The 288,358-nt window shown below is 42.4% G+C and overlaps 1 protein-coding gene across 3 annotated transcripts; it reads right to left on the bottom strand.

Moving 5' to 3' along the window:
- Positions 1–86,392: 86,392 nt before the first annotated feature.
- UGT8 (UDP glycosyltransferase 8) lies at positions 86,393–285,835 on the bottom strand. Of its 3 annotated transcripts, XM_073603149.1 has the most exons (7): positions 285,289–285,835; positions 255,822–255,851; positions 222,170–222,990; positions 137,784–137,926; positions 103,305–103,381; positions 95,317–95,536; positions 86,393–93,182 (listed from the first exon to the last, which is right to left on the bottom strand). In XM_073603149.1, exons 3-7 carry the CDS (start codon positions 222,986–222,988, stop codon positions 92,834–92,836), a joined length of 1,608 nt encoding a protein of 535 aa, XP_073459250.1. In that variant the 5' UTR covers positions 222,989–222,990; positions 255,822–255,851; positions 285,289–285,835; the 3' UTR covers positions 86,393–92,833. The 3 variants fall into 3 exon arrangements, with proteins under 3 accessions (XP_073459250.1, XP_073459240.1, XP_073459232.1); XM_073603139.1 differs by lacking the exon at positions 255,822–255,851 and having other exon boundaries at positions 285,289–285,833; XM_073603131.1 differs by lacking the exons at positions 255,822–255,851; positions 285,289–285,835 and adding an exon at positions 246,349–246,415.
- Positions 285,836–288,358: the final 2,523 nt, after the last annotated feature.

Here is a 288,358-nt window from a genome sequence, read left to right as displayed (position 1 = left end):
TTTTCCTCGAAATTAATACCTAATGAGCTAAAGCAATCAGGATGCAAAGGAAGAAGCCGAAAAGCAGATTTTATATCCGCCTTCGCCATTAGTGCATTAACCCCTAATGAACGCAGTTTAGCTACTGCTGTGTCAAAAGATGTATAAGAAACTGTCACTGAATCACTATCAATTTGATCATTTAATGAGCTACCAAAAGGGAATGACAGGTGATGTATGAGCCGAAATTCATTCGGTTCTTTTTTAGGAATCAAGCCCAATGGAGAAATCCTAAAATCATCAAAAGGGGGGCTATCAAAAGGACCCTCCATCCTGCCTGCTTCCACTTCTTTTAATAATTTTTTACGCACTAAATGAGGGTAATCGTTTACAGATTTCAAATTTTTTACCTGTGTACAACCCTTACCTTGAAACTTTGGTAATGAAAACCCGACAGAGAAACCTTCAATTAGCAGAGATGCCATCTGAAGGTTTGGATAAATCCGAAGCCAAGGAAGAATTCTTGGAAACTTCACTGGCGTGATTGCTTTTGAAAAAACTTTCCTTTTGGCTTGCTTGAAGCTTCCGAAAACATTTAGAGATTGGGTGATTTCCGGAGCAAAAAGCCCATTCTTGCTTATATTTGCATGCAGATAACCATTTACAATGACTATCATTGTATGCAAAACACAAACCTTTCTTATAATTAGTACTTGTAGTCGAATTGAAAACCGTATTAATTGCACTTTTTTGCGAAAAAATCTGTCTCTGAGGTAAAAATAAATTCAACCAGAGACCTACGTCCTTAGACCCCCATTGTAAAGAGGGTTGTACTGCCAACTTTTGTCTGAAAGCCTCATCATAAGCCAACCAGGAAAACCCACTAAAACTTTTGTAAGCCTCTAAAATAATGTCAATATGTTGAAATAGTAAAGAACTTTTGGATGGGCATTTCTCACATAGAACACTGGCATAAATACAAAATGCTTGCAGCCAGCTGTAAAATGATTTAATTAATGGTTTACGGCGATCATCCTCCGGCTTTTCATCCCTCCTCTCATATTTCGGAAATTCTCTAGAAAGAGGAAGAACTAAATTTAGATCAATAAATTCCTCTCTCCAGATTTTCTCCCGCAAAGAGGAAGAAAGATGAAAACCCAGAGGAGAGATAAAACAAGGCATGCACTCCCTGAACCCTTTATCAGGCCCAGTGTCCACTGTGTTGACAACCTCTTGTGAAACAATAGCCTTCTGAGGCATAGTGCTTTTTTCATTTAAAACAGCCGACCAGACCTCTGCTGTACTATCATCCCTGCTACTGGGCATCCTTGTCTGAGATGTTGTGTGAGCACGCATAACTTCAATAAGCTGCTGTAAAGAAGAAGACAATTCAGAAAGCTTTGAGACAGCTGACAACTCACCATCATTATTACTAACTTTGTTGACTTCTTCAGAAAACAGAGGTGAAGCACACCGCACAGTGATAGGAATGCCGGCTGCTGTACTAGTCAGAGGAACCAAACTGGGTTCCCCTATTGCCTCTCCATTGTGGCTGCTGATCTTCTGCTGCTGTTCCGCTAGAAACCGCTGTGTAGACGACTGTGCTGTGGCCGCAGCTGATACCTGACTCGCTCTCTCTTCATTGTGCTCAGTAGCGTAAGTCGCACATGCGCGCCGACTGCCCGATGACGACACAGGCCTCTCTCTCCTTGCTTCAGGCTGTACAGGCGGTGCCGGACTGAAACTCCTCCTCGGAAACCGCTTCCTCTTGTTCGCTCTCCGCCCTTCTTCTCCAGCTTGCGTGACGTCTTCCTGCCTTTCGACCTCCGGAACTACATGCGCCGGAATTACATCATGTACAGCAACCCGACATGGACGCTGACTCTCACCGGCTCCAGCGCTTCTACTCATTTCTTCTTCCAATCTTCCTTCAGCTTCCCCGGAGTCTTGACCCGCAGGTAAGGCAAGGCAAGAACGAATCCATTCTTCTCCTCCAGCCGCCTCTGCTCTTTCTAATAATTGACGAATTAGAGTCTTCATTCCGCCAGCAAAACACTGAAACCAGTATTATGGCTACTTCTGCCTGAGCTCTTAATGCTGTAATTTCTCTGGCGACTGGCACAATCCTGACTGGAAATTTCCCTTAAATAGGCTATAGGATCCCTTCTGGAATATTCTAAAGGTCATATGACCTTTACTGACCAATCCTAACTGACCTCTTGACCTTCCAGAACCTTCTAAAACACCTGACTAAAATTGCCCAATCATTGCTATACTATTTAACCTTCTAGATTCTTCTATGACACCTGACCTTAACTGCCCAATCCCTAATAGTCTATTAACCTTCTATAACCTCTGAATCACCTGACCCTAAACAGCCAATCAAATTTAACCTTACCTGCAATACCTATTCCTAATACTCTTTTAAATGCCGATGCCACAATCCCATGAGGAAAGGCGGCCAATATGGCCTTCCCTTTATTTCCCCATTCTCCTGCTATCTAATTCGCATAGGTGTGAACCCGGCCTAAATGTGGTAAATCGCTGCTGATTTCCAACTTCCAATTATGTGCATACAAAAAATGCTGTTTTTTTTTTTTCCTAGCAGTTTGGCTATTCTTTACAAAGTGAAGCTTTACCACATTTACTACCACTACCTCATTGGGAAATTCACTTGCACAGTTTACTTGCCTTTAGTGAATCCACTACGGTGTGTCAAATTTTTTTGCATTCCCATCAAAGCAATCTTTTGGAATATTTCTGGCTTCGGTATGAATATCTTACAACAGAATTTAGCCACAAGGAGATAAATTATGGAAGTTGTGTATTAGGGAAACTCGCTGGGTCTTCCATCTAGGCAGTATAATCCCTCGAGGAGAAATTAAAAATCCATACAATTTTATACTCTTTTGGTATAGCATTTTCTCCAGCTCCCTTTTCCTTAATTGATTTGTATGGTGCTTGGTTGCCATCTAGTGGCCTTTTGCTTTTATGACACCCCCTTTGCATGTTGATGTTAGGATATTGCCTATTGCTCATTGAGTATACATTTAAAAAACATCTCTTTACATCCATTTTTCTCTTTTTTATATTCTTGAAAAAACACATTCAATTACGTTTTCTTTTTCTGAGAAAATCAACATACCAGTAGTCAGAAAATCAACATAGAAGTAGTTGTAAGTTCTGGATAGCATCTATTTCTGTAGAAGAAAATTGTCCATATGTTGGCCTTGTGTTGGGTGGGAGGTTATAAGAAATAGATATTTAGCTAGAAGTAATTAAAATGAGTAAATCGCTGACTATATTTATCGTAGAACTTCATGTAAAAGCTTGTACCATGGGTTTTGTTTGAAAAAAAACATTTTATTCTTATTTTTACATGTCTTGGGAGGTCCCTCTTTATTTTGCTACTTGAGGTCTGCATGCTATGGTAAATTTCCCAGTTCTGTTCACATGCCATTATTCCTTAATTACTTTATTAATCTAACAGGAAATATAGCAATAAGGCTATTTATTGTGTTTTGTACTGAACGTCTTAACAAAATATGTAGTCATTTTGGCTCATGACATTGCACATTCAAGATGGGATTTATCCTCCAAATTTAAAGGACAAGTGAATGCGAACCCATGAGCACAGCCCCCCAGAATCAAATAGTTAATTTTAGTCTGGATCCAGTGATATTCACTGTCAGGACCAATTTGGTGCCACGCAGAATTTTATTCAAAATAAAGAACCCCTTGAGTTCACTTCTAATGCTGCGTACACACGATCGGACATTCCGACAACAAAATCCATGTTTTTTTTCCAACGGATGTTGGCTCAAACTTGTCTTGCATACACACGGTCACACAAATCTTTTCGGAAATCCCAAATGTCAAGAACGCGATGACGTATAACACATACGGCGGCACTAGAAAAGGGAAGTTCAATACCAAGTGCGCCACCCTTTGGGCTCCTTCTGCTAATCTCGTGTTAGTAGAAGTTTGGTGAGAGACGATTCGCGCTTTTCAGCCTCATGCTTTTCCGATCGTTACTGCTCTTCAGTTTGTGTTTGTGGGTTCATATCTGGTTTTCAGTGCTCCCCCCCCCCAAAGCGCACGCGAGGTCCGTATAAAATATATGGAGTACTTTGCGGGTAGGGGGGCCATTGATATGCCAGAAAATGTTTAATAAACATTTTAAAAATATTTTTTTTAAATTTAAACTGAAATAATATTTCCTTGGATTTACTGCTTGTGTTTCTTTTAAGCTGTCTCCTAGGTTCTCCAATGGGCTTTTATTTTTTGACATTTTCTTCAATAGTGCAAACATAATTTATTTGATACATGAGGTGACAATCTCTTCTTCAGAGAAATATTATGTTGTGGGTCTGCTACTTACACACCTTGTTTTTATTGTTAATGTATGTAATGCATTACAGTTAAAAATATACATCATTTTTAGCACCATGAATGAATTTTACAGAGTCACGGAAATGGCATGATTGTGGCAAATTATAAAGCACTGTGGGAGGTATTTAATAAAGGAAAATCCACTTTGCCCTACAAGTGCACTGCAAAAGTACACTTGAAAGTGCACTTGTAGTGTAAAGTGAATTTGCCTTTAGGAAATAACCCCTATTGTCCCTGTAAACAACAACTTACTCCAGAAACTACTATTGAGCATTGAAAGAAGAAGCCATACTTTGTTGAGTTTTAAAATTTTTACTCTGTGCACATTCACATGTGCATTAGAAAAGGGTTTTTGAACAAACCAACATATTTTATGAATAACATTTTTGGTATAGACAGTACAAATAGCCTTTTTTGTGTTAAATTGGCATGTTTAAAACCATAAAAAAATACCCAACTCAGGAACTTGCAAAGTTCAACTTTGAAAAAATGAAGGCAATATCAGACATTAGTATGTCCAAACTGTGTTGACCTTGCCTTCATCAGATGGGGTGATGTCACCCCCGTGAAAGCCAAATTTTGAAGATGCACACAAATTGAGAGTCAAAATGGGGATTTCCCTCCTGATCCCATACCTAATGTCAACATGTGCTAGCTTCCATCATGGCGGATCAATGAACGTGTTTTGGGGGTGCAACCTCTTCCTCTCAGCTACTTTAGTTGTGAGAAAGGGGTTGCACCCCCAAAACGCGTACCTTGATATCCCGTGATGGCAGATAGCACATGTTGACACACTGTGTGCATATTCAAAATTTGGCTTTCAAGATACTTAAAAAAACGGTCAAAAATAGCAAAAAAATGAAGACTTTAGGTGTTTTTTAGATTCGGCCTAAAACATCAATGATGTTTTTTATTTTTTTTTTAATATCATTGATGTCTTCCTTGATCTTTTGTAATTCACGATTGCACACCATGATCTCCCTGATGAGGACGTGTGCACTTGCACTTGTGAAATGCGAATCTTCTTCCACAACATCCACATCACCTAAAATAAAAAAACACACCATGTATTATGAATATGCAGACATACATCTATTACCTGAAACTGTGGTCTCAGACACTCACCTGTTGTGGTCACTATTTTGCCCACTTCATAAACCTCTCCTTCCTCCACATCTTCTGGTTGTGGTGTGGTAATTTGGCTTTCTTTCGGATGTGGGGGGTCCCTGGTGTCCTCAGATGTCCTGAGTCTTTTCTCCCCTATGTGAATAAAAAAAGGTATACTTAGAACACAGATATTTGAGGCCAGAAATAGTAATATGAAACATTGCTTGGAAGTGTCGTACAATTGTCTTTTTTGGAAGAGTTCCAAGCTAAAAACATTATTTTTTTCCCTTTCTAAAGCTGGAATACTTACGTTTTTTGTACAATTTTCACACTTGGAGACAGCCCTAGTATCCACTGGAGCACCTGTGTGGGACACCCTAAAAAGTTTGTTCTGGTGTCCCACACTAGTGCTCCTGAGTCCAGATGTGTAAACAGCTGCTAAGTGACCTCTCCTTACACTGAATCAAGTTTGCATTTCATTCTAGTACAAACCCATCTAGGCAACAATGTCATAAACTCCTTTTAATACAAATAGGCCTGAACAAATGTAGTTAACCTGTATCTGCCAAAAACATTGTATTAATGGGCGAACGAACGATGTTTACTACGAACGATTACGAACCTGAAAGTTGCCATTTTAAACTGTACAACAGTAAAGAAAAGCACATGGAGCAGCATGCAAGTAATAATAATAATAGGAACACACGACAAATACTTACTTTTTTGAAGAACTCTCTTGATCCTTCTGTACTGATCGTCCTTTCTCAATTTCAGGTCTGACCAGTGTTTCCTCAGTTGATCCTTGGATCGCCGTACCCCAAACTTCCTGTGCAGACTTCTCACAACTTTAGCCATGATCTTGGCCTTTCTCACATTTGGGTTTGGGTAAAGTCCATGCTTCTCATCTTCAAGATGTCCACCATCTCCACATCTCTATAAAGGACATATTTGAGGCCTTAAATCTCTTCCGGGATCGGGACGTTCGTGGCTCTGGGCTTTCGTTGTTGCTGCTGCTGTCTGCATGCACTTGCTCTTTCTCGGCCATGTGCTCTCCCCACTGCGCAGAAAGAGAAGGGGCGGGGAATAGACTAGAAAGAAGGTCAGGGGCAGGCGGAGTTTCACGCATGTGCAGTGTATATAAAGCGTAACACACGTGCGTCGTACGTATGATCTGTGATCGGAGAAAGGAGTAGCAGAAGCGCTGATCATGATAATGAAGGTACAATTTTAACTTGGTGCATCAGTGGCCTATACTGTTTATAGATTGAGGCCTATATTGGAACAAGATTAGAAGAGTTTAGCCTGACATTAGGGTTTGTCTTGTGTTGTGTCTTGCAGAGAAAATGGATCCATTCAATGATAGGGAATTTCTACCAATATTCATTGACATGTTCAGGGAGCTGCCCTGTCTATGGCAGGTGGATCACCCATTTTTTAATAAGCTAAGAAAGAGGAAGGCAGCGCTGGAGAAACTGCTTGAATTTGTGAAGCCCTACGGTAGACATCACCTATTTGAAGACCAAAATTGGTGGCATGAGGAGTACTTACCTTAGGGAGCGAAAGAAGGTCCAGAATTCCCAGAGATCAGGAGCAACAGATGACGTTTATGTTCCCAGGCTGTGGTGCTATGACAGACTGCATTTTCTGTCAGACCAGAGTGAACCCAGGCCAGCACTTTCCACTCTTCCTTCAAGGCTTCCTTCCAACTCAGCTGAGGCTTCCGATGTTCAACCTGGGCCTTCCAGGCAGGAAGATGTGGAGGAGCCCAGCTTGAGTCAGGTAAAGCATTGTTCAACATATTTCTTGTAAAATGATTGATGTTAAGTAGATGTTATTATTGATCACTAATTGCTGATTGGACAAAGTGGTTTACTTATCAATAGACAGTAGTGGCCAAAAAGGATTGGGACAAGAATGAAAAATGCTGGGCTCGGAATGATTGTCTTTTCTATTTGTTAACATTCAATTTGCAACAGTCATGAGCTCTAAATTGTGTGTGATTGATGACCAAAAAACTAAAAGTATGTCCTTTTTTCATACACAGGAAAGCCTCAGCCAGGAGGTGGCAGGGGTAAGTGGCAGCCAGGAGGTTGACCATCGTCCTCCTCCTCTTCCAACTCCTGCCACAACTCCTACTCCAGAGCCACAGCTTGAAAGAAAGCGTCTAAGGAAGACAAGAGTGTGATGGCCTGGGTTCTGTCTGGTCTGGCAAAAGACGCAGGCTGTTGTATGACCACAGCCTGGGGACATATATATGTAATCTGCTGCTGTTCATGATCTCTTTGACTCCTAGACCGGATTGTGCTCACTATTATATGGACTCCTCAGGCCACCAATTTTGCTTGTAAAATATTTTTGATGTGTGCGCAGGGGTACAAAGGCTTCGCACATTTAACCAGTTTATCCAGCGTTGCCTTCCTCTTTATTTTGTTATGACCCATAATAAATGCCTATTTATTTTGTTAAAATACTTGCCTATGTGTTTTACTTCAAAAATGGACAGTTTGTTTGTGAGTAGGCAGGTACTTTTCAAAAATACAATTTACAAATTAACAAGGGACACCAACCAACCTCCTTGAGGTTAAAAAATACAAGATAATAATGGTGTTGTGGTAACTTGACACACAAAACGAAAAAAAAAAATTATGGCGATCACTAGAAAAAATAAAAATAAAACAAGAGATCTTGATAAAAAAAATAATTATAAAAAAAAAATCACTATAAAAAAAATACAAAACATTATTATGGAGAACTGACGAAAAAAATAAATAATATTATTCAGGAGATCACGAGAAATAATAAAGAAATCATTTTTTCAGAACTCTGTGTGAATATCATCAGCAAAACAACTTCATTATTCTAGCATTATAAAGAAGAAGAGAATGCGCTGCATTAAAAGATTTTAAAATTCCAGCGTGACGAATGTGCTATCTCCATTACAAACGCTAGTTTTACCAGACCAAGCGCTTCCGTCTCGTACTTGATTCTGAGCATGCGTGGAACTTTGTGCGTCAGAATTGTATACACACGATCGGAATTTATGAAAACAAATTTTGTTGTCGGAAAAATTGAGATAGAGATCTCAAATTTTGTGTGACGGAAATTCCGATGGAAAATGTCAGATGGAACCTACACACTGTCGGAATTCCCGGCAACAAGCTCCCATCGAACATTTTCCGTCAGAAAATCCGACCGTGTCTACAGGGTATAATGTAAAGAGTATGGCTTTCCCATAGAAAAATGGCTGTAGTCTGCATGTGCTGTACAAAGCAGCTGTTTTTTGGGAATAAGGCTGTGCAGCCCCAAGCAGAGCTACACAGTGAAGACTGCAGGTTTGGCGCTAAAGGTATTTTGTCCTAATGGACCATTCCCAGGAAGATGGGGGTAGGCATTTACTAAAGGACAATTGTACAAAAGGATTTGTTATGGAGAACTATTGCACTATGGTGTGCATACATAGGCTATATATCAGATCACTGTATGTTCTATGTTTTGCAATACGTTACATAGTATTGACTACTGAGCATAGGTGTGCGCAGCCTATTACATTAGGGTGTGCACCCCAAACACACATGCCTTTCTCTGCAGCCTCTAGTAGCTCCTTCCCCCACTCTCCATTCTGGGAGCACAACATGAGGGGGAAGCCCACACAATAGGGGGAATCGGCACCACACACAGTGATTAGGGTGTGCCCAGGCACACCTGGCACACCCCCTGCGCACACCTATGCTACTGAGTGATGTATGTTAATTACTCTGGACAAGTGGCTGAAGATATGAAACCTACAAGAAAGACCAGGTGAACATGGAAGCAAGGGACTGGGGAGAGCCATAACAGAGCAGTGCTGGAGGGCTCAGCTTGTAGGTAAGTCTGTGATAAGTCATGAGTTAAACCTGCAAGGAGATCATTTATTTATTTTTTCGGGAGAGTTTACTACAGCTTTAATAATTATTTTATAATAACTAATTATAGGCTCTGACCTATTAGAAATGTGGGCATCATTTACTTATGGCTATGGTGCACAGAGATCAGGTGACAGAAGCTTTTCCTTAAACTTTTTGTTTACTGTACAGTAATCAGCAGTGTAAAATAATGTAAAACTTACTTTCAAAGTCAGTTTTTTCAATAAGACTCTTTTTCACATCGGCATCAAACATAAGTTCCAGTAGTACAATAGAAATGCAGTGCTTACATGCAGTAGGTTGCTAGGACCAGCAAACAATCAGGTCCCAATTCTTTTTTCCTTTTTCTAGTGTAGTGCTAGCCCCATAGGAGCTGCTTGAGTATTACTCTGACAGTCCTCACTTCTTCACTGGCAGCCAAGTGCAAGGTATTTTCTGCAGCCAGGCTCACATACACTTAGGTTTGATGTAGTCAATGACCAGTCTAGAGGATGTTGTTTTTGTAGTTTTGTGTGGAGAACTTGGATAGGGTAGGGGATTTGTAGTATACTCTGGAATAAAACTATGCACAACTTGAAGGCGTTATCTGATGTAGAATTGAGTAGTAGGTGAAGTCCTTTGCTGATAAGAAGATGGCAGACTGCTCCTGTGTAGCAATGTAGAAATCAATAGCATGAGCAAAGTCCCCTGTAAAGCAGGACAGGTAGACAGAGCTCTTCAGGTACAAGCCAGTTACGGCAGACTGCTCAGCAGTCCAAAAATAATAGAACTGAGCAAAGTCTATTGCATCAATAGCTGGACAAGCTCTTCAGATCACTAGCCAGTGATCCCTTTATTTGGATCCTTGGCTGACTGTATTAGCTCACAAGGGTAGCCAAAAAGAACAGACCTCTAGATCATTGGTAGGGATGAGCTTCATGTTCGAGTCGAACCCATGTTCGACTCGAACATCGTCTGTTCGACCGTTCATCGTATTGCGAACAATATGGGCTGTTCACGTCAAATTCGTGTGGCGCGTCACGGCCCATAATTCACTGCAGCATCGCAGTGCATTGCTGGCTGATGATTGGCCAAGCATGCACTATGACCTGCATGCTTGGCCAATCACAGCGCCGTCAGTAGAGAGAGCTGTAATTGGCCAAAGCCAGGGTGGCTTTGGCCAATTATGGCTCAGGGGGTTTAGAACACGCCCCACACTATATAAGGCCGCCTGCACGGCGGCACTGTGTAGTGTGTTCCGGCATGCTGAGAGATAGAGAGAAAGAGAGACAGTGTCATTTCATTTGAGTTAGATAGATTAGGCAGGACGGTCAGTCAGTTAGCTGCACTTACAGTATTGTGTATATATGCATCCCAGGTGTTGTGTATATATATATATATATATATATATATATATATATATATACACTGTATTCAGTTTAGCTAGATCCGTTCCTGTTAACTTCCTACTGACAGGCAGGCTTGTCTTGTTACAGTATTTACAGCTGCCTGAAGAAAATTGCTGGTGTTCTTTTGATCCTATTAGTACCACAGTCAGGCAGCTAGACTATTTACAGTTAGTGTAATGCGTCCTCCTCACAGTGTTCAGCTAAAGCTACAGGTTAGTTTAGTGTGACCTCTGCACAGTGTTCAGCTAAAGCTACAAGTTAGTGTAGTGCGTCCTCCTCACAGTGTTCAGCTAAAACTACAAGTTAGTGTAGTGCGTCCTCCTCACAGTGTTCAGCTAAAACTACAAGTTAGTGTAGTGCGACCTCTGCACAGTGTTCAGCTAAAGCTACAAGTTATTTTAGTGCAACCTCTGCACAGTGTTCAGCTAAGGCTACAAGTTAGTGTAGTGCGACCTCTGCACAGTGTTTAGCTAAAGCTACAAGTTAGTGTAGTGCGTCTTCTGAACAGTGTTCATCTAAAGCTACAAGTTAGTGTAGTGCGTCCTCACAGTGTTCAGCTAAAGCTACAAGTTAGTGTAGTGTGTCCTCCTCACAGTGTTCAGCTAAAGCTACAAGTTAGTTTAGTGTGACCTCTGCACAGTGTTCTGCTAAAGCTACAAATTAGTGTAGTGCATCCTCTGAACAGTATTCATCTAAAGCTACAAGTTAGTGCAGTGCGTCCTCCTCACAGTGTTCAGCTAAAACTACAAGTTAGTGTAGTGCGACCTCTGCACAGTGTTCAGCTAAAGCTACAAGTTATTTTAGTGTGACCTCTGCACAGTGTTCAGCTAAAGCTACAAGTTAGTGTAGTGCGTGCTCTGAACAGTATTCAGCTAAAACTACAAGTTAGTGTAGTGCGACCTCTGCACAGTGTTCAGCTAAAGCTACAAGTAAGTGTAGTGCGTCCTCTGAACAGTGTTCATCTAAAGCTACAAGTTAGTGTAGTGCGTCCTCTGAACGGTGTTCATCTAAAGCTACAAGTTAGTGTAGTGCGTCCTCCTCACAGTGTTCAGCTAAAGCTACAGGTTAGTTTAGTGTGACCTCTGCACAGTGTTCAGCTAAAGCTACAAGTTAGTGTAGTGCATCCTCCTCACAGTGTTCAGCTAAAACTACATGTTAGTGTAGTGCGTCCTCTGAACAGTGTTCAGCTAAAGCTACAAGTTAGTGTAGTACAACCTTTGCACAGTGTTCAGCTAAAGCTACCTGTAGAAGGTTGGTGGTGTTTTCCTGATCCTATCACTACGGCAGGCAGCTAAATTATTTACACGTTAGTGTAGTGCGACCTCTGCACAGTGTTCCGCTAAAGCTACCTGTAGAAGGTCCTCTTTATCCAGACAGTGTTCCTGCGTGCCCGCCAATCACACAGAAAGAGGACGAGGAGGAGGAGGAGGTAGAGAAGGATTGTGTCAGTATGGAGGTGGAGCCTGGCACTCAGCATCAGCAGCAGTCTTCAAGGGATCAGTCCCAAGAAACACATGGACTTGTACGTGGCTGGGAGGAGGTGGCTGCGGACCATGTCGTACTTAGTGACCCAGAGGACTACGGACCGAATGCCTCAGCAAACCTACGCTGCATGGCCTCCCTGATCCTGCAAAGCCTGCGTAAGGATCCTCGTATTCGTGGTATTAAGGAGAAGGACCAATACTGGCTGGCAACCCTCCTTGATCCATGTTACAAAGGTAAGGTTGCGGACCTTATCTTGCCGTCGCAGAGGGAGCAGAGGATGAAACATCTTCGGGAGGCCTTGCAGAACGGTCTGTGCAACGCGTTCTCAGAGGTTGGGAGGTTACAAACTCCTGTTTCTGGACAACGTGTTGCTGAGGCTTCGGTCAGTCAAAGAAGGAGTGGTGGAGAAGGTGGCTGTCTGACCGATGCATTCAGACAATTTTTTAGTCCGCAGCCCCAAGGTATGATCGGTTCCAGCAACCATCGCTAGCGTCTATTTTACATGGTGCAGGAATACCTAGGGGCAAGATCTGACTTGGATACCTTTCCCACCGAAAATCCTCTGGGTTACTGGGTCTTGAGGATGGATCGCTGGCCAGAGCTTGCACAGTATGCAATTGAGCTACTGGCCTGTCTTTCATCCAGCGTTCTTTCGGAACGCACATTCAGTGCTGCTGGTGGCTTTGTAACCGATCACAGGGTGCGTCTGTCCACCGACTCGGTCGATCGACTGACCTTCATAAAAATGAATCAGTCTTGGATCACCACCAGCTACCAAGCACCTGATGCTGATGTAATCGAATAATTTTTTTTGAAATGTCAGATCCCTTCAAAGACTGCCTATGCTGATGCTGAGTGACTATCCTGTTATGCTGAGTAATTATCCTCTTCCTCCTCAATGATCATGCTGATAGCTTGTAAGAACATTTTTGGTTCTGGGCGCCGCCACCAGTGCCTAAGGCCCAATTTTTAAGCCCCTGTTTAACAAGGGCATGTAATTACAATTTTTGATGCAATTCTTTGCAGCAGGGCTAGTTCCTGTGCTCCAACTAGAGTATCTGTGAGGGGTTGCAGTGTTGTGGCACCAGCACCAGTGACTAAGGCCCAATTTTTCAGCCCCTGTTTAACAGGGGCGTGTAATTACAATTTTTGATGCAATACTTTGCATCAGGGCTCGTTCCTGCGTTCCAACTAGAGTATCTGTTAGGGGTTGCAGTGTTGTGGCACCAGTACCAGTGCCTAAGGCCCAATTTTTCTGCCCCTGTTTAACAGGGGCATGTAATTACAATTTTTGATGCAATACTTTGCGGCAGGGCTCGTTCCTGCGTTCCAACTAGAGTATCTGTGAGGGGTTGCAGTGTTGTGGCACCAGCACCAGTGCCTAAGGCCCAATTTTTCTGCCCCTGTTCAACAGGGACATGTAATTAGAATTCTTGATCTAATATTTCACAGCAGGGCCCGTTTCTGCGCCCACCAAGATTAACTGTGAGGACTTACAGTGTTGTGCCACCAGCACCACCACCACCACCAAAGGCCCAATTTTTCTGGCCCTGTTCAACAGGGGCATGTAATTACAATTCCTGATTGAATATTTCACAGCAGGGCACGTTTCTGCACCCACCAAGATTAACTGTGAGGACTTACAGTGTTGTGGCACTAGCACCAACACCACCACCAAAGGCCCAATTTTTCAGCACCTGTTCAACAGGGGCATGTAATTACAATTCTTGATCTAATATTTCACAGCAGGGCCCGTTCCAGCACCCACTAAGAGTAACTGTGAGGACTTACAGTGTTGTGGCACCCGCACCACCACCACCATCACCAAAGGTACAATTTTTCTGGCCCTGTTCAACAGGGGCATGTAATTACAATTCTTGATCTAATATTTCACGGCAGGGCCCTGTGAGGGCTTACAGTGTTGAGGCCACAGCAACACCTAAGGCCCAAATTTCTGCTGAGAATATAGGGCAGGCCCCTACTTTCAAACATCCAACTTACAAACGACTCCTACTTGCAAACGGAAGGAGACAACAGGAAGTGAGATGAAATCTACCCCATAGGAAGGGAAATTCTCTCATGTAAGAGTTAATATGGGAAAAAACTTTTCTCCTTTCCACTGATGCTTTATCACCAATCCTTGTTTCACTAAAACCCCCAAATTTTCAGAAAACATTGGTACAAAAAGTGAGGTGAAATCTTCTGAAGAGGAGCACAGACAGCAAAACAAATGTCACAGGGGTGATAACCCTTCCCTATGTTTTCCAAAAAGCTTAAAGACAGATTTTTTGGCTGGAGCTACACTTTAAAAATGTACCAGTTCAAAATTACAAACAGATTCTACTTAACAACAAACCTACAGTCCCTGTCTTGTTTGCACCGCCTGTATACTGCTGTTCAGAGTATAAAGGGCCTGGGCGCCCCACGCCTTTCCTTTTTTTAATTTGGGTGCGGGGTTCCCCTTAATATCCATACAGGACCCAAAGGACCTGGTAATGAACTAGAGGGTACCCATGCCGTTTGTCTCACAGTCATCAACACTTACCCTTGGCAGCTCTTCCTTCTGGGCGACAGGCGGCCGGCTTCCCCTGTGTCTCCTCCTCGGCATCACTGCAGTGTCCTTGCCATCCGTCTCCTCCCTCCTTCTCCCTCAGCCAATAGGGTAGCTTCTCCTCTCGGCCAATCAGGAAATGGGTCTCAAGAGCCACTTCCTGAGTGGCTGGGAGGCAGAATCAGTGTGACAATAGCAAATTTGCTATTGTCACACAACTGGGTGGGTTCGGAGCGCAGTACTCTGCGCCTCGAGCCCACCCTTTTTTGAAGCCTATTACAGCCTCTGGTTCTAATCATGTGCTTAAAAAAAAAAACACCCCCCATTGGAATTCATGCATTTGGCGCCCTGCATGTAGATTAGGGGGCCGGATGCATTGGATAGGGGAGGCAGCGCCCGTGCGCCCCTAATGGATGGGCACTTCACTGGCATTCTGTTAAGCAGATCTGCTGAATATAGATTTGCCTCTAGCCTCACTGTTAGGTGGAAGAGCAAATTACACTAACCTAACACTATTTACATCCTAGCACCCAAACTAGGAGGGTGCCACACTAAAAAAAAAAAAAATAGATTGTTATAATGCTACATGTATGCCACAGTCAGTGTCATGCCAAAATAGCAACAGCTCTTCATGCCAGCATGGGTTAAAGAATTGCAGTGCCATTCATTTTAAATGCAGTAAGCAATGTACTTGTGTTGCACAGCACAGATGTAAAACCAACATTAGATCGACGTGAAAATGGATACATCTCCCTGCTTGTCCTTTTAGGGTATTGTATTCTCAAAAAGGGGGTGCTGGGACAAGAGGAGGAGATGGGGATAAGGGTGGCCATGGGAGGGAACATAAGTACCTGTCTCTATTCTCTGACAAGAAAAGCACTGACTGTACTCAGGTATTCATTAACTGGGGTAATATGATAAATTAAAAAGAAACTAATATGTAACTGAAAAAAAATAGGCATAGAACTAACATTGTTAGTCAATGTGTTTTTACCATTTTTTCTGCTAATCCGTGTTTCCTTTTAGCCACTGCACTGTGGAAAACTGATTGTTACAAAAGAAAAAAAGGAGACCAATCAGTGATATTTTAAAGTATGTAGCACATCTCTAATAGCATAATATCATTTAATGACTTAAGTCAGAGGGATGGAGCCATTGTGACCTCTTACATGATTAATGTTTGAACTTTCTAAAAGTTGTGGCTCTGTTAAGTCATCAAGAGCCTAGGACTTGCAAACCGTTCTTAATTTAGAAAATAGATCAAGGGGCTTTTGAATTAGTTACATTATGTACCAGTGCTAGAATAGAAGACGTTCTAACAATTGGAATTCTAATGAGCAGTATTTATTACTAGACACTTGGCTATTTTCTGCTTCTGTGGACCTACTGTAGACTGTATTACATTTTCAGTAAAAAGCATATAATTTCCATTAAATTAATTGAAAATGCACAGTAAATTGTGCTGACCTCCTCAGGGCGATTTTGAAGGCTGTTCAGTGCTGTGGTCATATTGTTGAACTGTCATTGCAGTGCTTTTTCGTACTGTGAAAAATGTAATAAGAGGTAATAAAATACAAATTACTGTATAAATTACAATGCTCATCTGCAAATGAAGTCAATCCTTTGAATCCCTGCTAGAAAAAGAGCAATTGTTTTACACCATGTTCTTTTTATGTTTACATTTTATTTATTTGCTGGTATTAATGGGTGTTTATTGTTTATTTGGTGTAATTGATATTGCTTAAAACAAGTTGACCGCAAAATCTATGTGTCTATACATCTATGTATGTGTTTATCTATGTATGAACTGTGTATATCTATCAGTCTAGCTGAAATGAACACGGTTCCTTGAAAATATGTGTTATATTTACTGCTGCTGAAAATCTCACCTTTGATTATTAATTAAAAAATGTTGGGTACATCCCACTGCAACATCGAAATATGAAAATATTTATTACTTTGTTGCATCTGCCCAATACTTCCAATTGCCAACCTTTTCTGCTTGCCATAATCCTCTTGCTAAATATAAATATATAATCTATATATATAAAAGTTACACTGCTTTGCACTTTACAACTTTATTTTACCTGCTACAATGTAAAAAAATTTAATTAATTTTATTTTTATATACATTTAAAGTGTCGAAATTTGATATTATTTTGACATGTTAATTTTACCTTTTTTCTTTTCTATCAATTGTACTTCAACTAATTAAAGTGATTGTAAATGCTATTCAGTCTTCTTCCAAATGTAAATAGTTAAAAAGGTAAAGCATACAGTAAAAATATGTATTAATAAAAAAAATAAATAAACTGTTATAGTATCTTTTCTTCTTTATTTTTTTTTAAACTTCTCTTTATTGAAGATAGTACCTTTGCTGATGCACTCATATGCAGGTCACGTGATCACTCCTCCTTGCTGAGCACATCACAGAACTGCAGGTAGGTGTGTCCACCTCAGCTCACATCACTGCTGACTCTGAAGCTTCCCCTTGAGGCAGACTTGGGAAGTCGCTCTCAGAGGAGGGCTAGGTGGGGTAAGGGGGAGGGGGCGTGGCTACACTGACCACAGAAGATACAGGCAAGCTGTGCTAGAGCATAGCTTGCCTGTGTCTTCCATGGTATCTCAGAATGTAATGACGGGGCATGCAAACTGACCAAGCTAACATGTATTAAGTAGCCATGTTGGCGCGGAAAGTTTTCAACCATAAAGGAGGGAACTGGCAGGATCAACCAGGTAATTCAGAGGAATGACAGCACAGCATAACCTCTTTATATAAAAAGCACAAATGCAATACAGAAAGGGACAGTTTTATTAAATTAGATTTTTGGGTTTACTAATACTTTAATTTCTAATAACCGATCCTCTCCATAATAACAAAAAGACATATTCTTTAAATGTACAAAGAACAAATAAAGCATGGTCCCTCGGGTCAGGAAAAAAAACACATGCCTCGATGTGGTGTTAAACCTGGAATTGTAGATCAATAGTTAATTCATCAATTCATCAGTGTTGTCATTGTTGTCAGTTAGGGATGAGCTGCGAGTTTGAGTCAAACTCATGTTCGACTCGAACATCGGCTGTTCGCAAGTTCACCGAACAGCAAACAATGTGGGGTGTTCGCGGCAAATTCGAATGCCGCGGAACACCCTTTAAAAGTCTTTGGGAGGAATCAAAAGTGCTAATTTTAAAGGCTTATATGCAAGTTATTGTCATAAAAAATGTTTGGGGACCTGGGTCCTGCCCCAGGGGACATGGATCAATGCAAAAAAAAGTTTTAAAAACTGACATTTTTTTCAGGAGCAGGGATTTTAATAATGCTTAAAGTCAAACAATAAAAGTGTAATATCCCTTTAAATTTCATAGCTGGGGGGTGTCTATAGTATTCCTGTAAAGGGGCGCATGTTTCCCATGTTTAGAACAGTCTGACAGCAAAATGACATTTCAAAGGAAAAAAGTCATTTAAAACTACTCGCGGCTATTGCATTGCCGGTCCGACAATACACATAAAAGTTCATTGATAAAAACGGCATGGGAATTCCCCACAGGGGAACCCCGAACCAAAATTTTTAAAAAAATGACGTGGGGGGTCCCCCTAAATTCCATACCAGACCCTTCAGGTCTGGTATGGATATTAAGGGGAACCCCAGCCAAAATTTTTTAAAAAAATGACGTGGGGGTCCCCCTAAATTCCAAAGCAGACCCTTCAGGTCTGGTATGGATTTTAAGGGGAACCCCGCCCCCAAATTAAAAAAAAAAACGGCGTGGGGTCCCCCCAAAAATCCATACTAGACCCTTATCCGAGCACGCAACCTGGCAGGCCGCAGGAAAAGAGGGGGGCGAGAGAGCACCCCCCCTACTGAACCGTACCAGGCCACATGCCCTCAACATTGAGAGGGTGCTTTGGGGTAGCCCCCCAAAATACCTTGTCCCCATGTTGATGAGGACAAGGGCCTCATCCCCACAACCCTGGCCGGTGGTTGTGGGGGTCTGCGGGCAGGGGATTATCGGAATCTGGAAGCCCCCTTTAACAAGGGGATCCCCAGCTCCCGCCCCCCCCGTGTGAAATAGTAAGGGTACCCCTACCATTTCACTAAAAAACTGTCAAAAATGTTAAAAATGACAAGAGACAGTTTTTGACAATTCCTTTATTTAAATGCTTCTTCTTTCTTCTATCTTCCTTCATCTTCTTCTTCTTCCTGAAGGGTCTGGTATGGAATTTAGGGGGATCCCCACGTCATTTTTTTTTTTTTACATTTTGGCCGGGGTTCCCCTTAATATTCATACCAGACCTGAAGGGCCTGGTATGGAATTTAGGGGGACCCCCATGTCATTTTTTTTTTTAATTTTGGTTCGGGGTTCCCCTGTGGGGAATTCCCATGCCGTTTTTATCAATGAACTTTTATGTGTATTGTCGGACCGGCAATGCAATAGCCGCGAGTAGATTTAAATGACTTTTTTCCTTTGAAATGTCATTTTGCTGTCAGACTGTTCTAAACACAGGAAACATGCGCCCCTTTACAGGCATACTATAGACACCCCCCAGCTACGAAATTTAAAGGGATATTACACTTTTATTGTTTGACTTTAAGCATTATTAAAATCACTGCTTCTGAAAAAACGTTGTTTTTAAAACTTTTTTTGCATTGATCCATGTCCCCTGGGGCAGGACCCAGCACTTTTGATTATTCATGTTCGTGTCCAATAGACTTTAACGGTGTTTGCGTGTTCGAACAAACTTTTTTCCTGTTCGCATGTTCTGGTGCGAACCAAACAGGGGGGGTGTTCGGCTCATCCCTATTGTCAGTCTTGGACTGGAGTACTTGCAGCTGGGGATGAGCTTCGAGTTCGAGCTGAACCCATGTTCGACTCGAACATCGCATGTTCAACTGTTCGACGAATTGCGAACTATATGGGCCGTTCGCGCCAAATTTGAATGGTGCATCACGGCCCATAATTCACTGCGGTATCGCAGTGCATTGCTGGCTGATGATTGGCCAAGCATGCACTATGACCCGCATGTTTGGCCGATCACAGCGCCATCTGTACAATTTGGCTCAAGGGGTTTAGTACACGCCCCACACTATATAAGGCCGCCTGCACGTTGGCCCTGTGTATATATACACTGTAATCAGTTTAGCTAGATCCGTTCCTATTATTCTCTTCCTACTGACAGGCAGGCAGGTGTTTTTACAGTATTTACAGCTACCTGAAGAAAATTGCTGGTGTTCTTCTGATCCTATTAGTCCTATTAGCTACAGTATTTACAGTTAGTGTAGTGCGTCCTCTGCACAGTGTGCACCTAAAGCTACCTGAAGAAAATTGGTAGTGTTCTTCTGTTCCTATTAGTACCACAGGCAGCTGCAGTATTTACAAGTTAGTGTAGTGCGTCCTCTACACAGTGTACACCTAAAGCTACCTGAAGAAAATTGGTGGTGTTCTGATCCTATTAGTACCGCAGGCAGCTGTAGTATTTATAAGTTAGTGTAGTGCGTCCTCTGCACAGTGTGCACCTAAAGCTACCTGAAGAAAATGTGTGGTGTTCTTCTGATCCTATTAGTACTGCAGGCAGCTGCAGTATTTACAAGTTAGTGTAGTGCGTCCTCTGCACAGTGTGCACCTAAAGCTACCTTAAAAAAATTGGTGGTGTTCTTCTGATCCGTATCTCGTGTGGCCAAAACATCACCCGCTTGGGCATCACATGCTTGACCAGACATATGTCGACCTGCCATGCAGTTCATTGGCAAGCGTACCTAAAAGACCCACACCAATGAACAAAGCGGACCTCTCCTTGCTCCTCATCAGCTGGGATCTCCAACCCCACTATACCTTCAGTCCTCTCTGAAACCTGCACTGAGAGGAATGAAGGTGTAGAATTAGGTGTGTCTTAGCCAAGTACTTGCGGGCAATCTGCTATCGGTACACCGACGTCAGATTGTACCACGCAAATTTCCCTGCCTCAGCTGCTGCACCGCCGAAAGAAGTTCGCTCCCAGCCATCCACATGCCCAGCGGTTGAATGCAATTTAGCTTGGCTAAATTGCTAGCACTTCAACTGCTGCCTTTTCAGTTGGTAGACTCTGCCCCCTTCTGTGAGTTTGTGGAATGTGCGGTTCCTCACTGGCAGGTTCCCAAACACCACTTTTTCTGATGGAAGGCGATTCCGGCTCTCCACCGGCATGTGGAAGGCAATGTCTTGGCCTCGCTGGACAGGGCGGTCAGCGGTAAGGTGCATATTACTGCTGACTCATGGTCCAGCAGGCATGGACAGGGACATTACCTATCTTTCACCGTGCACTGGGTGACTCTTCTGGCAGCTGGAAAGGATGCAGGACACGGTGCAGTAGTGTTGGAGGTTGTTCTGCCACCACGCCTCCAAAATTCTACTAGTGGTGATTCTGCCACACCTCTCTCCTCCACCCCCTCCTCTTCTTATTCCTCCATGGCCTCTTCCTGTGCTGATTTGTCCTCGGAACCAGTGGTGCTCAGTAGGCGTTCAAGGGGCTATGCAAGCACGCAGGCCAAAAGATGCCATGCATTGCTTGAGCTGGTGTGCTTGGGGGACAGGAGCCACACTGGGGCAGAATTTCTGTCAGCTCTGCAGGGGCAGGTTCAGAGGTGGTTGACGCCACGCCAGCTTAAGGCAGGTATGGCGGTTCGTGACAATGGCTCCAACCTCCTCTCCGCCCTCCGACAGGGACAACTGACCCATGTGCCCAGTTTGGCTCATGTTCTTAACTTGGTGGTGCAGCGGTTCTTGGGCAGGTACCCGGGCTTACAGGATGTCCTGAAGCAGGCCAGGAAAGTCTGTGTGCATTTCCGCAGGTCATATAATGCCAGTGCTCTGCTGGCTGACCTCCAAAAGGAATTTAACCTGCCCGAGAACCGCCTAATCTGTGACATGCCCACCAGGTGGAACTCAACGTTGGCCATGCTGCAGCGGCTGCACACGCAGCAGAGGGCCATCAATGAGTACCTATGCGACTATGGCACCAGGACAGGGTCAGGGGAGCTTGATTTCTTTTCCCACGCCAGTGGGCTATGATCAGGGATGCATGCACTGTCCTGTCACCATTTGAGGAGGCCACGAGGATGGTGAGCAGTGACAGTGCATGCATCAGTGACACTGTCCCTCTTGTCCACCTGTTGGAGCACACGCTGCGTGGAATAATGGACAGGGCACTTGAGGCAGAACAGAGGGAAGAAGAGGAGGATTTCCACCTCTCAAGGCCCCCTTTATCCAGACAGTGTTCCTGCGTGTCCGCCAATCACACAGGAAGAGGATGAGGAGGAGGAGGATTGTGTCAGCATGGAGGTGGAGCCTGGCACTCAGCATCAGCAGCAGTCTTCAAGGGATCATTTACAGTCCAAAGAAACCCATGGACTTGTACGTGGCTGGGAGGAGGTGGCTGCGGATCATGTCGTCCTTAGTGACCCAGAGGACTCTGGACCGAATGTCTCAGCAAACCTATGCTGCATGGCCTCCCTGATCCTGCAAAGCCTGCGGAAGGATCCTCGTATTCGTGGTATCAAGGGAAGGGATGATTACTGGCTGGCAATCTTACCCTTGATCCACGTTACAAGGGTAAGGTTGCGGACCTTACCTTGCCGTCGCAGAGGGAGCAGAGGATGAAACATCTTCGGGAGGCCTTGCAGAAAGGTTTGTGCAATGCTTTTCCAGAGCCTGGGAGGTTACAATTTCCTGGTCCTCCTGGAAAACGTGTTGCTGAGGCTTCGGTCAGTCACAGAAGGAGTGGTGGAGAAGGTGGCCGTCTGACCGATGCGTTCAGACAATTTTTTAGTCCGCACCCTCAAGGTCTGATCAGTTCCAGCAACCATCGCCAGCGTCTGATTCACATGGTGCAGGATTACCTAGGGGCAAGATCAGACTTGGACACCTTTCCCACCAAAAATCCTCTGGGTTACTGGGTCTTGAGGATGGATCACTGGCCAGAGCTTGCACAGTATGCAATTGAGCTACTGGCCTGTCCTGCATCCAGCGTTCTTTCGAAACGCACTTTCAGTGCTGCTGGAGGCTTTGTAACCAATCACAGGGTGCGCCTGTCTACCAAATCGGTCGATCGGCTGACCTTCATAAAAATGAATCAGTCTTGGATCACCAGCTACCAAGCACCTGATGTAACCGATTGATTTTTTTTTTATGTGAGATCCCTTCAAGACTGCCTATGCTGATGCTGAGTGACTATCATGTTATGCTGAGTCTAAATCCTCTTCCTCCTCAATTTTCATGCTGATAGCTTGTAAGAACATTTTTCTGTGCACCGCCACCAAGGCCCAATTTTTCTGCCCTTGTTTAACAGGGGAGTGTAATTACAATTTTTGATGCGATACTTTGCAGCAGGGCTCATTCCTGCGCTCCAACTAGAGCATCTGTGAGGGGTTTCAGTGTTGTGGCACCAGTGCCTAAGGCCCAATTTTTCTGCCCCTGTTCAACAGGGACATGTAATTACAATTCTTGATCTAATATTTCACAGCAGGACCCATTCCTGAGCCCACCAAGAGTAATGCCCTGTACACACAATGAGACATTGATCGAACATTCCGACAACAAAATCCATGGATTTTTTCAGACGGATGTTGACTCAAACTTGTTTTGCATACACACGGTCGCACAAAGTTGTCGGAAAATCTGATCGTCCTGACGTAAAAAACACGTACGTCAGGACTATAAACGGGGCAGTAGCCAATAGCTTTCGTCTCTTAATTTATTCTGAGCATGCGTGGCACTTTGTGCGTCGGATTTGTGTACACACGATTGGAATTTAACCGATCAGATTTTGTTGTCGGAAAATGTTATAGCCTGCTCTCAAACTTTGTGTGGCGGAAATTCCGACGGAAAAAGTCCGATGGAGCTCACACACAATCGTAATTTCCGACAACACAATCTGAGCGCACTTTTTCCGTCTGAAAATCCGACTGTGTGTACAGGGCATAACTGTGAGGGCTTACAGTGTTGTGGCAACACCACCACCACCCCCACCACCAAAGGCCCAATTTTTCTGCCCCTGTTCAACAGGTGCATGTAATTACAATTCTTGATATAATATTTCACAGCAAGGCCCGTTCCAGCGCCCACCAAGAGTAACTGTGAGGACTTACAGTGTTGTGACACCAGCACCACCACCACCAAAGGCCCAATTTTTCTACCACTGTTCAACAATGGCATGTAATGACAAATGATAAGAAAGAGAGAGAGCGCACCAGCCTAGTGCATTATCCTAGATAAATTTATTAGTTAAAACTAAGATTAAAATCTACTCACAAAGGTGGGAGAAAAAAATCACATTGTGTACAGTCACAGAAGCGATTGGTCCACTGGTAGCAGTTTTCCAGGTCCTAGGAAGAGGACATACGGACTGCTGCTGGCTAACACATTTCGAAGGTGTCCCTTCTTCATCAGAGCCTTATTGGTGCTAGTCTCTTGTTAGTCTTTTATACATGTGTCCATCTGAGAAGCACTCTTCAGATTGGTGCTGAAGCCCCTCCCTTAATTGGTGGGCGGTCCTACAAAGAGGATGGACCTTGGCTATGTTATTGTAAGACAATAATATGTTATATTTATATTTTAATTTTATTTCAATTTTAATTTCGATTTTAATTTCTATTCGCTTTGATTTTACTCTACGACCATACATGCATTTAGGAGTGTGAGCATCCAGCAACAAGCTGGCCGAGATTACCCTGCAGATGTCGCTTAGCAGGTTAGTCCAGGCATATTTGACATTGATTGGAACCCCCCTTTTTTTATAATGCAGGCATCAGAGGACAGAGATCAAGAATCAAACTACGTACCATGTAGTGTAAAGAGCAAGTGGCGGCTCTCAAACTCTAACAAGATGCCCCTGTGGGAACCGTAGCTGCTCCGGCGTCCATAGCTGGCAGTTTCAGGCCGGTTCCGTGTCCCGATGCTCCGTAATGCTGAGTGGAACGCACGCCGCACCATCGCTTCCTGGTTGCGGTCCACGAGGCGGAAGTGCGGTCATGACGTCATTTCCCGTGCGCCCAGTGGCGCACAGGATTAACATACAATAATAAACAATAGCCTCCATCTTGTCAAAGAAAAAGATAGAGGCCAAAGCTGGACAAAAACGTTTAGGCAATGGATTGAGAGGAGCACCTAGCTCACAATGGAGCATCTAAAGGGGGGAAAGAAAAGAAAGGAGGGATACAATTATTTTCCGGATACTAGACGTACATAATATTATACAGATATTATACAAAATAATAATTAATGTAGTTAATGATAAATTGTGAAAAGGGCTATTATAAAAAGAAAGGAGGGGGAAGGAAAAGAAGATGCATAGAGGGACCTATAAGCAAATGTTGTGTAGACATGGCATAATTTAACCTTGCACTATAGTACTGAAGTAAACACCTGTATTACTTTAATCTTGGTTTTAACTAATAAATTTATCTAGGATAATGCACTAGGCTGGTGCGCTCTCTCTCTTTCTTATCATTTACCACTAGGATAATCCCATCCTGGAGAGCAGCAAGGCCGAAATCCATAGTCCTTCCTGAACCCTTGGGATCATTTAGCCAATACACCTGTGTGCAAGAGTATTTTGCTTTTATATGGCATGTAATGACAATTCTTGATCTAATATTTCACAGCAGGGCCCGTTCCTGCACCCACCAAGAGTAACTGTGAGGGCTTACAGTGTTGTGGCAACACCAACACCTAAGCCCCCAATTTCTGCAGAGTATATAGGGCAGGCCCCTACTTTCAAACATCCAACTTACAAAAGACTCCTACTTGCAAACAGAAGGAGACAACAGGAAGTGAGAGGAAATCTACTCCTAGGAAGGGAAATTCTCTCCTGTAAGAGTTAATATTGGAAAAACGTGTCTCCTCTTCACTGATGCTTTATCACCAATCCTTGTTTCACTAAAAACCCCACATTTTCAAAAAAACATTTGTCATTGGGACAGAAAGTGAGGTTAAATCTGAAGAGGTGCACAGACAGCAAAACAAATGTTACAAGGGTGATAACCCTTCCCTATGTTTTCCAAAAAGCTTAAAAATGGATTTTTTGGCTGGAGCTACACTTTAAAAATGTACCAGTTCAAAATTACAAATAGATTCTACGTAACAACAAACCTAAAGTCCCTGTCTTGTTTGCACCGCCTGTATACTGCTGTTCAGAGTATATAGGGCCTGGGGGCCCCAAGTCTTTCCTTTTTTTAATTTGGGTGTGGGGTTCCCCTTAATATCCATACAAGACCCAAAGGGCCTGGTAATGGACTGGGGGGTGGGGGGGGGGGGGTACCCATTCTGTTTGTCTCACTGATTATCATCCATATTGCCGGGACCCGACATTACATTAAAGCCGCAAGCAGTTTTAAATTACTTTTATTCCTTTAAAAATGTCATTTTGTGCAGGGACTGTTCTAAGCACGGGAAACACGCGCCACTTTACAGGCATACTATAGACACCCCCCAGGTACGATATTTAAAGGAATATTTCACTTTTTTTTCACTTTAAGCATCATTAAAATCACTGCTCCCGAAAAAAATGGCCATTTTTAAAAGTTTTTTTTGCATTGATACATGTCCCTTGGGGCAGGACCCGGGTCCCCAAACCCTTTTTAGGACAATAACTTGCATATTAGCCTTTAAAATTAGCACTTTTGATTTTGAACATTCGAATCCCATAGACTTTAATTGGGTTCTAAAGTTTGCGCGAACTTTCAGTCCGTTTGCAGGTTCTGGTGCGAACCGAACTGGGGGGTGTTCGGCTCATCCCTACTTGCAGCTAACCAGAGGAAGAAAAATCAAGGGTCTGCCTTAAAGCAGTGTGCAAAATGCTATGAGTGTGGCTTATGGTGAAGGGCATGGTTAAACAGTCAAGGTTTAGCAGTGGAAGAGTATTTACAGTATCTCACAAAAGTAAGTACACCCCTCACATTTTTGTAAAAATTTTATTATATCTTTTCATGTGACAACACTGAAGAAATGACACTTTGCTACAATGCAAAGTAGTGAGTGTACATCTTTTATACATCTTTTATAACAGTGTAAATTTGCTATCCCCTCATAATAACACACAGCTATTAACCACTGGCAACAAAATTGAGTACACCCCTAAGTGAAAATGTCCAAATTGGGCCCAAAGTGGCAATATTTTTTGTGGCCACCATTATTTTCCAGCACTTCCTTAAAGTGGAAATCCATGCAAAAACTAAAATCCCTGCATCTATAGACACCACAGAACTATCACTAACCTCTCTATCCCTGTAAAGAAAAAAATAGTATACATACCCTTTTAGTATGAGCTGTCAGCCACAGCTTCACTGTAGAGGCAGGTGCAGAGGAGATGGACGACAACGGAACCCCCATAGTAAGTCTATGGGTGACGTCACTTCCCATTCATTTCACAGCCGTTGTTGGCCATGTCCTCTGCAGAGCTTCTGGCGCTGGTGATCAGGTTGGAGCGGGACAGATCAGCTTCCAAAAAAGGTATGTATACTAATTTTTTCTTTACTATTTTTTTTACAAATTTTTTTATTACAGGGGTAGAGGTTAGTGTTAGATCCGTGGTGTAGATTAGGGATGAGCCAGCGGTTCGACTCTAATGTAAGTTCGACTCAAACATCGGGTGTTCGTTTGTTCTAAAACGAACCGAGCATATGGGGCGTTCGTGGGAAATTTGAGCACCGCAGAATGCCCCATAATGCATTGCTGTATGATGATTGGCCAAAGCATGCACCTGACTTGTATACTTTGGCCAATCACAGAGCGCTCTGCTGAGAGATCCATAATTGGCCAAAGGCAGGGTGCCACTGACACACTTTAGTAAAATCCAACAGTATCCAATGCTACACACTGCAGCGTTACTCGCAGCACAGGATTCAACATGAGAGGCACCAATACTGAGAAGCCGGTGTCCACCACTTACTTCTGGTAGTCTCTTCCTGGCTGTGGAATGCAAAACATCACTTCTGGTCGCCTTAAGGTCACGCTCTGATGCGTTTCATCATCTCCTCCTCAGATCAAGTGGATGTTTTTAACTCTCTAGTGAGTGTGAACCCCTAGGGGAGTGTGATGCACGGTTTGAGGATCTCTGGTGCGAGGTGCACTTCAACAAATTCCACATTTATACCAACACCTGTGTATTTTGGACTGGCTATCACCCTCTGTTCTACATCTTTTCTCATTTGTGAATACCGTATGAATGCTGGTCATAGCAATTAATGACAGTAGCGCTGCTATGGTATATATACTGTAGGTACCTACTGAGGTGCCTGTGAACATTTACTATTTTTTTTTATACAGTATATTTGATATATATATATATATATATATATATATATATATATATATATATATAGACGGAAGGTATTCAGACCCCTAAAATTATTTAAGTTCATTGTTTTTCCTCATTAATGTACACACAGCACCCCATATTGATAGAAAAACACAGAATTGTTGACATTTTTGCAGATTTATTAAAAAAGAAAAACTGAAATATCACATGGTCCTAAGTATTCAGACCCTTTGCCCAGTATTTAGTAGAAGCACCCTTTTGATCTAATACAGCCATGAGTCTTTTTGGGAAAGATGCAAAAAGTTTTTCAGACCTGGATTTGGGGATCCTCTGCCATTCCTCCTTGCAGATCCTCTCCAGTTCTGTCAGGTTGGATGGTAAACGTTGGACAGCCATTTTTAAGTTTAGATGCTCAATTGGGTTTAAATCAGGGCTCTGGCTGGCCGTTCAAGAACAGTCACGGAGGTCCTGCGCACTCTGGAGAAGGTTTTCGGACAGGATATCCCTGTACTTGGCCGCATTCATCTTCCCCTTGATTGCAACCAGTCGCCCTGTCCCTGCAGCTGAAAAACACCACACCATGTAAGCAAACATGGCACCACTTCCCCCATCAGATGTACACTCACCAGCTAATATTGCCTCACACTCTCGTGTTTTGGAAAAAAGAGCAGTCAGTACATCAAGTTACAGCGATATCCCAGTAGGTGGAGATCCAAAGGTTATCGTGATATGTGGAGAAAATAAACTCTGAATAGTGTGATACCGTTTATAAAAAAGTTTATTTGAACAATCCTTACATCAACAGCCTAATGGTCGTGCACTTACCAGAAGGCCAAGAAATATTTGCATTGGTATCGTGTATGATGCCAGAGATATCAATTATCGGCGAGCATAGGAAATGTTCAAATTTTGCTCGTTTACCTCATCCATACACTCGGAATGTCACTTCACATCACGATAACCTTTGGATCTTCACCTACTGGGATATCGCTGTAACTTGATGTGCTGACTGCTCTTTTTGCCAAAACACGAGAGTGTGAGGCAGTATTAGCTGGTGAGTGTGCATCTGGTGGGGGAAAGTGGTGTCACGTTTGCTCACATGGTGTGGTGAAAGTTGGAAGCTCAGTACCTAAAATTCTGACTTTGAAACTGTTTATGGACTATTAATAGACTATTAATTTTTCTATTTTTCCTAATTTTTCCTTTATTTTTTGAATGATTTCATCATTTTCAAGCTCTACTTTTTACCTGTATCATATATGCATTTATTGGTAATATATTGTCTTAATACTTGCATCTCTCTATAGTGGCTGCTGTGCAATATTGCTTATTACCTTTAGTTGATCTGTGGAGCGGTGTTCTGATCTTTGTTGGGAGCACATTTCAAGATCTGTCTAGTGTTGTTTTATTTATATATATATATATATATATATATATATATATATATATATATATATATACAGTGGGGACAGAAAGTATTCAGACCCCCCTTAAATGTTTCACTCTTTGTTATATTGCAGCCATTTGCTAAAATCATTTAAGTTATTTTTTTTCCTCATTAACCACTTCAATACAGGGCACTTAGACACCTTCCTGCCCAGACCAATTTTCAGCTTTCAGTGCTGTCGCAGTTTGAATGACAATTCAGTGGTCATGCTACACTGTACCCAAACTAAATTTTTATCATTTTGTTCCCACAAATAGAGCTTTCTTTTGGTGGTATTTGATCACCTCTGCGGTTTTTATTTTTTGCGAAACAAATAAAAAAAGACCGAAAATTTTGAACAAAATAAAAGTTTTGCTTTTGTTTTTGTTTAAAAATTTTGTAAATAAGTAAGTTTTCTCTTTCACTGATGGGCACTGATACGGCGGCACTGACAGGCACTGATAAGGCGGCAGCGATGAGGTGGCACCAATGAACGGGCACTGATGGTCACTGACGATGGGCACAGATATGCGGCACTGATGGGCACTGGTAGGCGGCACTAATGGGTGGCACTGATATGCAGCACTGATGGGCATTGATAGGCGGCACTGATGGGAACTCATGGGTGGCACTGGGTGGCACTGGTGGGCACTGATAGGCGACACTGATGGGCACTGAAAGGCTGCAAAGATGGGTTCTTATGGGTGGCACTGCTGGGCACTGATGGGCACTGATAGGCGGCACTGATGGGCACTGATACGTGGCACTGATGGGCACTGATACACGGCACTGATACAAGGCACTGATAGGCATCCCTGGTGGCACTGGCAGTGGTAGGCATTGGAGTGGGCACTGATTGGCAGCTGCCTGGGCATTGATTGGCAGCTGCCTTTGCACTGATTAGTATTTCCCTGGGGGTCTAGGGGGCATACCTGGTGGTCCAGTGTGGCTGGTTTCCCTGGTGGTCCTGGGTGGCTTCCCTGGTGGTCCTGGGTGGCTTCCCTGGTGGTCCTGGGTAGGATCCAAGAGGGGGCTGTGCTAATAAACAATCAGCACAGACCCCCCTGTCAGGAGAGCAGCCGATCGGCTCTCCTCTACTCGCATCTGTCAGACGCGAGTGAGGAAAAGCCGATCACCAGCTCTTCCTATTTACATCGTGATCAGCCGTGATTGGACACGGCTGATCACGTGGTAAAGAGTCTCCGTCAGAGACTCTTTACCTAGATCGGTGTTGCGGGGTGTCAGACTGACACCCCGCAACATTGATCACCACGATGCGCGCCCCTGGGCGCGCATCGCAGTCAGGATATTGAAACCACTTTGCCGCTGTCATTCTGCTATATGGCGGGCGGCAAGTGGTTAATGAACCCCATATTTACAGAAAAACACAGAATTGTTGACATTTTTGCAGATTTATTAAAAAAGAAAAACTGAAATATCACATGGTCATAAGTATTCAGACCCTTTGCTGTGACACTCATATATTTAACTCAGGTACTGTCCATTGCTTCTGATCATCCTTGAGATGGTTCTACACCTTCATTTGAGTCCAGCTATGTTTGAATATACTGATTGGACTTGATTAGGAAAGCCACACACCTGTCTATATAAGACCTTAAAGATCACAGTGCATGTCAGAGCAAATGAGAATCATGAGGTCAAAGGAACTGCCTGAAGAGCTCAGAGACAGAATTGTGGCAAGGCACAGATCTGGCCAAGATTACAAAAAAATTCTGCTGCACTTAAGGTTCCTAAGAGCACAGTGGCCTCCATAATCCTTAAATGGAAGACATTTGAGATGACCAGAACCCTTCCTAGAGCTGACCAAACTGAGCTATCGGGGGAGAAGAGCCTTGGTGAGAGAGGTAAAGAAGAACCCAAAGATCACTGTGGCTGAGCTCCAGAAATGCAGTCGGCAGATGGGAGAAAGTTGTAGAAAGTCTACCATCACTGGAGCCCTCCACCAGTCGGGGCTTTATGGCAGAGTGGCCCGCCGAAACCCTCTCCTCAGTGCAAGACACATGAAAGCCCGCATGGAGTTTGCTAAAAAAACACCTGAAGGACCCCAAGATGGTGAGAAATAAGATTCTCTGGTCTGATGAGACCAAGATAGAACTTTTTGGCCTTAATTTTAAGTGGTATGTGTGGAGAAAACCAGACACTGCTCATCACCTGTCCAATACAGTCCCAACAGTGAAGCATGGTGGTGGCAGCATCATGCTGTGGGGGTGTTTCTCAGCTGCAGGGACAGGACGGCTGGTTGCAATCGAGGTAAAGATGAAAGCGGCCAAGTACAGGGATATCCTGGACGAAAACCTTCTCCAGAGTGCTCAGGACCTCAGACTGGGCCGAAGGTTTACTTTCCAACAAGACAATGACCCTAAGCACACAGCTAATATATATATATATACAGTATCTCACAAAAGTGAGTACACCCCTCACATTTTTGTAAATATTTTATTATATCTTTTCATGTGACAGCACTGAAGAAATGACACTTTGCTACAATGTAAAGTAGTGAGTGTACAGCTTGTATAACAGTTTAAATTGGCTGTCCCCTCAAAATAACTCATCCTCCAATGAAAGGTGGAGGAGCACAAGGTCTCTAACATCCATCGGCTCCTTGATGTCGTCCTGGAGGAGTGGAAGAGGACTCCAGTGGCAACCTGTGAAGCTCTGGTGAACTCCATGCCCAAGAGTGTTAAGGCAGTGCTGGAAAATAATGGTGGCCACACAAAATATTGACACTTTGGGCCCAATTTCAACATTTTCACTTAGGGGTGTCGAGTGTACTCACTTTTGTTGCCAGTGGTTTAGACATTAATGGCTGTGCGTTGAGTTATTTTAAAGGAAAAGCAAATTTACACTATTATACAAGCTGTACACTCACTACTTTACATTGTATCAAAGTGTCATTTCTTCAGTGTTGCCACTTAAAAACATAAAAAGAAAGAGGCAGACGCTCACAGGCCACTAAAAGAGGCCAAGAGGCCTCTGTGTCTACAGTCAACAGTGGTGGTTGTGGACATGGTGCATCCTCTGCAGGTGGCCTGGGGCAAGCTTGTCCTTTTTTTCTGCTGCTGGCCGTGTTATTGAGCCACAACATGCAGAAGAGTTGGTGGAGTGGATAATAAAGCTGTCCTTATCTTCCTCATCCTCTGTCACCCAGGCTTAGAGTAGTTTGCCTTCCCACGCAGCTGCCAAAGTGGCCTATTCCACCAGCTCCTTGTTCACAGTCACTCCTTCCGTAGCCCCACCATCATGCACGGAGGAGTCCCCAGAATTATTCAACTACAGTGTCGGTTATATGCTGCTGCAGGATGTGCAGTGATTTGAAGGCTCCGATGTTGATTCACACGTTGAGGAAGGGAGTAATGTGAGCCTAGAGAGAGGGGGTGCCACAAAAGGACAAGAAACTGGCAGTCATATTCCCCCAGCTGCAGCAAACTGCCAAGTTTGCTCCAGTGACGAGGAGGGAGGGGATGATGAGGTCACTGACTGTACTTGGGTGCCTGAGAGAAGAGAGGAGGAGAAGGAGGCACAAATCCAAAGAGGCAGGATGTCCTCTAGGGGGCAGCTTAAGGACAGCCACCCTATTGCATCACACTGCAGAGCTCCGCAGGTTCAGGGCGCTGCTGACTCCCCGCTGACTATTAAAAGTTCCTTGGTGTGGGCCTTTTTCAACACTTGTGCAGCAGATTGCACCATTGCTGTTTGCAACCTATGTCTGAAGTGGATCAAGCATGGCCAGAACAGCAGCTGCTTGGGCACCACATGCTTAACCAGACATATGACGACTTGCCATGCAGTCTGTTGGCAACAGCACTTGAAAGACCCACATCATAGAAAAAGGCGGACTTCTCCTTGCTCCTCATTTGGAATCTCCAACCCTACTATACCTCCAGTGCTCTCAAAAACCTGCACTGAGAGAAATGAATGTATAGCAATAGGTGTCCCAAGTACTTGCAGCCAATCTGCTAGCAGTACACCACCAATTGATTTTAGCAGACAAATTTCCCTACCCCAGTTGCTGAACCGTAAAAAAATATTTGGTCCCAGCCATCCACATGCTCAGCATCTAAATGCTAGCTTGGCCAAATTGCTAGCACTGCAACTGCTGCCTTTTCAGCTGGTAGACTCTGCCCCCTTTCGTGAATTTGTGGAATGTGCTGTACCTTAGTGGCAGGTTCCAAAACAACATATCTCTACCGGCATGTGGAAGGCAATGTTTTGATTCTGCCAGCTCTGCAGGGGTAGGCTCAGAGGTGGTTGACCCCACACCAGCTTCAGCCAGGAATGGTTGTACGCGACAATGGCACCAACCTTCTCTCCGCCCTCCGACAAGGACACTTGACCCATGTTCCATGTTTGGCACACATCCTGAATTTGGTGGTGCAGCGCTTCTTGAGCAGTTACCCAGGCTTACAAAATCTTCTGAGGCAGGCTAGAAAAGTCTGTGGTCAGTTCCGCCGGTCTTACAATGCCAGTGCTTGGCTGGCTGAAATTCAAAGGGAATTCAACCTGCCCACCAACCACCTCATTTGTGACATGCCCACCAGATGGAACTCAACGTTGGCAATGCTGCAGCGGCTGCACACACAGCAGAGGGCCATCAATGAGTACCTGTGCGAGTATGGCACCAAGATCAGGGTCAGGGGAGAATGGCTTCTTTTCGACATGCCAGATCTTGATGATGCTAGCTTCCAACAATATTTTTGGTTTAAGGCACCACCACCACCACCCAAGGCCCAATTTTTCTGTCCCTGTTTAACAGGGGCATTTAATTACAATTTTTGATATAATATTTCACAGCAGGGCCTGTTCCTGTGCCCAACAAAAGTATCTGTGAGGGGTTACAGTGTTGTGGCACCACCACCACCACCACCACCCAAGGCCCAATTTTTCTGCCCCTGTTTAACAGGGACATGTAATTACAATTTTTGATATAATATTTCAATGCAGGGCCCCTTCCTGCGCCAAACAAGAGTAACTGTGAGGGCTTACATTGTTCTGGCACCACCAAAAGCCCAATTTTTCTAACCCTGTTTAACAGGGGCATGTAATTACATTTTTTGATATATTATTTCACAGCAGGGCCCCTTCCTGCACCCAACAAGAGTATTTGTGAGGGGTTACAGTGTTGTGGCACCACCACCCAAGGCCCAATTTTTCTGCCCCTGTTTAACAGGGACATGTAATTACAATTCTTGATATAATATTTCACAGCAGGGCCCGTTCCTGCACCCAATAAGAGTAACTGTGAGGGGTTACAGTGTTCTGCACCCCCAAAACCAAAGGTCCAATTTTTCTGCCCCTGTTTAAAGTAATTACAATTTTGATATAATATTAAAAAATAAAATTAGCACTTTTGATTTTTCACGTGCGCGTCCCATAGGGGGGTGTTCAGCTCATCCCTACTATAGATGCAGGGATTTTAGATTTTGCATGGACTTCCACTTTAACCCTCTTGGGCATGGAGTTCACCAGAGCTTCACAGGTTGCCACTGGAGTCTTCTTCCACTCCTCCATTATGACATTGCAGAGCTGGTGGATGTTAGAGACCTTGTGCTCCTCCACCATCCGTTTGAGGATGCCCCACAGATGCTCAATAGGGTTTAGGTCTGGAGACATGCTTGGTCAGTCCATCACCTTTACCATCAGCTTCTTTAGCAAGGCAGTGGTCCTCTTGGAGGTGTGTTTGGGGTCGTTATCATGTTGGAATACTGCCCTGTGGCCCAGTCTCCAAAGGAAGCGGATCATGATCTGCTTCAGTATGTAACAGTACATGGTGGCATTCATGATTCCCTCAATGAACTGTAGCTACCCAGTGGCTGCAGCACTCATGCAGCCGCAGACCATGACACTCCCACCACCATGTTTGACTGTAGGCAAGACACATTTGTCTTTGTACTCCTCACCTGGTTGCCGCCACTCACGCTTGACACTATCTGAACCAAATAAGTTTATCTTGGTCTCCCTTGGTCTCTTGTCCCCAGGACATGGTTCCAGTAATCCATGCCTTTAGTCTTCTTTTCTTCAGCTAACTGTTTGCAGGCTTTCTTGTGCATAATCTTTAGAACAGGCTTCCTTCTGGGACGACAGCCATGCAGACCAATTTGCAGTGTGCCGCATATGGTCTGAGCACTGACAGGCTGACCACCCACCCCTTCAACCTCTGCAGCAATGCTGGCAGCACTCATAAGTCTATTTCCCAAAGACAACATCTGGATATGACACTGAGCACGTGCACTCAACCTCTTTGGTTGACCATGGTGAGGCCTGTTCTGAGTGGAACCTGTCCTGTTAAACTGCGGTATGGTCTTAGTCACTGTGCTGCAGCTCAGTTTCAGGGTCTTGGCAATCTTCTTATAGCCTAGGCCATCTTTATGTAGAGCAACAATTCTTTTTTCAGATCCTCAGAAAGCACTTTGCTGTGAGGTGCCAAGTTGAACTTTCAGTGACCAGTATGAGAGAGTGAGAGCAATAACACCAAATTTAACACACCTGCTCCCCATTCACACCTGTAATACTGAGTCACATGACACCAGGGAGGGGAAATGGCTAATTGGGCCCAATTAGGACATTTTCACTTAGGGGTGTACTCACTTTTGTTGCCAGCTGATTAGACATTAATGGCTGTGTGTTGAGTTATTTTGAGGGGACAGCAAATTTACACTGTTATGCAAGCTGTATGCTCACTACTTTACATTGTAGCAAAGTGTTATTTCTTCAATGTTGTCACGTGGAAAGATATAATAAAATATTTACAAAAATGTGTGAGGTATACTCACTTTGGTGAGTTACTGTAATTGTACAGTGCATGGACATATTGAGAAAAATTCACACTCTGACCACTAAATGTCCCCTCCAGTTCTTATATGTGTAATTGTTTTTAGGGAAAGTTTCTCTCATTGGTCCAACATCACATGGAGAGCCTAGAATAGACTGAATGTGTCCTCCGCTTGGGCTTGCAGTGGCCATTTTGGGACAGCATGTGCTGTGTTTTATATATGCATGTGTCTTCCCATTTGTGGAAAGGGAGAATCCCACAAAGATTTGTGCTGCAAAGGTAGATTTAAGATTGTAGTTAATTTGTGCTAAGTAGGGGGATTTGGGGTGTATGTGGGGGGGAGCGGATTACTGCTAGGAGGGGGGGATGAAGAGGATAGAGAGGATTTGCACTAAGAGGGAGGATTGGGGGGAGTATTTGTGCTAGAAGAGGAGATTTGGTGGGGAGTGGGAAGGGGATTTGTAGTAGGAGGGGGAATTTGGTGGGGGAGATTTTTGCTAGGAGACGGAATTTGTGGGGGAGAGATTTTTCTGAATTCTTCCAGCCTGTACAACATATAAGTTCCTCTTGCCGTGAGGGAGACCAGGGAGTGCACATCATTGTCCAGTGTGCATCATGAGCGGCACTCAAAGTGCTGAGCTTGTAGGTGCCAACAGACAGAGTCTCTGTCTGGGACCGGACAGTGAGCTGCAATATCACTGGAATTGGTGAGCAGCTGTCGCAAGGAAAACTATCTGCTGCTAAAGAGACTGATTACTGACCATAATACCATCTAGTAGCCTTATTGCTGCCTGCAGGTTTAACTGGGACTGTTCTCATGTGCACCAACGGAACAACTGGGCCCCAGCACTAGTCAGCAGTAGAACTAAAGATTGCCCCTTTTAGAACTACTACACAGAAGCCACTGTTTATGCCAAGAGGTACCTTTCAGGGGACATTGCACCATATCCTAGCCATTCTCCTAGAATTCACTCTAGAATAGTTATAGTATTAGTGTTCACATTGCAGTTATTTTTTAAATGCCGTTTATTGCTGACTTTGCTGATTTATGTGTTTATTCCAGTCTAGTGGTACAGAACTCTGTTCTAAGTTACTTTGGCATAGTGATGATTCTGTCTAGAAGACTGTGTCTGAGTCTACCTTCTGTATGCTCATTTATGCTCAAACCACTATTTGCTCCAACCCATACCAATACATGGAGTTAATTTACCACTAAAAGGTCTTGTGTCTATTTCTTGTTCCTTATAATCACAGTGATACCACATATGTGTATGTTAGTTGTCATTTATACCCGTAGTATGGCAGAGAAATAAAGGTGCGCATTTTGCATTTTTTTTCCTACCTAAAACACACTGACACTAGGGGTTAACTTAATATCTGGTAGTCTGCACATTATATCATGGTGACTTACTAACATTTAAGTTATCCAGGTGTCAGAGGTCCTTTACCTCTAACCAGGTGTGCCAGGTGTGTCAGTGGGGACTGAGCGGTTTCTAATGCCGCGTACACACGGTCGGACTTTTCGTCTACAAAAGTCCAACGGACGCTGACGGACTAAAGCTGGCTGGTAATCCGATCGTGTGTGGGCTTCTCCGGACTTTCAACGTACTTTTTTAGCCTCAAATCCGACGGACTTTAGATTTGAAACATGCATCAAATCTTTACGTCGTAACTACGACGGACCCCGAAGTCCGCTCGTCTGTATGCTAGTCCAACGGACAAAAAAACGACGCATGCTCATAAGCAAAAACTAAACGGAAGCACTCGGTCTAGTAAAACTAGTGTTCGTATTGTAGGTAGCACATTCATCACGCTGCAAAATCTGTGATCGTTGAATGCAGCGCATTTTATTTCTTCTTTACGAATGCTCTAAAGAACGAAGGTGTTTTGCTGTTCATAATCAGAGTTCTCCCAAACTGATTTCTGGATTCTTTTTCTCTTTGATCTCATGAATGATATAGTATGCATTTTAAAAACAATGTTTCCATACTAATAATACTTTTTCCCCTTTTTTTTTTTTTTTTTTAGGTTTGTAAAGTTACCACAAAGAACCCATTATTCTTTTTTTTTTATAGTGATTATTTTTTAGTTTTTAGATAAAGTTAACCCAAAGCACCGTTTTTGGTTATGTAAATTTTTTTATTTTCAAGACTTACCACTTGAACATTATTAACATTAGTAATGTATTTTTGGTGTGTTTTTTCCAAACTCAATGAGATTGTTGTCCCTTGTTAATTTAACATTGTGTGTAAAATCAATGATTTAAAAGAAAACACATAAAGTCTTTTGCTAAACTCAAAAAAGATCCATTTATTCATGGTCAAAATAAAATAAAGAGGAAGTCAACGCTGGAAAAAGTCGGTGTACAAGAAAATTGGGATCTTGCGGAGTCCATATAAGAGGGAGCACAATCTGGTCCAAGAATCCCAGAGATCAACAGCACCAGCAGATGATCTAGATGTCCCCAGACTGTGGTCCTACAACAGCCTGCGTCTTCTGTCAGACCAGACTGAACCCAGGTCATCACTTTCTTCTCTTCCCTGCAGCCTTTCCTCCACGCTGCCCTGCAGCCTTCCCTGTAGCCTTCTTTTGAGGCTGTGGCTCTGGTGTTTCAGTTGTGGCAGGAGGAGGAGGAGGAGGAGGAGGAGGGGGGGCTGCCTCATGTAGTTGGGTGTTTTGTGTTAGCGTGCCCTGCAGCCCCTTATGGATTGTTTCCCCAAATAGGCGCTCACAAATGAGGCGCTGCTCCCAATCCATCTGAAGAAGCCTGCTGGCTAAGTAGCAGCCATAGGATTCTTCCGCTTCGGGGGGGCTCCTTAAAAAACGGGTGGCCTCTTGCATGAGGCGCAGGGATGCGTCCTGTGTGACCATCCCCTTCCTGGCCCTTTTTTTGGGAAGGTGGAGGGGAGGCACTTGGGATTCGGTCAGGCTCCTACTGGGCCCAGCCACCTCACTTGGCCCAGCCACCTCACTGGGAGCAGCCACCTCACTGGGAGCAGCCACCTCCTGCCTGACACTGGGCCCAGCCTCCTCCAGGATGATGGTGAATCCGGCCTCCTCCAGGCTGTCCATGGGCCCGGTCTCCTCCTGCCTGCCACTTTCCCCACATTCCTCCTGGATGGACTCATCCTGTGTATAAAAAAAGGACAATAGTTTGAGTATATTTTTTTGGGTTCATCAATGACACACAGTTTGCTTCTCATGAATAGCAAATTCAATGTGAATACATCTCTTTAATAAAAGAGTCTAATCAGACACCCTAATTATTTCAAGCAGGTGCCAAACATATTTAGCCACTACTGTCAATTGATATGTATACACAATTTTGAGTGACAAATTATTTTAGACAATTATAACATCCAGTTAACATCATTAATATTAGTACAGTAAATATTTGTTAAAATAATTTACCTGACTCCAGATGGTCATATCTGGTTCATCCAGGATGGAAGACCCAGCTTGCTCCTCATCAGCCTCTGCTGGGGTGGAGGGAAGGGTGGAGGGAAGGGTGGAGGGAAGGGTTGAAAGTGATGGCCTGGCTTCATTCTGGTCATCCAGAAAACGGAGTTGATTGTAGTACCACAGCCTGGGTACATAAACATCATCTGCTGATGCTCCTGATCTCCTTGATTCCTGGATCTTCTTATGCTCCCTCTTATACATGTTCCTCAAGACCCCAATTTTCTTGAGCAATGTCTCCATTGTTGCTTCCGGGATGGTCGCCTGGACAAAGGACAGAAGTCTCTCCAGCGTTGACTTCCTCACATGCTTTGCATAATACTGAGGGTGTTTCACCTCCCACAAATTCCTCATCTCTCGATATTTAGAAATAAAAGCTGTAAGGAACTCTGGATCCTTAAATAGGGGATTCATTATATCTGGAAAAGATGAAGTCACAAGACAAAAAACACTTTTATTATAGGTTTCTGCTAACCCCTCATCATCTTCTCCCTATGTAGGCCTCATCAATCTATCAAGCCATATAGGCCGCTTGCTACAAAGTCATGACCATAAAACCCAAAAAATATATATCTAAAATTACCTTCGTTTTGTAACGTCCTGGTCCACTATCACCTACCACAGAACGTACGTACGACACGGTGCGCAAGGGCCCTCTTTACACACTACGCATGTGTGAAACTCCGCCTGCGTCGCCCGCCCCTGACGTTCGAAATTAACTCATGTTCTCCGCCCCCTAATTCGACGCACAGAACGTACGTACGACACGTGCGCAAGGCCCCTCTTTATACACTACGCATGTGTGAAACTCCGCCTGCGTCGCCCGCCCCTGACGTTCGATTTTAACTCATGTTCTCCGCCCATTTTTTGTTACGGCGCGTAGTGGAGTAAATAATGGCGGAGACACCTGATATGTTGACGACCTCAGGTAGTGGAGACAGCCCGGAGGCTGGAACGTCAACAAAATCTATGAGGCCTAGATTTAAGGCCTCTAATATGAGTTTTAAAGAGATGGTGGAGATGGTGGCCATTCTTCACAAAGACGACTATGATGGGAAGTATGGGCCGTACGCACGGCCAAATTTGCGCAAGGCCAAAATAATGGCGAAGGTCGTGGACACTTTGCAGGCATCTTTTGGGGTCCAGCGCTCCAGAGATCAACTGAGAAAAAGATGGTCTGACCTGAAACTCAGGGAGCCGGATCAATACCGACGTATCCGGAAAGTTCTTAAAAAAAGTAAGTACTTGTCGTGTTTTTCTCTTGTGTTTATTACCTTGTATACTGCTCCATGTGCTTTTCCTTCCTATACGATTTTTTGTTCATCGTTTTAAACGATCTTTTAATAAACCTCGTTACATATCTATAGATAGATCTATCTATATATATAAAGATATAGATATATATAGATATATAGATAGATAGATATATATATATAGATATATAGATATAGATATAGATATATAGATATAGATATATATATATATATATATATATATAGATATATATATATAGATATAGATATATATATATATAGAGAGAGAGAGAGAGAGAGAGAGAGAGAGAGAGAAATATATATAGAGAGAGAAATATAGAGATAGGTAGATAGATAGATATAGAAATGTAAAACATTCTTTTTGAATATTTTAAGTTATCTTTTTTTTTTTTTCTTTACATTTAGTTAGATATTTATAGATTTTGTTCCAGATATAGAGAGAGAGAGAGAGAGATCAAAAGATTATTAACTATATTTTGAGATATTGATATCTAGATATCTATCTATCCGATATGTCTTTCTAATTTTAAATATTGAGGTAAAATAGGAACTCTACACAAACCACTTCACTACAAATGTTGGAAAATTACTATGTACTAAAATATCTGTGTGCTAAGTAGATTAATAATTTTTTGTTTCACATAGGGGAAAAATCACTCAGCCAACAAGAAGACAGTCCACCCCAAGCCAAACATGATTGGGAAATCAGCCCAAGTCCCACTGAGGATGTGGAGGAAGGAGAGGTGGGCGACATGGGCACCCCACCAGGTGAGTGTCTGACACACCAGCTTACGTTAATCTATGCATGGCTGCCTTTTGTTTAATGTAATTTGTCTACTCTATTTTAGGGGATCTGGTTGTGCTTGATTCAAGCAACAGCACCACCCCCGAGGATGTGGAGGAATTATGCTACATGGGCACCCCACCAGGTCAGTGTCTGAGACAACAGCTTTATTATGGTAAGGTAAACTATGTATGTGTGCATATTTGTAAAGACATTTTTTGGTTTCATTCCACTTTAGGTACAACAAGAAGTGACTATTTCACCTCAGAAAGTGCCCAACGGCTAATTGGTCAAATAATGGCCTGGAATAAGGACATCGATGAAATGCGTAATCGGCTGGATCGTATGCAGCAGGAAATGAAGGACATGATTGATGTTTTGGGTCGAATCTAAATGCCCTTTTTGAAACCCCAAAACATCAATCATGTCCTTCATTTCCTGTTTTGCTGACCCCATTCTGGGCCTTCTCTTTCTTTTTTTGGCTGAACAGAAATGGCTGTTTAACCTAATTTAAAAAAGGAGGGCTGTTTCTCGTAAATACCTAAAAAATCCACAAAAAAATAAAACTTGATTTTCTCAAAAACCCAAAAAAAAAAAAAAATTGATTTTAAAAAAAACAAAAAAATAAAAAAACTTGATTTTAAAAAACTCAAAAAAAAAAAAACTTGATTTTAAAAAAACAAAAAAAACTAACAAAACTTGATTTTCAAAAAAAATAAAAAAAAAAAACTTGATTTTAAAAAAAACTAAAAAAATAACAAAACTTGATTTTCAAAAAAACAAAAAAAATAAAAAAAAATTGATTTTAAAAAACCAAAAAAAACTAACAAAACTTGATTTTCAAAAAAACAAAAAAAATAAAAAAAAATTGATTTTAAAAAACCAAAAAAAACTAACAAAACTTGATTTAAAAAAAAAACTAAAAAAATAACAAAACTTGATTTTCAAAAAAAACAAAAAAAATAAAAAAAAATTGATTTTAAAAAACCAAAAAAAACTAACAAAACTTGATTTTCAAAAAAAATAATAAAAAAAAAAAACTTGATTTTAAAAAACCAAAAAAAAAAAAAAAAACTTGATTTTAAAAAACCAAAAAAAATAAAACTTGATTTTAAAAAAAACAAAAAACTAACAAAACTTGATTTTCACAAAAACAAAAAAAAAAAAAAAAAAAAGCCTGTTTGCGAAAATCAAAAAGCCAAAAATATTTTTTTGTGGATTAGGTAGAAATATTTAAATATAATTATATTTTTCTACATTATTAAGATATCATTATATTTTTGTCTATGAACATTTTATACTAAATGCAGAACTGAATGCATAACAACCATTAATAAAAAAATCTCCTTATAGGAATTAAATAAATGTGTGGTTTGTTATTTCAAGGCTCAGTATCAGTTTGGTTATAATTGTAAAAAAGTTGTTTACAGTGGCAATGGAGCTTATTTAGACATTTAAAATTAAAATACAGTTGGCACTACAACTGCTCGACCATAACCTAGGAGACAGCCCAAAAGAAAGGCAAGCAATAAATATAATGCAAGATTTCATCAATATTTTTTTAATTGTAAAAAATTATATATCCTGGCCCATTGCAATGGCCCCCCTACCCATAAAATAATTAACATATTGCTGTCTAACTTGACGGGCACTTTGGGGGGCCAAGCCAGTACGGACAGTATCCAGGCCCGTAAGGTTGGCATCTATTTGTCCGGCCTCAGGCCCAACTGTGCCTATATAATTCGGAGAATGTTTGTTTAAAAAGTTGTGCAGAATGCAGCACGATAAAATGATAAAATTAAGTTTGTATTCCGCCAAATTAATGGCTGTTTGAAACAGGCGGAACCGGCTGGCCAGAATTCCAAACGCATTCTCAACCACTCTTCTAGCTCTGGCCAGCCGGAAATTAAAAACCCTCCTCTCCGGGGTGAGGGTTCTTTGGGGGAATGGCCTCATGAGGTGCTTGCTGAGAGCGAAGGCTTCATCGGCAATGAAGACAAAGGGGAGTCCTTCCACGTTATCCGCATCAGGTGGCAATCCCAGGCCACCACTCTGGAGACGCTGGCAGAACTCCGTCTGGGCAAATACTCCTCCATCCGACATCCGGCCATTCTTCCCCACGTCCACATATAAAAAATCATAGTGTGCCGACACCACCGCCATTAAAACAATACTGTGGAACCCCTTATAATTAAAATAGTATGACCCCGAATGGGGTGGTGGCACAATGTGGACATGTTTCCCATCTATAGCCCCTCCACAATTGGGAAAGTCCCAACGGCTGGCAAAATGGGATGCCACAGTCTGCCATTCCTGTGGCGTTGAAGGAAACTGGGGAATCAAACAAGAAAACCAAAATCAATTAATTTGGAAGCTAACATTGCAAGAAAATTAGACAATTAAAAACATTATTCCCCAGTAGGGATGAGCCGAACACCCCCCGGTTCGGTTCGCACCAGAACCCGCGAACGGACCGAAAGTTCGCACGAACGTTAGAACCCCATTGACGTCTATGGGACTCGAACGTTCAAAATCAAAAGTGCTCATTTTAAAGGCTAATTTGCATGGTATTGTCCTAAAAAGGGTTTGGGGACCCGGGTCCTACCCCAGGGGACATGTATCAATGCAAAAAAAACTTTTAAAAACGGCCGTTTTTTCGGGAGCAGTGATTTTAATGATGCTTAAAGTAAAAAAAAAAAAGTGAAATATTCCTTTAAATATCGTACCTGGGGGGTGTCTATAGTATGCCTGTAAAGTGACGCGTGTTTCCCATGTTTAGAACAGTCCCTGCACCAAATGTCATTTTTAAAGGAAAAAATCTCATTTAAAACTGCTTGCGGGTTTAATGTCATGTCGGGTCATGGCAATATGGATGAAAATCAGTGAGACAAACGGCATGGGTACCCCCCAGTCCATTACCAGGCCCTTTGGGTCTTGTATGGATATTAAGGGGAACCCCGCACCCAAATTAAAATAAGGAAAGGTGTGGGGCCACCAGGCCCTATATACTCTGAACAGCAGTATACAGGCGGTGCAAACAAGACAGGGACTGTAGGTTTGTTGTTAAGTAGAATCTGTTTGTAATTTTGAACATTTTTAACGTGTTTAGCTCCAGCCAAAAAATCTTTTCTAAGCTTTTTGGAAAACATAGGGAAGGGTTATCACCCCTGTGACATTTGTTTTGCTGTCTTTCCTCCTCTTCAGAAGATTTCACCTCACTTTTTTGTCCCAATGAAAAATGTTTTTTGAAAATTTGGGTTTTTTTGTGGAACAAGGATTGGAAAGCATCAGTGGAAAGGAGAAATTGTTTTCCCATATTAACTCTTACAGGAAAGAATTTCCCTTCCTAGGGGTAGATTTCATCTCACTTCCTGTTGTCTCCTTCCGTTTGCAAGTAGGAGTCGTTTGTAAGTTAGATGTTTGAAAGTAGGGTCCTGCCCTATATACTCAGCAGAAATTTGGGCCTTAGGTGTTGCTGTGGCCACAACACTGTAAGCCCTCACAGGGCCCTGCTGTGAAATATTAGATCAAGAATTGTAATTACATGCCCCTGTTGAACAGGAGCTGAAAAATTAGGCCTTAGGCACTGGTGCTGGTGCCACAACACTGCAACCCCTCACAGACACTCTAGTTGGAACGCAGGAACGAGCCCTGCTGCAAAGTATTGCTTCAAAAATTGTAATTACACGCCCCTGTTAGACAGGGGCAGAAAAATTGGGCCTTAGGCACTGGTGCTGGTGCCACAACACTGCAACCCCTCACAGACACTCTAGTTGGAACGCAGGAACGAGCCCTGCTGCAAAGTATTGCATCAAAAATTGTAATTACACGCCCCTGTTAGACAGGGGCAGAAAAATTGGGCCTTAGGCACTGGTGCTGGTGCCACAACACTGCAACCCCTCACAGACACTCTAGTTGGAACGCAGGAACGAGCCCTGCTGCAAAGTATTGCATCAAAAATTGTAATTACACGCCCCTGTTAGACAGGGGCAGAAAAATTGGGCCTTAGGCACTGGTGCTGGTGCCACAACACTGCAACCCCTCACAGACACTCTAGTTGGAACGCAGGAACGAGCCCTGCTGCAAAGTATTGCATCAAAAATTGTAATTACACGCCCCTGTTAGACAGGGGCAGAAAAATTGGGCCTTAGGCACTGGTGCTGGTGCCACAACACTGCAACCCCTCACAGACACTCTAGTTGGAATGCAGGAACGAGCCCTGCTGCAAAGTATTACATCAAAAATTGTAATTACACGCCCCTGTTAAACAGGGGCTGAAAAATTGTGCCTTAGGCACTGGTGGTGGCGCCCAGAACCAAAAATGTTCTTACAAGCTATCAGCGTGATGATTGAGGAGGAAGAGGATAATTACTCAGGGATAGTCACTCAGCATCAGCATAGGCAGTCTTTGAAGGGATCTGAGATTTCAAAAAAAATTATTCGGTTACATCAGCATCAGGTGCTTGGTAGCTGGTGGTGATCCAAGACTCATTCATTTTTATGAAGGTCAGCCGATCGACCGAGTCGGTGGACAGACGCACCCTGTGATCGGTTACCACGCCTCCAGCAGCACTGAATGTGCGTTCCGAAAGAACGCTGGATGCAGGATAGGCCAGTAGCTCAATTGCATACTGTGCAAGCTCTGGCCAGTGATCCATCCTCAAGACCCAGTAACCCAGAGGATTTTCGGTGGGAAAGGTGTCCAAGTCTGATCTTGCCCCTAGGTATTCCTGCACCATGTAAAACAGACGCTGGCGATGGTTGCTGGAACCGATCATACCTTGGGGCTGCGGACCAAAAAATTGTCTGAACGCATCGGTCAGACGGCCACCTTCTCCACCGCTCCTTCTTTGACTGACCGAAGCCTCAGCAACACGTTGTCCAGAAACAGGAGTTTGTAACCTCCCAGTCTCTGGGAACGCGTTGCACAGACCTTTCTGCAAGGCCTCCCGAAGATGTTTCATCCTCTGCTCCCTCTGCGATGGCAAGATAAGGTCCGCAACCTTACCCTTGTAACGTGGATCAAGGAGGGTTGCCAGCCAGTATTGGTCCTTCTCCTTGATACCACGAATACGAGGATCCTTACGCAGGCTTTGCAGGATCAGGGAGGCCATGCAGCGTAGGTTTGCTGAGGCATTCGGTCCGGAGTCCTCTGGGTCACTAAGAACGACATGGTCCGCAGCCACCTCCTCCCAGCCACGTACAAGTCCATGTGTTTCTTGGGACTGATCCCTTAAAGACTGCTGCTGATGCTGAGTGCCAGGCTCCACCTCCATACTGACACAATCTTCCTCCTCCTCCTCTTCCTCCTCGTCCTCTTCCTGTGTGATCGGCGGGCACGCAGGAACACTGTCTGGATAAAGGGGGCCTTGAGAGCTAAGGAAGTCCTCCTCTTCCTGCCTCTGTTCTGCCTCAAGTGCCCTGTCCATTATTCCACGCAGCGTGTGCTCCAACAGGTGGACAAGGGGGACAGTGTCACTGATGCATGCACTGTCACTGCTCACCATCCTCGTGGCCTCCTCGAATGGTGACAGGACAGTGCATGCATCCCTGATCATGGCCCACTGGCGTGGGGAAAAAAAACCAAGCTCCCCTGACCCTGTCCTGGTGCCATAGTCGCACAGGTACTCATTGATGGCCCTCTGCTGCGTGTGCAGCCGCTGCAGCATGGCCAACGTTGAGTTCCACCTGGTGGGCATGTCACAGATTAGGCGGTTCTTGGGCAGGTTAAACTCCTTTTGGAGGTCCGTCAGCCGAGCACTGGCATTATATGACCGGCGGAAATGCACACAGACTTTCCTGGCCTGCCTCAGGACATCCTGTAAGCCCGGGTACCTGCCCAAGAACCGCTGCACCACCAAGTTAAGGACGTGAGCCAAACAGGGCACATGGGTCATTTGTCCCTGTCGGAGGGCAGAGAGGAGGTTGGTGCCATTGTCGCAAACCACCATTCCTGCCTTAAGTTGGCGTGGCGTCAACCACCTCTGAACCTGCCCCTGCAGAGCTGACAAAACCTCTGCCCCAGTGTGGCTCCTGTCCCCCAAGCACACCAGCTCAAGCACCGCATGGCATCTTTTGGCCTGCGTACTTGCGTAGCCCCTTGAACGCCTACGGAGCACCGCTGGTTCCGAGGAAGAGGCCATGGAGGAAGAAGAAGAGGAGGGGGTGGAGGAGAGAGGTGTGTCACAATCAGCATTTTGGAGGCGTGGTGGCGGAACAACCTCCAACACTACTGCACCTTGTCCTGCATCCTTCCCAGCTGCCAGCAGAGTCACCCAATGCGCCGTGAAACTTAGGTAACGTCCCTGTCCATGCCTGCTGGACCATGAGTCAGCGGTAATATGCACCTTACCGCTGACCGCCCTGTCCAGCGAGGCATGGACATTGCCTTCCACATGCCGGTAGAGAGCCGGAATCGCCTTCCGTGAGAAAAAGTGGCGTTTGGGTACCTGCCACTGAGGAACCGCACATTCCACAAACTCACGGAAGGGGGCAGAGTCTACCAACTGAAAAGGCAGCAGTTGAAGTGCTAGCAATTTTGCCAAGCTAGCATTCAACCGCTGGGCATGTGGATGGCTGGGAGCAAACTTCTTTCGGCGGTGCAGCAGCTGGGGCAGGGAAATTTGCCTGGTACAATCTGACGTCGGTGTACCAAAAGCAGATTGCCCACAAGTACTTGGCTGTGACACACCTAATTCTACACCTTCATTCCTCTCACTGCAGGTCTCAGAGAGGACTGAAGGTCTAGTGGGGTTGGAAATCTCAGCTGATGAGGAGCAAGGAGAGATCCTCTTTGTTCTTTGGTGTGGGTCTTTTAGATACGCTTGCCAACGAACTGCATGGCAGGTCAACATATGTCTGGTCAAGCATGTGGTACCCAAGCGGGAGATGTTTTGGCCACGCGAGATACGCTTGAGACATATGTTGCAAATAGCAGCGGTGCGATCTGATGCACTCGTCTCAAAAAAGGCCCACACCAAAGAACTTTTTGAATAACGCGCAGAGACTGCAGCGCCCTGCACATGTGGAGCTTTGGGGTGTGATGCAGTCAATGTGCTGCCCTTAGGCTGGCCCCTGGAGGGCATCCTGCCTCGTTGGTGATGTGCCGCCGCCTCCTCCTCCTCCTCCTCCTCCTCCTCTCTCCTATCAGGCACCCACGTTGAGTCAGTGACCTCATCATCCCCTCCCTCCTCATCACTGGAGCAAACCTGGCAGTATGCTGCAGCAGGGGGAGCATGACTGCCAGATTGCTGTCCTTCTTGGGCACCCCCTCTGTCCGTGCTCATGTTACTGCCTTCATCGAGCTCAGTATCGTCATCAGAGCCTTCCAAACGCTGGGCATCCTCCTGGAGCATGTACCCAACACTGTGGTCAAACAGTTCGAGGGAATCCTCATGAGGACATGGTGGAGCTAGGGAAGGAGTCACTGATGACATTGAGCTGAGGGAAGAGGCCGCTGCTTTGCCAGACAAAGCACCCTGGGCATGGGTGAGAGAGGATGAGGAGGATGAGGACGGCTTGGTCATCCACTCGACCAAGTCTTCCGCATGTTGCGGCTCAACACGGCCAGCTGCCGAAAAAAAGGCCAAGCGTGTCCCATGGCCACGTGCTGATGAGGATGCACCGTCTCCACGACCAGCACTAGACACAGAGCCTGCTTGCCCTCTCTTATTGGCTTGTGACTGTCTGCCTCTCCTTCTTGGCCTTCCAGACATACTAATGGCCTGTAGCTGCACTAAGCTGGGATAGAACACCTGTAATTTTCTTCAAGTAGCTTTATATACTGTAACCAGACAAGCCTGCCTGTCAGTAGGAAGATAACAGGAACGGATCTAGCTGAACACTGTGAGCAGGACGCACTGTACTAAATGTAAATAGTCTAGCTGCCTGACCGTGGTACTAATAGGATCAAATAGAACACCTGTAATTTTCTTCAGGTAGCTTTATATACTGTAACCAGACAAGCCTGCCTGTCAGTAGGAAGATAACAGGAACGGATCTAGCTGAACACTGTGAGCAGGACGCACTGTACTAAATGTAAATAGTCTAGCTGCCTGACCGTGGTACTAATAGGATCAAATAGAACACCTGTAATTTTCTTCAAGTAGCTTTATATACTGTAACCAGACAAGCCTGCCTGTCAGTAGGAAGATAACAGGAACGGATCTAGCTGAACACTGTGAGCAGGACGCACTGTACTAAATGTAAATAGTCTAGCTGCCTGACCGTGGTACTAATAGGATCAAATAGAACACCTGTAATTTTCTTCAGGTAGCTTTATATACTGTAACCAGACAAGCCTGCCTGTCAGTAGGAAGATAACAGGAACGGATCTAGCTGTACACTGTGAGCAGGACGCACTGTACTAAATGTAAATAGTCTAGCTGCCTGACCGTGGTACTAATAGGATCAAATAGAACACCTGTAATTTTCTTCAGGTAGCTTTATATACTGTAACCAGACAAGCCTGCCTGTCAGTAGGAAGATAACAGGAACGGATCTAGCTGAACACTGTGAGCAGGACGCACTGTACTAAATGTAAATAGTCTAGCTGCCTGACCGTGGTACTAATAGGATCAAATAGAACACCTGTAATTTTCTTCAGGTAGCTTTATATACTGTAACCAGACAAGCCTGCCTGTCAGTAGGAATTTAACAGGAACGGATCTAGCTGAACACTGTGAGCAGGACGCACTGCACTAAATGTAAATAGTCTAGAAGATAACAGGAACGGATCTAGCTGAACACTGTGAGCAGGACGCACTGCACTAAATGTAAATAGTCTAGAAGATAACAGGAACGGATCTAGCTGAACACTGTGAGCAGGACGCACTGCATTAAATGTAAATAGTCTAGATAGAAGATAACAGGAACGGATCTAGTTAAACTGAATACAGTGTATATATATATATGCAACACCTGGGATGCATATATATACACAATACACTGTAAGTGCAGCTAACTGACTGACTGTTCTGCCTAATCTATCTAACTCAAATCAAATGACACTGTCTCTCTCTCTCTCTATCTCTCAGCACACCGGAACACACACTACACAGGGCCGCCGTGCAGGCGGCCTTATATAGTGTGGGGTGTGTACTAAATCCCCTGAGCCATAATTGGCCAAAGCCACCCTGGCTTTGGCCAATTACAGCTCTCTCTACTGACGGCGCTGTGATTGGCCAAGCATGCGGGTCATAGTGCATGCTTGGCCAATCATCAGCCAGCAATGCACTGCGATGCCGCAGTGAATTATGGGCCGTGACGCGCCACACGAATTTAGCGCGAACGGCCCATAACGTTCGCAATTCGGCGAACGATCGAACAGCCGATGTTCGAGTCGAACATGGGTTCGACTCGAACACAAAGCTCATCCCTATTCCCCAGCATCAGTATAACATTCAATAATTTAATTCTTCTGGAATAACTAATATGGAAAGGCACACTTATCAGATTGCTCACCCCCTCTGATGGAACATTGATTACATTTTAGGGGGTTGTGAAATCCCTAAAAAAGATTACTTTTAGGACACGCAGGAATTTAGGGACTAAAAAGGCTACAAGACTGCAGTTGTCGCACTCTGCAGGTGCAGTTGCTAACCAGCTTACAGTAAATGAGGTAATGTAAAAAGGCATTCATGTTGCAAGGAGTACACAATCACATGCAAGGGCAATTAATGAAAACACTTTGAGGCTTGCATATGATTTGATGATGGAAATCAGCAGAGCTTCTGCTCATTTACTAAAGCACTGGAACAAATGCACTTGTAGAGTGCACATGCATTTTGCAAACTGCAACATATATTTGCTTTAGACAAATCAACACCACAGAACATTCAAGCAAATTTTTACGAGGGTGGGGGGGGGGGGGGTGAAATCTAGATAATTGCTAATTAGCAGCACACTATTTGGAGTGAGTTTAGGTGGGGGGGGGGGTTGGGAAATCTAGATAATTGCTAATTAGCAGCACACTATTTGGAGTGAGTTTAGGTGGGGGTGGGTGGGGGGGTTGGGAAATCTAGATAATTGCTAATTAGCAGCACACTATTTGGAGTGAGTTTAGGTGGGGGTGGGTGGGGGGGTTGGGAAATCTAGATAATTGCTAATTAGCAGCACACTATTTGGAGTGAGTTTAGGTGGGGGGGGGGGGTGAAATCTAGCTAATTGCTAATTATAAGCACACTAAATACACTCAAACAAAATACATTCAAAATGAGTAGACTAGGTGGATATGTTCCCATCACTTCATGCTGGGGAGGTTATTGAAGGAAAATATACATGCATGACAAAAAATAACAGGAAAAAAATCCAGCATGTGTGAGGATAAAAAGGGGACATTCACACTATATTGCAATGATGGTAAGTAGTGTTTGAAGCAAGAAATACATTACATTATCAAAGATTACATAAAAGAACATGTGATGCTAATAAAAGAAAAATATCTTACCTTAATATAGTCCTTCTGCAGGACCTGGATGATGGCAGAACAGGTCTCTGGGATAATGATCCCCAGAGCCTGGGGGGAGATGCCTGTCGAGAACTTAAGGTCCTGCAGGCTTCTCCCTGTGGCCAAATACCGCAAGGTAGCGACCAGCCTCTGCTCCGGAGTGATGGCTTGCCTCATGCAGGTATCCTGCCTGCTGATATAGGGGGTCAGCAAAGCCAACAAACGGTCAAAAACGGGGTCCGTCATCCGGAGAAAGTTCCTGAAATCCTCAGGATTATTCTCACGGATCTCACGGAGCAAAGGCATGTGACAGAACTGGTCACGCTGAAGCAACCAATTCTTGGTCCATGAACTCCTCCTCGCCCTGTTCATGGACTGGTCTTGGGCTGAAGAATAAACTACAGCACCAAGCACATACAATGCACGAGCTCTACGACGAGTACGTACAGGTAACATGGTTTCAAAACGGTCGGCTGGTCAGAACGCACTAAACAGAACGCACTGAAGAACAGCAAGGCCTGTGAAGAACGACCTGAAAATCAGGAACGAGCGGCCAATAAAACAAAGATTTCTCAATGCCAACTGACCAAACGCACTGAAAAGCAGATACAAACCTCACAAGCACAGACTGAACAACAGTTAAAACGAACTGAAAAATACGAGTCTCACAAGCGCGAATCGTCTCTCACCAAACTTCTACTAACACGAGATAAACACGAGATTAGCAGAAGGAGCCCAAAGGGTGTCGTACGGGCTACTGAACTTCCGTTTTATAGTCTCGTCGGACTTGGTGTACGTCACCGCGTACTAGGCTGTCGTACTTTTGTGTGGTCGTGTGTAGGCAAGTCCGTTCGTAAGAAAGTCTGCCGCAAGTCCGCCGAAGGTACGTCGGAAGTATGTCGGACAGGCTGTCGGACTTTTGTAGACGAAAAGTCCGACCGTGTGTACGCGGCATAAGAGTTGTGGCAGAACAGAGGAACCATCATCATCAGTAGCTCTGCAGGAGTAAGTGCTACAAGTACAATAAGGCTCAAGTTTTATTTAACCATTTAAACATGTCCTGTTAAGCACCTCCCACTGTTAACAAAATTTGACCACACCCACTGTTCCATATTACTGCTCTCTTTGGGGTGCACAAAGCTGCCCCAGGTCCTTCACAACCCTAGCAATGCCCCTAAAAAGCTCTTTATAGGTGAAGTAGCAGACAGTCAGCAGCAGATGAGGATCCATCCCTTTTGGGGGGAAATAGTAGGTATTTCAGGCATGGGCCGTGAGGGAGTGATTAGTGTCATTGAAGAGGGAACCCATGTGGAGACTTGGGAGTTACCCGCTCTTTCAGCTTTCCATTCTAGGGAAATTCGTGACTCTAATGCCGTGTACACACAATCGGATTTTCCGACAACAAAACCGTGGATTTTTGTTTGAAGGATGTTAGCTTAAACTTGTCTTGCATACACACGGTGACACAAATGTTGGCCAAAAATTCCTAACGTGAGAACGCGATAACGTACAACATGTACGACGGGACTATAAAAAGGAAGTTCAATAGCCAGTGCGGCTCCGTCTGCTTGATTCAGAGCATGCGTGTACTTTTGTGCGACGGACTTGTGTACACACAATCGGACTTTCCGACAAGTTTTGTTGGCGTAAAATTTGAGAACCTGCTATCAAACATTTGTTGGCGGAAATTCTGACAGCAAATGTTCGATGGAGCATACACACCTCCGGACTTTCCGACAACAAGCTCACATCGAACATTTCCCGTTGGAAAATCAGACTGTGTGTACACGGCATTAGAACTTTGTGAAACTTGCAGGCCGTCTTATAACTAAAACCTGCTAAGGACCAGTGTATCTCTTGTGCTGTGGACAGGCGTCTGTTCCCCAGGTCATTATTGATCTTTCATGAAAATGTCAGTTAACCATTGTAATTACTATTTCTTACATTTACAAATAAACATTATAAAAATCAGTCATTCACCCCTTTATTCCTCTGAAGTGAGCGATTTAGCTTATACCTTGTAAGTATAAGTCTAAAGACTGGCTTGGTCAGGGGACAAGTGGGGGCCTGGAAAAGCAGGGATGGCCAGCCTGGAAATGGTGGCAGGTCACTTGTCGGGACCAAGCACCTTCTACCCCAGTTGTTGTAGTTGGGGCAGGTGTTTGGTGTGACTTCCCCATTGACCCAACCTGCAACCACAGATCCTGGACTTAGTTGTAAAGAGTTAGAGTGATTGTTGCTTAACAAAGGCTTACAGGCTAAAGAATGTGGAGCTGGAGTGGTATAACCAATGTTTCTAAACCCCAAGTGGAACAACGAGCCACAGGTTAACAATCTGGCTATGAAGTCACTATCGCACAATTACATTTTCTCTTTTTTATCTTATAATTTACTAATCATGTTTTATCCACCATTACAATACTTATTTTAGCCATGTGGCTGTTAGTTTAGGCAAACATAATTTCTGTACAAGAGCCCTTTGTTGACTTTGTTCACCACTGTCCAGTGCTGTTTAACTGAATGCAATAAATATGCTGCACGTGTGTAGTTTCACAGTACCAAATACACATTTCTCTGTTTATAGAAAAAAAACTGCATTTGAAGAAGGCTGAAAAAGTTTTATTATTATTATGACAAATAATTATATAGTGGTAAAAATTTACACAGAACTTTACATTCGTCCCTGACCTCAAGGGGCTTACAGTCTTAGGTCCCTAGATCACATGCATACATACACATACAGTACTAGGGCCAATTTAGAAAATTAACCTACCAATATGCTTTTGAAGTGTGGGGAAAATCTCACACAAGCACACAGAAAACATGCAAATTCCATACAGGTAGTATCGCGATCAGGTGTCCCAAATTCTTCAAAATGACATAATATACTTTTCTACAGTGTGCCAAAGACAATGCGTTAAAGAGAAAAAAATTTATGTACTATAAGACACACACTTTTTTTTTATAACAAGTTGATGTAAAGGCATAAAAGTACCACAAGGTGGCATTACTTGTCCATAATTCTAATTAGAAAAAAGTATCTCCACAACACCAGCTCAATATTTAAATCTTTACATTTAACTACAGAATATTATTATACATTTTTTTTATAAAGCACAGTTTTTTTCTGCAGTTAGGGGTTTGAAAAATCCTTTGTCCAAATTGCACAAATCAAATATCTACATTAAAGTTTTACTAAACCCAGGACCCTGCATATCTTGTCTCCCACAGTACACAGAACATGGAAATGCAATTATTTTAGTAAATATAAACATCTAAATACCATCAGCAGTTAAAGCGGTCTTGTGATTTCTATCAGCGTCTGGTTAAAGATTTTGGAAGGAGTTTTTCATTCTAGTCTAGTCTGTCCTATGAGGCTGCAGGACCCATGACCCTCTGTCTGGACAGTGTTGATTGGCCTTGTGCTGATCACATGCAAAACTCTCTAGCAATACACACCAAACTGAGCATGTGCAGAGTGAATCCAAAGGCTCAGTCTTATCAGGAAAAAGATTGGGGCAGTGGAAGAAGGGGAGGATCAGAGAAGACAGGATCAAACAGCCTTTTTACATAATGCAGAGGATTAACCCTTTAGGTTCCACAGTGAGTATAACAAGCAAGCGTTACTGCATATGCAGACTGATTTGACTGTTGTGGGTTTAGTAACACTTTAAGGTTCTGTGGGGTTGTCTCCCAAGTGACTCTGCTTGTGTGTGTGTGTCAAAAGATCAGTTCAAATCAACTGGGAAATCTTCTGACATTTCAAAAGCAGAGCAGGAAAATACAGTAAGGGCCTGAAACAAAAATTATTAAAAAGATATATGCTAAGTGAGTAAATTAGAGTATTTTAGAGTATAATAAAGTATAATAAAATATGATATAAAATAGGAATAAAATAAAAAATATATATAAAAGTAAAGAATAATAACCAAAAGATAAAATACTCTAAATTACTCAGGTATAATGGGTTTTGACAAGGAATCTAGAATTGTTAAAATGTTAAACTGTAAAATGGTCCAACTGTTCATCCATGCTTAACAATTACTATTACGTTAAGAGTGCAACTTATTATTATCTGATGAAACTCACATACTGTATTTACCATTCTTCCAATATAAACATTATTTGACACATTCTGTATGAGAACTTCTTGTTTGTACAAATTATCCAGAAAACAATAAAAATTATGGATAAAAAAAGATATCTACTTTTGATGTATTGTTTTTATATATATAAGGTTATATAAAAACAAGCATATACAAATGTATTTAATCTTCAATATACTTTAAAGACCAAAATAAGAAAAAATAACCTCTGATGTACTTTCACTTGTTACTGGGGATAACTTTCCCTAAACATTAGAAGATGTATTTTATGCTGTTATTATAGCTCTTCTAGTACAATTTTCTACTGCTATTATAGTTGTCTGCAAAGTAAGGACACAAACATCACATCACATAAATGGGAACACCATCAAGGTATTTTGTGTTTTATATGGCCAAGGATTTTGTTCATGTTAAACTTTTGCTTCAGATCAGATAGCCACATTGCTAAAAAAAAAAGTATACACTGAACTTTTTTGGAATGTTTACATAAAACAACACTTGGGGCCCCATTCATTTATCTCTCAATTTCGGATTGCGGGTCAGATCACTGCAGGATGCTTGACACACTTTTGGGTGCCATTTTCTTTAATTGCACCGCAATTGCGATGCAATTCTGCCACAAAGCAATACGTTTTAAAAGTGCGCTACCCTTGTCACCCAAAAAGGAGCATGAGCTTATTTTTGGGCAACAAACATGTATATGGCAGCCCATGAAGTGAATGGGTTGCCCTATTTGTAACATGCAAAATTGCATGCAAATCGCTCAACCAATCGTTCGCAGCTGCATGTAACAAAGGGGGCGTGCTGCCTTTAACATTACAAATGTCATATTAGGCCAATGATGTTCCCAGCAACTCCCCCCACACACACACACATACACACACTTCTTCTTTCCTTGTATACATGCAGCCACAGGGTGGGGAATATACAGCTAACCTCTAGATTTGAACTGAGCATATTCCTTTTTAAGTTACACAGTGCTCTAGCAAATTAAATGTCACCCAGTCATAGGAGGAAACGGCATTACATGTATCCCTCATATTGTGACATTATGTGCACTTAGTTTGTGAGGGTATCCTGCTGTAGTTGGATGACTATCTACTTCCCTGTGCTCTCCTGCACGGTCATCCAGCAGTGGCTGCTGGATCTGTGTTGGTGGGTGACGAGTTTGAGAAGTTTTGTGTGGCTTGTTTTGTTTGTGATTTTTTTTGTTTTTTGATTTATGTGTCATATGACATGTTAGTATGGAAAGGCAAGGAGCATAGGCTCTCATTCGTGTAGTGGGAGTGCATTTCTGTTTGATCTATTGGTTAATTGTTCAATTGCTCAATTGCCAAACCATGCTTACTTGTATCATGCATATATATGTTTCATGTAATGTATGTGTATATGAGGTTTGAGTAAGCGCTGACTTTAGCGTGAAACGTGTTATCTTTCATGTTCCTGCATACTTGTGATGTGATTTTAATGCTTCAATAAAGATACCTAGGAGTGCAGAAATATTCCTGATTTTTGTATGCTCCTAAATCTCACAGACTAGCTGTGCAGCACCCTGGGTTCCAGTTCACAACAACAGAGCTGGTCATTTACCTAGAGCGGCATTTCTTTGGCGTCACCCAGTTAGGGTTTGCATCTGTTTAAACGCTGTCCGGCTTCATCCAGATGGGAATTAGTGATATAGGGTTGAGTTCTGCCATAACCACCTCCCACCTGGCCACTGCACATAAACAGCAGGGTGGTCCTTTCCTCATTCTGAGTGGACGTTCAGGAACGTCCCTCAGAGCCCGTGCTTGCAGCGTGGCCACGAGGCGCACTGCAGCTCGATCCTGTGTTCATTATGATCACAGAATTCAGCTGAGCAGAGATCGGGATATGGGCACTGTGATTGGCCCTCCCGATCACGTGACGGCCGTGTCCAATCACAGCTGTCACAATGTAAACAGAGACGTATGTTTCTGTGACAGTTCTCCCCGCCCAGCTCTGTAAAAACTCAGTGTGTGTGGAGGGGGGGTGGGGGGGTGAGGGGGAATCTGCAGATCTGTGACAGCTCTCTGTGTTAGGATGGTTTTACACAGAGAGCCCCACAAACAGTACTCCAAGCACCACTGATACCCCTTCCCCATTCACATGTCGGTGTCTGTCCCCATAAAACATGTCTGTCCCCCATCACTGCCAACACCAAATAAACACTGATTTGGGTTTTTTTACCAAAGAAATGTAGCAGCATCATTTTTGGTCAAAATTTATCAAGAGGAATTACTTATTTGCAAAAGTTTATAACAGAAACTAAGAAAAATGCATTTTTTTTTTCTTTATTTTTTTTATTTGTAGCGTTAAAATAAAAAACCCCAGTGGTGATTAAATACCACCAAAAGAAAGCTCTATTTGTGTGAAAAAAATGATATAAATATCATATGGGTACAGTTTTACGTGACCGCGCAATTCTCATTCAAAGTGTGACAGCGCTGAAAGCTAAAAATTGGCATGGAAAGGAGGGGGGTGAAAATGCCCGGTACTGAAGTGGTTAAAATGTCAAATCTGGAGTATATATACTGTTGTATATGGGTTTTTAATAATACATTTCCAGCCATTTAGCATAACTGTCATTTCCTTTACATGGTAGTTTCTTATCAGTTAGTTTGCACTCACCATCTGTCTCCTGTTTGGACTGATATGAAGCACAAAGCATAGCAAATACCTTTGAAGATTACTAAAAATGTGCTAATTAATGCTCACAAGGCTATAAAGTGAAGTCCTGTGAACTTGTTACATAGATCAGGATGTAAGGTTTGTTCCTTCAGGCCTTACACAAGAAGAAATCAGAACATTATTGGAACACAATACAACAGTGACCAGCAAGTGAGGCTGCGCCATGGCTATGCATTCCACTTGAAAGGTTATTTAGGGGCTACTAGCTATACATGGACTGTAAAACAGAAGGTGAACTTAACTCTTTCTAGGAATCATTCAGTTCACAGTCTCCCAGTGTGGTGTGTTGCAGTAATGCATGAGACTTAGCATGCTTTTTTTTGTGCGTTAACACACGTTCCTGAGACTTAGCATGCTTTTTTTTTTGTGCGTTAACACACGTTGCATTAAGACGACCTATTGAAATTAAAGGGCACCGCACCAGAATGTCCAAACAAACCCAGACATGCACCAATCTTGCCAACACAGTAGACCACAACGTGCATTAGTGCATTGTGCTGGTTCGAATCCCAACTACAACACTACCTGCCTGGAGTTTGCATGTTCTCCCTGTGCCTGTGTGGGTTTCCTCTAGGTACTCCGGTTTCCTCCCATACTCCAAAGACATGCTGGTTGGTTACTTGGTTCCTGTCTAACAAAATTGGCCCTAGTATGTGTATGTATGAATGTGAGTTAGGGACCTTAGATTGTAAGCTCCTTGAGGGTAGGGACTGATGTGAATGTACAAAATGTATGAGGCGTGTCTATTAAATAACTATTAAATAACTCACCTTTATTTATATGTACTGTATTACAAATGTAATGCTTGCTCCCTTCAGTATATTCCCCAATTGCACTAATACATTGCTGCGGTCTTGTTTTCCACTGGTTGAAGGCATGGAGAAAATCAATTTCTGTCAGCTGTTTCAACACAAGCGCCGTTTTCTTCTTTACAGCATCAGTTGACTTAAAATGTGTCCCTTTAAGCACTGATTTAACTTTTTGGAATTCATTCTCACATTCCCCAGTTCACAACAACAGAGCTGGTCATTTACCTAGAGCGGCATTTCTTTGGCGTCACCCAGTTAGGGTTTGCATCTGTGCCACTTTAGTGCCACTAAAACACACGCGCACAAGCCAGGCCATCATTCCTATAAGCTGTAGTAAGAATTCGAAAACATTCTGTTGGTGTTTCGTGCAATTTTACAAAAAGTTTCAAATTGACACGTTGTTCAACTTTTAAACTTAGCATTTTTTGTCACATTACAGAAAACACAACCAAACTAAATGGTGACTCACAATCAACTGAACATCATCATAGAGTGTTGCTGCTTGTCATGCAGGTTCAAACATATTCAAGGTCACCACGCATCCAGTTATAACCGGTTCTGACTGCTTTGTTTACTAGATAAGATCACAGTTTCACTATTTAATAGCCATACCTCATATATGTAAAGCGCTGTGTAAATTGACGGCGCTTTATAAGTACCTGAAATAAATAATTAAAATAAAATTGTGGTATGCTGCAACACATATGCATTGGACCTGCATTGCCCTGATGCATTGGAGTGCCATTTAAAATGAATGGCATAAAAATGCACTATCACATGTGAATTGCGTTACCATGCACTGTGGTAATGTGTGTTACCACAAAGCACCAATGCAGAAAAATTTCATCCGGCCTCATTTAGCATTACGATTTTTTGCTTAAAGTAGACCTAGCATCATATTTTTTTCAGTACATGTATTCTAAATAATGTGTAAGTGTATTACCTCTTATGCCGCGTACACACGATCGCACATTACGACAACAAAATCCATGTTTTTTTTCCGACTGATGTTGGCTCAAACTTGTCTTGCATACACACGGTCACACAATAGCCAATCTGCTTGATTGCGTGGAACTTTGTGCGTTGGAATTGTGTACACACGATCAGAATTTCCGACAACAGGTTTTGTTGTCGGAAAATTTGAGATCCAGATCTCAAATTTTGTTTGACGGAAATTCTGACGGAAAATGTCCAATGGAGTCTACACACGGTCGGAATTTCCAACAAGCTCCCATCGAACATTTCCCGTCGGAAAATCCGACTGTGTGTACGCGGCATTACAGGGATCACAGAACTTAGATAAGGTTGACTTATGCCCGTACACACGGTCGGACATTGATCGGACATTCCGACAACAAAATCCTAGGATATTTTCCAACGAATGTTGGCTCAAACTTGTCTTGCATACACACGGTCACACAAAGTTGTCGGAAAATCCGATCATTCTGAACGCGGTGACGTAAAACACGTACGTCGGGACAATAAACGGGGCAGTAGCCAATAGCTTTCATCTCTTTATTTATTCTGAGCATGCGTGGCACTTTGTGCGTTGGATTTGTGTACACACGATCGGAAATTCCGACAACGGATTTTGTTGTCGGAAAATTTTATAGCCTGCTCTCAAACTTTGTGTGTTGGAAAATCCGATGGAAAATGTGTGATGGAGCCCACACACGGTCGGAATTTCCGACAACAAGGTCCTATCACACATTTTCCGTCGGAAAATCCGACCGTGTGTACGGGGCATTAGACTGATCTGTTTTTCTCTCGAGAGGAATCAGACCATTTTTGTTTAGCAATGTCCCAGGTTCACCATCTAATTCCTTAGTTAAGCAAGACACAACTATGCAGTTCCTAACTTTTTATTTATGTGAGAATGCAATTAGCAAGAAAAATGTCCTCGGCATTTGGCCAGTGATACAAAATGAAAATAACCGTGCACAGTTTTTGTTTTGTTTTTTGCTCAATACATTTTGATTGAGTTTTTCAGAAAAATAAATAGAGACAAATGTGACATACAAAACTCAAGATTTCATTTGCATAATGGCATTGGCATAGAAAAGACACTCAAGGATGTATAATGCATTTTAGTGTAGTAAAGTAGTCATAAGTCCCACAAAAAGGAGAGACTGGGTTGGCAATAGGATTGCCGTATAGGCACTGGAGGCTTTATTAATGTCATATAAAATGAAAGAACATCAAAAATAGAGAAAAAAGGGCAAAAAAGAGAGGGGGGAATAGGAAGAAGTAGTCAGGTGGGGGAAAAATAGGAATGAGGGAGGAGGAGAGCCAGCTGGGAGGGATAACACCATTCTTAGACCCAGGTGCACCATGATCTTTAGACCCCTGTCGCACTGGGGCGTTTTTCAGGCGCTTTTCAGGCTCTTTAGCGTTAAAAAAAGCGCCTGTAATGCACCTGAAAGAAGCCTCATCTGCAATACCAATGTGAAAGCCCGAATGCTTTCACACTGAGACCCCTTTCACACTGGGGCATTTTTCCGGTGCTTTAGCGTTAAAAAAAGCGCCTGAAAGAAGCCTCATCTGCAATCCCAATGTGAAAGCCCGAGTGCTTTCACACTGGGGTGCTGCGCTGGCAGGGTGTCAAAATAAGTCCAGCAAGCAGCTTCTTTGTAGCGCTTTCGTGTTTTTGCCACCGGGCTGGGTGCGCCGATGGGCCGAGCCCTTTCATACTGCCAGCGCCCGAAAATGCCTGAAAAACGCCCCAGTGTGAAAGGGGTCCTAAGCAGTGCTTTACCAGCGTTTTTCGGTTGCTGGCAGTGTGAAAGGGCTCGGGCTTTCACATTGGGATTGCAGATGAAGCTTCTTTCAGGCGCTTTACAGGCGTTTTTATTAATGCTAAATCGCCTGAAAAACGCCTGAAAAACGCCCCAGTGTGAAAGGGGTCTTATCATTAAAGGTCTAACAATATGTGGTCAAAGTTATGCAGAAGGTAAGTGGAAACCCATGGTTCCCAAACTCTGTGGAATTAAAGCGCCCCTCCCCCCCCACAGCAAAAAAATAAAAGTCAGCAGCATACTGTAGCTGCTGACATTTAATATTATGACACTTACCTGTCCTGAAATCCAGCGATGTTGGCACCCCAGTCGATGTTTTCATCTCGAGTGCTGCCACCCGCCATTGTCTGTAAGGGAAACCAGCAGTGAATCCAGTTTCCTACTGTACAATTGCGCAAAGCTTGCTGTGCTTTCTGAATGGACAGTCAAAGGACAATGAAAACTCCTCCTACAAGCTTTAACCAGACACTAATAGAAGTCATAAGACTTATGCTAAATACTGCTGATGAGAAAAGGTATTTAGCAGTTTATAAGGAAGATAGGGGGCGCTAGATACCATATTAATCAAGTGCTCTAAATAAATAAATCTCCTGCATTACCAAAAAAATGGAAATGTAAGAAAGCTAGGGGGCGCTAGATACCATACTATTCAAGTGCTTTAAATAAATAAATATCCTGCATTACCAAAAAAATGAAAAACATAATAATGACAAATCATAATTAGATTACACATTGGAGTGCCCACAATAGTGAAAAAAATATATAGTGATTGATTGTCCACATAAAAAAGTGTTTTGAAGTGGTTGAAATGATATCTTTCAATAATATCCCAATCTTGTTGCTGTAAACGAAAGGTTTTCCATCACCAAAGGAAAATAAGAAAAAGGAAAACACCTCGAAGTAGTAGATATCTGCTTACCAGATACCAATGACTCCTTTAGTTAAAAAGAGAGTCACTAGCGCTTGTGCAGGGTTGTGCCTGCTCACATGGATGGCCGGACTGTGGTTGGTATTATAGGCATGGATCGTTCCCGTCAAGCTCATTCAAGATAGGATAAGGATACATAGGAAACAAAAACAGTCTCCATAGCGTAAAACCATTTATTAAAAAAGTAAACAAATTAAAAAGCCAAATGGCCGCTTACATTGGTGGGTGCCTATCCGGCACTGGGGCTGCTTGCATGTCAGGGTGACTTCACAGTCAGAAAAAGCCTTTCATGTCTCCTCCACGATGGCGTGCGTTCCAGCTTACACAGGGGGGCAGCCAAAGGATCCGGATGTTGTTGGGTGATAGGACATGTGACCACGTACCGCTCCTATCACCCAACAACATCCGGATCCTTTGGCTGCCCCCCTGTGTAAGCTGGAACGCACGCCATCGTGGAGGAGACATGAAAGGCTTTTTCTGACTGTGAAGTCACCCTGACATGCAAGCAGCCCCAGTGCCGGGTAGGCACCCACCAATGTAAGCGGCCATTTGGCTTTTTAATTTGTTTACTTTTTTAATAAATGGTTTTACGCTATGGAGACTGTTTTTGTTTCCTATGTATCCTTATCCTATCTTGAATGAGCTTGACGGGAACGATCCATGCCTATAATACCAACCACAGTCCGGCCATCCATGTGAGCAGGCACAACCCTGCACAAGCGCTAGTGACTCTCTTTTTAACTAAAGGAGTCATTGGTATCTGGTAAGCAGATATCTACTACTTCGAGGTGTTTTCCTTTTTCTTATTTTCCTTTGGTGATGGAAAACCTTTCGTTTACAGCAACAAGATTGGGATGTTATTGAAAGATATCATTTCAACCACTTCAAAACACTTTTTTATGTGGACAATCAATCACTATATATTTTTTTCACTATTGTGGGCACTCCAATGTGTAATCTAATTATGATTTGTCATTATTATGTTTTTCATTTTTTTGGTAATGCAGGATATTTATTTATTTAAAGCACTTGAATAGTATGGTATCTAGCGCCCCCTAGCTTTCTTACATTTCCATTTTTTTGGTAATGCAGGAGATTTATTTATTTAGAGCACTTGATTAATATGGTATCTAGCGCCCCCTATCTTCCTTACATTCCTTTTTTTTGATTATCTATTTTTTTGATTATTCAAAAATTGGGGAGCAGCTTACACTGATTGTTTATATACTTCCACAAATTTTCTTTATTGTTGGGAATGTTTTCTTACTAGATGTATCACCAGTATATGTAATTCATATATATTATCTGCTATCGACACCACTGGCGCGAAGGTTTTTACTATTTTCTCATTTAGCAGTTTATATTTACTAAAATAATTGCATTTCCATGCTCTGTGTACTGTGGGAGACCAGATATAGTAAATACAGAGCCCCGGATTTAGTAACCATTAACCGGCTTATGCCGATATACGGCACCACTGTGCGAATCACCCCCGCCGTACCCGCGACGATCAGATTAGTTACAGAACCGATCAGTCTTCAGGTCAAGGCCCCTTGATCACCACCCCAGTTAACCCTTTCACCCCCTGTCGCCAGTGTCACTAATATAGTGTACAGATCTATATTCTGATCGCCGTATTAGTGTCACAGGTTAGCCAGTTAGTTAGTTAGATTCACCGTCAGTCTTTTATAGTATCAGGGTACCCCTATATATTACCTCATAAAGGTTTTAACCCCCGATTGCTCCCTAGTTAACCCTTTCACCCCCTGTCACCAGTGATCATCATATTAGTGTCACGGGTGACGCTGGTTAGTATTTTTTTATAGCGTCAGGGTACCCACCGTATATTACCCAATAAAGGTTTAACCCCCTGATCGCCCGGCGGGTGACATCAGCTAGGTTTTAGCGTCGGTTAGGGTCAGCGTCAATCCCAGGCAGCTTCAGATTAGTGCCAGTAGCGTTAACACCCACGCACGCACCATACACCTCCCTTACTAGTATAGTGTCTGAACGGATCAATATATTTGATATTAGCTTTCCCAGTAGTTTAGGTGTTCCCAAAAATGCGGCGTTAGCAGGATCAGCCCAGACGCTTGCTAGCACCAGCCCCTCCGCCCAGCCCACCCAAGTGCAGTATCAATCGATCACTGTCACTTACAAAACACAACACACATAACTGCAGCATTTGCAGAGTCAGGCCTGATCCCTGTGAACGCTAACAGTTTTTTTAGTAGCGATTGAAGCAGGCTTTGACAATCAGGTGCTCTTTTTGCCTGTGAGTCGCATAGTAATTTTAGAGGCCAAAATGTCCAATCAGAGGTACACCAGTGAAGAGACCTACACGTTGCTGAGCATGACAGATGAGAGCGAAGGGGAAGCTGTCTCACTGGCAGATTCAGGTTCAGTATGCGAAGCGGTAGAAAGCAGCGGCACCCTGACAGATAGCACTGATGACGGAGTAGTGGTCCCTGCTAAGGTCAGGCATACTACGCAGAGAGGGTTTCACCACTCAGGTAGGTTCAAATCAGTGGAAGGAAAGATAAGTATAAATCCTTCAAGAGAAAGAGTCCCAGGTGCTGGCTGATGCAGGATGAAGCGAGGAAAGACAAAGAGATCTGGAAGCCGCACACTGGTCTGATGATAAGTGCCTTTATTGGTAGTAAGCTGAATCACAAAAGTGTACAAAACACTACAGCAGAAGTGTACAGAGATCATCTGATGCGTTTCGCATGCATAAGGAGTGCTTACTCATAGCTGGACCAGTTTAGCTATATGTGACTGCAGGCCATTCCTGGTATACTTTTTCTAATAAACTTCAGGTGGTGTACACAGTCACAATACTGTGCACCCATAGTGCAGTTGCTACTACTTTTCTGGTGGTGTACACAGTACACCCATAGTTGTTATTACACTTCTGTTGGTGTACATAGTACCGTGCACCCCTAGTGCAGTTGCTACTACTTTCTGGTGGTGTACACAGTACACAATACATACAGTGCACCCATAGTTGTTATTAAACTTCTGTTGGTGTACACAGTACCGTGCACTCCTAGTGCAGTTGCTACTACTTTCCTACTACTAATGAAGGTATAGAAATAGGTGTCCCAAGTACTTGCGGCCAATCTGCTAGCGGTACACCAACATTGGATTTTAGCAGGCAAATGTCCCTACCCCAGTTGCTAAACCGTTGAAAGAAATTCGGTCCCAACCATCCACATGCTCAGCGTCTGAATGCTAGCTTGGCCAAATTGCTAGCACTGCAACTGCTGCCTTTTCAGCTGGTAGACTCTGCCCCCTTTCGTGAATTTGTGGAATGTGCGGTACCTCAGTGGCAGGTTCCCAAACGCCATTTCTTTTCAGGGAAGGCCATTCTGGCTCTCTACCAGCATGTGGAAGGCAATGTCTTGGCCTCGTTGGACAAGGCTGTCAGCAGTAAGGTGCATATTACTGCTGACTCATGGTCCTTTCTTTCAAGGTGCACTGGGTAAATCTGCTGGCAGCTGGGAAGGATGCAGGACAGGGTTTAGTATTGTTGGAGCTTGTTCCACCACCACGCCTCCAAAATGCTAGTGGTGATTCTGACACAGCTCTCTCCTCCACCCCTCCTCTTCTTCTTCCTCTATGGCCTCTTCCTCTGCAGATTTCTCCTCTGAACCAGCGGTGCTCCGTAGGCATTCAAGGGGCTACGCAAGCACTCAGACAAAAAGATGCCATGCGGTGCTTGAGTTGGTCTGTGTCACAGACCTAGCCGGGACAGAGGCTGTTGGAGAGGTCTGTATGCAAGCCTGTTGCCTCTTGATTATGGGCCCTGGATTTTCAATGGATTCATTCTGTTGGGACACATCCTGTGAGGAGATGCTGGTGTCATCAACCTGTGTTTATGTTAATTGAATGAGCTAATGACATTGTCCTCTATACAATGTAGGAGACGGGACGACTGCTATTGTGTTAATTAACTGTATGAAGCTCGGTGACCACAAGTCTGGGCGAAAGGTCATGTCTCAGTCACCTAGGCTGTATAAAGGATTAGATAATTAGCTCATGTTAATTAAGTTACAGTTGTATTGTTAGAGGAGGTTCCAACGGCATATAAAGTCTTGTAACTTTGATTCATAATAAAACAGTCCATGTTAGCAGTGAAGCAGTGAAGCACTGATAACATCTTCTGGGTTCCATGGACAGGAGATGGTGAACCTCCATCCCCAGACACCAGTTGCAGAGACAGGGGATTTGATAGATTTTTCTGCTGAGGAAGAACCATCGGGTGAGCCCCCAGCAGAAGAGTTGGGATTAGGGCCAAACTTCATTGCGCTCTGCTCAGCACTGATAGCATCTTCTGGATTCCATGGACAGGAGATGGTGAACCTCCATCCCCAGATACCAGTTGCAGAGATGGGGGATTTAATAGACTTTTCTGCTAAGGAAGAACAACCTGATGAGCCTCCAGCAGAAGAGCTGCTATCAGGGCCAAAGTTCACTGTGTTCTGCCCAGCACCAACAGTGGCTTCGGCCTTCTTGAGAGAAGAGGTAGTCGGCCTTTCTCCCACAACACTGACAGGGACATGTGATTTTCTGCTAGCAGCATCTATGGAGTTAAAACAAACTTCTCCAGCTGAAGATCTGGTAACTGAACAGAGGGTCCAAGACCTCTGTCCCACACTTTTACCAATTCCAGAGACTGGGGATTTAATAGACGTTTCTGTAGAGGAGGAACCACCTGGCAAACCCCCAGCAGAAGTGCTGGCAACCGGACAGAGGGTCCAAGACCTCTGCCCCACACCTGCAGCAATTGTGGAGGCTCACGCTGAGAAGATGGCAATCACTTCCCAGCGGCAGATACAGGGGGAGAAGGGAGAGGAGGTGTGTGTTGTTCCTCCCCAACAGTTGGCCAGGGTGGAGGAAGTGGGCTTTCCTCCCCAGCAAAGATCCGTGTACCTGGGAGACAGTAACATCGACATGTCGTCCCAGCAGCCAGATGAGGGAATGGAAAAGGAAGCAGCCGGCTCACCTCCCCAATGGCAGCTACACAGTTTGGGAGTGGAGGAAGCCAGCCTCCCGCCCCAACAGTTAGCCGGAGCAGAGGATGCGGAGTCCCCAGCAGAAGTGCTGGCAACAGGGCAGAGTGCTACCAACCTCTGCCCAGCACTGGCAACAACTACAGAGTTCCAGGGAGGCGGGGCAGTCGGCCTCCCTCTCCAACAGTTAGCCGGAACAGATGGTGTGGGGTTTCCAGCAGAAGGGCTGGCAACAGGGCCGAGGACTGCTGGACTCTGCCCTCAACTAACAGAGGATGGATTTCCTGTGAAGGAGGATGGGACTTCAGTCTCCACCTGTATACCCCAGGGATGCTGGGCAGTGGGCCCCGATCCCCAACAGCATGACAGAGTGAGCCCAGACACCCTGTCTTCTCTCCAGCGGCAGAAAGGATTCCAGGGAGAAGAGCCAGTCCAGGCCTCTCCCCAGCGGCAGATATGTTCTCTGAGAGAGGCAGAGGTTGGCTGGGTGAGTAATACTCTGTTTGGAACAATTTGTTTGGGGTACTGTGTGGGTACAGGCAGTAGAGGACTGGAACTATGGACTAACTTCGGAGTCAACCCGTCTGGGGTCTCCTCCTGTGTTAGTCTCCTGCCGAAAGGGGAGAAATGTCACAGACCTAGCCGGGACAGAGGCTGTTGGAGAGGACTGTATGCAAGCCTGTTGCCTCTTGATTATGGGCCCTGGATTTTCAATGGATTCATTCTGTTGGGACACATCCTGTGAGGAGATGCTGGTGTCATCAACCTGTGTTTATGTTAATTGAATGAGCTAATGACATTGTCCTCTATACAATGTAGGAGACGGGACGACTGCTATTGTGTTAATTAACTGTATGAAGCTCGGTGACCACAAGTCTGGGCGAAAGGTCATGTCTCAGTCACCTAGGCTGTATAAAGGATTAGATAATTAGCTCATGTTAATTAAGTTACAGTTGTATTGTTAGAGGAGGTTCCAACGGCATATAAAGTCTTGTAACTTTGATTCATAATAAAACAGTCCATGTTAGCAGTGAAGCAAGTGTCGCCTTGTTTTCTGCTCAGAGAGGTTGGAATATCTGATATCTGTATACAGACTGGGAGGAAGTGGTATATGATGGAAGCACTCAAGCGGAGTGTGGGACATTCCGTGACAGTCTGCTTAGGGGACAGGAGCCACACTGGGGCAGAGATTCTGTTAGCTCTGCAGGGGCAGGCTCAGAGGTGGTTGACGCCACACCAACTTCAGCCAGAAATGGTTTTATGCAACAATGGCACCAATCTCCTCTCTGCCCTCCGACAGGGACACTTGACCCATGTTCCCTGTTTGGCTCACATCCTGAATTTGGTGGTACAGCGGTTCTTGAGCAGGTACCCTGGCATACAGGATCTCCTGAGGCAGGCCTGGAAAGTCTATGGTCATTTCCGCCAGTCATATAATGCCAGTGCTCGGCTGGCTGACATTCAAAGAGAATGCAACCTGCCCAAGAACCGCCTTATTTGTGACATGCCCACCAGGAGGAACTCAATGGTGGCAATGCTGCAACGGCTGCACACGCAGCAGAGGGCCATCAATGAGTACCTGTGTGAGTATGGCACCAGGACAGGGTCAGGGAAGCTTGGCTTTTTTTCGCCCCATGTCAGTGGCTACTGATTAAGAATGCATGCACTGTCCTGTCACCATTTGAGGAGGCCACGAGGATGGTAAGCAGTGACAGTGCATGCATCAGTGATATTGTCCCTCTTGTCTTCCTGTTGAAGCACACACTTCGTGGAATAATGGACAGGGCACTTGAGGCAGAACAGCGGGAGGAAGAGGAGGACTTCCTTACCTCTCAAGGCCCCCTTTATACTAGTATTCCTGCAGGCCCGCCAATCACGCAGGAAGGAGAAGAGGAGGAGGAGGATTGTGTCAGCATGGAGGTGGAGGATAACACTCAGCATCAGCAGCAGTCTTCAAGGGATCGTTTGCAGTCCCCAGAAACCCATGGAGCTGTACGTGGCTGGGAGGAGGTGGTTGAGGATCATGTGAACCTTAGTGACCCAGAGGACTCAGGATCGAATGCCTCTGCAAACTTACGCTGCATGGCCTTCCTGATCATGCAAAGCCTGGGAAAGGACCCTAAGATTAGTGGTATCAAGGAGAGGGATCATTACTGGCTGGCAACCCTTCTTGATCCACATTACAAGGGTAAGGTTGCAGAACTTATCCAGCCTTCGCAGAGGGAGCAGAGGATGAAACATCTTCGGGAGGCCATTCAGAAAGGTTTGTGCAATGCGTTTCCAGAGCCTGGGAGCTTATAATTTCCTGATGCTGGACAACGTGTTGCTGAGGCTTTGTTCAGTCACAGAAAGAGCGGAGAAGGTGGCCAGCTGACCGATCCGCCCAGGTCTGATCGGTTCCAGCAAGCATCGCCAGCGTCTACATTACATGGTGCAGGAATATCTAGGGGAAAGCTCAGACATGGAGACCTTTTCCACCAGAACATCAACTGGGTTACTGGGTCTTGAGAATGGACCACTGGCCAGAGCTTGCTCAATATCGGCTCATATTCATAAAAATGAATCAGTTTTGGATCACCAGTTACCAAGCACCTGATGCTGATGTAACCAATTGATTTTTCTATGCATGCGGGATCCCTTGAAGACTGCATATGCTGAGTAGACATGTGCATTCGTTTTCGTCCGAATGCATTTTCGTCCGAATTTCAGGTATTTTCATTATCAGTTTAACAAACGATAACGAAAGTGCAGAGTACGAAAACCGAAAGATCCGACATAAACAAATGCTTACAACAGTTCGATATAGATAGGAGATTCAACATGACGCTGCAAATAACAATCTGTGTCTATCGAACCAGTGGTCGAATGTGCCTAACCTTAACTCTATTAGTCCAAGATTATTCGACATAGAGAGAAAAGATTCGATATAGAGAGAAAAGATTCGACATAGAGAGAAAAGATCGCTGCTGGAATTGGGTGGGGGAAGTAAAATAAAAATAATGATGAATGTTATTGGCCGATTGTAACCAAAGAGGAGGGGCAGTAAAATAGCTAGAACTAAGTACACACAGACAGCCAACTTACTTTCACTTACAATTTGCTAGCAGAGAGAGACACACACACTGAATCATTTCAGAAGACAGTCAATCTTAGCTGGTCCGTTTGTCAGAGAACCTGAATTATTTAGCAATTAAGCATAAGCACAGCAGCAGAACAATATTGAAGCAAGCTACAGTTCAACGTAACTTTTTCATAATAATCTGCTGCTATTGTGTTAGTGTTGTGAACTTGATAGTGATACTAGTGTTGCTAGTGTTGTGATAGCCTCAGAGGCTGCCCATGTTGTGGGGGGGATTTATTATTATAGATTCTATATTATAATGCCATATCAATATCTGGCACAACGTCGGATGCCGAGCCCGCCATTGCACTTGGAGATTGAGAAACGGATGTAAAAGTTGTCTGACTGTTGGGGTAGAGTAGACCATTCCACATGAATGACAAAGATTCGACAAAGCAACAAAAAACATACAAACATCGAATCTTTGGCCTATGCAGCTAAACTGTACGACGCTGCAATCGTACATTTCCAGTCAAATGCATCTGCCCATAGGCTATAGAAAAATTCTAATGTTGGTTGACTAGTAAAATAATTAATAAATATAATTATTACTAGTCATACAACATTAGAATTCTACCACAGCTAGCTTGTAGGCGGAAAATTCAACCGGAAATGTACACGTACAGTTTAGCTGCTCCGTCAAATCTTCTTTGAACATTCAACAGACACCATAAGCCTTCAATGAAAGATTCGACCTTAATTAATTTGGATTTTCGGACGAATGCAATTTTTAACGAAAAACGAAATAGATAAAAACGAATTTCGGGAGTAACTAAATAAATGTATTTTTTTGGACAGAAATGAAATTCCGAAACAAAATATTTCAGTGTGCACATGTCTAATGCTGAGTGACTATACTATTATGCTGAGTGACTATCCTGTTCCTCCTCAATCTTCATGACGATAGCTTCTAGGAATATTTTCGGTTCAGGGCATCACCACCACTGCCTAAGGCCCAATTTTTCTGCCCCTGTTTAACAGGGGCATGTAATTACAATTTTTGATCTAATATTTCACAGCAGGGCCTGTTCCTGCGTTCAACAAAAGTATCTGTGAAGCCTTACAGTGTTGTGCCACCACTACCGCCTAAGGCCCAATTTTTATGCCCCTGTATAACAGGGGCGCGTAATTACAAATTTTGATTTAATATTTCACAGCAGGGCCTGTTCCTGCACTCAACAAAAGTATCTGTGAAGCCTTACAGTGTTGTGCCACCACCACCGCCTAAGGCCCAATTTTTATGCCACTGTTTAACAGGGGCGCATAATTACAATTCTTGATATAATATTATATCAGCCGCAAGCATTCTTTAGAAATGTAATTTTGTGCAGGGACTGTTCTAAACATGGGAAAAATGCGCCACTTTACAGGAATACTATGGTTACCCCCCAGGCACAATATTTAAAGGAATATTTCACTTTTATTATTTCACTTTAAGCATTATTAAAATCACTGCTCCCGAAAAAATGGCCGTTTTTAAAAAATTTTTTTGCATTGATACATGTTTCCTAGGGCAGGACCTGGGTCCCCAAACACTTTTCATGACAATAACGTGCATATTAGCCTTTAAAATTAGCACTTTAGATTTTTCGGTGTTCGGATCATCCCTAGTGCAGTAGTATGTTAAGCTGTCCATAAATGGTATTCTGTGCATCCCTGTTCAGGCAATCCCATTTATATCAATTGGGACACAATGACTGCATGAACACAGTTACTACTCCCAATCTGACATCTTTGTTGGTACACAGCCCTGAACGCGGACAGTGTGAGTTCAGGAACATATACCCGCATTCACACGAATGTCAAATTGAGAGCAGCGGCAGTGTGTGCAGCCGTTGCTTTGCAATTTAATTGAATGGAACTGCCTGCATATAGGTAACCAAGGCCTCACATGGGTGTACGCTGTAGGATACCCAATGTGAACAAAGTCTGTGGGTATTTTTTTCTGTTTTTTTTTTTTTTTATATGTTTTTACTTTTTTTTGGGGGGGGGGTTGAAACATCAGGAGTATGGACAGACCCCTGATGTCTAATTTTTGAGACAGAGATAGGGACTGAGGACATTATTTTTCTCTGCAGGCCCATCTGCCCTGCTGGTTAATGACTATCCATGCGCCCGGCCCCTTTCAGGATGCCGGACGCATAGACTCCAAGAGCGGGGGTGGGAGGGGGTGAATTTTTTTTTTTTAAGCATCTGATTAGAGCCACTGGCTCTAATTGGCTTCAAAATAGGGTGGGCTCGGGGCGCAAAGAGTGCACCCTGATCCCACCCAATTGGCCCATTAGCCAAAGCACCAGGTGAGCCTATTGTTTCACCTGGCGCTTAGGAAGAGGAGGCACTAGCAGAGGAGACATGCGCTGGACTCCAGGAAGGACACCTCCACCGCTGCTGCTCTGGAGGAGATACAGTCAGGAGCACTTGGAAAGGACACCACAGCCCGGCGGTAAGTGCCGGACCTCCCGCTAGGGGAGGGTGGGTAGCTGTCAGAGCCGTGAGCCGCGTGGAAGGGGTGAGTTGGTGTGCTGTCAGAGCCATGAGCCCCACTGGACGGTGGGTGCTGTCAGAGCCACGAGCCCCGCAGGGGGGATGTGAGTCGGTGTGCTGTCAGAGCCACAATTGGGGGGAGTACTGTCAGAGCTGGAGCCACTGAGCTGCGATGCTGTATACACTGACCTGTGAGGCTGTATACACTGACCTGTAATGCTGTTTATACTGACCTGTGATGCTGTATACACTGTCTGGGAATGCTGTATAAACTGACCTGTGATGCTGTATACACTGACCTATGATGCTGTATACATTGACCTGTGATGCTGTATAAACTGACCTGTGATGCTGTATAAACTGACCTGTGATGATGTATACACTGACCTGTGATGCAGTATAAACTGACCTGTGATGCTGTATAAACTGACCTGTGATGCTGTATACACTGACCTGTGATGCTGTATACACTGATCTGTGGTGATGTATACACTGATCTGTGAGACTGAGCTGTATATACTGATCTGTGATGTTGTATACACTGATCTGTTATGCTATATAAACTGATCTGTGATGCTGTATACCCTGAGCTGTGAGGCTGAGCTATATACCCTGATCTGTGAGGCTGAGCTGTATACCCTGATCTGTGAGGCTGAGCTATATACTCTAATCTGTGAGGCTGAGCTATATACTCTGTACTCTGCCCTGTGATGCTGGGGCTGTATACTCCTGACACTATGGGTGGAAGCAAATGGAATATAGGGGATGAAGTGGGTGGATTCTATAAGGGGTGGGGCTTATGAAAAGTGGGCGCAATGCTACAATGTTGCAGTTTAACCACTGGGGGAAAGGAAACTGAGGACATGTTTCCTCCTGCCTGTAGCAGACTGATTAAATCATCTCAACCTAGGCAAAGTCACTGAATGACTTTGTGATGGTAAAAGGTACAGCTTTTTCTGAAAAATTATACTGCTGCTGTATATTCTGACATGTCAGAACTCTGTTTGTTCCAAAGTAAAGTTACTAAAAGGTCAACTTTAAGCTTGTACAGTATCAGCATTTTTTTATAAACTAACACAATACTACAATTACCTTTCAAGGATTAAAATATGTCATCCTTTAGCCATTTGTGTACCCAATAAAGGATTTCACTAGAGGTAAAAGCACTCATTTGAGTGAGCACAATACGCTTAAAGTGGTTGTAAACCAAATTCCTGAAACAACATTTTTTTGCGTAGTTTAGTAGATAATGTTGTTATAACCTAAATTAAATTGTGTGTACCTCTCAAAAATGCATCCTCATTCAGTTGTAGCCCTAATAAATCTGCAAATCTGTGGGCAACGCACCAAAGCTTAGGAGGGTAGAAAACTAACATCACACTATTGCCTTCCCACCTATGCACAGAGTCTCTCTATCTGTATTCTTTGCTGTCTATCTCACTGTCTCTCTCTCTCTAACTGTATCAGGGACGTGCGATGAGGTGAGTGGCTGGTGAGGCACTGGCTAGTATCAGAGCCAGATACACACAGGTACATACTCCGCGATCATTAGAGTGAGAACAATAATTATAGCACTAGACCTCCTCCGTAACTCTAAACATGTGACCTGTAAAAATGTTTAAAGCATCGCCTATGGAGATTTTTAAGTACTGAAGTATGGCGCCATTTCACAAGTGAGCGCAATTCTAAAGCGTGGCATGTTAGGTATCTGTTTACTCAGCGTAACATCATCTTTCACATTATTCAAAAAAATCTTTAAAAAAACTTTAGTGTGTTTTTTTATTTTTACTCATGAAACAGTTACTTTCCAAAAAAAATTGCTGCGTAAATACCGTGTAACATAAAAAGTTGCAATGACCACCATTTTATTCCCTAGGGTGTCTGCTAAAACAATATATATAATGTTTGGGGGTTCTGAGTAATTTTCTAGCAAAAAATTGTCAGAATTGGCCTGGGTGGCAAGGGGTTAATTACCATAAGTAAGTAATATACAAATAATTATTATATATTGATTTTAAAGTAATTTACTATATTTTCAAAAACTGTACTCAAGCAGGTGGCTTAACGGACAAATTACTGAAGTTTGAAGATATATCGTAACTTCAATCCAGTAATTTCACAGTAAATAGATAAATAATAAATTATTATGTTATAACATATAGCATAATAATATATGATTTAGCTTGATTAAAACAGTACCTTTTCAGCAGCAGAAGATTCTCCCTCTTAACTGTGTGAGAAAAACATGGGATTATGTGTAAATCTTATACCCATAAACCCATGTTTTTTCCTTGTAGTTAAGAGGGCTGGGCTGGAAGGGAGCATTTGTCTTTAAGACACATTCCCTCTTCTATGACACTGCAGTGAGAGGAGAGCCTCCACTGCAGCATTTTTATTGGACAGCTGGGGCCAATGGTACTCAAGCTGTCCATTGAGCTCAGTGCCTCTGACAAGAAGTGAGGAGAGGCACTGTGAGCTCTTGTGAGGAAATGAGGAAACCATTTTTGCCTGTGGTGATCAAGATATATAATTCTTTTCTGTGAGGGCTGAAGGTGAAGGCTTAATTCTGGTTTATGATCAGGATTTTGTGTTGTTTTTATAGTGTATTGGTATTGTGTTGGTCATTATTGGGGTGGTGTTAGAGAGAGTGGTGTATTATTTGTATATGGTATTTTGATTGCCTGTTATTTCAATTGGTGCTATTTAGTCTGTGTTGTATTTTTATTGTATGGATGTTTTATTTGTAGTGTAGTTTTTATTTTGTTTATTTGGCTGTTATTGGTAATTCTGTTGTGTTTTTTGCATTTTGTTCAGTTTATTGTTGTGTTGTCTTTCTTAAGTGTGTCTGTGTCATAATAATTTCCCAATTTCCCTTTGGGATTAATAAAGTATTTTGTGTGTCTGTATGTATGTTCTGTAGCTCATCCTCTCAGTCTGCTGCTAACAGAGTGTGCCAGCTTGTATTTAAGCCACTCTGTATGTAGCTTCTGACAGGCTGCGCAATGAGCCCCGTATTTCTGGAATCATAGGTGATAGGAGGCCAAAATTTTGACCAGTGGTGGGGTAGGACTTTGAATACATACCTCCCAAATTTGGGGTCTCTCTCTCTTTCTGTCTGTCTCTCTTTCTGTGTCCCCTACTCTTTCTCTCGCTCTGTCTCTCACTGTCTGTATGTGTGTGAATGTCTCTCTCTCTCTGTCTCTCACTGTTTCTCTCTGTGCCTCTCACAGTCTCTCTCTCTCACTGTCTCTCTCTCTCCCTCCCTCTGTCTCTTATTGTCTCTCTGTGTCTCTCTTTATTTATCTCTCTCTCTCTCTCTTTGCCTGTCTCTCACTGTCTCACTCTGTCTTTTTCTGTCTCTCACTCTCTCTCTGTCTCTCTCTCCCTTTGTCTCTCTCTCTCTCTCTCTGTCTCTCACTGTCTCACTCTGTGTCTTTTTCTGTCTCTCACTCTCTCTCTGTCTCTCTCTCCCTTTGTCTCTCTCTCTCTCCCTCTGTCTCTCATTGTCTATCTGCGCATCTCTCTCTGTATCTATCTCTCTCTTTGCCTGTCTCTCTCTGTCTCACTCTGCGTCTCTTTCTGTGTCTCTCACTGTCTCTCTCTCTCTCTCTGTATCACTCTCTCTCTCTCTGTCTCTCTCTCTCTCTCTGTCTTTTTGTCTCTCTCTCTGTCCCTCTCTCTCTCCCTCTGTCTCTCATTGTCTCTCTGTGTGTCTCTCTCTCTCTTTGCCTGTCTCTCACTGTCTCACTGTGTGTCTCTCTCTCTGTCTCTCACTCACTATCTCCCTCTCTTTCTGTGGCTCTCAGTCTGTCTCTCTGTGTCTCTATCTCTGTTTGTCTCTCTGTGTCTCTCTCAACACCGCCATGTTGGTACACCTAAAACATTTCTGATTCCCCGTCCTATTGGTAAACTCGGGACCAGCTGATCTTCCCCTATAGTTCTATAAAAGGATCTATGCTGACAGGCTGCCATGTTATAATAAAATTCCAGTGAGCGGCCACTGTTTACCCAACTTTACCAATAGGACAGGGAATCAGATATGCGTCCATGTTGGTACACCTAAAACATTTAGGATTCCCCGTCCTAGGCGGGTAAACAGTAGCCACTCGCTGGAATTTTATTATAACATGGCGGCCTGTCGGCAAAGATCCTTTCATAGAACTATAGAGAAAGATCAGCTGGTCCCGAGTTTACCAATAGGATGGTGAACCATAAATGTTTTAGGTGTACCAATATGGCTGTGTTCTATCATTTTCCTTGACTTCCGATAATCTGCACATTCGCAGTGTTGACGTCACGCCAGCTGATCATGACTCAGACACACCAGAAGTCACGTAATTGGAGATTTTGACGAGTTGGCTATTTTGACAGAACACAGGCTCCAATCTCAGTCTCAGTTAGAAACAGAGCAGCAGCAGACACGCCCCTTTAACACAGGCTCAAGAGTGTGTTGAGGCTGTCAGTCAAAGGAGGAGAGAATTAGTGTCACCATGGTGTCTTTTTTTCAATCAATACAGCATGGAGGATTACAGAAGACAAGCTGTTCTTTTACCTGCCAAACTATGCACACATGATTTGTACTCTTGTTCTTCACTAGATTTAATGTTCTCCACCTACTATGAGGTCCGAAAGAATTCCTTTTATTTCCCATAGGCTTTAAACTTCAAGGCCAGACTCAAGCCTGGAGCCCAGTTCAACCACAAACCTTTGGCCACTAAATCCTCCAAACCTGCAGATAAATTATTTTCAACAGGAGAGGACTTCTCCACCTAAGTTGGAGGAGATCTATTTGTCCTTTGTGGACAACTGGTCAGAAAGCATCTTTAATTCCTGGGTAAGAGATGGGGTTCCCAGGGACTACAAGCTAAATTTAAGTCTTTGCCCTCACCAATGCTTCATTTTGTTCAACCTGCCTGTATTCTCACACAGACTAACAGATCTCCATGCTACTTTTGCAGATTTTTTGGCTCAGGGAGTTACTTGACTGAAGAAAGGTTACAGGGTTCTTACTCTTAGTCCATCTTGGATCTGAAGGCTTTAAATGGCTTTAATTAAGTCCCAAGTTTTGCATGGAATCCACCAGGTCTGTCATAGCACCCTGCATCAGGCGAGCCTTTTTTAGCCTCTTTGGTCATCAAGGATGTGTACTTGTATGTCATTATATTTCCAACATATCAACACTACCTGTGTTTTGTTGTGAGTGACAATGCCTTTATTTTGTCTTCTGCAGTCAAAGTTTTTGCTATGGTATAGGCACCCATGCTACTAGCCTTACTCTGTTTCCATGGTATTCTTATTGTGGGATACGTGGAGGATCTCCTATTGAGGGAGCATTTGGCTCAAATTCTGACTGACAGTGTGATTTATCTGGGTCCTATACTAGACACAGCTCAGGACAACGTTTTTCCTTGCTAAGGATAACTTCAGACACTATGCTCCCAGGCTTGGACTCTTCAATCCAAGAGTCGGCCAACTCTGTGATTCTGTATGGGAGTTTTGATCTTGATAGTAGCTTTCTCTGAGGCAGTTCCTTTTGATCAGTTCCACTCTAGACCCACTCCAGACCACTCCAACACAACATTCTGTTGTCCTGGGACAAATTGGTTCTAGAGTGAAAAAATCCTTCCTCCCTCTCTCATGGAAGATCTTAACAACAGATGCCAGCCTGGAGGGCTGGGGAGGTGTCCTTGATATCTTATCAGTGCAAGTGACTCAAGGCGTACAGGCGAGTGATTTGTCCCTGCAACACTAGACCCCCTGAATGAAAGGTCTACCGATCAGGATTTAGTCAGGCAGTGCCACTGAAGTGGCCTACATAAATCATCAGGGAGGAACCAGAAGTTTTGCTACAGAAGGAGAGGTAGAAAGGATTCTAGCCTGGGCAGAACTTCACATTTCATTCTGTGTTACAAGTGTGTTACAAGTTACCTCCTGGTCTTCAGATTCACCAACAAACGGACAGGTTTGTTTCTAGGTGCAGAGATATTCTAATGGAAGCAGGGGATGCTCAGATGGCTCTATGGGATTAGTAAAACCAGCTTTCCTTCTCTAAAACTTCTTCCTCATAAACTTCACAGGATGAAGATGGAAGGCATCCTGCTGACCCTCATAGCTCCAAACTCGCCAGGCAGATGTGGTACTCAGACCTAATCAAACATCTGACAGACACTCTAATGGCTCTCCCAGATCTCCTATCCTAGGGACAGGGACGAGTTTACTACCGTTCTTCATGGTCGCTGACTTTAACAGCATGACTGAAGCCCAGGTCTTGAGAGACAGGGTTCTTTATGATTAGGTAATATCCACGCTGTTAAAAGCTAGAAAATCTACCTTCCATAGGGTCTATCATTGCACATGGAAGTGATATTTTGCCTGGCACAAGGAAGGAAGTTTTCACATCAGAAAATACTCTGTGGGAAGAATCCTGATCTTTCTGGAATTATGCCTGGGTTAACATTTGGCCTTGAATATCATCAAGGGACATATTTTTGCCCCTCTGATCTTATCTCAAAGACCACTAATCTCCCACTCACTGATTAAAGGCTTTGTACAGGCTGTTTCTTACGTGGCTTTTTCTGTGCAACCACATGTGAATGTGGCTCTTCAGAGACTTTTGAACCAGGGATATTTCCCTATCCACTCTCACTTACAAGATTATGAGGCATGTTTCTGAACTGGAGGCCTTGTCCTATAAGAAACCCTTTATGATCTCGCTCAAAGAAAAGGTGTTAAGGCCTAGGCCCGCCTTCATTCCTAGGGTGGTTTCAGTCTTGCACCTCAGCAAAGACATTGTTCTTTCATCTCTTTGCCCAGCTTCAGTACACCAGAAAGAAATTTGTTTTCACTACATGGATGTAATATGTGCTGTGTGGGTTTACCTATGTAGCGCTACCTTCTTAGGAACCACTGAGTAGATGGGTCCTCTGTTCTTTGCCTGGACCCTTCCAAGGGCCTCAGCCCCTCTGACACACCAGGTTGAGTGCAAAAGCAGATAAACACAGTAAAGCATGGCAAATAATTCATATTACAAACATATAGTACTAAACCAAAAGCAAAAACCAAACCAGTTAGTAAAGGTAATCTTAATGTATTATTACTAGATGGAGTTGATACCGTAACCAAGCAAATACAAGTAAGGTAACAATTATTATAACACAGTTTAGCATAAATGATGGCTAACTGAGAGGGCTAGATATAAAGAGGCATGGATGGTCTAGGCTAGCATAAACAGGGGCAATGCCATCCAAAAATGCAACGATGGGCAGTAGTGAGGTTTTATATAACAATGCCTGAGCTATACTGGGAATGTGCACTAGTGATGGCGATACTAGGCCGAAATCGTCTCGGTAAGCACAGTTAAATTTGAGTAAACATCAACAAAGATAGAAGAATATAAGGGGAAACATGTAAGGGGAATGATAGGGGCAATCCTTAACCACTTCAGCCCCGGAAGAATTTACCCCCTTCCTGACCAGTGCGTTTTTGGCACTACGTAAGTGACAATTGCGCGGTCGTGTGACGTGGCTCCCAAACAAAATTGTCGTCCTTTTTTTCCCACAAATAGAGCTTTCTTTTGGTGGTATTTGATCACCTCTGCGGTTTTTATTTTTTGCGCTATAAACAAAAAATGCGACAATTTTGAAAAAAACGCATTATTTTTTACTTTTTGCTATAATAAATATCCCCAAAAAATAATTAAAAAAACATTTTTTTCCCTCAGTTTAGGTCGATACGTATTCTTCTAAAAATGCACTGATTCCTGTGTAAATGACACTGGCAGTGAAGGGGTTAACCATTAGGGGGCGGGGAGGGGTTAAGTCAGTACTAGGGAGTGTTTTCTAAATGTACGGGGGATGGGCTAGCTGTGACACGTCACTGATCTCTGCTCCTGATGACAGGGAGCAGAGATCAGTGACACTGTCACTAGGCAGAACGGGGAGATGCTGTTTACATCAGCATCCCCCTGTTCGTCCTTTCCGTGAGGCAATCGCGGGTATCCCCTTGGTGATCGAGTCCGCGGGACCCGCGACCCGATTCACGGAGCTCCCGGGTGGCGCGCACGCAATGGCGTGGAGGAAAATTCAATGGGACTTACTTGTACGCCCATTTGCCCAGCTGTGCCATTCTGCCAATGTACATCGACGTGCGCCGGTTGGGAAGTGGTTAAAGTTAGTTTTCTGCCGGCTTTTGTGGGGGCCCTTTAACTGAGTGTTGGTGAACTTATGATAGTCCTTCACCCTGTGAGCAGTAAGATGACAACAGGTGCAGTCCAGTTCAGTGCAAAGTGGAATAGAGGCAGGCAGAAAGTAAGATTAATATTAATTATTATTATTCACGATTTATATAGCGCCAACAGTTTACACAGCGCTTTACAATGTAGAGGGGGAACAGCACAATTACAGTACAGTTCAAGACAGGAGGGCCCTGCTCGTAGAGCTTACATTCTAAAGGGAGGGGGGTATAATAATAATAGAATAATGATTCTGTATGACCACAGTCCTGAGTTGATTAATGAAGGTACTGAAAAACGTTGAAAGCAAATGTCCAGTTATAGTGTACTCGCAAATTCATGACCACTATGCTTCTGCAAATGCTTTTATATACAGTATATGTATAACTGATATTGCAGTCCCTCCTGACTGGCAAGAATACACAGGAGAAAATAAGAAGATGCTGTGAGGAAATTTGCTATAGACCAACAGAAAGTAAATATGCTGCAAATGTTTGTCCAGTCATTTTTTTCTGTTCACTTAGAGCAATACCATGAAACTTGGTAAAATGCCAGTTCCACAAACCAGTTCAAACATCTCTTGATATAAAGCACAATTTCTCTTTTGCTGTATTCAAGTAAATAAATAGGGCTGTGCCTACTGAAGAAAAAGTCACATGAAATAACACAGGTGACCAGGATTCCACTGCATTAGTAATCACTCTGTAATGGCCCGTACACACGATCCTAATATCGGACAACAGATCGTCCATTTTTTTTTTTTGGAATGCTAGTCGCATATCGAAAATGGACAGGTTACTAAAGTTACGAAAATTCTCGTACATATTTTTGGACGACAACTGTACTGATTAAATGAAAATTGTACGATCTAGTATCATACGAGAAAAATGTTGGTGTTTGATCGATCAGATAATATCAGATGAACTGTCGTGATCGGCTCTCGAAAGCTCTGTACTAACGATCCGATTATGGGATGAAAGCGGTATTTTTCATTTGATTTTTGGATCGTGTGTACGGGCCATAAGAGGGTGTTACATGTATATCACCTGTTACATCACACAGTTGTAATGATTGCTGTAACAAAAGTTTCAGATGTTACTGAGAAAACAGAGAAAACTGTGAGCCAGTCACTAAGTGGAGAGATAATACTGAAGAATTGGATCACATATCAGTGTCATGCCTCAAAAGTCGAGCAGGTGAGAGGCATCATTCTGATTACTGCAACTTATCTGCCTGGTTTGCCTTTTCAAGCAACATGATACAGTCGGCTCTCTGAAAGGGCCTTTCTTTTTACAGGGAGCAGCTATATCCTCTCTTTGTGCTTTTCCGTTTTGTATTTATAATAACAAGAATAAAACATATGACTTTTGTGATATATTATATGTACAACAAAAAAGCTACTTCTTCAGTGCTTCCTCCTTATTGACTGTATCTGGCATTTTGACAAATTAAGTGTATAGTTCCCATGCTGCTGGGGTCTATTACATTCTTGATATTCATACAAATTCATTTGATTAACAATGATCAGTTTAAAATGAATATCCAACCTGACGTTTGACATCTTCATGATATGCATGGGCCACCTAGGAGAGTGCTAGTTTAGTATGAAGTTTCCTGGATGCAGAGAGGGTTTATACAGTGGATATGTGTAAAAGATCATAAGTTGGCCCCCCTTCCTCAGGAAAATGTAAACTGAACAAATCATTTGAAAGAAAAATCCTGGCTTGTGTGTCCATGGGCACTAGTCCATCACCTGACACCCCTTACTGCAGAACTTTACTGTCACCATTGTGTCCCATTAATGCAGAACATTACTATCACCATTGTTTCCACTTACAGCAGACCATCACTTCTCAAACATTACCCCAGAAACCCAGCTTTGTAAAGCATCATCCCTGAGCCCCCAAACTGTTGGGGATTGTTGAGTAACCAGTTGGTTGCACAAAGTCATACAACTGCATAAACTGTATACATGGTCACTGCATGACTGCTAATAACCTCTCTGTCATCTGGGCATTTATTTGACACTAAACGTATGTGAACTACTCAGGTGTTCTGGGGCACAAATCGTAAACAGATCATAGAAGTTTCATAGTAACCATAGAGGTTTCATAGTAACTGCAAACAATGGCTATAATTTTTGGCACTATAAGCTTTGTGGGCAATAGGGCCAATATAAAGTTATGGCTGTGAGGCTTTAAGACAATGCCCCAATATGTACATAGCAATAAGTATTGCTTGTGTTAAAGGGGAAAACACTTCTTTCTGATCATTATTGGGGGCTGGCCCAATCTTGTTGTTCTGCTAATGAGGCAATGTTGTGGCTACAAAAAATAATTAACAACAATCTGTATACAACACACAGCATGCATGATAAAGACCCACCATCAATTATTTTCAGCTTTCTGACCTTTGCTACCAAAGCTGTATTTCAAAAGAAGTACAGTATAGCAGCCTAATGCCGCATACACGCGATCGGGATTTTGGTCGGAAAAAGATATGATGGCTTTTCCGACGGGATTCCGCTCAAGCTTGCCTTGCATACACACGGTCACACAAAAGTTCGCGGAAGTTTCGACCATCAAGAAAGCGGTGACGTACAACACTACGACGAGCTGAGAAAACTAAGTTCAATGCTTCCGAGCATGCGTCAAATTGTTTCCGAGCATGCGTAGGAATTTTGAGCGTCGGAATTGCTACAGGCGATCGCATTTTCGGATAGGAACTTTTTCCGACCGAAAAATTGAGAACATGCTCTCAATCATTTGCTGGCTGGAATTCAGCCAGCAAAAGTCCGATGGAGCATACACACGGTCGCATTTTCTGACCAAAAGCTCTCATCGGTCTTTTGCTGGCCGAATTTCCGATTGTGTGTATGCGGCATAAGAGTTGGGAATGACAATCAACTGGAACAACAGCATGCATAAAAAAACAACATTCCTACCATCTATCTGAACATGGTATCCCTTTTAAGCTCTTAAAAATATATATTAATATACACAAAATGGGCACACATTCATGGACAACTGACCATCACACCTATATGAGCTTGTTAGGCATACCAATCCAAAATCGTTGGCAAAAGTCCTCACTCTTCTAGGAAGGCTTTCCACAATATTTTATAGCATGTTTGTGAGAATGTGTGTCCACTCAGTCAAAATAACATTTGTTAAGCTGTCTATACACTAGTAGATTTTCGAAAAAATGTTCAAAAGAATATTCTTTGTACATTTGATGACTAAACAAATGTCATTTCTTTTGAAAGTACTTCAAAGTTTGATTTGCATTCAACATTAGATTTTGAAATAAATATGATTTCCTAAAGAAAAACACTGTTAGAAATTATTTTTCGTGAAAAATGTTTGATCCTGCTTCTTCGTTTTTCCTCCTCACTGTGATTGAAAACAAATGTCAATTTGACCCCGCTAATGATTACAAAACTGAATAAATGTTCTTATGATAAAAAAAAAAAAAACTCATTCGAAATTCTACTAATGTGTAGCCAGGTTTAGCTGGGCTACTGATGATGAGAAGACCCAGCTCACAGTCAAATTCATTACAAAGATATTCAGTTGGGCTGAGGGTTTGGCATTGTGCATTTTATTCCTTTCGCACCAAATATATCAACCACCAAACTGTTGGAAATGCACAATTTTCGGAAATGTCTTTGTATGCTGTAGCAATAAGGGCACTCTTCACTGGAAACTCTTGAACTCAATATTTGAAGAGGTGTCAATGAACTTTTGGCCATATATTGGGTATGATGGTCAGGAGTGCACACACCTTTGGCCATATATTGTACACATATACCTTTTTATTTCCTCTTATTGTGTTCAGATTAAAAAAGAAGAAAAAACTAAGAAAAGGTTCATCTGTAGGAAAAAAAATGGAAAAGATGCAGTCTAAAAAAATGACACTCTGGATTCTCAAAATGTAACATTGTTTATTTCTATTACTACACGTGAACAAACATAATGCAAGTTTCTTCTGAAATTAGGAAATAGTGTTACCTTTTTACAATTTACATGTGGTTCATGAAAAATTGTAGGGTAGATATTATAATAAACAAGTTGTAGTTTTCTAGATTGTGGTTACAATACATTTTATAACATTACCCTTTAATTCTAATATAGGTATTTTATTCTTGGATGATAGTGGTTCTCTTTCGGTTCAATATAAAATGGAATACATACACATGGTTAATATTGCCTTGTTATTTTTTGCAATTTGTAAAGTAAGAAATTGTATGCCACAGTTAGAAACAATGGACAGTTTTAATGAAATACATCCTTAGCTTTAAGCTCTGCATTTACTCAACAGTGAAATAACTTTACACTTAAAATATATACATATATGTATATAAAAAGAGTTTAATAAAGAGAATGGTTTAAGATTTTACTTATATCATCATATCTCAAGTGCTGACATTCATTTTACAAAAACTATCTATTAAATAAATGGGTGAGACTATAGTTTAGAGCATTTGAGACCATACATATGATAAAAGTCATAAGTGTTTATTGACAACATTGTTTATAAAACACATATGGACAGCTGTCCACTCCAAATACTAAAATATATTTTTTTGCAATTTAACAAACAATATACAATTACAGACCACGTCAGCTAATGCATATTTAATTGTGTTTCAACAATTCCAGAATGTACACAGAGCAATGATGATGCATTCTGTGGACAACGTCCATATCTTCAATCAAGTGGTCAGCAAGGGAGCTTTTCTTTTTCACTGAATTTGCTGTTTGATTTACATCTCCAAGTATCTGTACAGGTTACTGTGTATAAACAATTCCCAAATGTGCACAGAGCAACGTTGATTCATCTTGCAGATAACATTTGCTTCTTCAGAACCAAGTAGTCAGCAAGATGACTCTTCTTTTTCACTGGGTTTCCAGCTAGAATTGAAGTTCCATATATCTGCAGTGGTTATAAACCCTCTAAACTCTAAACCCTCCTATTGTTTTTAGCTAAGGAAGCTGCAACCTTTGCCTCTGTTTGATCCTCAACTGCCATGATGGTGCACGTGTTCAATTATGATACCAGCCAGTTGAATGTTTGACAGTTTGGTTGAGAGCACAAGCAAAGTTTCGCTTCTTGGCATGTGATGGGATGTAAGGCCCTGTTCACGCTGATGTGGTATGGAATTTGCACTGAATTCTGTGCGGTTTCCACACTGCATCAAAATTGCACCCCATTAATGAGAACCGCTGCGGGTGTGTATGTTAAGTTAACAACACCCTAAAATCGGTTTGAAAAATGCAGTGCGATTTGCAGAATCGGATCGCATAGGTGTGAACACCCATGTGATCCAATTCTGCTGTGGAAAAAAGGGTCCTGTACGATTTTGGTGCGGATGAGGTGCGATTTGAGCCATACAGAATCTATGGCTCAAATTGCACTCACATGTGATTTGAACAGGAATGCAGTGTGATTCCTGTTTAAATCGTGTGCGGTTCCCGCACCGCACCACCTAATTCGATGGATTTCGTTTTGCAAAATTGAATCCCTTTATATATGCAAATATAAGTCTGTGACCATGGTATATGCCTATGCCACTTGTTAATAATCATAGACAAATGACTACAAACATATAGAAATTAATGAGTACCTGGTCCTGAATACACAGATGTTGTCTGCAAAATAATTCATCATTGCTCTGTGCATATTCTCAAATTTTTTAACCAGTTGAATATGGATCTGTAATAACTCCTCATTACCAGGCCATTTTTCAGTTTCCAGTGCTGTTATACTTTGACTGACAATTACTCCACCGTGCATCATGAATTTTAAAACTATTATTGAAGACAGATATACTGTAGCTGATTTTTGGTGGTATTAAAAAATTCACTAGGATTTTATTTTTTACTATATAAAGGTAAAAATACCAAACATTTTGGAAAAAAGACTATTTCCTTTACATTATATTAATAAATGAATGCCAATACACTGCAAAAAACTGAAAATGTCCCTTTTTGAAATGTAGACTCCCAAAGTGATCTAATTTTTTGAAGAGAAGATAAAAGGGTTAATAGGTCACAGGTACAGGGCAGTGCAACTGCAATTTGCAAAGTGCACAGTCTATTTGCCTTTAGTAAATCAACCCTGTAAAAAGATGTTGTAGAGATCAGCTGTGTAGGAGAGGAAAGGGGTTGAAAGGTTTAAACTATATGTGAATGCGCTGCCATGAGAGTACAGTGCTCAGATACTAATGTCATTCATTTATTTGTTACTTATCCCTCCACTTCCTCTGTTGTAAAAGGAAGGGGAGGTTTTTAAATTTAAACACATATTGTTTTCCTACTATAATCACTGTGATTGACCTCCAGGACCAACCACAGTGATCTGAATGTACAGAGACACGCAACACAGCTCTGTACACAGTGTCCTAAAGTGAGCCATCCAAGAACAACTCAGTTCACTGGGATTAACGGGAGGAAGGGCCACTCAACTCTTTATCCAGTGCCATATGCTTTATGGTGGTACAAAAGTGATTAAACACATGTTAGACATGTTAGCTGATGTAGTTATCAATTGTATATTGTTTGTTGCTATGCAAAAAATCTATTTTAGCAATTGAATGGGCAGCTGTCCATATGTCTTTTAGAAACAGTGTTGTCAATAATCACTTATGAATTGATGCGTATGGTCTCAAGTGCTGAAAATTTATGAAAGTCCCATCTACTTATTCAATATATACACCTAAAAAAATATATATATATCCCACCAATCACTGCTTCAAATGCTTTCTTAGTTACCTGGAAGTTGCAAAAACTTCAGTCTATGGAGCTCCTGGTGGAGGACAAGGTGAAAATGGTAAAAACTGTATTCTGTTAATAAATAAAGAATGGTCTGCTATGTACAGTACATACACATAAGCATTATGTGCAGTTTGCATTCAAAGTAAACACATTGGGATTCTGATGTTATTATCTACAGTACTTTCACACCGTGTAAGAGAATACTTCCATAATAATTATTTCTAACATATGCTTAGTCTCAATAACAATACTCCTAAAGAAATATGAAATCATAAACCAAGCAAGATCTACTTTAAAAGAAAGGAATAGTTCATAAAAACTTGTCTTGAAAGGGGGCTGCATCGTCTATGTATTGGCTAGACCGCTGCTTAAGCACCTTTGTGAGCACATCTTACTGATGTAATGATTAGTTTTAGGGTAGCTATACATGGCTCAACCACAGCCTGCTTCAAGCACCGCCAGCAATGGTCAAGTGATGATCACACCATGTAGGACTTCCCTATGGGTGATTAGGAATGCTTCTGACTCTCAGAAATGTTCATTATTGCACGTTTTCCTACTTGTGGGAACAGTTTGAATTATTTGCTTTCCTATAGATAAAAGGAAATGTGCCACAGTTACTAATCAGGTGTGTTATACAGAAAACCACCAAAGGGTTCAAGCATGGGCAGATACCCATCATTCACAGTGAAATATTCACCTTACTATCTATACTACAATACACAGCATATCCCTTTTTGTAAATTAGGTTTATCTTTCAAACAGGTAAATACACTTTTCAGATAGAAATGAGAACATGTTGCCATACTATATTTATTAACATGCCTTTTCATTTTAATATGTAGAGTTCAGCTTATTGTATTGAATCTCTATTATAGTAACATAAAAAAAAGAAAGCCATCAGTGCAGGGACCTAGACATTCTTCCACATAACTGCAACAGCTCTCATTTCCCTTTGCTGTGCCAAGATGTTTTGAACAGGAATAGTTCTCGGTAATGACCCAACTCGCCCATCCCTCCTGCCTCATATATATTTTTTTTATTTTTGCCAACAACGTATCCCATCATAGTTATGAGTCATCAGGAATGTGAGAGAAAAAAGTGGACAATCAGGTGTCAAAATGTTGTCTTTTAAGAATGGCACAGCATGGAAACATAGATGAAAATTCAAAACAATGCATGCATGGGCAATCACTTCTAGTAGCTTTTTTTTTTAAGTGACAGTTGCTTCAAGCTTTTATTTTTCTTTAAAACACCTAGTCTGTACTTGTGAACAGCTCTGATATCCTCAAACTACTTAGAGTGGCAATTGACTTCACTGCTCACAAAAACTGTTTGTGATATACCTGTATCTGCCCCTTAACCATTCACTAATCCACCATTTTCTAGCCGCTGCTACTGAGGTTTGCAGCATGCTCTTCTCTGCCTACTTTAAACATGTCTTATTATAAACAAACACCTCTGATTAATGAGTCCCATAAAATAAAAAAGTGTTTTTAAAAAATCATTCTTACCTAAAACTCCTCCAGTTGCCCACTGATCCACTCTTCCAATAGCAACTTCCAACCTCCCTACTAACTACTCGTGTGATCAGATGCCTTGGCATATGGCATATGTTAACCGTGACTATTGGAAATGATTAAAACATTTCCTGTATAGGATTTTAATTGCTATTAGGGCAATTAGGATAAGTAGATAAGGTTTGAACTTTATAGGTCTACTTTAATGGCAATTTGAATATCTGCTACTGTTTTTGTACATATTAAAAGCAATTCTGCAACTTGTACCCATTCCCGTGCCTTTTCCTGTTTAAAAACAAGCAGCATAATGCGGTAAAAGTACGCCTAGTAGTGGTCAAAACTGACAAATAGAGGTGAGTGAATTGATGCACAGTTTTCTATGAATCTAACAAATGTCATGAATTACATGCTTTGAAAACAGTATCTCACCAGCTTAAAAAAAAAAATGCATCATGGCAAACTGTGATTTGTACAGGAAAAAATTATAATACAATTTATCTGCAGTGGACTATTACATTATTTTACTCATCTCTAGAGAGTCAAAAAGACTGAATCCACATATCTGGAGGGAAAATGTGCCCAGACTAAATCAAGCCATCACTAGCCTCTATAGCTGCTTATACTGTGAAGCAATCCATCTTCGATGATCACATAAGAGCCTCCAAAGTGCGTTTTAGCCAGTTTCTATTAGCTTGGAAACACTTGCTGTTTTTTTACATTAGAATGCTGGCAGACTGCGAAGATAATACTCTCAATAAAAAATAAGGGGGAAGTAGCTGTGATTTAAATGCTTCCATTGTGAAATTTGAAGATGAATTTCTCCATAATGCCTACAACTGCAGAGGTGAACAAGTGTTTTTTTTTTTTTTAAGTGCGTGTGCTGCTGAATCAGAATATGTAAATGCTTTAATATGCATGGTCTGTGATAAGGTTCACTTTAAATGTTACAAAATCAATGGATGACGTGCAGCAGCCTAAAGCAACCAGTCACGTGTCACTTTATTGTATTTGGATCAATTAAAAGATAATTTCCTATTAATTGCTATGACTTACTGAGCATCACCACAGCATTTATCACTAATTTATTGGGTAATTGTGAAGGTGTGAAATGGTATAAATCATTTATATGTATTTTTTTCTATGTTAGATACAAAATTGCTTTTTAGCAGCTGTATATTATACTAAAAGTAATTAGGATAAAAAGTATCTAATAAATATGAATTTGATGTGTTGAGATATGGTATGTGACACATTCACACATGTTCATGGACATATATCCTAATGTTCAAATAAATAAAATTAGTATTTGGGTGACATTAAATTAATGAATCAATTATACATTTATACAAACCTAAATATCATTATGGAAGAAAGGCAGTTGAAATAAAACTGCTCTATGAGTTGTAATGACAGAACTAATTTGATTTGATTAGATAAGCTATTCATTTTGTCTCCATTTCTACTGCTGTGAGGACAGATTATATGCAAAAGTAGCCAATTATTCATTGCCTAAACCTGAACTGCTTTTAAATCTTTGGAAGACAAAGAAGGCATTCTAGGTATTATCCATACCACTTACAGCTCTTTACATACCTGGGAGGAGTAGTCACCAATTTGTTTTAATTCTTCAATATATTATAGAATTAACTGCACAAGAGCCCAGTAAATGGTAAGTGTTTCTCCAAAGTGCCGATGCTTTTCTTAAATCACATTGGGGTTATGCTATGTAGTCAGTTTAGATGCAAATAAATAAAAAAATGCTATACTATAGCCTTTTTTAATCAAGGCTGAAATTTGTTAGCAATGCTGATGATACTTATAGAGGTGGTTTAGGAGTGTTAATAGTGACAACCTCTAAGTCTTTCAGTGCAGAGAAAGCCTCAAAATGGGAAAAGAATAAACAAGCATTATATTAAATGAAGGTTGAAATAAATGGCCATAAGTTCCTTACTGCTCAGGCCTTTAACGCTGATATATTCCATGATGCAGTGCAGAATCCAGTATTATGGAGAGAAACTTAGAATTGGTGCAGTGGCTCCTTTAAAACTATAAATTAGAATCCCACTATTCATTTCACTTTTTCCTTATGCTTGATATGCCCATTTTTCTTGTGCCTGCCATTTGCTAAACCATTATGGCAGACTCCGTTGGCGGCACTGTGTTCTGCACTTCTGCTCCTTCGCACATATTTTACAATTTTGTAAAGTGTGTACCAGGCTAAAATTGCAACAACAATTGTGACTAATACAATATCAACCAAGAAGTACTGATAAGTAGGGATGTCATAGGTAGTAGCACGAAGATGCTTGGCTCCATTGTGGCGAAGAATGTAGTCGATCCAGTAAGTGGCTCTACTAACAGGATGGCCCGGCTGATCTTTGTGAATGTTAGATAGCTTCATGGCTTGTTGTTGATAACTAAGTTAACAAAATAAAACAATTAGCAGATAACAATGCAAATATATTGTACTAGCTTGTAATGACAGAAAAATTCTCTAAATATAAGCTATATTAAAAGATTGGTCTTATTTTTCGAGGTGTGAGGGGTGCTAATATTTAAATAAATTGATCTCTTAAACTAGACACGCCAAATGATTTGCCTGTACTTTTCTTGCATTGAAGAAGCCCTTTCCTTTGATAATTAAAAAGAAAAAAAAATATGCTGCCAATAACTCTCAACTTGGGTTGTATCTTCTGTAAAGCAGTATTTATAGTGACTTCTGTTACCGAACAGCCTCATCAACATGCAATTACTGCAGGCTACAAATCATATCAGCTTTTTTTTGTAAAAATACTATACATTAAAGCCTACGTTTAATCAGACATTTTTTTATTGTAAATAAGCACAAGGGATAGTATTTACAATCAGTGCTAAGAGCCCCTTCTGCTGCTTGAGGCTGCTAGAGTTGAAATGTAAAGTCCTCTGGATGCCACTATACCCACACAGCAGTAAACTTCCATTGCTGCAGGAGTTAATAGACCCAAGGAGCCTGTAACAGGCACTCATTAGCGTGTCGAATATACCTGTCTTTTCTGCCCCTCCCCCCTCCTTCATTCATAGAAGCTGTGTTATAGCTTCCATGAATGAAAAAAGATCTATGAATAGAGGAGGGAGACTTTTCATTCATCTGCCCATCCTCCATTAGTAAAGCATTTTACATTCAGAGCCAGGCATAGTCGAGACAATGAGTGCCTGTCACAGGTTCCTCAGCTCTAACAACCCCAATAGCAACAGTAGATTACCCCTAAAGGGAAGAAGGGTTCAGAGGACTTCGGATTTCAATTAAAGCAACAGCAGCATAAAGGATACTTCTCATTGATAATAAATACTGTCCCTTGTGCTGATTAAAAAAAAAAAAAGTTTGACTAAATTTTGGCTTTAAGCACAATGGTTTTTTTGTTCCAAACAGTTTTTAAGCACAATTTTAAACTGCAATACATATATAGTCACTATAAAAAAAAAGAAAGAAAAAAAGACCACATGCAAACTTTACCCTTATAGTTCTTGGGAAAATACATAAAGCCAAAGGCAGATAAAGCAAAAGGGCCAGGAAAATAAAGAAACAGAAAAGTTATTTTTTGGCAAACACTATACTACCTAGTTATTTCACACATCAAATGTTCACTTCACTAACCATATCTGTGACGTCTTTCCCTTTTAGCATGTAAATGATGTTTGATCTTTTATTCAGCAGTGTTTTTGCTGTTTCAGTACAGTTTTAATAGTTTACATAAAGAGAAAACAGAAATGGCTTATGTAATAATATGTAAACAATTTAACATTAATAGTTTTAACATGTAAAAAAAAATGTATGCATTTCACCATTGTCCTATTTGTGCCTAAATAATACAGCCAAATATATTTTACAAGTTACACAATGCACTCTAACACATTTGATGTACCATGCTATTTGATCTTATCTATCTCTGTCCTTTTAGTGGGCATTTTATTGTAAATGAGAGGAATATGTTGGATAACAGAACATCTGCTAGACAATGGGAAAATTATATAGGTGAAGCATATTTACCACCTGATAGGAAGCTTTGAAAGAAAAGATAAAGGCTTGTAAAAAATTTCCCCAGGTCCAGCAAAACTTTGCTCCACCGACTCAGTAAATCTAAGTATTGATGTATCTATAGCCGTCTGTCACACAGAAGGTTATTCACTAAAACTGGAGAGTGTAAAATCTGAGGCAGCTCTGCACAGAAACCACTCAGCTTCCAGGTTTTATTGTCAAAGCTTAATTGAACAAGCTAACGTGGAAGCTGATTGGCTATCATGCAGAGCTGCACCAAATTCTAAGTACACCAGTTTTAGTAAATATCCCCCACTGCATATCACATACCTGCAGTATTGTATAATCATGTAAATGAGTGCGGAAAAGGGGTGGGTTCTTTACATTTTCAAAGTATTTGTAATCATTAGTAAGACCTCACAATTCTAAACTTTACACAAGTGATGTGGCAGTTTCAAGGCTAATTATAAATTTGCCTGGAGTCAGCATATACAAGCCAAGGCCTTTGTTTAAAATAGACAGGTTAATTTGCTTACCTGTGATTATAAATAACATCTGAAAGAGCCTTATACAGGTTATCCTCTGTCATTCTTTTCCACTCCAGGAGAATGCCCATGCCCTTAGCCTGTACTCTGGTCATAGTATCATAATGGTCCCCAAACAATGGTATTCCTACTACAGGCACTCCATGGTACATAGCTTCAAAAATACCATTCAGTCCTCCGTGGCTGAGAAATGTCTTGATTTTTGGATGCCCTGTAATGTAATTGAATCCCTTTGTCAAGTAAATGTTTACTATACTACAATACTTTTCTTTACATTTATAGTATTTGAAAATAGAGATTAGCTATCACATGTAGCAATAACTGCAATATTTCTTGTTTCATTTCTGCTTTAAAGTGGATGTAAACCCGAAAAAAAAAAAAAAAATTAAGACTCATATCTTGTACAGTATAGGATTTAATGTCATCTGTGCTTAGTCTTGCCACAAAGAGTTAATCCAGCTCTAAGCAATCCTCTTATCTTTTTTCACTGAGATAAAAAGGGACAGACAGAGAAACACCAATCAGTTCTCCACCCCAGACAAGTGATTTGATTTAGGGGAGATGTATCTACTCAGAGCTGGGCAGAGGAGAAGCTCCAGTGATCTGATTATTGCTATGGTGCAGTGTGTGTGTCTGAGGTCACCTGATCACAGTTGCAACATTCCTTTTGATCACCAGGATGTGTTATATGGGGGAGGGGTGGATGTCTCACTTTTCATCATTACACCCAGTAAGGCTGAATGAGCTCACAGCCTACCCGTGTCACCTGACTGCTCCTACCAAGTCCCTACACGAGTCACCTGACTTCTCCCACCAAGTCTATACTCGTGTCACCTGATTGCTCCCATAAATTCCCTACTCACGTCACCTGACTGCTCCCACCAAGTCCCTACTCGTGTCACTTGACTGCTCCCACCAAGTCCCTACTCGTTTCACCTGACTGCTCCCACCAAGTCCCTACTCGTGTCACCTGACTGCTCCCACCAAGTCCCTACTCGTGTTACCTGACTGCTCCCACCAAGTCCCTACTCGTGTCACCTGACTGTTTCTACCAAGTCCCTACACAAGTTTTCTGACTGCTCCCACCAAGTCCCTACTCGTGTCACCTGACTGCTCCCACCAAGTCCCTACTCGTGTCACCTGACTGCTCCCACCAAGTTCCTACTCGTATCGTCTCACTGCTCCCACCGAGTCCCTACCCGAGTCATCTGACTGCTCTCACCAAGTCCCTACTCATGTCACCTGACTGCTCACACCAAGTCTATATTTTCTTGTACAAACATCACGCTGAATAAAGAAGTCATCCTCTCCAGCCTGCACCACAATGTCTTTTCCCATCCCCACCTTTTACCCAAATCATAGCTGTCTAATCATGACCCAAGCATCTCCATTCTGTCATATCTCATATCCATCCACATGATACAGGAGTTGGTCAGAGAGTGTGCGGACATGATACAGGAGTTGGTCAGAGAGTGTGCGGACATGATACAGGAGTTGGTCAGGGAGTGTGCGGACATGATGCAGGAGTTGGTCAGAGAGTGTGCGGACATGATACATGAGTTGGTCAGAGAGTGTGCGGACATTATACAGGAGTTGGTCAGAGAGTGTGCAGACATGACGCAGGAGTTGGTCAGAGAGTTTGCGGACATGATACAGGAGTTGGTCAGAAAGTGTTCGGACATGATACAGCCACTGCCAAATGTGGGCATGGCTTAAATTGTGTAGCAGTACCCTCGTAGAGGCTGCTGAGTATAATGGTCTGTCTGTCACCCTGCCCAGCCAGGCACACACTTTTTCATAACTTAGAGACAATAAAGCTGTCCTTGCATTTTGTTTTTGCTTGTTTTATTGAGGGGAACTTGGATAGGGATGGGGACTCATGAGATGCCCAGGTGATCAAACATTGGAACTTGGGACTCTATATACATCCTGTATAGACAGCTCTCCATTTCTCCTCCTGCACATCACTTCCTTTCTTCTGAGTATCACTCCATACTCCTCCTGTACACCGCTTCCTATCTTCTGAGTATCGCTCCATACACCTCCTGTACATCGCTTCCTCTCTTCTGAGTATCGCTCCATACTGCTCCTGCACATCGCTTCCTCTCTTCTGAATATCGCTCCATACTCCTCCTGTACATCGTTTCCTCTCTTCTGAGTATTGCTCCATACTCCTCCTGTACATTGCTTCCTATCGTCTATGTATCGCTCCATACTCCTCCTGCACATCGCTTCCTATTTTCTGAGTATCGCTCCATACTCCTCCTGTACTGTACATCACTTCCTCTCTTTCGTTCTCCAGACTAGCTAGCACTGTAGGCCTGACACTGACTCAGCCAGGCCTAAAGCAAATGCCCTCCGCAGGCAGGGACCACGGGCCCCTATGGTGTAGCAGAAAGAAAATAGTAAGTCCTGATATTAGCTGTCCCACATGCGGCTACTGATCCCAGTCAGCCATCTTCAGGCCCTGCCAGCCCTTCTGGCTGCAGGTGCCTGACTCAACTGCCCATGACAACTTTCCTATCCTCTGGTTCTGCACCCATCTCTGACTGCACTCTCCCAGTCCTTTCAGGTGTGCCTCCCCAGTCCTCCTGACTGTGCATGCCACTCACCAGCCCTCTTGGCTGCAACCGATGGTTCCTCTTCCTGGAGACTTGCCCAGCAGTACTTTCTCCCGCTGTCCTCTTTTGCTCCCCCTGTGCCTCCTGTCCAGGACACTTCCATGTTTTCTTGGAGAGCCCTATCCGCACCCAGGCCCAAGGTCACCCCCACCAAACTGGAGAGCTTCCTCCAAGGCCCCGACAGCCTCAGTACTCCATCTCCAACTCCTACACCTGACAACTTCTCCCAAACTGGGCTGACCCTCTGTATTTGAGGAGGCCTGCCCCCTGCCAATTCCAAGTTGGGGATTGGTCAGGGCTCCTCAGAATACCCCAGGCAGCTCCACATCCCCTCTCATCCTCTCTTTCCAGAACGTTCTAGAGAGCTCTAGAAAGAGGTAGGTCTTGGTGATGCTGCCTGTGAGTCACCCAGCTTCTACCCTGAGCCACTCCCAGCCCAGATTAAACAAAAACAAACAGGCCTGGCTGCCAGCCAGCCCTAAATTTACCTACACTAACAACTGTCACTCTAGCACCTACACTATACTACTCTAGCACCTACACGCGGTGGATGGTGTCAGTAGGGCAGTGGCTGGTGTCAGTGGGGCAGTGGATGGTGTCAGCAGGGCAGTGGACGGTGTCAGTAGGGCAGTGGACGGTGTCAGTGGGGCAGTGGGCGGTGTCAGTAGAGCAGTGGACGGTGTCAGTGGGGCAATGGACGGTGTCAGCAGGGCAGTGGACGGTGTCAATTGGGCAGTGGACGGTGTCAGCAGGGCAGTGGTTGGTGTCAGTAGGGCAGTGAATGGTGTCAGTGGAGCAGTGGAAGGTGTCAGTAGGGCAGTGGAAAGTGTCAGTAAGGCAGTGGACGGTGTCAGTGGGGCAATGTACGGTGTCAGCAGGGCAGTGGTTGGTGTCAGTAGGAGAGTGGACGGTGTCAGTGGGGCAGTGGGTGGTGTCAGTAGAGCAGAGGACGGTATCAGTGGGGCAGTGCACTGTGTCAGTAAAGCAGTGGATGGTGTCAGTAGGGCAGTGGAGGGTGTCAGTAGGGCAGTGGATGGTGTAAGTAGAGCAGTGGATGGTGTCAGTAGGGCAGTGGATGGTGTCAGTGGGGCAGTGGATGGTTACATAGTTACATAGTAGGTGAGGTTGAAAAAAGACACAAGTCCATCAAGTCCAGTATGTCAGTGTTATATGTCAGTATTACATTGTATATCCCTGTATGTTTCGGTCGTTGAGGTGCTTATCTAATAGTTTTTTGCTCCCCGCTGAGACCACCGCCTGTGGAAGGGAATTCCACATCTATGCCGCTCTTACAGTAAAGAACCCTCTACATAGTTTAAGGTTAAACCTCTTTTCTTCTAATTTTAATGAGTGGCCACGTGTCTTGTTAAACTCCCTTCTGCAAAAAAGTTTTATCCCTATTGTGGGGTCACCAGTACGGTATTTATAAATTGAAATCATATCCCCTCTCAAGAGTCTCTTCTCCAGAGAGAATAAGTTCAGTGCTCGCAACCTTTCTTCATAACTAATATAACTCCAGACCCTTTATTAGCTTAGTTGCGCTTCTTTGTACTCGCTCCATTTCCAGTACATCCTTCCTGAGGACTGGTGCCCAGAACTGGACAGCATACTCTAGGTGTGGCCAGACCAGAGTCTTGTACAGCGTTATTGTTTTATCTCTGGAGTTGACCATTTGCAATCTGATCCTACAGATTTCAGATGTCTGTCTACCCAATGATCCATGGACTATCCTTTTCCATGCCACTAAAACCCCCATAGGTTCCTACAAACGTTCACTCGTCCCTCACCTGTTGAACACTGCCAAAGCTTTAATTCCTACTTTATGGGGTCAACCAACAACTCCTTCTATAAAAGTCTGGCTACAAAAGGTAGATGAAGTGCATCTCATGGAGGGTATTACCCACAATATTAAAGGTACTTCCAAGAAACATTCAATAACTTGGGCACCCTGGGTAAAATATCAGTCCACTTCCTCCTATAAGGACATTATAATGCAAACCCCTTAAATCTATCAATTGAGCACTGCCTTCCAAATTCTAATAATTCAATATTTTTTTAATGTATTGACACGCATGCCAACAACCCCCTCCCTCCCCTCCCACCATCCTATCCTATACTATATCTACTATCCTTCTTTCTTCATTTATTTTCTTTCCTATCATCTGTTTTTCCCAATTCCCTCTTCGCTGTTCTTTCTTCTTCATCTCTCTCTTTAAATTAAAGCGAAGTTTCCTCTCTTTTTTATGTTCAGATTCATGTGCTCACATGGAAAGAAGCCTATGTTTATTTCATTCGCACTTATTCCCCCTTTTTGTATCTCCAGAGACATTTATTGGATTAATGACTTCTAGACAATCGTTGTAATTTGTGAGCACTGAAACCCATGTTGCACTATCTCCAAGAATGTATCTATTTTTGATATATGTATGTCTTTTCTATATTTTTCTTTGATAAAAATTTATTAAACAAAAAAAATCTCTGGAGTTGATCCCTTTTTAATGCATGCCAATATTCTGTTTGCTGTGTTAGGAGCAGCTTGGCATTGCATGCCATTGCTGAGCCTATCATCTACTAGGACCCCCAGGTCCTTTTCCATCCTAGATTCCCCCAGAGGTTCTCCCCCCAGTGTAGAGTTTGCATTCATATTTTTGCCACCCAAATGCAATATTTTACATTTTTCTACATTAAATCTCATTTGCCATGTAGTTGCCCACCCCATTAATTTGTTCAGATCTTTTTGCAAGGTTTCCACATCCTGCGGAGAAGTTATTGCCCTGCTTAGCTTAGTATCATCCGCAAATACAGAGATTGAACTATTTACCCCATCATCCAGGTTGTTTATGAACAAAATAAATAGGATTGGTCCCAGCACAGAACCCTGGGGGACCCCACTACCCACCTCTGACCATTCCGAGTACTCCCCATTTATCACCACCCTCTTCACTCATCCTTATAGCCAGCTTTCAGCTTTCAGTGGTGTCAGTAGGGCAGTGGACGGGGTCAGTAGAGCGATGTATGGTGTCAGTGGGGCGGTATACGGTGCCAGTGGGGGTGGTGGATGGTGTCAGTAGTTTTCTTTATGTTTATGTATTTTTTTTTACAATTTAATTTGTTCTTTTTTTTTTTTAACAATCCTTTTTGGGGGTGGGGCTTGGGGCTCTGGACTGTGTCGCTATGGGGGGGGGGGGGGGGCAGCTGTGTTGTTGTGTCAGGTTTTTTTTTGTTTACAATTTTATTTTGTAATATTTATGGTGAGATATCAGGGGTCTAAACAGACTACTGACATCTCCCCTTTGAGACAGAGAAAGGGACAGAGGACACAGATTCCCCTATCCCTTTCTCTGCATTGAAGATGAATGGAGAGGAGACAGAGGCTATGGGAGCAATCATAAACTGAAGCAGAGTAACACACAGGTTACTCTGCTCAGTTATCACAGGACACAGGAGCGATCAGTAATGAACGCTCTCTATGTCCCATTCAGAAAAGAAAATGGCCGGTAAATGACATACCAGCCCCTTTCTCTCCATCCTGACAGATCTCCCCCTGCAGCCTGAGGAAGAGGAGAGGAGGGGAGCCAGCTGTGGGGGACAAGGCGGGGCAGAGGAGGAAGACACAGTGGGCGGATGACGGGGACCAGGGAAGAAGAGGAGAATACCGCTCTGGATGAGTAGGAAGACACAGAGGACAGTTGGGGATGATCAGTGCAGCGGGGGACAGCTGTGAGCACCGATCTCCCTGCATGGTTTTTCATGCGTTGCTTCTCCTTCTCTGCCTCCTGCGGCTTTCAGCTGAAAAAACATGCAGGGAGATCGGTGCTCACTGCTGTCCCCGGTGCACCGATCATTCCCAACTGGATATCCATCTGTGCAGAAGTGACAGGGGGCCATGAGCGCACTCTGCTTTTACCCAGAACACGCTCTGCCTCTCCTGCGCTCTGCTTTTACCCAGAACGCGCTCTGCCTCTTTTAGCTTAGATATGTGAATAGATAGATTTTAGTTACATGTGTTGTGTTTGGAACAAAGGCTCCCCCTGTTGATATGCAAATGAACCCGTTGGACTAGTTTATGATCTCAGTACAGGAAGTGAGGCTACAGCATATGATGTAGCAGGAAATTGGGAGAGGGGAATAGGACATTGAACAGGCCATGTGCTCAGAAAAAGACACTTGTTCTGGAGACAGGGGAGAAAGTTTTTTGAAACAGATGTTTTGTGCTGGACTCCGAGCAAGGAACCATGAGAAGATTCCATCACCAGCAAACCCAAGTTAAGTAGCTAAGTAGCTACTTAAGTTTAGCTAGGTTAAGTATACCGACATCCCACATCTAATTTAATTTTTAATTTGCATATTACCAAATCAAATGGGCTGCAAGTAATATGCAAATATAGTAATATGCAAATTACAAATTAAATTAGATGTGGGAAGAGGGTACTGGCATTTGATGTGGAAGTTCCTCTTTTTCCCATTATGGGGGGGTCTCTACTTTGGTTGTGGCAGATTTATTGTATCTCACGTTTCTATCTGTTTGTTTTAGACTGAGACGTGAGTTCTTCTTACAATGTAAGGATGAGGCTTGGTTGCTGTCCTCCTTTTTATGATTCAGGCTGCAGAGATGAAAGTGAGGCTTGAATCGCTTGGCTCTATATTGAGAAGACAGGAAATGACGCTTGTCCCCCGGAAGAAGTCCTTTTGCTGACGAAACCGGTCGAGCAGAGCTGCTTGTTCCTGCTATCGTGCATTTCCATTCTTATCCAGATGTTTTGTGGCAGCCGCCTTTTTTATATGATGCAACGCTGGTTTTAACTTGGATATCTGTCGCTGTGTGGGTGGAGTCCTTTGAGCACATTTGAACTGATCCTGATGTGATCAAGCCTGTTTGACCCTTCATAATAAAAGGTACATGCTCTCTGGTAAGAGTCCAACTTTTTGTGGTGGTGGTTGTGTACACACCTGGTGGAGGGATTTAAATCTATTTTCATCCACAGCTGAACCACAGAGTTGGTTAATGTGATGAACACGTTCCTTTGAGAGACTGATTTTTTGGACTATTTCACATTTATTTATTTTTTTAAATTTACTTAGCTCAACACTTATTTATTTCATTTTTTTAATTGTGAAAATATCCCATATTTGTGGTGCTGCTTTGTTTCATGCATTTTTTTACTTTTTTTGTCATATGCGCAGCATTATTGTTTATGATATAACAGCCAGATAACTAGCATTTCCGAAAGGAGGTCAGTATTAGTAGCTTCTGTAAATCATAACAGATTTACCTTAAAAGTTAAATGCCTTTTTTTTCAATATCTTGCATTATTCTTTACAAAAACTTAAAAATAATGCTGTTTATTATTTACTCACCAAGTAAATCATTTTGAGGTAGCCATTCTACAAGCTTTGTGTTGTTACCTAGATTCTTAGGCTTGGGTCCAGAAAACCTTAAAGCAAAACATATAATAGTGATGATAATAATAATATAATGACACTACAGAAAATAAAAGGACATTAAAAGGAGTAAAACAAATTGGTGTGCTGCTCATCAGAGCTTACAATCAACAGGAAACAGGGAATGATCCAACATGTACTACATCTTAAAGAGAAAAAACAACCATACATTGCACAATATATACAATAATGTAATAGAAATTTATGTGCCTCGTTTGCTAAGAATAGATGAAAAAACAATATAAATAGAAAACCATTACTAATCATTATAACAGGATATTTAACCAGCCTATGGTGACACAAAAGAAACCAAAAATCCTTCTAGTAGAGCACTGTAAAGAACAGCACAGGCACATTCAACAGAAGCTATTTGTGTCATCCCTTTCAATGCAGATCCAAAAAACAGTGGGCTTATTCATCATGTTAGAACAGTAGGCAGAGCCAGAAACATCATTCCTTCTAGGGCTTGTGAAATAATGTGCATTCAAATATTTTTTTTTATAACACAGACCCCAACTAACAATATCAAGCTATTTATTCAATGTGGAAACAACCGTTTTAGGCTGTTTGATCAATGTCAAGGTGTGGTTAAAAAAAAAAAAAAAAACGATAATTTAATTTATTTCATTTGAAAAAATAAGTATTTTATGAAAGACACTGTTCATATTTTTTTACTGCTGCATAACACTGAAAAGAGGGGTGCTTTTTTTTCAACAATCTCTCTGCTTACTTAAGCCGTCCAGCCCAGATGATCTCTGACTTCGTCTGGTTAACATCACAGAGATTCTCTCCTGGGTGCCCGTTAAAGATTTGCTTGACTGACATTCCTTCTGGCTCCAGATCCTGCTTGTTGTTCCACTACGCTGATTCCTGGCTTCCTGACTTTCTGGCTTGTCTGACTATCCGTTCTGGTTACCAAACTTTGGCTATGTTTTGACTATGTTTGTTCTATTTACTTATTAACCGGTTTCTGACCGGCGCACGATGATGTTTATCAGCAGAATGGCATGGCTGGACAAATGGTCGTACCTGTACGTCCATTTGAATTCCCCCCCGTGTCATTGCATGCGCGCCGGCGGCGGCGGAGCTCCGTGAGTCGGGTCGTGGGTCCCGCAGACTCGATCGCCGCGGGGATACCCACGATCGCCTCACGGAGAGATGCTGATGTAAACAGCATCTCCCGTTCTGCCTAGTAACAAGTGTCACTGATCACAGCTCCCTGTCATCGGGAGCTGTGATCAGAGTAATGACACACACAGCCCATCCCCCTACACTTAGTAATCACTCCCCTAGAAAACACTTAACCCCTCCCCGCCCCCCAGTGGTTAACCCCTTCAATGCCAGTGTCATTTACACAGTAATCAGTGCATTTTTAATCGCACTGATCGCTGTATAAATGACAATGGTCCCAAAAATGTGTCAAAAATGTCCGACATGTCCGCCATAACATCGCAGTCACAATAAAAATTGCTGATCGCCGCCATTACTAGTAAAAAAAAATTATTAATAAAAATGCCATAAAACTATCCCCTATTTAGTAAACGCTATAACTTTTGCGCAAACCAATCAATAAACGCTTATTGCGATTTTTTTTTTACCAAAAATATGTAGAATAATACGATCAGCCTAAACTGAGGAAAAAAAATTTTTTTATATATTTTTGGGGTTATTTATTATAGCAAAATGTAAAAAATAATGCGTTTTTTTCAAAATTGTCGCTCTTATTTTGTTTATAGCGCAAAAAATTAAAATCGCAGAGGCGATCAAATACCACCAAAAGAAAGCTCTATTTGTGGGAAAAAAAGGACATCAATTTTGTTTGGGAGCCACGTCGCATGACCGCGCAATTGTCAGTTAAAGCGACGCAGTGCCGAATCGCAAAAAACGGTCAGGAAGGGGGTAAAATCTTCCGGGGCTGAAGCGGTTAAACAAGTGTGATTTAACTGTACTTCTGTCTCGGTCTGATTCATGGTTTCTGACAGTAGGTAAAGACCATGAATTCAGAAGATGCAGTCAATCCACTTGTTGGTAATATTATTTCCAGATTGGATAGGCAGGATCACCGCATGGATCAGTTTGCCATAGCATTACAGACACTCCTGAGTTGCACAGCTCACCTGGAATCTGCCACTGCGGCTGCTCCGGTACAACCTGTGTTGCAGACCATCCCTGCTGCTGCTCCAGTCTCTGTGCAGGCACCCGCCTTGAGTATTACCTCTATAAGAGATATGTCTGGTTCCGCTCCACTTCCCCAGTAGTTTAGGAGCGATCCAGTCCAATGCAGAGGGTTTCTCATCCAGGTTGAGATATACTTTGAGATGCTACCACAGGCAATTCCCACGGACAGAAGCAAAGTAGGTTTTGTGATAGCTTTGCTTTCTGAGAGATCCTTGACCTGGGCAAACCCTCTATGGGAGATGCAAAAACCCATTGTCCTGAGTTACCCAGAGTTTGAGGCTTTTTGTAAAAGGGTATTTGACGTTCCCGCACACTCCGCTTCTGCTGCCAAAAGCCTCATGTCAATCAGAGTATGAGAAATGTTGCCAATTACGCCATTGAATTCCGTACTTTGGCAGCAGAGGTTGCTTGGAACAATGAGGCCCTCGTGGCTGCTTTTTCTCATGGTCTCTCGGATACCATCAAAGATGAGATAGCAGCCCGGTATATACCCACTGAGCTGGAGAAGTAGATCACATTTGCCATCCTCATTGACTCCAGACTCAGAGAATGACTCTCTTTTAAGGAGTGCTTGTGGAAGCCTCCTGTACATTTGTCTCCGAGCTTTGCAGTCCCACCCTTGCCTCCCTCACCTCCCATGCCTCCTGGTACCAAGTCGGTCAGTGAAGGTGAACCCATTCACTTGGGCTTCACGCTTCTCTCTGTGGATGAGAGAGCCCTTAGAAGAAAGGAGAGATTGTGCCTTTATTGTGGCCAGGCAGGTCACTTTTTGAAGTCTTGTCCTACCCGCCCAGGGAACACCCGAAGGTACAGGCTCTAATCGACTCTGGGGCTGCAGGTCTGTTCATTGATACTGCCTTTGTATCGAAGCACTCGATTCCGTTGCAGCTGCGTACCACTCCACTTGCCATTGAGGCTCTTGATGGGAGACCTCTACAGCCTGTCCATGTGACTCATGAGACTGCTCCGTTGTCCACGGCTCATGAGATAACTCAATTCCATTCTCTTATTTCCTCACCTAAAATTCCGCTGGTTATTGGTTATCCTGGTTACAGAGGCACAACCCCTCTTTTTGATTGGCTTTGTGCTGAGGTTCTCTCCTGGTCGCAACAATGCAGTAATGCTTTCAGAAGGTGGCTAAAGTCCTGTGCACCTCTTCACTCTCCTCCCTGCCGGAGGAGTACTGCAAATTTTGCAATGTCTTTGACAAAGGTCAAGCTGGGAGTTTGCCTTCACACCAGTCGTATAATGATTGACCTTCAACCTTCATACACCTCGTGGCCGGGTTTAGACATGTGCAGAATGAAAAAAATTTGTTTTGCTTCGTTTCGTTAATTACATAAATTAATTTAGCTAAATTTTTTCATTAGTTTAATTAGTTTTCGGGATTAGTTTAGTTTATTCGTTTTCGAATCGATTCGAAATGTTTTCGAAACAATTTCGAATAGTTTTTGAATTCAAATAGTTTTCCAATTTACAAAACAAATAAAATAGAATACAAATAAAGGAATAGAATAGTAAAAACAAGATATATTTTTATATTCCTTCTAATATGCGTATCTCAAATGTATTCCATGTCTCTTTATTTAAACCTTTGGTCTGCAACCGCTTTACCGCCTCGGTGCCACGTCCTCACCCTGTACAGGTTGAGAACCATGAGGAGTACAGTCCATTGTGGACTCCTGTAGGTTCCGCGGGTGTATACAGTACCTGGTGCATTGGAAAGGGTACGGTCCTGGAGGAACACTCTCGGGTCTCATCCTCGGATGTACATGCCCCTGTCCTCCTCCGTGATTTCCTTAGACATTTTTCCCTCAAGCCTGAAGGTCCTCCAAGGGTGAGGGGTAATTGAAGAGGGGATACTGTCAGGGCTGGGCTCAGCCCGTTAATTGTCAGCTCCTATCTCTCCACAGTGACTCACCTGTTGATGATATCCTGCTCGTCAGTCCTGCTTACTTAAGCCGCCCAGCCCAGATGATGACATGGAAATGAATGTACTGTCACCATGATAATGAATTAGAGACTCTTAAGGAAGAAAACCTTATTCTGAAAACACACTTAGAGGACTTTGAAAATAGAGCATGTCGATAAAATTTTCATATACAAGGAATACTTGCGACTATGGTTGACCTTCATTCTACTATGACTGCACTTTTCCAAGAACTTTTTTTTTTTTTTTTGAAAGCCTATGGCGTGCAAAAAACTTCACCCCATGCCAAAAAAATGTGCACACACATAAAGAGTCTGTGTACCCATTGCACAAAAAAGTGCAATGGGTACACAGACGTGCCAATTCCCTGATCCTCCGGGGCGTTAGGCTCCAGGTGGGGACAAAGGTACTTTACAATGGTCTATCTGGCCGAAACCAGACAGACCCCGTTCTCTGGAGGGTCTGCCGAAACAGAACACACCCAAGTACTAGGTGGGGCTCCCCCGAAGGGAGACCCCATGAGATAGGGTGAATTAAGCCAGAAGGCCATGTCCACCCCTTCACAAGACTTTCCGGGCTGGCCCGAGGACCCGTCCTTACTCGCCACACAGTGAGACAAATGTGTACAAGACGTGACAAACATAGGTTTCAAGCAAAAATAAATAAAAGAAAGTGGGGAAGGGATAATGGAGAGGAGAGTGAAAATGGTGGCCATTGTGTAAAACAATGACCAGGCCCTCCAGCCAGGAATAAAAAATTACTCTGGTCCCAACCAAAAGGCCCGGCCCAAGAGGCAGGTGCTAAAAAAGCATGTTCTATGGTGCAGTGACCGTGGTGCCTCAAATCAAAGTGACTGACACTCACAGTGATTTTATGGCACCCCTGGACTGCCACTCCAGGGGCACATACTCCATGGGCTTTCAAGACCAACCCTGGCCACCAGCCTAGACCACAGCAGCCCCCACCCCCGGCAGGAAGGCATGGAGTTCTGGAAGCTTGGTGAGAGCCCTTTACCATCAGGCCTCACCGTCGTTCCGTCCCTCCTACCTAATTACATTCAGGAAATACTGGCCGCCCCCCGGTGGGAGAAAGGGGAGCCAGCGTTCTCTCCCGAATAACTGTCTGGAGCTAGAGCTGGTCCCAATCCAGGCCAGAAGGCCAGGGTCCCGACCCTCCGGATCAGACCCCGTGGTTCTCCATCCCCATCAGAAGGCTTCCCTTTTGGCTACAAACCGCTCCAGGTCACCTTTACTCCAGCAGGTTTTGCATAGCAACCGCCTTCCCATCTCCATCTCGCCATGGATCAGGGACGGAAGCAAGCGCCACCTCCTGGAAACTGATAAGAACAGATACTACACTTGATCTTAGCCAAAAGGCCGCACTTTTCCAAGAACTACTACCGTCAATCCCGGTTGATAGTTTGGAGATGGATAGGATTCACAAAGCTTTAACACCACGCAAACCAGAAGGTCCCCCTTGTGATATTATTGCGAAATTCCACTTCTATCGCACCAAAGAACAACTCATGGCTGCAGCTAGAGGAAAAGATTCCCTCATCTTTCAAGATCATCCTTATCAGCTTTTTGCTGACCTTTCCCCAATTACTGTGACTAAACGATGTGCACTGAAACCCTTACTTCCTAATTTACAGCAACGCTAGATCCCTTATCAATGGGGATTCCCATTTTCTATCCGCTTTACCTATCAAGGTGTCAAACATTACTGTAGATCCTCAGATGAACTACAAAACACTCTATAAGAACTACATCTTATCGAAAGATCTTCAACTAGCCCTCGTCGACGCATAACATCCAACTCCCCTCAAGAATCCTCTAAATCTGAAAAAAATTCCTCTAAGAGAAGTCAATTCAATTTTCCTGATATAGATCCTGTAGACACAATGGACTGAATGACTTTCACTCCTATTCAATCTTAAGTAGGGACGAGCGAATGGTTCGGCCCGAGCATAAGTTCGGGCCCAACTTTGGTTGTTCGGATGTTCTGCGAACACTAAACAATATGCAGTGTTCGGGGGAAATTCGAAAGCCGCTGGGACACTTTTAAAGTCTATAGGACACTAACATGAAAAATCAAAAGTGCTAATTTTAAAGGCTTATATGCATGTTATTGTCATAAAAAGTGTTTGGGGACCTGGGTCCTGCCCCAGGGGACATGTATCAATGCAAAAAAATTTTTTAAAAACTATTAAAAAAAAAAAATTGAAAAACTTTCGGGAGCAGTGATTTTTTTAACCACTTGCCGACCACCGCACGACTATATACGTCGGCAGAATGGCACGGGCAGGCAAAAGGACTTACAGGTACGTCCTTGCCTGCCCGCGGGTGGGGGGTCCGATCGGACCCCCCCCCCCGGTGCCAGCGGCGGTCGGATCGAGGTCAGGGTCGATCGAAGGTGAGGGGGAGGCCACTCATTCGTGGCTCCCCCCTCGTGATCGCTCCTGGCCAATGATGTGCTTCCTCGGCTTCTGTGAATGTAAACAGAAGCGGAGGAAGTGATGTCATCTCTCCTCGAGCCGGTCTTTTCGTCCGGCGCCGAGGAGAGAAGACATCCAAGTAAGTGCACCAACACTACACATACAGTAGAACACGCAGGCACACTTGTCACCCCCCTGTCACCCCCCAGTCACCCCCCGATCACCCCACTGTACCCCCACACATACTGACACCAATAGCAGGTTTTTTTTTTTTTCTGATTATTGCATTGGTGTCAGTTTGTGTCAGTTATAAGTGTTAGGGCAGTTAGGTTAGCCCCCTTTAGGTCTAGGGTACCCCCCTTAGGTCCAGGGTACCCCCCTAACCCCCCCTAATAAAGTTTTAACCCCGTGATCACCCCCCCCCGTCGCCAGTGTCACTAAGCGATCGTTTTTCTGATCGCTGTATTAGTGACACAGGTGACGCTAGTTAGGGAGGTAAGTATATAGGTTCGCTGTCAGTGTTTTATAGCGACAGGGACCCCCATATACTACCTTCTAAAGGTTTTAACCCCTTGATTGCCCCCTAGTTAACCCTTTCACCAGTGATCACCATATAATTGTTACGGGTGACGCTGGTTAGTTGGTTTGTTTTTTGTAGTTTATTATAGTTTATTACAGTTTATTATAGTTTTAGGGCACCCGCCGTTTATTACCTTATAAAGGTTTAACCCCCTAATTGCCCGGCGGTGATATAAGTTACGTTTTTAGGGTCAGATAAGGTCTGCGTCGCCCCAGGCAGCGTCAGGTTAGCGCCAGTACCGCTAACACCCACGCACGCAGCATACACCTCCCTTAGTGCTATAGTATCTGAGCGGATCGATATCTGATCCGATCAGATCTATACTCCCCAGCAGTTTAGGGTCCCCCAAAAAAACGCAGTGTTAGCGGGATCAGCCCAGATACCTGCTAGCACCTGCGTTTTGCTCCTCGGCCCAGCCCAGCCCAGCCCACCCAAGTGCAGTATCGATCGATAACTGTCACAAAACACTAAGCACACATAACTGCAGCGTTCGCAGAGTCAGGCCTGATCCCTGCGATCGCTAACAGTTTTTTGGTAGCGTTTTGAATCAGTCGCTGACAGTCAGGAGCTTTTTTGCCTGTGAGTCTCACTAGTGTACCCCTAAATTTAGAGGCCAAAATGGCAAATCGAAGGTACACTAGTGAAGAGGCCTACACGTTTCTGAGTATGACAGATAGTGAAGAGGAAGTCACTCATCTGTCAAGTTCAGGCTCAGAATACGATCCTGTAGAGGACAGCGGCTCCATGACAGATAGCTCTGACGACGGAGTTGTGGTCCCTGCTAGGGTCAGGCGTACCAGACCCCGAACTTCTTCTTCTGTCCTTGAAGTGCAAGAACCGCAGGTCCCTCGTATGGAGCAGAGCAGTACTAGTGCCGCTACTCCTTCTGGTGAACTGGCAAGCACCAGCGGCCTAGTACACCCTGGTCGTACATCCAGCACTGCAGTATCACGTGGTGACGTGGTGAGTCCCATAAGTGCAGTTCAAGCTGGTGAGGTGGCAAGCACTAGTAGGGTCCCGCTGCCACCAAGAAGACAAAGACAGGCCCGTCGTGCCCATAGTGCCCTTCCTGCTGCATTGGCCAATCCGAATTGGGTACCCACCACTTCTGCAGCACCCGTATTGCCCCCATTCACTGGCCAACCCGGAATTCAGGTGGAAACAGTTGATTTTACGCCACTGGATTTTTATTCACTGTTTTTCACCGAAGATCTCTATAGATCTATTGTGGACCAAAGCAATTTGTACGCTGGTCAACACATCGCCACTATTCCCCAGTCCTCCCTTGCCAGAGATTGGAGACCAATTACGGTCTCCGAATTTAAGGTCTTTCTGGGCCTTTCCCTCAACATGGGCATAACCAAAAAGAGTGAGTTGCGCTCATATTGGTCCACTGACCCAAATCACCATATGCCCGTGTTCTCTGCCTCCATGACCAGGGCACAATACGAGCAGATTTTGCGGTTCATGCACTTCAACGACAATGAACTCTGTCGTCCTCGTGGAGACCCTGGATACGATCGGCTCTACAAAATTCGGCCCCTCGTAAACCACTTCAACCAACGTTTTGCAGACTTGTTTACTCCCCATCAAGTTGTCTGCGTTGATGAGTCCCTGATTAAATTTTCTGGCTGCTTGTCATTCAAACAGTACCTTCCCAGCAAGCGTGCCAGATACGGGGTCAAGATGTATAAGCTCTGTGACAGGGCCACAGGCTATACATGTAGATTTATGGTTTACGAGGGCAAAGATAGTCACGTAGAGCCGATCAACTGCCCTGACTACATAGGAAGCGCTGGCAAGATAGTGTGGGACTTGGTGTCACCCTTATTCGGAAAGGGGTACCACTTGTACGTGGACAATTATTACACGAGCGTGCCACTTTTTAGTCACCTTTTTGATCATCAAATTGGAGCATGTGGCACCGTGCGACCTAATCGCCGGGGCTTTCCTCAGCGGCTTGTAGATTCCCGTCTTAGGCTGGGGGAAAGAGCCTGCTTGCAGTGTAATAACTTGCTCGCTATGAAGTGGAGGGACAATAAGAATGTTTTCGTTCTTACCTCCCTTCATGCAGACACGACGACCCAAATTACTACGGCGACTGGTGTTGTGGAGAAACCCCTCTGTGTCCACGAATATAACCAAAATATGGGAGGGGTGGACCTCAACGACCAGTTGTTGGCGCCGTACCTAATTGCCCGTAAGGCCAGACGCTGGTACAAAAAAGTGTCTGTATACTTATTTCAATTGGCTTTTCTGAATGCTCATGTGCTATACAGAGCTTCAGGACGGACTGGATCCTTCCTTAAATTCCAGGAAGAGATCGTCAGAGCCCTTCTGTTTCCAGACGGTGCTCCACCTCACCTTCCCCAACCAAATGCAGTAGGCCGGCTGCATGAGAGGCATTTTCCTTATGCCATCCCGAGTACCCCTACCCAACAAACCCCCAAAGAAAATGTCGTGTCTGCAGCAAGCGCGGATTTAGGCGTGACACCCGGTATTATTGTCCCTCCTGTCCTGGCAATCCTGGTCTTTGCATTGGTGAATGTTTTGAACGCTACCATACACTAGTTGAGTTTTAGCGTAGGGTACAGCACTGCACAGACTAGGACACACTTTCACAGGGTCTCCCAAGATGCCATCGCATTTTGAGAGACCCAAACCTGGAACCGTTACAGTTTTAAAAGTTACAGTTATAAAAAAAAAAAAGTAAAAAAAAAAAAAAAAAAGTAAAAAAAAAAAAAAAAATACACAAAAAAAATATAAAATAAAAAAACCAAAAATAGTTGTCGTTTTTATTGTTCTCTCTCTCTCTATTTTCTCTCTATTGTTCTTCTCTTTTTTACTGTATTCTATTCTGCAATGTTTTATTGTTATGTTTTATCATGTTTGCTTTTCAGGTATGTAATTTTTTTATAGTTTAATGTGTTTTAACCATTTTTTTGTTTTCAGGTACGCCATTCAGCTGCAGCGCGGATTTATTTATCTTGACAGCAACAGCGTTTGCTCCCACGATACATAAAGCCGTGACTCCATCGCTGTCGGAGGTGATTTCACCACCACAGTTACATACTTCAGCATATATGCCGAAGCGTGGGGGCAGCAGTGGGTGGAGGAGCGATTTGCTCCTGCCTTTTGTGGGAGGATGCCCCCATGCTTCGGCATATATATATTTTAGGTAGGCACAGGTTGCGTTAAATGTTTTATTTTTTACTATGTTTTTTTTTTTTTTGTATTTGCTTTGCAGGTATGGTAAGTATTACTGTTATACTGTAATGTTACTTTGTTTTTTGTTAACCATCATTTGCTTAGCAGGTACGCCATTCAGTTGCAGCGCGGATTTATTTATCTTGACAGCAACAGCGTTTGCTCCCACGATACATAAAGCCGTGACTCCAGCGCTGTCGGAGGTGATTTCACCACCACAGTTACATACTTCAGCATATATGCCGAAGCGTGGGGGCAGCAGTGGGTGGAGGAGCGATTTGCTCCTGCCTTTTGTGGGAGGATGCCCCCATGCTTCGGCATATATATATTTTAGGTAGGCACAGGTTGCGTTAAATGTTTTATTTTTTACTATGTTTTTTTTTTTTGTATTTGCTTTGCAGGTATGGTAAGTATTACTGTTATACTGTAATGTTACTTTGTTTTTTGTTAACCATCATTTGCTTAGCAGGTACGCCATTCAGTTGCAGCGCGGATTTATTTATCTTGACAGCAACAGCGTTTGCTCCCACGATACATAAAGCCGTGACTCCAGCGCTGTCGGAGGTGATTTCACCACCACAGTTACATACTTCAGCATATATGCCGAAGCGTGGGGGCAGCAGTGGGTGGAGGAGCGATTTGCTCCTGCCTTTTGCGGGAGGATGCCCCCATGCTTCGGCATATATAAAACGGTGCATGTATGCCCATCATTAGAAGTGGGTGGATGAAGGGAGGTATTCTAATGGTGGGCATACCCACCGATCAAGATCTTTTTTTCGTTCAGCCCACAGGCTGCATGAAAAAAAAGTTTACAATGTATGCCCAACAAGGACCAGCAATGTACTGGTATGTTGCTGGACTTTGAGTGGTTATACCAGAATGATGCCTGCAGGTTTAGGTATCATCTTGGTATCATTCTTTTCAGCCAGCGGTCGGCTTTCATGTAAAAGCAATCCTAGCAGCTAATTAGCCTCTAGACTGCTTTTACAAGCAGTGGGAGGGAATGCCCTCCCCCCACCGTCTTCCATGTTTTTCTCTGGCTCTCCTGTCCCAACAGGGAACCTGAGAATGCAGACGGTGATTCAGCCAGCTGACCATAGAGCTGATCAGAGACCAGAATGGCTCCAAACATCTCTATGGCCTAAGAAACCGGAAGCTACGAGCATTTCATGACTTAGATTTCGCCGGATGTAAACAGCGCCATTGGGAAATTGGGAAAGCATTTTATCACACCGATCTTGGTGTGGTCAGATGCTTTGAGGGCAGAGGAGAGATCTAGGGTCTAATAGACCCCAATTTTTTCAAAAAAGAGTACCTGTCACTACCTATTGCTATCATAGGGGATATTTACATTCCCTGAGATAACAATAAAAAATGATTAAAAAAAAAAAAAAATGAAAGGAACAGTTTAAAAATAAGATAAAAAAGCAAAAAAATAATAAGAAAAAAAAAAAAAAAAAAAAAAAAAGCACCCCTGTCCCCCCCTGCTCTCGCACAAAGGCGAACGCAAGCGTCGGTCTGGCGTCAAATGTAAACAGCAATTGCACCATGCATGTGAGGTATCACCGCGAAGGTCAGATCGAGGGCAGTAATTTTAGCAGTAGACCTCCTCTGTAAATCTAAAGTGGTAACCTGTAAAGGCTTTTAAAGACTTTTAAAAATGTATTTAGTTTGTCGCCACTGCACGTTTGTGCGCAATTTTAAAGCATGTCATGTTTGGTATCCATGTACTCGGCCTAAGATCATCTTTTTTATTTCATCAAACATTTGGGCAATATAGTGTGTTTTAGTGCTTTAAAATGTTAAAAAGTGTGTTTTTTCCCCAAAAAATGCGTTTGAAAAATCCCTGCGCAAATACTGTGTGAAAAAAAAAAAATGAAACACCCACCATTTTAATCTGTAGGGCATTTGCTTTAAAAAAATATATAATGTTTGGGGGTTCAAAGTAATTTTCTTGCAAAAAAAAATATTTTTTTCATGTAAACAAAAAGTGTCAGAAAGGGCTTTGTCTTCAAGTGGTTAGAAGAGTGGGTGATGTGTGACATAAGCTTCTAAATGTTGTGCATAAAATGCCAGGACAGTTCAAAACCCCCCCAAATGACCCCATTTTGGAAAGTAGACACCCCAAGCTATTTGCTGAGAGGCATGTCGAGTCCATGGAATATTTTATATTGTGACACAAGTTGCGGGAAAAAGACAAATTTTTTTTTTTTTTTTTGCACAAAGTTGTCACTAAATGATATATTGCTCAAACATGCCATGGGAATATGTGAAATTACACCCCAAAATACATTCTGTTGCTTCTCCTGAATACGGGGATACCCCATGTGTGAGACTTTTTGGGAGCCTAGCCGCGTACGGGACCCCGAAAACCAAGCACCGCCTTCAGGCTTTCTAAGGGCGTAAATTTTTGATTTCACTCTTCACTGCCTATCACAGTTTCGGAGGCCATGGAATGCCCAGATGGCATAAACCCCCCCCAAATGACCCCATTTTGGAAAATAGACACCCAAAGCTATTTGCTGAGAGGTATAGTGAGTATTTTGCAGACCTCACCTTTTGTCACAAACTTTTGAAAATTGAAAAAAGAAAAAAAAAATACGTTTTTCTTGTCTTTCTTCATTTTCAAAAACAAATGAGAGCTGCAAAATACTCGCCATGCCTCTCAGCAAATAGCTTGGGGTGTCTACTTTCCAAAATGGGGTCATTTTGGGGGGTTTTGTGCTATCTTGGCATTTTATGGCCTTCGAAACTGTGATGGGTAGTGAGGAGTGAAATCAAAAATTAACGCCCTTAGAAATCCTGAAGGCGGTGATTGGATTTCGGGGCCCCGTATGAAGCTAGGCTCCCAAAAAGTGCCACTCATGTGGTATCCCCATACTCAGGAGAAGCAGCAGAATGTATTTTGGGGTGTAATTCCACATATGCCCATGGCCTGTGTGAGCAATATATCATTTAGTGACAACTTTGTGCAAAAAAAAAAAAAAAAAATTGTCACTTTCCCGCAACTTGTGTCAAAATATAAAATATTCCATGGACTCAACATGCCTCTCAGCAAATAGCTTGGGGTGTCTACTTTCCAAAATGGGGTCATTTGGGGGGGGGTTGTGCCATCTTGGCATTTTATGGCCTTCAAAACTGTGATAGGTAGTGAGGAGTGAAATCAAAAATTTATGCCCTTAGAAATCCTGAAGGCGGTGCTTGGTTTTCGGGGCCCCGTACGCGGCTAGGCTCCCAAAAAGTCCCACACATGTGGTATCCCCGTACTCAGGAGAAGCAGCAGAATGTATTTTGGGGTGTAATTCCACATATGCCCATGGCATGTTTGAGCAATATATCATTTAGTGACAACTTTGTGCAAAAAAAAAAAAAAAAAATTGTCACTTTCCCGCAACTTGTGTCAAAATATAAAATATTCCATGGACTCAACATGCCTCTCAGCAAATAGCTTGGGGTGTCTACTTTCCAAAATGGGGTCATTTGGGGGGGGTTTGTGCCATCTTGGCATTTTATGGCCTTCAAAACTGTGATAGGTAGTGAGGAGTGAAATCAAAAATGTATGCCCTTAGAAATCCTGAAGGCGGTGCTTGGTTTTCGGGACCCCGTACGCGGCTAGGCTCCCAAAAAGTCCCACACATGTGGTATCCCCGTACTCAGGAGAAGCAGCAGAATGTATTTTGGGGTGTAATTCCACATATGCCCATGGCCTGTGTGAGCAATATATCATTTAGTGACAACTTTGTGCAAAAAAAAAAAAAATTTGTCACATTCCCGCAACTTGTGTCAAAAAATAAACTATTCCATGGACTCAACATGCCTCTCAGCAAATAGCTTGGGGTGTCTACTTTCCAAAATGGGGTCATTTGGGGGGGTTTTGTGCCATCTTGGCATTTTATGGCCTTCAAAACTGTGATAGGTAGTGAGGAGTGAAATCAAAAATTTATGCCCTTTGAAATCCTGAAGGCGGTGCTTGGTTTTCGGGGCCCCGTACGCGGCTAGGCTCCCAAAAAGTCCCACACATGTGGTATCCCCATACTCAGGAGAAGCAGCTGAATGTATTTTGGGGTGCAATTCCACATATGCCCATGGCTTGTGTGAGCAATATATCATTTAGTGACAACTTTTTGTAATTTTTTTTTTTTATTATTTATTTTTTATTTTTTTGTCATTATTCAATCACTTGGGACAAAAAAAAATAAATATTCAATGAGTTCAACATGCCTCTCAGCAATTTCCTTGGGGTGTCTACTTTCCAAAATGGGGTCATTTGGGGGGGTTTTGTACTGCCCTGCCATTTTAGCACCTCATGAAATGACATAGGCAGTCATAAACTAAAAGCTGTGTAAAAATGTACCCTAGTTTGTAGACGCTATAACTTTTGCGCAAACCAATAAATATACGCTTATTGACATTTTTTTTACCAAAGACATGTGGCCGAATACATTTTGGCCTAAATGTATGACTAAAATTGAGTTTATTGGATTTTTTTTATAACAAAAAGTAGAAAATATCATTTTTTTTCAAAATTTTCGGTCTTTTTCCGTTTATAGCGCAAAAAATAAAAACAGCAGAGGTGATCAAATACCATCAAAAGAAAGCTCTATTTGTGGGAAGAAAAGGACGCAAATTTCGTTTGGTTACAGCATTGCATGACCGCGCAATTAGCAGTTAAAGCGACGCAGTGCCAAATTGTAAAAAGTGCTCTGGTCAGGAAGGGGGTAAATCCTTCCGGGGCTGAAGTGGTTAAAGTGAAACAAAAAAAATGAAATATTCCTTTAAATATCGTGCCTGGGGTGTCTAGAGTATGCCTGTAAAGTGGCGCATTTTTCCCATGTTTAGAACAGTACCACAGCAAAATGACATTTCTAAAGGAAAAATTGTCATTTAAAACTGATTGCGGAATTGTCGGGTCTCAGCAATATAAATAAAACTCATTGAAAAAAAGAGGATGGGATCCCCCCCAGTCCATTACCAGGCCCTTTGGGTCTGGTATGAATATTGAGGGGAACCCCGAACCAAAATTTAAAAAAAAATAGTGTGGGGGTCACCCTAAAATCCATACCAGGCCTTTCGGGTCTGATATGGAAATTAAGAAAAAAATTGGCATAGGGGTCCCCCCAAAATCCACACCAGAACCTTCAGGTCTGGTATGGATTTTAAGGGGAACCCTGCGGCAAAATAAAAAAAAAAAATGGCATGGGGTCCCCCTCAAAATCCATACCAGACTCTTATCCGAGCACGCAACCTGGCAGGCTGTACCCCGTTACCATTTCACACAGGGGGACCCGGGATCTTGGGACCCGCAGACCCCCACAACCACCAGGCAAGGGTTGTGGGGATGAGGCCCTTGCCCCCATCAACATGGGGACAAGGTGCTTTGGGGGGCTACCCCAAAGCACCCTCCCCATGTTGAGGGCAAGTGGCCTGGTACGGTTTAGGAGGGGGGGCGCTCTGTCATCCCCCCTCTTTTCCTGCGGCCTGCCAGGTTGCATGCTCAGATAAGTGTCTGGTATGGATTTTGGGGGGACCCTCACGCCATTTTTTTAAAATTTCAGCGCAGGGTTCCCCTTAAAATCCATACCAGAACTGAAGGGTCTGGTATGGATTTAGGGAGGGACTCCTACGCCATTTTTTTCCAAAGGGCCTGGTAATGGACTGGGGGGATGCCATCCCCTTTTTTTCAATGAGTTTTATTTATATTGCTGAGACCCGATCAGTTTTAAATGACAATTTTTCCTTTAGAAATATCATTTTACTGTGGTACTGTTCTAAACATGGGAAACATGCACCACTTTACAGGCATACTATAGACACCCCCAGGCATGATATTTAAAGGAATATTTCATTTTTTTGTTTCACTTTAAGCATTAAAAAAATCACTGCTCCCAAAAAATGGCCGTTTTTTAAAATTTTTTTGCATTGATACATGTCACCTGGGGCAGGACCCAGGTCCCCAAACATTTTTTATGACAATAACTTGCATATATGCCTTTAAAATGAGCACTTTTGATTATTCATGTTCGTGTCCCATAGACTTTAACGGTGTTCGTGTGTTCTGCCTGTTCAATATGTTCTGGTCCGAACCGAACCGGGGGGGGGTGTTCGGCTCATCCCTAATCTTAAGGCTTTGCCTTTCTTTGGTCACTAAGTAACTTACCACCTTCAGTATAATCTGACTAAACTTATTTAAAATAATACTGTTCTATTAAGTTTTTAACTTCCCCCTTTTAACCCCCACAACCTCAGATAAACATATTTTATGTTTTATCTATTTACCCCCTTTATCCCCCCCCCCCTTAAGCCAATGATATACCTATTGTCTCAGTTATAACCTTATTTACTTATATTTATCTTAGAGAAAAATTTAGTTATATTTTAAATTGAATTACCGTATTTATCAGCGTATAACACGCACTTTTTACCCCTTAAAATCAGGGGAAAATCGTGGGTGCGTGTTATACGCTGATCCCCACTGTCTGTGAGGTGAAGAGGAGCGAGCGCTGCCGGAAAAGAGCGAGCGCCACCAAAAAAGACTGAGCCGAGTACTAGGCTCCACTCGCAGTCCCGCCGTCCCGCCTCCCTGCTGTCTCCAAGGGGATTAGGAGCGAGCGCTGCCGAAAAAGACTGAGCCGAGTGTACTGTGTACTCGGCTAGGCTCGGCTCCACTTGCAGTCATGCCCAGTACCGCCATTGGACCAGTGTTATGTCCATCATAGGAGCTGGGCCAAGGGGCGGGACTGGGCAGGACAGCGAGACGAGCCAAGTACAGCTGAGTACACAGGCTCTGTCTATCTCGGCGGCGGTAATTTTAAACGGTTACATGCCGCAGATGACACTGGGCAAGGCAGCAAATGGCACTGGGCAAGGCTGCAAATGGCACTGGGCAAGGCTGCAAATGACACTGGGCAAGCCTGCACATGGCACCGGGCAAGGCTGCAAATGGCACTGAGCAAGGCTGCAAATGACACTGGGCAAGGCTGCAAATAACACTGGGCAAGGCTGCAAATGACACTGGGCAAGGCTGCAAATGACATTGGGCAAGGCTGCAAATGACACTGGGCAAGGCTGCAAATAACACTGGGCAAGGCTGCAAATGACACTGGGCAAGGCTGCAAATGACACTGGGCATTGCTGCAAATGGCACTGGGCAAGGCTGCAAATGACACTGGGCAAGGCTGCAAATGGCACTGGGCAAGGCTGCAGATGGACACTGATCATTCTGCAATGATGGACAAGGCTGCAGATGGACACTGATAAGGCTGCATTGATGGGCATTTAGATGTAAGTTTTTTCCTTAAACTTCCCTCCTAAAAGTTTTTTTCCTTAAAATTCCCTCCTAAATTTGGGGAGCGTGTTATACGCCAATAAATACGGTACTTCTATTGTTTTATATTTAATGATCCTGTTTATCAATATCACTATTTTCCTTCTTCATTACTGGCAATCCTATGATAAGTAATATTGCTATGCAAACTATACAGTTTCTTATTTTAATGTATTTTTTCTCTAGGGTTACCTGTATATATAATCACCTTACAGTATAGTTGTTAATAACTAATTATCCTTTTATTTTTTTTTACCCTTGCTTATTTTTTTTTTATTTTTTCCCCAACGGCCGAAATTGGGTGTCCAAGTATTTCCCTTTTTCTGTATATAGATCTAGGCCTGTGGGGTCTCGAGAAATTGTCATTGCTCCCCCTATCTTTCTGTCCTAGCATAAAACCCCCATTCTGACCTATTATTGGAGGACCTCCTCGGATAAATACTAGACCTCTGAGTTAGAGCTTTTTTACGTACTCAGTACGCCGCCTTTTTACTTTTCTTATTCGCACAATTTACTTACTATTATTTGACTATATGACTCTTACGCTCTCTCTCTTCCTCTTTATTGTGTCTCTACTCCCCTCTTGGTTCTTGCCCCCCCCCCCCCCATCCATGGGTACCCGGGTTATTGTGGTATTGTGGATTTACCGATGGCACCCTTAAATGTCCTTACGTTAAACGTACAAGGTCTAAATATCCCACAAAAGCGAACTAAAGTTTTTCGCTCCTTAGCTTCCTCAAAAGCACATGTTGTATGACTCCAAGAAACCCATTTTGCAGATAAGGCGACCCCTAAATATTTTTCTTCAGCTTATCTCCAAGTTTTCACAGCCTCTGCCAAAATGAAACAACGAGTGGTGCTAATAGTGTTTCATCGTACTACACCCTTTTCCCTTCTGACAGAGTTCAAAGACCCAGAAGGTCGCTATCTTATACTCACAGGATATCTATTTGATTCTCTGATCACAGTGGTATCCTACTATGCTCCTAACAAAACTCCATCCTCATTCCTCTCCCATTTATTACAGGTAATTGATACTCATAAAACGGGCACACTTTTAATCTGTGGAGATTTAAATCAAGTCCTTTATCCTTTTTTAGATAAATCCCCAACTCCTATTGCATCTAGTTCTCAATCTCGTAAGTTCCAACAACTTCTTCAACAACACTCTTTATTAGATTCTTGAAATCAATTCTACTAGGCACCAATTTACTTTTTATTCTCATCCGCATGAATCATTTTCCCGTATTTATCACATTTTGATCTCAATAGGCATGACCCCTGAACTCCTTTCTTCATCTATTATCCCTTTTACATGGACTGACCACTGTGCTGTACTTTCAACTTTCACTTCTCTAATACCCAAAACACAACTTGATCACAGTTTCACTGTTTGTCAAGTTCACATGCTAATATTCAACATTACACGACAACAAGACAATTGAATATTATTATCGGGAAGCTTATGTTTTTCCAGGATACATAACTCAGTATGATTTAACCCCCAAGGAGGTCTGTTGCTTTCTAGTAATTATTTTCCCGTTAAACCTAAAGATCACATCTACAATAAATTTATAAAATTCAGTAGATATTTATTATAATAATTGTGATGATTTCCAGGTGTTGCCTATTCCCAGCTGCCTCATCCCTTGAGGTGCCCAATTATAATGTGACCACTTGTAAGCCTCGCGGCTGGGGGTGGCCCCTTTGGGGTGGAGATGAGGATGGTCAAGCAGTATTTTCCAGGATCTTCAATGGGGAAACCACTTGTTACCTCTATGTGTACGTTTTTTATTAAAGAAGTCTCTGGTTAAGCAAGCTTATTCGATGGAGAGGGTAAATATGATGTGACAACCGTCTTAAATGTTTATCATAGATGTACAAACAATTTTAACTGTATATTATATCATGCATAATTGTAACTAGTCTTTTGATGTATCTATAGAAATATGAGAACCCCCTGAAGAAGACCGTAGACATTTAGGTCGAAATGCATTGGGGCTTTTTTCGTACATCAGACTGTACAACCAATTTGATTATTGCAAGTTGAGAATTTATAAGGGTTTTCTATATCTGTATTGCAATTGGCATTGGCAACTATTTGTTTCCCCTTCTCCCTATCCCATGATCTCGCACAATGTATACCAGAGCTCATGTTTTAACTTTTGTAAATCTTTGTCCTATTGCTTTTTGATAATAAAAAATACTATTTTTAATAACCTTCTTGTGATTCTCATTGCTGCTTAAAAACCCCACGGGGGAACCCTTCTCTTTTCTTTTTCTTTTTTAAGATAAAGCACTTTTAAACCTTGACCTTTTTTTACCAGAATCTGTAGATAAAATGTTATGTAAGTCTGAACATAAATTTTATCTTAAAGCGAATAAACCAGACACTCTTTTAGCCCAAGCACTTAAAATACTAAATCGCCCCTTTAAACCGATTCGACTGAAATTATCTCATACTAGTAATCCAGTAAAGATCCTCCACACCTTTCAAAAACATCTTACCTCCTTATATAAAAAGGAAGGATCTTTTGATCAAACTTTAGCAGAATATATTTTTTTCACAAATCAAACTTCCTACTATTCCTTTAGCCCAACGCGATTGTCGTGAAAGCCCCATTACAGCTATTGAAATTAAATTAGCAATGAAAAAACTCTCTTTAACCAAATAAACATCCAGGCCCAGAGGGCTTCTGTGCCCTATAGTATAAGAAATTCTCTCATATCCTTGCTCCAATGTTAACAGACGCATTTAATTCTCTCCTTAACGATCAATCCTTTCGCCCCGAAACATCAACGGCTATAATTTCAATGATCCCCAAACCTCAGTCGGACGATACATCTTGTTCTAACTATAGACCCATATCATTACTCAACCTTGACTTTAAGTTACTAGTGAAAGTCTTAGGGACCCGCTTAAATAGTGTAATAGGTTCTTTAATAAATAAAGACCAGGTCGTCTTTATCCCACAGCGCCAAGCGGCAGGTAATCTACACAGGACTACTTTACTAATTCAAGCAGCTAAATCACGAAAAATGCCCATCTGTCTCTTATCGTTAGATATCAAAAAAGCATTTGATACAGTTTCGTGGCATTACCTGCAGCGTTGGGGATTTGGTCCTCATTTTCTTAGCTGGGTCTCCTCATTATACAAAAATCCCAAAGCTTCTGTTAAATATGCTGGATATAAATCAAACCTATTTGACATCTGTAGGGGAACATGTCAGGGATGTCCACATTCCCCACTCTTATTTGCCCTACTTATTGAACCCTTTATTCAATCAATCCATACTGACCTCTCTATTAAAGGTCTAGCTTTAGCTGGTCACCAACATAAACTTTGCCTATTTATTGATGATATCTTAATCTTTATGTCATCCCCTCATATTTCTGCTCCTAATCTTTTAAGTAAACTTGATCACTTTGCCCATGTATCTGGTCTAATTATTAACTCTCAAAAATCTATAGCCTTAAATATATATTTACCTCCTCATATTTTAGAACAAGCGCAGACAACCCTCCCTTTCTCATGGTCCACTTCACGCCTTCTTTACCTAGGGATAACTCTCACACCCAATCTTTCTGACATTTTCACTGCCAATTATCGTCCAATTTTACATCAAATATCTAATCTTCTGACACAATGGTCCTCTCTAGCATTATCTTGGATAGGAAAAATTAACGTAATAAAGATGGCTATACTGCCCAAAAATCTTTATCTTTTTTAAGTTTTACCTATCACTGTTCCAGCATACTTTCTCAGAATACTACAACGTGAGGCATTAACTTTCGTTTGGGGCTCCTTGGAACCCCGTCTGCCCAAACACACTCTTTACCTTCCAAAGCCCAAAGGGGGACTAGGGTTTCCTAATTTTACCACCTATTACCATGCAGCTCAATTAGCCCATATCTGTAAATATCATGCAAAATGTGAAATTCTGCTTTGGGTTGTGCTGGAATCAATAGATTGCTACCCACTTTCAATAACCAACCTCGTATGGTCTAATTCCTACGACCGTAAAAAAACTTAATAATCCTATAACTAAACATACACTAGCCATTTGGGATACATTTAAATTAGTAAATGGACTACAATCTCCTCATATACCTCTTTTATAATTTCTTAAAAATCCACTTTTTTATCCTGCTTGGTCTTCCCCTAAATCTTTTAAAACATGTACCTCCACTAATTTAACTCAACTCTGTGAACGAGCATCCTCTACTTCATTCATACCTTTGCCGGACTTATGTGAAAGTCACAGACTTCCTAATTAAGAGCTCTTTCGATATCTTCAGATTAAAATGTTTTTATGCCCTATATACAAGGAAGAATTGATTTAGATAAATTAATATAAAAAAAAATATATGTAAACATGACCCACACACTAAGGGACTTATTTCAACTCAGACCCACCATCATATGTGGCTAAGTGGGAGATGGATCTTGGGTTTTCGTTGGAAGCAGCCGATTGGGATAAGATTTGAATCACAACTAAGTCATCCTCAAAAAACATAGCTGCATTAGAGACAAATTACAAAGTACTCACACAGTGGTATTTGGTCCCTGTCAGATTTGCGAAATATGCTCCAAATTATTCCCCATCTTGTTTTCGTGGCTGTGGTGATCTTGGATCACATCTTCATACTTGGTGGGATTGCCGGTAGCAAAAAATTTCTGGAAAGATGTATTTCTTATGATTTCAACACTGTTTGAAATCCCTATCAGTGCTGATCCTACAATAGCACTTTTAAACTTAAAACCGGCCACTCTCCCCTACCACCAATTCAAACTCTTATTACAAATCACTACAGCCACGAAACACACAATTGCCAAAGCTTGGAAATCCCCGTCCTTAATAATTGCTGAAACTAAAAATAGAGTAAATGAAGCTATGAGCCGTGCCAATACAGAGGCTATAACTTAACATAAAATATCCAACTTTGAGAATATATGGAATCCCTGGGTGACTCACTTTTTGCCTTCCAATTTTGATGCTTCCCTACTAAGACCTTGGTAATCTCGATTTATACTTCCATTCTCTGTATTCGTCGTATGTGTTTATTACCATGTACTACCCTGGGGACTCCTACTACCTCTCATTTCTTTCTTCCCTATCTATTTTTTCTCCAACCTAAGAATACTTTTTCTTTTATTTTCTTTCTCTCTTCTACTTTTTGCCCCTATTCTCTCTCTCTTTATATAGAAAGGAGGTATGGCTGGAAAGGCTACACTATATAAAGCACCTCATCCCGGATTATCAATTAAGAATAGAGGGAGTATAAAGGGATTATAACGGTGCCAGAGAAAAGGAGGGATACGTTTCAGATAAAATTACAAAAATACTTTATTGACATATACTATCACATGTAGAAAAACAGGACATTAAAATGATGGGTGCAGTTCACAAATGAATTGATACAGAGCAAATACAATCCGGTAGGCCTGGCGAAGAAGGCCTTCAAAACAGGTGCTCAATTCCTACATTTTTCGCCAAGACATTGGCTTCCTCAGGGAATGGTATGAGCCTGTAGCAACATTAAAGATCTCTACATAGAAACAAAAAAACACAATAAGGGACATGATAAAAACAAAACACAAATAGCATAATGCATAGAGCATCGGGCGGGGTGTGTGGCGGAGCTGGGTCCCCAAAGTGGAAAAACAGCCCCCCATCCAAGGACATACCTGAAGGCCAACAACTGGGGCGAGGCCGGGCGAGGGGCACCCCACTCAAGGGCCAATTGGGTCACACCGTATCTATGACTGCAGAGGACATACAGAAGACCTGGCAATCAAATATAATACAGTTAAATAGTGTATGTAGGAGAAAAAAAGAAAAAGGAATGGGGGCATTGCCAGATAAGTGGGATAATTATCACCACATCAAGTCAATAGGGCTAACATAGCCGCAGTAACTTACAATTTAAAATAAGTATAATCCAAGGGGAACGCCTGAAGAAAGTTGGAGGGATATGCTTGAAAACAGATTGGGGAATACAGGTTTTTCTCTAAAAAAAGAGAGAGATCCAGGGTGAGCAAAGATAAACAATGGGAAAATAATAAATGCATATAAGGATAATTACATACACACAGGTATGTAATGAACAGGGGCAATGGTTATAAAGTGGCTTACCCAGAGTGGAATTGCGGGTGGATCAGAGGTGCCAAAGGTGGCTACCCTGTATGCATATAGAAGACACGGGATAGGATTGTGATGGTTTAGACAGCAGCAAAAGTTGTCACGTCCTATAACAGAACAGATTATGTATGAAATCGGGACCAAAAAAAGCAGAAACTGAGGTAGTCAGAGGGAGTGTGGAAAGGATCAAACATACCCATATTCCACAATAATGACAGGCGTTCCTCATGTCCAGCTGGAGCAATGGACAGGCCGGCTTATGTACGCCCCCCCACACCTGATCAGCACAGCTGATCAAGTGATCGGATGAAAAGAGAGGCTTCTGCGCATGCGCCCGCAGCGGCATCCCTGGAGCCTACAAGGTCCAAGATGCACCGCGGGCGGGTGCCCGAGTCATGTGACCCGTGTCAGTGCGGTCCGTACAGGACAATGGTAGAGCGCTGTCAATCAGAGATAGAGAGAACAGCGATTCCATGTACCTGGGCCAGATGGTAGGCGCGGGGCAAAGTGGCACGAGCATGAGCACAGGAGCCTAGACTGGCAGACACTAAATAGTGCTGCCCTGGGCGTCCATACAGTCAACAACAGTGCAAACCCAGAGGCCAGGGCAGAGAGGCCACAGCCCCACCAAGCAACGGAGGGGAGGGCAAAAAGGCACAGCGAAGAAGACGGGGCAAATAGCCACCTGGGGAGAGAAAGCGCGAAGGAGAGCGCCCGGGCACAGACCCCCCCGTCAGTTCCAGCACCCTGAAGGAGTGGAAGGAGAGTCCCAGGCGCACAGCCACGCGTAGGTCCAGCCACACACCCCGACGAGTACATAGAGAATAACTGGGACCCAGTTGTTTAAACAAAAAAATAAAAATGTATTTATAAAGGCAGTGGAGACAAAGATGGAAAGTATACGATACTCGATACATGTATAGTTATTGTTTAGGTTGCATCACAAAGTAGACAAGTAATACAGGATATAACATGAATCAAAGCATCTTATTGGAAATAGATACAAGTTACCCTTAGCACATACAAAGTAGTTGTATAAAGAGACCAAAATAACATTCCATGGCTAAAGGGTGAAGAGAGAAGAGAATAGGAAATGAAAGGAAACATTGGGGGAAATGCAGACCTAGGGTATAGACAAGGAAGAAGGAAAGATGAAGAGAGGAAAGGGAATGAAAGAAAGGGACCAAAGACTGACCCAAAACTATACTCTTGATAATAATTAAGACCTTTTTTTTAATCTGAGGTCCTTTTATATTAACCTGGTCTAAGTTGGTTTTATCCTCTCTTATACAATGTATGACGCAATCTTTTGAGTAGTTGGATCCATGCTAAAATTGCTTTAGTTAAACTACTTTTAGTTTATGTTGGAACTACAACTCAATATTATTACCATATATGTGATCTGTTCTTTTGCTGCCACCATATGTACTTATGTATAATAATTGTTTAAATTCAATAAACAAATTTGACAAGAAAAACCTTGTAGGCAGGTGCCTATTATGAACCTTTTATTTTGTCTTGCCATGTTATTGCATTTATGTACCTTTGTATTATGTCTTGCCATGTTATTGCCATGTTATTGCATTTATGGCTTGATGTTTCTTTAAATATCTGGCTGACTGCTGCAGGGGTTGGGTCGTGTGTGACTTCTTCATCTGCAGATGTGTCACATTTGGTTTGTATTTGGTTTGTATATATACAGAGGACCAGCCTGGGGCTTGTTTGCCACGGGAGTTCATCTGTCAGGGCATGCTGTAGTTATGTGATTTCTTTCCTGCCGCCGCTACCCCTCAAAATGGGCCATTTTCAGGAACTCCAGTGAATTTTGTTGCTATGGACATTATCCATCACAGGTATAGGCTGCACTATGTTGCTATGCACCTTATCTTCTGAGAAAACTGTTACGGACAGTGTTATGTTCAGGAGCATAGCCAATTCTACCTCTGTTAAATTTTATGAACTGTTCACACATGTATGTGGAGATTGATGAGAGCTGTATCTGGACTTCTCCAGTGCCTCAGTAAGTGTAACCTTGACGCATTTGAAGAATCTAATATTAGCAGTTAAAACCATTTAACCCTTCGGGTCATGTAGCCTTGAGCTGCGCCAGGATAGTTGTTCACGTAACCCCTGTAAGGTACATGAGCATAGGAGCACATTTTAACCTTCAGGTTTGGGGCACAACTCAAAGCGGTGGCAGCCAGCAACAGGTGATTGTGGCAGGTGATGGTGATCTTGTTCAGAGGGTGGACAGGGCACTTAGTGTACCTCACCTTGTGGCACAGTTCTCCTCTGCTGATGCAGTGTCTTGGTCAGGGGTCAGGCTTGGAGACCAGTAGCTATAGCAGTAGAGAAGCTCCCATCAACAAGCAGGATAAGTACACAAGCAGGTCAACCTGGCCAATGGTGCGGGATCACCAGAGGAGTGATGTCTAAACACTAACCGTTATTCACCAGAGCTCCTTATGGTGGAGATGGGTTTTGCTGCATGTTGGTACCAGGTCACGGACCACAGGATGACCCCACTATTTGATGAGCAAGCTGGGATCCAGCAGCAAATATAGCAGGTATGGATTAAGCAGAAGCATAGTAAGAAAACAAGCCAAAGGTTAGTAGCAAGTGGTTGCAGGTTGGGAACAAGTGGAAGTGTAGTCCAGGAACAAGCCAAAGGTTGATAATGAATGGTTGCAGGTTTGGATCAAGCGGAAACATAGTCGAGAAAGAAGAGAAAGAAGACAGTGCTTACACAGCCGATCATCAGCGCATCCCGACCCACTCACCTATCTCTGCTGCTTCCACACACACCACAGCCGCGTGGCAGACGCAATGGTGTATAATGGCTTGAAACAGAAGCTGCGCATGCCAGAACAATCTGGTGAGTCTAACTCTGAACTCAGGATGACTCCCCTAGCCCTGCAGATTGACAGCTCACAGCCTGACTTACTCCGTCAAATTGAACAAATGCTGACAAGAGCCCTAAAGCACACCTCTGACACTATTACTGAGAAGCTAACCCGGGAAATTAGAGACATAGGGCGATGCACTGATGTGCTGGAGCAAAGGGCAGACAATCTAAAATTCCTCACTGGCAACCACTCAGAAGAGCTAGAGTCCATGCGTGAGGAAAATCTTTCCCTCCAGTCCAGGCTCAAGGACTTTGAGAACAGAGCCACACGCTCTAACCTACACATACGGGGAATTCCAGAGTCTGTGGTTGATCTGCAGTCAAACGCAACGGCCCTCTTTCAGGAACTGGTGCCATCAATTCCTATAGAGCGCCTTGAAATGGACAGAATCCATAGGACCCCTAACCCCATGCCCAGAAGAAGGCCCCCCTTGTGATATAGTAGTGAAGCTACACTTCTTTCACACAAAGGAGTCGCTGGTCTTCCAAGGTCACCGTTACCAGATTTCCCAAGAACTCTCTCAAGCCACCCTGGCTAAGCAGTAAGCCATGGAGCCCCACCTGCTTATCCTGCAACAACATCGCATAACCTACTGCTGGGGCTTCCCCTTCTCTGTATGCTTCTCCTATAAGGGAACTTCTTATCTTTGTAAGTCGGTTGAGGGCCTCCAAATTACACTCCAAGAACTCCTCCTAACACCTCGTGATACCACCGCTGAGGGCCCCCGCCGACGTTCTGCATCTCGCTCTCCAATGAAGCTCCATGCCTCACCTGGGCCAAAGACCTCCTCAGGCTCCCACAAGCAAGGCCATTTTATCTCACCTGTTATAGCCCCTGAAGACTCCATGGACTGACGGCTCCAGCTCCGGCGTACGAGATGCCGTGCCATCCCCTATCCTCGCACTACTCGCCCTGCAGACGAGCCCTTTGAGGACCTCCATTCCACCGTAACTATACCCAGTCTTATCTGAGGCCTAGTCGACAGACTCTGTAATTTTTGCTCTCACTGTATTAATTACATTGTGTTTGAAACTGCATTCTCCATCCCCTTCTCCCCCTCTCACTCTCCCTCTCTCCTTCCCCCTCATCCTTCCTTGATCCTTTCTCTTCCTTAAGAGCTGCAGTTATTTGCACTTTATATTGCATGTGTTATTTTCTTTAAATAGTCCAACCTTGTATAGCCTTGCCACCCCCATCTGACACAGCGACTCATGCTAGCATTTAATGTTCCAGGGTCTGCCTCAGTTCTGCTCATGGATTGTCTTATACATATGTGCTGTTATCCTCACCTTTAGATTTTACTTACTACTCTTGCAGTTTTCCAAACTTCTAATCTCCTCGCTAGCCACCAATGTTCCCCATAGGATAGCGGAGGTTATTATTATTGCTACTGTACTTGTTCTTGTAAGTTGATTTTACTAGCCTTTTATTAATTTGTGGCAGAGTTATATGCCCTACCAGTTCCAGTAGGTTTAGGGTTAAGATAGTTCACCATCTTTCGGGTCTTGCCATCCTCGGATCGGCCCAGCCGGGGTCAGTGACGGCCGATCCGAGGACGGCAGGACTCGTAGGGGGCAGGACTCATTATTGTAGGGGGCTCCTGCAACTTTTTCCGCGTTGGGATCCGCCTGGCTCAATTATAAGAATGTTTCACTTACAAGGCTGTAAGAGTCTCGGAGACTGTTCACTGCCCCCACTAGGTCCACATCTACCCCTATAGGGTTTTCTTCAGGCCCACTTTTGTCCTTGTGAGCACTTTGCCTGCTCACCATTGGAAACAGTAAGATATCTCCTTGATCCCCTCTTCTACTCCCCCCTTATCTTCCTCTTGCTGTTGTTCCCTCACCCTCTCCCTTCCCTCCTAGCTTTCTACTGTACCTATATTAATTTCCCTTTCTCCCCCGCCCTCTCCCCTAGAGGCGCATTGGTATTCCACAAACCGTCAGTGGTGACCCTGTTACACAGGTTACTCCACCCCCAATTATGACACCTTTAAACATCTTCACTCTCAATGTCCAGTGCCTAAATTCTCCTACTAAATGCACCAAAGTGTTCCAATCATTTGCATTGACCAAGGCACATGTGGTTTGTCTGCAGGAGACGTAATTTACAGTTCGGTCCACACCTAAAGGTTTTGGTCGACAATATCCACAAGCATATACAGCCTCTGCCTCCTCCAAGAAAAGAGGCGTACTTATTGCCTTCCACCACTCAACTCCCTTTACACTCCTGACGGAGATCAAAGACCCAGAAGGCCGGTACCTCATCCTGACAGGGGCCCCCTTCTTGATAGCGAAGTCACTATTGTCTCCTATTATGCTCCCAATAAGCACCCACTGGCATTCCTATCCTATTTGCTGACTGTGATTGAATTCCATAAGCGGGGCACTCTCCTGATCTGTGGTGACTCCAACCAAGTTCTCTATCCTTTCCTAGATAAATCCCCTCTCCCACCCTCCCTCAGACCTAACCGCCTTACTTTTCCACAACTCTTAAACCAACACTCACTCTTGGACTCCTGGCGGGAACAAAATCCAGCCAGACGCCAATATACCAACTACTCCCACCCCCACAAGACGTTCTCGCGTATTGACCACATTTTCCTCTCAATTGGCTCCTCTCCTTCTGGCCTCAATAATCATACCCTTTTCGTGGATGGATCATAATGCTTTTTGTATGTCACTCTCTTCCTTGATCCCCAGACCCACCCACACTTCTAGATATATCAATGACTATCTTTTATCAAACCCATCTCGCTATCTAGAAATTGAAACAATTCTCAAAGAGTACATAACCACCAATACGTCTTCAGACATTTCCCCACTGACCCTATGGGAAGCCCATAAGCCAGTCATTAGGGGCGTCTCTATCAGCCAGGCTTCGCACCAACGCAAAGAGTAACGCCTCCAGCGCAAATGCTGTGAAGATGCCTTCTTTAAAACTACAGCAGTCTTCCACACTCAACCTGATCCAGCAACCAAACAGGTGTTTGATAAAACACATCTAGAACATGACCTTTTTTTGATGGAAGCAGCTGAAAAGGCCCTCCGAAGATCACAACACACTCTTTATATGAAATCTAACAAACCTGACACATTTCTAGCCCTGGCACTCTGCAGAGCGGAACATACCCCCAAACCCATTAGGTTGAAACTGTGCTTGGATACGTCTACCAGCAACCCTATTAAAATCATTAAGGAGTTCTATAGACGCCCCGAAAACCTGTACCAGGACCCCAAAGCCTTCAATCACGCCAATGAGGGTACCCTCTTCTCTACCCTTCAGCTTCCCACCCTCTCCTCTTCTTGCCGAGAGAACCTGTAAAGATCTGTCACAGCTGGTGAGATCCTTCAAGCGATTAAAGCTCCCAAACTGCATAAATGACTGGGTCCTCGCGGACTCTCTGCAACATACTACAAGAAATTCGCTGACCTTCTCGTCCCCCTTTTGGTCGAAGCCTATAATTTTCACTTAGATGGTCACTCGTTTCTGCACTGAATCACTAACAGTGGCAATCTCCATGATCCCTAAACCGCACTCAGACGACTCTATCTGGTTTAACTTTAGGACAATGTCCTTAACCTCAAAGTCAAAATTCTCACGAAAATCTTGTCCTCTCATCTTAATCCCATCATTGGCTCCTTAGTTCACAAAGACCAAGTTGGGTTTATCCCTACTCACCAAGTGGGTTACAATATTCGTTGCACGTCTCTTTTGGCTTATACAGCTCATACACGTCGCATCCCTTTGTGCTTTATCTCTCTTGAAATACGAAAGGCATTCAACACACTCTCATGGTCCTACTTGCACTACATCTTGCGCGGATGGGAATGGTGACCATTTCTTAAGGAGGACCTCCGCCTTATATACCAACCCTTCAGCTTTTGTTTCATACGCTGGCTCTCGCTCTGATCCCTTTCCTATCGAACGAGGTACTCGCCAAGGTTGTCCGCTTTCTCCTCTTCTTTTTGCTTTAGCAATCGAGCCCCTAGCCCTCTTGATTCCCTCGAACCCCAATATCCAAGGTCTAGAACTTGGCGGATATCAACACAAGCTCTGTCTCTTTGCGGGTGATATCCTTGTTTTTCTGACCTCCCCCCGACCTCTGCCCCAAACTTATTAAAAACCCTTTCTAGTTTTGGAAGCGTATCTGGGCTTTCAATTAATCCCCACAAATTGACAGCTCTCAACATCTCCCTATCACCACCACTTCATTACCAATTTAGCGAGATTCTCCCTCTTCCATGGGCCACTAGGCACATTCCTTACTTAGGCAAAAAATTAACGGCGAACCCTGCAGACCTTTATGCAACCAACTACCCCCCTACGTTCTCCCACCTCACGTCTCTTATGTCTAAGTGGGCTTCTTTACCCCTAGCCTGGATGGGTAGGAGCACGGTGGTTAAAATGGCTATCCTCCCTAAAATCCTTTACCTCTTTCAGTTACTCCCTACCCTGGTTCCTTCCCACTTTTTGCGCATTCTACAACAACGTGCATCCCTTTTCACTTGGGGCAAACTTAGGCCCTGCTTGCCCAAGCTTACTCTATATACTTCTAAGATCAGGGGGGTCTCAGAGTGCCTAACTTTGTGAAATACTATTATGCTGCTCAACTAGCACAATTTCCCAAATACCATGCTACTAAGGAATCCCCTGCAAAAAAAATTGCACTATACCAAGGAAGGTAAGTGCCACATGTGAACAGCCCAGGGAGATAATACCACGGATAGTAATTATATTTAAATAATTTATTAATAATATGAAAAAAAGTATGCTAAATACCATAAAAAATGACAATGAAGCAAACATCCTACACCTAACATCATGTAGACAACGTTGTCTGGGACACAGGACAAACGCGCATAGAAACAAACAACAAAGTAAGAGACAAAACCCAAGCAAATGTGTATAGCATGAGAGCACTATCAATGAGTGACTATTTAAAGTAGCTGTACCATCAGCCAGGCAGTCCTATTGGTAGAAATACAAGCAACGGCTGTTGCAAAATAAAATAAAAAAAACAAAAAGGTGCCAGGCTATGGCTGGAGAGAATACTGCTATTGTGGACCAATCATGGGGATAAGGGGAGGGCAAAGGACAGGAGTAAAGGACTGTATATCCGCAGATACTGTGACATCCACTGGATGATCGATGAACATAGACCAAACAAACCGCCTGTAGCCTGTCAGTGTTCCAGGGGAAACGGTAAGATGGATAATAGTTCCCAGATGGCTAAACAGTGTTCACAGAAAGATGGATGCAGGGATTCAGTTTGCAAATAAAATGCATAGTTATATAACTCACTGTCAGCAGAAAGTTAAAAAGGCAACCCTGTCCAGCACAACTGTACCAGCAAAACAGATCTCCCATATTTTCTCTTCAAGGCTGGATTGCAAAACACATACCTCCAGAGGCAGTTCACTCACGGGGTGTGGAGAGCAGGGGAATCTTTACTGAGATGACTAGTGGGCCGCAGCTGCTGCAAATTTAATACAACTCCCGTGTTCCACTGTTCCCAGGGTGCGGCCCATGCCACGGGTCGGCGTGAAAGCGAGGCGGTGGTATCAGCTGGAAACCCCACACTAAGGAAACCCCTCTCTGGGTCGCTATAGAGTCTGTAGAGTGTGATCCCTTATCTACGGCTAATCTCCTTTGGTTACCTCCATCTACCCGTAGACCCATCATCAACCCAATCATGAGACATAGTCTCTCTCTATGGGATAGACTAAAACGTCACTTTGGCCTCCAGTTCCTCCACAATCCCTTGCTCTCCTTCCTTCGTAATACCTCCTTTTACCCAGTTTGGTCCCCCCCATCTTCTTTTCTGCTTGGTCTACTGCGGGTCTATTTTGTGCCCACAAATTTTTTACATCTAATTGCTTATCGTCCTTCACAACACTTTGTGAATCCTATAGCCTTCCTTCCTCAGAACTCTTTAGGTACCTAGAAATGAAACACTTTCTCACCCCTTGTACCTCCTCTGACTTAAATTTTCTGGATTTTACGCAATTTGAACAAACGTGCAAATCTGGTCCCCAAAAACGAGGATTAATTTCCGAGCTATACACTCACCTCCTAACCCCCAAAACTGCAAAGGCCCCGTCTTACGTTGGTAAATGGAAAAAGGACTTTACATTACAATAGACCCTGCTGATTGGTCATATATGTGTTAGGCTACTAAATCCTCTTCTCCCAATATTGCCGCCTTGGAGACAAACTATAAAGTACTTACCAGATGGTGTCTGGTCCCCGCCAGGATTGCCAAATTCCTCCCGCAATACTCATCTCTCTGTTTTCAAGGCTGTAATGAGGCGGGCACACACCTCCACATTTGGTGGGAATGCCCTGTAGTGCACTCATTTTGGTCAGAGTTGTTTGCTATTCTTTCAAAACTTTTCACCATACCTTTGCAGCCGGACCCAACTGCAGCTCTCCTGAACAGCAAACCTGAGGCTCTAACCCACCATCAATTTAAGCTTCCTATACACATCACCAGAGCTGCCAAACAGACAATTGCTGAGGCCTGGAAATCTCCATCCTTATGCATATTGGCTGCTAGACATAGATTTAATCGAGCATTAATTTATGCTAAACTTGAAGCAGTCATCCTGGACAAAGTGCACAAATATGAGAAACTTTGGAAACCGTGGGTTACTCATTACCTACCCCCTGGATTCGATGACACCCTACTGCTCCCCTGACCCACTATGCATAGACCCTCTGATCTAAACCATGACTTGCATATCGTAGCCCATGCCTCCCCTAGGGGACCCCTCTCCCCCACACGATCTTCCCCCCTTCTTTTAAGTCCCCCCCCTCCCTTGATCTACAGTCCTTCTTTCTTCCCTCTGATGTTTTTCTCTCCTCCTTTCTTACTGCTTCATTACACCCCTTCTGCCTCCATCCTTTCCTCGTTTTACCTCCTGGCAGCCCTTTCTGCTGGGCTCCAGCCCCTAGGTAGGCTTTCCTCCTAGTGCATTATTACTGCCCCCCACAGAGGACAGTCTCCCAGGATTCTTGGACTTTTTGGCACTCCCCCTAGAAACTGCTAGGCACCTGTTGGGTGACCCTTATATGCTTACACCCCTACAAAACTATTCCTTGGTTTATCCCTCTCCTTACCTACATGTGACTTATATTTGAATTGTTACTTTACTTTTGTATACCTTTGTTGGGAATCGTCCCCCCATGCTAAAAACAATGGTTATCTACATGCTCCATTCGTGATGTCATTACCTAGCTGACAACTTGTACTAGTTGAACTAGCACATGTATAATTGTACTTTACTCTTACTTTTTTTCTCAATAAAAATATTTGAACGAGAAAACGTATGGTAGTAAATATGGGGGCAGCTGCAGGTACACAAAGGAGCAAGATATCAGGCGGAGAGAGCACAATAATCTGGCAAACAGAAAGTGCAGAGACATAGCTTAAATCAGGAAGTAATGGTGTTTCACTGGAGGAGAGGGATGTTTCACTGTTGGTTCCAGATGTAAAGGGGTCAAACACAAAGTGTGAAGAAAAACAAAATGGCTTGTGGTTTCTGACATGCCCTCTAGGGGGCGAACTTCCTGACACAGTGGGCCCTGTCCACAACCTGGCAGAGGTTCCAACCCTTTTCCACTCTGCCCAAAACAGAAAAAAAGTTTTGCCTTTTGATATCCTTTATGATAAAAATGTAAGTGTCTTACCTCCAAATAACTTTCTGTTGTAACTTAGCCAGTGCACCCGACAGTTTTTGGGCTATATCCTCGGACAAATATTTCACCCCAGCTCCAAAAGAGACTAGAACAAATCCATTTTCATCTACACCATCCACCCAGATCTGAAGATCCTACGTTGAAAAAAAAGACAAACGTGTGAACATGTCCTTCTTGGCTTATTGCATATTAACATATACTGTATAGAAAATATTGTTTACCTTGTACATTGTTTCACTAGATGGAATCTCACAGCCATGCAGACAGGTCAAGGCACTCTTACACATTACTATACTGTACAGTATATGTCAAATACCATGAATCCACAATAGAATCTATAACATTTTTGGGCATTTTTTTACAGCATACTTTTAATTTATTATTGTAAAATTTACCAGAAAGTATTTTTTATTTTGGCTTTGTAATGTGACCTAAATCTGAAGTTTGTCAATAAAACAAAAATCTCTGCAGCTTTAACCACATCACTTACCTGTATTGTCCTAGTTCATACAGGAAACCGGATCCTGGAGAAATCTTAACCACTTCAATATAGGGCACTTATACACCCTTCCTGCCCAGACCAATTTTTGGCTTTCAGTGCTCTCACACTTTGAATGCCAATTACTCAGTCATGCAACACTGTACTTAAAATTTTTATAATTTTTTTCATACAAATAGAGCTTTCTTTTGGTGGTATTTATCAGTACGGTGCCACTCTGTGCAAAACCAACTGCACAGAGGAGGTAAGTATGACATGTTTGTTATTTTAAAAAAAATTAAAATTAGGGTTTAGTAGCCCTTTAAGGCCTCATTCACACGAGGTAGATCCGCTTAGCGGAGTCCACCAGTTCAGCAGGAGATCTCTCCGTTGATCTCCGCTGAACCATCGGATAACAGGTCCGTCTCTTCTCACTGAGCGGGGAGGGGCCTGTCAGAGCGCCGCTGATCCCTATGGAGGACAAAAACGTTTTTCATTAGATGAAAATCTAACGGATGCGAACGTATCGCCATACATCTGATTTTAGCAGATCGGAGCGGAGCGGTTTGGATGTCAGCGGACATGGTCACCGCTGACATCCGTCTCTCCATAGACCTGCATGTCAGGTCTGCCTGTCAGTCTTTTTGGTGTCCGTCCATGTGAAATGGGCCTAAGAAATTAGATAGGCGGATAGTACATCAGGACTGATCAATTTTCAAATATATACCATAGTTTGCAGACTATAACTTTCATGCAGACTAAATAATATACACTGATGTGGGTTATTTTAATAAAAGAAATGCAGCAGAATATATTTTGGCCTAAATTTATGAAGAAAGAACAATCTGGCAGTGACCGGCCCCCCATTTTACTTACCTGAGCCCTGGAACTTCACCCGGCGGGGACGCGTTCTTCCTCTGCCCGGGGTTCTCGGCTCTCGATTGGATAGATTGATAGCAGTGCAGCTATTGGCTCGCGCTGCTGTCAAATCAAGTCCAATGACGCGGGTACCGGGGGGTGGGGCCAAGTCCGGTATTTGTGTCTATGGACACAAATGCTGGACTCGAGAGTGCGCTCGCAAGGTAACCCCACCGGAAGAGCACTTCTCCTAGGGAGTTATACGATGCAGGGAGGAGCCGCGAAAGCCGCCAGGGGACCCCAGAAGACAAGGTTCAGGGGCACTCTGTGCAAAACGAACTGCACAGTGGAGGTAGCTATGACATGTTTGCTATTAAAAAAAAAAATGTGAACCTTTACAATCACTTTAACTGACAATTGCGCGGTCGTGCAACATTGCACCCAAACAAAATTGTCATCCTTTTTTTCCCACAAATAGAGCTTTCTTTTGGGGGTATTTGATCACCTCTGCGGTTTTTATTTTTTGTGCTATAAACAAACAAATAGCGACAATTTTGTAAAAAAAGCAATATTTTTAACTTTTTGCTATAATAAATATCCCCAAAAAAATATAAAAAAACGAATTTCTTCCTCAGTTTATGCCGATATGTATTCTTCTACATATTTTTGTTAAAAAAAATCGCAATAAGCGTATACTGATTAGTTTGCGCAAAAGTCATAGCGTCTACAAAATAGGGGATACATTTATGGCAATTTTATTATTATTTTTTTTTATTATTAGTAATGGCGGCGATCTGCAATTTTTATCAGGACTGCGACATTGCGGCAGACAGATTGGACACTTTTGACACTATTTGGGGATCACTGACATTTATATAGCGATCAGAGTTAAAAGTAGCTACTGATTACTGTATAAATGTCACTGGCAGGGAAGGGGTTTAACACTAGGGGGCGATCAAGGGGTTAAGTGTGTTCCTTCAGAGTGTTCTAACTGTAGTGGGGTGGACTCACTAGGACATGACAGAGATCACTGATCCCGATGACATGGAGCAGTAGATCTCTGTCATGTCACTAGGCAGAAGAGGGAAATGCCTTGTTTACATAGGCATCTCCCCATTCTGCCTTTCCTTGCCACAATCGCGGGTCACCGGCGGACATTGAGTCCTTGGGACCCGCGGGCACAATCCCGTGGCGCGCGCCTGCTAGCCTGCGATGACGGAGGGATGTACGGGGAAGCCCATTTGCGCACCCAGGCCATTCTGCCGAGGTACATCGGCGTGCGGTGGTCGGCAAGTGTTTAAGTACCACCATATGAAAGCTCTATTTGTCTCAAAAAATGATACAAAAATTAATTTGGGTACAGTGTTACATGACTGAGTAATTGTCATTCAAAGTATGACAGTGCTGAAAGCTGAAAATAGCCCGGTCTGGAAGAAGGTGAAAGTGTCCAGACGTGGTAAAGAGACAGTGGATGAAAGATGAAATATACGTTTTATATAAAGCGAGACCCCATGGAATGGATTTTTTTTAAAAACAATTCCTAATGTAAATTGGTGGGTTGCCAACTTAAATTAACAATTTATTTTACCTAGTGGATTCATTTTTATTTTTTGGTGAACAAACGATGGGTCCAAAGGGTCCCTTTTAACAGTTCACAGATAAGTGCTAAGAATGTACCTGCACATAACTCCACTGCATTCTCACAGAACTTGTTTGGTTAAACTAATGATGCAAAAGAACCCTGTCAGAATCAGCTTGGAATTTTGAGAGGAAACTCTCCTCCTAAAGCTGGACTCCACGTAGATATAAAATAGACAGATTCGTGCAGCTCTACATTTAATTATTAATCATTAACTATATATTTTTAAATGCAATTCGTGTAAGTGCCTGAATTTGACTTGGTATCAGCCTCTTGCAATCTTCTCTACCAATCCAATGGTAGCCAGACAATCCAGTGTGCTGCAGGCATATGTGCTGACATGGAACATGCTTACAGAGGGAGAGAACAGAGGGAACAGAGAGAACAGAGGGATGACCTCAGCCTTCTGATCTTTCATTGTCCACTCAGAAGCCTGAGGGTGGAGGGAGAACAGCACTGTGTTCTTTCCTGCAAGTAGTTGTTCGGTGTGGAAGAATTGTGTAAATAGCAGGACTGAATTTACAGAAATACTAATTCTTTGGAATTTAAAACAGCTTCCTTATATGTATTCCATCAGTGTACTTAGCTGATTGCCTGGAGTTCAGCTTCAAAGCACCTTGCGAGAGGTGCTAGAAGTTATGAGTCATAGCATAATTCATATATAAGGGAGCCTGCTCTGTGGTTAGAGGGTATTAGTTTTTTTTTTAAAAATTAGAAGAAAAGATGTGGCAGACAAAGTATTGGCAGATGAACAAATTCAAACCTGACAATCCAGATTGTGGGAGTAGAGCTTCTCAAGGAAGTGATATGAATGGTTCTATGCTTTCTGTAAAAGGCTGCTGTTGGTAAATATTAAATGAGTTTGGAGGTGAAGAAAACCACAACCATTTGGAAGTCTTACATGAAAATATTAACAATAAAAATAGGAAGTCCAGTATTTAAGCATACAGCCTCTTGCATAGCGGAGTAAAAACCCAGGTGCATTGTCTATGGAACAATTCACAGAGCTGCATAAAGATCAGTAATACAACGATGAGTACAGAGTTGAAAAATAAAAATAGAAATGTTTACATGTGAGTGCATTAATTTACATGCATATGCATGTATACACAACCCCGTTTCACTGTGTGTATTAGCACCTTCAGCCTGGTTTTTGCAAAGACAGGCATGCTGATTACACACCTGTGGGCTGGGTTCATATTCACCCCTGGGATAGAGCTCAGGGCTCCTACTTGGAAACAGCTCCACTGTTAGAAACCATGAAATCAGGCCGAGACAGAAGTACCAACCACAGATCAACTCTGTGAGTTATCGTCCTTTCTGGTCATATCAGTCAGGGGCTTGACCAGAGATGAGAAGTTACGAATACATTTCCGATAATAGTTGGCAAAGCCCAGGAAACACTGCAGAGGATGTAAACACATGGGTTGGAGCCACTGTAGAACTGCCGAAAGTTTCTCTGGGTCCATCAAAAAACCAGCAGTGGAAATGACATAACCCAGGAATTTAACCTGTTCACGATGGAACTCGCAATTCTCCAGTTTACAATAGAGATTGTTCTCTCTTAGTTTCTGAAGCACACGACAGACATCTGTGTGGTGGCTCTTCAGGGACTTGGAAAATATGAGGATATCATCGAGATAAACCACCACACATAACTGCAACAAATCTCGGAGGACATCGTTAATAAATTCCTGGAATGCCAGGGTGTTACAAAGGCCAAAAGGCATTACGAGGTACTCATAATGGCCTGGTATTAAACGCAGTTTTCCACTCGTCGCCCTCTTTAATCCCATTGAGATTTTATGCCCCTCTCAAATCAAGCTTCGTGAAAACCGTTGCTCTCTTGGGGCGGTCAAATAACTCTGTATTCAATGGAATCGGATAGGCATTCTTAATCATGAAACCAATACAAGGTCTCAGTTCACCACTCTTCTTCTTCACAAAGAAGAAACCAGCACCAGCAGGAGACAAAGATTTGCGGATGAAACCTCGAGAAAGTGCGTCTGCAACATACTCCTCCATGGCCTTATCCTCCTAGACCGACAAAGGGTAAACCCGGCCATGAGGGGGTATGGCACCAGGTTGAAGGTCAATTGCACAATCATTCGGCTGGTGTGGAGGAAAACTACCAGCTTGACCCTTGTCAAAGATATCGCTAAAATCGCGGTAACCCTTTGGCAGGAAGGAGATTGAAGAGGGGCACAGGACCTTGGCTACATTCTGGAAGCATGTCTCACTGCATTGTGGTTACCAGGAGAGAACCTCAGCATGGAGCCAATCAAAAGAGGGGTTGTGCCTCTGTAACCAAGGATAACCAATAACCAGTGCAAACTTAGGTGAGGAAATAACTTGAAATTGGGTTATCTCATGGTGAAGAGTCCCTACAGCCATGGACAACTGAACCGTCTCATGAGTCACATGGGCAGGCTGTAGAGGTCTCCCGTCAAGAGCCTCAATGGCAAGTGGAGTGTCACACAGCTGCAGCGGAATCGAGTGCTTCGATACAAAGGCAGCATCAATGAACATTCCTGCAGCCCCAGAGTTGATTAGAGCCTGTATCTCGAGGGACGACTCAGCTCCAGGAAGGGTGACTGAAACTAGGGGCTTATCTTTCTGGATAACTGGGGATGAAACAACGCCGCCTAAGGTCTCTCCGTGACAGGACCTCAAGGTTCGGGCGTTCCCTGGAGGGGTAGGACAAGACTTCAAAAAGTGACCTGCCTGGCCACAATAAAGGCACAATCTCTACCTCCTCCTAAAGGTTCTCTCATCCGCAGAGAGACGCGTGAAGCCCAAGTGCATGGTTTCATCTTCACTGACCGACTCGGTACCAGGAGGCATGGGAGGTGAGGGAGGAACGGGCGGGACTGCAAAGCTCGGAGACAAACATACAGGAGGCTTACACAAGCACTCCTTAAAAGAGAGTCTTTCTCTGAGTGTGGAGTCAATGAGGATGGCAAACGTGGTCAACTTCTCCAGCTCAGTGGGTATATCTCGGGCTGCTATCTCATCCTTGATGGTGTCCGAGAGACCAAGAGAAAAAGCAGCCACGAGGGCCTCATTGTTTCACACAACCTCTGCTGCCAGAGTACGGAATTCAATGGTGTAGTCGGCAACAGTTCTCGTACTCTGTTTGATGTACATGAGGCACTTGGCAGCAGAAGCGGAGCGTGCGGGAACGTCAAATACCCTTTTAAACGAAGCCACAAACTCAGGGTAGCTCAAAACAACAGGTTTTTGCGTCTCCTATAGAGGGTTTGGCCAGGCCAAGGCTCTCTCAGAAAGCAAAGAAATCACAAAACCTACTTTGCTTCTGTCCATGGGAAATACCTGGGGCAGCATCTCAAAGTATATCTCAACCTGGTTGAGAAACCCTCTGTATTGGACTGGATCGCCCCCAAATTGCTGGGGAAGCAGAGCAGAACCAGACATACCTCTTATAGAGGTAATACTCGAGGTGGGTGCATGCACAGAGACCGGAGCAGCAGCAGCAGGGTCAGCCTGCAACATAGGTTGTACCGGGGCCACCAAAGTGGGAGATTACAGGTGAGCCGTGCAACTCAGGAGCGTTTGTAACGCCATGGCAAACTGATACATGCGGTGATCCAGTTCATCCAATCTGGAAAAAATATTACCAACAAGTGGATTGACTGCACCTTCTGAATTCATGGCCCTCACCTACTGTCAGAAACCATGAAATCATGCCAAGACAGAAGAACAGTTACTTGTTTAATAATAAAAGTAAAAAGAACAAACGTAGTCAAAACATAGCCAATGTTCAGTAACTGGAACGGATAGTCAGCCAAGCCAGAAGTCAGGGATCAATGTAGTGAAACAGCAAGCAGGATCTGGAGCCAGAAGGGATGTCAGCCAAGCAAGTCTTTGAACAGGATCGCAGGAGATAGTTTCTGTGATGTTGACCAAGGCAAAGGCAGAGATCCACTGGGCTGAATGGCTTAAGTAGGCAGGACTGACGAGCAGGATATCATCAACAGCTGAGTAACTGTGGAGAGATAGGAGCTGGCAGCCCTGAGAAGGAAGGGCTGAGCCCAGCCCTGACATCCACCTTGGCAGACAGGAAATCTGGCCGAGGAGTCAGGAGGACTCCGCCCTACAGACACGAGGTCTGTGTATGTGTGTCAGAAGGGCACTCATGTTCTCTAGGAGCAGCAGACTTAGATGGCTGCTATATCGAGCAGCTCCGCTCCACACAGGGACACAGCGGCACACAGTGACCTCAGAAACCGGAGATTCTCACTACATCCAGAAACGCTACCACACCCGACCCAGCAGACATCAGCAGCATGAGGGAGAAATACTCGGCTCTGCGCCGCTCAGTTCTTTCCCCTCACCTCCTCCACACAGGCTTTCTAAGATGGTGGTGGTGGGGACACAGAGCTCTAAGCCTGACATTCTCTTGGGGATTCTTCCCCCTCCCAGTCCTCTGATAGAGGTAAGCGACTTCCACCTACACCAAACCAGTCCCTAGATAAAGCCCCTCTCCACAAGAAACAAATATGCTCCCCTCCTCCACAGCCCCACTTTGAAGAGGACACTTAGGAATCCCTGCTAGCTCTTTCTACAAGTGATCAACCTGCCTCAGAGCATACACTTAAGCTTGGTGCTGGTCTTACTACACAAAGAAATCCAAAGAGAGCTGCGCTCCTCTATTTCTCATCTTACTATGCGAGGTGATCACATTGAGGAGAATACTGATATAGTGGAGAGGCAGGTTTCAGACAACATCAAAGCATATAATGATATGGTCTCCGCATTCAAGCTGCAGTCCTAGTTGCTCCGATACATGCAAGTACAAATGGCGGACCTCGAAGACAGGTCACTCCGCAATAACATTAAATACTATGGCTTACCTGGGAGCATTAAACCCGTGGACCTAACTACTTATCTGCAGAATCTTTCCTGAAACTGCTCCCAGATCTCGGTACACCTGATCTTACCATAGATCAAGCACACAGGCTCCCTAAACCACCCTACCTACCTAAGGATGTACCTCGTGATGTATTAGCACGTGTCCATTTTTATCACATTAAGGATCAGATCCTCAGGGCAGCCAGAACCTCAACACCTCTTCCCGCACCATACACAGGAGTCACCCTTTATGCTGTTATATCTGCAGCTAAGAAATTATCCCGGTCACCTCTGTTCTCAGAGACCGCAACATCCCCTACAAATGGGCTTTCCAGCAAAGCTCATAGTTACATATCAGAATCAATCTACCACGTTCACCTCCCCTAAAGATGGCATACAAAGCCTCCTCAACTGGGGCCTCATAAATGCTCCACCACTCTCTTCACCACATAGCCGGGCTACTCAGAGACGCCCAGAGCCATGGCCTACCAAATAGCATGCACTACAACATGCTCCCTTCTGTATTATTGGTATTATCGGTTCTGTATAACCAGGACTTAAAATATGAAACCTCGCGCTAAAGACTATATGTGCAAATAAATAATTGATCAGAGCTGCTCCCCTTAAAGTATAGACATGCTAACTTAGGTAATTGTAAACAAAGATCGGGGGAGCTAGTAATATAGTGCTGAAACCATATTATACAACAACATACATGGAATAAAAAATTCAACTTGATATACTTTTCAAAGTGCAACGTGCTCTGTATAATGTGAATAAAATAAGTTATGTAAAAAATTTTTAGAAGTCTTTCAAAAGTGGCTTATGGGTTGACTGTATTGATTGGGAAATGTGTCACCATAGTCTCCCTCTGAATACTGAGTGCTAACAGCACAATTGTTGTAATGGAGCAAGTGATAAGATGTGCTTCTTGTTGTCTTATTTCACATTTTCATTTGCGCAGCACTGGATTATTAGCTCTTTTTTCATTCTTCTGCAAGTTTTACATCAATAGCATGAGACTTAATTTTACGAATACCATTAACAGTGTTGAAGCATACCTTCATTACACAGCTAGCAGACAGGGTAATATGAACTGGCTTCACTTGAGGTCAACATGATTATAGCAACAGCCAAAAGGAAATACTAAATCTCAAGAATTACAATAGTAAAATGTGTCTTAAACATTTTAATTCCACAAATCATGTTCTGAATTGTGGATCATAAAGTTTGTATGAAAAATTACAACAAATAAAGAACAAACAAACCAAAATATAGAGATAACCATATCAGGTTCTGACTTTTTCTCAGCCTTCATTAAACGGCAGTATCACATGTCCATGAGAAGCCAAAACCTTAGCTACCTACATTTATGAAACTAGGAACTACAAACAGCTAACTCTTGTGTACAGGACAGCGTGGGGCAGATCTTGGTGTGTGACTTCACCACTGCCACACCATTTGACAAATCATCATATTTTTCCCAGGTGAAATCAGACCTTTTACCAGTAGGCTATGTAATGGCCTAGAGAGCTTCTGGTAGCTGGTTGGCAGAATGCAACAACACCTCTAATGCCCCGTACACACGGTCAGTTTTTCCAACGCAAAATGTTCGATGGGAGCTTGTTTCAGAAATTTCAACCGCATGTAGGCTCATCAGACATTTTCCATTGGAATTTCCATCACACAAAATTTGAGAGCTGGTTCTCAAATTTTCCGACAACAAAATCCATTGTCGTAAATTCCGATCGTGTGTACACAATTCCGACGCACAAAGTTCCACGCATCCTCAGAATCAAACAGGAGAGCCGCACTGGCTATTGACCTTCATTTTTCTTGGCTCGTCGTACACCGCGTTCTTGACGTTCAGAATTTCTGGCAAGATTTGTGTGACCGTGTGTATGCAAGACAAGTTTGAGCCAACATCCGTCGGAAAAAATACATGGATTTTGTTGTCGGAATGTCCGATCGTGTGTATGCGGCATTAAAGTGAACCTGTTCCCCTTTAATTCAAGGTCCTGTGAAAATTTAAAGAGTTCTGCTTCAAGAAATATCTCTTCTGAACCTCTGCTTTGTGTTTCACCAGCTACCAGGTGCTGTCCTGTTGTTATGGTGTGTTCCACAGTACCATTACAAAGAATGTTTCCAGAAACTGAAGGGTCAAAAAAGGCGTTTTGAAGGTTTTAAATAAATGTGTTTGTTGACTGCTTCTTGTAAAGCTGAAACTCCTCTTGACTTCAGCGTGTCTTGGTCAGCTGATACAAATGCAATATTTCTTGAAGCTCCAGAATGGCGTGAACATGTTTCTGAAGAACATTTGCTCTCAGACACTATGCTGGCCACTGTTGAGAATACATTTGAAATTATTGTTGATATGTTGCATTCGGCTTTAACCATCTGGAATCCTGCTTTAATTTTTTCTGCTCCAAATATGTCCCTTAGGATTTTACCTCTCAGCATTTAGATTTATTTTTGTACACCTTTTTCTACCATGGTTTTCACAAGGTAAAAAAATTCTACATTGCTTATTTCTTGGGCCACATAACTAGGGATGAGCTTCGAGTTCGAGTCGAACTCATGTTCGACTCGAACATTGGCTGTTCGCAAGTTCGCCGAACAGCGAACAATTTGGGGTGTTCGCGGCAAATTCGAATGCCGCGGAACACCCTTTAAAAGTCTATGGGAGAAATCAAAAGTGCTAATTTTAAAGGCTTATATGCAAGTTATTGTCATAAAAAGTGTTTGGGGACCCGGGTCCTGCCCCAGGGGACATGGATCAATGCAAAAAAAAGTTTTAAAAACGGCCGTTTTTTCAGGAGCAGTGATTTTAATAATGCTTAAAGTCAAACAATAAAAGTGTAATATCCCTTTAAATTTCGTAGCTGGGGGGTGTCTATAGTATGCCTGTAAAGGGGCGCATGTTTCCCGTGTTTAGAACAGTCTGACAGCAAAATGACATTTCGAAGGAAAAAACCCATTTAAACCTACTCGCGGCTATTGCATTGCCGACAATACACATAGAAGTTCATTGATAAAAACGGCATGGGAATTCCCCACAGGGGAACCCCGAACCAAAATTAAAAAAAAAAAAAAAGACGTGGGAGTCCCCCTAAATTGCATACCAGGCCCTTCAGGTCTGGTATGTATATTAAGGGGAACCCCGGCCAAAATTTTTTAAAAAAATGACGTGGGGTTCCCCCTAAATTCCATACCAGACCCTTCAGGTCTGGTATGGATTTTAGGGGGAACCTCGCGCCAAAAAAAAAAAAAAAAAAAACGGCGTGGGGTCCCCCCAAAACTCTATACCAGACCCTTATCCGAACAAGCAACCTGGCAAAAGAGGGGGGGACGAGAGTGCGCCCCCCCTTCCTGAACCGTACCAGGCCACATGCCCTCAACATTGGGAGGGTGCTTTGGGGTAGCCCCCCAAAACACCTTGTCCCCACGTTGATGAGGACAAGGGCCTCATCCCCACAACCCTGTCTGGTGGTTGTGGGGGTCTGCGGGCGGGGGGCTTATCAGAATCTGGAAGCCCCCTTTAACAAGGGGACCCCCAGATCCCGCCCCCCCTGTGTGAAATGGTAGGGGGGTACTTACCCCTACCATTTCACTAAAAAACTGTCAAAAATGTTAAAAATGACAAGAGACAGTTTTTGACAATTCCTTTATTTAAATGCTCCTTCTTTCTTCTATCTTCCTTTATCTTCTTCTTTTTCTGGTTCTTCCTCCGGCATTCTCATCCAGCATCTCCTCCGCAGCATCTTCTATCTTCTTCTCCTCGGGCCGCTCCGCACCCATGGCATGGGGGAGGCTCCCGCTCTTCTCTTCATCCTCTTATTCATCTTCTTCTCTTCTTCCTTCTTCTCTTCTTGTTCTTAAATAACGGGGGGCGGGGCCACCCTGTGACCCCGCCCCCCTCTGACGCATGGGACATGATGGGACTTCCCTGTGGCATTCCCCGTGACGTCACAGGGAAGTCCCGTCAAGTTACCGTGCGTCAGAGGGGGGCGGGGTCACCGGGTGGCCCCTCCCCCGTTATTTAAGAACCGTCAGACGAGGAGATGCCGTCACACAGCGGGAGCCTCCCTCCATGCCAGCATGGGTGCGGAGCGGCCCGGAGAAGAAAATGAAGAAGAGAAGAAGAGAAGAAAAGAAGAAGAGAAGAAGATGAAGAGAAGAGCGGGAGCCTCCCCCCATGCCATGGGTGCGGAGCGGCCCGAGGAGAAGAAGATAGAAGACGCCGCGGAGGAGATGCTGGACGAGAATGCCGGAGGAAGAACCAGAAGAGCCAGAAGAACCAGAAGAAGAAGATGAAGGAAGATAGAAGAAAGAAGAAGCATTTAAATAAAGGAATTGTCAAAAACTGTCTCTTGTCATTTTTAACATTTTTGACAGTTTTTTAGTGAAATGGTAGGGGTAAGTACCCCCTTACCATTTCACAAAGGGGGGGGCAGGATCTGGGGGTCCCCTTGTTAAAGGGGGCTTCCAGATTCCGATAAGCCCCCCGCCCGCAGACCCCCACAACCACCGGCCAGGGTTGTGGGGATGAGGCCCTTGTCCTCATCAACATGGGGACAAGGTGTTTTGGGGGGGCTACCCCAAAGCACCCTCTCAATGTTGAGGGCATGTGGCCTGGTATGGTTCAGGAGGGGGGGGCCGCACTCTTGTCCCCCCCTCTTTTCCTGTGGCCTGCCAGGTTGCGTGCTCGGATAAGGGTCTGGTATGGATTTTTGGGGGGACCCCACGCCGTTTTTTTTTTTTTGGCACGGGGTTCCCCTTAAAATCCATACCAGACCTGAAGGGTCTGGTATGGAATTTAGGGGGAACCCCACGTCATTTTTTTTTTTAATTTTGGCCGGGGTTCCCCTTAATATCCATACCAGACCTGAAGGGCAACATGCGCCCCTTTACAGGCATACTATAGACACCCCTCAGCTACGAAATTTAAAGGGATATTACACTTTTATTGTTTGACTTTAAGCATTATTAAAATCACTGCTCCTGAAAAAACGGCAGTTTTTAAAACTTTTTTTTGCATTTATCCTTGCCCCCTGGGGCAGGATCCAGGTCCCCAAACACTTTTTATGACAATAACTTGCATATAAGCCTTTAAAATTAGCACTTTTGATTATTCATGTTCGTGTCCCATAGACTTTAACGGTGTTCGCGTGTTTGAACAAACTTTTTTCCTGTTCGCATGTTCTGGTGCGAACCGAACAGGGGGGTGTTCGGCTCATCCCTACACATAACTACTGTAGAATGTGCTGTCACAAAAGGCACTACAAAGGCAATGGCAAAATGAATCAAATGCACAGGTGTTTGTAACTCTCACTGTGTGTCCACACACCTTTACAGGTTGTAGGTCTCTGATGTAGCAATTCCTTATTAAACCTAATTTTGTCTTTTTCATCAAGACTGATGTGTCTGCATGCAACCACTCTGTACAAGGGAAAGGTATGTACTTTGTTTTTTGGGAGGAATAGCAAGTCCTCCCCAGTTTTCAACAACCTTGTCATCTGCTGGGTAAACTGACTCTTTATTTGCTGGACCAGTTTCAGCTTTGACAGTATCATCGCAGACTGTGGGTGGGAACATCTGGGAAACATTATCTCTTGCAGCTGATATTCTCATACGTCCTTCTATGAATGATAAGTGGTGGCTGAGAAACTTGTCAACTCGCATTGGCAGGGTTTCATGTTTGAGAACAGAGTGCTTCATATTCTTAAACTCAGCCTCAACACTAGCAGAACTTGCTGTGACATTAAAAGTTTTGAAAAATGGAACCAGTATCCCGGTCCAAAGTGGCAGGTAACAACAAAGCCGTGTAATATGAGGAACAATTGCAGGTAAAAAATTGCACTCATCACGCAAATTGACTACCCATTGTTTTAATTCTGTTGAGCATGCGTCAAGTTTTTCTTTGGGTTCTGGAATGTCAGTTTCATCCTCAAACTCTTCAGCGGGCAAAGTCACACATCCTTTCATGATTCTTTATTTTAGGAAGATTTTACAAGACTGACATTAGTGTTTTTCCCATTTCATCACAGCCTTCGGCTTCACTTAAAGCAACTATAAAAATGGCCTTGATTAGATCTTTGGCATCAGCAAGGGATACAGATGTGATGAGCTGTGCTACAGCCCTTATGTAAAATTCTTTGACTCTTCTGCCTTTTTTTCTGTTTTTTGTAACATCAACTCTGACAAAGCATTGGGGCAGTTTGGAAGATTCCTTTTCCATCAATACTCCAAAGCAATGGTTTATATAAGTCACGAGGTTTGGGTAAGGTGCAAAAGCCCTCACAATAGCACCAAGTAAAGCCATGGAAAAATCACATACTGTTTCTTTTGGCAGAGGAGCACCTGCACGTTTCCATTCTGTTAGCCAATATGCTATAGCATTGATGTCATGCTTTTCAGACAGCATTTGAACTACTGGGACCTTCATGGCTTCCTCTGTATTTCCAGGTATAAGTACACCTTTATGCAAAAAATGTGTCCAGACACACCTTGTGGGCGTTTCAGTTTTTTCACAAGGGAGCCTGTGGCATCAAAGGGAACAACACTGGAATGTTGTTTAGACTGTGCTTTGTATACATACATTTGTGATGTTGACCAATAGTGGACAAAGAATTTGTTAAGTCCAATGTCATGCACACTGCCATAGTGAGGAAATGAATATTTCATGTGAAGGACAGATATAAGCAGCTCTTTGTCAAAAACTTCCCGATTTCTTTTTTCTTGTTTAACCACTTCAATGCAGGACATTTATACACCCTTCCTGCCCAGACCAATTTTTAGCTTTCAGCGCTCTCACACTTTGAATGCCAATTACTCGGCCATGCAACACTGTACCCAAACAAAATTTTTATAATTTTTTTCATACAAATAGAGCTTTCTTTTGGTGGTATTTAATCACCACTGGGTTTTTTATTTTTTGCGACATAAGTGAAAAAAGAGCAAAAATTTTGGAAAAAAAACACTTTAGTTTCTATGATAAAATTTTGCAAATAAGTAATTTTTGTTCATAAATGTGGGCCAAAATTTATACTGCTACATCTCTTTGGTAAAAATAACCCAAATTAGTGGATATTATTCAGTCTCTGTGAAGGTTATAGAGTGACCCCTTTTTGAAAAGTAGACAGTCAAAGGTATTTAGTAAGAGGCATGGTGAGTTTTTTGAAGTTGTAATTTTTTCCCACAATTCTTGGGAATATTAAGATTTTTTTTTTTTCACAAAATTGTCATAATAACAAGTTATTTCTCACACACAGCATATGCATACTTCCAATTACACCCCAAAATACATTTTGCTACTCCTCCTGAGTATGGCGATACCACATGTGTGGGACTTTTACACAGCCTGGCCACACAGAGAGGTCCAACATGCAGGACACATAATCAGGGGATCTAGGAGCATAAATTACACCTCTAATTTCCTAACAACCTATTACATTTGTGAAGGCCTTGGAGCACCAGGATAGTGGAATTACCCACAAAATAACCCCATTTTGGAAAGCAAACACCCCAACATCTATTTTATGAGGCATAGTGAGTCTTTTGAACGGTTCATTTTTTTTTCCATAAGTCTTCGGAAAACGTGGAAAGAAAATTAAAACTGATTTTTTTTTTACACAAAGTTGTCAGTTTATAAGATATTTCTAACTCAAAGCATGTAAATAGCAAAAATTACACTTTTTTCTTTATTCTTTATTTTATCAAAATGTATTATACACAAAAAAGTAAGAACATTTTCCCTACTCAATAGGGATATACATTAACAAATTTTGTCTCCAAACCTTTATCTACCCTTACCCTCCTCCCCCCCTTCCACCCCATTTTCAGCCCCTTCTTTCTCCTCTTCTCTAAGTAATCTTAATCTCACTGTATTTCTTTGTTAATTTAAACTTTTTCCACTTTTCCCATCTCTTAACCGCTTCCCGACTGCCTCACGCAGATATACTGCGGCAGAAGGGCACGTACAGGCAGATTAACGTAGCTGTACGTTGCCTTTTAAGAGGTGGCTTGCGGGCGTGCACGTGCCGCCGCCGGCGCGCACACCCGCCGGGAGCTCCGTGACCATCCCGCGATCGCCTCACGGTGAGGAAGAACGGGGAGATGCTAATGTAAACAAGCATCTCCCCGTTCTGCCTAATCACACTGTCACTGATCACCGCTCCCTGTAATTGGGAGCGGTGATCAGTGATGTGTCACACACAGCCCCTCCCCCCACAGTTAAAATCACTCCTTAGGACACACTTAACCCCTACAGCGCCCCCTCGTGGTTAACCCCTTCACTGCCAGTCACATTTACACAGTAATCAATGCATTTTTAATTGCACCGATCGCTGTATAAATGTGAATGGTCCCAAAATTGCACCAAAAGTGTCCATTGTGTCCGCCATAATGTCACAGTCACGATAAAAATCGCTGATCGCCGCCATTACTAGTAAAAAAAAAATATTAATAATAATGCCATAAAACTATCCCCTATTTTGTAGACGCTACAACTTTTGCACAAACCTATTTGCGATTTTTTTACCAAAAATATGTAGAAGAATACATATCGGCCTAAACTGAGGAAAAAAAATGTTTTTTTATATATTTTTTGGAGATATTTATTATAGCAAAAACGAAAAAATATAGCTTTTTTTTTTTTAAATTGTCGCTCTTTTTTGTTTATGGCACAAAAAATAAAAACCGCAGGGGTGATCAAATACCACCAAAAGAAAGCTCTATTTGTAAGAAAAAAGGACATCAATTTTGTTTGGGAGCCACGTCGCAAGACCGCGCAATTGTCAGTTAAAGCGATGCAGTGCCGAATTGCAAAAAGTGCTCTGCTCTTTGGCCAGCCAAATGGTCCGGGGATTAAGTGGTTAATGAATCCCTCTCTAGTATCCTCATGGCTCTGTCTTAGAAATTCCATGTTATATATCTCTTCTATTTTATCAAACCACTCTCTGATTTTTGGACTTTCTACTTCCTTCCATTTCCTCAGTATCAAGCTTTTTGCAACATTCATCATATGTATAATCATTGAGTTTCTATTTTCTTTTTTTGGAATATCTACCCCATGAAATAGACATGCCCATGGTTCCTCAGGTATAACTATATCAATAATTTCCTTGATAATAACTCAGTATTTCCTTCCCGTACGTTCTAATTTTAGGGCACCCCCACCATATTTGGGCCTTGGTTCCCGTTTGTTTACAGCCCCGCCAACACTCCATTGTTTGTCCTATTTGATATTTCCCTAGTATTTCCGGGGTTCTACACTGGGTTACGCACTTATAATTCATTTCCACCATCCCATTATTTACTGATGATCCATGTACTAGTTTCAGAATTTTTCCTACTTCTTGGTTCTTTCCTCGTTTCCCAAATTCCATCTCCCAATTTTTTATAAATGTTGGAATTTCCAGATCTTCCCCTTCTATCAATGTTTTATATATCCTAGATATATTCCCACTTGTTTTTTCGATGGTACATAATCGCTCTATCAATGTAAGTGCTTCTCCTTCTCTTATTGGGTGAGGAAGTGGTGCTATGAAGTGTTTGAGCTGAAAATACCTCCATTCATTAATCTCGAGTATATCTTTTTTAATCCAGTTCCCCCCTATCAAACTTTTCCCTGGTGCAACTAAATTATTTTCCTTTAGTGCCATCAATGGTGAATTATATTTCCATTTATTTTTCTTGTGTAGTGCATCCCAAATTTTTAATACCATCCGTGTCAATGTGTGTGTATTTTCTCGCAATGTCCTATTATGTGGTGGTATCCATATATTCCTTCCTAATTGTGTATTAGCCATTATGTGTTCTATATTAACCCACCTTTTCTCATTGTTTGATCTAGCCCATTCCACCACGCGTGTTAACAAAACTGCCTCGTAATATTTTTGAAAGTCAGGTACATTTAATCCCCCTTGGCTTTTTACTTTCTTCAGAATTGCCAGAGAAATTCTAGGTTTCTTATTGTGCCATATTAATTTAGTGATTAAAATTCTTATGCCGCGTACACACGGTCGGACTTTTCGTCTACAAAAGTCCAACGGACGCTGACGGACTAAAGCTGGCTGGTAATCCGATCGTGTGTGGGCTTCTCCGGACTTTCAACTGACTTTTTCAGCCTCAAATCCGACGGACTTTAGATTTGAAACATGCTTCAAATCTTTCCGACGGACTCGAGTCCGGTCGAAAAATCCGCTCGTCTGTATGCTAGTCTGACGGACAAAAACCCACGCTAGGGCAGCTATTGGCTACTGGCTATCAACTTCCTTATTTTAGTCCGGTGTACGTCATCACGTAAGAATTCAACGGACTTTTGTGTGATCGTGTGTAGGCAAGTCTGTTCGTTAGAAAGTCCGCAAGTCCGCCGCAAGTCCGTCGAAAGTCTGTCGGACAGGCTGTCGGACTTTTGTAGCTGAAAAGTCCGACCGTGTGTACGCGGCATTAAAGTTCTAAAATATGCTGGGGGTATATATATGGGGAGCATCTGAAACTTGTACATGATCTTCGGAAGTATTATCATCTTTAGGGCATTACTCTGGCCCATCCATGATAGGGGGCGTGCTGCAAAAATTACACTTTTGAGGCTTTTACACAACCTGGCCACATACAGAGGCCCAGCATTGAAGTAGTACCTTCAGGCATGCTAGGAGCATAAATTACACATCTCATTTCATTCCTACCTATTGAAGTAGTACCTTCAGGCATGCTAGGTGCATAAATTACACATCTCATTTTATTCCTACCTATCACACTTTAGAAGGTCCTTGAGTACTTGGGTACTCTGATGGGCTGATGACATGTATTCAGGTACTCTGATGGGTTGGTGACAGGTACTCGGGTACTCTGATGGCCTGGTGACAGGTACTCGGGTACTCTGATGGGCTACAGATAGGTACTCGGGTACTCTGATGGGCTGGTGACAGGTACTCGGGTACTCTGATGGCCTGGTATCGGGTACTTGGGTACTCTGATGGCCTGGTGACAGGTACTTGGGTGCTCTGATGGTCTGGTGACAGGTACTCGGGTACTCTGATGGCCTGGTGACAGGTACTTGAGTACTCTGATGGCCTGTGATAGGTACTCGGGTACTCTGATGGCCTGGTGACAGGTACTTGGGTACTCTGATGGGCTACAGCTAGGTACTCGGGTACTCTGATGTGCTGGTGACTGGTACACAGGTACTCTGGAGGGTGGTGACAGGTACTTAGATGGGCAGTGACAGGTACTCAGATGGGCTGTGACAGGTACTCAAGTACTCAGATGAACTGTGACAGGTACTCAGGTACTCGGGTACTCAGATGGGCTGTGACAGGTACTCAGGTACTCGGGTACTCAGACGGGCTGTGACAGGTAGTTTCATGGGTGATGACAGGTACTTTGATGGGTGGCAACAGGTACTTTGATGGGTGGCGACAGGTACTTTGATGGCTGGTGACAGGTTCTCTTTATTAGGGGGGCAATCAATGTGGTTGGTGTGCACTGTGAGTGGTAATGAGATATTACCACAATCTCCTTCTCACACACGATTGGTGTGTGAGGAGGAGAACCCGGTAACATCTCCTTACTGCGGTTTGTTGACATTCTGTGACTGGCTGTGATTGGACACAGCCGGTTATATGGTAAAGACTCTTTAATGCGATCGTGGTTGGGCTGTGTCAGGGTGACAAGCCTCACCCCCAATCGGCACTCTGTGTGCGCCCTATGGGTGTGCACGAGCGCCGTGCATGTGGGCAGTACATGTGACCGGCTGTGATTGGACACAGGCGGTCACATGGTAAAGAGCCATTTTTTATTGGCTCTTTACACGGATCTGGGATGGGCTGTGTCCGAGGGACACATTTCATCCCCGATCTCTGCGCTGCGGGCCCCTGGGGGCCCACAGGAGCGGCGAGAAACCGAGGACGTTATATGACGCCCACCCAGGATGGGAGATCCCATCTGCAGACGTCATATGACTATAGCCCGGTATTGAAGTGGTTAACTTTCCATAGGACAGACAAATTATGTAAATGTCCTGGTTCTGGGTTGCCGACATTCATAAGTCGTATCGCTTCAGAAGCACGCCAAATGCTTGGATGTTTTTTGCTCACACATAATTCACTGGAAATGTGAACACGTAGATCCCCTGACAGCATTCTCTTTGATTTGCCAGAATTAAGATTTTTGCTTTTTTTACATACTTCACAGTTCAATGGTAATGTTTGGTCATTGTTAGGTTTTTTGCCGCAGTAAATAAAGAGTTCTGCTTTACACTCTTTACAGGATCCATTCATTTTTATGTAACTTTCCCCTGATGGAAACACTTTTGCCCTCTTAAAGACTCACGTACATGGATATTTTTTTGAAAACTATATGGCTTCATTGATTATATGAGTCCATGCACCACATCTTAGGACCTCATAGTTGTGGCCTTTGATATACCTGCTGTCTTTACAACAGTAAGTTACAGGCTCATGAAAAATTTGCTGCCACTTCTCAGGTGACAGGACTGCATCAAATTTTTCTATATCTTTATTTAGCTCACTGTTATGCTCAGAGTAATGCCCCGATCGGAGATTCCGCCAGCAAAAGTCTGATGTGAGCTTTTGGTCAGAAATTGCATTTCTGCCAGCAAAAGATTGAGAGCAGGTTCTCTATTTTCCCATTGGAAAAAGTTTCTATCGGAAATGCCGTTCGTCTGTATGCAATTCCGACGCGCAAAAAAACACGCATGCTCAGAATCAATTATGAGACGGAAGCGCTCGGTCTGGTAAAACTGGCATTCATAATAGAGATAGCATATTCGTCACGCTGCAAATTATTGGATCTTTTAATGCAGTGCATTCTTTTGTTCTTTATAATGCTAGAATAATGAATTTGTTTTGCTGCTGATATTCACACAGAGTTCTGACAATCTTATTTCTTTATTATTTCTCGTGATCTCCTGAATAATCGTTTTTGTTTTTAAAGCCAGATCTCCATAATAATGTTTAGAATTATTTTTATAGTCATTTTTTTTTTTAATCAAGATCTCTTGTTTTTTTAAATTTTTTTCTAATGATCTCCATAATTTTTTTTGTGTGTCAAGTTTCCACAACAACAATATTATCTTCTATTTTTAAAGCTCAAGGAGGTTGTTTGGTGTCCCTTATTAATTTGACATTGTATTTTTGAAATGTACCTTTCTACAAACAAACTGTCGTATTTGAGGAAAAACACATAAGCAACTATTTTCATATAACAAAAGATCCATTTATCCTGGCTCATAACAAAATAAAGAGGAAGGCAACGCTGGAGAAACTGCTTGAATTTGCGAAGCCTTTATACCCCAGGGCACACATCAACTCTTTGTAAATAAAACTTGGTAGCCTGAGAAGTCCATATAATAGGGAGCACAATCTGGTCCAGGACTCCCAGAGATCAGGAACAGCAGCAGATGACATATATGTCCCCAGGCTGTGGTACTACAACAGCCTGCGTCTTCTGTCAGACCAAACTGAACCCAGGCCATCACTTTCATGTCTTCCATGCAGCCTTTCCTGCAGTCTTTCCTGCAGCCTTCCTTGGAGGTTGTGGCTCTGGAGGTGGACTTGTGGCAGGAGGAGGAGGAGGATGGGTGAGCACACATAAGTGCATGTTATCAATCGTTTGGCCCCTCAACCCCTTATGAAGGGCCTGAAAAATAATCTTCTCACAGATGAGGCGTTGGCCCTCCTCCATTTTCTGCAATTTTGCAGCTACATAGCAGCCATAGGCCTCTTCAGCGTCAGGGGGTGTTTTCAGGGCCGCATTTGCCTCCTTAATGAGGCCAAGTGCTGCCTCCTCCACCTTACTCCCCTTCCTGGCCCTTTTTATTGTAAGGCGGAGGGGAGGCACCTGGGATTGGGTAAGGCTACTGGGCCTGGCCACCTCCTGGCTGACACTTACCCCCACCTCCTGGCTGACACTTACCCCCGCCTCCTCCTGTTTGCCACATTCCAGAGCCTCGTCCTGGCTGAGGTCTTCCTGTGTATGAAAAAGGGACATAGTTTTAGTTTTTGGTTCATCAATCACACACAATTTTTGGCTGATGACTGTTGCAAATTGAATGTTATTAAATAGAAAAGACTATCATTCTGACCCCAGCATTTTTCATTCTTGTCACAATCATTTTTGGCTCCTACTGTCTATTGATATGTAAAACACTTTTTGTTAAATCATTTATTTGTTATCAATAATAACATCTAGTTAACAACAATAATTTTCGGACAACAAATATATCAAAAAATACTATACCTGGCTCCTCCACTTCTTCCAGGATGGAAGGCCCAGGTTGGTCCTCGGAAGCCTCAGCTGGGGTTGAGGGAAGGGTGGATGGACGTGCAGAAGGTGATTCCCTGGCTTCAATCTGGTCTTCCAGAAACCGCATCCTGTTGTAGTACCACAGACTGGGTACATCTACATCCTTTGCTGCTGCTCCTTATTTCATGGAAGCCTGGACCTTATTAAGCTCCTTCCTATATGTGCTTCTCAAGCTACCAATTTTCTTATCCACAAATTCGATGTCTGTGTCGGGGACCTGCGTCTTCACAAATTGCAGTAGTTTCTCCAGCGATGCCTTCCTAGCTGATTTATTTCGATATAAGGGGTTTTTAACCTCCCACAAATTTCTCATATCCCTATATCTGTCTATGAACTGGCCCATGAATTTAGGGTCTTTCAATTGTTTCATATTTGCTGCAAGACAAAACACAAGACAAAAACACTAATATCAGGCTAAACTTTCCTAATTTTATCCCAATATAGGCTTCAATCTCGAATCAGTATAGGCCACTGATGTCCCAAGTTAAAATGTTACCTTCGCTAGAACATTCCTCCTTCCTCCGCACACAGAACGTAGGTACGACACACGCATGTTAGCTTTATATACACTGCGCATGCGCGAAACTCCGCCCGCGTTGCCCGCCCCTGATGTTCTTTCTAGAATATTCCCCGCCCCTTCTCTTTTGTCGCAGTGTGATAGGAACATGGCGGAGACACAGCAGGTGCATAATAGCAGTAACAAGGAGGAAAGCCCGGAGCCAGAAACGTCACGATCCCGCAGGAGATTTAAGGCCTGAAATATGGCCTTCGTAGAGATGGTGGAGATGGTGGACATCTTGAAGAGGGCCGACTATGATGGGAAGTATGGACCTTACCTAAACCCAAATGTTAGAAAGGCCAAGATCATGACTAAAGTTGTGAGAAGTCTACACAAGAATTTTGGGGTAGGATGATCCAAGTAGCAATTGAGGAAACGCTTGTCAGACCTGAAATTGAGGGAGCATGATCAGTACAAAAGGATCAAGAAACTGCTTCTAAAAAGTAAGTATTTGTCGTGTGTCCCTATTATTATTTTTACTTGCATGCTGCTCCATGTGCTTTTCTTTACTGTTGTACAGTTTTAATTGGCTACTTTAATGTTCGAGGGCACAGTAATTGGTCGCAGTAAACATTGCTCGTTTGCCAATGATGTTTTTGGCAAATACAGGGTTAACTACATTTGGTCATGCTAATTTGTATTAAAAGAAGTTTAAGACATTGTTGTCTAGATGTGTTTGAAACTAGAATGAATTGCAAACTTGATTCAGTTTAATGTAAGGAGAGGGCACTCAGCAGCTGTTTACACATCTGGACTCAGGAGCACTAGTGTGGGACACCAGAACAAACTTTTAGGGTATCCCACACAGGCAGGTACTCCAGTGGATACTTGGGGTGACTCCATGTGTGAAACTTGTCCAAAAAGGTAAGTATTCCAGCTTTGGTAAGGGAAAAAATTTTAAAAGCCAAATTTTGAAGATGCACACAGTGTGTCAACATGTGCTATCTGCCATCAGGGGATATCAGTGTACGCGTTTTGTGGGTGCAACCCCTTCCTCGCAACTCAAGTAGGTGAGAGGAAGTGGTTGCACCCCCAAAACACGTCCATTGATCCCTCATGATGGGAGATAGCACATGTTGACAGGCATGGGATCAGGAGGGAAATCCCCAGTTTGAATCCCAATTTGTGTGCATCTTTAAAATTTGGCATTTACAGGGGTGACATCACACCATCTGATGAAGGCAAGATCAACACATTTTTGACACTATAATGTCTGATATTGCCTTCAGTTTTTCAATGTTGAACTTTGTAAGTTCCTGAGTTGTGTATGTTATGTTTTGAAACATGCCTGTTTATGTACTAAAAAAAAAATTTCAAGGTAAAACTTTATAAAACCAAGATGTTTTTTTACCAAAAAATGTTTTATAACGCACATGTGAATGTGCACGGAGTAAAAGGTTTTATACTCAACAATGTGTGGCTTCTTCTTTCAATGCTCAATACCAGTTTTTGTATTAAGTTGGTGTTTACAGTGACAATGGGTGTTATTTAATAATGGAAAAACCACTTGGCACTACAAGTGCACTAGGAGAACCTAGGAGACAGCTAAAAGAAACACAAGTAGTAAATCAAAATCAAGATTTTATCAGATAAAATTTTTTTTTCAAATAGAAAATATTTACAAATTTGCTGGCATAGCAATGGCCCCCTACCCGTAAAATAATCAACATATTTTTGCCACACTTCACGGGAGCTTGGGGGGGCAAGCCAGGACAGCCAGCTTCCAGGGCCGTCAGTGTATTTTCAGGAAGTCCGGCCTCAGGCCCAACTGAAGCAACATAATTAGGAGCATTTCTCTTTAAAAAGTTGTGAAGTATGCAGCATGCTAGAACTATGTGGTTCAGTTTGTACTCCGCCATATTAATTGCTGTAAGAAATAGGCGGAACCGGCTGGCCATTATCCCAAAGGCATTCTCCACGACTCTTCTGGCTCTGGCCAGCCGGTAATTAAAAACCCTCTTCTCCGGGGTGAGGGTCCTCTGGGGGAATGGCCACATCAGGTGATTACCCAGACCAAATGCTTCATCAGCGATAAAAACAAATGGGAGTCCTTCAACGTTCTCTTCCGCAGGTGACAATCTCAAGCCACCACTCTGGAGACGTCGGTAGAACTCGGTCTGGGCAAAGACTCCACCATCCGATATCCGGCCATTCTTCCCCACGTCCACATATAAAATTTCATATGTCGCCAACACCACCGCCATCAACATGACACTATTGAAACCCTTATAATTAAAATAGTATGACCCCGAGTGGGGTGGTGGTATGATGTGGACATGTTTCCCATCGATTGCCCCTCCGCAGTTAGGAAAGTCCCACCGCTGGGCAAACTGGGAGGCCACATACTGCCATTCCTGTGGCGTTAAAGGAAACTGTGGAGTCAAAAAGAAAAAAAAATATTAGTACTTTTGCACATAACATTGCAAGCAGATTAGACACAAACATTCTTGGCCAACATCAGTATAACATTTATTTTAAGGAGTATTTAAAGACAAAAATATAAGGTCCACTTATCAGACTCCTCACCCCCTCTGATGGCCCATTGGAAAAATTTTAGGGGGGGGTTATAAATGAGTTTGGGACCCCCGAAAAAAAGCCCCTAGTACTCTGCCTGAATTGAAGGACAACAATAACATTTGTACACATTTTAGGGGGTGTTTAGGGTGAAGCACTACAATGGAGCTGACAAAATACATTGTTAAGTGACTAGGCAAGGTGTGTATGGGCCCAGGATAGCATGCTGAGGAGGTTAGTAAAGGCAAATATGCATGTAGGCCAAAAAAGGAGAATTAAAAGCTTACAGCATGCATGGGCACAAAGGGGACATTCACAGTATATTAAAGGGATGGTGAACCCGCGCAGTGGACATAAAGACTTAATTGGTAAAGTTTGGAACTGCTGCCTCCCAACAGGCAGTCACCCTAAAATGGGGACAGCTGAGATATATTAGAAATGATAGAAGGGTTTGGCGCTGTTCCTATTTAGTTTCCTACCTCCATATAGGTTACTAGATTAAAATAAATTCTTAGGTGCACCGTGCATATATCAAATATTAAATACAAATTAACAATATGAATTCCCAAGTATACCGTGCATGTGTCAATTAAATATTCTGTTGCAATATTGTGCAATCATAGGTGATACATAGACATAACTTAAATGCTTACATATGTAATATTGCTAGGGAGGGAAGAAGGGGGGGGGGGAGGAGGAAAGGGGGGGGGGGGAAAGGGAGAAGGGAGTGAGATAGGGAGGTGGGGAGGGGTGTAGGAAATCTGTTCCTAAGGAAAATTACAATAATATCCTTCAGCGCTGGTACAGGAGGTGATGTTTGGGAAGCACAGATTAGGCCACGCCCTACGCGTTTCGTCGTTAGGACGTCTTCTAACATCACCTCCTGTACCAGCGCTGAAGGATATTAATGACGGTTTTGACGTTTTTACCATTTCGCTTGATTTTTACTGCAAAAGTGTGAGTACCCTTTCATTTTGTGTAATAAAACTTTTTTAAAGCAATTTTACGCTATGGGCACTCCCTCTCTTTTTATATATGATATACCACGATCCTGAGCCCGCCAGCGATCGCTGTACAGTGGCGATAAAACTGTAACTGCCTACTACCCCCGCAGGGGTGAAGTGATCTGGTGAGTGGCTGCACTTTCAGAGCAAAGAGATATTATAAGTGAAGGATTATCACCACAGCACAAGAATATGACACAAGAGACTTACTAAAGAATTTTGAAGCACGTTTGCACTTTTATCTTGTCACTGTTGCCTTTTGGATTGCACCAGCACATTTGCACTTTATCTTGTTATTGTAATTTTCCTTAGGAACAGATTTCCTACACCCCTCCCCACCTCCCTATCTCACTCCCTTCTCCCTTCCCCCCCCCCCCTTTCCTCCTTCCCCCCCCCCCCCCCTTCTTCCCTCCCTAGCAATATTACATATGTAAGCATTTAAGTTATGTCTATGTATCACCTATGATTGCACAATATTGCAACAGAATATTTAATTGACACATGCACGGTATACTTGGGAATTCATATTGTTAATTTGTATTTAATATTTGATATATGCACGGTGCACCTAAGAATTTATTTTAATCTAGTAACCTATATGGAGGTAGGAAACTAAATAGGAACAGCGCCAAACCCTTCTATCATTTCTAATATTCACAGTATATTACAATCCTGGTAATTAGAGAATGATGAAAGAAATAAAAAACATTAGCAAACATTAAATACATAGAATGTGATGTTAAAGGAGAAAACTTACCCTAATATAGTCCTTCTGCAGGACCTGGATGATGGCAGAACAGGTCTCTGGAATAATGATCCCCAGAGCCTGGGGGGAGATGCCTGTAGAGAACTTGAGGTCCTGTAGACTTCTCCTTGTCGCCAAGTACCGCAACGTGGCGACTAGCCTCTGCTCGGGAGTGATGGCTTGCCGCATGCAGGAATCCTGCTTCATAATATAAGGGGACAGCAAAGCCAACAGACGGTGAAAAATGGGGTCCATCATCCTGAGAAAATTCCTTAAATCATCAGTGTTATTCTCCTGGATCTCCCGTGGGAAAGGCATATGAAAGAATTGGTCACGCTGGAGTAACCAATTCTTCGTCCATGAACTCTTCCCCACCCTGTTCCTGGACTGGGCTTGGGTCAAAGCAAGAACCCCAACACTAAGCCCCCACACAGCACGAACTCTACGACAAGTACGTAACTGCAACATGGCTTCAAAACGGTCGGCTGGTCAGAACAAACTAACAGAACGCACTGAAGAACAGAAAAGCCTGTGACAAGCGAGCTGAAAATCAGAAACGAGCGGACAAGAATGCACTGTAAAATAGATACAAACTGACTACACACACTGAAAACCAGATACAAACCCACAAGCACAAACTGAAGAGCAGTAACGATCTGAAAAGCACAAGGCTGAAAAGCGCAAATCGTCTCTCACCAAACCTCTACTAACACGAGATAACACGAGATTAGCAGAAGGTGCCCAAAGGGTGGCGCATTGGGTATTGAACTTCCCTTTTATAGTGCCGTCGTACATGTGGTACGTCACCGCGTTCTTGGCGGTCGGAATTTGGTGTGACCGTGTGTATGCAAGACAAGTTTGAGCGAAATTCCGTCGGAAAAACCATCCAAGGCTTTTCCGACGAAAATTTCGATCCTGTGTACATGGCATTAGAAGTCTTCTTATCAGTTCCATCTAATATTTTCTGGCCAGGGTCCTGTTTTGTCTGCACACATTCCAAACCAAGCTCCTGGTGCAGATTATATCTGTTTCATTTAACTAATGTGTAAAGAGCCTTGGAGGATATGTCCCAATTCAGATGTTTACTTAGGTCTTCCCATACCTTGGCTGATGGCATAACAATTTTGCCATCTTTCACAATTTCTAATTTTCTCTCTACAATGATTCTAACAATCGCTTCCTTTGGAAACTTTGGCACCCTGGGCATCTGTAAAACAATATGGATATAAAATTATGTGACGTCTTCGATGAGTGTAAAGAATAAAAAATCCATTGCCTTTTGTTTGTGCTGAAAAAAATAAATGTTTGTGCTGGTGTTCTGTCAAGTTAGACAACTCGTTGAACGTTTCAATTAACTGTAATATCTGCATGCGCAGTATAGCGGTTTGGGGATTCTGATGAAATATGATGTCCAAGGGGGACCCCTGGCGTCTTCAAAGTTAGGAATCCAAGACAATGTGATGGCAGACCCCCCTCCCTTTTTGTATACTTGGCATGCTAGGGGCCCCCACTGCCAACTTTCGGGGGGCCTCTAGCCTACTCCCAGCATGCAAAGTATACAAAGGGGCAAGGAGGATGGTCTGCCATCAACCCATTTTAGTTCCCCCAACTTTAGAGGTTTTAGGTATACCCAAAGACATCATATTCTTTAAACTAGGGTATTAAATTAAATTCTAGGTCACTAAAATTCTCTTTCAGCCAAGGTCCGAAACTCAAGTTTGTGCTATGACCTAGAACGTTTGTACAGTGGGGACGGAAAGTATTCAGACCCCCTTAAATTTTTCACTCTTTGTTATATTGCAGCCATTTGCTAAAATTATTTGAGTTAATTTTTTTCCACATTAATGTACACACAGCACCCCATATTGACAGAAAAACACAGAATTGTTGACATTTTTGCAGATTTATTAAAAAAGAAAAACTGAAATATCACATGGTCCTAAGTATTCAGACCCTTTGCTCAGTATTTAGTAGAAGCATCCTTTTGATTTAATACAGCCGGGAGTCTTTTTGGGAAAGATGCAACAAGTTTTTCTGCCATTCCTCCTTGTAGATCCTCTCCAGTTCTGTCAGGTTGGATGGTAAACATTGGTGGACAGCCATTTTTAGGTCTCTCCAGAGATGCTCAATTGGTTTTAAGTCAGGGCTCTGGCTGGGCCATTCAAGAACAGTCACGGAGTTGTTGTGAAGCCACTCCTTCGTTATTTTAGCTGTGTGCTTAGGGTCATTTTCTTGTTGGAAGGCAAACCTTCGGCCCAGTCTGAGGTCCTGAGCACTCTGGAGAAGGTTTTCGTCCAGGATATCCCTGTACTTGGCCGCATTCATCTTTCCCTCGATTGCAACCAGTCGTCCTGTCCCTGCAGCTGAAAAACACCCCCACAGCATGATGCTGCCACCACCATGCTTCACTGTTGGGACTGTATTGGACAGGTGATGAGCAGTGCCTGGTTTTCTCAACACTGATGGCCCATCAGTGGCCATCAGTGCCGCCTTATCTGTGCCCATCAGTGCCGCCTTATCTGTCCCCATCAGTGCCGCCTTATCTGTGCCTATCAGTGCCGCCTTAACTGTGCCTATCAGTGCCGCCTTAAATGTGCCTATCCGCTCCCATCAGTGCAGCCTATCAGTGACCCCCAGTGTCCCCTTATCAGCGCATATCAATGAAGGAGAAAAATTACCTGTTTGCAAAATTTTTTAACAAACAATTAAACATGATTTTTTTTTTCAAAATTTTCCATCTTTTTTTTGTTTGTTTAGCAAAAAATAAAAATCCCAGCTGTGATTAAATACCACCAAAAGAAAGCTCTATTTGTGGGAAAAAAATAAAAATTTAATTTGGGTACAGTGTTATATGACCGCGCAATTGTCCTTCAAAGTTGAAAGCTGAAAATTGGTCTGGGCAGGAGGGGGGTTTAAGTGCCCAGTAAGCAAGTGGTTAAATTTTAAATATAAATGTACCATTCAATTGTGTTACTTTTTGTGCCTTAAAAATATTCTCCCCCCTACCTTGCTCCCCATGTAACAGTAAAAGCTACAGCTATGGCAAGCATACACTTAAGTATTCTCCATGCATCACTGTCTTAAACACAGCACAGCCTAAGTTGCTTGCATCATCTGGTTTTAACTCTCATATATATATATATATATATATATATATATATATATATATATTTTTTTTTTTTTTTTTAATTTATATCTCTCACATACATTTGTAGAAAGTGCTTGAACTGTAGAATCATCACAGTCTGGCCTAGCATTTGCAATTCCCTTACAGTTTACCTCTTAGTGAAAAGTCAGGACAAATAGGTTACCAGTTTGGGCAAAAAAAGATAAAAAAAACTGGGAGTACAGTTACCAATGTATCTTTGTGTGTAGACAGGCAAGGGTTTAATGATGATTTCAGTATTTTGCTACAGGGATTTAAAACACAAGGATGCATCACTAACAAACACAAAAAAAGTAAAAATAAGTGGGCTTTACTTGATTTACCCTCAGGTAGCAGTCAAATACAGCTAAGGAAAGCTGAACAGATCATAAACCTGTCTCTGTGACTGTATTTATTTACAGCACTTCCATGTACACATAAGTATCCTTCTCAATAAAATATCATTTTGTAAAGATTTATTACAGCTTCACAGTTCCAGAGAGAGGGTGCCCTCCCACGCTCAACACCAGAAGAACCTACTATATCCAAAATAAAGGTCGCTGATGACCGGGTACATCCAATAGGCCATATATCAATATCACCTGTTCACCCTCAAGTAAAGTAAAAAGAGCAGTGTCCAATCCGCATCCTTCGGCCACATATGGCCCAAGAAAGTTAAGCATGCAGCCTGGGCATGTCTGAAGGGTTGCGCCTCCCCCCAAGCCACCCGCCTTCAACCCCCCCTCTAACTTCCCACAGAGCAGTCATACATAGTTGAAATCAGAACCCAATTCAATAAGTGTGACTGTGCTACAATATGAAAATATTCAATAAAATATATCAACAAGTGAAATGACTCAAGATAGAAAATGAAATAAAAAATACAAAATATATGCATTGTCTACAATCGTGTAATATATATGCTCATATACAGTATATATATATATATATATATATATATATATATATATATATATATATATGTATTTGCACTTTTTGTGTTTTACACTGTAATATTGTAATAATATATAATATTTTATGTGTGTGTGTGTGTGTGTTTCACGTGGCACAGACTTTTATTTATAAAGTATAGTTGAAATCAGATCCCCCTATCTATTATTTTTCAAATCCTAGCACTAGCTTTATGTTGCCCTCTTTTACTTTTTATAATAAAAAATATTACAAAATAAAAAATATTACAGAAAAATTACGTTTTACTACTCAGATGGGTACATTATCTACATCCTTGATTATTAACTTTTTATGTGTGGCCCAAGACAATTCCTCTTCTTCCAAAGTGGCCCATGAATGTCAAAAGTTTGGACACCTCAAATCAGCAAATTTGTTATATATATATATATATATATATATATATATATATATATATATATATATATATATATCTTTGCTAAGTTGGTATTGTGGGTAGAGAAATCAGCCAGAAGAGGCAAAATGCAATTATGGAGCCAGTTATCTAGCCTTCTTTTTCTTTGTGTTTCTTCTAGTTTTCATTTTCAAAAAAGTAGGTTAGGGTTAGAATCGTTATCACTTTTGTGTTCTAGTTAGGAATTTTTGTTGTTACTTGTTGTTGTATGTCTGTTGGCATATACTAGACAGGACAGAACGGTAAGACCCCTTTCACACTGAGGCAGGTTTCAGGCGTTTTAGCACTAGAAATAGCACCTGTAAAGCACCTGAAAACTGCCTCCCATTCTCTGTAATGGATGCTTTCACATACGGGCGGTGCGCTTGCGGGACAATAGAAGAAGTCCTGCAAGCAGCATCTTTGGGGTGGTTTGGGAGCGTTGCATGCAGCACTCCCAAAACGTCCCTGCCATTTGCAATGAATGGGCAGCACTTCCGAAGTGCCTGAAAAGCGCTTCAGAAGAGCACAGGAGCTTTTGGCCCCTTCTTTGGGGTTAAAAGCACCCCCTAGCGGCCGGAAAGCGCTGATTAAACAGCGCTAAAGCGCAGCTAAAAATGAGCGGTGCTTTACCGCTAACGGCCGGCACTTTCAGTTTGAAAGCAGCCTAAGACTGCCCAACAGCAACGCTAACAGCATTAAAAACATTTTTACTAGAATATAGAAAGGATATAAGGCCTGTTGTGCCTTTGTCACTCGCTGTCCCCATTAGGAAGATTTCTCTTAATTTCCTGTACAGGCAGCAAGACTGAGGAGGACATGACACAGCTGAGGATGGACTTCACTCTGAACTGTCTAGTTTGACTTGTAAGTGTTTTTCATGGAGGGGTTAGATGTGTACTAAGCAGTGGCGTCTCCAGCTTTCATATTTAGGGGGGGCACATGGGGGACAGGGACAAAAGTAGGGGGGCAACTATAAAATGCATATATATATATATATATATATATATATATATAGATATATAGATATAGATATATAAATATATACTGGGGCCCTTTACTATGACCCCACAACGGCCCTTTCACATGTTCTGCAGTGAGCTCCCTTCCTACTGTATTGGGGTCCCCCAGGGTGGCAGAAAACAAGAGATATATGTCACCAGCATACCAAGAAAATATAAGGATCCAAAGCAGTGGGAGAACTATCAGGGTTGCAAAGGTTGTCTTGCCTCCGGGCCCTGGTGTTCTGCCACTGCGGGGTTCCCCAGCCTCCTCTTGCTGTCCTGCCCCTGCTTTTGACTGCGCTGGTCTGGCATCTCTTGGAATTTACAGGCTGGTTCTCCTGTCCTATGGATGGGAGAAATCAGTCTGTTTTTTCAGTAACTGAGAGTCCTGGTGGAGTCCTTCCTGCAACTCGCTCTTCTCCCTGCCAATGAGGATGCAGGGGAAGGAGCAGATCGGGCGGCCATGGTTGTGTGAGCGCTCGCATTATGCAGTGTCAGCAAGCAGAGGGAGGGGGGAGGAATCACCCGCAGGAGCTGACTGGGGACTCTCTCCCTCCTAGACATTGATTTTTTGTAAAAAAAATTTTTTTATTGGGGGGTGGGCACAGCATAATGTTGGGGGGTCAGGGCCCCCTCTTTCCCCCCCCTAGGGTCGCCATTGGTACTAAGGAAAGGGGGACTTTACTGGGGAGGGGCTGAACCAGAGGGAGTTGTAAAAGGTGGGGGGGCTGTCCTAGAATGAGCTCTTCTGGGGTATTGGGGGAGATCTGTACTGGGGGAAGCTGACCCAAGGGAGAGACATCTGTACTGGTGGGGGGGGGGGCTTTAGTAAGGCAGGGGGTTTGTGTGCTAGAGGAGCTGTAGTAAGGTGGGGGCTTTACTGGGGGGGGAGCTGTATTGAGGGAGAACTGTACTGGTGGGAGCTGTACTGGGATGCTGGGGGGGGGGATCTGTACTAGGGGGACAGTACTAAGGGGAAGAGATTTATACTGGAGGAGCTGTATGCTGGGCAGATCTGCACTGGGGAAACTGAACTAATGTGGGGGGATCTGTACTGGGGGGTGGTGCATACTGGGGGAGCTGTAGTAAGGTGGGGGGGGACTGTATTGTTGGGGAACTGTACTGAGGGGGATCTGTACTGGGATATTGGGAGAGCAGTACTATGGGGGAAGAAATCTGTACTGGGGGGAGCTGAACTAAGAGGGGGATCTGTACTTGGGGGAGATCTGTACTGGGAGAAGCTGAACCATGGAGGGGGATATCTGTACTGAGGAAGTTATACTAAGGGGGGAGCATAAATAAGTGGATCCACCCCCCTCCCCTTCCCAGAGCATCCATGATGTAATAGCCACTGCAAACCCCATGCACTTTAGCTGCTGCTCCTGCTGCCTATCATGTCTTAGACACAGACAGCTGAAATTCAAAACAGGGAGACCTGTATTGGGGAGCTGTACTAAAAGGCAAGTTTTGTACTGATGTAGTCAAGCGCTGGCTAGTCTTCCTGTGTCATCGTGGGACGTTCTTTAACAAGGACGGACTTGAGTTTGTTTCCCTCTAGTGTTCAGCCAGGACATTGTGACATAATTTCCTGAAGGCAGAGAGAGAGACCGCTCCTGAAAGCAGGGGATGGTGGGACATGTCATCCAGAGAGCCGGGATTTACGTGGAGCCAATGCTGCTGCAGACTAAAAGTTCGAGCTGGCTGAAGAGAGAAGAATGCTGGGTAAGGACATAAATAGGCTGGTCCAGGGAGGAGCTCTTCCTCTTGGGACCATGGCCTTCAGCTGAGAGCAGGGACTCGCTGCTTTGGGGAATGCAAGCAGGCGCCGTGGAATGGAAGGCATGGAGAATCGTTAGCGAGAGACCCATACACCTGATGTGGTTAATATAGAAGGAGGCCATCTCAGAGAGGTGGTATTCAAGAACTGCATTTTCAAACATGTGGAACTCTATGAATGGATAGGCTGTATTATCAGTGATTTTACTAGTCTCCAATGAATGAATAGGATGCATGTGCAATATTTAACTGCTCTGTAGTGAATATGCAGTATATACACAACCTTGACACATTTCTCTATGAATGAATTCACTGCATTCCCTATATGGGATAGACTGCATTCTAATTTTTTCAGCTAGTCACTGGTGAAAAGATATATTGCATTATTTGTAATTATGCTAATCTCTAGTTAACAGGTAAATTTGACATTTTCCAAAAACACAGTACTTGGGATCTGACATAAAGGTTCTATTGCTACCCAACATCGATCTATAGGTTCCAGTTTGGCCGAGTTTGCCAGACATCAATTTAAAGCGTTAAACTTTTAGGGACATTTCTTTCTATAGATCCTAAATTTGTTACATAGTTAGTAAGGTTGAATAAAGACACCAGTCCATCCAGTTCAACCTGAGTGAGTGTGGGTGCATGTTACAATTGTCCATATCCCTATACATTGTGTCTCATTAAGATGCTCATCTATTATTACTATTTATTTAAGGTACCCATATAGTGCCATCAAATTGCACAGCGCTTGTTGTTATGAAAGAGTGGGCCTTGGTGGCCTTTGATCAAATTACATAGTAGACCAGCACTCCACACATACATTGCACACTCACATCGGTCCCTACCCTCAAGGAGCTTACAATCTAGGGTCCCCAACTCACATTCATATACTTGGGCCAATTTTTTGGTCAGAAGCCAATTAACCTACCAGCATGTCTTTGGAGGGTGGGAGGAAACCAGAGTACCCAGAGGAAACCCACGCAGGCACAGGGTGAACATGCAAACACCAGGCAGGTAGTGTCGTGGTTGGGATTCGAACCAGCGACCCTTTTTACTGCTAGGTGAGAGTGCTACCCACTACACCACTGTGCCACCCTATGTTGGGTGACTGGCCTCAGGTGATACAGAGATGAAGCAAATCTTCCTACATAAGTTGTACCTGTTTTTTGAAGTCTTTTCTTCGCTACATCTGTTCAAAGTGCAGAGCTTATACAGCTTGTCTGAGCTTCAGAAGACAGGGGACGGGGAGCTAAATTACCCTCTGCAGAGCTTAGGGAGGAGAGCTTTGAGAGCTGATTAGTGGGAAGGGACACCCCTCTTCACGCAGCATACAAGAACAGAGCTGAGGCTATCAATCACAGGATGTGTGCTGGAGATACCTCCCCTGTCACCATTTTTCTCTTGGTGTAAAAAAATTTGTCAGAAGTGACTATACTGATAGCAGTGGAAGGATGCAGCAGGGAGCAATGATACTTAGTGCTCTGGTTTGAGACAAGTACACACTATAGAGCACTATATGGTTTGTTCATATTTCAAGTCTAAGGTTTACAATGACTCTGAGGCTGTTATGCCTTCAGCCTTATCCCTACCCTTTTCTATTTGTTTTCCTCAACAGTTTTCCTCATAAGAATATTTATTATTTTTTGCAAAGCAAAAAAAAACTTAACAGGAGCGATAAATATGACACTAATGTTTACTAAAGACCCCACATTGCCGATATTCTTTTGCAGATAATGCATGGCATATTATTGGAAATCCTATGCCTCTTGTGCTAACTGAGAGTGATGCAACTGCATTCAAGTACAATGACATTGCTGAACTGAGATGTAAGATAACAATAATTAACCCAGTTCTATGAACTCCTGATGAAAATGTTAATGGTTGTAGGTTGCCCTCATTATTCATGCTGCATTTGCAAGTCATGTGTTTCACTAGAGCATTGTATCTTTTTTAATGTGATACTACATAGAACGTACAAACAAACCATACATGTCCATTTAGTCATATGTATAGCATTTTATTTTTGAGAATATCCAGGTTTCTATGTTCATTAAATGCTTAAAAACTGTTAGCATAGAAAATAAGCTATGTTGTTAAGTTGTTGCTAAGTTGTTTTTGAAGATGCTACTGGAATTTCACTTTTATCCTTGTTTATGTCCCATGCACACAGAGCTTAAAAAACACAGCTGTTACAGGCATTGAGCATTTTTTTCTCAGCCTGCAAAAGCACCTCTATGTAAGCCAATGTGTCCATAGGAGGAGTTTATATGTGTATTAGAAGAGAAGCAGTTGCAGGCTGACAAAAAAAAACAAAAAAAACCCCAAAGGCATTTTTAGAAGAGGAGCTGAATTAAAAATGCTGAATTTGCCTAAATGTATGTAAACATGTCTAAATGCTAGATACATCTAGCATTTGAGCATTAATGCATTCCAATGGCCATAATAAATTATATATACAGTGGGGACGGAAAGTATTTAGACCCCCTTAAATGTTTCACTCTTTGTTATATTGCAGCCATTTGCTAAAATCATTTAAGTTAATTTTTTTCCTCATTAATGTACACACAGCACCCCATATTGACAGAAAAACACAGAATTGTTGACATTTTTGCAGATTTATTAAAAAAGAAAAACTGAAATATCACATGGTCCTAGGTATTCAGACCCTTTGCTGTGACACTCATATATTTAACTCAAGTGCTGTCCATTTCTTCTGATCATCCTTGAGATGGTTCTACACCTTCATTTGAGTCCAGCTGTGTTTGATTATACTGATTGGACTTGATTAGGAAAGCTACACACCTGTCTATATAAGACCTTACAGCTCATAGTGCATGTCAGAGCAAATGAGAACCATGAGGTCAAAGGAACTGCCTGAAGAGCTCAGAGACAGAATTGTGGCAAGGCACAGATCTTGCCAAGGTTACAAAAAAATTCTGCTGCACTTAAGGTTCCTAAGAGCACAGTGGCCTCCATAATCCTTAAATGGACGACCAGAATACTTCCTAGAGGTGGCCGTCTGGCCAAACTGAGTTATCGGGAGAGAAGAGCCTTGGTGAGAGATGTAAAGAAGAACCCAAAGATCACTGTGGCTGAGCTCCAGAGATGCAGTCGGGAGATGGGAGAAAATTGTAGAAAGTCAACCATCACTGCAGGCCTCCACCAGTCGGGGCTTTATGGCAGAGTGGCCCGACGGAAGCCTCTCCTCAATGCAAGACACATGAAAGTACGCGTGGAGTTTGCTAAAAAACACCTGAAGGACTCCAAGATGGTGAGAAATAAAATCCTCTGGTTTGATGAGACCAAGATAGAACTTTTTGGCCTTAATTCTAAGCAGTATGTGTGGAGAAAACCAGGCACTGCTCATCACCTGTCCAATACAGTCCCAACAGTGAAGCATGGTGCTGGCAGCATCATGCTGTGGGGGTGTTTTTCAGCTGCAGGGACAGGACGGCTGGTTGCAATCGGTGGAAAGATGAATGCGGCCAAGTACAGGGATATGCTGGACGAAAACCTTCTCCAAAGTGCTCAGGACCTCAGACTGGGCCGAAGGTTTAGAGGGGTAGAGAAAGGAAGCTACACCTGAGTGCAGTATTAGTGGGTACTTTAATGACACAACGTATGGTAAAAAGTTACAGGAAAGACATAGATAAAAAACTCATCTGTGGGATGGTGGTCCGTGGGGGATTCCTTGAGTCCCGATCCGGATGGAGCTGTAGAGGTGTAGAGCTGCGGATGGATGGTTTTCGGCCAGGGGTTCTTCCTGTGGCAATCAGGGAGAAGCTGGGGCCGGCGTGGAGCACACAACGAGCGTGTGTGATGTCACGGGTCATCCGACGGCTTCTGCGTACACTTCCGGGGGAGGGCTTCCACCGAGGGAAAAGTCTGACAGTAGATAGGCTATGCGCTCGGAGCAGCTGCTCCTTCAATAGGCCTAAGGGAGAAGTGTCAGCAGTGTGCTATTTACATGCCGGCGCCGTTGGACTACAAGACCCAGCACAGCCTTAAAACGCACAATGCTGAAAATGACCAGAAACAATGAACAGGAGTACTATGAACGGGGAAGCACAAATGGAAGAGAGTATAAAATGAAAAAAACTATAATGTACAAGTGATAGGTCACTAATGTTCCATCAATAATATTATGGTCGCATTAAAATGTACAATAAACACTAAAAGGCTTAAACATATAAAAAAAAGAGCAAATAAAAAAACAAAAGGCATAAAAAAGCATATAAAAAGGGGTGGGGGGTTCTAATGATGCCCCATGAAAAAGCGTGTATATGCATAAGAAGATGCACACATATACATTATCACATATATATATATATATATATATATATATATATATATATATGATAAAAATGTAAAGTGAGAAATATATATATATATATATATATATATATATATATATATATATATATATATATATATATATATATATATATAATGTAAAAAAATTATATGAAATATATAAAGTATAAAATATAAGATAAATAAATAAAAAATGAATAAAGACATTTGTACATTCTATATGCTAATAATACAAACTAATAATTTAGAAAAGAGGTAGGACCTGCATTTAGGGAAGACGCAAGGAGACATGTGGGTGGGGGGTATGTGTACCTGCATGTGGGCCGAAGGTTTACCTTCCAACAAGACAATCACCCTAAGCACAAAGCTAAAATAATGAAGGAGTGGCTTCACAACAACACTGTGGCTGTTCTTGAATGGCCCAGCCAGAGCCCTGACTTAAACCCAATTGAGCATCTCTGGAGAGACCTTAAAATGGCTGTCCACCAACGTTTACCATCCAACCTGACAGAACTGAAGTGGATCTGCAAGGAGGAATGGCAGAGGATCCCCAAATCCAGGTGTGAAAAACTTGTTGCATCTTTCCCAAAAAGACTCATGGCTGTATTAGATCAAAAGGGTGCTTCTACTAAATAATGAGCAATGTCAACAATTTTGTGTTTTTCTGTCAATATGGGGTGCTGTGTGTACATTAATGAGGAAAAAAGTGAACTTAAATAATTTTAGCAAATGGCTGCAATATAAGAAAGAGTGAAACATTTAAGGGGGTCTGAAAACTTTTCGTCCCCACTGTATTAAAAAAAATTAAGCTTTATGCGCAAAACATGCTTAAATACGCGTGCTTTTACAGCATTTAGTAAACAGTTTTTCTCCTATCAGGAGTTCAGGCATTCAGAGTGACTAAACAGACGCATGCATGAGGCATTATCTACCGGTTCCAAAGCCTGCATTTCATTAAAAAAAAAAAAAATGGTAGCTCCCATATTCTCATTTAAATAAATAGTCAGAACATCTGTCCAGCATATTTAAAGTAGATGAAAACCTCATTCATGAAATCTGGCCTAGGCATATAAATCTGTAGTGTTTATTTATCTCTCTCCAAAGCCCTAAGTCCTGTGTCTTTCTGCTGCTCCGTTCCTCTGTTATCAGCATGATAACTTCTGACAAGTTCTCCGAGACAGGAGATTCACAGCACAGCTCGGCAAGTTTCTTCGCTCCTCTGCTTATGTGGAGGGGGGACGGGGTTGTGCCTTTCTTCCTATCAGCTCACACACAGTGTATACCCAGACACCCAGTGCTGAAGCAGGAAGAAAAATTTCTAACACAATGTGCACTTTCTAAAGAGTCTAGAAAGAAGAAGACAGCAGATATACATGTAAAACTTATCTAGGGAGATTTGTTTCATCTCTGTATTATCTGAGGCTGTTCACGTCACTGGGTATATGAGGGGGTGTTGATAAGTATTGAGCCTTACCCAGAAACAATTGAGCTAGGAAGCTGTAAATTGCAGGGTGTACTGGCCAATTTGTCTATATTCAATGGTGTAAAAATCAACTACCTATGATTTTAACTTATGTTCTTTATTAAACTTTAATAAAGTTTTTTTTTTACTTTATTGCTATAACAAGGAATGAACAATATAATTTGCAATAGCATGAGCCATGACAGGTCCCCTTTATGGAGAGATTTGGGGTCTATTAGACCCCAAATCTTTCCTCTGCCCTTCAGAGCATCTGATCAAACTGAAATGAGTTTGATCAAATGCTTTACAAATGGCTTTTTAACAAGCACACCAAAACCGGAAGTGACCCCATCTTTGTCACTTCCGGTTTCTGACATCACAGAGGGGCAGGAACAATGGAGGTTCCTCCCACTCTTCCTAGTACATATAATGAAATGGGTCGCATCTGTACCGGCTCCCCAGTGGGACAGGAGAGCCCGGTAAAGGCGTCAGGAGGGGGGACCCCCTTTTGAAGCCTATAAAAGTGATTGAGCGGCTGTGTTGCAATTTATGCGAAACAATAACGCCCTGTAGTTTCTGCAAAATATGAGGATTAAACAAGCCCCCTTCCAAAAAAAGCACTTCCTGAATGACCTATCATCCCTGAGCAATGTCACATTTTGCCTATAGGTACCTTTATATACATACCTATTATGCCAGGATGAGCCACACTTTACTGCATGAAGTCATTAGCAAATTGCAAATCTATGTTTAGGAAAAATCTTTGAGCTGGGTTAAAGATTCACTTCCGTAGGTAACATGTAAAAATCCATTCTTTACTGTAGTTGGTGCTCTATTGATTGTGACAGTAAAAATGTTTTTTATGACTTTGAGACACATCAATAGGCTGGCTGATAACCAAGATCATAGCAGATTTCTATGTATTCATTTACTAAGAACTATTGAGACAACAGTCAAAAAGTGACATGACGAGAAGAGATAGCAAGTGAAGTAGGTAATAAGAAATACTGTCGCAACCAGCAACATTTTGTTAGTGTAAGCATTCAGAAGAGCATCCCTTTTTCACCATTGTCCATTTGCCAAAATGTGTATGAAGCCACAAAAATACCAAGAGTAGCTTTATCAATCCAGAGAGCCTGGACTGCTTAACTAATGCCGCGTACACACGGTCGGACTTTTCGTCTACAAAAGTCCGACGGATGCCGACGGACTAAAGCTGGCTGACAATCTGATCGTGTGTGGGCTTCTCTGGACTTTCAGCTGACTTTTCCAGCTGCAAATCTGACGGACTTTAGATTTGAAACATGCTTCAAATCTTTACGTCGTAACTACGCCGGACCCAGAAATCCGCTCGTCTGTGTGCTAGTCCGACGGACAAAAACCCACGCTAGGGCAGCTATTGGCTACTGGCTATCAACTTCCTTATTTTAGTCCGGTGTACGTCATCACGTACGAATCCGTCAGACTTTTGTGTGATCGTATGTAGGCAAGTCCGTTTGTAAGAAAGTCTGCCGCAAGTCCGCCAAAAGTCTGACAAAAGTCCGACGAAAGTCTGTCGGACAGGCTGTCGGACTTTTGTAGCCGAAAAGTCCGACCGTGTGTATGCGGCATAAGAGCAAGGAAAAGGCACTTAAGGGTTCAGCACATTTTTAGCAGCTTTTCTAAATTACAACTAATTGAGAATTTTGATGTTCCAAATTTGGTTCTGGTTTCCAGTACATAAAATATAGAGCAATGCACACCTTTTTTTAAGATATAATGCTCCATTTATTATGTACAACAATGCAAAAGTTTGATTGACTTACTGGTCCAAGATCTGACTAGGTACAGAAGGATTGAGGTTGCTGATCCAACCTATAGAATTGAGGTGAAATATTAACTTGTTAAGTCTTTTAAGTCAATTAAGTTTTGCTCTATGACAGCTGACAGGGCACACTATATCCATTACAAGGTCATTTATATTTAATCTGTATATGCCACAGTTGAATATTTGGGTGGCAATATAGTGCTTTACTTGCAATTCTAGTAGGTACAGTGCAGTGGCGGCTGGTGAAGTTTTTCGTTTTTGACCCCTCCCACTTTTCATAAACCACACGCCTTATAGAATCCACCCACTCTGTCCCCTGTATTCCACTTGCTTTCACCCATAGTGTCAGGAGTATACAGCTCAGATCACAGGACAGAGTATACAGTCCCAGCATCACAGGACAGATAATATATCTCAGCATCACAGGACAGAGTATATAGCTCAGCCTCTAGGATCATGGTATAGCGCATCTGCTAAAGAGTAAAACATTTCTGAGCGTGTCGGAAAAGTGCAAGTGAACCAAGCCTTAGACCCCTTTCACACTGAGGCAGTTTTCAGGCGTTTTAGCGCTAGAAATAACACCTGTAAAGCGCCTGAAAATTGCCCCCCCATGCCGCCCGAATATGAAAGCCTGAGTGCTTTCACTCTGGGGCGGTGCTCTCGCAGGACATTAGAAAAAGTCCTGCAAGCAGAATCCTTGGGGCAGTTTGGGAGCGCTGTATACATCGCTTGCAAAATGCCCCTGCCCATGGCAATGAATGGGGAGCGCTCTCCAAAGCACCTGAAAAGCGTTTCAACAGCGCAGCGCCCCGATAGCGGCCAAAAAGCACTGCTTAGACAGCGGTAAAATGCCGCTACAATGAGCGGCGCTTTACCGATAATGCACAGGCGGCCCCAGTGTGAAAGGGGTCTTAGACAAAATTTACCTTTTGCAGCAGTACTGCCACTCATAAATAAAAAAAATTAAGAATTCTATCGCTAAAAAGTAACAAGCCATCCAATCTTTTTTCACATCAGTTTTAGGCTTGGTTCACACTGGTGCGATGCAGGAACCACAGCGATTCCTGTGCGGGTTCCCAGGGTTCCCACATTGCATCTGACTCGCAGGCAGTTTACACTGCTCTCTGCAAACCGCTGCGGGTGTCAATATAAAGTTAATGGAACCCCCAAATCGGTTCGCAGAACACAGTATGAACTGTGAAATTTGATGGAATCGGATTGCATGGGTCTGAACACGCGATCCGATTCCAGTGTGGACAAAAAAAAGGGTCCTGCACCATTTTGGTCCAAATGAGATGCGATTTCAGCTATACAAACTGTATGGCTGAATTCGCACTGCACAGACATCACATGTGATGTGCACAGGCATATGCGGTGCGAATCACATGCGATGTCTGGAATTGCACCAGTGTGAACCCAACCTTAAGCAATTTAACCTGTGTCCTGTACAGAATGGCATTGGTGAGATTAGAACACATTTTCAATTATCTGTATATATATATATATATATATATATATATATATATATATATAGATGGGGGGGTAAATGATCATTTTCTATGAGCCCCGTTTGCACTGCAATGCACCACAGAGGCTGGAGTTACCCTTTCCTCTTGGTAATATGCTCGCTAAGGCTTCTTAATGTCTACACTCTACAGGGATGTTTATTTTGACATTAGGATGGGTCATATGATTAAGGCCCCTTTCACACTGGGGCGGTAGGGGGCGTCGGCGGTAAAACATTTACTGCGGTATTCGGCCGCTAGCGGTGTGGTTTTAACCCCCCGCTGGCGGCTGAAAAAGGGTTAAAACCCCTCGTATAGCGCGGCTATAGCCGCGGTATTACCGCGGTATAGCCGCCCTGTCCCATTGATTTCAATGGGCAGGAGCGGTGAAGGAGCGGTGAATACACCGCTCCTTCACCGCTCCAAAGATGCGGCTTGCAGGAGATTTTTTCTTCTCCTGCCAGAGGCACCGCTTCAGTGTGAAAGCCCTCGGGCTTTCACACTGAACAAACAGCGGAGGCTGTTTGGGGGCGTTTTGCAGGCGCTATTTTTAGCGCAATAACGCCTGCAAACCGCCCCAGTGTGAAAGGGGCCTAAGGCTGCTTTCACACTGAGACGCTTTGCAGGCGCTAAAGTGCTAAAAATAGCGCCTGCAAGGCGCCCTGAAAGAGACGCGCAATGCACTCCAATGTGAAAGACCCAAGGGCTTTCACACTGGAGCGGTGCGCTTGCAGGGCGGTCTAAAAAATCCTGCAAGCCGCATCTTTCGAGCGGTGAAGGAGTGGTGTATCTACCACTCTTAAAGCACCCCTTCCCATTGAAAACAATGGGGCAGCGCTGCAAACCCACCGGCAAAGCGCCGCTGCAGCGGCGCTTTGCCGGTGGTTTTAACCCTTTTTCGGCCACTAGCGGGGGGGGTATCGGCCAAATCGCGCCGCTAAAATGATGGTAAAGCTTTGCTATATTTAGCGCCACTGTACCGCCAGCGTCTGCACGCCTCAGTGTGAAAGTAGCCATAAGCAAGCAGATCTTCCTAGTTAGCATTTTCTTTCAGCAACTCACTGGAATGGTATGTTAGAATGTACACAACAGAACACGATAGGAATCTGCAATTAAAATGATTCAAATTCTTGTGATGTATGCGACTGGCCTGAGGGGGGATTTGGTTTTCTATCAAGTTTTACTTAAACATCATCTGCAAATAAAGAAATCCTGGAGCCATTATCTCCCCATTAAACACAGTATTACAAAGTTTAAACTATTCCTTCAGCATTTCAATGGCAGCCTGGCAGGAATCCAACACTTAAAGTGTATTTTTACATCATGCTGCATGGCGCACGAGATCTCCTTACCTGGCTTCCAGCAGCTCTGCTCGGGCTGAAGAACGGAGCTGCCAACGTCACTTCCGGTTTTCGTCTATTACACAAAACCCAGAAGTAACTTCAAGATTTAAACAACAATGCTCCCGCCCGTAGTGATTCTATGAGCGGAAGCTACTCAGCCCTTTGTATTGCGCCGCAAGGCAGGTTGGAAGCCCGCAAATGAAGCGCCACGTCTGTAATCTCGTGATTGCATTGACGTGGCGCTTCCCATAGTACACTCTGTCTGGCGCTCGAACACAGTGCACTTAGTTAAAGGACTTTTTTTTTTTTTTCTTAAAGGGGCAGTTTTGAAAATTTTTTTTTTGTTTTTTTATTTTTTTTTTTGTGATGGGCCGCCACTGCTACAGTGCCTTGAGAAAGTATTCAAGCCCCTTGACATTTTACACATTTTGTTATGTTACAACCAAAAACGTAAATGTAATTTAATTGGGATTTTATGTGATAGACCAACACAAAGTAGCACATAATTGTGAAGTGGAAGGAAAATGATAAATGGTTCTCCAAACTTTTTACAAATAAATATCTGAACAGTGTAGCATGTATTTGTATTCAGCACCCTTTATTGTGATACCCCTAACTAAAATCTAGTGGAACCAATTGCCTTCAGAAGTCACTTAATCAGTAAATAGAGTCCACCTGAGTGTAATTTAATCTCAGTATAAATACAGATAATCTGTGAAGCCCTCACGGGTTTTTTAGTGAACCTTAGTGAACAAACAGCATCATGAAGGCTAAGGAACACACCAGACAGGTCATGGATATTGTTGTGGAGAAGTTTAAAGCAGGGTTAGGTTATAAAAAACATCCCAAGCTTTGAACAACTCTCGGACTCAGGGGGGCTGAATACAAATATACACCTCACTTTTCAGATATTTATTTGTAAAACATTTTGAAAACCATTTATCATTTTCCTTCCACTTCACAATTATGTGCCACTTTGTGCTGGTCTTTCACATAAAATTCGAATAAAATACATATACGTTTTTGGTTGTAACATGTCAAAATGTGGAAAATTTCAAGGGGTATAAATATTTTTTCAAGGCACTGTATGTGTCATATGTATTGTGACATCACACTGCATTTTCATCTAGCTGTCAACTGGTTTCTGGGGCTTTTAAAATGATTCTTTAATATCCTTTTAATATTTTGCTATAAGCTCTGAAGAAGGAGACTCTGGGGATTATTTACTAAAGGCAAATCCACTGTGCACTACAACTGCACTGCAAGTGCACTTGGATGTGCACTTGGAGGTGCAGTCGCTGTAGATCTGAGGGGGACATGCAAGGAAAATAAAAATCAGCATTTTTACTTGTACATGATTGGGTGATAGAAATCAGCAGAGCTTCCCCTCATTTCAGATCTTCCCCTCAGATCTACAGTGACTGTACCTTGCAGTGTAATTGTAGTGAACAGTAGATTTGCCTTTAGTAAATCAACCCCTCTGTGTAGCCCACAATATTGATTTGTTCCCTTACACATGTAATTCCAACTTATCAGCTCAAGAATATACTGTAACCCTCAGTAAATATTCCTTGAGCGGGACATGATCCTTCATCCCTCTATGGAAAAGAGTGAAGGTCTAGAAGTACTACACATGCTCTGCTGTCATTACCAGGTAAGGACCATGGTAGGTCCATTACTGCAAGGACTCATTCAAAGATGTGCAGATATCTCCATGCCTGGTCATTTTTGGAGATACAGTATCTGCCAGTGAATTACCATCACATCTCCACATTATTTACAATAATGGAGTGACAGGAACTAAGGCAATTTAAAGTAAACCTTTATGATGTTTTTATTTTATTAACTTTAGAGATTAAAAGCAGATACCTGCAGGTGCCCTTTTATATAACCAATTTTCTTCTGTGCGTCCAGGAAGCCCAATGCTTGGTGCACTCTGTTATTAGCATTCATCTTTACAATGCCCTCTGCCATCCTACAAACACACTACCTTTTTATTTATTTACTCTAAAGAGTACTGGTACTTCCCTAGATTTAATCAAATCTAGCACTAACATTAACAAATTAGTGCAGGCACTCAGTGGTACCCAGGCATGCCACGATTTGTCAAGTAGCATTCTCCTGAAAGGTTCCAATCCCATGAGTTCTACTACATGCAAATATAAACATCTCAGTTGATGTTAAAGCTGGGCCTGCTTATCCCACAGCTCTCTACAGGTAATGGATAGTCCCATCATATTGATGAACCAATCCAGAGCAGTTGGAGGGGACCAAGCAACTTTTACTAGGTTTATATTTAAAAATAAAGGACTCTAGAACATAACTAAAGCTATGTAAAGGCATTTTATGTCACAATATAAATAGCACTGATTCACCTTAAAGCAACAGATTTGCTTACCCCCTTTACCCAGCAGCACACTCTCAGCTTTCCTTCACTTCCCCAACACTGCCGTGAGGTTTCAAGAGTGAAGAAAATGCATGGTACTTTCAGAGTGAGCATGCGACACGTTCTATAGCAGAGCTGGGCTAATCAACTAGCCTCAGTGCTTTCACATGGGAAGAGTTCATAACCCTATTTACGCTATGCCTTGAGCGACTAATAGCTTATACAGGGCCTCTTCTCTTCTTGGCAGTTGAACAAAGTGTTGGAGAATTAAATAAAGGCGAGAAGGGGGTTGGTGACCATGTTGCTTTACCTTGCTTGAAAAAAGCACAGCTTTACTTTATGAGAGCTGAGGATATTGAGAATTAAAGTGATCAGATATTCAAGTCATGATATTTCAAATTAAAGAAAGGCAAAATGTAAACACGTCCAAGGCATTCCTACATACTACTTTATATGAACTGTATGCTTGCAATTAAAGAGCATCATATAGATGATCATTACTATTTGAGAAGCACTATCACCAGCATTTATTCTTCAACTCTCAGACTGCACATTTTCTGAAAGCAAAGATGGGAACTTATTCAGTTTCAATACAAGTAACATAATACCAGAGCTAGTATTCGGCTCAGGAACTGGAGACACAACCTCTTGCACAGGTATAATCACTTTAATGAACAGCTTAATAAGAAATACAGTATCATACAGATTTTAAAGAAATCTGGTGGAGATAACAAAACATTCTTACTTTATGATATGGTGGATCGTTATTTTGAGGCTTCTGTTGCACTGAACTTTTAGCAATCTTTGTCTTACTGAAAGTGATAAAATGGCGTGCTGTTCAGACACATGTTTATTTATTTATTATACGTGACCTAACAACAGTTTTTGTATCTATTTGCTCTCAGCCTAGTTGATAAGGAAGCACTGGATGTCATGATCCAAGACAAGAAGGGACTGATTCACAGTACTATGTGGTTTTTGTTCTATTCCACTTGTCACTTAGCTATTCTAGGCAGACGTTGTTACTTTAATGTACAGCTGCAGTTACAGAGCGAGGCTCCAGCTGGTACTGACCAGCCCTGGGTTGCACTGCTAAAATACCAATTAGAGAATTTTGTGATTGAGTGCTCTGCTACGTTTTACCATAAAATAAATCTGTTTTAAAAAATCTCAGAAGGTCTAAACTTAAGCCTCACACACACGGTACGATTGTTGGCAGGGGATTGTCTGTTGACAAATGGAGAAAAGACAAGGTGCGCCAATCTAAGTGCAGTATGTAAAAACAGTTTTAATGAAAATATATTAAAAGGTGGCCAATTGACTACTCACAACTTCGACATCTATGCAGCACTTCCGCTCTACGGAACCCAGTGAGTTGTGCGTTCCACGCTGGTTGGACTTCCAGTTCCGGTTTCCGGCATCCGAGAGGACGGACGGCGTGCAGCCAAGCTTTACACAGCCAAGCTTCTCACCCAGGTCTCCCTGTACAACCGGTGTCGACTACCAGCAAGACCCACAGGCTGTCCTGTTTCTCCACCTCCATCTGGGCAACCCCTCCACACCTCACTGGGACGCCTCCACTAATTTTCAGCCGCGGACTCCATAAGTGCACATGGACTCCTATATATGTAACTACATGCCTGATTCTCACTCATAAGTTGTGAGTAGCCATTTAGCCACCTTTTAATATATTTTCATTAAAACTGTTTTTACATACTGCACTTAGATTGGCGCGCGCACCTTGTTATTTCTCCATTGGTCTTCCATAGTATTTGCTTCTACTCCCAAGGGAGCTGCCGCTGGTGCAAACTATTTCATTTTTAATTTTGACCCCCTATTTCTCATTACTGGGACTCTCTCCATAATATATATATATATATATATATATATATATATATATATATATATATATATACTGTATAAATATATATATATATATATATATATATATATATATATATATATATACTGTATAAATATATATATATATATATATATATATATATATATATATATATATATATATATATATTTTTTTTTTTTTTTTTTTTTAATATATATTTTTATATGATATATATTTTTTATGATATTACTATTTATTTTACCTGATTGCTTGATTGCTGCTTTAATGTATGGTCAGACATTATGCCATATTCCCCTTTCCGATTGTCTGTTGACAGACTGTTGTCCTAAAATCTTACCATTAGTACGCTTCTTTTGACAATTGTTGTCCAACTTTCAGCCAACAAATGTTGGATGGCAGGCTAGTAAATTTTCGGCGGACAACGGTTTGACATCAGATTTTCATATGGTCAGTACACAAATCCGTCACACAAAAGTCAAAAGTACAAACATGAATGCTCGGAATTAATGCTCACCAAACACGAAATTAGCAGAAGGGGTCCAAAGGGTGGCGCTCAAGTGCTGAAATTCCTCGTAGTACATCACTAATTCGTGTTTGTGGCACAACAGTTGTATAACGTTAGTATACAAGATAAGATCCGGGCACACGTCCTTAAGACAAAAATCAGACGCTCGGTTGGCCAACAATCGTACCGTGTGTACGAGGCTTAAGTGTTTCAGTCCTAGTTACATTTCTCACCTATATTCAGGGTCAGAAGCTTACAATAGGTGTCTCTAGTCATCTAGGTAATCAGCTTTATGTCACAGCGAATTATGGTATAATGTAATAATAACAAAAGGGACCAACTCCGATGACTTAGTTAAATGAGAACTAACGTCCCGGAAAAAAAATCACCAGTTAGCTTACAAAATTTCAGGTGCAACTTTTTTTTTTCCTACTGTAAGCTGTGTAATGCTTGTACTAAATGTATAAATTAATGGCTTTTCCCTGGAAACCACACATATAGGAAGTGGTCAGAGAAAGATTTAACTTACTGGTATGGGCCCAAAATTTTTAATATTTTGTTGTGAATGTAATTCTATTTTAATAAAGAAAAATAAAACAAATAAGGCTATTACTTTTCATAAAAGTCTTTATAAAGTTGGTCAATGATATTTGCTGTGTACTCATATGACAGTCTCATGAAACAATAGGATTGAGTTACTAATAGAGTAGAGCACGTTCATTTTACAATGTGAAAGTTTACTTTGAAAGACAATTTTCACGTAGCATAGTGAATGTGATAAAATGAATTCACTTTAAAAATACCCAATAACACGCAAGGAAAATGTAAAAACAATAAAACAAGATTTTTGTTTGCATATGATTGAATAACTTAAAACAGCAAAGCCTCATGTTAATAATTAAGCTAAATGAAAATTCACTTTGCTAAGTAAACAGCCAAAATAAATCCATCAGTGGCACCTTGACCACAGTGTAAGACACATTGGGGTTGATTTACTAAAGGCAAATCCACTTTTCACTATAAGTGTAAAAAAGTGTGGCGCTATAAATTTAAAAAGAATTCATAGTGACATGTGTGACATATCTCAGATCAAAAAAATATATATATAAACCATTCAGTTACATATGATATAAAAAACCAAATATCACCTATATAATATACAAAAGGTGCGAACCAATGTATGAGGAAAATTATCCAGTATAAATACAAGTTGTGTATACACTATACCATATAATAAATAGCATATATAAACAAACAAATCAAAACATGTGTATGACAAGGCATGTGAAAAGTGATGACAACATACAAATTCTAAAGTCCAAAAAGATGAATTGGAGCCACTGGGAGCCAGCAGGTTAAAGTCCACCAACAGTGTAAATGAGAAAAAAGAGTGAAAAAGCCACCACCTAGGGTTATAGGGGGCTTACCAGATGTAAATGACTTGGAACTGCATATGCCGGCCAAGTCAAACCAGGCTATGAGACCAGCGGGTCGCTCAAGTGTAATATTTTAGATGCCCATATTGGATTAAAGTTTAGAACGAAGGTATATGAAGAGGCTATGCAAAAGCAACCAGAATTCTCGGGAAAGGCAACAATGGTAGGGAAAAGCCGTCACCTGAAGATCTAAAGGCTTACCAGAGGATGTTGACCTGGAAAGACTTATGTCAACCAAGTCAAATAGACATAATGATCATCTGGTCGGAAGGATATTCCCCTTTAGCGTATCCTCACAATGCTTCAACTTAGGGCAACTCCTGGGCGTCCACAGTGAATCACTTAGTCCAGTTCCACTTAGTCAGAGTCTCAGCAAGCAAAAAGGTGGCAGTATATTATATAGGTGATATTTTATTTTTTTATATCACATGTAACTGAATGGTTTATATATATATTTTTTTTTCATCTGAGATATGTCACACATGTCACTATGAATTCTTTTTAAATTTATAGCGTCACACTTTTTTACACTTATATTTCTAACTACCTGGGTCTAGAGGTGTGTTGGCAGCTGTTTATTCATGTTACGCAGCGCTGTTTTATTTATATAGTTTTTAAATCCATTTTTCACTACAAGTGCACTGAAAGTCCAGCTCTGCTGCTGCTATTAATGCTCAGCCTGATGCAGTAGTAAATGTGTCAAGGAATGCCTGTGTCACCAACCTCATATATACCTTCGCTCTTGTGTCCCTCTGCAGCTTGAAACAGCAAAAATGGTGCCTTTAAAACACACATTGTTGCTACAGACCTTTCTCTCTCCTTTCAAAAGAAAGCTTTTCCCGCACGAGAGCGGGCTCCGATCGTATGGGATCAACACAGAGAAATGGCGGAGGGGGGGCCTGGAATCCGCCGAGCGGCATGCCAATTACGCTTTTTTTTATCGAGCGCTCTTTCCCTGAAGGAAAAACAGCACAGGGGAGCCGGAGGTCTGCCATCGGCCGGAGCAAGAGAAAACTGCTGTTTCCTGGACACTTTGTGGGCTCTCTGAGAAGCATGAGACGTAATTGCCCCCAGTGGTGACACATTGGCATGACAACATTTACTAATCAAAGGAGACATTCATAAGAAAATTTTGAAAATTTCTTAGAAAAACTCCACTTACCTTTCCCACCGCAGGGTTTTCTGTGGTAAACCAACAGCTCCAATCTTCACCCTTCACGGTGGGTTCCATTAAACCTTCAGGAGCTGGGGATCCTCAAGGAAACCCACAATCCTGAACCTGTAATAGCACCACTGCCAGTAAAACTTTATGGCCTTAATACCAAAAAATACTGTATCCAGGGGTCCAGCTCTCTAAAAAGAAAGGCGTTACAGGCAAAACCCTGTTTCTTCGGATACGAGGCCAGGGTACCATTCAATTCGGCCAAAAAGACACTTTGAATGGATCCGGCTGCATGGCTAGCCCCAGCAAGGATTGGTCCAGTGGAGCTCAGCACAGCACATCGTTACTCGTAACCAACACCTTAGACACTGGCGAAAAAACTGAGGTACTCCCACCAGTGGGAGGGGTTATATAGGGTGTGCACTTTTTAATTTAGGGCGTGCCAGTGTCCATCACCTGAAGGTGGCCTATAACACCACATAGTAACTACTATGGCTCTGTGTCCTGTGATGTACGATAAGAAATGCTTTTTTTTATTTTGCTTACAGATCTACAGCGACTGCACTTCCAAGTGCACTTTCGTTGCACTTGTAGTGCAAAGTGGATTTGCCTTAAGTAAATCAGCCCCATATACTGTACATGTTGGATCTAATGTGGTTAAGCAGAGATCTAGACATATCTTCCTGATGGAATTTCTTAAAAGAACAGAGGCTAACAAGCTATTCAGCCTCCAAGCATTCACCCAAACAAGTTATTAGTTTCAGGAAGAATAACCCCTTTAACTCTTTTCAAATCACAGCTTTATTTGGGAAATATTTGTATATGTTAGGATGCACATTTTAGAGAATACTGTACAGAAAAAGTTCTATCTGGTACAAATATCAGCTTGCCTTTTTGGTATGCTCAGAAATGATTTGACTTTTCTAAAACCTAACATGATGTCTCATTCAGAAAGTATAATAACATTATCACCGTTAGGGATGAGCTTCGAGTTCGAGTCGAACTCATGTTCGACTCAAACATTGGCTGTTCGCCAGTACGTCGAACAGCGAACAATTTGGGGTGTTCGCGGCAAATTCGAAAGCCGCGGAATACCCTTTAAAAGTCTATGGGAGACATCAAAAGTGCTCATTTTAAAAGCTTATATGAATGGTATTGTCATAAAAAGTGTTTGGGGACCTGGGTCCTGCCCCAGGGGACATGGATCAATGCAAAAAAAATTTTTAAAAACTGACGTTTTTTCGGGAGCAGTGATTTTAATTATGCTTAAAGTGAAACAATAAAAGTGTAATATCCCTTTAACCGGTTCAATACAGGGCATTTTCACCCCCTTCCTTCCCAGACCAATTTTTAGTTTTCAGCGCTGTCGCATTTTAAACGACAATTGCGCGGTCGTGCGACGTTGTACCCAAACAAAATTGACTTCCTTTTTTTCCCCACAAATAGAGCTTTCTTTTGGTGGTATTTGATCACCTCTGCGGTTTTTATTTTTTGCGCTATATTTTGCTATAATAAATATCCCAATTTTTTTTTAAAAAAACAAATTTTTTCCTCAGTTTCGGCCGATACATATTCTTCTACATATTTTTGGTAAAAAAAAAATCGCAATAAGCGTATATTGATGGGTTTGCGCAAAAGTTATAGCGTCTACAAAATACGGGATAGATTTATGGCATTTTTTTAAAAAAAATATTTTTTTTTTTTGACTAGTAATAGCGGCGATCACGATTTTTTTCGTGACTGCAACATTATGGCGGACACATCGGACACTTTTGACACATTTTTGGGACCATTCACATTTAAACAGCGATCAATGCTATAAAATTGCATTGATTACTGTGTAAATGTGACAGGCAGTGAAGGGGTTAACCACTAGGGGGACACAAGGGGTTAAATGTGTTTCCTAGGGAATGCTTCTAACTGTACGGGGCGGGGACGTACAAGGGGAGGAGACCGATCAGTGTTCCGCTCTACTGGGAACTTAGATCCCTCTCCTCTCACCTAACAGGACGTGGATCTGTGTGTGTAACGGGCAATCGCGGGTGCCCGGCGGACATCGCGGCCACCGGGCACATGCACCGGGTCCCGAGCAATGCGACCTAGACGGCCGGGAACCCGAGGCCGTCATATGACGTCCACCCAGGATGGGAGATCCATTCTGTGGACGTCATATGTATATACGTGGGTAGGGAAGTGGTTAAATTTTGTACCTGGGGGGTGTCTATAGTATGCCTGTAAAGGGGCGCATGTTTCCTGTGTTTAGAACAGTCTGACAGCAAAATGACATTTCAAAGGAAAAAAAGTCATTTAAAACTACTCGTGGCTATTAATGAATTACCAAAATTTAAAAAAAAAATGACGTGGGGGGGGTCCCCCTAAATTCCATACCAGGCCCTTCAGGTCTGGTAAGGATATTAAGGGGAACCCCAGCCAAAATTTTTTTTCAAAATGGCGTTGGGTCCCTCTCAAAATCTATACCAGATCCTTCAGGTCTGGTATGGATTTTAAGGGGAACCCCGCACCAAAATTTAAAAAAAAAAAGGCGTGGGTTCCCCCCAAAAATCCATACCAGACCCTTATCCAAGCACGGAACCTGGCAGGCCACAGGAAAAGAGGGGGGGACGAGAGAGTGCCCCCCCCTTCTGAACCGTACCAGGCCACATGCCCTCAACATTGGGAGGGTGCTTTGGGGTAGCCCCCCCCATAACACCTTGTCCCTGTGTTAATGGGCACAAGGGCCTCATCCCCACAACCCTTGCCCGGTGGTTGTGGGGGTCTGCGGGCGGGGGGCTTATCAGAATATGGAAGCCCCCTTTAACAAGGGGACCCCCAGATCCCGGCCCTCCCCCCTGTGTGAAATGGTATGGGGGTACAAAAGTACCCCTACCATTTCACAAAAAAACTGTCAAGAATGTTAAAAATGACAAGAGACAGTTTTTGACAATTCCTTTATTTAAATGCTTCTTCTTTCTTCTATCTTCTATCTTCTTTCTTCTATCTTCTATCTTCCTTCGGTTTCTTCCTCCATCTTCTTCTTCTTCTGGTTCTTCTGGTTTTTCCTCCGGTGTTTTCGTTCGGCATCTTCCTCCGCGCCTCTTCTTATCTTCTTCTCCTCGGGCCGCTCCGCATCCATGATGGCATGGAGGGAGGCTCCCGCTGTGTGACGCTTCTCTCTTCATCTTTTTCTCTTCATCTTTTTCTCTTCATCTTCTTCTCTTCATCTTCTTGTCTTCATCTTCTTTTCGGGCCGCTCCGCATCCATAATGGCATGGAGGGAGGCTCCCGCTGTGTGATGCTTCTCCTCTTCTGACGGTTCTTAAATAACAGGGGGGTGGGGCCACTCGGTGACCCCGCCCCCCTCTGACGCACAGGGACTTGACAGGGACTTCCCTGTGGCATTGCCCGTGACGTCAGATGGGGGCGGGGTCACCCGTTACGTAACCCGTCAATTTTTTTAAATTTTGGTTTCGGGTTCCCCTGTGGGGAATTCCCATGCCGTTTTTATCAGTGAACTTTTATGTGTATTGTCGGACCAGCAATTCATTAATAGCCGCGAGTAGTTTTAAATGACTTTTTTTCCTTTGAAATGTCATTTTGCTGTCAGACTGTTCTTAACACGGGAAACACGCGCCCCTTTACAGGCATACTATAGACACCCCCCAGGTACAAAATTTAAAGGAATATTACACTTTTATTGTTTCACTTTAAGCATTATTAAAATCACTGCTCCCGAAAAAACGGCCATTTTTAAAACTTTTTTTTGCATTGATCCATGTCCCCTGGGGCAGGACCCAGGTCCCCAAACACTCTTTATGACAATAACTTGCATATAAGCCTTTAAAATTAGCACTTTTGATTATTCATGTTCGTGTCCCATAGACTTTAACGGTGTTCGCGTGTTCGAACAAATTTTTTGCCTGTTCGCAAGTTCTGGTGCGAACCGAACAGGGGGGGTGTTCGGCTCATCCCTAATCACCGTATACGTGGCATGTTTTACTGTTAATGCGAATTTATCTGAGGCCCAATAGAAATGGTGGTGGTAGAACCAGCTGGTGATAGAACCAGCGACACTATATAAAAAACATTGGTCTGTAATAATGTGGAGACGTGGTCATTACTCAACTTGTAGCATGCATTCTACTCTCCTGGCCAGAAGTTACATTGAGAGAGTCAGCATGACGCGTTTCGTCATAAGGGTGCAACGTTGTCAAAAGCAGCATTTTGATATATTTTGTTGTTTAGATATTGTCCCTGGTTCTGTCACCATGACAGTTTTTTAAATGCTTTTTAAGCTGCTTTCATTAAACCTGAGGATTAAACCTGAGGATATTACTCCATGAGGAGTTTTCTTTTTTTTTCCTACATAACAGGCGGTATACTCTTTTTTCCCTGGAGCCCCAGGGCTATAATTGGAGGACATCCATGATAGAGGAAAAACAGGAGGATACCAGAGAACACTGCATTAGGTTTGGTCCCCAGTAATTTCCTACAGGCACGATATACTCCTTTTGTCATAAGGCAAAGGAGTCCAACCCATTTGGTGAGTTTGGATTTCTACACCACTCCCAGGAGGTGGACACTGCACCGTTGAGACACGGAGCACTTTAGCACCTTTTTGCACAAAGCCAAGGACTTACAACCTGCACAAATCAGCACTTTAATTAATGTCACTTTAGGTTATTATGATTAATCATATGTTATTTGGTTTATTAGAATATGAAAGTATGTAAGTAATAATTAAGTCAGCTTCATATATAGTCACTTGCCATATAAAGTCATCCTAGGCTAATAACATTACATTCATCAGAGGATTTAATGCTTAGGAGGAACAGCGCTGTTTTTTTTACTATTGAGCCTTAGATATACTTTAAATTGATTTTTTTTTTTTAATTCAAGTGGTATAAGTATCTGAATTCGACTTGGTATTAGATTATGCCGTTTTTATGCAGCAAAGCTAAGAGAGAGGGATAGGTAGGACAAGGAGCCAGTGAGTTGTGCTGCATTGGTGTTTTGGAGTTTATACTGCTTTAAACCGGTCACCAGACCATCACAAAAAAAATGTAAAAAATAATATTCCCATAAGATTTTATATGCATTTAACATATTTTAGGCATTTTTTACTTGTAGATATCCAAAAGCTCTAAGACAGCTACTGGGCTCCGCCATCTTAGATATGATGTCAGCAGTCCCAGGAGACTTGTCATTCAAGTTACGCACTTTAGTATTCCCTTTCGGTTTTTCCCTGGCTCCTACATAAAAGGATATGTAATGAGGCAAGGATAGGAGTGGACAAGCTGGACAAGCATAGCGTAATTAGACACTACCAGAAGAGGAGAAGTGCAAGGGGGAAGGGGGATGGCTGTTGTGTGTTGGATTCTCTAGTCAAAGGCACATTGCAAATAAATAAAAATAATTTATAGACAGAAAAACACTGCAAGCATACATTGTAAAATACTTGATTTTTCTGCACTCTAACCTACAGGTTTTAGGTTGGTGACAGGGTCTCTTTAGAGCTTAAGTTTATTTATTTTTTTTAAACCTCTTTACGCCAGCTCCTCCTGGCCCTTTAAGAGGTTTTTAATGCTGGGGGGCAGGGCTTAGAAGCACGTGACCGCTGAGATTGGCTGTCATGGTGGTCATGTGATTTGAAAACTCCTGATCGCTGCTTTCAGTTAGGCAGGAGCACACACCGTGTGCTCTTAGCACAGCTGTATGGACAGTAATTCATATTTGCATATTTGCATATTTGCATGTGGCTGGCACCAAGGGGTTAAATCAGTACAAGGGATGGCACTCAAATTAAGGCAAGATTCACATCTGAGAGGGTGCAGGAATGGATGTAAATCACACTCATTCCCATACCCGCAGCAAAAATGTGCTGCTATTTAGCAGATGCGTAGGGATGTCATTAATCCTAATAGCACCCCCACACACAGGAAACCGCAGTGTGTCCTGTGTTGGGAAACGCACAGCACTATGCTGTTTCCTCTGTGGATGCATTTTTGGAAAAGGTGCAGGGATCTCCAATTTTCTGTAGGTAGAGCAGCCCATTTACATGAATGCAGACTAAAGGAGAAGTGTCTCTTGTGGTACTGGCTGTTGTCTTAGTTGAAACCCTCAGTCTTTTGCTCCATCCATGCCACAACTCTGCCCACTTTTTCTGCCCCTCCTCCATTCATAGTAGCTGTACTATAGCTTCCATCAATAAAAAGTGATCTATGAATGGAGGAGGTAGACCCAGGGCCATCTTATTGAGCAGGCACCCCTGGGCACTGCCTGGGGGCCCCGGGTAAACATGGGGCCCCATCAGGGAAGGTTCTCCTGCAATAAATGATCTTGCGGGATATGGCAGTGAGGAGATTAGCTGGAAGGAAGGAATGTGTCTGCAGTCTGGTCTCTGCACACTGGCACTGCACGGACAAAGGACTGCTAGCAGCGGGGCAGCTGAGCTTGGGAGTTGGGCTGAGCAGGTACTAGTTTTACTTCTGCATTTCAGCTGGACTGTCAGTGTCACCTGTCCTGAACCCTCCTAAATGAATGTGAATGCTCTTTGCCGAATGTCAGGGGCTCCGCCTCCACGGTCCACCCACAGCCCAGCCAGGACTCCGTGACTGGAAGCTGGATGGATAAACTGTGCTGCCTGTGCAGATCCTGTAGTGTCACTCAATATCTCACTCCTGCGACTGAGATTTTGGATACAGCAGGATTCAGAGTAAACAGCACAGGCCCCCAGGATGCTGAAGACCCCTTGTATAGTGACCAATCCCTGCTGTGCCCATGCTAGCAGGCCCACCCCTGATGTACACACAGAGCATGGTGCTAGATAGCTATGTGTGAAGCTGCAGCAGGCGAAAACTTCAATTGGAGGACACTAGAGATTGCAAAATTGGTGAGTCCACTGTCCAAACGCCCACCCCCCTCCCCTAACTTGACAAATGCATATGTCCCTCTCCTCTGCTGCTCTGAGTCGCTTACTACTCTTACTATAAAAGACTGCCACTCCTCTGAAAACGAAATGTACATGGATTACTTTTCAGAGGTATTTGACAGGAGGTGAGGCGGCAATATGTCCAATATGTCGCCTCTTCACCACCAGTTTTACCCCCCTAAATGCTGCATCACCTCCACCACAACCATGTGCATTGCAGCACAGACCCTTTTATTTGAATGGGTTGCATTTGGTGACCGGTGGTGCCCACCAAATGCAACTGGTGATATAATTCTTGCCACAGTCCCAAAAAAAGCATTGTGGCTCCAGCATGTGCACACCCTGAGATGCTGCCTTTTCAGCAAAGCCCTGGTTCACACTGGTGCATTTTTGAAATCGTGTTACTTCTACGTGATTTCAATGTCGCAGATCAGTGTGATTTGCACCACCAATTTCATTACGGCTTGCAACTTAATTTAACAGAATTCTATGCAAGTCGCAATGAAATCTGGAAAAAGTAGCGCAGAGACCTTTTTCATAATCGCTGTGACATGAGTCGCTGTGATATGAATGGTTCCATGGCCAACAATGGGGTGCCACTTGCCATGTGATCTGGACCTGTCAAATCCCATAACAAATCGCACCCATGTGAACAAGTACTAAGGGTTTATTGACCCCAGCTGCTGCATTACAACATGTTGTGCTTTTTTTTAAACAAATTTTATTGCAATGTCAAACTGACATTTCATAAAGTTCAATTGGCCGCAGTGCCATGAATGCAGTGGTGTGAACTGGACATACCAGAGATGAGGCATTTTGCCTTGTCATGTGGTGGGACTGTACTGGAATAACCATCCACCACAGTCCCACTGTATCTGGTATGAATATACCTTAACCACTTGCCACCCACCCGCTGTAGTTTTATTGAGGGTAGGCGGCATAGCAGTTCTTTTGTGCCATCTTTATTTGTATAGTATAGCACAGAGGTGTAACTGGAACCTTCAGGGCCCCAGTGCAAGAAACCATGAAGGGCTCCCCTGACCCTCAGGCTTCCAGTTCTGGGAGGGCATCCTTGGACATCCTCCCAGAACCCTGTTTCCCGCGTGCCCCCTGGGGCGGACATCAAGCACTCTCTGTGACTGCTGCATCCTTTGGACACAGCTGATTACAGTAAAGGACCAATCATAGTGGCCCTTTTCCATGTGATCAACTTGTGTGAGGAAAGGAGAGCCATTAACTTGCGGGCTGTGTGTACATTGTGTACACTGTTTACACTGCCCTGTAAACAGTGCAGCCCCATCAGCGCCGTCTATCAGTGCTCATCAATACTTACTATCAGTGTTCGTCAATGCCGCCTATCAGTGCCGCCCATCAGTGCCACCTATCAATGTTCATCAATGCCGCCCATCAGTGCTCATCAATGCCCATCAGTGTGGCATATCAGTGCCACCTATCAGTACCACCTATCAGTGCCACCTATCAGTGCCCATCAGTGCCTCCTATCAGTGCCTCCTCAGCAGGATTCTGAGCTAAGGGCATCTCTCTCATGCAGCGCAGAGCCTGGGAAGTGTGAAGCTAAGCAGCTGAATTTAATCATTCACACTCACAGTGGTGCACACAGGAGGAGAGGGGCGGGAGGAGAAAGAGCAGATCAGCTTGCTCCTTTCCCATCTATGCGAGGGTAGAGGGGGAACTGTCAGTGCAGGCTCTGGGCTGTATGAGAGAGATGCCCGACAGTAGCGGAACATCAGGGCCCGGTCGCAAGTGCGACCTTTGCGACCCTGGTAGTTCTACCATTGGCATAACAACATATTGTGTAAAGAGTGAAATTTTTGTTCTTCAAAACTTTTTATATCATTTGGGTAGTTATGTTGATTAGTGTTTGATCTATAGCATGTTTTCTTATTGTTTTAAAATCTATTTTATTGAAAGTACTAGGAAGTATAAGCTCAAATATATCAACTATGTATACTGTCATTCTTGGGAGTAGGTACCTAAATTGGGGAAGGGTTGTAGGGGCCCCAGTGCATTACTTTGCCCAGGGGCCCATGATTCTATTAAGATGGCTCTGGGTAGACCTTTCATTCATCTGCCTGCCCTCCACTCATAGCGTGCTTTTCATTGCTGAAAGCCGAAGCACAGCTTCTGTGAATGGAGGAGGGGGTTGGAAAGGATGGGCATAGTTGGCAACTTGCTGAGGGTCTGTGACAGGTGAAGTGGCTGTATTAATCCCCGCAACAGAAAAGATAAGCACTGGGGAGGGGGGATATAGGTGAGAAGAGAACTGTCAGCTAAGACAGAAGCCACCAACACAATAGACACTTCTTATCGAATGTAAGTATCATACCTTGTGCAGAATAAATTAAAAAATAAATAAATAAACTTAAGCTTTAAAGTGTAAGAGTTAGCTTTTTTTCCCCTGCATGTGATTGCATGTTGAAAGAGCACAGCACAGCACAGCACTTAGATTAATTTTGTTCCCTGCCATACTTTTTTTAAATTTAGTAAAAGTATATGTGAACAAATATCTTGTTAAACAGCCCATTCAGTTTAAAGGACAGGGTCACCATTTGGAGCATGTTACACCTATATTTTGGGTATAACATGTAACATGCTCCAATTCTAAAATCTGCACCCTCCCAATCCCCTCCCCTGTGACAGTGAGCGGGGGATCTTCTCCCAGCACCCGCTGTTAATTTTTCAAAAACTGTGAGGCTGTTTGGGGCTCCGCCCACACCGTCGTATCATTCAATCAAAGCAATCTGTGAACTAATGAACTACACCACCAGGGCAGACATCTTATAGTTCTCAATGAACTCCGAGGATACTAATGAGCACTCTCGTTGTTCATTGACACTTCCTCCAGCTTTGTAACTGTCTGCCTGTATGGAGGTATGGGCAGGCAAGCTGGAGTCCATTCTGTGCATTCTATTATTTTTTTCTTAAAATGGAACTTATCCTTTAAAATAGAAATGCAAGGCAAAACATTTGTGTATATGGTATATATAAAAAGAGAAAAAAAAAAAATGTATTTTTCTTTTTTATATGTGATGTCATTGTTCTCAGCTGCATAAGGGGCTTAGAGAGCAGGGGGTGAAGATACACTACAATAAAAAGAGAATAGGATAACTTTTAACACCAGTACATGGTACATCAGACATATCAGGAATATGAAATGTTGGGGTAACATATTTTTTAAGACATTTGCACAGTTCTGCCATTTTTAAAGTATTAAAAATAAAGTTCTTCTTGATTGTGTCATTGTTGCATTGGAAAACCCATGGGCACTTGACAGCCATCATCATGAAAAAACCTATAGCTAATACATTTTTACATAAAAAAATAAAAACAAAGAAAATGACATTTTATTGCTGTAACAACCCTTAAATTTTGCGGAAATTAATTCCATTCTCAGAAGTCTACACATCAGTCATGATAACATACGTTTAAAGTCCAAACAAAACATAAATCAATAACTGCAGTCATGCACTGGCTGGCTCGGTCAGTTTACTTTTCTGATCAGAAACTGTGACGGTGACCATTTACTACCACTACTAAGGGTTGAAAAATGAATTCCAACAACATGAGAACATGAGCCATCATCAAGAAAAAACCTATAGCTAATACATTTTTACATAAAAAAATTAAAACAAAGAAAATTACATTTTATTGCTGTAACAACCCTTAAATTTTGCGGAAATTAATTCCATTCTCAGAAGTCTACACATCAGTCATGATAACATACGTTTAAAGTCCAAACAAAACATAAATCAATAACTGCAGTCAAGCACTGGCTGGCTCGGTCAGTTTACTTTTCTGATCAGAAACTGTGACGGTGACCATTTACTACCACTACTAAGGGTTGAAAAATGAATTCCAACAACATGAGATACTCATGAGTTTGCAGAGTAACTCCAGGTTCCGTAAATATGAGCAGTTATTCCAAAAGAATCTTGTTTGAGCCTACTGTGGGTGGGGTCATGATTTTTACAAAGCTAATTATTATGTTAGTAGAAAATATATACATTTGCTTACTTGCTAGTTGGCACTATAAATGTTTCTGAATTCAGTAATGATACAGAAGATTATCACTAAATTGTCATTAATTTTTTACTTGTATAAAATTGTTGAATTTTTTGGCTTGCTACTACTTTTTGACAGCTAGAAAAAGAGCAATGAAAAATTTCCCTGCCAGAGTATTTGCCTGCCCCCATCATGATAACCTCCCTACAGCATTGCTGCATGCTGAGTATTAGTAAAGCTTTTCCACAGCCTTCTAGGAAACCAAGGGTGGAGATTCCAAAGACATGAAAAACTGGCTCTGCAACAAGATTCTACTCTAAACTGAAATAATACTTTTGACTTAAATTTAAAAATTCTAATATATTCTTTAACATGTTAATGTAATTTCAAAATTCTTTTTCAATACTTTAAAATTGACAGCTTTCACTAAATTAATACATGAGCCTGCCATGAAGAACCTTGTGCAGTAAGGTTACCAGATTTTCAAAATGAAATCCAAGGACATCCTACTGAACATGCCCATTTTTAAACACACACACAAAATGAAGCCCCCAATTTTTAACACACCCTGAAACAATTGGTCACAGACTTTTCAAACAAGATTTTTTTATGAATGCAATTCATAAAAATGATTGTTTATAACAGTGATCATCACTGTTATAACCAATTATAGTGTAAATAAAAAATCCTGATTGCCTCCCCAGAGTAGCACAGTGTCACTACGGTAGCATTCTACTGCTCTGGTCATAGTATGACAAAAAAATTACACTTTCAAAAAAACTCACCATGCCCTTTACTAAGAACCCTGGACTGTCCGCTTTCCAAAAAGGGGTAATTTTTGGGTATTTGCACTGTCCTGGCCTTTTAGGGCCTCAAGAAATTAGATAGGCCGTCAGTACATCAGGATTGATCAATTTTCAAATATACTGTATATATCATAGTTTGTAGACCCTATAACTTTCAAACACACTAAATAGTTTACAATGATCTGGGTTATTTTTACCAAAGAAATGTAGCAGAAAAAAAATTGGCCTAAACTTATGAAGAAAGATTATTTATTTGGAACATTTTATAACAGAATTAATGAAAAATGTGTTTTTTTTCCCAAAATGTTTTCATTTATATAGCAAAAAAATAAATAAAACCCAGTGGTGAATAAATACCACCAAAAGAAAGCTATATCTGTCTTAAAAAAATGATAAAATATTTCATTTGGGTGCAGTGTTGCACGACTGAGTAATTGGCATTCAAAGTGTGACAGCACTGAAAGCTGAAAATTAGCCTGGGCAGACAGTGAAAGTGTCCAGTATTGAAGTGGTTAAGCACTATTACCTTGTCTAGAATTGTTATCACCATCAGGAAACCTACCTTGAGAAATGCCATGCGATTATTAATTAAATGCGTGTACGCAGAAAGGTGCTGCAAAGAGGCTGTAGAAGATTAACAGTACCAATAAGTAACCAAAGATGGAAAAAAGTAATTTATATTAAAAGTGAACATTTTTTATGATGCTTTGGCACATAAATATGATCGAGTTAGGGTTTTCATCTACTTAAATCAGGGATGGATGTTTGAGATAAGGGTAAATGTGTGTAGAATGTGGACATGATGGCTGGCAGCTCCCCTAGATCAGGTCCTGAACCTAATAGACTCATCAAACAACAAACAAGAGGGGGCGCCTCCATCTAAATGCAGACTGTAAAAACAATTGGGATGAATACAAAGGATAAAAATATTACACACATTATAATAAGTAGGTAGTGTGCATGTCATCATTGAGGCTCTCCTGGGATATCGGCAAGCAAACAGCCAAGCACGGGCAGAGTGGCGCCGGGAAGCAGCTGGATTTTAGATTGTCAGCAGTGCTAGGAGCTGAAGCATAAGCAGATCGGCTATGCGGTGGCTTCCGGGTATACTTGGTCCACTTGCCGATGATCGGCTCTGCGCAACTTTCCTTGTGGATGATGTCACTACCTGGGGGGGTGGTTACGAGGCACCGCCCATTTGTCAAACCAATAGGGAGCAGGGTGTAGTGAGCGCAGTTATTTAAAGGGCTGGTAGGCAGGAAGTGAATGGCTAGGCCTTGTTTTAGGGATACTCCTATTTTTTGTCACTGCTGTGAACATTGTCACTGCAGCTTTTGTAAGCTTGTTATGCATCATACAGCATTTCCAGCCATTGCCTTTTTAATATATAAATAAAATGTGCGACAACAATATATTCATCAAGGGCTTGTTCACACTTCACTAAATTTCTGACGCTCAACAAACGCTCCTATAGCGTTTGCAGGGCGTTAGTATGGGTGTCAGGCAGGCATCAATGAGCTTTAGAATGGGGCATTTTACAAGCGTTAAAAACGCTCCCTAACTGCTCTATGTGCGGTTTCGTAACATTTGATGAGAGTTAGGGCGAGTTAAAGCTGCTCCACAATGGAAATTGACAAAAATAAACAAATTTTATTGTGCCGCAACCGCACCAAAACCGTTCCGAAAATGCCTGCCAGAGCGTTTGCGGAGCGTTACCATAGACTTGAATGGGAGGCGTTGAAAGGCTTCAAATGCCTCCTGACTAAAGGTGAAGCTTCAATTTTGAAGCAATGCGACGCTAACACTTAGTGTGAACAGCACTATGTGCTGTCTATTATATCTTGTTTTTAATGCCTGTCAAACGCCTCTCAAACGCCTGCTCTTAATGCCAGTGTGAACTGAGCCTAAATGTGGTGCAAAATATCTCAGCTCGATTCCACCAAGAAGTGCCTTTCATGTGGATACTGGGCGAAGTTCTCATGCTTGCTCTGGATGTTTGACTTAAAGTCAAGTTTAAAACAAGTAAATATTTTCCTATCTATTTACTAATGCTAGCAGCATAATTATTAATAATAGTCAACATTGATTGAGTGAAGTTCTGCCTTAATGATTACCCTAAAAGCATGATATTCTGGAAACACAGAAACTGCAGATATAATCTTTTGATCCCTTCTTTACTGTGTCTCCCAAACTAATCTTCCACACTTAATACGAATGTGGAAACTCGTTTTTGTTTAGTAATGATCAGTATTAATAAGAGAGGGAATAGAGTTCCATCAATGAAATACAATTCAGGGCAGTTCTAATTACATTGCCGAAGCAGAGAGGTATGACTGGCTTGTATTGATTTAAAGCATTTTCTTTTCTAATATAAAGCAGTGAGCATTCTAATACAAGCATAAAATAAAAACACAGCACCATCAATAAGCTTTCACTTTCATGTGCTCCCCTCCCCCTTTCCTCCCCAGCCCTGGGCTTTCAGTTCTGGGAGGACGATCATGGACATCCTTCCAGAATCCTGCCTCCTGTGTGCTCCCTGAGGTGCGCATCCAGCGTGCTCTGTGACAGCTCTGGGACACAGATCACAGTAAAGGGCCAATCACAGCGGCCTTTTACCATGTGATCAGCTGACAGACTTGCTGGATATCGACAGTCCTTTCCTCCCAAGCTGTGTCTGCGTGAGGAAAGGAGAGCTGTTATCCAGCAAAGCTGCCAGTACATTGTTTATACTGATAATCAGGGTGCTGATCATTAGTGTCCTGATTATTAGTGCAGCCCCATCAGTGCAGCCTATCAGTGCTGCATATCAGTGCCTATCAGTGCCACCTATCAGTGTTCATCAGTGCCGCCTATCAGTGCCACCTATCAGTGCTCATTATTGCCGCCTATCAGTGCCCATCAGTACCGCCTAGCAGTGCCGCCCATCAGTGTCACCCATAAGTGCCACCCATCAGTGCCTCCTCAGCTGAGCTGAGCTGAGCTGAGAGCATCTCTCCCATATAGCCCAGAGCCTGCACTGACAAGCTCTCTCCTCTCCCATCTGTGTGAGGGAGGAGGGAGGGGGAACTGTCAGTGCAGGCTCTGGGCTGTATAAGAGAGACGCTCTCAGCTCAGAGCCTTGCAGCCAGCAGCCCAACTGGGGCCTCCAGACAATGGCCCAGTCACAAGTGAAACTTTTGCAACCCTGGTAGTTTCACCACTAGTACACAGAGCAATGGTTAATAAAGAACTACATATAAGTAAAGCCTCATGTACACTTGGGCTTAAAAAAGCTGCCTTTGCGTGCATTTGAGTTTTTTTTCTGCTTCTGAACACCCCTCCATGTTAACCCATGTGTCCATGCACACATAGAAGTTTAGAGGCAGGGGCATTTAGAGTCAGAAAAAAAAAACATCACCTGTGCATTCAGGAGAGGAGCTTTTAAACATAAAAAATGCTCAAAAGCATATAAATGTGCATAAACACGTATTAATGCTAGGCAAATTTAGTTGTGTTCCCGAATTCTGGCCAATAGAATGTATTATTGCCAGACACAGGAATGCACATAAATGTAAACGTGCATGCAAAAACGCGGTTTTGCTGCTGCTAAACTCCTGTAGGAGAAAAAAGCGTCAAAAGAATACAGTGTGCATGAAGCCTAAAACTGCAATCTGACAGACCATTGTGAGATGCCAGACTACCGAACTACTTTTGAATGCCCCAATGTTTGAGAATTCTAACTTGTGCCCTATAATGTAAGGTTAAGAAAATAGGACATTATGGGCCTGCATGTAGTGTCTTGAGACATGGACACAGGTTAATATTCTGGAATATTTGGTTATACTGCCACCTCAAAAGACTAGACACAATGCAAATCTTTGAGGACATCATAGAATACAGTATAATAAATATAATAAGTATAATAAATATTGGTGTTTTCTCTGTGAGATGATTAAGTGACTAAAGCTCTAGTGCAATGAGGGGGTATAAACAATAACAAATTGCTAGGTGCTAAAATATCAGGTGAGGATAAAAATAATTCCTACAAACAATGAACAACCATTAACATAAGTGAAATCCTAATCATAACATAAAATAAAATATACAAATCAGTGAATAAACATTTAAAATAACATATGAAGAGTCCAATGTGCGCTTCTGAATAAAAAGTATAAATGAAATTCAGAAAAAAATTCTGTGCCAATCTGATGATTTAAAATGTAATCCAAACAATATTGTGACAGTCTGACAGTCATACAAAAATAAATAATGGATCCCTCCACCGTGAAAAAAACAATGAAAACAGGTGACTGGTCAGTCCTCAGTGATGACACCTGTGTGTGTACAAGCCTCTCATCTTACTGCCGTAAGGTAACAGCATATATGGATCACAAGCAGCAGTCCTCAGAGGGTCCCTCTTTTATGTTAGTAGCACTTCCTTTGCTGATATACTCAGTGTGAAGAGATGAGAAACAAGGAAGAGAGATGCCAATAGTGTAATCCCGTTTACAAGGGTCGGTTTATTAAAACAAACATGCAGATACACTCACTTTTTGGATTTTTAAAAACGGCAACAATCCACGAGCGCTAAGCTCCCTGTCAGAGAAGGGTATTCTACAGTCACATTCATCCTGTCCCTGGGCGCGTGCGCGCTGGACCGGCCTTCGACGCATGCGTGGCCCGATGGAGCGGCGCGCGCGACAGCACACGGGTGCTCACGGTGACTCATGCACGCCCACCATAACACTCTGGCGGGGCTATTTAAATCAGCTCCAGCACCCAGACTGGTTGCTGGTTTGTCTTCAGCTCCTGTTGCTTCCTGTTTCCTGTTTCTGCTTACCTGATCTCCTGTTGTGACCCGGACTGCTCTTACCACGCTGCCTCTCTCCTGGATTGACCCCCGGCCTGATTTACGGACTTCCTTTGCTTGATACCAGTGTTTGACCCCCGGCCTGATTAACGGACTTCCTCTGCTTGATACTAGTGTTTGACCCCCGGCCTGGTTAACGGACTTCCTCTGCTTGATACCAGTGTTTGACCCCCGGCCTGATTAACTGACTTCCTCTGCTTAATACCAGTGTTTGACCCCAGGCCTAATTAACGGACTTCCTCTGCTTGATACCAGTGTTTGACCCCTGGCCTGATTAACTGACTTCCTCTGCTCAATACCAGTGTTTGACCCCCGGCCTGCTTTACGGACTTGTCTTGCTTATTGCCTGTGTTTGACCCTCTGCTTGCTTACAGTTTGTCTGCTCCACCTAGCAACGGGACTTCCACCGGTTCCTGGACTCCTGCATCCCCAAACCTGGCTCTGCAGTTTCCCACAAGGCACCCATACCTGCTGGTGGCCCGTGCTCCTTAGTGCCACCCATTCCCTGTTTAACCTCCAGGCGATGGGGTGCGCGTGGCAAGGGCGAACTGCTCTCGGCATCTTGGCCTCGGTAAGTACTCACTTGACACTCCAATCTCGACGCGTATCATCACATCACATGACTTCCCCAGGTCCCGGCCCCCCACCCTATGTGAATAAGTATGGGGGACGTTGTACCCTTACCCATTCGCCTAAAAAAATAATATGTCAAAAATAAAAACAGTACACAGGTTTTTGACAAAGTAATTTATTAACGCAGCTCCGGCGTCTCTTCTCTTTCCGATTTCTTCTCCCTCCAGTGATGTCTTCTTCCTTCGGTTCTTCTCCCTCCACTGATAACATTTTCCTCCGGTTCTTCTCCCTCCACTGATGTCTTCTTCTGCTGCCGGTTTTCCTCTCTCTGTTGTCTTCTCCCTCTGCTGGGTCTCCTTTCTCCGCTGTCTTCTCCGTCTGTTTTTCCTCTGTTCTTCCTCCGATGTTCCCTCTCCCAGTGGGGTTGAGAGAAGGGGGCTGAAAGATGGGGGGGACTCACAGAGAGATGGGGGGCTAAGAGAGAGAGTGGCTCAGAAAGAAGGTAGTGGGCAGAGAGGGGGGCTGAGAGAGAGAGGGCGGGCTGAGAGGGAGAGGGTGGTTGAGAGAGAGAGAGAGAGAGGGTAGTTGAGAGAGAGAAGGGGCTAACAGAGAGGGTGGCTGAGAGAAAGAGAAGGAGGGGGGTTGAGAGAGAGGGAGGCTGAGAGAGGGTGGTTGAGAGAAAGAGAAGGGGAACTGACAGAGAGGGTGGCTGAGAGAGAGAGTGGGACTGAGAGAGAGGGGGTCTCAGAGAGAGGGGCTGAGAGAGAGGTGAGACTGACAGAGAAAGGGGAGCTGAGAGAGGGGGGCTAAGAGAGAGGGGGGCTGACAGAGAGGTGGGCTGAGAGAGAGGGGGCTGACAGAGAGGGAGGGGCTGACAGAGAGGGGGATGCTTCTGTGCGCCACTTCTGGGGTCAAGGAGTGCACCACGCTCCTGCCGCAACCCACCTGACATTACAGGCACCTCGGCACCCCCCCTGCTCCACCTGGGTGCGGTGCTCCCCACGCACCTGCCCAGCAGGGGCGTATCATGAAATGAGTGGGCCCGTGTGCAAGATAAAAAGTGGGCCCTGCCTGTCTGCACCGAAAAAAAAAAAAAAACATAAAAAAGTTAAAGAAAAAATTGTGAACAGGCAGGTATTTTAATGCAGAAGATACACGCTATGTTGCTTGCTTTAACATAAAAAAGGCAGTATACATGCCTATGGCTCCCACTGCTTTTAGAGTCTCCTATGAGACCAGGAAGAGAGAGCAGCAGTGCTACAACTGGGACAGCACTGGATCATGAGAGGAGCCAGGTAAGTGTTTAGTGATCGGGTGGAGAAGAAAAAATAGCGGGGAGTTTTTTTTACCTTAAAGTGTTACTAAACCCACAACAGTAAAATCAGTGTGTATATGCAGTAAATAATGCTTGTTGTACTCACTGTGGAACTTAAGAGGTTAATCCTCTGCATTGTGTAAAAAGGCTGTTTGATCCTGTCTTCTCTTATCCTCCCCTTCTTCCACAGTCCCCAATCCACCTGCTGATAGAACAGAGGCTAGGGGACAAGCTGCACATGCTCAGTTTGGTGTGTATTGCTAGAGAGTTTTTTTTTTTTCCTGGGAGAGTGCATGCGATCAGCACAGCGCCAATCAGCACTGTCCAGACATGTCCAGACAGAGGGTCAGGGGAGAATGAAAACTTCTCCTACAAGCTTTACTAGGAACTGATACAAGTCACAAGACTGCTGTATACTGCTAATGAGAAAAGGTATTTAGCAGTTTATACTTACTAAAATAATTGCATTTCCATGTTCTGTGTACTGTGGGAGACCAGATATAGTGAATGCAGGCTCCTGGGTTTAGTAACACTTTCATGCAGAGAATGCATTAAGGTAAAACACTTTTTTAAAAAACTTTAGAACCACCTTAATGCAATAGCATACCTGAAACTATTCTAAGAAAATGTGGGTGGGTATAGCTATTAGATCGACAATCATGTATTTCCTGCATGGATCTTGTCTCATCAAACAAGCCATAGAATTACTCAACTTGTTCAAAAATGTATGGGAAACAAGAAAGACAGGTTGTAAATGGGCTACTGTCTGACACCATATTTTTGAAGAGTGGGAGGTACAGAAATCTCTTTGATGTATTTCATTGTAGACAACAGAAAATGGAAAAAAAAACATGTCCTGCATTTTTATTCAGTATGTATCCTGCTTGTGATACACAGAAGCATTAAATAAAGCATATTTTACTTGCTATGTGATGTTGACAGCAGGGAAATGAGTAATTTGTGGATTCAGGGTGACACAGGCAAAAGTTTTTCCTGCACTCTTTTGGGCAAAACTGTTCTTCCCTCTGAGTAAGAATTGAGTTTTTATGATATGTTTCACTGCCATAGACATGGGGGTACAGAACTTCACCATGTCCTAGTGCATGGGTCAGCAGCCTAAGGCTCTGGTTCCACCGGGGGCACACAACCCCATTTTTACTTGCACCCACACTATTGATTGTCACATATCCACAAAATTATTTGATATTTTCCATTAAAATACACTTTATTACCAAAAGTATTGCGACGCCTGCCTTTACACGCACATGAACTTTAATGACATCCTAGTCTTAGTCTGGGTTCAATATTGAGTTGGCCTACCCTTTGCAGCTATAACAGCTTCAACTCTTCTGGGAAGGTTGTCCACAAGGTTTAGGAATGTGTCTATGGGAATGTTTGACTATTCTTCCAGAAGTGCATTTGTGAGGTCAGGCACTGATGTGGATGAGAAGGCCTGGCTCACAGTCTTTGCTCTAATTCATCCCAAAGGTATTCTATCAGTTGAGGTCAGGACTCTGTGCAGGCCAGTCAAGTTCCTCCACCCCACCCCTTGATATTAACCTCTACATTTGGATCCACATATAAGTGCAAACAGATGTTTTCACACTTGCAGACAGCGTTCAATTCCAGCTTAAAACAGATAAATGTATGTGTAGCTCAGATTTATGTCCTACAGGTCAAAAATAGTAAAATTGAGCTGTGAAATACAAGGACAGGGAGTACCCTAAAAGCCCAGTTTACTGTTTAGTACACTGTAACGGTAAATATGAACATATTTTGTGTATGGACCTGTTAATATAATAATTTCTAATGAACTTAAATTGCCACTGACAGTGCAACTAGGAGTACAAACACTGGGAATAAATCATATGGCTGCAGCATGCTACTGCTCACTGGCATGCCAGTTGTAAATTGACACTTGATGTGGAAAAGGATGCCAACCCCCTGCTCTAGTAAAAATGAAAGCGTGATGACAGCACCCTTTAGTCATTTTCCATATTAAAATCTTGTCTTAATAATCTCATTAGGAGCCCAGCCTTTTCTTCCTATACATTTTCATTTTCGATATGGATGCAATTAATTGCTTGGCTTTGTAGTCAGTCCCAACATATTTGGTTTTGGCTTGTTTTTTGGAGGGGGGGGGGGGCACGCAAATAAGGGTTTTGTTTGTACTTTTATATGATATATATATATATATATATATATATATATATATATATATATATATATATATATATTTATTTATTGGGGGTATAGATGTAAAGTGAGCCTGCTAAGGGACATAATGCAATGATAAGGTAAGATCAGGTCTGTTTTATGCAAGCATGAATTGAGACAAATGCCGACTGACATTCAATGCATCACCCATTTAACAAAACTTTTTTTTTGCTATCTATTTGCATTGATTTTTTTTTTTACACTTTTTTTGCATTTACAGTGTAATACTGGCTAACCACCAAACATAAATGAACTAGCACCACTGCGTGTGTCTGGACAGGAGATCAATCAACATAACTATACAACAAATCCCCTAACAATAACTTCCTGCACCACCATAGATTATAGCAATACCAAGAAAAAAAAAAGCTTATAGATATAAAAAAAAATCCAATACATGTAAATCGGTCATTAGAATGAGCATGTGACCCTCACAAGGTACATCACAAATGTTAAATACACTTTAAAACAACACTGTATACCCAAACCCATACCACCAGTACTGAGAGCCATATTTAACCAGCTGCACAGGGAACTCAATCGTTATGACGCAGGTCACAGAAATCAAAGTACCGTACTGTAAACAATGGACATAAAACAGTACAGTACTTAAGGATATAGGCAACTTGATATATGATATGATGGTGTAATGTTTATGTACTAGCAAATATGAATCATATATAGGCCAACGCTGTTCTATTGCTACACAAAAATAGGCAAAAAAAACTGTATAGCAAGAGAGGAATGGTGCATCAATCAGGTCAATCTGAGCATGGAGGGTAAGGTTCTAGGCTGGCTGTGCCAGCACTGAAACCACAAAGACCCATGTACACCTTCCCACAGTAATTTCTTGTTTAAAAAATGGGCTGTGGCTCTGCAGTGCCATTTTAACAGAGCAAGAATACTGATGTGGTTTAGTTATAACATGACAAAGAGCAGATGAGCTTTTTACAGTATAGCCCATAACTAAGGCTTCAAAGTTACATATTAAACTTTAAACACAAGAGGCATACCGTCAAGTGTCCAGTCATTTTTCTGCTCCTTTCTGAGTGAACATTTCCCCATACCTCCTTCTCCCAGGGGAGAAAAGGTCTTTAGGCTGTCCTTGTACTCAGACAGATAATGACTTAGGTGAGCAACAAGAGTTAGAAGAATAGTGTGAGGCCTCCTATTTGGATAGGGTTGGCCTTGGGCCAGATGGTAAGTGCTAATGGGTGTTAAAAATATTGTTGGCATTTTTCTGCTCCTTTCTGAGTGAACATTTCCTCATACCTCCTTCTCACAGGGGAGGAAAGGTCTTTAGGCTGTCTTTGTACTCAGACAGATGCCAAATGCCAAAGTCACAAACCTGCTCACCACATGCATTGACATCTGTTGATACACAATACTGTGGATATATATATCAGTCTGATTGCTTGTGATCCCGTTTGACTTTTTACTACGTTTATGTCCCCTGGAGGAATATTTTTTTTTTTTTTCCAGTATTAAATAGTGACCATCACTTAATAAGTTATTCACGGGCGGGTGTATGGATGTGTGTGGTAGCCATTTGTATGTAGACAACGTTGTCTAATTTTAATGAACTGTTGGTGGTATTTTCTAAATAAATTTAATTTTCTGATTAGTGTTTTCAGTGAATTTGCATAATAAAATTTCATATTTTTTGCTAAATTGCGTGTTCCTCTCTGAAGAATTGCTTTTTGGAATTGTCTCTATAATTCCAATTTTTTTCTCATATGCTAAACCAATTCAGAGGAACTCACCGCAGTACCATACGCAAACGCACTTTCTGGGGTGTGAGCATTTAGCTAACCATAAGCAGCTGCTGATGCATCCAGCATTTTGCTTTTAGATTTAACTTGCTTAGGTAGAGTCTTTAACCTCCCTGGCAGTTTTCCAGAGTGTGGCTCGGGGTTAAATTTCAGCACCATTAGCGGTAACCCCGAGCCACACTCGGAATTGCATTGCAGGATCCTAGAGCAGTATACTTACCTTGTCCCCAGGATCCTGCGATGTCCCCCCCGCTGTGTCCGCGGGCTCTGTCCTCCACCCGAAGCCTTTGTGTGCCGAGCTCCATTCCCTGCGAGCGTCGCGACGCACAGGGGTGAAGCCCGGAAGCAAATTAAAAAAAGTGAAAAGTCATAATAAATACAGTACACTGTAATCTTACAGATTACGGTACTGTATGAAATTATTTCACATCCCTTTTGTCCCCAGTGCTTTGTCCAATGCCCTGCATGCAGTTTTATATTATATATACTGTTTTTTCTGCCTGGAAACTGGAGATTGTCCATAGCAACCAAAAAGTGTCCCTTTATGTCAAAAGTGGTTTTAGACCAGCTAGAAAACAGCGATAGTAAATTAGAACACTTGCAGAATTGAGCAATAGTGAATCGTGGGAAAATTAATTTTATTATTATTATATTATTATTTTTTTATAATTATTTATTTTTATTATATTATAATTTATGATTTTGTGTTTCAAACTTCATCATACCCGGGATATCTACTAGACTCTTGTTTGGACAGATTTAAGTGAGTTATTCCTAAGAATTACAGGCCTACAATATAAATCACTAAATTTCTATGCAAAATAATTGTACTGCTTTGAGACGCAAAAAATCTGACATACCGCCAGGGAGGCTACGTAATTTTTACTGTATCTCTCAGTTTTCTATATGGGTCCATATTAAGTATGAACTGTTGTTTTGACCTGATCTTCATATTTATGGCAAAGGAAAAAAATATTTTATGCTTAAAGGCAACTATAAGATATAACTGCTTAATTACTGCTTGTCTGTAGAAGATAACCAGCTAACAGCACAGAGTACTATTTATAAACCTGTAGACTTGGGCTTTTTCAGTAATACAGACTATATAAGAGTTAAATGTGAATTGATTGAATTCCTACCATGGGAGGATCGTAGCCCAGCATTCTTTTAGAAACTCACCCTTCCTGACTTCACTGTGATCAACTATTTTTTTTATTATACTACTCTTAGTGAGGTTTGTTCATTACCAGTATTATCTTAAAGTAGAACTATAGGCCAAACTTTTTTTTTACATTTTGGATAGAGTAAGGGAGGGTTATAACCCTTGTCAGATTTTTTCCTCCATCTATGTCCCATTGGGGAGATTTCCATTCACTTCCTGTCCCATAGCCAAACAGGAAGTGAGAGGAAATCCCTGCAAATTAAGGGGATTCCTTTGTGTCCCCTTTGGAAGATTTCCCTCTATTACTTTTCTGGGGACAACCCAAAATTGGGGATTTTCTGTTACTTTCACTTTTAATGATAATGGTACTTTCACTTTCAATGATAATGGTAAACAGGACAAATAGAGAAGGGGCATCTCCTTAACAGAGGGCACAGACAGCAATAAAAACTGACAGGCATTCTAATCCATCTCCCCTCTATTCAAAACTGATGAAGTCACGTGACCGTGACGCCACGCGTAGGGACATAAGGCACCAGAATAGATGTGGGCAAACGAGCTCGCCGCACTAGGAGTTCTGTCCATTATTTTTTACTCAGTGTGAGTACCTTCACTGTTTGTTATATAATAAAAGCTACTTGATCTTACATACTATACGATCCGGAACTCCCCTTTTTTCTTTCCAATACTATCCGTGCATCCAATGAGAGACAAAGACCATTTTAGATCCATATCCATTGGCCCAGGATTATGAATCATATATAGGCCAACGCTGTTCTATTGCTACACAAAAATAGGAAAAAACTGTATAGCAAGAGAGGAATGGTGCATCAATCAGGTCACACTGAGCATGGAGAGTAAGGTTCTAGGCTGGCTGTGCCAGCACTGAAACCACAAAGACCCATGTACACCTTCCCACAGTATTTTCTTGTTTAAAAAATGGGCAGTGGCTCTGCAGTGCCATTTTAACAGAGCAAGAATACTGATGTGGTTAAGGTATAACATGACAAAGAGCAGATGAGCTTTTTACGGTATAGCCCATAACTAAGCGCCGGTTCACATTAGAAGCGGCACGACTTGCAGGTCGCCTCACCGAGGCGACCTGCACACGACTGCCGCGGCGACTTGCAAGACGACTTCTGTATAGAAGTCTATGCAAACCGCCCCCAAAGTAGTACAGGAACCTTTCTTCTAAGTCGGAGCGACGAACGGTTCCATTGTACAGAACGGGAGGCGACTTGTCAGGCGGCTAGGTCGCCTGACAAGTCGCCCCCGTGTGAACCGGCTCTTAGGCTTCAAAGTTACATATTAAACTTTAAACACATGAGGCATACCGTCAAGTGTCCAGTGATTTTTGTGCTCCTTTCTGAGTGAACATTTCCCCATACCTCCTTCTCCCAGGGGAGGAAAGGTCTTTAGGCTTTCCTTGTACTCAGACAGATAATGACTTAGGTGAGCAACAAGAGTTAGAAGAATAGTGTGAGGCCTCCTATTTGGATAGGGTTGGCCTTGGGCCAGATGGTAAGTGCTAATGGGTGATAATACTATTGTTGGCAAGGCCAGATAGTTATAGGGTTGTGAACATTAGCTTTTGAGTCATTACTGCCTTGGGTGTTTGTGCTGTGGGACATGTTCAAGGATTATGGTCTTTGAGGCCAGCACTTTTAGAATTAGAATAAGTAAATCAATTGTTTGCAGCCATGTCACTAAAAGTTATCCTTTTCTGATGTTTTGCTTTCCTTTCATCTAACAATAGCAGCATCTAATATAGGTCACACCAAAAAAAATAACAGCACATATTGCAATGCAAACTTTATAAGCTGCTAACAAACTGAACATTGATAATTTAACAATGAGGTTTTATATTGCATGTACACTGTCCTGTTATAATAAAACCAGTAAATGCAGCAATTAAAAACAATCTACAATAAAGTCTATGATGTAAGGTAAAATAAGCAGAAGATATTGAATTCTTTATCTGCAATTGTTTAATGTCTAAATGTTTTGCTGCCACTCACCTGGCCACCATAGCTAAACAAAGCCCAGCATGTACATGAATAGCACTGGGCACTCGGTCTCTACATCTCGTGCAAGGTGCCCCAGGTTTTGAAGGTTTTGAGGTCATGACCACCCAACATTTTTTATTCCATTTTGAAGTTTCAGTGCTGCACTGCCACTGCAACCTGTGATGCAGCCCCCGGCGTCTGTTTACCCATGATTAGACCTAAGATAAAGATCCTCCCCAGCTCTGATGGATCATATGACATAACCTTGGGTACACCTTTCCCTCATTCTGCACTTCCACTGTATGTGAGGTCTAGACAGTGACTGGAATTTATAGATGGATGGGAGAGATCTGTGCTGGAGAATGTTTGGTTGAGGGGTTGAAGGGATGAGAGGGATTTGGCATGAAGAGGATTTGAGCTGAGGGGGAAGAGTTAGTGTGTGTTACTTACTCTTGATCCCTGCATCTGCGGATTATGTACTTCTGACCCCAGCACTCTGTGTGTTTTACTTATTGCAATAGATACTGCTGACCCCTGCCTTTTTGTGAATTATGTACTTCTGACCCCAGCACTCTGTGCATTACACATTCCTGATCATGAACTCTATACACTAGGCTGTATATGGCATGCATAAGGGAGGCAGATTACATGCTGTGTGTATTGCTATCAGTTACAAATTGTTTAAATATTGATTGTCTTTTCAAATATCAAGTTAGCAGTAAAAAAAATTTGCCTCCTCTGTACATTTTCCACATTTTGCCATTAAAAAAGTTGTGAGTTGCCAACCCTGAGGCTGGGTCCATATTAAGTATAAACTGCATAGTTTTGACCCGATCTATATAATTATGGCAAAGAAAAAAAATATTTTATGCTTAACCACTTCCCGACTGCCTCACGCAGATATACGGCGGCAGAAGGGCACGTACAGGCAGATTAACGTACCTGTACGTTGCCCTTTAAGAGGCAGCTTACAGGCGCGCGACGCCCGCTGGGCGCTCCGTGACTGTGGGCATGTACAGGGACATTAATGTACCTGTACGTTGCCCTTTAAGAGGCGGCTTGCGGGCACGCACCGCCCGCCAGGAGCTCCGTGACCGTGAGCGTGGCATCTCCCCATTCTGCCTAATGACACTGTCACTGATCACCGCTCCCTGTAATCGGGAGCGGTGATCAGTGACGTGTCACACACAGCCCACCCCCCCGACAGTTAGAATCACTCCCTAGGACACACTTAACCCCTACAGCGCCACCTAGTGGTTAACCCCTTCACTGCCAGTGACATTTTTACAGTAATCAGTGCAATTTTTTAGCATTGATCGCTGCATTAATGCCAATAGTCCAAAAAATGTGTCAAAATTGTCAGATGTGTCCCACATAATGTCGCAGTCATGATAAAAATCACCGATCACCGCCATTACTAATCGGGAGCGGTGATCAGTGTCGTATCACACATAGCCCCTTCCCCCACAGTTAGAATCACTCCCTAGGACACACTTAACCCCTACAGTGCCACCTAGTGGTTAACCCCTTCACTGACAGTCACATTTACACAGTAATCAGTGCATTTTTAATTGCACTGATCGCTGTATAAATTTGAATCGTCCCAAAATTGCGCCAAAAGTGTCCGATCTGTCCGCCATAGTGTCGCAGTCACGATAAAAATCCCTGATTGCCGCCATTACTAGTAAAAAAAAAAAATTATTAATAAAAATGCCATAAAACTATCCCCTATTTTGTAGACGCTATAACTTTTGCGCAAACCAATCAATAAACGCTTATTGCGATTTTTTTTACCAAAAATATGTAGAAGAATACGTATCGGTCTAAACTGAGGAAAAAACAAAGTTTTTTTATATATTTTTGGGGGATATTTATTATAGCAAAAAGTAAAAAATAATGCATTTTTTTCAAAATTGTCGCTATTTTTTGTTTATAGCACAAAAAATAAAAACCGCAGAGGTGATCAAATACCACCAAAAGAAAGCTCTGTTTGTAGGAAAAAAAACTCAACTTTGTTTGGGAGCCACGTCGCACAACCGCACAATTGTCAGTTAAAGCGACGCAGTGCCGAATCGCAAATAGTGCTCTGGTCTTTGGCCAGCCAAATGGTCTGGGGCTTAAGTGGTTAAAGGCAACTATAAGATATAACTGCTCAATTATTGCTTGTCTGTAAAAGAAAACCAGCTAACAGCACAGAGTACTATTTATAAACCTGTAGCCTTGGGCTTTTTCAGTAATACGGACTATATAAGAGTTAAATGTGAATTGATTGAATTCCTATCATGGGAGGATCGTAGCCCAGCATTGTTTTAGAAACTCACCCTTCCTGACTTCACTGGGGACAACTCGTTTTTTTATTATACTACTCTTAGCGAGGTTTGTTCATTACCTGTATTATCTTAAAGTAGAACTATAGGCCAAACTTTTTTTTTACATTTTGGATAGAGTAAGGCATCTTCTTAACAGAGGGCACAGACAGCAATAAAAACTGACAGGCATTCTAATCCATCTCCCCTCTATTCAAAACTGATGAAGTCACAGGACTGCGACGTCACGCGTAGGGACGGAAAGGCACCGGAATAGACGTTGGCAAACGAGCTCGCCGCTCTAGGAGTTCTGTCCATTATTTTTAACTCAATGTGAGTACCTTCACTGTTTATTATCTAATAGAAGCTACTTGATCTTACATACTATACGATCCGGAACTCCCCTTTTTTTCTTTCCAATACTATCCGTGCATCCAATGAGAGACAAAGACCATTTTAGATCCATATCTTTGGTCCAGGATTATGGTGTAAGGAAGAAGCAAATGACACAGATTTTTATACACATGCGGTTAACTCATTACCGCAAGGCAAGAGGCCATTCCCACTAGTGTGTGTGTTTTGCTCGAAGAGGAGATAATTGTTCTCTGGCACCTTTTTGCACTTTCATGTTTTTTGCACAAGAAGACAAGACTTTATTGCTGTTTTGCACAGTTTATTTGCACTTTGCATAAAAAGACTATATTTCTGGTTTGCACAGTTTGTTTGAATTTTGCGCAGTTCATTTGAACTTGCACAAATCTTTATTTACAGAAGAATTATTTCATTGTTCAGCACTTGTTTAACTTTATTTTATTTTGCACCGTGCACTTTGGAATCAGTCACTTTACAGCATATCGTGGAGAGTGTCTACACTGGATTTGTTTTTGTTCATTTATTAATCTATTTGCATGTGTACTACTACTTTTAGTAACACATTGCTTCTTGATATAATACTCTGATTACTTGGTTTTCTCTGTTGAAAAGCGCAGCACAAACCCCCACCTGTTTAATATTTGAACAAAAGAGGTTGGACTAGGTGAAGAGACAGGGTGATGATGCCATGCCCTACACCTCGCCCACTCAGACAACAATTTGCATTAATCCATTAAATGCAAAGCATTTTCTGAATGGCGCCTGTGTCAAGCGGTCAATCTCCTCTGTTCAGAATGCAGCAGGGCAGCCACTCAGTGAGTGAGCAAGTGGAGATCACTGGTGCAGCAGTGTCTACTTCAGTGATTTCCAGCCTCCAGGGGCATATATGTATAATACATATATGATATACCAGGGATATGCAATTAGCGGACCTCCAGCTGTTGCAGAACTACAAGTCCCATGAGGCAATGCAAGACTCTGACAGCCACAAGCATGACACAGAGGCAGAGGCATGATGGGACTTTTAGTTTTGCAACAGCTGGAGGTCCACTAATTGCATATCCCTGTGATATACTGTATACATTGGTCCAAGTATAAAAGTATGCAAGTATAACACATTCTTTTTAGAAGAAAGATTAACTTTAGCCTACTCACGCCGGCTGCACACATATATGCGGCCCTGTGTAAACCATTTACCGTGCTGACAGCCAGAAAGCTCCCGATGCATACTAGCGATTATGTGACCGTTGTGACAGCCAATCACAGCAGTCATATGACCCGAATGCCCACCTCAGCGGGAGGGTTTAAATTATGCTAGTATGCAATTACTCCAAAAATTTGCAATAGACTGGAAAGTATCACACTTCCTCTACTTTGCCATATCACAAGTCTTAGGGTGCAATGCTATCAGAGCTTTTGAATTTGTAACTCTTCAAAACACTTAATTTTATTTAGGTATGTTATTTTTTTTGTCATTCTACCTCAACAATACTAATAATGTGACAATTGTACATGGACAATTGGTTGGAACTGGTCTGATCATCCCTTTTTTGTGCAAATTCATAAAGTCGAGGTAATCTGCTGCATTGGCTAAAGCTGACCACACATGTCAGCTTTTAATTATACAATAACCATTAAAGTGACTTTTATATGATATGTTCCCTAAACAATTAGAGTTTTAAGGACTGTTTTACCAAGTTCAAAGAGAGAAGCATATGCAGTCAACTTTGTTGTCCTTTACTAATCCTACAGTGATAGTAGGGTGCTGCCATAGATTAGAATATTCTTGTTCCATTCATGCAGTTACCCTATTTTTACTTCATAGTTATTGGAAGCATTATTCTGAGAACTTGAAATGGGAAACTTCAATGAAACTCTGTTTTGGTATGTGAATATATAGGAAATGATATGTGCTATAACACCTGCGCTACCAATAAATAACTCTGTTCAATCCATCATCCGAAAATGGAAAGAGTATGGCACAACTGCAAACCTACCAAGACATGACCATCCACCTAAACTGACAGGCCGGGCAGGGAGAGCATTAATCAGAGAAGCAGCCAAGAGGCCCATGGTAACTCATGAGGAGGTGCAGAGATCCACAGCTCAGGTGGGAGAATCTGTCCACAGGACAACTATTAGTCATGCACTTCACAAATCTGGCCTTTATGGAAAAGTTGCAAGAAGAAAACCATTGTTGAAAGAAAGCCATAAGAAATCCTGTTTTCGGTTTGCGAGAAGTATTGTGGGTGACATAGCAAACATGTGGAAGAAGGTGCTCTGGTCAGATAAGACCACAATTAAACTTTTTTGCCTAAAACAAAACGCTATGTGTGGCAGAAAACACACACTGCACATTACCCTGAACACACCATCCCCACTTTGAAATATGGTGGTGGCAGCATCATGTTGTGGAGATGCTTTTCTTCAGCAGGGACAGGGAAGCTGGTCAGATCTGATGGGAAGAATGGATGGAGCCAAATACAGTGCATTCTTAGAATAAAACCTGTTATGCCCCATACACACGATCAGAAATTCCGTCAAGAAAAACTTGGATGATTTTTCCGAAGGAATTCCGCTCAAGCTTGCCTTTCATACACACGGTCAGACAAAAGTTCTCTGAACTTTCGTCCTTCAAGAACGTGGTGACGTACAACACTACGACGAGCCGAGAAAATGAAGTTCAATGCTTCCGAGCATGCGTCAAATTTTTTCTGAGCATGCGTGATGTTTTGCGCGTCGGAATTGCATATAGACGATCGCGTTTTCGGATAGGAACTTTTTCCAACCGAAAAATAGAGAACCTGCTCTCAATCTTTTGCTGGCTGGAATTCCGCCAGCAAAAGTCCGATGGAGCATACACACGGTCGCATTTTCCGACCAAAAGCTCCCATCTGAGTTTTGCTGGCGGCATTTCCAATCGTGTGTATGGGGCATTAGAGTTTGCAAAAGACTTGAGACTGGGGAGGAGGTTCACCTTCCAGTAGGACAACGACCCTAAACATACAGCCAGAGCTACAATGGAATGGTTTAGTTCAAAGCATATTCATGTGTTAGAATGGACCAGTCAAAGTCCAAAACCTAAATCCAGTTGAGAATCTGTGGCAAGACTTGAAAATTTATGTTTTCAGATGTTCTCAATCCAAACTGACAGAGCTTGAGTAATTTTGCATGGAAAAATTGGGCAAACTTTTCGCTCTCTATATGTGCAAAGCTGGTAGAGACATCCCCAAAAAAGACTTGCAGCTGTAATTGCAGGGAAAGATAGTTCTACAAAGTACTGACTCAGGGAATACAAATGCACCCCACACTTTTCACATATCTATGTGTAAAAAAATTTGAAAAACATTTATCATTTTCCTTCCACTTCACAATTATGTTCCACTTACTGTTGGTTTATCACATAAAATCCCAATAAAATACATTTACGCTTATGGTTGTAATGTGACAAAATGTGGAAAATTTCAGGGGGGTATGAATACTTTTTTAAGGCACTGTACACCCAGTGTTACACTATATCAATCACTTTTTAAAGAAGTGATATAGTGTAACACTGGATGTGTATGAAGGACACTATTATTGTTAGGTTGGTATTTAGCTGTTTTGCATGTTACTTCACATTTATAAATTTGAGATTGGAAGCACAGCACACATTAATTATATTTTATATAGGACAAGAGACTTTTATTATAACATAAGCTTGTGTACAATGTTTTGTGTCCTGGAAATGTAAAATGCCAGTTTTAGGTTTGGGACTCTATTTGGAATGCTACCTTGCCCAGTTTTCAAAGGGCTAAACATATCTACACTACAGTGCTTGTAGTTTTATATTTTAGTAGTTATATACAGTATGTCTAATAATAGCTGTTATATAAAAAAATACAAAAACATGCTGAATGAAAGCAAAACAAGGCAATAAGTTATGCAATAATTTAATTAATGAAATATTTCCAGACAAATAAAACTAGATCCCTACCTGTGGTAGTGGACTGGCAGGCTTGGTAAGGATTCCTCCCACGTAAACAACATTTGGAAGTGTAGGTCTTGGGAATTCCAGAGCAATATCAGTACAAAGCATCCATAAAGAGCTTCCCTGGACCAATTCATACATGGATTTTGAAGGCAAAACATCATATTTCTTCATTATCCTTTCATATTTTGGTAAAACTAAGAAATTTACTCCAAATCGAGAGACAAGATAAACAACTGTATTCCTGATTCTATCCAGTAGGTCCATACGGTCTGTGAGAAGAGAGTTGAACTCTGGAACATATGATAAAGGTGCTGGAGCACCAACTTCAGCTGGGTACCAAAGTCCAGTAGAAAAAACTGCATACTTCACTTCCAGAATATTGGCTATGACAAATCCACACATCTCATTGGGATCCACAAGTACCAAGTCATACTTTTCCTTCTTCAGATGTTCCATTAGTTCCCTGTTACCCACCATTATATCGCAGTTCTTGGAGTAATGGTCAAGAATGTCAAACAGTTCTAACGCTGTAAATCTCCCAGAGAATATATTCTTCATTTTCATCTGTAAAAATTCATCTGAAGTGGTGCTGTTAAAAATCCCTGGGTATCGCTGAATTTGATAATGACTTGATGGTGGAATTTCTCTTCCTTCAGAAAGAAGAAAATCAGTTTGATGGCCCATGTCTTTTAAAGCAGTGGCCATAGTTTTAAATATATATAAATGGCTTTCAAACATAATTGGCGGGACAACAAGAATTGTGGCAGACATTGTTAATCCAAGAGTGACCCACAAGAAGATGACAGACATATAGGACATCATTGCTGTGGTTAGGAAAAAAAAAATGTGAGATAATGATAAAGTTTTACAAAAATTTTTACCACTATTTTTAATTCATGAAACAAATGGCTTTTTTATAAACTACAACAGCACAAGTTAACTGAATACAGTAAAACCTTGGATTGCGAGCATAATTTGTTCTGGAAACATGCTTGTAATCCAAAGCACTCGTATATCAAAGCAAATTTTACCATAAAAATAATGAAAACTTAGAGGATTCATTCCAAAACCATTTATTCATAAGTCCTTCAGTTTATAGTCCATATAAAAAGATTATAGCAATGTGATAGGTTGTGTAACCATAAAATGTCCATCCAAAAATGGAAGCCTCCACAAGGGGATTAGAAGCAAAATCCAGCAGGAGCTACAGGGTATAAAAGAGAAGAGAGGCGCCTCTAAGTGTAGCAATATGGTTATATTTAACCACTTAAGCCCCAGACCATTTGGCTGCCCAAAGACCAGAGCACTTTTTGCGATTCGGCACTACGCCGCTTTAACTGACAAATGCGCGGTTGTGCGACGTGGCTCCCAAACAAAATTGACGTCCTTTTTTCCGCACAAATAGAGCTTTCTTTTGGTGGTATTTGATCACCTCTGCCATTTTTATTTTTTGCGCTATAAACAAAAAAATAGCGACAATTTTGAAAAAAAAATGAATTTTTTTTACTTTTTGCTATAATAAATATCCCCAAAAAATGGATAATATGGATTGCGACATTATGGCCGACAGATCGGACACTTTTGGCGCGATTTTGGGACCATTCACATTTATACAGCGATCAGTGCAATTAAAAATGCACTGATTACTGTGTAAATGTGTCTGGCAGTGAAGGGGTTAACCACTAGGTGGCGCTGTAGGGGTTAAGTGTGTCCTAGGGAGTGATTCTAACTGTGGGGGGTAGGAGCTATGTGTGACACAACACTGATCACCGCTTCCGATTACAGGGAGCTGTGATCAGTGTCAGTGTCATTAGGCAGAACGGGGAAATGCGGGTTTACATCAGCATTTCCCCATTCTACCTCTCCGTGAGATGATCGCGCGTATCCCCACGGACATCGGGTCCCTGGGACCCGCAATCACACTCACGGAGGTCGCAGTGGGTGCACGCGTGCCCGCAAACCACTTCTTAAAGGGCAATGTACAGGTACGTTAATCTGCTTATACGCGCCCTTCTGCCGATGTATATCGGTGTGAGCCGGTCGGCAATCGGTTAATTAAGGTACAACATTTAGCAACTCACATGGTTAATGATTAAAAGAGGCACATCTAAGTATGCAGGCATCCGGGGTAAAGCTGTCCACATAGACCGTCCTCCGCACCGCCGGCTCTCACTGCTGCAATCGTGACCGGGAAGACTACCCTGCAGTAGAGCGATCTGAAAGCGAGGCTTGAAGTGCTCGTGGAATGCAGCATGGAAGGGATGATGTTGATGGCGGTGCGGAGGATGGTCTATGTGGACAGCTTTACCCCGGATGCCTGCATACTTAGATGTGCCTCTTTTAATCATCAACCATGTGAGTTTCTAAATGTTGTACCTTTATTAAATGTAACCATATTGCTACACTTAGGCCCCTTTCACACTGGGGCGTTGGGGGCGTTGGCGGTACAACAGCGCTATTTTTAGCGCTGCTGTACCGTCGTTCTTGTAGCGGTATTCGGCCGCTAGCGGTTCGGTTTTAACCCCCGCTGGCGGCCGAAAAAGGGTTAAATCCGCTCGTACAGCGCGGCTATAGCCGCAGTATTACCGCGGTATAGCCGCGCTGTCCCATTGATTTCAATGGGCAGGAGCGGTTTAGGAGCGGCGAATACACCGCTCCTTCCCCGCTCCAAAGAAGCGGCTCGCAGGACTTTTTTTACCGTCCTGCGAGCGCACCGCTTCAGTGTGAAAGCCCTCGGGCTTTCACACTGAACAAACAGCGGAGGCTGTTTAGGGGCGGTTTTCAGGCGGTATTTTTAGCGCAATACCGCCTGAAAACCGCTCCAGTGTGAAAGGGGCCTTAGAGGTGCCTCTCTTCTCTTTTATACTCAGTTGTGACATGAAACTACTTGTATATCAACATCGTTTGTTTACCAAGTCAAAATTTATAAAAACATTTTGCTTGTCTTGCAAAACACTCGCAGACCAAGTTACTCTCAATCCAAGGTTTTACTGTAGTTGATTTTGTACTATATAAAACTTGCAGGATTCATTTTGTGTCAATTCTGTGGATATTGCAATAATAAAATAAATAGTGTAGTAACCCACAACAATCAATTAGTTTGCAACTTGTTTAGCTTTAACCACTTGAAGGTTTTACCTCCTTCATGACCAGAGCATTTTTTGCTATTTAGTACTGCGCTACTTTAACAGACAATTGCGTGGTCGTGCAACACTGTGCGCAAATTCAATTTTTATCATTTTTTCTTTTAATGGTATTTGGTCACCACTGGGTTTTTAATTTTTTGTGATATAAAACAAAAAAGACCAAACATTTTGAAAAAAAAAAATTTTTTTTCTATTTTCTGCTATAAAAACATATCCAATAAAAAAAAATAAAAAAATCTATTTATAAAGCATAGTCTCTTTCATTTTCATTTGCTTCTTCCATCTGAAGTACCTGATTGATACTGACAGTCACCTTTCTTCCTGATCACACAAAGGACAGGTTGCATCTTGTCTCAGGCTGAACAAGCTATAGAATACAGGCACACTGCATGTCTGCACAGTGTTCTGTAACCCCGCCCCTCACTATCAGCAAGAAGAGATGTATGGTAACACTGACAATTGTTTAACCTTATAAAAAAAGATAATAAAGATCATTTCTAAAACTAATCAAAAACAGCTATGGTACCTGAATAATTGTATTAGAAAGTGTCTATAATGCCGCGTACACATGAGCGGACTTTACGGCAGACTTGGTCCGATGATCTTTCCAACGGACTTTGTAGCCGGACTTACAAACGGACAGACTTAGACACACACGATCACACCAAAGTCCGACGGATTCATATGTGATGACATACGACCGGACTAAAATAAGGAGGTTGATAGCCAGTAGCCAATAGCTGCCCTAGCGACGGTTTTAGTCAGTCGGACTAGCATACAGATGAGCGGATTTTTCGACTGGACTTGAGTCCGTCGGAAAGATTTGAAACATGTTTCATTTCTAGGTCAAATTTTTGGTTGAAAAAAAGTCCGCTGGAGCCCATACACGATCGAATTATCCGACGGAGTCCGGTCCGCCGGACCAAGTCTGCTGTAAAGTCCGCTCGTGTGTACCGGGCATAACGTTACATGTCCACAACTACTTTAACACTGAAAACTGCTGTTTTTATGGAGTCCAACAGTTTTAATATCCCTATTGCTCTTTGCAGTGAGCCAGTTCTTATAAAAAAAAATAAAAAAAAAAGGTTTTTCCTAAAACACCTACTTAGACTACATACGTTACCTAATGCTATTGATAAAAACTATATTTGGCATACATATGCTATTATGAAATAAACACAATAAATTTAAAAAGTTGTAGATCAGCTAACAAATTCACCTACATGAAAAGGGAATTCAATACCAATTTGTATTTTCTAAACTAATAACATAATTCCAGAATTTGACAGCCATACTAACATGAGGCTGACTAAAGTATGCCATACACAAATCAATCATATACAATGAGTGTTGTCTGAAAGAAGTCTGAAGATTAAAGCAAGCTTATTTTAAGAGATATTTCATATTATTACCTCAAAACTGACAAAAATGTAAGTATTTCCTCTAACTGGGCCTACAATTAAAATAATTATACTAAACATCAATGTAAGTTGTTAGGTTTTCTGAAGAATCTAAACACTTACTGTATGTAGCTATAGAACAGATGGCCAATCTACAGTACTATAACTAAATGCTGAGAAATGATGTAAGATATAAGTAAAAGATATTAATTTTGCTATTTCTTAACACAAGTCTTAATAAGCTATATGTACCTAGATGCTGAGGTCACTACTACCCAATATTGATAAAGAGTATGATAGCTATATTTGTTGCATGGACATTTAATTTTTATCTAAAATCTGCTAAGGCATGGAGGGTTGTTAAAAAAATGTATAAATATTTTTTTCTTTCATGTATAAAACCACACAGTTTGTTCTGTAAAAGTCATAAGTATGTAAATGTGCATACGATAAAGCCAGCATGACATATCTACAGCTTAAAGGAGAAGTATGGCCAAAGATCTTTTGGTCATACTTTTCCTGTGGAGTGCACTTATTTCTGCATTCATCTGACCCAGATTCAGCCTACAGTGGGCTAAAGTCAGCTGACATCACAGAACCAGATCAGGCTCTGCACACATTCCGACAATGACGTTGGGATCTGTCCAGTTGCCTGACCAACAGCTGGCTCATCCTTTCAGTGTGCTGCTGAGAGCCTGAACCAGCTGTATCTGCCCCCTCCACAGTCCAACACTCCAGTGAGCACTGGAGGGGCAGAGCAGACAGCCAGTGACTGATGGTCACAAATCTGTGCTCAAAGCAGACACGAGAACTGAGAGATCAGTGGTCTTTTATTGCTCAGTTCTCGGTGTAGAGCCAGCAGGTGACAGATGCAAACCAATGCTGCAGCCACATGTATGAATGTTTTTTTTGTTGTTTTTTTTTGTTTTTTTAATTCCACGTGGAGGCATGGAGGAGCTCAGATATGAGGAAAGATTCTATGAACTGAATGTATTCTCTCTTGAGAAGAGGAGATTAAGGGGGGATATGATCAACATGTATAAATACATAAGTGGTCCATATAGTGAACTTGGATTTGAGGTATTCATCACAGAGGACAAGGGGGCACTCTTTATGTCTGGAGGAAAAGAGATGTAATCTCCCAAATACAGTAAAAAAAAATCTCCTTACAGTAAGAACTGTAAAAATGTGAAATAGACTCCCTCAAAAGCTGGTTCTGGCCAGCTCAGTACATGCTTTAAAAAGGCCTGGATTCTCTCCTAAATGTAAAAAATATAACTGAATATTACCATTTAAAGGTAAAGTTGATCCAAGTAATATCTGATTGCCTCTCAGGGGATCAGGAAGGAATTGGTTCATCCTTTGCTGGGGTTTTTTGCCTAATGCCCCATACACACAATCAGAAATTCCGCCAGCAAAAGTCGGATGTGAGAATTTGGTCAGAAATTGCTCCATTGGACTTTTGCTGGCAGAATTCCAGCCATCAAAAGATTGAGAGCAGGTTCTCTATTTTTCAGTTGGAAAAAGTTTCTATCCGAAAATGCGTTCGTCTGTATGCAATTTGGACACGCATGGACTTGTGCCTTTTCAAACCCGTCTAACTATGTAACTCTGTAACTTCTCTTTTAAATATCCAAAACCTATAGGCAATTTGAGAAGAATGATGCTAACCTCTGTAGTGTACAGGCCAAGACATACTAGGGATGCTGTTCCTAGCAAAAACTTTCTAGCAACTGAGAGTTCTTACCTGCCCCTAAAGGGCCGTACACATGGGCGGCACTGGCCGGTTCAATAGAAACCGGTCAACATTTGGCCTGTGTGTACGACAGCCGGTCTGACAGAAGCCAGCCATTCAGCTGGCTTCTGTCGAAGGGGCATGACCAAAAAAGGTCTGCCAATCGGCATCTGATCAGCACTCTCAGCCAATGGCTGAGAGCACTGATCGGTGTATTCTATCCTGCTGTCAGAACACAATAGCTCAGGCGGGGGAGATTGCTGTACTAACATTGGATCATTAGTACAGCGGCTCCTCCCAAGTTCTTCTGTTTTTTTTGTTCAGCTCACTGGGTTGAAAAAAAAAAAGGAATAGTTTGTACTAGGTTTAAGTGCTGAACCAGTGAGGTATTGCTTTGTCACTGCTTTGTTTCCAAGCAAGATTTTACATTTCAACCAGTGACAGGGCAATGCAGTAGCAAGACATGAGTAACATCTTTAGTAATCATGTTGATGGCTATCTGTTGTCAATGAAAGTATGGCTAATGTGAAACAGCCTAAAATTGTCATTCAAACCCTCATAATTTAGAATCTGAATTCAGAATTTGCTATGATTCGCATAGGTGAAAATGTTGATTGGGTGACGTAAACAATTACAATCTTAATGTGTTATATATACACATATATATATACATATATATATATATATATATATATATATATATATATATATATATATATATATATATATATATATATATATATATTATATTATAGGGTTTTATGACCTTAAGTACAATAAAGATACCTCAAGTGTTAACCTTTTTTGTAAACTTCACACTGCAGAAGGGGTTAATGTTCTGTTCTTTGAGTAACTACGCACAAACTCAGTGTAAAAAATTCCTAAATTGCAAGAAAAATTTAGTGGGTCAGACTTCAGGCTGTGATTTAAGCAAATAGACAATGAGTGGAGGCTGTGAAATTTAAACAAAGCCAGCAAATATTTATCCCACATACCAAAATACATTCATTGTCAGCACAAGACTTGACACCAGTGGCATCATTGTGCTAGTTTCAAACCATTTTTATCCTATATAAATCATATTTGCTATGCATTAGATGTTTACATAAATGCACACAGAATGCATATTTTTACAGCTGTGCTTTCTGTTGGAATCTTTTTCCAATCCAATACATTTGGATTCACTAATCTAGGATCCTAATAAAGATATGTTGCACATAGGCCTTTATACAGTCCTTGCAATTGACTAATATGCCCACATGCTAACAGCCCTCTTGCTTTAAGGATACAGGATAAATGGTTTAAAAAAAAATTGATGGATCAACATATATCCTCAAACTGGCTGGTAGATCAACCCTTTACTTTGTACAGGGTTCCAACAGAGATGACTTAACTTCCTAAATCTACTCTAATAACATTTTTTTTATTCACTTAAAGCATTTTTTCAGTACTAAAAGGCATACAGTAAGGGTTTTTACTAAAATAAAATGAAATGCTCACACCTAAGTTGCTGTGTAGATGCAGGTCAGGTATGTAGCACTGAAATGATTAGGAATAGAAAAAAAACATTTACAAAGTTTTTAAAAAATTGCAAGTTGAATGATCAGTGACAATTTACTTGATTCACGGTCCTGATCTGGTTTGCAGATTTGATGAAAGTAAGAATGTTTTTACAATGGGTTTTTATTGGGTTATGTTTTAGTGGAAAGGCAAATATAGTCCCCTTCCACACATTCCACATTTATTAACCCTAATATACAAGTAGAATGGAATAAATAGTTTGGAATAAATGTAGTTCACTAGATCATATGGCTCATTCATATATTGCAAGAGTTGGCAACCATGAATTTCTCAAAACTGTGTAAAATGGAATTTCACCAAAAACTAATTGTGATGTGATAGTTAAAATCTGATTAACCTGAACCTCTAAAAAAAATCACTTTGTCTTGCAAAGATGGCAAAATATGTTCAAAAACATAATTTAAATCACAATCTTTTTCACCTCCATCATCACAATCTTCCTAATTATCTCTATAAAACAGCTACAAGCAAAAACTATAATGAAACCTTGGTCACGATGTAAATTAACTAATAATATGTGTTTAGATTGTGGTTTTAAATTGGAGCAATTGGTTGAAACCCACGCACACACAAGCATGTTACTAGGTAAACATCATGACGATTCCTTCATAATGTTTTGCTAGTAACCACATAATACTGTGAGATCGACTACTATACTTCACCTTCATACACAGAATGGAATTAGTGCTGTACTATCAAAAAAGACATACAATGCTGGTTCTCATAGAGAAAGTTTGGTAGCAGGTATTCAAATGTACACTTTTTCAAGGCACCTGCTGTGTGTCGCCCTTTCTGCATTCCTATGGTCCCTGGCAGTGACCTTTGTGTATGACTTTTATTCAAGAACTCCCCTGATAGTTTTCTGGTAAATGTACTTTATTGAAAGTAATTTTTGTCTCTTTCCTTTGACGAGGTGCCCAGGGTTTAGTTTGTTTTAAAGAAACATATTGCCATAGACCCATAGACGCAGTGGTGTACCAACGGGGGGGTGGTCTGCCCCTGGTGCCACACATTGAGGGTGGTGCAGTAAAATCTTTTTTTTTGTCATTAGTAGTCCCAATGGAGCGGGCTGGCAGCTTTGCCCCTTCTCTCGGTGCAGCCAAGCGATGTGCAGGGAGGGAGGCAGGCAGAGGCAGACAGTGGGGAGAGGACTTGAGCCGGCTATAAAGTGGTGTGGGGAGCAGCTCTGTGTCACTTGGCATCTCCTTTTATACCTCTGGCCAGCAGTTCACATTTTACAGTGGAAGAGGAGGGGTGTCTGACCAGGACAGGCACTGACTTGTGTACAGTGAGTTGCTCAGCCACTATAGCAGCCATCACAGAGCTGCCAATCGGCAGTGCAGCAGTGCAGTTTTGTGTGTGTGTGTGGGGGGAGGGGGGTTGCAGAGATGTGCAGCGGAGTACATGTGCTGGGGGGGTGCAGAGGGGTGCTGAGACTTATGGAGACTTACTGAAGGATACAGAGGATTCTGGGGGTGCAGAGGTGTATGAGGGGATACACAAGTGTGCTGGGGGTGAAGATGCAGGCTGGGGGAGGGGGGGGGTGCAGAGGTGTCCTGGGGGTAACAAAGCCATTCTGGGGAGTACAAAGGCTTCTGCTGTATAGAGGTGGGTAGGCAGGTGCAGAGGTGTGCTGGGATACAAAGGTTTGCTGGGGTTACGGCGGTGTAGAGGATTGTGGCGGTGCAGAGGATTGTGGTGGCAATGGAAGTGTGCAAGGGGGTGCAAAGATGTGTGTGGGGTTGCAGAGATGAGCAAGAGGGTACAGAGGTGTCCTGGGGTGTACAAGGATAAAATGTGGATATGGAAATGTGCTGGGGGCACAGAGGCATGCAAAGGGGTTCAGAGGCATTCTAGGAGTGCAGAGATGTCCAAAGAGGTACAAAAGCATGCTGGGGGGTACAGAGATGTGTTGGGGAGTACAGGGGTGTTCTGGGGGTACAAAGGTGTGCTGGTGGGTATGGAGGAATGCTGTGCTATTTGTGGAGCAGTATACTGCAATATTAGTGGTGGGCATAATGTAATAATAGTGGTGGAGCATAATGCAATATTAGTGGTGGAGCATAATGTAATATTAGAGGTGGAGCATAATGTAATATTAGTGGTGGAGTATAATATAATAATAGTGGTGGAGCATAATGTAATATCTGTGCATAATGTAATATTAGTGGTGGAGCATAATGTAATAATAGTGGTGGAGCATAATGTAATATCTGTGCATAATGTAATATTAGTGGTGGAGCATAATGTAATAATAGTGGTGGAGCATAGTGTAATATCTGTGCATAATGTAATATTAGTGGTGGAGCATAATGTAATAATAGTGGTGGAGCATAGTGTAATATCTGTGGATCTGTGGAGCATACTGTAATATTTGTCTTTACAGACAGCTAGTTTTGTTTGGGTGTTACTAAAGCACTTTGCGCATTTCAGTATTCCTGTATTTGATAGTGCAGTGCAGTATATTACAATTATCCTGCTTTGTATTAATAAACACTTTTAGGTTCAAAGTAGAATTCTTTTGAAGAATACTGTTTTGGATTTTTAGACTGACGAATAAGAAAAATCCCCCAACCACATAGTTATAAACTTGACAGATATGCTAACCCTTTCTTATTGAAATCCTTTTCCTAATAAAACCAAAAAATGTTTTGGGTAGACTTCTACTTTAAATTACAGGATGGCTGAACTCACAACCTTGTCAAGAAATTCTGGAGTAATGTCACTGGCAAATTGTACAAATTCATAATTAGAGCTGTATGTAGCTAATTAAACCATTGTTTAGATGAGATAGGCATACTAACAGCATTTGCACTATTCAGCAGTAATAATTAATCAACAGCTTATGTGTAATAAAGCACACTAGCAATACGAATATAATTGCACATTCCTGCACAGGACTATAAAGCAAATATTAATAAATACTCTCTTACAAAATCAAGACAACAGACTGTCCTAGCGCAGAGATTGCATCCAAATAAATTACAAACTCACACAACAATGGTCTCCTCAGCATGTAGAAGCATCTAAAGCAGTGGTTCTCAACCTACTAGTGCCATGACCCCTTAATCTAACAGTAAAATTTTCGTAGCGTGGGTTTTCAGCACCCAAGACAAGTAATTTGCGCCCCTAACCCAAATGTCCGTGACATATAGTGCTTCCTGAGTCCCTTCCACTCGTACAGTATTAAAACCCCTTATGGTACATTTTAGGATGTACCACTCTCTTTTTGTTCTTTCTTTGCCTTAGATTCTAAAGGGATGCAGGAAGAGTTGATTTTTTCATGAAGTTAATTTTTTTATTACAGGACAGTTACATGAGTTTACAGTTACATCGTGACCGTCGGCCACGAGCATCGGTACCCCCGCAGTGCAGCACGCCTGCTATCCCGCTTAAACGAGCTGACGTATAGTTACAACAGCTCGCGCGATCGTGCCAACCTGTCACAGTATAATGACGGCTGCTGGTCGGCAAGCAGTTAAAGTGCAATCATATAATCAATAAAGTGCAATAAGTGTAAATCACAGCATATATGTGCAATTTTTACATATGTGAATCTCAGATGATCAATAAAGTGCTCTGTGTGCAATTCCAAACAAAATATGTGCTAATTCATATACAGTAACTATTACTTTCATATATATATATATATATATATATATATATATATATATATATATATATATATATGAAAGTAATAGTTATATACAATGTAATACTGACATATAATCACACACATAGGTTGGACTTGATGGACTTGGACTTGGTGTCTTTTTTCAACCTCACCTACTTTGTAACTATGTAACTATGTATATATAACAAAGTTTTCCATATATAAAATCCTTGTATGTGTGTATGTATCTTTTTTCCACTTAATAAATACCAATCAAAAGTAATATACATGTTTTGTTACATAGTTACATAGTAGGTGAGGTTGAAAAAAGACACAAGTCCATCAAATCCAACCTATGTGTGTGATTATGTGTCAGTATTACATTACATATCCCTGTATATTGCGGTCATTCAGGTGATTATCTAATAGTTTCTTGAAGCTATCAATGCTCCCCGCTGAGACCACCACCTGTGGAAGGGAATTCCACATCCTTGCCGCTCTTACAGTAAAAAAGTTCAAAGTATATATAATAAAAATTGTGTTATTCAGTGTCCTGTGTCCATTTCATTGCTTCTTTTTTGCAGTAAACAATATTCATATATATAGTTATTTCCACCGGTGAATATTCTGGAGTTTCTTGTATTTGTAGTGCTCTTATCCCACCACCAGTATTATACCGCTCTCACCTCACAAGATGGACCCAATATATATCATGTCAAACGGTATTGTTTACTGTAAAAAAAGAAGCAATGAAATGGACACAGGACACCGAATAACACAATTTTTTATTATATATACTTTAAAAAAAAATACTTTTTGATTGGTATCTATTAAGTGGAAAAGATACATACACGCATACAAGGATTTTTTAATATGGACAGCTAAATAAAGTTAGCACGTCTTTTTGCTTGGAATTGCACATTGAACTTTATTGATCATCTGAGATTCACATATGCAAGGATTGCACATATATGCTGTGATTTACACTTATTGCACTTTATTAATTATATGATTGCACTTTAAAGTGGGGTTCCACCCAGAAATGGAACTTCCGCAGATCGGATCCCCCCCCCCCAGTGCCACATTTAGCACCTTTAAGGGCAGAGCAGATATCTGTCAAATCCAGGTATGTGCTCCCACTTCCAGGGAAAGATCGCCGTAGTTCACACTGTGCGGCGAACTACACAATGTCCGGCCCCTCCACACCCCCCCCCCCCCCCCCGCTGCCTTCTGGGAGACACACAGGTCCCAGAACACAGCAGGGACCATTCAGAACGTGCCTCGCGACTCGCGCATGCGCAGTAGGAAACAGGCTGTTTCCCTTAGTAAGGATGCCGGTGCTTGCACCCAGGGCACGAGGGATGGATCGGCTTTGGGTGCCGACATTGCGGGCTCCCAGGACAGGTAAGTGTCCTTATAATAATTCTCTTAATTTTTTTTCCCAAGCAGAACTCCGTTTTAAGGATTGTTGTGGTATTTTTTATTGCACAGGCACAGTTTTTATTTTTAATTTTGCAATACACAGGTGAAAGTGTGAATATTGTTTTGTGGCAGCAGCAGTAATCAATATATAATAGTCATCTATTTGCACTAGATATAGACCTGTTAGCGCTGGAGTACTCTGTATAAATTATTTTTGTGCAGTAATCATCATACTCCCAAATTTGTTCTAGTGCTCTGCATTTTCATCTAAACTATTTGTATGTGTAATACACACAAACTATTTCCCCTTTGCTGATTGGTTGCCTGCCTGCTCATCCCCTATTGTCCAGCATTGTGAAGCTAGAGGCAGGAACATGCCTACTTAGGGGGCGGAGCTGAGCCCCATTCTTAATTCGGTGGTTCCTTCACAGTGAGAGCTGTGAAGATGTGGAATAGACTCCCTCAAGAGATGGCTCTATCCAGCTCAGTAGATTGTTTTTAAAAAAAAGCCTTAGATTTTTTCCTAAATGCACAAAATATCACTAGATACTAATATTTATAGGTAAAGTTGATCCAGAGAATATCCGATTGCCTCTTTGGGGAATCAGGAAGGCAATTTCCCCCTCGATGGAGCAAATTGGATCATGCTTTATTGTTTTTTTTTGCTTTCCTCTGGATCAACTGTGGGTATAGGATAGTGTATATGGAGCTTTTCGATTTGTGTGTTGTTTTGCTGTTTTTTTTCTGTTGGTTAAACTGGATGGATTGTGCCTTTTTTCAGTCAGATTAACTATGTAACTATGTAACTATATTCTATTTTGAAGCTGGCACAGAATTTCATGCAGTATTAATACAGGGGTCCCATCCACATTGCTACCTGTGTACACAAACCAACTACTAATAGAGGATGACAGCCCAGTGCTGTGTGTATATATACAGGAATCACATCCACATTACTACCTGAGTACCCAAACAAACTACTAACAGAGGGTGACAGTACAGTGCTGTGTGTATATACAGGTATCCCATTCACTTTACATTACCACCTATGTACCCGGCTACTAAGGAAGAATGTAAGAACAGTGTTGTGTATATACAGAGGTCCCATCCACAATACATTACCATGCGTGTATCCAACCATGTTGTATGTTACCTGATCTGTCCTGACCAAAGTTTATTGTCTCAGAAGTTGCTGGTTTTTAGTGTTGGGCAAACGGTTCAGCTCGAGCATGAGTTTGGGCCGAACATTTGCCTGTGTGACCATTCACTTATCATGGGTTTTTGTTTGTGAGCGCTGTATTTATATATATTTTCACTATGTCCAAGTGTCTAGCACTTTGTGTATAGCAGCTTTATTCATTTTTTATTACCCTTTTTTCCACACCATCAGCGCGAGTTTATATATTTAGATCATATATATTTTCACAGTGTTCGTCCATTCGCTCCAACAAACACCCTGCGATGCACAGTGCATTCTGGGCCCTGATTGGGCAAGGCTTTATTTTGGGATTTTTCAGGTCGGCAGTGCGGCAGGCGGCTTGATTGACAATTGATTTACATTGAGGGACACTGTTTTTTTAATTTTTATTAAAAGATTTGTCAAAAACAGTTTTTTTTTTTGTACACTTTTTTGGTGAATGGGTAGGGGTACTATGTAATATGTACCCCTACCAATTCACCCAGGGGAAGGGCCGGGATCTGGGGGCCCCCTTGTTAAAGGGGGCTTCCAGATTCCAATAAGCCCCCCCACCCACAGACCCCCGACAACCACAGCCCAGGGTTGTCGGGAAGAGACTCTTGTCCCTATCAACATGAGGACAAGGTGCTTTGGGGTGGGGGGTGGCAGAGCCCCCCAGCCCCAAAGGACCCCCCCCATGTTGAGGACATGTGGCTTGGTATGGTTCAGGAGACCTGCCAGGATGCATGCCCGGATAAGGGTCTGGTAAGGAGCTTGGGGGGGACCCCACGCTGTTTTTTTTTTGTTTGTTTTTTACATTTTGGTGTGGGGTTCCCCCTAAAATCCATGCAAGACCCTTCGATCAGGTATGCACTGGGGGGGGGGGCTCCATGACGTTTTTTTCCTTAATTTTTAATAGCCAGGTTCTGGCAATTGCAACCGCAAGTCAATTTAAATGTGATTTGACTCGTTTTTTTTTTCTTTAGAAATGTCATTTTTGCTGCAGCATGTTATATATAGTATATGCTACAGATGCGCCACTTTACAGGCAGACTAAGGGGACCCCCCCCCCCCAGGTACTATACTTAAAGGAATTTTTCATTTTTATTGTTGCACTTTTTCGCGGAAAGGAGTTTAACAAGACTCGTGGCCACTCATTGAAATTAGGGGAAAAGAGGTTTAGCCTTAAACTACGTAGAGGGTTCTTTACTGTAAGAGCGGAAAGGATGTGGAATTCCCTTCCATAGGCGGTGTTCTCAGTGTGGGGCATCGATTGTTTCAAGAAACTATTAGGTAAGCACCTGAACAACCACAACTTACAGGGATATACAAGGTAATACTAACATATAATCACACACATAGGTTGGACTTGATGGACTTGTGTCTTTTTTCAACCTCACCTACTAATATGAAATTTTAAGCATAATTAAAATCACTGCTCCTGAAAAAACAATAATAATGAAAAAAAAATTTGCAGTGATACATGTCCCCCAGGGCAGTACCCGGACCCCCATATCCCTTTTATGGCCAATTACTTGCCTTCAAAATGGGCACTTTTGATTTTCCTGTTAGGCTCCCATAGACTTCAGTGGGGTTCAGGTTAGAACTTTTCCTCTGTTCGGGAGTTCTGCTGCGAACCGAGCAGAGGGTTTTAATGAAATCCTTCTTTAACATACTGAACAAAATTGTGAAGCGGTGGATTTCAACCTTTAGAGTGACAATAAACATCAATGCAGAAATAGACCTCCGGAGGCCATCTACCTGTAATGCTGGCAAACTGAACCATCCTCAGATGGCTCTGTTCACTAGTGCTATGTGCAAAATGAATCTAGATGGCTCTGCACTTTCTGACCACTGTAATTGGTCAAAGAACAGACCAATTACAGTGATTAAAATAGAGGAAGGGAGGAGACAGGAACTAATGAATGTATGAGTCCAACATTAGCTCCTGTGATCGTAACACAGACAGGATCTTTTTTAACCCATTTACTACCCTTTTTCTCCTACATTACTGATCACCAGATTGCCTCTCTACATGACCTATATATTAACCCTTCACCTTCCATATCATGTACGTCTGCACAATAAAGCTGAAATTTAGGTATGCCAATTTTTACAGTTACAGGGTCGGACCAATGTAAGTATGCATGTGCCATTAAATTACTGTAATAGATCCTACTACTACAGTGACTCTACTGGCTTCAGAGTGCATGCTGAGTGGCTCCCTTGCTGCTTACTGAACACAGGGGGTGCCTACTTGGCAAAGAAGTCATTCAGAGAACACTTTGTATTTTCTAAATGAACCGCTTGCCGACCGCCGCACAAACATTTACGTCGGCAGAATGTCACAGACAGGCAAATGGGCGTACAGGTACGTCCCTTTCAATTTGCCGCTGCGTGGTCGCGCGTGACCCTGCTGCGAGCTCTGTGAGTGTGATCGCGGGTCCCCTGGACTCGATGTCTGCGGGGATGCCTGCGATCATCTCACGAAGAGGAAGAACGGGGAAATGCTGATGTAAACAAGGATTTCCCCGTTCTGCCTAGTGACACTTACACTGATCACAGCTCCCTGTGATTGGGAGCTGTGATTAGTGTCGTGTCACACGTAGGCCATCCCCAGACAGTTAGAATCACTCCTTAGGACACACTTAACCCCTGCAGCGCCCCCTAGTGGTTAACCCCTTCACTGACAGTCACATTTACACAGTAAATCGCTGTATAAATGTGAATGGTCCCAAAATAGTGCCAAAATTGTCTGACATGTCTGCCATAATGTCGCAGTCCCAATAAAAATCGCAGATCACTGTCATTACTAATAAAAAAAATTATTAATAAAAATGCCATAAAACTATCCCCTATTTTGTAGACGCTATAACTTTTGCACAAACCAATCAATAAATGCTTATTGCGATATTTTTTTACCAAAAATATGTAGAAGAATACGTATCGTCCTAAACTGAGGAAAAAAAATGTTTTTTTTATAGATTTTTTGGGGATATTTATTATAGCAAAAATATTGCGTTTTTTTCAAAATTGTCGCTCTGTTTTTGTTTATAGTACAAAAATAAATAAAAACCGCAGAGGTGATCAAATACCACCAAAAGAAAGCTCTATTTGTGGGCAAAAAAAGGACGTCAATTTTGTTTGGGAGCCAGGTCGCAAGACCGCGCAATTGTCAGTTACAGCGGTGCAGTGCCGAATCGAAAAAAACGCTCTGGTCTTTGGGCAGCCAAATGGTCCGGGGCTGAAGTGGTTAATTCAAAATGTTCTTTGAATGGATGTGCTGTCACCACCCTACCTCTCTACCTCCTCCATTCAAAGAACACTTTGCATTCATTCAGAAAATGCAAAGTGTTCCCTCAATGGTGCCTATGCCGAACAAGTGACTTAAGCGGCGTACGCACGATCTGATTTTCCGACGGGAAATGTGTGATGACAGGCTGTTGGCGGAAAATCCGATCGTGTATGTATGCTCCATTGGACAATTGTTGTCAGATTTTCCACGGACCAAAGTTGACTAGCATGTTTTCAAATTTTCCGCCAACAAATGTTGGCTAGTAGGTTTTAAAATTTTCCTCGGACAAATGTCTGTTGTCGGATTATCCGAACGTGTGTACACAAGTCCGTCGGACAAAAGTCCAAAGTACAAACACACATGCTCGGAAGCAAGGACGAGCCATAAGCGGTCGGTCTTGTATACTAGCTTTCGTAATGGAGAATTAACATTCATGACGCGGCAAATTATGAAATCCCCAAATGCAGCGCACAATTCTCTTCTTCTTTAATGGCATAATAATGAAGCTGCTTTGCTGGTGATACTGATGGAGTTATTGCAAATTCATTTTCAAAGGCTTTATTTTTCTAGTGATATCAAGAATAATATTATTAATATAAATAGTTTTTTTTTTTTTTGGGCAAGTTACCACAAAACCATTATCCTGTAGTATTTAAGATCAAAGATACAACTATGTTGGTATCCCTTGTCATTTTTACATTGTATTTTTTTAAATGTAACTGCCTACTCCCAAACTGTCATTTGAAGTAAAACACATAGCCAAGTATTATTCTCCACAATTTTTTTATTGTGCATTAAAAAAAGAAAACAAATAAAATTAGACATGCTATCTGCCAATAGAACTTAACCAAAAAGTGCATTCTATGCATCCAAAAATATAGAAAATATACCAAATCAAATCATTATTCAACCAAAAAAATAATGTCAAAGCAATAACCCCAAGGCCAATAATAAATAACATGTTATCTCCTCCAATTCCGCAACATGTCTGATGAACGGCCGTTCAGAAATGAATTGAAAAGCGCAAAATGAAAACCGCAAAATGAAAAGCGCGAATCGACACTCACCAAACTTCTACTAACACGAAATTAGTAGAAGGAGCCCAAAGGGTGGCGCTAAAGAACTGAAAAACCATGCAGTACGTCACTACGTTCATGATTGTTGGCCAACAATTGTGAGCCATGTGTATGCAAGACAAGTTTGGGCCAACGCCCTTCAGACAAAAGTCCACAGTTTTGTTGACCAACAATCCGATTGTCTGTACGAGGCTTTACTGTGTTCACAATTCAGTAAGGCAGCTGCTCCACACAGGACCATGCAGCTAGCGGAGATCACTGTAGTAGCTGTGCCTATTACAGTGATTTCAAACTTACATGAGGATTCCACAGGTATCGCACATACATACTTGCATTTCTTCATTTTCAAATAAATGTGGCAATGCCTTCACCTTGGGGTGTCTACTTTCCAAAAAGGGGTCATTTTTGGGGCGTTCATACTGTCCTGGTATTTCTGCGTTTTTGGTCTTCTTTTCTTTATATAGTAACAAATAAAACAGTGGTTATTAAATGTCACTAAAACAAAGCTTTAACTACCACAAAACAATGAGACAAATACATTTGGGTATAGTGTTGCAATGGTCAGTCAAAGTAGCAAGCACTGGACACTGCATTAGATTCATTGGATGACAAGTGAGACATCAGGGGTCTTTTAGACCCCTGGTGTCTCATTAAAGAGAACCTGTCACCAAAGAACTATCACATACTGTAGTGTATGGTATATGCCGATTTTAATATATGTTCGGGCTCCAAGAAATGCATTTACAATAATCTGTCTCCTGCGGGAGGTGAGACAAGGGTCCAAAATAAAGATAATCTTAAAGAAGCCCATAGACTGCTATTTGATCCACATATTTACTTGCTTGCCACAGACCCTCTAGTCTCTTTTAAACCCCTATTGCACGAATTGGTTCATGATGCTTATCAGACTGATGTAGTTAATAAAAATGAGAAAATGTTCCCAATCATAAATTAATAAAATACACAATTTTTATTACATTCCTAAGGTGCGCAAAGACCCTACTTGTTACCCTAGGCATCCCCTCATAGCCAGTATGGATAACCTAACTAGTGGCATTTCCCAATATGTAGATTTTTTTCCCTTCAACTTATAGTCACATCCCAACCAGCTTACATTAGGGACATTGCACATTTATTAGACAATTTACAATAATACAAATGGTCATCTGATTATCTTTAGCTATCGTTGGACGTGTGTTTCTTATACACGTCTTTACCATATGATACCGGCCTTGCGGCCATACATCATTGTTTGTCTTTTTCAGAGCACATTCCTTTTTAGTCAAGTATAGTGCTAATTTTGCATAATTGATAGCTAATAATATCCTCAAAAATAATGAAAACCATGCCCATAATAAACATTTAGCATCTGAACTAATACAGAAATGATGGGTAGAAATATTTAATTAGGATATTTGGCTGCATAGTTTTATGGATTACACATGCAATATTTGTATCAGCTGCTAATATAACTGCTATGTAGGGGTGCAACGGATCGTCATCGATCCATGATCCGATCCGCGGAGGTTGATCCGATCCGGGGAGGTTGATCCGTACGCTCTGTGGCCTCGGCCATAGGAAAGGCCGCGGCTTCGGCCTAGCTCCGGAGCGGCGGCCATCTTGGTACACCCGATGGCCGTTTAGCACGTGACCGCTCCGTCAAATGACAGAGCGATCACTTGTAACAAACCGACGTCATGTCCTCTCTCCCCTCTGTGTACTGATCTGTACAGTGGAGGGGAGAGATCGGATGGCAGCAGTGCCAATACTCTGCAATGCCCTGACAATACTCTGCCAATAGTCTGCCAATACTCTGCCAATATACCCAATACCCTGCAAATACTCTGCCACACCCTGCCAATAGGGAGATTGTGGATATTACAGTGGGGGAGATTTTTTTTTTGTTGATCCGAAAATGATCCAAACCGTGACTCCTAATCCGAGGAACGATCCGAACCGTGAGTTTTTTGATCCGTTGCACCCCTACTGCTATGTGTAAGTAAAATCAATAGCTTCTTATTAATTTTCTGACATATCTGATCCATATGTAATAAACAAATTATATAACAGGGTGGAAAAAATTTGAAATAGATGAAGGCAAAACTGCTGTAGAGGCTAAAGTTTTTATACAGGAGTAGTTCCATTTGTCTTTTAAATCTTTTTGCATTATAGTGCAGTATATCTACTTTCTAAAAAAAGACCTGTTCTATCATAACATGTCTAAAAAAAGCATGCCCTGATTCCAGTGCTCGTTCACACCAGATGCTTTCCAGTGCATTTTAAGCCGAATCTAGGATGCATGCACAGCATATGCCATGCATTCCATGGCTTTAGTTCACACAAGTGCAGTCAGTTCCAGTGCTTTCAACAAAAGTACAACCTTCTGCATTTGTTTTTATCCGGAATGCATCAAAATGCATGTAAACGCATATGCAAAAATGCATCTGGAGCACTGAAAATGCGGTGTGAGCAAGCCCTTACTATAAGCAAGTCGCCTCTGTGTTTTAAACTGACCTAAGTAATGTAGAGGCCTAAGTGCCTATGAACTGGTTGATTAGGTGGGGTCCCACACTATACACCTGTTGGTAAATCTAGAGGAGATTCACAGAGATTGTAAAATGTATTGTTTTAAAGTGGTTCTAATGTCTTAGGCCTCTTTCACATGAGAGGTCCAATGGGGTCCAGCTGATTGTTTTTCAGCCAGACTCAATCGGACCTGCCTTTCTCCTCTATGGAGCGCCGGATATAAATGGACCATTTACACCTGGCTACCTCTGGGCCCGATCCAATACGGCAAAAAAAAGGACCTGTTCCCCTCCGTCTGGCTGGACTGGACCAGAGGGTAGTCGGGTGTAAACGAACAGCCGGTCTGTCTACATCCAGCTGCCCATAGAGCACAGCGGGCTGTATCCGTGTCCACTCTGCATAAGTGGAGCGAGCACGGACCTGTCATTCGGCCGCTCTGCTTTGCTCAGCTCAGCAGGGGATCAGCAAATGGATCCCCTACTGAGATCAGCAAATGGATCCCCTACTGAGCAAAACCTGATTTGACCTGTGTGAAAGAGGTATTAAGGTTTATTTTTTACCTTAAAGTGGAGTTCCAGTCTTTTTTCAGTTTTATAAAAGTCAGCAGATACAAAAAGTGTAGCTGCTGACTTTTAATAAACACACACTCACCTGTCCCACGGTCCAGTGATGCAGCCGCCCGAAGCCTCGCTCCTCTCCCCCTCCTCTCCGCGGCGCTGTCATTGCAACTGTGGGCGCTCGGCTGTGACAGCTTGCGGCCTCACAGTGGCTCGACAATCTTCTGAGACCTGTGATGTCTCCCAGAAGATTGCAGAGAGGGAAGGGCCGCTTAGGGGGAGAGGAGGAGTCGCCTAGGCAGCCAAGAGCAGGAAGGAGGAAGCGGGACAGGAAGTACCTGTCAAAACCAGGTACCCACTCCCCCCCAAAAAAATGACATGCCAAATGTGGCATGTAAGGGGGTGAGGAGCGCTTAAAGCAGAAGTTCCACTTTTGGGTGGAACTCCACTTTAATGCATTCTCTGCATTAGGGTATTCTCTGCATTAATGTAAAAAAACCTGCTGTGTTCAAGATCCCCCTCAGCCCCTGTTTCACTTAACTGAGCCTGGTTTCACTCCAGCACTGTGCACAAAAACTGTGGCACTCTCCTCTCTCTTGTTCCTCACTGGGCAGATTGGTAGCAGCGGGAACCATTGGCAAATCTTATGACAAGGGAGCAGGGGGCGAGTCAAAGCCCTGCAGTCTTTGTCTATGTTGTGAGCTCAAGCTATGCTGTGTTTACATATTCCTTGGCATGTACTGTACCAAGGTACTCTTCAGTATATTTTACAATAATTACTCAGTTTTAATTTAAAAGAATATCCTAATTAAATCAAGCACTCCCTAACCATACAATATATGTATTTACTGAAAATGTTAGGAGACTATAGCTCCTCTTTATCATGTACAGTCTGGAAGAAAGAAGGAAAAGAGGAGACATGATTGAAACCTTCAAATAGACCAAGGTGGTGAGCAAGATTCAGGAGGGCAGTATTTTCAAACCAAGATCACGAATACATGGACATGACCTCAAACCTTCAGGAGGAAAGTTCAAAACTAATATTAGAGAGTGAGCAGAGGTAGTGAGTCAGTTAACAGTAAGTAGATTCAAACATGCTTGGGACAAACATACATCTATACTCAAGACAAAAAAGTTAAAAGAAAAGAACAAAACAAAAAAAAAACATATGTAATAAAAAAAAACAATGGAGCCGGCTAGAAGGACCATTTATATAGATTATTTTTGGAAAATAAGGATATTGTTTAGTGTCACTTTAAGGCCTGATCCACATCTATGCAGGTTGAAGTTTGCATATTGCAGGTGCATTTTGCATTTTTCAATACAAGTTTTTTGATCCATTGAAGTCTATGGAACCAAATACCAGAAAAAAAACCCCTGGTCCTTTCCATAAAATGCACAGATGTGAACTACATTCATAGGAAACCATGTTAAATGGACTGTAGTGTGTTTCTGCAAAACTGAAAAAAACACTAAAAAATGCATAGGTATGAACCAGGCCTTAGATACCTTAATCTGGTTATAGATGGATCAAATTTGGATCCATGTGTGGCTGCTCCTGTTTGACAGAAGTTGATCGTTAGATTAATTTCTGTCAAACAGGAATGTTGAAAAACTTTTGTCAATCAGTGGCCTCAGCCGCTGTGCAGTATATTCTGACGGCAGAGTCCCATTGTCAGAATACAATGTCTGAACAGAGGAGATTCCGCCATCCACCTCCCTTGTGTGGATAGAAAAAGCTGTTCATTTAAAAAAAGGGGCCTATCTATGGCCAGCTTTACTGTATTTGCTATGCAGTGTCATGCTTACCTTTTTTCCATCTACAACAGTGGCCTCCAAAATGCGGCCCTTGGTCTGGATGCCGCCCTTTGCTTGCCTTTATCCAGCCCTTGAGGCATTATTCCTGCCACTAACACCAACAATGGGGCAAAATTTCTGCAACAAACACCAACAACGGGGCACTATTCTTTCCACTGACACCAACAAATGGGGATAATTTGTTCTACTGACAACAAAAATGGGGCACTATTCCTCCCACTGGCACCAACTATTTTTCCTCTTAATATGAACAATTGGGTATTGTTTACTCCCACTGGGTACAGTCCAGCCCCCATAATGTCTAAAGGACAGTAAACTGGCCCATTCTTTAGAAAGTTTACGTCCTAAACTAATATTGTATAGGAACGTGTCAGTTCAAGTTCAATTAAATCCGTAATTAATTTAAAGGTGATTTGGAATAGTAAAATCTGTAAATAAAGCTTTGGCACATCACAAAGCTGCTAAAACATCCATCAGAACAAAAGGACAAATACACACAGAGCACATAATAATTATACTTTCATTCAGCCTGCTGTATGTTTATAACCATGTAAAACCTAGGACATAAACATATTAGATTCATTCTACAGCTATACATGATTGTCACAATAAATCAACGAAAATGCCTGATAATGTCAAATAGTGAAAATTTGTAGATCATTATTAAAGGGTAACTCCACTTTCGTGGGGAAAAAAAATAGCAAATAAAGAAAAAAAAATATAGCGCAAATAATTGCGACGCTAATCATTTTGTAATTGCATGTTATTAAAAATTACCTTTCCTTTTCAATCTGCAGTCAATGTAATTTTCTGAGAATACAATGCAATATGGCTACCTGGAGATTTCTGTACACAGAATGTGTACTGACCACTCCCCAGAAACATCATTTCCTGCTTGTATGATTGGCTCACCAATTTTCCCAGAAGTCTGCCTTAGATACAAGTCAGATTTCAGGCATCCCCTGCAACAAAAATGTCATTTTTTGAGAGATACTTTCAATAGGAACACGCCTAAGGGGATGCAGGCCCAGCAGATTTACTCATTAGTGCCCAGTAGCTCCACACCAGACAGTTAATTATAACTGTTAATTAAAGTAATTATGAAACCACTCCCATTAGACCTACTCAGAACAGAGGCACAGAGAAACATACATGGATTTCTTCAGAATAACAAAAGGTAGGAATCTGCAACAAAGTTTGTTATAATCCTTGCAATGTACATTGATCACCCAGAGGGGAATGTTTTTTTCTCAACAAAAGTGGAGTTACGCTTTAAATATTTTGTGTTGTAGATGGATTTTGAAAATTGTTAAAAGCCTATAATAATTGTCAATGCTCAATGGAATTGCACAGAGTGGCCTCTTCATGGGTCCCCTGCCAGCACTCCTGACTCCTCCCCTCCGCAAAGTGTCCCCATAGAAAGCCGTTTTTTATGGGGGCACTTGTGCGAGCTTACTCCTGAGTCACACTGTCTGCATCTATTGACACAGACACAGTTTTGCCAACCTCCTGCAGCATGTTTTACTGAAAAAAATGGGAAACTTACTGACAGAGCACATTTTTTACTAACAGCCTGAAAAAATTACAGAACTATTAAAAACGAATACAATCAATATTTAACACAATATAACACTGATAATACATATAAATGTAATTTGTCTGGTTTACACAGCATGACAAATTATCAGCCCCTGATATTTATGGACAGTTGTGCAAGTCACTGATTTTTACAAATCGTCAGTAAATTTACTGACGGTTGGCAACCCTGCACAGACAGCAGGACTAGACCCAGCCCCCTGCGCCCTCGCCATTGTCTTTAATTGACAGCAGCAGGAGCCAATGGGTCACATTGCCGCAGCAAAGATTAAGAGACCAGGAAGTGAGAGGAGAGAAAATATCAAGATGGCCACAGCCCTGAATTGAATGAGGGCCAAGTAAAAGGGGGGCGAGGGAGGATGCTGATGCCTCAATATTTTGTTACCTTAATGCAAAGAATGCATTAAAGTGATTGTAAAGTCTCATTTTTTTATAAGTTAAAAATAACAAACATGTGCTTACCTACCCTGTGCAGTGGGATTAGGGCCACTGTGGGGAGCCTCTTTCATGCCGGGGCATCCTTTGATCACCGCCAGATTGTCAGTGACCTCACGGATACGCGCGGGTTCTTCGTGCGTGTGCGTGACGTCAGGCAATTGCGTCGGAGGTGACGGCGAATGCCGGGATTCACGCCTTCAATCACGGTGGCGGGGACTGGCAGGAGGGGGGATGGGGAGGGGTTTAGCACCTTCAAGCAATGGGCAATTAACGTAGATACCATATATACTTGCAGCTCCCAGATGATCTTGAGGTGATCTCTGGAATGCCGCTAAAATATACAAGAAGGATGGAGTACCAAGTAAGTGCAAAGTTTTGAACACGCCAGACTGGCTGATATTTGTACCCTACTGAATACCTCATTTACCCATATTTCCCATTTCAGGGTTTTTTACAAACTATTTAATATATTGTCATTTTAATTCAATACAGACATGGCCTTACCCTCAAACACTTTGTAAATTCGTATTCAGCGTCATACACTCCTTGTTTATTTGGCACTCCATACGAATACCTCATTTACTCATATTTCCCATTTCGGGGTTTTTTACAAACTAATTAATATACTGTCATTTTAATTTAATACAGACATGGCTTTACCCTCAAACACTGAACATTCCTATTCAGCATCATACACTCCTTGTTTGTTTGGCACTCCATACTCTATTTTAGTTCACCTAACATACGGCTTTTATCACTAGCAAAGGCACTAAATGTTCACCATCAAGTCTTTTATATTTTTCAGTATGATTCATTATTTATTTTTTTTCAACACCAGATTTCTAGTGTCTTGTATCTTGTTCAAATCATATTCCTATACCCTTAGGGCCAATTCACACCAGATGCAGTTCCGTGCAGTTCCATGCGCTTTTGTTCTGCACAAAATGCATGCACAGTGTTTTCCATGTATTCCGATGGCTCTAGTTCACACCATGCAGTCAGCTTCCGGTAAGTTTCTGCACTGGAAACTGACCCGAAACTGACTGCATGGTGTAAACTAGAGCCATTGGAATACATGGAAAATACTGTGCATGCATTTTTAGTGCAGAAAAAAGTGCACGGAACTGCACGAAACTGCATCTAGTGTGAACTGGCCCTTAATCTTCTTATCATCACATACACTACCTCACATAATGCACACCCACTTTATACTTTGATTAAATGGGTAATAATACTCAATTTTCCATTTCATTCCAATTTCATTTTTTAGTGTTAATTAAAACCAATTTACAAATTAACCCAACTAATGAATAAACTAAGTAATAAAATGAATAGGTAATTCAAATTAACATGAGTGTAATATTTGATTCAGTACCAGCCAGTTTGGCGTTGCAAAGCAGTACTTGACACTCACAGAATACCTGACGATTATTTATTGAGATTTCTGAATATCCAATTGCAGGTGCTTTGTCCCCCATCCCCCTCTCCAGGTCAAAGAGCGTGGCCCCTTGCAAGCCCAGTGGACTGTGGATTCACCTGGAGGGCGACGTGCGGAGACGATGGGATCACTGAATGCAAATGTTCTTTAGCAATCTGGTTTGTGCGATACATCCTCACTCTCTCATCTACCCAGTGGTAAATATACCTCTATGTATATGGAGATATATCTTTTTGCACAATTTGAAATGTTTTAACAATGTTTCGTATACTCTCAAATGCCTTAAATTAGAATTTTTTTATATATTTCCCTAAAAAATCCCCCTGAAGAAGACCAGAAATGAAAGGGTCGAAATGCATTGGAGTATTGGTAGCATGTGGATAGTAATGTTGTAAATGTAATCGGCAAACCATGATTTCCTTGGGGTGTTTTTTGCCATAAGTGATGTTTTATGTTGTTGTTTGTGTTGAAAACCAGAGCTTGTATTTTAAAATTAATTTATTGTATATCTGAATCTATCATTTATTTCCTGACCTAATAAAAGATTTTTACAAAATTACCCTCTTACAAACTTTTTGCTGCCTAAAAAACCCCCTGGGGATATCTTTCCATTTTTTTGTATACCCTTGGGTTGTGCAGCCCCATGGACTCTCATATGTGTGTTCTCCTATTCTATATTATTTGGGTGGTTAAACACCCATTCCCCTTCCAACATATGAGAGCCCCAACACAAGCTGAGTTATATCCCAATTTTTTGAAACTATAGCAGGTTTTTCCTTCTAGCCACCTTTGAGGTGACAATGAAGGGACCTGCATTTGGCTTAAATAGAACCAACTATTTAAGTATAGGAGAAGACAACTCCTGGGGTGAAATAAGACAATGTTTTCCCTCCTCTTTTTTCATCAAATTGGTTGAACCAAATATACCTCTAGCTCCTCTAATAATAATAAAACAAAATAATATAATATATGATTATACTAAACAAACAATAAAACTATTTTGCATTGAGTTTTGTACGTTTTGTAATACAATGGTTTGCTTTTCAGTGAATATCCAGTATGGACCGCTACGCCCAGCTCTGCGGCACTGGGTGGGTGCCTCTTTTCCATCTGGCTTCCCGGCACGGTGGGGAGACGCAATTACCTTTGTGGTTCTCCCAACCTGTGTTTCCCACAGTTGAGCCCCTTCATTAGGGCCACTGTGGGGAGCCTCCTTCATGCCAGTGGCGTCCCTTGACCACCGCCAGATTGTCAGTGACATCATGTATATGCGCGGGTCCTCCGTGCGTGCGCATGACATTGTGACATCAGGCAGTTGCGTCAGAGGTGGCGGCGAATGCCAGGCTCATGCCTTCCGCAATGCCGAGGGGACCACGCGGATGCCGTAAACACGGTGGCGGGGACTGGCAGCAGGGGGGATGGGGAGGGGTTTAGCACCTGCAAGCAATGGGCAATTAACGTAGATACCATATATACTTGCAGCTCCCAGATGATCTTGAGGTGATCTCTGGAATGCTGCTAACATATACAAGAAGGATGGGGTACCAAGTAAGTGCAGCATTTTGAACACACCAGACTGGCTGATATTTGTACCCTACTGAATACCTCATGTTTTCCTTGGGGTGTTTTTTGCCATAAGTGATGTTTTATGTTGTTGTTTGTGTCGAAAACCAGAGCTTGTATTTTAAAATTAATTTATTGTATATCTGAATCTATAATTTTTTTCCTGACCTAATAAAAGATTTTTACAAAATTACCCTCTTACAAACTTTTTGCTGCCTAAAAAACCCCCTGGGAAAATCTTTCCATTTTTTTGCACCCTGTGTAGGGGTTTTGCACAAAGCAGTCTAGATCCTCCTCTTCTCGGGTCCCTCTTTGGTGCTCCTGGCCCCTCCCTGCTGTTGAGTGCCCCCACAGCAAGTGGCTTGCTATGGGGGCACCCGAGCCGAGTCACAGCTCCCTGTGTCCATTCAGACAATGAGCCATGGCCCGGCCCCGCCCCCTTTCTCTCCCCATTGGTTGACTGACTTTGAGTGACAGCAGCAGGAACCAATGGCACCGCGCTGCTGTCTCAGTCAATGAGGAGGGGAGTCCCGGGCAGCCGAGACAATCCTACAACAATGCTGCAGGAAGATCGGGCTCAGGTAAGTATTGGGGGGCTGGAGGGGGAGCTGCACACAGAATTAAGATAAAAAAGTATGACTTTACAACCACTTTAAGGTAAAAAATGTTTAGGCTTTATAACCATTTTAGTGTGAGGTCATCATTAGTGCAGTGTCCCAAAGAGACAGGGGAAGTCTAGATTCTTTATAATGCCCTTCCCACAAATTTATATAAAAAGATAAATGTATACAGTGGAACCTCGGTTTGCGAGTAACGCGGTTAACAAGCGTTTTGCAAAACGAGCACTGTATTTCTAAAAACCCTAACTCGGTTTGCGAGTGTTGTCTCTCAAAACAAGCAGGATTCAGGCCAAAAGCGGTGTGCAGTACCGCTTTTGGCCTGAGGTGGGGGGCGCCGGAGCTGAACAGCGCCAATCTTTGGCATTCGGATATGCACGGAAAGGCCAGAGGACAGTTCGGCTGACCTCGGCAAACCTCGGAAAGGCTCTTGAACGGAGTCTTTCTGAAGTTTGCCGAGGTCAGCCGAAGTGTGCTCGGGCCTTTTCGGTAGTTTCCAAGGCTCTCCGGCGCCCCCGCCTCTGGCCGCATGCGGTATTGCATCCCATTGAAGTTAAAGCGGAACTAATTGTTTTCATTTCCATTGACTTCAATGGGAAAACTCGATTTGATAAGCGAGTATATTGGATTACGAGCATACTCCTGGAACGGATTATGCTCGTAATCCGAGGTTCCATTGTACAATTATTTCCCTGATACATAACAACACACTAACCTGAAAATCTTCTTTCTTTAAGGTGGATAAGATCTTCTGTCCCTTCTTTATCACAGTATTATTTTAGTAGTAACATATTTACATGTAAATGTAGCTTGCTTTACTTTACATTTAAAATACATTTGAAATCAACAAATAATTAGGTATGCCACCTTTTCCAGCCAATATTCTTTGACTCTTATAATTGTGACCTGATTGAAACTGTGAGAAAATACCAGCGAAGCATGAACTCTACACACATTTACTCTAGTGTTACTCTAGTTCAGCCTTTTCCAACCTTTATACCACAGAGGAACCCTTGAAATACCTTTCATGTCTCATGAAACTCTTGTTAATAATTACTATATCTACAGAATACATTAGCATAAGCAGTAAGTTGAGTTATAAGAAAAAATAAAGCAACGTGGAATGTGGCATATTTTATTTATGTGAAATCAAGATCTGCTTTATACAACAAAATTATTTGCAGTAATAGTGAAATTAAACAAATAATAATAATACTGATGAGCATAAAATATATCCAAACAGTGAACAATATAATGTTCCTTACACTGGTGGTCAGTAAAGAAATGACCCTTTACAATGGTTGTCAATGAAAAAATGCCTCCTTACACTGGTGGTCAGTTAGGAAATGTCTCCTTACATTGGTGAGCGGTGGAAAAATGCCTCCTTACATTGGTTGTTGGTGGAGAAATGCCCTTTACATTGGTGGTCAGTAAAAAAACGCCTCCTTACATTCATGGGAAGTGAAATGTTCCCTTACATAACAGGTAGGTGTAAAATGCAACCTTACATAAGTGGAAAGTCTAGTACCCCCTTACATTGGTGGTCGGTGTAGTGCTCTTTTACATTGGTGGTCAGTGTAGTGCCCCTTTACATTGATTGTCAGTGTAGTGCCCCTTTACATTGGTGGTCAGTATAGTGCCCCTCTACATTGGTGGTCAGTGTAGTGCCCGTTTACATTGGTGGTCAGTGTAGTGCCCCTTTACATTGGTGGTCAGTATAGTGCCCCTCTACATTGGTGGTCAGTGTAGTGCCCCTTTACATTGGTGGTCAGTGTAGTGCCCCTTTACATTGGTGGTCAGTGTAGTGCCCCTTTACATTGATTGTCAGTGTAGTGCCCCTTTACATTGGTGGTCAGTATAGTGCCCCTCTACATTGGTGGTCAGTGTAGTGCCCGTTTACATTGGTGGTCGGTGTAGTGCCCCTTTACATTGATGGTCAGTGTAGTGCCCCTTTACATTGATGGTCAGTGTAGTGCCCGTTTACATTGGTGGTCGGTGTAGTGCCCCTTTACATTGATGGTCAGTGTAGTGCCCCTTTACATTGATGGTCAGTGTAGTACCCCTTTACATTGGTGGTCAGTATAGTGCCCCTCTACATTGGTGGTCAGTGTAGTGCCCGTTTACATTGGTGGTCGGTGTAGTGCCCCTTTACATTGATGGTCAGTGTAGTGCCCCTTTACATTGATGGTCAGTGTAATGCCTGTTTACATTGGTGGTCAGTGCAGTGCCCCTTTCCAATGATGGTCAGTGTAGTGCTCCCTTATAATATTATAACCCTCTATTGGGTTAATGAGGCAGCAAATCAAGTTAAAGATCCAATGTGTACAAAACAGGGCCAAGATTAACAAGAAAAAGACAAGATTTGAATATAACTTCAGTTGCCTGTACTAAAAATAATAATCTTTTTTGGGATGCAGTTTCAAAAAACATGTCATCGGCTTAGTTTTTCTTTTTTAATTGTGCACGCAATTTTTGATCAATTTAAATGCCTTGATTGTAATTTTACAAAACTTAGTCCTTATGGGGTTACTTCTTTGTTCCTGCAGGAGAAAGGAGTATGTTCCCGTTCTTTAATTACACAGGCATGCAACACTGTACCCATAAGACATTTTTATCATTTTGTTTCACACAAATAGAGCATTCTTTTGGTGATGTTTAATCACAGCTGGGTTTTTATTTTTTTGCTAAATAAACTAAAAAAGACAGAAAATTGTTAAACAAAACATATTTTTCTTCATTCTGTTATACAATTTTGCAAATAAATAATCTTTCCTCATAAATTTAGGCCAAAATGTATTCTGCTACATTTCTTTGGTGATAATAAACTCAAATCGGTGTTTTGTTATTTAGTCTGTAAGAAAGTTATAGTCCATAAACTATGGTATATATCTGAAAATCGATCAATCCTGATCTCATTTATTGAGGCCTGAAAACACTAGGTCAGTACAAATATTCCCCAAATGACCATGTTTTTGGAAAGTAGACAGCATGGTGAGTTTTTTGAAGTTGTAAATTTTTGTCACAATTTTTGGAAAATTAAGACATTTTCAAAAAAATTTTGACATGCTGTCACCTGTGCAGTACAGCGTTATCATATAACTGGAGTTGCAGTGATCAGGGACACCGACTGATGATTTGAATGTAAAAAAAAAAAAAAAATAATAATAATTTTTTTTTTTTTTTTTTTTTTTACGATTTTTTTTTTTTAAACACACTGTGACCAGAGCAATACAGTGTCCCCATAGTAACATTGTACTACTCAGGGGAAGTGATCAGGATTTTTTTTTTACACATTATAAATGCTTATACTAATGAATTTCATTGGCATAAGCAACCATTTTTACAGAATGAAACAAATTCATTCAATGAATATTGCTGTGAATAGCTGTGATTGGCCACAGCTAATCACATGGTACTGATGGGCTGTGGTTGGCCTTGTATCATGTGATCACTGTGACCAGTCACAGCTAGCAACACAATTTTACACAATGGATGGCATGAAAGGAAGCCATCCATTGTTTATAACCGTCATGTGATCTGCTGTGATTGGTCACAGCGATCACATGGTTCTGGCAGTAGGCCAGTACAGTGATCTGCCAATGGCGGTGTCTGGCGGACACAGCTGGTAAAATATCCCACCCGTAGTGCGGCCACACGCAGGACACATTCTGGGAGCACATTATATGACGTCCACTGGGGAACAAGGAAAGTCCTCCCAGGACCGTCATTTTGCTATAGGCTGGACAGGAAGTGGTTAAAAGCCATGTATTAACCTGAGGTTTAGACCATAAGTCTAAGATATATATCTGCACAAGAGAGTGATCTGACCACGATAATGTTAGAATCTTGGCTGCTGTAACAAACGGGAGTAATGGGGAGAATGTAAGAATATGGTTAATACATGAAAATAAAACATATAATCTCTTTTCATGGGATTTCATTTCCTCCAAATGTCTATTAAGTCATAATGGTAAAATAATTTTGCTATTTTAAGACTTTGTTTTAAGGGGTGTTTCATGATTCCCTTATGAGGGCTTGAATTGTCAAAAATGTGATTTAGCAGAATATTGCTGTCCCCTCCCACAATGATAAGCCCCATCATATGTGACAACAGAACGTGAATCATGTTGTGAAAAAAGTCATCTGACCTACATTGGGGCATAATAAGAGATAAGTGTAATAAGAGCGAGAGAGAGCGAAAACGTTCATTTATGCCCCTAAACTGGGCTTGTAAATGTGGCTAAACAGGCGGTTTTTAATGTTGGTTACTAGCTGTCAGGTTACAACGTTCAGAAGAGGTTTTAAAACGTCCAGTGTACATGAAGCCTAAAGAGAAAGAGACTCTTTTAGAACAGCACACTGCAACACCCCCTCTTCTTCTGGGTGCCATTCACAATGAAATGTGTTGGGTATTTACCATTAAGATACTGTATTTTGGGGCTGAGGAGCAAGAGAAGTGGGTCTCCTGCAATAAGAGGATAACAATGTCTAATGCATGGTAAGTTTGGAAGCCTTTTGTCCATTTGGGGGGAGAATTAAAACCCTAGACATTATCGGTTACTGTTTCTAAACTTGAACACAAAAGTATTTGATGTGATGTCTACTATATGTCTACTATATCCCCCTGTGGCTTGTAATACCAAGAGACAAGTGTTACCTTTTTGGACTCACATAGAACTGATTTCCGCTTGGATGCCAATCACCAGTTGGTGTGTATTTGCAAGGAAAAGGAGAAAAAAAAACAAGTAAGTAGAGAGAAGACAGTGAAAGAGAAGGTAAGGGTTAGAACTCTGAATATATGTAAACAAATACATAATCCCCAGGTGGCATAACTAGACCAGATAAAATAAATCAGGTTCATGGACACAGGGTCCAAATTCTGAAGTTGTGAATGTGAAGTTGTTACCATTTCACCAATGGAAACAAGATCAAAGTGGCATGTGGAATCACTCAGACTTACTTTGTAGGAGCAATTGACCTGACCAGAGGATAGATATAAAATATATATGGAACTGTGGGTGAAAGAGAGAGGGTATTCCTCCTAAAATGGGTGATAACCTATATAACACTTCAAAATCTTTTAAATGTAGTGATTTGAGCAGAAGGAAGAGAAAAACAATTTGCTTCACGTTGTTGACCAAATGATGGCAAGGAAAGTCCATAACTAATATTCTATAAAAAGTTAGTATAGGTGGGGTAATTTTAGAGAAAGATTAATCCCTCTGAGAACCAAAGACAGACAGTTTGTATCATCTATAACGCCATAGTATACAAAAGGTTGGGAAACAAATGACCAACATGGACTCGACCCAGCGCATTAAATATATAAAGGAGAAATAAAGAATTATAAAATGCTATAGTTCAGTTCAAAAGTGGTGTATTCCTTTCTCCGTTCATTGGAGAAATACTTTTGTACTGTCTTGATAACATGAATAAACATGAAATTTTGGCAAGCTAAGTATAACAGAGTGACCTTATTAGGTGAAGATAAGCCAAAAATGGTATACAGGTGTAATGCCCTGTACACACGGTTGGACATTGATCGGACATTCCGACAACAAAATCCATGGATTTATTCCGACGGATGTTGGCTCAAACTTGTCTTGCATACACACGGTTACACAAAGTTGTCAGAAAATCCGATCGTTCTGAACGTGGTGACTTAAAACACGTACGTCGGGACTATAAACGGGGCAGTAGCCAATAGTTTTCATCTCTTAATTTATTCTGAGCATGCGTGGCACTTTGTGCGTCGGATTTGTGTACACACGATTGGAATTTCCGACAACGGATTTTGTTGTCGGAAAATTTTATAGCAAGCTCTCAAACTTTGTGTGTCGGAAATTCCGATGGAAAATGTGTGATATAGCCCACACACGGTCGGAATTTCCGACAACAAGGTCCTATCACACATTTTCCGCCAGAAAATCCGACCGTGTGTACAGGGCATTAGAGTATACCTACGTCCCTTTTCAGGTGTTTGGAGAGGTTTCCAAAAAGGTGATAGTTCTCCTTGCTCCTGACAGGTCAGAGAGCATCTTGGAGTTTTGAAGAGAAGGCCCAGTCACATTGTGATAAGGCTTCCGGAGGAAATGTTGCCTCCCGCTTTAGATTTGGCACCATCTTGGGGGACTGTTGTTATGTACCCTCTGCAGCCTTCTTTTTCACAGTACTGGCTGTTCTGTGCTGTATGTTCCCTTCATAGATCAGTCCTACTCCTGCCTGGCACACTAGATCTCCCCGGACTGCTTACTAATAGCTTAATACTGCAAGCTCCAAGTGCTCAGAGCCCAGTCAGGAAGTCAGAAAGTCTGCATGCGCACTTCATTTTCTTTCTTCTAAAGATATCTGTTGAATATTGAAAACACATTCCTATAGATTTACCACTTTTATTACTCTTCAGTTGTGCATTTAATCCATATACACAATTAGGATGCGGACACAAGCTTGTTTTATATTGGCACAATACCACTTTATGCAACACTGAGAGAAAATTGTAAATCAATCTTGTACTATACAGCATATGCCTCATAGTAATTTTTTGACTGACAGTTTCTCAGGATGATCATAATGCAAAAATCTCTCAATAAAAAAAATGTGTTTTCTTTCTTGTGGTGTTCTAGACCAATAGCTAGTATTCTTTTAGCACTGACCATCACTATTTATTAATTGCATTATTCAAAGTTTCTTGACTTGGCAAGCTGTTATCACGTCCTTTAATGCCATGCTGTTTTTACAGGGTAATATAAATGCTGAGGCAAAATCAATAGAACAGTACAAAGTCAAAGTAGTAAAATGTTGACACATGCTTGAGTCAAAGATCTTTGATAACAATGTTGGGCAGCGACAGCTTAGACAAGCCAAGAAAACCCCCACAAAACATGATACCAGGAAATAATGATGCACAACGCACAATGAAGCTAAATGGCTGGTAAATCGATAAATACACTCAATACATATAGGGGTAGTTGACAAAGAATGTCAAATAATTTGTAATTCTGCCCTTTTATTCCAGAATTTTACACAGCCTTGCCATATAGCAGAACAAGCTGCCCTAACATTTCCATTTTTACTATTTTTGTAAAAAAAATTAATGTACATTAGAAAGGAGAACATTGTCCCAGGTTGAATTAAAAAAAAAAACAAATTAAATGGTGTACAGTAATGAAAACATTGTCAAACTATCATTGGAGTGTAATGAGGTTTTCCAGGGCAGACAAAAACATAGGATTTTCCAACAAAGTGGATAAAGGGAGATGAATGGTGATTAGGGCGCTGGAAAACTTGAGGGGGGCCCCAAACTCGTAAGGTGTGTCGCATAATAGGGCTAAGGTAGTGGGGATGAAGAAGATAGAAAATCCAGGGGAGAGAATTAACCATAACTGAAAAAGAGTTTAAGACTTCCAGTAGCGGGTGTTTAGTCACGTGGAAAGCTAAAATATAGGCTTCATGGGACAAACAAACTTCTATCTTGTTTGTAGATGAACATAGTTTTCCTTGATACAGTATGTGGGGGTGTTTTGACCTCAGATGTATGGCATACCACTATTTTGCATAGCCATAAGTGTGAGGGACTGGACGGGTACTGGCAATGTGCGTAATACATATAAAAGCTATAAAGTTATTTGGACTAAATGGATGAAAAACCTCTAGCATATTTTTTCGTTTTTAAAATAATAAGGGAAAATTATACGTGCCCATGAATTTTACTCCCAGGTAGTCCAGGGGTTTTAAAGCCCATTGGGATGGGAAACCAAGCTTTAACAGACCAACCTTGTCTGGATGAAAATTTATGTTTAAAGCCACTAATTTTGAATGATTATTGCACAAAGCAGAGATAGTGGAAAAATGTCTTAAGAGTTGGAAAACAGAGGGAAGGGACATAAAATATTGAGGAATAGTCAAAAGCATGTTGTTCACATTTAAACTGGTTTTAAAGCGAAGGCCAGCGAGCTCCAGGTTCTTTAGCTAGTATAAAAAGGATAGGAGAAAGAAGCAGCCATTGTGAGTTCCTCAAAACACCCTAATCTCCTCAGAAGAAGAGCCAGCGTACATTACAAGGATGTAGAGGATTGAAAAAAAAATCGAGATTCAGGTACAAAAAACTGGACCAAACGACCAACAGTTCAGGACAGAGTGCAAGTAGTCCCGCATTACTGTATCACAATCTTTAAATATGTTCAGTGGTAGAAAAAACACCAGGGATATGCCTGTGATTCATTAGATGGATCAGGTGGGTGACTTGCTAACATTATCACTGGCCTGAGGGGAAGGAGTGAACCCAACCTGAATACTATGGATTAGGGTAGAGAGAAAGCATTTGGGACAAGTTTTCAGTTTTCACTAGTAATTTAAGTAAAGAGATAAGGCGGTAGTCGGTGATATCGGAAGGGTCTTTTTTAGGTTTAGGAAGCATTGCAATATTTATAGACATGGAGGGGGGGGGGGGTGCAAAAGATTTCCTTTTTTAAGAAAATGAACCACTTTCACCCTCTTACTGCCCAGGCCAATTTTAATATTTCAGTGCTGTCACACTTTGAATGACAATTGTGCAGTCATGCAACACTATATCCAAATGAAATTTTCATAATTTTTTTGAGACAGATAGCCCTTTTTTTTTGGTGATATTTTATCACCACTGTTTTTAATTTTTTTTCTAAACAAATAAAAAAATACCGAAAACTAGTTTCCGTTTTTGCAATTGTGCAAACAAAACAAAAAAAAATGTAATTTTTCTTCTTCACTGATGAGGCTGCATGGACCTTCTCCCAGAGCTGGCGAGCCTCGCTGTGGCCGCCGTTCGGCTATAACGAGGGCAAGAAGGTGTTAAACAAGTTAACAAGGTGAGGACCAAGTAGGTCACTTGTGCCTAACTTTTCTCTACTACACAACTACATTTTGTCTCTTAACTCAGCCTGTATTTGACTACTGAAGGAAAAGAATAGACCAATGAGCTCATGTTTGTCACTCTACTTTCTCCTCCTGTCAGCATGTTCCCTATTAGCAAATGAGCACTGCAGCACAACTGATTGGCTGCTAGTGCGGCTAATCCCTCTACTGGTCAGAGCTCTGCTGTACATGAATTGCAATCAATAAACCAGTTAGTAAACTAGAGCAGGTACCAGTATTTTATAGCTTCTGACCTAAATCGGGCTCATTGGAAGATGTGTCCATCAAAATGTCACATACAACTGTAGACTGAGGAAAATATGTAGGTAATCCCTATAGCAAATGTCAGATTTCAATATTCATGGTTTAACAAAATTAGGGTTTGAAGGTAGGACAAAGATCAATGATGGTTTTGCAATGTGAAATAACTCATAATTATTAATCAGCTTTTAGTATACAGTACAGTAGTCAGATCATTAAACAACTGAATTTCTCAATGAGTATTCAAATGTACTGTGTTTTGTGAATTTCCTACACTGTACATTAGATTTGTTAATAAGCCTGAGTAACACAAAAAAAAAAGAAGTAAAGAGCATAATTTACAAAGTTTATTTCATTGTCTTGCGTTTAAAGCCAAACTCATAACCCAGTTGCACTTCAAAGTACTACCCCACACTGCTCCTTTTTCTGCCAGTGACCAAAAAATACCAGATGTTTCAATCCGATTCAGTGTTTGGGTCTAGTAACCAGACACTAGGCCCAAACACTGCTACATAAGGTCTAAACCTCCAAAACCTGGTAATTGTGGAAATCAGACATCTCAAGTCTCCCGTGAGGTGCAGGAGCCTCTCGCATTTCGGGGGAGGCTCCCGGACACCCACAAGTGCTGCCCAATATCCCGGCTGTGGGGCTGATCATGGATGGTCCCCTGGTTCACAGCTGGGGATGATCGGTGCAGCAGGAAGGACAGCTGTGAAGACTGATTCCCCCTGTATAGCTGACAGCTGCTTCTCCTTCTTTCCCTCCCGCGGCTGTCGGCTAAAAAGCTATACAGGGAGATTGGTGACCACAGATGTCCCTCCTGCTGCACCGATCATCCCCGACTGTTCCCTGTATCCTCCTCCTCCAGCCACCCTCTGTGTCCTTCACCCCACCCCCTTCTTCTCCGGCTCCCTGTCCTCCTCCCTCGTCTCCCACAGCCGGCTTCTCACCTCTCCAGCCAGCAGTGGGGATCTGTCAGGATGGCGAGCAGAGGAAGGGACGGTCATTTTCTGAATTGGACACAGTGAGCGAGATCACTCCTGTGTCCTGTGAAACCTGTGTGTTTACTCTGCTCAGTTTATGAATGGACAGGAGCCTCTGTCTTCTGTCCATTCATCTTCAATGCTGAGAAAGGGACTGGGGAATTTCTGTCCTCAGTCCCTTTTCCTATCTCAAAGAGGAGATCTCACCAAAGTCCCCCCCCCCCCCCAAAAAAAAAAAGCAAAAAATATTTTTAAAAAATGAAATTAGAAACTAAAATGATAAAAAAATGTAATTATAAAAAAATATATAAAATAAAAACTACTGACAGCATTCCCCTGCCCTACCAACACTGTCCACTGCCCCAACCCCCTCCCCCCAAAAAGCATTGTGAATTAAAAAAAAAAAATTGTAAAAAACAATATGTAAAAATAAAAACTACTTACACCATCCACTGCCCCACTTACACCATCACCGCCACATACTCTCCACCCCTTCCCCAGAAGCACTGTGAAAAAAATATTTAAAAAAACAAAAAACTACTGACACACTGCTCCACAGACACTGTCCACTACCCCCCCCCCCACCCCCACCCCTAATCGTTGTAAAAAACAAAAAATAAAAAAGTAAATTGTAAAAAATAATTTAAAAAATACAATTGTAAAAAAAAAATAGTACAAATAAAGTACTGACACCGTCCACTGCCCTGCTGACACCATCCTGCACATACACTCACTGCTGTGCACTCCACACTCCTCACATGCACATACCCCCCACTGCCACACACTCCGCACTGTGTATTCCCTATTTAACAATATTACAATCTGCACTATGTAAGTCATCTCAGACTCTATTAAACCACACCATTTAAGCCACACCCAATATGTAGCAAGGCTTAAGCCACGCCCACCTCCTTGAAATGAGTTTTTGCATGTTGGGATGTCTGGGAAGCTCCAATGGAGATTGAGGAAATCTTATCTAACTGGGTCTTTAAAGTGTACCTATACAGTATACAAGTTTAAAAGCCTGCATGAACATTATATTGCTAAATTATATTTGTTCAAAAAGTAGTTCTTGCACCACTAAGTGTAGATAAGTAATGTTGGCTAGGCCAAGAGATGAACTCTAGAAGGAATTTGCTGCAGAGTGATCTAGGTGACAACTCGTGACTTTTTTTTATTTTATATAAATAGAATGCCTTGCACTGCTTTTTTTTAATGCTTTGACAGGCTTGCTCCCAGGCCTTGTAATTGGTGTCCTCCTCCTGGTGACCTAGCAAGATTGGATATGGGAGAAGTTGGGAGGTATTCATGCACACCTTGATGCAGCAGCTTCTTGGAGTGGATTTGCACGCTACTGACTACACAGAAACTCACTATACAAAGTAATTTGCTGCATGAAACAAATGAAACAATTGTTTGCTACATGCCCTTTTAAACTATACATATGCAGTGGCCTCATGCACACTGGACTTTGTAAAAACACCAGTAGCTTTAGTTGTAGAATGCCATGTTAAAAACATGAGTTTTGCAGCGTTTCTGCATCAGCGTTTTTTAACATTTGCGTTTTATTAGCAAAACTATACCCCCCACAAAACAGCTGAAAAAATCCCCTTCAAACCCACTAGTTCTGGCCCCAGCCAAAAAACGCTGATAAAAGCCTATGTGTGCATGAACACATAGGATAACATGCTGGGAAGTTTACTGGCTGCGTAAAAAAACGCCTGAAGCCAAAAACAGGAGCTGTAAAAATGTCCAGTGTGCATGAGGCCTAAAAAGGCAGCTCAACTGACATGATGTGAACAACTCATAGGGTTGTTTCAGACAGGCATCTGGGGGGCAGTAGAAACAAGCAGGTGAGCTGAGGCTCACAATCCGGCCAACAACTTGAATTGTAGAAATACAGCCAGACATGGCTGTGCACATGCTGTGACCACGATGCTTTGCTCCACGGCTGTGGTACCACCTGTCAAACTCGCCCATTGAGTTCAGTGAAGCTGCACCGCAGCAATCGGCTCATCCCTGAATGTGAATGTGCCATTGGGCAATAAAAAATGAAAGCAAGAAAAAAAAAACAGGCATTAAGGTGGCAGCAGTAGCACCTCCTGCCAGTTGCTGCTGTTTCTACAGCTGCTGAAATATATGAATATTGCAACAGAAAAGAGTTACGATATTGTTAGTAATTCAGCAAAAAGGTGTTATCACAGGTCCAGTAAGTGTACTATAATAGTTTATGTCCTAATTACCCTGTTCTGGTTTCAGGCCTATTTTACTATAAGCATACTCGTTAGGATGTTATCCATCAGTACAGTATGTAAGGAGGGAGTCAGTGCAGTAGCACGCGTGGGCTGGATCTGAAGTGCCCATGGCACTGATCTGTGCCCATTCATGTTTCATTCATGCTCATCCATGCATCATTCATGCTCATTCATGCCTCATTCATGCTCATCCATTCTTCATTCATGCTCATCCATGGCTCATCCATGCCTCATTCATGCTCATCCATGCCTCATCCATGCCCATCCATAGCTCATCCATGCCTCATCCGTGCCTCATCCATGCCCATCCGTACCCACCCATGCGTCATCCTTTCCCATCCATACCTCATCTATGCCTCATCCATGCTCATTCACGCCCATCCATGCCTCATTCGTGCTCATCCATACCTCATCCATTCCATATCTGTGCCACATCACTGCTCATCAGTGCCCATTCATGCCTCATCAATGCCACATTAGTGCTCATCCGTGCCCATTCGTTCCACATCAATGCTCATCCGTGCCTCATCAGTACTCATCCGTTCCACATCCATGCCTCATCCGTGCCCATCCATGCCTCATCCATGCCAAATCAGTGCTCATCCGTGCCACATCCATGCCATATCAGTGCTCATCCATGCCATATCAGTGCTTATCCGTGCCACATCAGTGCTTACCCGTGCCTCATCCATACCACATCAGTGCTCATCTGTGCCTCATCCATGCCACATCAGTACTCATCCGTGCCAACCCATGCCACATCACTACTCATCCGTGCTATATCCATGCCACATCAGAGCTCATCCATGCCACATCAGTGGTCATCCATGCCACATCGCTGCTCATCTGTGCCTCATCCATGCCACATCAGTGCTCATCCATGCCACATCAGTGCTCATCTGTGCCACACCTATGCCACATCAGTGCTCATCTGTGCCACATCCATGCCACAGCAGTCCTTATTCATGCCACATCAGTTTCATCTGTGCCACATCAGTGATTATCCATGCCACATCAGTGCTCATCCGTGCCACACCAGTGTTCATCTGTGCCACATCCAAGCCACATCAGTGCTTATCCATGCCTCATCTGTGACACATCAGTACTTAATAATGCCTCATCTGTGCCACATCAGTGCTCATCTATGCCTCATCCGTGCCACATCAGTGCTCATTCGTGCCTCATCCATGCCTCATCAGTGCTCATCTGTGCCACATCCATGCCACATCAGTGCTCATCCGTGCCTCATTCATATAACATCAGTGCTCATCCGTGCCACTACAGTGCCCATCAGTGCCCTACAGTGGCTCACAAAAGTGTAATAGGTAGTCAGGAAATTAGATGTGTAATTTATGTCCCTAGAACACCTGATGGTGCTCCCTGCATGTTGGGCCTCTGAATGTGGCTAGACTGGGAAAAAGTCTCACACATGTGGTATCACCATACCCAGGACGAGTAGTAGAATGTGTTTTGGGGTGTAATTGCAAGTATGCATATGCCATGTAAGAGAAATAACCTGTTAATGTGACAATTTTGTGAAAAAAAAAAAAGAATCTTCATTTTGCAAAGAATTGTGAGAAAAAATTACAACTTCACAAAACCTACCATGCCTCTTACTAAATACCTTGGAATGTCTACTTTCCAAAAAGGGGTCATTTAGGGCGTATTTATACTGTCCTGGCTTGTTAAGCCTCGTACACACGATCTCAAAATCAGATGACAGATTGTCCGCTTTTTTTTGCATGCTAGTTGCATATCGAACATGAAGAGTTTACTAAAGTTACGAATATTCTCGTACGTCAGAATAAAAAATCAGAAGTGATGTCGTGTGTTGTCGTCTATTTCTATTGTATTTTCGAATGACAACTGTACTGATTAAACCAAAATAGTACGATCTGGTATCATACGAGAAAAATTTCCGTGCTTGTCCGATCGGTTAATATCAGATGAACTGTCATGTTCGGCTCTCGAAAGCTCTGTACTTACGATCCGATTATCGTACGATCGCTGCTGTATTTTTAGTCTGATTTTCGGATCGTGTGTATGGGGCTTAGTGTCTCAAAAAGTGAGATTGGCCCTCAGTACATCAGGTGTGATCAATTTTCAGAGATTTGCACCATAGCTTGTAGACTCTAACTTTCACAAATGATATACACTGATTTTGGTTATTTTTACCAAAGATATGTAGCAGTATACATTTTGCCCAAAATTTATGAAGAAGAAATACGAATTTACAACATTTTATAACAGAAATGAAGAAAAATGCTTTTTTTTTCAAAATTTATAAAAACCCAGTGGTGAATAAAGCAGAGTTCCACCCAAAAGTGGAACTTCCACTTTAAGCACTCCTCGCCCCCTTACATGCCACATTTGGCATGACATTTTTTTGGGGAGGAGTGGGTGACTACTTTAGAGAGGGACTTCCTGTCCCACTTCCTCCTTCCGCCTACGGGCCCCCTAGGCGACTCGTCCTCTCCCCCTAGGAGGCCCCTGCCTTTCGGCAATCTTCTGGGACACATCACAGGTCCCAGGAGATTGCCTGTCCACTGGGAGAGCGCAGCGCGACTTGCGCATGCACAGTGCACGCCCAGCCGTGAAGCCGCAAGCTGTCACGGACGGGTGTCCACAGTTTCAATGGAGGCGCTGAGGAGAGGAGAGGGAGAGAAGCGAGGCTCAGTGCGGCCGCATCGCTGGACCGTGGAACAGGTAAGTGTCTGTTTATTAAAAGTCAGCAGCTAAACTGCTGGAACTCCGCTTTAATTACCACCAAAAGATAGCTTTATTTGTGTAATAAAAAAGGCCAAAAATTTCATATGGGTACAATATTGCATGTCTGAGTAATTGTCATTCAAATTGTGAGGGCACTGAAAGCTGAAAATTGGTCTGGTTAGGAAGGGGGTATAGGTGCCCAGTGGGCAAGCTATTAAGCTTTGAAAATGAAAGTTAGAAGCAGAGTTGTTCTGTCTCCTCCAGTCTTAGTAAATTCCCCTCAGTGTGCCTTAAAATGTTCTTTGAATAGTTGGTACAAAAAGTTCTACAGATGAGTTATTTCTGAACACTTCACTGCTGGTTTCCCTTACAAGCAATGGCAGCACCCGAGAGCCAATGGAATAATCGGCTGGGGTGCCAACATCACTGGATTCCTGAACATTTAAGTGTCCTAATATTAAAAGTCAGCAGCTGCAGTATTTGTAGCTGCTGACTTTTAATTTTTTCTGAAGGAGCCTGGACCTCCTTAAAGATAAGGACCACTTGTAGGGACACTTTCCAACAGATTCTAAGCTCCTCTTATTTTTATTGAGCAGTTTATGACCAGCCTACATTTGCACACATAGCTTAAATCATAGGATCACATTGTCACTGCAAATGAAATCAGTGAGCATTTTAGAAACCTTAGGATGTGTGAAAGAAAGGGTTTATGGAGGGATATTTAAAGAGTAACTCCACTTTTGTGGAAAAAAATATACCAAATAAAAAAATAAAAAATAATATAGCATATACAATTGCTACAGAAGCCATGTTGTAATTGCATGTTACCATTTAAAATCCTCATAATTTTTTTTATAAATTCAATGCAATATAGCAACCTGGATGCATTCAGTATACCTTCAGTACAAACAAATGGCTACTGCCCTGTATTTGCAAATGTGTGCAAACAAAAACCCTGTTTTTAATGCATATTGTTAGACAGGACAATTCAGTTGGTTGCAGGCTGGTCGGTAAATTGAGCTTGGAATTTCTCTGGTTTTGCTTTGCATGTGGCGTTCAGACCCCAGAAATACAATTTCTTGTTTGTGTGAACTAAGATACATGCCAGGTTTTAGGCATCCTCTGCAACAAAAATCTTTTTTTTGTTACTGAGATACCCTTTAGGGATGATCACTTCTAAAGGAATACAAACACTGCAACTTTTCTCAAAAGAATCCTGAAAGTGCATCAATCAGCTGCTTGTAATGCATTAATCACTACGGCCCCTTTCACACTGGGGCGGTGGGGGCGTTGGCGGTACAACAGCGCTATTTTTAGCGCTGCTGTACCGTCGTTCTTGCTGTGGTATTCGGCCGCTAGCGGTGCGGTTTTAACCCCCGCTGGCGGCCGAAAAAGGGTTAAAATCCCTCATACAGCGCGGCTATAGCCGCGGTATTGCCGCGGTATAGCCGCGCTTTCCCATTGATTTCAATGGGCAGAAGCGGTGAATGAGCGGTGAATACACCGCTCCTTCCCCGCTCCAAAAAAGCGGTTTGCAGGACTTTTTTCACCGCCCTGCCTGCGCACCGCTTCAGTGTGAAAGCCCTCGGGCTTTCACACTGAACAAACAGCGGAGGCTGTTTAGGGGTGGTTTTCAGGCGGTATTTTTAGCGCAATACCGCCTGAAAACCGCTCCAGTGTGAAAGGGGCCTACCATTCAGAATCAGTCCTGCACAAGACATGATCTAAGGCTCCATTCACACTAGCGCGTTTTTTGATGCATTTTGCATTTTGCAGAAATGCACGGGAATTTTTTAACATGGGTTCCTATGGAACATGTTCACATCAATGCCTTTTTGTTTCTCTGCATTTTTGGAAAGGGTCAGGGACTTTTTTTCATGCAAAATGCAGCGTTTTGCATGTAATAGAATTCAATGGACAAGCATCAAAAACGTAAGTGCACCGTTTTTGCAGCGTTTTTGCAGCGTTTTTGATGCGTTTTTGGCGTTTTTTGTTTTTTGTTTTTTTTTTTTTTTTTGTTTTTAATTTTTTTTTTAGACTGTAAAAAAAAACTGTAAAAAAAAAAACGCAAAACGCAAATCGTGGCAAAATCGCGGCAAAATCGCGGCAAAAAGGCCACAAAAACGCTGCTCAAAAACGTGGCAAGCATGAAAAAAAAACCTCCAAAAACGCCCAAAAGCAACATGCATAGATGCCTAAGGCTGGATTCACACCTATGCATTTTTAGTGCTTTTTGCATTTTGCAGATTTGCTCTACAGAACGTGTTCCATAGGAAACTATATTAAATGGACTGTAGTGCAAATCTGCAAAATGCAAAAAGCACTAAAAATGCATAGGTGTGAATCACGCCTAAGAGTTATTACTTCAGAGCAGAAGCAGGTAGGAATCTGCAAGAAAGTTTGGTAAAATCCTTGCAAAGTACACAGAACACCCAGAGGGGAATGTTTTGTTTTTTCTCAACAAAAGTGTTGTTACTCTTTAACCTCTTTAGCCCCGGAAGGTTTGGCTGCTGAATGACCAGGCCATCTTTTGCGATTCGGCACTGCGCCACTTTAACTGACAAGTGCGCAGTCGTGTAACACTGCACCCAACAAAACAAAGTTGATGTCCTTTTTTTCCCCACAAATAGAGCTTTCTTTTGGTGGCATTTGATCATCTCTGCGGTTTGCATTTTTTGCGCGATAAACAAAAAAAGAGCGACAATTCAAAAAAAAAAAAAACGCAATATTTTGTACTTTTTACTATATTAAATATCCCCATTTTTTTTTAAAAAAAGCAAATTTTTTCTCAGTTTAGGCCGATCTGTATTCCTCTACATATTTTTGGTAATAAAAATCACAATAAGCGTATATGGATTGGTTGGCGCAAAAGTTATAGTGCCTACAAAGTAGGGGATAGATTTATAGCATGTTTATGATTATTTTTTTTTTTTTTACTAGTAATGGCGGCGAACTGCAATTTTAATCAGGACTGCGTCATTGTGGCGGACACATCAGACACTTTTGACACATTTTTGGGACCATTGGCATTTATATAGCAGTCAGTGCTATAAAAATGCACGGATTACTGCAAAAATGTCACTGGCAAGGAAGGGGTTAACATTAGGGGGCGATCAAGGGGTTAATTGTGTTCCCTCTCTGTGTTCTAACTGTAGGGGGGATGGGACTGTCTAGGGGAGATGACAGATCGCTGTTCATACTTTGTATGAACAGACGATCAGTCTCTTTTCCCCTCAAAGAACCGGAAACTGTGCGTTTACACACACAGATCCCGGTTCTCGGTGTGTCACCAGCGATCCTGGGAGCCTGGCAGGGATCGTGACTACCGGCGCTCGCATCGGCTCCGGGGGCGAGCAGCGGGTGCCCCTAGTGGCCACAGGGCGAATCAACGTTACATAACGTTGTTTCGCCCAGCTGTGCCATTCTGCCGCAGTGAAACCGCGGCGGTTGGTCGGCAAGTGGTTAAAGGTCAACTCTGGGCTTCCCAATATGCACCACTGAGTGAGTCCATGATGCTCTACAACATGCAAGATTTTCTCAGTCTTCGAGACTAGACTAGACCTAAATGAAACTAGGTTACATAACCTGAAAAACTAGGGGCATTCCGTGGATGAAAGAAACTAGTGGTGGAAAGGAGGTGCATTTGTGTTTAAAAACAACAACCGGAAAGCTCTTTTGCTGAAACCCTTAACATTTATGCAGGACTTTTTTTCTTGATATTGTGGTTTATTCTTTTTTTTTTTTTGAGGGGTTGATCATAACACACATTTACATTCACATCCATGAACACCGAAAAACTGCAAAAAATGTCAAAGCTCTCAAAAGTATACTTATTATTTTGCTTTAGCAGATGTATGGAAAAAAAGGGAAAGGGTTAGAACCTATGTCAGTTTCTTATTACTGTTGGTGGCCACTGTCAAAGACCAAGCCAATGTTACAGAAAATGTGCCTTCTTTTTCAGTGACCCTCATTATTCTAATCTCTTGTCCTGGTGTCACAGGGTGGTAAAGTGAGATAAATCATCCCAATGAAGTTACAGACCACAATAAAAACCTGGTAGAAGTTATGATCTTCCCTCCTCTATTCACAACTAAAACACCTTGTGGAATATCATCAAAATTCTGAAACTCCTAATCAGCCAAGATTAGATTAAAGCCAGAGCAGTCGCCCTAACAAGGCATACATTACATTGCAGCCCTTTTGCACAAAGCATTGCATGATAAAATGTATACAAATAGTTGCTTTGCAGGGCAAACTTTTTATCAGTGTGTAAACTATTCTTCTAACTTTCATAGGCCTTGCCTTTATAAAAGTCAATCCTTTGGCTTCCACCACCTCTGTATAAAGTTCTACAGTTCAATGTTGTTTATAGTAAATCTAGTTTTGATTTGAGACTAATTCAGAAGAAGGTCAAAATTGACAACCTCATATCCTTCTTGGTAAAAGTAACTAAAAGGTCACACACAATAAAAATAATGATGGGCAGTACCTGGAAGTATTGGTGACACAATCTGTTGCCACCAAACAAGTAATTTGCAAAGAGTAATCTGCTACATTAGATGCAATTAAAAATGTCAGAAGCAAAACCCAGATCGCTATATACATACCTCCCAACATTTTGAGATGGGAATGAGGGACATCTACTATCAAACGTATGTAGACATAGGACACACCCTCTGCCACACCCCCTTAACCACTTCAGCCCCGGACCATTTGGCTGGCCAAAAAACCAGAGCACTTTTTGCGATTCGGTACTGCGCCGATTTAACTGATAATTGTGCGGCCGTGCGACGTTTCACCCAAAAAAAATTGACGTCCTTTTTTTCCCACAAATAAAGCTTTCTTTTGGTGGTATTTGATTGCCTCTGCGGTTTTTATTTTTTGCGCTTTGAAGAAAAAAAGAGCAACAATTTTGAAAAAAACGCAATATTTTTTACTTTTTGCTATAATAAATATCCCCCAAAAATATATAAAAAATTTTTTTTCCTCAGTTTAGGCCGATATGTATTCTTCTACATATTTTTTGTAAAAAAAATCGCAATAAGCGCATATTGATTGGTTTGCGCAAAAGTTATAGCGTCTACAAAATAGGGGATAGTTTTATGGCTTTTTTATTATTATTTTTTTTTTTTTTACGAGTAATGGCGGCGATCTGCGATTTTTAGCGGGACTGCGACATTATGGCAGACACGTCGGACAATTTTGACACATTTTTGGGACCATTGGCATTTTTACAACGATCAATGCTATAAAATTGCATTGATTACTGTAAAAATGTCACTGGCAGTGAAGGGGTTAACCACTAGGGGTCAGTGAAGGGGTTAAGTGTATCCTAATACATTATCTAACTGAAGGGGGAGGGGACTGTGCAGGGGACATGACAGATCATCTGTTCATACTCTGTATGAACAGACGATCTGTCTGTTCGCCCCTCAGAGAACCGGAAACTGTGTGTTTACACACACAGATTCTGGTTCTCGGTTTCCCCCGAGCAATCGCGGGAGCCCGGCGGTGATCGTGACCACCGGGCACTCGCATCGACTCCATGGGTGCGCGCGCGCCTCCGGTGGCGCACACGCACCCCCTAGTGGTCGTCTGTGGTACCGATGTACCATGACGGTGATTCACTCTGCCGAGCCATGTTGCCGCAGTACAACTGCGGTGACTGGTCGGCATGTGGTTAAAGGAGAATTAACCAAAAAAAGAAAAGGTTAATTAAATCCACAAGAGAATTTTTTTACCACTACTTTTCCTTTATATTGGCTTTAAAAATGTACAAATGCAGCAATTTGGAATTTGGATGGAAGGTTTAGCACTTGGAAACATTTTTTGAAAGATAAAAAGTGCATTTTATATACAACTATATAGATCAGACCAAAATGAGGGACAAATGAGGAGGAAAGAGGGACAGAGGGACTTTGTTCCAAATCAGGGACAGTCCCTCCAAATCAGGGACAGTTGGGAGCTTTGTATATACAATAACCCTTCATTCTATCATTCAATCATTCTATTAACTGGGAGAGGACCCATGAACTTGAAACAGCCTGGGTCCCAAAGTAAAATGAATCCACTGTACACAGCCCATTTGTTGGATATAATTTGATTAGTCCCTGCTGGGGACTATTGTTGTGAAGTGACCATTCTAACTTGTTTGTATGCTATTCCTAAGATTTATGGTATGCTGGCAATATACTTTGAATGATGGTGTTACCGGTTTCCTGCTGGTAGCTGCTACAGCACCCACCTACTTGCTGCCATTTCTAGGAACGTGTAAAATTGGAAAATTATATATCACCTGCTCAGGAGATTCACTCTTACTATTGGTCCTGGAGATCACTGTCATTGGGAGTGAAAGTGATTTTTAAAGTTTTACTAAACCCACAACAGTAAAATCAGTCTGTATATGCAGTAAAGCATTCTTGTTATACTCACTGTGGAACCTAAGGGGTTGATCCTTTGCATTGTGTAAAAAGACTGCTCGATCCTGTCTGCTCTGATCCTCCCCTTCTTCCACAGTCCTCAATCCATCTGCTGATAGAACAGAGGCTAGGGGACAAACTGCACATGCTCAGTTTGGTGTATATTGCTAGAGAGTTTTTTTCTTGAGAGAATGCATGCGATCAGCAGAGGGCCAATCAGCACTGTCCAGATAGTGGGTCAAGGGTCCTGCAGCCTCACAGGACAATCATGGGGGAATGAAAAATTCCTCCTACAAGCTTTAACCAGACACTGATAGAAGTCACAAGACTGCTATATACTGCTGAAGATAAAAGGTATTTAGCAGTTTATATTTACTAAAATAATTGCATTTCCATGTTCTGTGTACTGTGGTAGACCAGATATAGTGAATGCAGGGTCCTGGGTTTAGTAAGGGTTTACGCACTTCCCACCCTGCCTATAGCAAAATGACGACTGGGCAGTGGTTTAATTGTTCTGACAGGACTTCATATGACGTTCTTCAGAACAAGTGGAGATTGGTGGTGCGGCATGTCACTCTGATACACTGGGGGTTATTTACTAAAGGCAAATCCACTTTGCACTACAAGTGCACTTTAAAGTGCACTGAAAGTGCACTTGGAAGTGCAGTCACTGTAGATCTGAGGGGGACATGCAAGGAAAATAAAAAACAGCATTTTAGCTTGCACATGATTGAATGATAAAATCAGCAGAGCTTCCCCACATTTCAAATCTACCCCTCAGATTTACAGCGACTGCACTTGAAAGTGCACTTTCAGTTGTAGTGCAAAGTGGATTTGCCTTTCGTAAATCAGTGCCCATAAAGGCTGCCCATCAGTGCCACATATCAGTGCTGCCTATCAGTGCCCATCAGTGCTGCATATCAGTGTCGCCTATCAGTGCCCATCAGTGCTGCATATTAGTGCCTCCTCATCAGTGCCACATCATCAGTGTCGCCTCATCAGTGCCCATCAATGCAGCCTCATCAGCGCACATCAGTGAGGGAGAAAAATTACTTATTTACAAAATTTTCAGTCTTTTTTTCATTTGGATACAGCGTTGCATGACCGCACAATTGCCATTAAAAATACGCCAGCGCTGAAAGCTGAAAATTGGCCTGGGCAGGAAGGAGGTGTAGGTGGCCAGTATTGAAGTGGTTAATATCAAGTTTTCAGACAAAAAAGGAGGAGGAGGCGGAAATCTACTCATAACCTTCAGCACTGTTGTTGTTTTTAGTTCATTCTCTATATGATTTTACAAATAACCTTTCCCTTGATGAGGGCCTACGTGGAATCTTGTTGAGCAACTTCAGCAAGCTACAATGTTTGTTGTATGGACATACAGTGATGTGTAAAAATAAGTTTACACTAAAGACAGCTAAATATAAATATCTTTAGAAAAATCTGTGTTACTTCAGCACTCTTGTTTGTGGCAAGATTTGTGACATATATATATATGTTATCTTAGGCAAAGTTCCCAGCTTACTACAGAAATGTAATGAAATGCAAATTTTTTTTTATACATAGTACTTTGTGCTTTCTTTTATTCATTGTGCATCAACTCGATGGACACTGCTGTACACACGGTCGGATTTTCCGACGGAAAATGTTCTATGGGAGCTTGTTGTCGGAAATTCCGACCGTGTGTAGGCTCCATCAGACATTTTCCATTGGAATTTCCGTCACACAAAATTTGAGAGCTGGTTCTCAAATTTTCCGACAACAAAATCCGTTGTCGGAAATTCTGATCGTGTGTACACAATTCCGACGCACAAAGTTCCACGCATGCTCGGAATCAAGCAAAAGAGCCGCACTGGCTATTGAACTTCATTTTTCTCGGCTCGTTTTACGCGTTGTACGTCACCGCGTTCTTGACGTTCGGAATTTCCAACAAGATTTGTGTGACCGTGTGTATGCAAGACAAGTTTGAGCCAACATCCGTCGGAAAAAAAACATGAATTTTGTTGTCGGAAAATCCTATCGTGTGTACAGGGCATAATTGTGCATGAATACCGTACATTTTTCATACATTAATAAATAAATAATATCAAGTTATACTGATATCATTGAATGACAGGAGACAGTTTCCATCCATATGTGCAAAAAGATGAAGTTTTAAAGTAAACCTACAGTGCCTTGCAAAAGTATTCACCCCCCTTGGCATTTTTCGTGTTTTGTTGCCTCACAACCTGGAATTAACATGGATTGTTTGAGGATTTGCATCATTTAATTTACAGAACATGACCACAACTTTGAAGATGATTTTTTTTATTGTGAAGCAAAAAACAAATAGGACAAAATAACAGAGAAAGTCAATGTGCATAACTATTCACCCCCCTAAAGTCAATACTTTGTAGAGCCACCTATTGCGGCTATCACAGCTCCAAGTCGCTTTGGATAAGTCTCTATGAGCTTGCCACATCTTACCACTGGGATTTTTGCCCATTCCTCCTTGCAAAACTGCTCCAGCTCCTTCAAGTTGGATGGTTTGTGATTGTGAACAGCAATTTTTACGTCTGACCACAGATTATTTATTGGATTGAGGTCTGGGCTTTGATTAGGCCATTCCAACACATTTACATGTTTCCCTTAAACCACTCAAGTGTTGCTTTAGCAGTGTGTCCTAGCCTCAAATCACGCACAGAGTGGTATAGGTTTTGCTCAAGAATATCTCTGTATTTAGCACCATCCATGTTTCCCTCAACTCTGACCAGTTTCCCAGTCCCGACCGCTGAAAAACATCCCCACCGCATTATGCTGCCACCACCATGTTTCACTGTGGGGATTGTGTTCTTTGGGTGATGTGATGTGTTGGGTTTGTGCCAGACAAAGCGTTTTCTTTGATGGCCAAAAAGTTCAATTTCAGTCTCGTCAGACCAGAGCACCTTCCTCCATACATTTTGGGAGTCCCCCAAATGCCTTTTCGCAAACTCAAAACGTGACATTTTGTTTTTTGCTGAAAGTAATGGCTTTCTTCTGGCCATTCTGCCATAAAGCCCAACTCTATGGAGCGTACGGCTTATTGTTGTCCTATGTACAGATACTCCAGTCTCTGCTGTAGAACTCTGCAGCTCCTCCAGGGTTACCTTAGGTCTCTGTGCTGCCTCTCTGATTAATGCCCTCCTTGCCCGGTCCGTGAGTTTTGGTGTGCGGCCGTCTCTTGGCAGGTTTGCTGTTGTGCGATGTTCTTTCCATTTGGTTATATTTGATGGCGCTCCTAGGGATCATCAAAGATTTGGATATTTTTTTATAACCTAACCCTGACTTATACTTCTCAACAACATTGTCCCTTACTTGTTTGGAGAGTTCCTTGGTGTTCATGGCAGTGTTTGGTTAGTGGTGCCTCTTGCTTAGGCATACCTCCCAACATTTTTAGATGGGAATGAGGGACACCTACTAGCAAACATATGTAGGCATAGCAGTCAATCTGATATTCTAATCGCACGCGTTCCCGGAAAAAATGGCACAAACATTAATGGGTGCTGTAGCGATTACCAGTTGGGTTCTGGAAGCATCAGACAAAAGTACATCTTCGCCAGCACACCATGGATCAACAAGTAAAGTCGTCCAAAAAAGGTTCTTTTAATAGAAATAAGTTACATCACAAGAGAGGTCCAACGTTTCGGGTCCTGCGCGGCCCCGAAACATTGCACCTCTCTTGTGATGTAACTTTTTTCTATTAAAAGAACCTTTTTTGGACGACTTTACTTGTTGATCCATGGTGTGCTGGCGAAGATGTACTTTTATATGTAGGCATAGGACACGCCCCTGCCACACCCCCTGAAAGGAGATTTAACTAAAAAAAAAGGGTTAATAAATCCACAAGAGCTTTTTTTTTTTTTTACCACTACTATTCCTTTATATTGGCTTTAAAAGTTTACAAATGCAGCAATTTAGAATTTGGATGAAAGGTTTAGCACTAGGAAACACTTTTTGAAAGATAAAAAGTGCATTTTATATACAACTATATAGAACAGACCAAAATGAGGGACAAATGAGGGGGGAAGAGGGACAGAGGGACTTTGCTCCAAATCAGGGACAGTCCCTCGAAATCAGGGATAGTTGGGAGCTATGGCTTAGGTGTTGCAGCCTCTGGAGCCTTTCAAAAAGGTGTGTATGTGTAATGACAGATCATGTGACACTTAGATTGCACACAGGTGGACATCATTTCACTAATATGTGACTTCTGAAGGTAATTGGTTGCACCAGAGCTTTTTATGGGCTTCATAACAAAGGGGGTGAATACATACGCACATGCCAATTATACATTTTTTTTTCTGAAAAATAGTTTTATGTATATATTTTTCTAATTTTACTTCACCAACTTAGACTATTGTGTTCTGATCCATCACATATAATTCTGATAAAAAAACATTGAACTAAAGGCTGTAATGTAACAAAATAGGTAAAAATCCAAGGGGGGTGAATACTTTTGCAAGGCACTGTATCATAAAATATTAAAAAAAAAATACATAGCACTAGAGTACACAGTCCACCTACCCTGATCCACCATGAGCAGCAGACCACATCACTGCAGTATTTATCTAAAATTCCTTTAGCTTTAGTAGCCAGGAACAAATACTGACTGAAAATCCTGAAAGAGACATGGGGAAGTTAGGACCGTGTCTGGCCTGGGGAGAATGCACTTGATATACAGGCCTGATGTACAAACATAGAAGGAAGTTCACAGTAAAAGTTGTTCATATTATCCAAATTAGGGTTTTCTATTCAAATGAAGCAATACATGATAGTGGCTACTGTGGTTAACTGCTTTACTTGTACTTTAGTTTTTGTGCACAGGAGCAAGGAGATGCCTGTAGGCACGTAGGTTAATGCTTGGGAAGGGTATGGTTAATTATGTTCCCAGGTTTTATTTTTGGCGGGTCTTGCTGGGTCCAAACCACTGATTCTGTGTGATATAAAAGGAACAGGGGGGCCTGTGGCTCAGAGCTAGAGAGATGTGCTGCTCGTCGCCACTGCTAGAGTCTGGACAGTGAGAGCAGATCAGCACTGCTGGTAGCTTCAGCCTGTACAGAGGTACGGAAGAGTTAAGTGACGTACACATATGGACCCAGCGCTAGGTACACGGCGGTGCTCCATACCGTTATTGGGATTGAGGTAGTGGTGATATGCTGGACAGGTGGAGAGGGCAAGGGATTTAAAAGAAAACAGCTATAGATTACAGAGAGGGCAAGGGCTCTGGGTGCCCTCTCCTAATTGCACAAGTGACAGTGTGGATGTACAGTAACAACGAGAGAGTTTTTTATCAGTCGGCAGTTGCAGTAAAGGTACCATGTGTATAAGGCAAGTGACCCTATCTAAAGTGCAGAGCGTAGCCCAAAAGAACCCACCCCGGGATAGGCCTCTCATGTGACTTTTGCTTGGCACCCAACAAGGAAGGGAACATAGAGGATGTGACAACCACCCTATCACCCTACCCCAGTGGCGGCCCGTGCATTGAGGGTGCACGGGTGCCGTCCCCCCTTTACCTGCCGCCGCCTCCCTATCTATGCGCCTGGCCCCTTTCAGGACGCCGGACACATGGATTCCTATGGCGGGGGTGAGAAGGGGTGGTTTTTTTTTAAGCATGTGATTAGAGCCAGAGGCTCTAACCTGCTTCAAACAAGGTTGGGCTCGGGGTGCAGTAAGTGCACCCTGATCCCACCCAATTGTGTGACCATAGCGAATTAATTTTTGCTATCTTCACACTACAGTGCCTCCCAGCCAATCAGGAGGCAGGTCACAGCCAGGAGCATTTCTAAATGCTGCTATTACTTATCCTGAGGACCGGCGTTTCCCTGAGTGATATTTTCCCATGGTCTCTGGTGATTTTCTCCCTCTAATATTAATTCAGAGCTATTCATTTCTCAGCTGGCTCTGGCTTAACCCTGTGTGACTCAGCATTGCAATGACTGCATATGTGAACGGTCATACAATGAGAACCTTATATGCACACTGCTAAGCCTACTTGAACCTCGCTACAGCTTTTAACAAATCTGAAAGATGCATGGTCTGTTGTGATGGCAATACTTCTGTTTAAGTCCTCACACACAATGACCTGTACCATGAGAACTTCATATTATGTTCCAGTAGACAACTAGAAATATGTACCGGTGCTTGTTTCTAGTTGTCATGTACTCCATTGTCAAAGTCATATTGTTATAGTCATGTTAACTGACACATACTACTGTTTGGTTTAAGAATCAATGTTTCAAAGATCTCTGGTCACAAAAATAAATTCTTACCAGTGTTTTCCGCAGTGGCGGATCGTGCATTGTGGGCGCACGGGCGCCGCCCCCCCATCAGTTCCACCACACTCCCTATTCATGTGCCTGGCCCCTTTCAGCATGTCGGACACATGAAATACTATGGGGGGGTTGGAGGGGGGGGGGTTGAAGCACCTGATCATATGATGGGCACAAGTGGCTGCATTTGATTGGCACAAATGGCTGCATATGATGGGCACAAGTGGCTGCATATGATGGGCACAAGTGGCTGCATATGATGGCCACAAGTGGCTACGTTTGATGGCCACAAGTGGCTGCATTTGATGAGCACAGTGGCTGCATTTGATGGGCACAGTGGCTGCATTTGATGGGCACAATGGCTGCATTTGTTTGGCACAGTGAGGCTGCAATTGATGGGGGGGGGGGGGGGGTGTTCAGTATTTTTCAGTTTGTTTGCGCCCCGTTCTTGTTATCAGCCAGCATGCCAGGCCCAATACAATAGCTTTCAGTATTGATAGCTCAGCATGGGTAGTTTTCAGCTCAAAGCTCCTGAAACAGTGTGCAGGGTCTGATCCCATGGTTCCTCTGACTCTAAGATCCAAGTCACACTACTGCACTGTGGTAATGCACATGGTACTGCACGAGGTAACGCATTCTATATGTGTTGGTGCACTGCAGTGCCATTTAAAACGGTCATTGACATCCCAAAGCTTTGCCAACACACCTGCGTTGCAGTGTCCCACTACTCACTGTAATTCACGTCACTGCTTGTCGTGCACTGAGCTAGCAAAATGCTGCATGCCCTATTTTTGTGTTAGGCAGATTATTTAGATGGGCTACCCTAATGCCAAGCATGTTAACTCCCATGAATTAAACTCACCACAATAGACTGTCCTGGTGTGAATAGGCCTTAATCCTCCCTGTAAACCTAACGCTATCACTAACCCCAACATAAACTGTGTCCTTTGTTTTCATATTCCTACACCGGGATCCACTTTACCAAAAGATACATTGTGGGAATGAGTGAGTAATTTTCTGCAACACTTTCCCACTTTTTCTGGGGAAAAACCCCCTTACATTGGTGGCCAGTGGGAAGAATGTCACCCTTACATTGGTGGCCAGTGGGAAGAATGCTCCTTACATTGATGGTCAGTGGGAAGAATGTCACCCTTACATTGGTGATCAGTGGGAAGAATACTCCTTACATTGATGGTCAGTGGGAAGCATGCTCCTTACATTGGTGGTCAGAAGGAAAAATGCTCCTTTACACTCATGGGCATCCACAGCAGGGGGCAAGGGGGGTCAAGTGCCCCCCCCCCCCCCGGAATCGGCAACGTGACAGTGCGGGCAGTGCCGGCTAAAGTATACATGATGGCAGATGAACATGCACATCAGTACACAGTCACAGATCACTACCCAAGTCAAGCCTAAAGTGTCCTTGCAGAGCTGCAGCGGGGTGCCGAGTGCTGGAACGCTCCCTGCGCTCCTACACTCAGCTGAGAAGACATCAGTTACACTTCTCTGTCAGGAGGAGTGAACTCCGCCGCACAGATCATTTCTAGTCACCGCCTCTGACATGATGTCATTCAGAGGCCGGGACAGGAAGAGAGAGAGGCACCGCGAGGGAGCGTGCATGTTGCTGGAATTAGGTAAGTGAGCAATGGCAGACAGAGGGGAATATATGTTGCTTAACAGTGTAATGTTGCAGTGACGCTTTTCCAGTGCACTGGACTGGTTAATGTCTTGGGAGCTGTGGTGGCTTTTGTGATTGGGGGTTAATTAAGCCATTAGCCAGTAATATGCAGCATGAAGGGGTTAATGTACTGACACTGGCCACAAAAGCACAAGGTGTTTATGAACACTGCCATTGATCTCTAATGCATTAGTGGCCAGAAGCAGTTAATTAACCCCTCAAGCTGAATTAGTGTCTAATGTCAGTGTTAATTAGCTCCTTCATGCTGCATAGTTTTAAATTAGCATATCGCCACTGACCATCTATGCTGGGGCTAATATTGCAGCTACTGCACCAACGCTGGGGATTATTATTGCAGAAACTGACACCAATATTGGGGATTATTATTGCAGAAACTGACACCAATATTGGGGATTATTATTGCAGAAACTGACACCAATATTGGGGATTATTATTGCAGAAACTGACACCAATATTGGGGATTATTATTGCAGAAACTGACACCAATATTGGGGATTATTATTGCAGAAACTGACACCAATATTGGGGATTATTATTGCAGAAACTGACACCAATATTGAGGATTATTATTGCAGAAACTGGCACCAATACTGGGGATTATTATTGCAGAAACTGACGCCAATATTGGGGATTATTATTGCAGAAACTGACGCCAATATTGGGGATTATTATTGCAGAAACTGGCACCAATACTGGGGATTATTATTGCAGAAACTGGCACCAATACTGGGGATTATTATTGCAGAAACTGACGCCAATATTGGGGATTATTATTGCAGAAACTGACACCAATATTGGGGATTATTATTGCAGAAACTGGCACCAATACTGGGGATTATTATTGCAGAAACTGGCACCAATACTGGGGATTATTATTGCAGAAACTGACGCCAATATTGGGGATTATTATTGCAGAAACTGACACCAATATTGCGGATTATTATTGCAGAAACTGGCACCAATATTGGGGATTATTATTGCAGAAACTGGCACCAATATTGGGGATTATTATTGCAGAAACTGGCACCAATATTGGGGATTATTATTGCAGAAACTGGCACCAATATTGGGGATTATTATTGCAGAAACTGGCACCAATATTGGGGATTATTATTGCAGAAACTGACACCAATATTGGGGATTATTATTGTAGAAACTGACACCAATATTGGGGATTATTATTGCAGAAACTGACACCAATATTGGGGATTATTATTGTAGAAACTGACACCAATATTGGGGATTATTATTGTAGAAACTGACACCAATATTGGGGATTATTATTGTAGAAACTGGCACCAATATTGGGGATTATTATTGCAGAAACTGGCACCAATATTGGGGATTATTATTGCAGAAACTGACACCAATATTGGGGATTATTATTGTAGAAACTGACACCAATATTGGGGATTATTATTGTAGAAACTGACACCAATATTGGGGATTATTATTGTAGAAACTGGCACCAATATTGGGGATTATTATTGCAGAAACTGGCACCAATATTGGGGATTATTATTGCAGAAACTGGCACCAATATTGGGGATTATTATTGCAGAAACTGACACCAATATTGGGGATTATTATTGTAGAAACTGACACCAATATTGGGGATTATTATTGCAGAAACAAAATGTGCCAAATGTGGCAGTGGAAGGGGGAGGGTTATCACACTTTAAATGATATTGACTAAGCCCCTCATCTTCATGACATTATTGAAAAGGGGCGGAGCATTGGTGACCTTAAAATGATGCCCCCCCATGAAAAAAGTTTTGCGGACGCCCATGCTTACACTGGTGGTCCGTGGGAACAATGCTGCTTATATTGGAAGTTAGTGGGAAGAATGCTCCTAACATTGGTGGTCCGTGGGAAGGATTCCACTTAAATTGGTGATCAGTGGGAAGAATTCTTCTTACATTGGTGGTCGGTGGGAGGAATGGCTACCTTACCATGATGTCAGGGAGAATAATGTTTCCCTTACATTGGTGGCCAATTGGAAGAATGCCACTTAAATTGTTGGTCAGTGGGAAGATTGCCTTTCTTACATTGGTGGTCAGTGGGAGGAATGTTTCTTACATTGGTGGTCATTGGGAATAATACCTTCTTTTCAGTGATGGTCAGATTGCCAACCTTTACAGACAGCTAAAAAGATCATTAGTATCATGCCAATGGTCCCATAACTATGCAGGCACTATCAGGTGGGAGGTCAATCAGTCACTACATAAGGAACCCCTATAAACCTCTGGAGGGACCTTAGGGTTCCATAGAGCCCCGGTTGAAAATGGCTTTTATACAGTACCCCACATATGCTGTCATTTTTTTTTCTTTAAGCATAAAACACTAACCATCTGCCAGTATAAACTGCTTTATTTTCCCCTCAAATTTATCAGATGATTATCACATTCAAATAACAGCCTGGCAAAATATCTTAGTATCTTAGTAAGATATACAATTCAAAATACATCTACGGGGATTTCCTCTGTATGTCATTCTGGTAACGTTCTCATGAAGAACATCGCAGTAACATACAGTCATTTTCTCACGAATCAATATTTTTTCAGAGAAGCACTATTTTATCCCCATCTAATTTTCTGCTCTTCTCAGGAGACACCTCCTAAAACCCCACGGTATTAAACCGAAAGACAAAAAATGTATATTGCAGCTTACCAATTCTTAGATGTTTTTCTTTGTCTTTCACCTGGTAAAAGTAAAGGTGATCCTGCCAGCATGTCTGTATTTTTTATCTTCCTTTAACAGACCAAGCTGCCCAGCAAAAAGTGTCAGTTAGGGGGTTGAGCCAAACCATTTACACACTGACAGGGGTGCTTACAGTGAACAGCTGTTATTCATTTATGTAGAACCTTTATCCCAAAAGTAAAATAAACTGTTGCTATAACAGCTTAAAAAGTGTTAGCTGCAGTTTGGCATTAATTTGTCTACCTAATCTGCTAGTGCCAATAAAGCTCTCCAGGTTGATGATGCAGCTGTCCAAATGTGTTTCTGTTGCTTTTTCATCCAGAGTGGAGAAAAGCTTACCATACATTATACAATTTTCTTATTCAATTTCTTTTAGATTTACCTTCAATTATGTAAGGCAAGGACCTGCCTGACCACATACAAATTGAAAGTGTTTAGGTGTGACCTCATATTATATGGTTTTGTTAACTCTAAAGGAAAATTGTACAAAAAAAATTGTATAATGTATGGCCAGCAAAAGAGAGGCAGTGTGTTGCTGGCCGGTCACCAGGTGAATATAAAAGAAAGAAAGTCTAAAGCTGCAAACATTATACAATTTTCGTGTCCAATTTCCTTTAGATTTACCTTCAACTATGTAGTGCAAGGGCCTGCTTGACTGCATACAAATTGAAAGTGTTTAGGTTTGACCTCATATTATATGGTCTTGTTAAATGTAAAAGAAAATTGTTCAAAAAAACTGTATAATGTATGGCCTGCATAAGACAGGAAGTGACATTTTTGTTTTTTGGGCTTTTTACTGCTTTAACGTCAATTAGAATGCAATGTTAGAATAATGTTGGTGAAGTATTACATACAAAGGCATAAAAAAACAACCCCATGATGTGCATACTGATTCAACTAAATGCAAAACAGTTTTTGTACTTGTGCGTAAAAATGAGCAACTATCACATGGTAATATAAACGTCACATGGATTGCGCTTTTGCCGACTTACCCTTTTGTTATCTCTGTGTTTCTTTATTTTACCACTGATCAGTCACACTATTTACTGTTCTGTTTGTTCTATTTTTATGCTGCTAAAAGCTTTGTTGAACGTTGTACTTTTTTTATGATGTTCTGGAGAGAGGGTTTTGAAATGATTGCCTTCACTCTATATAGTCCACCTACTTCTTATGACAACACTGTAAACAGGGCACAGCAAAATGTTTCTATATAAATACGTAATAGACGCTCAGCATTTTCTGACTTATCCTGGCAAACCTATATATTTCTCCTTATTAAATCAACAAGTGGAATACCCATGCGCGGTGTGCGTTATTCCCTAGTAGCCAATCAGAATGAATCCTGGAGCGCTGTGATTCCAGGGAAAGCCAAGTTGCTGTGGGATACTGCACTTTGCACACCGGCGATTATCTTTATATGGCTCCGTTACACATTTACTTGTATACTTGTGTGTGCCAATGGCTATAGGCGTGACCTGGGGAAAATTGCTCCCATTTTATTACACAATGGGGGTTATTTACTAAAGGAAAATCCACTTTGCACTTCAAGTGCACTTGGAAGTGCAGTCGCTGTAGATCTGAGGGGGACATGCAAGGAAAATAAAAAACAGCATTTTAGCTTGCACATGATTGGATGATAAAATCAGCAGAGCCTCCCCTCATTTCAGATCTACCCCTTAGATTTAGAGCGACTGCACTTCTAAGTGCACTTGCAGTGTAAAGTGGATTTGCCTTTCATAAATAACCCCCAATATTCGAACTCCTAGAATCTTGTATAAGCAGATCAGGTGACTTTGTTTGACAGGTCGTACAGTAATCACGAATAAAGGCTCGTTAACAGCCGTCATGTCAGCATTCTACTATATTATTTCACAATGTCATAGAAGTAGAAATTTTGCAAAGCATAGTATAAGCAAAACTGATTTTCTTACCTGATCTTTTGTGATGACGGTACCTTAACTGGGATAACGAATTCTCCAAATGTCAAGCAGGTGACTTATTTGAGGCAGGAATGTCTCGGGGTCATAGAGCGTCCTTTTTGATGTAAGCTTGTCCGCTGATAAATGTATAAGGTGGCAGGTACAGCCTATTCTACAGGAGTGTAGGATTATGTAGCTTCCAGCCAGAAGGCGAGGATGGTCCCTTCTAGACACGGTGACACAGCTGGATGTCCTCTCTGTAGACTTTTTTTTTTTTGTTGTCACCCTACTCTGCCCCCTATGTAATAGTGTCTGCGGCAGCCCAGGCACTGTGTGTGATAATAGTATTGGATGTCTACCCAACCCTCTGACTTTTTCTTTTTCCCTCTCCCTGCTGTTACGTTGGTGTGCCCTTTATAAGTTCAGTCTATTTCCCAGCTGTAAGCCCGCCTCTCCCCAGTTCTCTTCTCTCTGCATATCTACCCTGAGACTGACACCATCAGGATGGAGAACACTGTTGACATTCAGCAATCAACCTGCTACATAGGCAAGTGCTGCTTATGAGACAGGAATACAGTTCAATGTGCAAACATGGCTTGGGTTAGGATGCCTTTTTTATTGTGGGAGAACAGATCAGTTTAAGATGCAGCTTTTCTAAATACACAAATCCAACCACATTTCAGGGGGATCTGCGCAGGAAAAGAGTACCTGACCATGCAGCAGTTCACAAATTCTCAAAGATCCCAACAGTCAATACTTTACATCGTTACAACATGTTTACATGGGTTTGCGGTGAATTTATTTTATTATTTATTTGAATTTATTTTTTCTACTAAGTCGCGTTTATATGTGTTTGCGGGCATTTGCGGTGCGTTTACATGTATTTATGTGGATTTCATGTCACCCCTTTCCCTTTTTTCCTCCAGACTGCACATAACCTAAAGTGATTGTAAGGCCCCCTTTTACACTGGAGGCGTTTTTCAAGCGCTTTAGCGCTAAGAATAGCGCCCGTAAAGCGCCTAAAAAAAAAACCCAACACTTTACCATACCTCCCAACCTTTTGAGATGGGAACGAGGGACACCTATTAGCAAAAGTATGTAGGCATAGGACACACCCCTGGTCACGCCCCCTTATATGAGAATTATACAAAAAAAAATGATTGGTTAACCACTTCCCGACCGGCACACGCCGATGTACGTCAGCAGAATGGCACGGCTGGGCAAATGGGCATACCTGTAAGTCCCATTTGAATTCCCCGCTGTGCCATTGCATGCACGCTGCTGGCGGTGCGTGCGCCGGGCGGGAGCTCTGTGAGACGGGTCCCGCAGACTCGATCGCCGCGGGGACACCCGCGATCGCCTCACAGAGAGGACGGACGGGGGTATGCTGATGTATACAAGCATCTCCCCGTTCTGCCTAGTGACAGGCTCACTGATCTCTGCTCCCTGTCATCGGAGCAGAGATCAGTGACGTGTCACAGCTAGCCCACCCCCCTACAGTTAGAAATCACTCCCTAGTACTGACTTAACCCCTCCTCGCCTCCTAGTGGTTAATCCCTTCACTGCCAGTGTCATTTACACAGCACTGATTGCTGTATAAATGACAATGGTCCCAAAAATGTGTCAAAAATGTCCGATGTGTCCGCCATAATGTTTGTAAACGCTATAACCTTTGCGCAAACCAATCAATAATCGCTTTTTGTGATTTTTTTTAACCAAAAATATGTAGAAGAATACGTATCGGCCTAAACTGAGGGAAAAAAATGTTTTTTTAATTATTTTTTGGGGTTATTTATTGTAGCAAAAATGAAAAAATAATGCGTTTTTTTCAAAATTGTCGCCATTTTTTTGCCGTAGAGGTGATCAAATACCACCAAAAAAAGCTCTATTTGTGGGAAAAAAGGACGTCAATTTTGTTTGGGAGCCACGTCACACGACCGCGCAATTGTCAGTTAAAGCGACGCAGTGCCAAATCGCAAAAAGTGCTCTGGTCAGGAAGGGGGTAAATTCTTCCAGGGCTGAAGCGGTTAAACCCACAAGTGCTTTTTTTTTACCACTACTATTCCTTTATACTAGCTTTTAAAATTTACAAATGAACTGGGAAACACTTTGTGAAAGATAAATAATGCATTTTATACACAATTATATAGATCAGCTGCAATCCCAGTGTGAAAGCCTGAGCCCGCTGCAGCGGCGTTTTAACACTAGCAGCGCTCTAAAAATAGCGGCATAGCTCCCAACTGTCCTTGATTTGGAGGGACTGTCCCTGATTTGGAACAAAGTCCCTCTGTCCCTCTTTCCTCCTCATTTGTCCCTCATTTTGGTCTGATCTATTATAATTGTATATAAATTGCATTATTTATCTTTCACAAAGTGTTCCCCAGTGGTAAACTTTTCATATCATTTCTAAATTGTTGCATTTGTAAATTTTAAAAGCTAGTATATAGGAATAGTAGTGGTAAAAAAAAGCACTTGTGGGTTTAACCGCTTGCCGACCGCCGCACGAACATTTACGTCGGCAGAATGGCACGGACAGGCAAATGGGTGTACAGGTACGTCCCTTTAAATGTGCCGCCGTGTGGTTGCGTGTGACCCTGCCACGAGCTCCATGAGTGTGATCGCGGGTCCCGCGGATGCGATCGTCTCAAAGAGAGGAAGAACGGGGAAATGCTGATGTAAACAAGCATTTCCCCGTTCTGCCTAGTGACACTGACACTGATCACCGCTCCCTGTGATCGGGGGCGGTGATCAGTGTCGTGTCACACGTAGCCCACCCCCCCCACAGTTAGAATCACTCCTTAGGACACACTTAACCCCTGAAGTGCCCCCTAGTGGTTAACCCCTTCACTGCCAGTCACATTTACACAGTAATCAGTGCACTTTTAATTGCACTGATCGCTGTATAAATGTGAATGGTCCCAAAATAGCGCCAAAAGTGTCCGATGTGTCCGCCATGTCACAGTCACGATAAAAATCGCAGATCGCCGCCATTATTAATAAAAAATAAATAAATATTAATAAAAATGCCATAAAACTATCCCCTATATTGTAGACGCTATAACTTTTGCGCAAACCAATCAAT

This window comes from Aquarana catesbeiana, linkage group LG01, assembly GCF_042186555.1.
Source record: "Aquarana catesbeiana isolate 2022-GZ linkage group LG01, ASM4218655v1, whole genome shotgun sequence".
In the NCBI taxonomy this organism is placed as follows: Eukaryota; Metazoa; Chordata; class Amphibia; order Anura; family Ranidae; genus Aquarana; species Aquarana catesbeiana.
This window is presented reverse-complemented; position numbering and strand designations above follow the sequence as displayed.

Excerpts from the sequence above, each read along its gene's own strand:
- UGT8 (XM_073603131.1), bottom strand. The coding sequence starts at position 246,400 with ATGATGTTTCTGGGGAGTGGTCAGTACACATTCTGTGTACAGAAATCT. Across the intron at positions 95,537-103,304 it reads ACCTCAAAATGATTTACTTG|GGCATCCAAAAATCAAGACA; the intron begins GTGAGTAAATAA and ends ATTACATTACAG. Across the intron at positions 93,183-95,316 it reads GATGTTATTTATAATCACAG|TTATCAACAACAAGCCATGA; the intron begins GTAAGCAAATTA and ends TTGTTAACTTAG.